The sequence below is a fragment of the Drosophila kikkawai genome, chromosome 3R, assembly GCF_030179895.1.
Source record: "Drosophila kikkawai strain 14028-0561.14 chromosome 3R, DkikHiC1v2, whole genome shotgun sequence".
NCBI lineage: Eukaryota > Metazoa > Arthropoda > Insecta > Diptera > Drosophilidae > Drosophila > Drosophila kikkawai.
This window is the reverse complement of record NC_091731.1, coordinates 17158557-17405308: the sequence shown is the minus strand read 5'-3', so window position 1 is coordinate 17405308 and position 246752 is coordinate 17158557. Positions and strand designations below refer to the sequence as shown.

Sequence of the window (246752 nt, the reverse complement as noted above, 5' to 3'; positions counted from 1 at the left end):
TTAAATATTTCATTGCATACTTGTAGGCAGACTCACGATTGGTTTCAAATCCAAAGCAATTTCTGTGGCAATGTGTGATTACTTCAACTTTCTGAGAAACCTTTCCGTTTAGGCCAACTTCATTTAAGCTCAAACCAATATATTCGATTACTTGTACCAGAAGTAAGTGAGGCAGGACAATTGTTTCTGTTGAAGGCATACAGTTACAGGGGCAATTTCGCCCAGGAAAATACCATTTTAGTTTACGACTCTTGCGCCTATGACAACAATTGGAAGTGCCGCCCCTCCACTCCGTCCTGGATCCAGTCGCCTCCTGGTAGATCAATCAAGCCAAATCAAGCGTGTTGTATAAATAAACTACACACCCACACCCACACATCTGCATATATCGCTTGAAACGCACACTCGCACGCGATGAGCACACATATTTGTGTGTACTAGTGCGGCGTTTAAGTTTAGTTCGGTAATTAAAAGCCAAATGCTCATAAAACGAAAATTTATTAGCATTGTTTTAGCGAGTGTCTGTGTGTGCGGGTGTGCGGGCTGCTAGCGAGTGTGTGTTTGCTGAGCACACACAAACTATGTCACTTGGTGCGCTGCGATGTGCGTGTGTAATACAATTGCACATGGCAGGGGCGTGACGGGGGGGCGTGGAGCCTTTCGACTGTCGACTGCCGCCGCCTGCACCATGTGGGTGTTGAAATCCCTATGGATTTTTAATGTGCTTAATTTGAGTGACAGCTCCAAAATGGGTACGATCGATTTCTGTGTGCCAACACGCCCTCCTTATCCCCCCAGTCCTGCGCCCAGCGGAATGTCAATGTCCACACACAGTTAACAAAACTTCAATATCAGTTTCACTGCATTAAACGAAAAAAAGTTGTACATATTTTTTAAAAAAATCTCAAAATAACGAAAAGACTGAACATAAAATTAATTCTTGGGAATTAATCTCTCCGGGGGAGCGAAATGAATGAGAAACAATGTAGCCTCTGACCTCGAAAACGAATAGAATCCCTGGGGTTTTGTTTTTAATAAATTGAAAACATATTTTTTCTCATCCATCTCTCAATCTTTCGTTTGCTATCAATTAGATTTAATTTCTTAAGATAATAAAATGGGGTTTAGCATTTATAAAAATATAAATAACTTGAGCAGTTTAAAGAACTTAAAAGTTTAATTGTTCTTTTCGTCAAAGGAGAATTAATTTATCAGATTTTTTTTTTAAACTGAAGTCCTTGAATTTTATAGTATCTTAAGTATTTTGATATATTTTTTAGATACCTTAAAACTTTATAAACTTTAAGTATTATCTGGTCAAAAGAGAATAACAAGAAACTGTCAAAAATAAAGTCAATGCCCAAAAATATGCCTCATTTTGTACAGAAACTGAGCACCGGCTATTTAATAGTCGTGATTAAATTAAAATATTTCGGATTTGAGTAATTTTGTTAAAAAGAAAATTAAATTAAAACTTAAATTTATAAAAAAAATCGTGGAATTTTTAAAATTTAATTTTCAGTGCATTAAAAAATCATTTCGTTCTTTTATTTTATTTTTCTCTGTGCACTCACACTCGCGCACACATCGCTGTCGTTATCAATTACAGGAAACTCATTTATTTCCATCTGCATATATGCAAAAAAATAATGCTGCTGCCTCCCTTCTCGAGCTCCGTCCGAATCCCGGATAGCCTTTCTTCACGCCGGGCTCTGGGCTCATCTCATTTCGGGGAGGCTAATTCGGTTGAGTGTCGCATCCTTTAGAATTCTCCATTCTGGCAAGCACAAAGTAAATTCATAATTAATACACTGGCAAAGAGTGATAAAGAAAGAGGAACGGAATTAACGCGAACGACTCGTACAGTGGGCCCTCTGTGTACACAACGCGCCCCGCGCCCCGCGCTCCGCCATTGCCCGACCTTTATCCAAACGCACGCACACGAGAGCTAACCGGCGGACGGCGAGTGGCAAGCGTTTGGCAAATTAGCCAAATGCGGTATTTGGCCCACAAGCAGCTCAGTCGCTCACGGAACGTCCTGGCGTTTGGCCGCAAAAACTGAAAACCGAGAAGCGTTAGAATCGGAACCAGAGACTCGGTCATTTTCGCGGTTAAGTGTTGACCGAAATCTGAAATTCAAAACCTTATTAAAAAATATGTGAAAGGTGGGCACTCAGTGCCAAGTTCTCGGTTAGTTCGCAGCCCAGCCTTCGGTGATGATCTCCCGCAGAACAGCTGGCCGGGGAGCCCTAATCAACTGATAAATTTATCAATTAACTTGCTGCTATCAGCGCCAAAGGCTAAACTAATGAGCTTGTTGTCAGCGTGTGTGTAACAAGTCTGTGATCTGAACTAATCAAATAAATACGCCAGTTAATTGGGAAATGCATATTAATGAGGCAGTAACTCCGTATTACCCACGCCAGTGCCCACGCCCACGCCCACGCTTAGTCCAGACCCAGGTGAAGGCACCTCGCATCCCGGGTTCATTGGCAGCTGTTACCTCTTCGCAGTTTACCTTTTCTGTTATTTTTTTATGGGACATTATCCGCGGCTCGTTGTCTGGAGCATGGCATTGTCAATTTTTGATGAATCATAGAGGGAACCATACGAGAATCTAATGCAGCCATAACCGTACTCCTACTCGCAGACGTTTATGTCTGCACTTAATCCGCGGTACCCCCACTTCGATTAGTCAGTTTGGCGGCCCCTCCGTATAATTTTATATCAGAATTTTCCAAATATTTTCCAAACAAATCGCAATGTGTGCGGGTGTGCGGGTGTGTGTGTGCCGCGATAAAACAATAGCAACAAAATAAATACAAAAGAATCATAAAATGAAACAACAAAGACTACGAAAAGTAACGAAAGAGCGAGCAGACTGAAATAAAAAATGTAAGGAAGCACAAGAATGTTCGCCCTGCCGCCGTTTATGTGTACTTTAATCGGCAGCACAGAAGCAAGAAAAAGACGAGAAAAAGTATCGCGTATACGCTACGTTGACTATTCCGCTCAGCGGCGGCAGTCAGCGGGACAGCAGACAGCGGACAGCGGGCGGGTGGCAGTTCAGGGGGCAGCATCGTCAGCATCTCAGGTTGGACGGGAACGACAGCCGACAGCCAACTGTCAGTTTGTAATCAACGCGTGCCAACAACAGCAGCGAAGGCATCTGTGCGTGTGCATAAGAAACTTTTCGGGCCACCCATCCGTCGACCTTTCCACCCAACCCAGCGACCTATCCACTCCTCCACTCCGCGATACAGTTCGATTCCGTGACCTATAACCACCCATCGTTGGGTAACAAATGGCGGCATTAACGCCGTTTCCATCGAGGAACCATTGTGCAAAGCCGGAGACTAATCACTTAACTATTTATAAAGCAGCGCGACATGCAAGTGTACACGGAAAATAATATGGACTCCCACCAAGATCGATTCGAATTTTTTACGATTGGCGGAAAGGGGAGCATAAACTTTAACTTTTAGTGAAAAAATAAGGCTTAAAATGAGAGTAAATTTGGCTTAAGGTTTCAAATCTTCAGTAACATAATATTGGGAGTATTATATTGAGCTAGGGTATGATGAGGTTTTAAAATCCACGGAACTGGATTTCTAATCAAAATTGATTTCAAATACATACAGATATGACCAACGACGTATGTATCAACTCGTAACATATAATTCTTAAGATTTTGATTTGAATTTAAAGGTCCCTGTAGAAATGGTTGCAAACTTATAGAGACAGTAAGCTACATTTTAAAATAGATTACATTTCACACTTTTATTAAAAAAGTAGGTTTTTGAATGACCTCAAGAAGGTGTATGTAAAACTAATACTATGCTAAATTTAATAAGAATAAAACAAATGCACACTGAACTTGCTACCATACAAAATTTATATCATAATCTTAGGCACAATTTTAAGGGATCTCAAATCTCTTGGTAATTCCCAGATAGCATTCTTTTTGGCATCCATAAATAATAATTTTAGAACCTCTCTCTTTTCGAGAGAATTATTTTTTCGATAAGAATATCAAATTCACACTCCATAACCAAAAATTATTAAATAAACTAATAAACATTTATTTGCTGTGTATCTATGAAATACTCGTTCTGTGAGATATACACGTATTCAAGAGATGCAGTTTTGAGTATTCGCGGTGCTGAAGTGTGTACTCAAGCTGTTTGTTTGCTATTCGGGTGCGGACGAGCAGACTTCACATGGCAGAGAGCCGGAGATTCGACGCTGTAGTGTCATCCGATCGAAGGTCGTTAAGCTAGCCAAGCAGCCAGCCAAGAGAGATTCCCCGGTCTCGTCCATAGGAATTCCTAAGGGGGCAGCATGTATGGAGCATGTGTGTCTGATTTATTTATTTCAAAACTTGCCCCAGCCTGCGAACGCGAGCGATATAAACAGAGCGAATTACGAATTACGAACGCGAAATATTAGTTTCCCGGGCGAGACTATTGGAATCGGAAACGTAATTGGCCGAAATTGAAATGTAAATGGCAATATTAATTGGGAATCATTTAAATTTTTTTGCGGACTATGCATGCGCCGCCGCTGCATAATTTACGGGCGCTAATTACTTTCGCTCCGCTGTGTTTCGGTTCGCGTGCTGTCCAAGGCCAATTACGCTTACTTATTGCAATTTATGTGGCCACAGTCCGGCCGTAATTGGAAATTGTGTAAGGTCGCAGGCAATTCCATTATTTGTATGCACTTCTGGTCGGTCTGCTGGACTGCTGTTCCGGCGTGCTCCTACGCCCGGCGTCTGGCGTTCTTCTAATGACGCCACCGCGACTGGGACCCAGCCCAGTTTGTGTTGCCGGTTGATTAAGTGACCTCCTTCTTCTACTCCCTCTTCCCACGCAGAATCAATTTGTTGATGTCGGATATACGCTGCTAGCCAGCTCCACCCCCAGAGTCTGAGTAAGCCGTCGGAATGCCGCTAGTTCAGCCGCCGGAAAGCAGCCCTGCTGACCAGCATCCCCTTGTGCTCTACTCAAAGTTCCTGTCCACGGCACTGACTCTGGCCACAAGTAACATCACGACAACGGCAGATGGCGGACTGCTCCTCATCCAGACAACGGCGGCCACCTTGCTGGAAACTACTGCAGGAGCTGGAGCTGGAGCGGCATCAGCTGTTGCCACGACAAGCACACTTAAGGTGCCTTCAATGAACTCTTACCTGGTGAGCATGGCTTGGCCCAAGTCACTGGCGGTGGCCGTCTTCCTGGTCCTCATCCTAGTCACCGTCGTTGGCAATACGCTGGTCATCCTGGCCGTGCTGACCACGCGTCGACTGCGCACCGTCACCAACTGCTTCGTGCTGAACCTGGCCATAACCGACTGGCTGGTGGGCATTTTCGTGATGCCTCCCTCGGTGCTCCTCTACGTAACAGGTGAGTGCCCATCGACGGATCAAGATTTATGGCTCTGCTGAGACTCGGACGGGGGCGGGCCAAGTGTTTACTACTCGGGACGGACCTCAAAAGGTGGAAGTGCGTATAGTAAACATTTATTCAAATCTGATGCTGGCACAGCACATTTCTTCGATTCCGATTCAAAATTATACAATAAAAAAATTATACAATTTCACTTTGCAAAAAGTATACAAATTGCGAGTTTCTTTCGGTTGCAAACATCTTGCCCGTGATTTATTATTATTCCATTGAAATGCTTTGAGGCTTTATTTCATAATATTTTTTTTTTTGGGAAAATCAGAGTTTTTTGTGGGTTTTCACTAGGTTTTTTTTTGATTATTAGAACCCTGAGGGGTTAGAAATAAGAGATATACGTTTTGCTAAAGGTTTTAAATAGAAAATTTTACCTTTAAAAATTTGGAAGATAATTTAAGAAGTTGGGAGTTCTTTTGAAAGGATTTTCAAGAGGATCTTTGTAAGCTTTAGACTATCTTCTTATATAAATTTTATTCACTATGAAATATGATTTATCTTTAACAATGTTTGGCAGAGCTAATAAAATATTTAAAATTAATTGTAAGAAAGTATTTCCAAATAAGTAACTTAAATAGAACTTTATAGTGATACACCAAACCCGCGCTTTAAGTTTTACGTTTGCATAATCAAGGGTCGATAAGTGTAAGCCAACTCCATTGTTATCTCAAACTAACCAGGGAATAATATCGTGTAATATGGCTTAGGGCATAAAATGTCCCTGTAATGCTAACCATAATCTCGGCCAGGTGCACAAGCAGAGCCCTGGCTGGTTTTCTCGCTCCCTCTGTCCCTGTCTCAACCCCTACAAATATTTACTCCGCAGGCACTTGGCGCTTTGGCTGGATACTGTGCGACATTTGGATCTCGATGGACATCCTGCTGTGCACCGGCTCCATCCTCAGCCTGTGCGCCATCAGTCTGGACAGGTGAGTTGGTGAACTAATTTCTTAATTTGTCGTTGATGTCATAGCTATGGCCATAGCCCTTAGTAGGAATGCTAAAGCCAACGCCAAAGCCAAAGCCAAGGGAAGGTGCAAAAACAGTGCAGAATAATTTATTTGTTGACGTTTTTATTGCCCCATGACCGTTGTCGTGGCCATTGCCAGTGCATATACCCTTTGAGTGTCCGACGGCACAATGGCAAAGATTGGGTTGGGCTGACACTGTCCGGGATTGGCTGGCTTCTCCATCTACTGTCCCTGCGTCCGTTTGCTTTTGTTGGAAGTTTCAATTACATTTTAATGGCATTTCCAAGTTTTGTGTTGTGGCTCCGGCACCGTGTCGAGCTGATCCAGCTGAGCCTGGACCCGGTGCAGGGACTGAACCTGAACCTGGACACCGGCTGCGCTGTGTTTGCCTTTTGGCCACGCCACAAGCTGGCTGCGGCTTTAGGAACAATATGTTTGCGTGGCTTTTGTTTCGCTGTGTTTTTTTTTCCGTAGTCCTCAGATGCGTTTATTGCCCGTCTCTCCGGCTCTCGGCTCTGGGCTCTTCTTTATTCCGCAGGTATCTCGCCGTCACACAGCCCCTGACGTACTCGAAGAAGCGGCGCTCCAAACGCCTGGCCCTGCTCATGATACTCGTCGTGTGGATAACGGCCCTGTCAATCACATGTCCGCCGTACTTGGGCTGGTAAGTAAGGCTCCCTCCGCTCAGGCTCTGAGCAAGCTTCCATATTCACCCCCAGCTTCAGCTGCACAATGAGAAAAATATTATCTTGACTGGTGATCAAGTAGGCTATTATTTCGCTTCAAAGGGTTAGTGTAGAGCCTCTGTCTCACAAATTGTTTAATTCTTATTTTCTTAGAGATATTTGAGAACATCCTTAAAAGTATTTTATTGATTATAAATCTTATAACCATGAAGAAAAGTTTTAGTTTAATTTTTTATAAAAGCATTCCTGATATTTTTTTTATTTTAATATTATTTTATAGTTCAAACTTTTGCATTTGTAATTATTAAGAAAAGGTTTTATTATTTTCTTCAAATGTTTAATGATTTAACTCATGAAAGCTAGCAACTTCACCTTAAATATTAATTATTAAGTTCCCTTTTTACCAAGGAAAAATCTTTTTAAAAAACATTAAAAAGTCAAAATGAAAACTTATATAGGTCACAGCTATTACATTTCATAACCACACAGAATATAAAATAGTTGACATTAAAATTGAAATTGATATTTTGCTGTGTGCACTGAGTATGGCCTTTACTTACCACTTTTCTGCCCTGAAGGAGGCGTGACAAATTTAGCTCTTTGTAGGCTCCTTCGTAAAATGTGTTTTTATTGTTTTTTTTTTTTTGGCGCTAATGGCTGTGTGTGGCCCAGTATAGATAATGTGTTACCGAAAGGTCCCGGAATACATGCGCTTATTTATATTTGCGCCTCCAGCTGCGCCTAAAAAACATTACGTAATTGCTCCAGTTATTGTTGGTGCTGTTGTCGTTGATGTTGTTGTTGTTCTTGCAGCCATTACATTGAAGTTTTAATGAGTTGTTAATGACTTTGTTTGCCGCGGCGCATTTGCTTTGTGCTAACTTACAGGCATACGCACACACACAAAAGCCACACACTTAACTCTTGGGCGCTGCATACTTCGAGGCGCCCAAATTAACCAACTCTCACACACGCACACCCACTCACACACTCTCTGACGCATTCCTGGCCAGGCCCAGGACACCCCCCAAAAATGGCTCAAAGTGCACATTAAAACCTGCTGAGGTCGGTTTTGCTGCAGCCACAGCTGCAGGACATTGAGCAAATTTGAAAATTCGTTACTTACTGGGGTAGCGAAAAATTGCAATTATAACGGGCAGCAGATGCTGCCCAGCTCTCCGTATTTCAATTCGTTAAGAGGAGTAGTAAAATACAAAAAAAAAAAAGTTTTGACACTGCACAGAGAGAGAGAGAAGCTGGGAAGGGAGTTGTTGGTCAGTTGGAAATACTTTAAATTTAAAATTCCATGAAAAACTGCAAATAAAGTTGATTTTCAAATGTTTTATTTTCTTTTCACTGAGATTTGAAATAGATTCAAAATATGTCAAATGAAGTGAAATATTGCGGAGCACCAATTATTAAAATGTTGTGTTTTTTTTAAACCATTTTGATATTTCTGTGTTTTTCAATGGAGTTGAATATTTTCATTTAATTTTCCTGAATTAAGTAAAAAGGTTATTTCAAATGCTTAAATACTACATTGGTGAGAATGTAATCAACAAATTAGAGTTATATCTGATAATAACATGATGAACAAATTCAAAATTTATAAGTTGCAAAGTGACTGTTTCAAATGTAGTTTTTTCTGGCTTACCTGAATGCCAGCCCGTATATACCTATATATTTTATAGTTTTGTTGGTATAATTTGATATCATTAAATAAAATTATCGTAGCAAAGCTTTTATGGTACGTTTACGGTTACGTGGAAGATAATTCATTGTTGTGACAACGGCAATCGTGGGTTTCCGTACCGGAAATTTCCATTGTTAGCGACATTTTGTCAATTTGTCATTGTTCACCCAAAGCCCCCAAAGGAACCGGCCCTCTTCTATATTTAGTTGATCTAGTTCCTCCATTTTACTCCCTGGTTTCCTTAACCCGTTTTCCTCGCTTATTGATTTAAAGTCAACTCCGATTTACGTTGGCTGAATGACCATCTCGGGTGAGATGTGCATAAGTAAATGGCTTCCAGAAGGGACTCCGAAAGAAAATAATAAAGACCGCCTCCGACAGGCACTGGCTTTGGCTTTGGCTCTGGATTTGAATTCGGATTGCCCCGGCTCAACTCAGCCAGTTGTCAATGCCAAAGCACCAGAGACTTTGGATTCGAGTCGGAGTCCCGACCGCAATCACGCAGCCACACAGCAGACCCAGAAAACCGAAAAACCAGAAAACCCCGCAATCCTACAGCCCACCATAACCACATGCACAATTCGAACTGGAATTCAATTTGCCATTCGCAGGTACGAGGCGGGACGGCACCAGGCGGAGTTCGTGGATTGCCGCTACAACCAGAACAAGGGATACGTCGTCTTCTCAGCAATGGGATCCTTCTTTATTCCCCTCACGGTGATGCTGTACGTCTACGTGAAGATTGGCTATGTGCTCACGTCGCGCCGACAGCGCATTGTGCGCGATGCGGTAAGCTCCATCTCCATTGCCATCGTCATAACCATGTCCTTTGCTCCTCCGTCCGTTGAAATGTCCCCTGAAATTTATCATGTCACACCATCTAACCAACTAAGCAACCACTCGACTCGACTAACCTGACAAGCACTGGGAGGAGGGAGCACTATCTTTCAAAGGGAATCAAGCTTGATATATGAGATTGTATCTCAATTCAAGACCAAGAACACCTAAATTAAGTAGCACATGTTATAAATAAACCTTTTTTAAGGCTCTCTAAATATATTTTAACTTTTCTTTTACCTAGAAAAGATTTCTCTCAGTGCCTAGAGTTTCATCTTTCGTTCCCTTCCCTTTCTTTTTTCCATTGCCAGAACTCGGAGCGCACGGCGGACTACGATGTTGATGGCGACAACTTCATCTCCGAGTCGGAGCACTATCACTGCACGCCAACCAAGTGGCTGCCAAACAGGAAGTCCCGCTGGAGATTCAACTCGCTGCACGACCCGCCCACCGTCATAGCTGCCACCTCAAATGCCAGCGTCACTGCCAACACAACGAGCGCGGGCACAGGCGCTGGCAAGCAGACATCGTCGTCAGTCAAGTGCTCCAAGTGCTCCGCCAAGTGTCAGGCGGATAAAAGTGTGCCGGACAAGACGCTAACGTTCAAGCACCAGCCCACATTTTACGAGCTGGTCGAGGTGTCGCGTCTCTCGTCGCTCATCCACTGCTCGGCAATTAGCTGCAAGTACGGCGGACCCTGCATGCACTCCACGCCCTCTGGCCTCCACTACGTGGGCACGGGCAGCCAGGCTTCCTTCTCGGACACCTGTCTGGGCGGTGCCTCTGCCGAGGTGTCGGAGAAACTGGAGGCGGACTCCCACTCGCACTCGCACTCCCATTCACAGGGGCCGCAGAAGTATGGCCATCACCATGGCTCCCAGAACCATCACCACAACCATCACCATCGCATGCCGATGCGAGTGTCCACCACGAAACGTGACACCAAGACCGCCAAGACCCTGACCATTGTGATGGGCGGCCTAATTGCTTGCTGGATGCCCTTCTTCGTCTACTATCTGCTGATACCCTTCCTGCCGCGGCCCGCGGTCCTTGAGGACTTGATGTTCGGCTTTACGTGGATTGGGTGGGTCAACTGTGCCATCAATCCCTTCATCTATGCCTTCTACAATCCGGACTTTCGCACTGCCTTTTGGCGGCTCACCTGCAGGCCCATCTGCAAGCAAAAGCGTCCGCCAAATCATCTGGCCATGTTCCGTGGCTAGCCTGGAGCTTGGCCTGGTATCTAGTTTCCCATGGTAACTGGTCTTATTAGAACCCAAGCTCAGATCAGGTGGATACTTATTGACTTTCTTAGTTTCAATCTTGACACTTTGCTGGCTTATTTCATGCAGCTCTCTTAGAGAAAGATCCTGTTCTGGCCACTTCCTGACTATCTTAATCCCTAACGTTGTGGCAAAGGTCAGGCTTAAGTTTCAGAAGGTGTGTGTTATAAGAGACTAGCTAGTCGGTAGAGTCACGAACCTTTGTATCTGTCTGAAAATTGAAATTAATATTTGAGCACACCAAGTCCAACCTCCTGAATTTGTTAACCAAATACTGTATTTAACAGATTTAATTATTCTGTCATCTCAAAGTCGGTTTACTACATATATAAAAACTAAACTAAGAACTAAGAAACTACTATTCTCGTCAATATTGATTCGATAGAGAATGCTGTTTACAGGACACTCCCGTAAGTGGCAAGTTCGTGCAAGACGCTTGCACTTCTTTGAGAGTAACTTTAAGGCTACCAAGGACACGTTATAGCAGTGTCATTAAGACTCAGGACTCAGTGAACTTGACCGGAAGTCAAGATTCCCTGCCTTTCCTATATAGTATTTTTGTGTGTCGGAGCGTTGATTGTGCGAGGAACAGAACGAAACAAAAGACAAATTATAGTATTTGCGTGTCTTTGTTGCTGCCAGGACGGCAACTGTTGACCGTCAGCAGGATGAGAGGAGCGTGATGATGAGGCTCCTGTCCTGCCTCCTCATCCCCTTATCCACATCCCCTTTGTTGTGTGTGTGTGTGTGTCCAGCTTGCGTGTGCCGGAGTGAGTCCGTGGGTCCAGTCCAGTAACTGCCAACTGCCAACTGCCGACGACATATCTGGCGTGTCCTTTGTTGGTCAAGCACGGCCTGACCCCGCAGGCGTACACAGCGTCCGTCCGGCCAACCCATTTAATGTTTAAGCAATCGCAAGCTAAAGCGAAAGTGTAACTGAAACTAAGCCTAAAGCGAGACCGGATTTTGGAGCTGCACTTGAGCTCGAGGAGATTTTAAGCACACCCAGAAAAAGCTGTATCATAATATATATATATATCATATTTGTACCCAACTATGTACTTTATAAATGTTCACTTGGATGAATGTAAGGATCTCTGTAAGGACCTATCGGCCAGCCCTCGACCAGACCAGAGGCCGAAAGTGTTCTATTGTAGTAATAAACTTTAAGTTCAACTCGAAGGCAGTTTTATTATTCAGGCGGAGGGCGCGGGGTCCCCTTGGATTTCGTGTGCGAAAATATAAAATATGCTTACAACTCACAGCGGTTTTTCGGGTGGGCATTGAGCTATAAATTGTCACGCAAAAGTTTTATGCACAATTTTCCGAACACGTCTTTTCTTTCAGAATGAAGGTACGAGTAGTACGTGTGTTCCGTCGGCAAGATTTGCCCAAACTCAAATTACTATCTGTATCGGAAAATGGTAATGTTTTCGGCTCACAAGACATGATTTATGTTGGGAAAACCCAACAACGTTCGATTTTGTTACAGTTTTTTTTTTCTAAGTAAATGGAAAAATATATTAAAGTAAGTATATGTCTATATCCCTGTATTTATAACCGTTTCTCAGAGTCACTCGACTCAAAGATCTGGAGATAAAAAGCTTAGTGCAGCTCCAAGGGACCTTTCAATTTACAAGGGAGTAGTGGGAGTAGCGCATTTTCCAGCGCAGCCTTGACTTCATTTTTTTGTGATTTATTATTAGAAGTGGTAACCCGGTGGCCGCCACCAAGTTGTTTACGGCCAAGAGAGGACGGAAGCACAAGAAACGCTGAATCAGCCAGCTAGCCAGCACAGACTGTGACTACCGGTTCCAGCTGGGACTGGGATGGGGACCATGGCGTTACATTAATTTAGCTGGAAATAAGGCGTGAAAAAAAATGCGGTCATCATAATTACATATACGCACACCCCCGCAGTATGGTCCTGCCGCCCACACACACACACATGCGACTAATAAAAAAAAGGACTTCAGGAGGTGGTGTCCGCCTCCCTCTGCTCTCTAATGAATTGCAACACATTTCGCTGTCACATTTCACTTTCGAGTCGAGCTCAGCGGAAACTGCCTCCCCTAATGCCCCCTGTCAGCGGCCTGTGAACTCCGTACTTTCTAAATATATATGTATATACGGTGTACTGTAATTTGGCTTTTCGGGCGCGGTATCCTTGGAGTTAAGGTAACTTTTGAACATTTTTGCACATTTATTTAAAGGTAAGCTGAAATACTGATGAAGTTTTTAAAGGAATTTAAAAGATAATTAAATTTAACAGAAGATTTTTTGCATCTCCATCAGATTTTAAAGCTTAATTTAAAGAAATTTCCTTATTAAATGACCGTAAAATACATAAAAAGAGCTCTGATTACCGGGTATTTCACAGTCGGGGCCCTTGACCATACATTTTTCCTGTTGTTTCGGTCGAGGCACTTACCTTTCCGCCGCTTTGTTGGCTGATATCGCATAATGTGTTAAATTAAATGGCCGCGGCTTCAGGTGAGATGGGGAGAAGCATAAGCAAAAACCGATGAGGAGGAGGCTTTCAGGAAGAGTTGACTGCCAGGCTGTACTCCTATTTATAGCCGTGTGCTGACAGGGTGCTTAGGCTAATGTTGTTTGTTGGCCCAAGATTTTTCGGTTATGTCATCGCAGCAGTTGTGGGTTATGAAGGAAGCACTTGTTTTTCATTTTTGGAAGGAGGGCCCAAAAATACAAAAATAAAAACGAAAACAGAAACAAAAACATCGATATTTTCGAGCATTTAACAAGTGCTTGGGACAGGCAAAGTTTTGCAACCTCCTCTTGCCATGACAAATGCCCTGCAAATGTTTTTCGAATGAACTTTGGTTTTATTTCGGCTTCTTTTGTTTTGCGTCGCCAACTTGGTGGCTTGTCTTGGGCGTGGCGTGTGGGCGTAGCGTGTGAGTCGCCTCAAGTGCCGCCCACTCTGCATCGCAATTGGAATTTGGGGTGAAGTCGGTAACCCGGGAACCTGGCTACCCGGCCAAGTTGGCCTCCTGCTCAGCGGAAGCGGAGCCGATCAATTAATGTTATCCAAGTTGGGCGAGGGCTCAATTAGAGTCTTAAAACTCCATTTAGAGGATGCTCAGATGGGGCTTCCCCCGCGGGAGAGCTGGATGTGGCGGCAGCTTCAATGAAATATTCATGGAGGGAGAGCCAGTGCGGGGTTAGCTCTCCGTATTTATGGTTATTTTCCGCACCAAACACAACTTTGCTTTCTAACCGTGCAGTCAGCTTCGTTTTTTCGGGTTTTTTTCCGGGAATTTTCCTTCGAATTCTCCAACTGACTGGCTCCTGGTTAAATATAAATAAACACAAGTACACACACACACAGTACAGTATATCTGCAGTTTGGTTGTGAATTCAATTTTGAGACTGATCAATAATTCACGCTCCCCGCACTAACCATTGTTTCAGCTCCTGCTCCGTCTCATTGGAGGACCCGGGAGCACCTTAAAGTGGAAAAGCTCTTAAATAACAACAGACCCTCCTCGGGCTGGGGAAATTTGTCTTTTCGATTTGTCTATTTATTTGTTCGGTTCCAAAAAATGCTGTTCGTACATACATAACTATTAATATATATGCAGATTATGCGGATTATGTATATGATATTACAAGCCAAAAGCTCATGCCGATGAGTCTGAGACAGAGACAGAGACTGAGGCTGAGAGATTCTCTCGCTTTGCGAGATGATAGATGGGCAACGACGAGCTCCATCCGCTGTGTGTTTGCTTTCGACGGGTCGGAAACTCTCTCACCCGGAGCATCTGTTTGACTTGTTAGGCCTGACATGTGAGCTGAAATTCAGAAGGATTGAACGAACTGACGGGCTATGAGATGAGATGGCAGGGCAGGGAGGATGAGGATGAGTAGAGTACAGTACGGAACGTGTACGTATGCTGATGAGCGTTCGTCTGACTTAATCTCTATGTCGTAGCATTGCTTGATTGCGTTTATGACTTCACACCGTCGCCAAATGTGGAGGGGATGGATTTCGAAATGGAGCTGGAAGGGATGGAGTTAAAAGTAGATTGCTTGCCCTACTGCTGCTCTAGGTCCTGGGGTTAGCTAAGCTGCCGATGGCATGAATAAATTATGCCTAAAATTATTTGGTATTTTCAACCCATTCACACACACACACTCTACACTCTACACTCTGACACGCTGTTAAGGCTAAGGGAAAACTCTTTAAGAAGCCTCGGATGACTTCTACTATTAACTAAATCACAGTAACTGTTTTTTTTTTTTTTAACTGGCATTCCGATAAAGCTAAAAGCTAATGCCCGACCTAATCCGCCCAGTGGTTTCCACTGATTTAGCTAAGTCCTTTGCCAAAAGTTTTAACTCAATCAACTCGTATCTCTTGAATTTATGGCTTCTTGATATCACCTATGATATATACTGCAATCGATAGGACGAGTTAGTTAGTTGCCTCGTAAAGTTGGCAAAAAGGGAATTCACGATTCGCAGGCAAGCAGGTTGCTTTTTTTTTTGGGGGGGTCACATTTTTTGCGGAAAAGGTGACCCAGCACGCCACTGAATATTAGAGTATGAGAAATGTGCGCAATTTCGGTGAGCCATATAAACAAGTTTTCTCATCCATCTAAACTGTCTATGCCGTTGGCTTGGCCGGGCTCTGTCTGAGCCACATTTTGCCTTTTGCGAGGACTAAGGCAACGAATGTTGCAAGTTGAGAGGCGCCGCCTGCCGAGCGGAAAAGTCTCGCGGAAATTACTAAATCGATACGTGCTGCCGCATATCAGATTTTCCACATTGAGCTCAGGTTCCGCATGCAAAATTCTGGCTGCAGAAATACCTTGGAATCGTAGTGCAGTAGCATATACATTTAAACAGTCGGGCTTCCCTAAAAAGGACTTAAAAAGTTCTTAGATAGCGACATCCTTGACTTGTTTATAAACTTTCAGCTGACTAGATCTGAACTATTTTAATAATAAAAACAAACATTAGGGAATACTCTGCCTTAAGTACTATTCAAACAAAACTTTACTGTTTACTTTAAATTATAAGTTAAGGAGAAGCTCTACTGTCTTTCTACTTTTAGAAGGTCAAACGTAACCAGTGGAAATGCCAGTGGGCGATGGTCGTCTCCCTTAAACGGCAAAATGATCCAGAATTGGAAGCAAACCCTGACGATTAAATAAATTACTGGAGTAACTAGAGAACAATTACACACATGGCCAGTGGATTAGGTGAGGTGGTGGTAGGGTCAGGTGACTGACTTGTGGTGCAATTACGGACCACACCTAGAGTTAATGAATATGTTAATAATATGTTAGGCGCTGGCCATTTGTTCAGGGCTTGACGGGTTGAGGCCTCTCCCACCGTGCTCCCTGCTCCTTTATCGCCTGATGGACATCGTGTTCGTGGGGAACTGCGGCTTCTGGCCGGCGCTGAAGAAACGCTTGCAGGTGAGGCGCCAGAAGGCCGCACGGAAGTCCACACTGTAGAAGGCGTAGATGAACGGATTGATGGCGCTGTTGAACCATCCCAGCCATGTGAGCGCCTTGGCCAGCATGTGGCTGGCCTGGTGCTCGGCCAGAAAGGGGGTGATCAGATAGTTGACGAAGAAGGGCAGCCAGCAGGCGATGAAGCCGCCCACCACAATGCTCAGTGTCTGCGTCGTCTTATTCTCCTTCTTCAGCGACGTAATCCGGTTGGACAGCGACTTGCTGGTGGTGGTGTTGGCACCAGCTCCTGCCCCACCGCCACTCGCCGATGTTGCGGTCACTCCGCTTTGGAGATGATAGTGCGGATGATGGTGATGGCCACGCGAGTGCCGGAAGCTGTGGGGCCGGGGCGCCTGGCCTGCTGACTGGGCCTGCCACTGGGCATCTAGGAGACTGCTGCCCGGCCCGATTCCACTTGTCATTGTGGTAATGGTCGTCGAGGCCGTGGACGTGCGTTTCAGCGATGAAGGTCGCGTGAGCTCGTAACACCCGTTCTTGCCGCCGCCCCCTGCTCCGCCGGAGGGCAGTGCCAGCAGCGATTGACAGTGGGCGCCTGCGGAGGAGCCTGTAGTCCCTGCAGTGCCGCCTCCGCCTGAAGGTCCGCCGCCAGCAACAGGAGGAGCAGCACAGTTGTCGCTGTCGCTCAGCATCATTTCGTGCAGCTCCTTGGCTATCGTCTGGTTGGAGAAGGTGCGCGATGTGGCCTGCCGCTGCCGCTGGCCCACTGAGCTGTGCTGCTCCTGCTCCGACAGCTCGTTCTCCACGTCCGCTGCCGTGTAGCGCTTGAATTTCTAGACACGCAAAGTGCACAAGGCGGGTAAGTCAATGCGGATGATAAATAACTTAGGTGAAGTCAATGTGCGGTAAAAGTTAAGTGCCGGAGAGTCGATTGGCAAGGGTATAGTGGTGGTCACGTGATGTCGAAGGTGTAAGTACTCTATTTAGGTTTGGAATTTTATACTTATTAGGATAGGAAAAGAGGTTACATTTCCTTAGAAGGGGATATAATTAAGTCGTTGATACAGTAATTAGGGAATTTAAGGTATTTTTTTTTCTAAGAAAACTGTAGTTTATATATTTTCTAGTTAAAGACTATTTTGAATATGTTGAGGAAGAATTATAGGATTATCTATGATCAATAGTATGGAAATAACGACAGGAGCTTATCGATACATGGATACTTTCTAAAATCTCTAAATGATATTCAAATTTATTCAAGGATTTTTAAAAGCTTTTGATATTTGAAGTGAATTTTAAATGTTTTCCTTTTTGTGTAAACTTTCAAGTATTTTACAAACGAAAAACTTTATTTTATTTAAATTTTCTGATGTTTTTATATTTAATAAAAAAATGTGTTCTTCAACATCAGTTGCAGGAAATTTAAAGCTAGCTTTACACTAAAAACTTTGACACATCAGGCCACATGCACAAACATTTATATTCAGTTTAATGTGTGGTTGGCATTTCAGAATAGAATTTTACATAATTAAAGTCTATTGCTTAAATACCCTTACATCTCTAATATTTGGCATCTCTTTGTAAAAGTTTTATCAAGGAGAATAGTATATAAATGTGTGGAACAGGCCGGAAAATGATACCTCAACGAGGCAGGGTACTATACTAACAGGTAAACGATGCCCATATATGTCAGGTGACCTAAAAGTCGTAGTGAGGTATCAATGGTGGCAAGTTGGGCTTAATGGCTGCATAAAGCGGCAAAGTTATAGGGGGAAACTTTCATTCTGACGTGCATTAAAGCAACGGCTGCTGCCGGACAAACGGAAGTGGGGACATACCCGCAGCCGGGGCCAGGGTATATGGCATTTAAATCTGTGTAAGCTCCTAGCGTTTGGGAATTATGAAACAAATGTGCCGCAGTTTGTGCCGTACGTGGAGTGGCCTTTAAGCCGGCGAGGAGGAGGAGGATGAGGAGGAGTGGGAGTGCCAGTGGCAGTGTGCAATGTTCAGTGCAGTGGACTGAAGTGTAGGGATGTAGGGGCTGGAATAGAGATGGCTTTGAGGCAGGGGCAGCTGGACTGTTTGCAGCTGCACTCGCACCATCATATTCCGTATTCCGTATTTGTGCTTTTTGTTGGAGTAGGTTGGGTCTGGTGACGGTGCTTACCTTGTTGTGAACACTTATGTCGGTCATATTGTCGTGCCTGGATGCAATGACACAGGAAATTCTTGCATACACATAAATCATGACTGCCATTGGTATGAAGAAGGAGCCCATGGCCGAGAAGATGACGTAGCCCTCGTTTTGGTTGTAGCGACACTCCCGCAGGTCCCTGCGTCCCGGCTCGTACCTGGCAAAGGGACAGGAAATGAGCACAAGATACAATTAATTACAACAAAAGTCGGCTAATGCAGGAAGTCCTCAATTATTTGCTTCCGCTGCTGTGCAGCGCACAGAGCCAAGGCAATTGCCACCTAATTCTATTTGGTTTGTTCAGCTGGGGAGACGGCACTCAGGCAGGACTAAGGACTCAAATTTGCATGCTTTTCAAATAAATTTGTCTGAAATTTCACTTAAATGGACCTCAAATAGGTGTCAACGTTATATGACTTCAGTCTCTGAGATAATTTGACAGTTTAAAGGTCTCTAAGTGATACCAGTAGGTGTCCTACTTGTATTTGTTTTATCTGCAGGCACTTGGCAACATTTTAAGGTCTTTAAGACTTTCAATTAAATTAAGGAATTTCTTTATCCAGACTTTTGACAGTTAAATGGACATCAAGCAGTGATGATGGAGAACTAATTGAGCATTTCCCTTTTATTTCGTTTAAAATCAGAGTTGCTTGCTAAAATTCACGAATTTAAATGCACTGAAAGTTAATCGTGGTGTATTACAAAATTTTCTGTTCAGTAGATTTCTTTAAGAACTACTTTACATTGTGAATATTTTATGGAAGCCAAAGTTTTCTTTATAACGTATTAATGTTCTTATTTTAAATATATATAAGTATACGAATATTTCCAATTTAAATTATATGTCCTTGAAATTATTTTACCAAAAACTTTATTTTGCTGAATTTCCCACAGTTCTCAGAGTGTTTCTAAAGCTCCTTCAACTTGTATTTGAGTTTTCAGTTTTAATAAAGTGCAAATGAACCCGAAAATATTTGTTTGAGTGCACTTACCAGCCCAGGATGGGGGGACAGGTGATGGCCAGGGCAAGGAGCCAGACGATTAGGATCATGATTAGGGCCAAACGTTTCGAGCGCCGTTTACGGGAGTACGTGAGCGGCCTGGTCACGGCCAAGTACCTGTCGGATGGTTGGGGAGATGCAAAGATTTACGATTTGGGGGAATACTGGAATATATGTATGCACGGGACACCGTCACGCTGCTCTCACCTGTCCACGCTGATGGCGCACAGGCTGAGAATGGAGGCCGTGCAGAGGAGCACGTCGAGGGAGATCCAAATGTCGCAGAGCACCCAGCCGAGTTGCCACGAGCCTGCAATCAAAATACCAAATTAAAAACTTTCGCCAGCTTTTGTCGGCAACTTAAAATTCCGGTCCAAAGTCAATTTGATTAGCAACATTTTGCCAGGGCGGCTCTCGGCCAAATGCCTCACCTAAGGCCAATTAAACAGGCCAGTTGTGAAAATTTTGGGCCCGAACCTGACCCAACGCGCACATAAGCCCCGTTAGTGGTTTGGCCAGTCTCAGCTCAACTCTTGCCAGCTCCTGCATTGAATTTGTGGGCACTTTGAGCAGTTTCTCCTCGTCTGCGGCCTGTCAACCGATTAATTTTTTAATCAAGTGCCCCTCAAATGGTCTCGGAGCGCCAAATGAAAAGTTGTTTTTGTGAAAGGCCCAAGGACCCGAAGGCCAGAAAGCAGCCAGCTCATTATGGACGAAAATTGCCCTGCTCTAGTTAACGGTAAGGATGCAGTTGGGCACATGGTTTCCTGGTTCCTGTTTCAAGATTGCCAATCTGAGCAATCCAATATGGAGCCAAGCCGTCGGTAATTAATACAGAAATACCATTTATTACAATAACACGGACCTGTTAATTCCAAATCCTTGTTACGAGCCAACTTTATAATGAAAACTTTGGAAAAAACAACATCGTAAAGTTTGCGCTAAGGCTCCCTTAAATTGTTTACCTGGAAGCAGCTCGAGGGGAGGTGGAATAAGGATTGGGATTTACCAAGAACTTTTACAAATCTGAAGTGGTTTTAATTTACCGAAAACGGAAGAATAGACTGGAGCAAAGTTTCGGTTAATAGGAGCTAGTTGGGCCAAGATAATACGAGTGTTCAGGCTTGGCCCATTTCCCATTCAGTGGGAAGAACTAACCAACGACAAGCCAACTATTTTCCATCGAGTATTTTTCTTTTTTGCCCGATTTGCCAACGGGTCGGCTGATTATGACAAACTTTCGACATGCCGTTTGCCTTTAAAGAATGCCACAAAGTTGGGGCTCGGGAATGCTGTGCCTCGTTTTTAGGCCTTTCGTTACTTTTTTCTGAACGTTTTTTTTCCCCGTATTTTTTGCAGTCGAGGAAATCGCATGAAAGCGAAGGCGAAAAATGAAAGAAATTCTTTCGGTTCAAAGAATCCAAATCCATAAGGCGAGAGAGATACATACTCGCATATTCCAGCTAGCAGCATTTACATAAATATGCCGGCAAGGCCCCGCCTCTTCCTGTTCGCGTTCGTGCTCTTATTTCTATTCGTGCTACTTTGTTACATTACACTTAAAGTTGTATAAAAATTGTGATTAAAAAAAAAAAACAAATAATTAATATAATTTTCGTTTTAATATTAAAGAATTTATAACTTCTTTGAAAACCCCAATATTGTATTAAAAATATTTTAAAAATATCGAGTTAGGATAAAATGTGTGTATTTCTTAATTTTTAAAGATATTTTAAATATTTTTTTCCTATTTTTAGGATATATTTTTTTATTTCTAATTTGAGAAGATTTTATATTACTTAAAATCTTACAAAATATGAGAATGTATTGCTTTATATTCTTGAAAAAAACTAAGTAAAAATTCCAATAAAATAAAATAAAAAATCCCTATTAAGTAAAATAATGTCTTTACTCATGTTATTGATTTTTAAGCATCTCCTAAATATGCATTTTAATTTAAAAACAAATTTAAAGCTTGGTTTTCTATTTTATCTGAATTTTTATTTATACTCTGTCTTGTGCACTATTTTTCTCGCTGTGTGCTTTTTGGCCACAAAGCTTTTGTTAGCAATTTTTTGAGGGATTTACCGGAATGGCATCTTCATCTTCTAATCACGCGAAAAGCCCAGCAAACGCCGCCTACTTTCACGGAAGCACCTTAATGGCCCTGGCACGGCACAGAGCCCCAAGGAGCCCTCGGAGTACACCAAACTGGGGAAACTCACCTATGAGATGAACTGCGACGGCGGGTGGCATTACGAATATGCCCACGAGCAGGTCGGCAACCGCCAGGCTCATCACAAAGCAGTTGGTGATGGTGCGCAGGCGACGCGTGGTCAGGATGGCCAGAATTACCAGGGTGTTGCCGATGACGGTCACCACGATAAAGGTGGCGAAGACGGCAATCAGGCAGATGCCCTGCCAGGAGAGCACCAAGTCGTAGAAGTGCTCCCACTCCGCTGCCGCCGCGGACTCGTTGTAATAATTAAATGTGGTTACGGCAGCGGTGGGACCGGCCTCTGTCAGAGCATCCACTGCATCCGATGCGGCGCCGCCAGCGGTCTCATTTGGCCCACCCTGCGGCAGAACGACATTCAATCCCGTCGCGCCTCCTGCTCCAGCTCTCGTTCCAGCTGTCGCTGGAGCTCCCCCTCCCGTTCCATTCGCCGCACTCAGCAGGTCCTCGTAAACGATGGATATGTTCTCCGGCAGCCCCGATCCTGCCAGTCCCAGTCCCCGGCCGCCTGCGGCGAGGGAGGAGGCGGCCACATACATGAGCGATGGATAAATGACGCTTAAATTATTCAACTGCAAGTTGACAGCCATGGATCGGCCGGTTGCGTCCGCAGAGGAGCTATCTCCGGCTGCTGTCCTGTTCTGGGCCTGCCCAACTAAGCCCTACTCGGCGGTCGGGGCACGCACACCCTTCGCATATCCTTGGAGCTGGTCACTGGCGTTGGCACTCGCACTGGAGATGGAGATGGAAGCGGAGGTACGGCCCAACTGCTGTCATTGTATCGAATTGCTGTCTGATGGCTTTGCTGCTCGCTCGGTCGGCTGCAATCAAACGGAAGGGCAACGCCAGTTAGTGAATATTTCAGGCACTGAGCGGAAAGTCTATTGAAATCATAAATTTATTTCTAACACAGTTAGTGTGGGAATAATTCAAGTCTCTCTTGATGTCTGTAAATTATATTTGCGTAACAATTAAGGCAGAGATTGGGGAAATTTATAGCGTGTGTCTTGGTTAGTTTTGGGCCTGCAACATTGCTTTGGTTTTAAGATCATGAAATCTTTTTCGTAATTGTTCATGGAACAATTTTCTTAGTTTAAGGATGATTTTTTTCTAAGGCCGATTTTTATTAAATATAGAAAAATATTTGTACAAGTGTAGTTTTAACTGAAATAAAAGTTAAAGCACTTAAATGAACAAATTTATAAATCATCTGTTTTATTACCAAAATATTCTGCAAATCGTATAAAAGCTTATATATATTTATAATCCTGACTATGTAGAAAAAGTCAGTGAAAACATTACGAAATTCTTCATTATTTTCGACTTTTTATTAAAATTGTTTCTAATAAAAGTATTTTCAGTTCTAATTATAATATGAGCACAACAAGAAATATAATTAGTTTTCAACAAAGTAAAACTTTTGCTCAATAAAGCTGCAATGATGCGAATATTATTACAATTTATTAACAATAATTTCCACTTGGACAAAGAAAATAATTTTCTTTCTGGGAAAACTATTTGCACAAACGAATTTTGCGAATTTTGAAAAATAAATTACTAAACAATACACACAAAGCTTTCATTTGCAAAGTATTTAAAGCAAAATTGGACTTTAAAACTTTTAATTTGGTTTGGGATTTACCCCAGTGAGTGAATTTGGTTGCGGCTTAATTATAGCTTACACTTGCTGCAAGTGGATTTTGGGGATAGACCACGGCACAATTGACACTCGTCTGCCGAAATGAATGACAATTCTCAGCTAAACTTTTCCACACCATTCGCGATTTCCACTAGAGTCTATTCCACGTGCAATTTAGCGATAAGATTGATAATCGACGGCCGCTTTATTAGATTTCCGCACAAATTATGTATAGCCATGGGCCAATATTACGTATACGTAATGGCTGGGCGTACGGGTATGGTTGTTTTCCCGCCGGAATGTCGCCTCGCGAATGACTGTTGTTGACTGAGTGCCACCAAATGGCAGACCGAATGGCAAGTCGCGGGCTGTTCGACACTTCTTGCCACTTCTGTTGACAATAATTTGGCATTAAGCATTATTTATTTACCGGCCGATAGTGGTGGCCTGCTGCTGATTGCGACGCCTTCTTATGAGTGCTGCTATTTGGCTGTGTGTGTGTGTGCGATAACCAAATTAAAACTGATATCGCAATAGACAAGGTGGCGGTGGGTAAGGCAAGCAGAGAGCAGAATCAGGGCGTTGGATTCGAAATCGGAATCAGCTCCTTAGCTACAGAATGCCGCAGGCACTCTTACTCCAAAAAAAAAAAGGGAATTATTTAGCAGGAGCAATTTGCATATTCAAATGTGTGGGCGAAGAGGAATATTAGCTTAGTGCTTCAGCCCACAGATGCAAAAACATTAAATGCCTCAAGAAGGGCTGCAAGTATCTCAGGAAATGTGGGTGGCATAGCCAAACATTGCAGTAGATTTTATGCTAAAGTTAAGATATTTATTTTGTCTATTTTTCATGTAAAGATTTTTGTATATCACAAATTAAAAGTTTAATTGTATTTTTAATTACTTATTTCTATAGATATGGTATGTACATATCCAGCTTATTTATTTTGGCAAACCTTCTTTAAATCGCTGCAGGTTAATCACTTTTCCCCTTTTAATTATCTATTTGTTTCGATCAATTTTTTTTTTAGATAGCAGCGGTGTTTAAACCTGGGTTTAGTGCCTTTGCCTTGTTGTGATTTTTGCAATATTTTCTTTGTGTTTAAATAAAGCAAAGAGATACGTAAACAACAGAAAATTCATATAATTAGATAATATAGCCGAAAATTACACTGCATATAAATAAATATTTATTTTATCTGAACTAATTTCCCCTGAAATATAAACTCAATATTTATGGAAGCACTTTTCTTTTTTGATTGAAAAAATATTGAAAAAATGCATGTAAATCCCCTGAAATAAATTGCAACTTTGAACATTTTTAGGTGCCTGTTTTTTATGCTTAATCCCCACGATTCCGAGGGCTTAGAGCTATGCAATTTAAAGGGTATTCACAGGTTCGGCCTCCCTGCGACGCCACGCTTCCTGGGGCTTTGAATGCTGACGCGGAATAGTCATAAAAGAGCTTATCGCACTCACATGATAGCAATCTGGCCGAAGGGGCTGAAGGTGCGAATAGGAGGGGGTTGAACTTTTACTTTTTTATGCTTTATAGTTTATGTGTAAATATTTGCCCGGCCTGGTGACGTACCCAAAGGTGAGACTGATTAATTGGATACGATGCAGAGCCTACGGCCGTCGCTGTCTGTCAGGGCCAAGGTATCGATCGGCCCTGGCTGGAATGTGTCATCCCGCCAGATAACGGTCTTGAGGTCTTTGCTTATAAATATATGGTATGTGGAGAGTTCTTGAGTTCTCTATGGCGGGCCATCAAGTGTATTTTGAGGGGCTTTGGACCCGAAAATAGATTTATGAACTCATTCCGCAGAATGTCGTCCGGGATTCCGGCCAGAAGCCCCCTAGAGTTACGATCAGGGACCGGCAGCTCGCGCCTTTGGCGGCAACCCATCAGCGCTGACCGCGATAAGCCCTGGCGTTTTTATGAGCACTTTGATTGATAATCTAATTCGCAACTCAATTGCAAACTTTGCACGAGCCAAAGAGCCCCTAATCTGGGGTCTTGGCCCGTTCCCACACCCTTTTCCATACCAATTCCCACTACCATTTCCATGACAATGGAAGCAATCAGGCTAGGAGCTTCACCCTTTCATCCGAAGTGAACCGGAGTGAAGTGAGCTCGAAGGGTTGCCCTAACCCGAGACACTCGGCTGAGATAAACTATTTGTTCAAAAGCTGCAAATTGAGTTGCCAAATCCAATTACTTTGTTGGACTTTGTGTGGCCGAACGAAATTATGAATTTCTAATTGACACCGAGCAAGAGCTCATCCCTTCATCCACCGATCGGAGATTATTTTGTACATATGTTTCCGCTGCCTTTGGCAGGAGGAGTCATCAATCAGAGCTGAGCGGCACCATCTCCGGCATTAGATAAATCCGTATCATTGATGTTTGCTGGGTGTCCAATGAAGATTTATTTCACACTAAAAGTTCCAACCGATAAACAATCGAGGAGAGTGGTGCTCTTTGTATACATATTTACATACGCTTGGCTCTTGGTTGTGTACACCGAACAAAAAGTACTATTTAATAGCTTTTTTGTCATACTTTATTAGCATTAAAAAACAATGAAATTATGCTGGAAAAGCTTTTGGTTAGCTCTAGATTAATTTTGACTTGAAATTAAAAGGTCTCATAGCCGATTTACCTAAGTAAAAGCTAATATTTTCAGGAGGAATTCTGTGCCATTTTCGCATACAAGAAAATTAAAATTTTAAACAATTTTTAGAGTGGATTCATGTACTTTCTCTTAAGAATTTTTATATTTAATGTATGTTAATTTATTTCCCATTAACTTGAATATATATTAGTGTTTCTTATTATATTAAGGAGGATATGATTATAACAACGCAAAATACCGATTTAAATATAGAAAAAAAATTAATTTTATTTCTAAACAAATACAATTAACCTTGACTTTATAGTTTTTGGTGTATGCTGGCGCTTTATGGCATATTTGTTAGAGATTTTCCAGCATTTTTGTCTGCCTGACAGCTGGCGGCCTTCACCTTATTCCGCTTTAATTGACCAAGCCCCATTTATTTGCGTTATTAAGAGATTTTTTCCGACAAAAATGCCCAGAAGAGGGCACTTTAAGTGATATAATTGCAAGGCCGGCGGCAGAAGTAATTTCTAGCAAGAAAATGTGCTTTGGTTTTTTTTGGCAGTCCGAATATTTGGCTTTCTTTTTTTACACTTCCAGCCAACACCTACGAGACGAGAGATAGAGAGAGCAAAAAACAGCTGAATTCCATTGCAATTCAAAATGCATTTTAACACCCACACCAGCATCCGGCTTCCGCTGAACATTTGTTGCCATTTGCGGCTAACATGGCGTATGTGTAATGTGTAATGTGCAACGTGCAATTTGGAATTCGCAGTGTGCAGCACTAAAATAATATTTCATTTGCATTCGGCAAACAAAGGACGAGTGGGAGGTGGAGTGCTCCTGCCAAAGGACCGCCTGACGCTGACGTCAAACAGCCAGTCAGCTAATACAAGTCACTATATTTATTGAGATTGTCGGGCACTTATTTGTCCTCTTTATTTGGCAGTGCCATCGAGGTGTTTAGCGTGAAAGCATTTATCCATTACCCCTCTCTCTCTCTCTCTCTCTCCGATCTATGCACAGGCCACCCCCGCACAGGACTCTTCTGAACTGGGTGAAGGTGAAGGGTCTGCAGGAAGAGGGTCCTCCACCTGAAGTCCTGAAGTGGCTCCTCATCGCGCTGTTTACTTACTTAATGCAATCGCTTTCCTGCGCAGTCCTCCGCTTTCATATCAAAACACTTGGCATTGTTTTATTGACACAAAAAGCCCTTATTATATTTATTGCTACCACTATTATTGTTGCTTTTGCGGTTGTTGTTGTTCACGACACTCGAGTGGGACACACTGTTTAATCTGTCGCTCCGTGGAGGTGCACTTTGAAAGTACTGCTGCAGTTGCAGCTGCAGAAACTGATTCACTTTCCCCGTGCAAATATTTTTAGCGGCGTGACAAACGCCTTCGAAAAATTCAAATTTACGTTATCGGTTATAGGTAAGCCCGCCGGCTGATCAATCGCTCTCGGAATCGAAGCCGGAGTCGGATTCGAATTCGGATTCGGATGATTGAAGACCCACACACGCTGCTGTCGGTCTTCTGCGGATGACTGGCTCGTGTGCGACGGACGACCGCCTCGGTTGAGCGCTTGAGGAAAACTGACGCGACCGAACGCTACTCCACTCGGCCGGAGAGTCGTCGGGAGGCACGACCGTGGTATCTGTCCCTCCGGCTTGTCAGTGGGACACAGTTCCAGTGAACTGTGGATCCCAAGTTGGTGGACAGCGAGCGCAAACACGCGACTTTTGAACGCAGCGCGGGCACTGGGTAATCCTGCCCTGTCGTTCCTGCCTGCCTGCCTGCTTGCCTTTGTATTTAAACAATTGTGCAAACAGCCGCGTCCAGTCGAAATTTGAATATTCAAATGCTCGTGCTGGAGCGAAGCCCATTTAATTCCCAGAACAATGTTTAATTAAGCCGCGGAGGGACAAGTCGTCGGCGATCCCCGCCGAATCCAGATCCCGTGCTGGCGAATTTTACGAGAATTTCCAAATGAAAACATAAGCGATTTCGCGGGTACTCAGGAAATCTAAATTAAGACTTTTATGGTAGCCTTATAGACATAGGCATAGATATAGCAATATAGCGTTATAGCGTGCACAGTCGGCTCTATCTCTATATCTGTATACATATATATGTAGCTACGTCGTGCCATTGTTTGTACATTTTATAACGTGCAGATGCGTCTCCACACGGATTTCGCAAACGCTCTTACTACGCCCTCATAATAAGTAGTGTCAACAGCTGGCGCAGGTTAAGTTCGGTTATATTCGATTGCCATCCACACAGGTTCAGTGTTCAAGGTGAATGCGATCCACTTACAGTGGCGTCCGAGTTGACTTGCACTCTGCCTACTTGCAAGGTAAACCAAAGCATGCGCCCTGACTGTTGCCGAAGGGGAATCCCCGAGTGGAACGCGTGGAAACTGAACGATTTGAAGCGCCAATTATAAAGTTAAGATTCCTGAATTTACATATTTTGACTATATTTAATTTGAATTGTTAAAAAGAACAGTTTATATTCAAGTTAACTGTCATTATTTAAATAGATCATTTCGATATCTCCTTAATTAAAATAAAATAAAAACTTAAAACTGTTTCTTAAACTATCAAACATTATTCGATAAGGAGAAAATATATTAAAATAAATAATAATAATAATTCTTGTTCAGTACATAGTTTTTATCTTATAAAGCATTTTTAGGAAACAAAATAGCATTTCTAGCTCCTGGAATATTTTTAGATTTTATCTATTTTCTCCTCTATAAATAGTTAGATTTTAGTGAGCCACTGGATTATAGGAAATTTGCTTTGGTCATCAATCAGACGATAACAAAATAAGAATTTGTATTTTTAGAATTTGCAAACACACAAGAAAAGTAATCAACGATCATTACTCATTGGAAGGCTCAACCTTGATTACCATAAATTTATACTTTTGCCGTGGTGCTGATAAGTGGGGAATTTACAAAAATTGTATTTATTTTTAAGTAAAAAACTTATGAGAAATAAATGCCAATACAAGTTCAGGGCTTTTGTCTAAATTATACCTAAAACAATTGCTTCATCAAAGTCTTAAATCAAAGTTATAAGTTACTTACTAAATAAAAAGTACTTTCAACTTTTTATCTATATTTTTCAAAATGCATCTGAGTCTTTATAATTTTACTTTTAGTTTTAATCAATAAAAAATTTAAACTTTGTACATTTCCTTCAACTGTCAAAAAAGGTTAATAATTAATGCATTAAACTAACAAGGCCCTGCCTGGTGTGGCATACCTTGCGGCATAGCTTTTTATTCCAAATATGTCACGAAGCCACAGCATACATCGGGGCTGAGGCTGGCTGTTGTTCCTGCCACTTTAGTTAACCATTTGCCAAAATCCAGCTCGGGGCCACCTGTAATCTCCTTAACAGATTGAGCCCTGACCGGCGGGCTGTGGTGAGCACTGGTTGGACATCACTTAGATTGATTAAATGCGAGAAATCCGTGCGGTTCGGGTACGTGACTCGGCTGAATGGCGTAGCATAATTGGTGTCTATGCAAAAGCGTTTATCCCGAACAGGGCCAGTGGACAAATGTGGCAAGGGGTAGGGAGTAGAGAGGGTACTGGGTAAAGGGTAAATGGTTTAGTTTATTGGATCCCCCAAAAATCGGTTTCAGTCAAGTTTTGCAACATCATTTAATTATCAAATGCACGTACATAAGTGAGTTTTGCAGTGACAGGAAGGTCTCTCCCGCGTCACTCGCTTCCGCCCAACTGAAAACGCAGCCCGATACAACCATTTCCCGGCTAAAACTTCAAGGCTTCAAAGGGGTGGCAAAAAGTTTTCCACCAACACAAGTTTTTAGGGGCTCAAGAAACTTTCCATTTCTATGCAACAGACTTGGCAATAGCATTGGCAATGGCAATGCCAAATTGAGTTTAACAATTTGTCTTAGAGGCACTTGCAGTGGATTCAGTAATTGCCTGACAAATCGCTTCCCCACTTGTTGTGGTCCCTGACACTGGCAGCTATCCTAGGACATTAGGACACCATTACACTCTCGGTTGCATACATATCTATGTATGTACATATCGAGCGAAATTCGCAGGACACGACAATTTGTCGCCAAATGTCCTGGCCACCATGTGTTCGCCAGCGTCATAAACTTTTAATTTCGCCAGCATAATTAGTCTGGGGAAATGGCGGGACGGAAGCCCTATGCGCCAGCTTCTATCGCACTTTCAGACCCTCAACAAATCCCATTTAGACACGGGGAGAAATTACTATATAATTACTTGGGTAATAAATCATATTATATTTGGGAGAAGGTTATTTTTAGAGTTCCAAAGTAATTACAACATTTAACTGAATCTCTTACCGAAAATACTCTAAAAACGTACGGAGGTTGTCCTGTTAAAATATATATACAGTTTTGATTTTTTTAAATTAATGTTTAAAGTTCCAGTTGATCTTAAATACAGAGGCTGTGACTTTTAAATATTATATATATGTGCTAAAAATCGTATTTAACTTACATAGATTCATACGATTGAGAAGCTTCATCTAATGTGCAAATACATAAATACCTCTTATAAAATATTTAAAATTCTAATATTATTTTATAATTATATCAAAAGATTTCTGATTAATTTCTGGCAACCATTTCTTTGCGTGTCCTCAGTCTGTGTTAAAGTTGCTTTTAATTGATAGGTGAACGAACCCGCTGGGTCCCTAATGTATGGCTATGTCGTGGCCGCTTAGAGACGGCAAAGGCCAGAAGCTATTAATAATTTCAATCAATAAGCGTAATATTATTCGCGTCAACTGGATCAGCGCCAGGAGCATGAGGATGCAGGGAGCAGGCCTAGCAGACAGAGAGTGTACTCCGATTACGGTTACCAGGCACACACACACAAATATATATATAAATATATTTTAAATTTGATTCTCGAGCACCCTCGACTTTTGGCATCTTCCTTTCAATTTATTGTTCTCTTCGAGAGCACCGCCATCCTGCCAGGACCATTCCGGGCCGGACTTTCCGGCCATTGTCCGTTAAGCAGATTTCGGGCTTACATTGCGCGTTGTTGGAAAATTGTGGAAAAAGCATACAAAGAACTTCGGCGAGGCTGTGCGACCTTTGAAGGCAGCTTAGGCGCCCGAAGAGGAGCGCTGCATGCAAATACACATATATAAATAGTTTGTGGAAAATTCGAGTGCCAACCGCATTCACATTCCGCTACCCACCAGCCAGTGGGGGACATTAATTGGTTAATCAAGTTTACAACTGCCAAAAATCCAACTGGTGAAAATGGCAATTTTGGCTGTGACCATAAATGTGCGGAGGGCAGAGGTCTGGCCCAAGTCCAGCCTGTTGTTGTGTCCCACGCACAGTAACCGCAAAAGCCGCACAAATACTAAATGCGCTGACCACGGAAAAACCAGCAGAACAGAAAACTGAAAACCGAAAACAGAGCGAGCATTATTGGAAATTACGAGGCAGGGCCGGGCACAGGAAACGCACTGGAGAAGCGGGCTCGAGTGCCCGGAGGGATTTATGCGCATATGAACTGAGATAATCTATTTGTAAATAAATAAAACCAAATGTTGCCCTTCACGTTTTTGGAGTTTTAAGAGGCTCGAAATGCCTATAAATTATGTAATATTTTTTGTAACGGATAATAATAGTAATAAAACAATAATAAAATATTTGTCGCATATTTTTTGATGGGTAAAAATATAACTAAGAAAGGTTCGGGGGAGTCTGCTCGACTGTTAGATATCCGGTAGCCAAAGCATAATAATTTTACATTTCTGGATTTCAGATCCCTTTTCTGAATTTTGCCTGACGTTCAAATTGCCTTTAACAGAAACCGAGTTGAGCGAAATGCAATCCCATGGCAATAACAAGGTGAAAACTGAAGGATTAGCGGGAGCTCAGCTAAATGACCGGGAGAATAAACAAACAAGGTTAAGCCCTTCCGCTGGCATTGTTTGGAATGTATACACTCTCTATAAATATGATATGTTATCCGGTTTAAGGTGCACTACCATTTAAATATGGGGCCAATGCCAACCTGATTGGGAAATTGTTGAGCCTCGCACTTGAGTGGACCCTTGGTCGGTGGTTGAAAATCCGCTCGACTGCTGGCAGCCATAAATAATGCCACACGAAGTTTAAAATGCAATAATGAAATTTATTAAGAACTTATGCGGAGTTAAAACACCGAAGACCAGCAACGACCTTCGTCCCAGACAGACTCTCTGCGGTGAGTGGAGGAAGGGATTCTTTTGGCAAGCCAGGAGAGCAGAAGTCCAGATACTCTTGCGAGTCGGTAAGTCCTTAAGTTGGCTGAAACTTGAGCGAAAGTTGGCAACTTTTGCTTGGGCGAAACTTTTCCCCGCGGATGCCCGAGTAATGGATGTGGCGAGCCGGAACAGTTGACCATATGGAAGGGTATTATGGCAGCGTAATTTACACAGCATGTTGCCGCACACATGTGGCCAAGCGTATCGAGGTGAAGCAGGGAGGAGGACGCACACATAAAGGCTCGTCTCTTCCGTCTGACCGACCAGCTACGCCTCCGGATACCTGCCTGCTCCCCCAACATGGAGTTCCTTGGCCAAACAGCACTTACGTAAATGCCTTACGGCACAAGTTTTTCCCTTTGTTGTTGTTCGTTTGGCTGTTTTAAAAGTCCCGAATAATTGAGTTTTACGCATAATTTGCTTGATTTTATTTTACTTACGGCCGTCGCCCCCTGATCCCCTCCAAAAAAGCTGCCGCGTGTGCAGTTGCCGCAAAGGTAAACAAAGCAATCAATAGCCCAACTTTTTCATGTTACAATTTCGGTTTTGGTTTGGGCCATAAGGCGTTATCCTGGCTCAATGAATGCCTGTCCCGGCCAGGATTATCGTAATCCAAATCGGATTGAAATCGATACATTGCACCATGCAGTGGAATCCTCGCTCGGTTTTGACAAACACTAATTAAAATAAATTATTTAAAAGGGAGCGGACACGCGGGGAGACAGCCTAAAGCACAGATTAAAATGGCCGTGTGTACAGCATAAATCCATTTATAATTAATTTTTACAAATGAATGCGATAATTAAATATGCGCGCATCGGAGTCCACGAGGTATCCAAACTAAATGGCCGCGCAGAGCAATTAAATTATGAATTATAGATTCTATTGTGGCCCAGTGTTTACTTTACATAAATATAAACAAATATAGTTTAGAAAACTTGAAAGTTCCCAAAAAATACCCACTTAGTTGAGCTTAAATATACCATTTAATATTGTAATTAGAATAATAATACAATGAGCTTACGCCTCCATTTATGTATATATATTTATTTCTTTAACACATTTACAATTTATTATTGAACCTTACAATGCAGCTTGGCAAAGGGGGGAATTATTGTTTTAGATTCTATTATTACAGCTCTTTTAGGGAGTTTTTACTCGATCGCGCCAGCTCCTGCTCCAGCTCCCGCTCCGGCTTCCACTTCTGATCCTGGCTTGCGCGCGAGAGCAACATCTCGAGTATATTGTATATATAAGTATATATATTTAACACCTTGGTATTCGCAGAGGTAGGATAACAATTGTCAGATGTTCACTGAATATGAGAAAATGCCCGCAATACATTTCATAGGATGCGCTGGCCACTCAGATATAATATAACCGGGTGAAACCGCTCTCGGTGGTTCGGTGTGTTGTATGTCAGTTAGTGTTGGGAGAGGTGGAGGTGGAGGTGGAAGGAAGGAAGAGCAACGGCTAGCATACACTTGAAATACTGCACTGAACAATGATTAATGTTAATAACCAACCAGACTATAACATAGAAATATTCATACTTAAATTATTACAATTTGCTACCTTAGACAGATGATCGAGCTTGAGACGGCGACCGCCGATTGGCGGTTCGCTTGAGTCGCTTGGGTTGAGGTGCGCACAACTTACAACTTACAAATAGTATTTCAATTAGAAAAAATATATATGCATATTTAAGTATGTATTGAGAGGGTGTTGTGTGTGTAGTGTAGGTTTAACGTTTTGTACATGCCCAAAAAACTTTAGCAAAAACTTGAATATCACTCGTATGTATGTTAAAATTTGCAATTTTCAAATTCAATTCTCTTGCATGAAATATAGGTTTTACAATAATAAACTTTATAAACGCCATTTAATCAGTTATCGATATATATATATATGTATATATATATATGTATATGTAAATGTATGTATATTAATTAATTGTATACAATAAAAATAGGGAGATGCTTATTAATTACGATTTTTACAAGCCTATCCTCGGCACGCGCGCCTACCACATGCGAACGTAAGTGACATGACCCTTGAGTTGAGTGATTTTTGTAGATTATAAATTCGATTAATGCGCTCGGATTCCGGGTTCTTGGGCAGGGATCGAACCTCAGATGGATAAACTCGTACACTAGGCGTAGGTAAGTCAACACATATTTTATATCTTTATGAATTATATTATGTTAGACCTGTATTTTTCAATTCAAACGAACTTAGACCGAACTCTTAACACTTGATTAGGATTTAGATTTACAATTAGTCTGCCTGCTAAGCAATACAAAAATATCTATCGTACTCTTTGCCTTGGTGGAATCGTGGAATCTTCTTCCCTCAGCGATCTCGTATCCAGTATCTGTATCTGCATCTTAATCTGCTCGGTGCGATCTGTATTTACATTGAAGGGGGCGAGCAGCCTGTGCTTCCCAAAACGATTTGGCGCAGGAGTCGTACATATATTTCTTTTGTTTTTTTGGCACTGGTTCAGTGGCCAATCGGAGGACGAGAGTCAAATAATACATCAATCTTCGAGCTGTTGAAATTCAACTTTACATCCGTCCGGGTTTATTCGTCCCTCAGTCCGTCAGTCCTGTTAGCTAATCCTACTAATTTCCAGCTTAGCAGCTGCTGCCGATCCCTCGGGATCTTGCTTATCAATTATCGATTTTCGTTCGGCCCATAAAAACCGCCGGGCTCTCCACTCTTTAAGCACTGGTGAACTCAGTTGTTGTTCTTCCAGCGCGAGAGCAGGAGCCTCCAGCGGTTTTTACGCCTTCTGCTTCAAATTTGCCATATCAATAGATGGTTGGTGCTGTCCTCGCGGCCAGCGATCTCGCTCAGCGAGTTGGCTCCGGAGTTGCGGAAGTCCTCGTAGCCATCGCCACCGGATATGATCAGCGTATTGTTCGTCTCCGACTTGGACTTGGAGTGCTTGATGGAACTGTAAACCAAACGGGATAATCAACTCGGCCCTGTTCCTCTGGAGGTGCCATTAACTTACCCCTGCTTTGAGTATTCATCGCTGGTGGCGCCATCACGACCTCCAGCACCGGGCGCCACTCCCTCCAGGCCAGTGGTCTCCACGAAGGTGAGGAAACGCACATGGCCCGTGTGTCCATGGGGAATGCCAGTGGGCACAATGTTAATGGCACCCTTTTCGTAACCCTGGGCTGGGATGGTGAGCAGGACGCCCGCACTAGTGCCGATCCAGATGAGATCCTTGCAGCAAAGGAGCGAGGTGACGCGCAGACAGGCGGCCTTGTGCTGGCGGATGATCTCGTCACAGTTGGAGAGCATCTTGTTTACGGCGGGGGCGAGATTAACTTCGGTAACCAGCTGGTGGCTGTACATCGGAAAAGAAAAAGTGGATTAGAAAGGATAAAAGGACGTTCTAAGGACAACTCACCTGTTGGAATGGAAACATTTGATGTGTGCAGAGTTCTGTATGGATATCCACACATGATTGTTCGAGACTGTCATGTTTGTGATCGGCTTCGAGTCCGATGAAATCTGTATTTGATTAATGACCTGCAAAACCAAGTAAACATTCAATTAAATTTTATATTTATATTTTCCCATAAACTTTCATACCGTCAAGCTCTCCACGTCCAGCACCTTGATGATGCCCTGAATGGAGCACCAAAGGCGGCCGTTGACATTCAACAGCTTGGTCACCGGACTTGTGACCGTGCCAATGGAAAGGCAATGCGATGAGCAAGTATTCCAGGAGGTGGCTGGTGAAGGGAAGGCAAAAGTATATTAAATCGATTTTAGTTTTAGCAGAACATACTTACCACCATCTCTCAGGTAAACACAGATATCACCATTGGCTAATGACACAAACACACGATTGTCCAGGTACCTTAAAGGAAAAGCATTAAGGATTAATTACAGCTTTCAGGATATTTCAAATATTTAAAATTTTTCGTACAAAATGGAATAGACGGCCGAATGGTGCTCGATCTTGATGCGGTTCTTCTTAATGCGAATATTGTCAGTGCTATTGTAGACATGGATGCAGCCGTCTTCGGTGCCTATCCACATCGTTGATTGATTGCTTTCGCCCTCCTCCGGATTCGAGTCCTGCAACAAAATGAGTCACATGAGCAAAGAAATATGGTTTCAGCTGTGATAATCCCACCTGATGCCCGTGATACGAGGGCGCAGGACTAGGCACACGTTCCGACAGAGTTGCACCAGATCCCGCTCCAGTGCTTCCGCCGCCCACGTTTAGTGTGGCTGCTGCCGCTTCCGTCTCGTCCTCGCTGGAGCTCAAGTTCAGTTCCAGTTGAGTATCACTGCCGGTCGCGGTTGCGCCATCTGCAGCATCTCCCCCAGCCACTGGTGTGGGCGTTGGCGTGATCTTCTTCTTCTCAGGCGTCGCCGTCGCCGACGTTGAGGCACTCTGAAAGCTCGGGGAGATGCTCTTCCGATAGTCGCGCAACTGTTGCGTGTAGCTCTGCTGCTGCTGCTGCGGCGGTTGCGGGGTGTTCCGCTTATCCTTCTCCTCCTGACCGGGCGGCTGCTCCCCACTGCTATTCCTACTGGAGGCCGCCGAGCTGTACGCCGGAACAGAGGCAACGCACAGGATACGGGCATTGCAGACGCCATTGCAACTGGTGACATTCGGCTCCGGATGCAGCGACATGATGCACACCTGGCCCACATAGCCATCGCTATTGCATACCCACACATCCCGATTGTCGCTTAACGTGGCTGCCGCACAGGTGAACTGAAGGCCGGCACGGGTCTTGCGGATGGGTATTGAGGTAAGGAACTCAGGGATGGGATGACGTTCCAGCGTGGCAGCTGCAAACAACCAAGTATATTACAAGAGTTTCATTTGGTGACTTCAGGGGACTGACTCACCCAGCTTTTGCTTGGCCTCGTTGAAGGCCTCCTCCCACTGAGTGCGCTTCTCCGTTTTGTTGAAGACCACAGTCAGCTTTTGGTTGCCATTTCTGTAATAATAGGACATTTTAATACATAATCAAAGAAAATGGGATCATTCTTTTATGATTACGTTAAGGATCTTGCTTCACTTACGGGGAACTAACTGTCAGCTCGAGCATGTTCAGCTGGGTATCGTTTGTCTGGCGCTCAGAGAGCTGTCGCTGGACATCGCGGTGGAGCTCGCGGATGGCGTCCTCCATATACTGATGCGGGTACTTGAGGGAAACAGCGATGTCGGTGATCTGCTGCAGCTTATTACAGTCGTCGGCCAGAGTCTCGATTTCGCTGACAATGCGCTTAATGTTTTCGTCCTTGGCTGCGGGACACAGGAGAGCATGATTTACAGACCTAGAACATGGAGAAAATGCCGCCACTGGCTACTCACACTTGACAATCTCCAGGCAGTCCAGCGAGATCTTGGTGAGGAACTTGTACTTGTTGGTGTCCAGCGTTGTGGCCACTGTTCCCGGGCAGATGCTGCTGTTGGGCTTGCGGATAGTGCCGCTTCGTTTCTTGATGCTCGTGAGAACGAGCAGGTCATTGAACAGGAAAAAGCCGCGATCCTTGCGCGCCCCCTGGCCCGATGGCATGGAAACCAAGTCGAAGAGCAGGAACTGCCTTTCGGGGGCTATCAGATCGGTAATGCCCTCGATGACGCCCTCCAGTTCCCGAAGGGTTGCCTCGCGCTGACCATTCTCCATAATCTCGCGCTCCTTGCAATTAATGTGGACAAGAATGTCGTGGACCAGCTTGAGTACGTCCTGCAAGTGCTTCGTATCAGGATGATCGTGATCCGTGTGCTTGATCAATCGCTGGAACAGCAGTTCATAGCTGAAATTGAGCAATGATGTGGTTTAATCTGGTATTTTGTAGCAAAAAACGAAACTTACTTGGGAAACTTTTGCACGGGTTTGATGAGCAGATTGTCTAGGGTGAGCTTGCCCTTGTGCTCCCGGGCCGTTGACTCCAGAAACTTGGAGAACGAGGGTCGCTGGTGCTTCATGGAGCGTATGGCATTCTTGGCCCTATTGCAGTTGTTCACAAAGGATGTGTATACCTCCAGGACCTCGAGCTTAGAGAACTGAAGTACATACAAAATTTAGATTATATAAATAGCTAAAGAATCTATGAACCTTTTATTGATTAGAAAGGAAATACTTTACCGTTTCCATGAAGGCGTCGCCCACTTTCTGCTGAACATCCCAGTCATCCAGGCGCTGCTTTAGGTCGCCCAAAAACTTTTCGTGTATCTCCAGGATGTCGGGCACCATGAAAAAGATCTCGTCTACAGTGCGGGTGTCAATCATTCCCGCATGTTCCGGGGCCTTGAGCACTTTCAAATACTTGACAACCACTGTCTGCAAGGACTCCACGTAGGACTGCTCGTTGCGATAGATCTCTTGGACCACATAGGTACGTGTATCCTGAAAGGATAATAAGGAGGATAAAGGGAAATTATTATCTATTTGTTTGCATTGTAAAGTAGATAAATTTTGGGTTAATTGCGACCAGACTTACGCCTTCATAGCCGCCCAGATTCCATTTACTACTCATCTCGAACTGTGCCCGCCGCTCGGAGTCGTCCTCCGAGTCGGAGCAGGTAATCGAAGTCATTTTCTTCAGCCTGTCGCACTTGTCGTTCTGATAGCCACTCCCTGCCCCGCCACCTGAACCGGCAGCCGCCCCGAATCCCGCCTTGCTCAGCCGCGCCACCGTTGTGGTGGCCATGGACACTGCCTGTGAGACACTGCTGCCGCCCAGTCCGTGTCCGTGGCCGGCTCCGATCCCGTGGCTATTACTGCCAGTGCTGAGATTGCTGCTGCTGTTGCTGTGAGAGTGGGAAAGGGTCTGGGATAGCGATTGGGATTGGGAGTTGGTGTTGCTGCTGTTGCTGCTGCCACTCGGCAACTGTTGCGAGTGGGCTGGTATCTGGGACTGGGCACTAGTCTGAGCTTGGGCTTGGGGGAGCAGGGCGGCGGCAACGGTTTGGGAGGGCGCCGTCAGGGTGGCCTGCAGATCCAACAGGCTCAGCCGCAGATTCTCTCGATTGTGCGACATGCTCGGAATGTTGGAATGTTGTGTTTTATAGTGTTTTTCAATATTCTTGTCACTGGTTCACCACCGCACTGGTTGTATTTTACTGCCGCAAAGCCACTAAAGCACTTGAGCACCGCTGGAGCATACTGTGTGTGTTTTTTGAGAAACAAGAGAAAGGCCCACGTCTGGTCTGGCTAAGTCATCCAAGCCGACTAAAAGTGCAACAAGCCGCTGCCAGCCAGCACACAATTCAGCTGGCCGAGGATGTTGCACATAACATCTGCATCCACACAAACGCTCACACTCACACAAGTTTTCAAGCAGAACAGACTGCGTAGACGGCGAGTGGGAGAACCACTTGCCCACGTTCCACATGCCCTGCATGTGCACTCGCAAAAAATAAGCGTGAATGGCTGATTTTAACCACTAACCAAATATCAATCGGACTAGTCGAAAATGTAGGAAACAGCCTAAATATTCTTGTCAAGCATAATAAATAAAAACTTTATAGATATTTACCTCAATAACAGTATATTTTCTTTTAGGATTAGCTTGGGATTTCAAATTTCTAGTTAGGTATATTTCTTTTTGTAATATTAAATTGAATAATAAAGTCCTTAACTAATGATGCAACTTCTCTTTAAAGTAAGTCTTTCTTTAAATAATTTATGTTATAAAATAAAGTACAAATTTTACAGTACATATAAAAGTATGTATATTGTTTCTATAATAATTAATATAGGGTATGTTTTACAAAAAGTAAGACCAAAAATTGCAGAACAATAAGTAATTCATTGCTTGTCCATTTTTAAATATTTAACCTCTTGTCATTAAGACTGAAATGTATACTAGTTCTGATTTAATACGTTTTATATTATGGCCTATTTATATAATTTTGATTTTATTTCGAAATTCATGTCACTGTTTCAATTGTTCTCTTTAGTATCCAAAATCCTAAAAAGGATCTTAAAGAAATCAAATCCAAAACTTAGCTTTAAAATAAATAATTTAGTTTTTTTGCAAGTGTAAGTGACGTTAGAGAGACCACGAGTCACTCACTCACTCACACTCGCACGCGCTCACAGGGACAGCCTTGAGCACTCCCCAACCACAGCAGTTCCCCGGCCAACGAATCTCCTGCACTGCACATGTGTGTGTGCGTGCGCTGTATCTGTGTGTGATTTGATAATGACACTGACCATGTTGTTGTTTGCCTTTGCTGACTGAAGGCCAATAATGCGCAAAGGAAAACAAGGCGAAAGCGTGGGTTAGAGCAGGGAAAAATAGAAAAAAGAATAAACAGCCGACAGTTGCTGTTCGGTTCTGTTTTCGTGTTTTCGTTGCTGCGAATCACGGTAAGCGGCTGTTCAGCTGTGTTGCGTTTTACTTTATGGCCATTTAATTGCCTGATTAGGCCAGCGACAAAGGCCAGGCGAGCAACATGTTATCACGCACACGAACACGCAAGCAGCCAAGTTACGCCGACGAGGATGATGATGGGGAGCTTGTTGCATCGTTATTTATGTGCAGCATACATTTGTGCGCAGTTTGGAGGGTACTGGCAGTTACCGTTACGTTACGTTACCCGCTGCATCCAGCCACAATTCCATTTTACATTTCGAAACGATTACACACATATACACACACGCCAGCACCACAGCACCAGCACACACATGGCAGAGAGCTGACAGGTAATTGATTTGCTCTCTCCTCTCCAACGTCGCCGTCTCGCTCCCACTCGCCTGGGTTACTGGGGATAAGTTGAGAGTTTATATTTGCACTCTATGTATATTATTGGCGTAACGCGGCGCAACAAGAGGTTGGCCTTGTGCAGTCAGGTACACATATTCATACATACACCCATATACACACGCCCGACCGTTCGCAGAGATGAAAAATTTAATTCGAATAAAATGAAAAGTGAATTTTCCTCCTCTTTGATGGATGTCTCCCGAATCTCGGAGTCTCGAGACATTTTCCCACGCACATAACACAGCCACTCGCACACACAAACGTACAGGGGAGAGACAGACACACACAGCACAGCACTCCAGCGATAAATTATTTTTTCGGTTGGTAAATTACGATTTGCTTTAATTATTCCTTCTTTGCTCGCCGCCCCGTATTTTGTTTATTGCTTTTACACGAATTGCAGCGGATTCCTGGCTCCCAAAAAATAAATAACAAACGCAACGAACGAACGAAACATGAACAATTCCGCCACACAATGGTCGTAGAAAAGCAAATAAGAATTAAAACACACGGCGCACAGTGGTCTCTTTAGACTTTCTCTGCTCTGTTCTGCCGCGGTCGCTGCTGCGGCTGCTGCTACTGCTGCTGCTGCTGCTGCTGCGCGGGAGAGCAGCCACAGTGGCACATCCCAAAATCTAAATCGCACTCCTGTTCGCCGCCACTCAACTCGCCGAACACATTCCATTGTGCCATATACACACTTAATTTCCATTTTTCATATTCCAAGCGCACTGAAAAAACAACCCCACCACCCCCACTCCAGCCACACTCCTAAAAAGAGTACGGAGAGCAACCCGTGCCACCCACTGTGGGCGAAGAGAGAGCGACAGAGAGCGTCGGAAAGGAGAGAACCCAGGAGAGAGGAGCTATTTGGTTAGTTGTGTTTGTGTGGGGGAGGCAGTACCTACAAGGTACATCAAAAAACGTGCTTGGTAAATTTTGGGGTTTATCTGCTTTGTAGCAAAACATTAATTATCCATGTGAACGCTAAACGAGAGGCAGCAGGAAACCAGCTCGTAAACATACTCCCCCACCGCCCCACGCAAAACATTATGTGGTGCGCTAGTCTCAGCTGTTTGTACTCTGTTGGAATGTCATGCGCCGCTCTCAACTAGAGAGAGTCCTAGATGGAGTACCCAGAGAAAGGAAGAGTTTCGATTTGCATGCGACAAGTGTCTGAAAATGAAATTGCCACACGATCTCTTCCAGTCCAATTAAGGAACAGTATATATAGTCAAAAAACAATTACAGAAACTATTAAATAAGATAAAGTATAACTTAATCCTGTGACCTACAATACATTTTCCAATCCCAAATTTTGTACAAAAAAGTGCAATTTAAAAGACAGAATATAAGCATTTTTTCCATAATGATTCCCTCTGAAAATGTGAAATATTTTGATTGCTATTTGCATATAGCCTAAAAATAGTACGCTTCGACCACTGTGCCTGGAACGGAGCGGAATAGAACGTAGGGAGCCCAATGGAACTGAACGGGACTAACACACTAACACACATTTCCAATGCGCACCGTTTTCTTTCTTTTCGTTTGGGGCATGCGCCTCGGAATTCACATGGCGCCGCTGCTTCTGCCGCTGCTCTGCCGCCACATCTGCCTGCTGCTGTCTCTTCCCACACCCACAACATGCATTGCTACTTAGCAAGCAAAACAAAAACTTTGGGAGAGGGTGCGAGAGTGTACAACAAATCATTAGATAAACAATGAGAGGGAGGAAGGCTAACGATCTCTTCGCTATTTTCACTAAAGCGCTCTCCGCAGGAGCTGGAACGCTTTGGAAAAAGCAAAGAGAGTTTTTATCTAGCAAGGATTTAACCTTAGTTTTGAAATTTTTTGAAGTATACTTTATGGAGCAGCTTAGCTTGACAGTAAAATTTTTATTTGTATTCCTTAAACAAAATTAAGGATAATTTAATTTCCCAACTGTTAGTAGCGCCACCGAATTCTGATAAAAAAATATAATGTTACCTTCCTTTCACTAGATTTTAAATATATCCTTTTTGTGGGTTGTTATTTTAATAAAAAGATAAAACATTACTCACCGCTATTGTCTTCTTCCTTTGCTCAGAGATCATGTTTTCGCTGGATCCCTTGAGCAGCTCGGCCAGCAAAGCAGGCGTCGGCTTCAGACCAGCCTTGCCACTTTCTCCGGATCGTCCAGATCCTCCAGCGGCCGGCGCAGACCCCTTATCCTTATCCTTGGACTTTTCATCCAGACTGCGCTTGGCCGCATGATGATGTCCATGACTGTGACCATGGCCGCCGTGACTGTGCCCGTGACTGTGATGGTGGTGCAGCTGGCTAGGACGCTCCGTGCTCATCGACTGGCTGCGCTTGCTGTGATGCGACTTGGGAGCCGGAGCCTCGGAGGCGGCACGCTTCATGTGGTGCAGCTGCTGCTGGCCCAGTTCCGCCTCGGTTAGATTCTTGGCGGACACTGAGATCTGTGCGGTGGCCGCGGTGATGGCCTTGCCGCCATGCTCCAGCTGTGAGGGCGTGGAGGCAGCCCGAGTGTGGGATGGCACCGGCAGATAGGCGCTTGACTTGCGCACCCGCATCGAGTTGGAGTACTGTGGAAGGTTGCGGGATGATCCACCGCTGGATCCACTAGATGCCCCACCAGGAGCTGACCCGCGAAGGTGCAAGCTGGAAGAACAAATCAAATCAAATCTTACATATAAAAATCTAACAAATTTTTTGAAATCAACATTTTCTCCTAGATTGTAACCGAAATTGTTCTCTTTTATCTGTGCAGCCAACGACATATTTATTTAAATGTATTTAATGACCTGGCCTTAGAATGGCTATAAATTTCGTGAAATTACAGATGCAGAAAACATAAACCATTTTTATAGAGCATGTACCGTTGCACAAACAAGAGAGATCGTTAAATATCAATCTATTTTTTCCTGTTACATTTGTTAAGAATGCGATGATAATTTTTAAGGGAAAGTTCTAATTAAATCTATGAGAAATTAATGTAAGCATTATCTTGGGTGTATTATTGATATTGAATGTTAAATTAATAAATCTGTAATATTTTATGAAGCCTCTTACCTGTCCGTCTCGCGTAGCTCCTCAAGTATCTCCTCAAAGTGCATCCGGTTGGGCTTCTTCATCTCCGCCTCGAGCATCTGGCCGTAGGGACCTCGAAGTGGTCGCTTTGAAAAACGCTTGTAGTCGTAATCTCCGCTGCTGGGCGTGGGACTCGAGGTGATCCGCTCTCGTTCCCGCTCCCTGGCAGCTCGATCGCACTCGTTGTCCGACGTGGAGTCGGTGCGCAGGTAGCTAAAGCTTCGGGTAGAGGCGTCGTCCTTCTCCTCGCTGCTGTGACAGCTAAAGTTGCTCAGCAGCTGGGCCTTGTCGCGACCCAGCCCTCCGCTGCCCCAGGATGGCGAACCCTTCTCCAGCTCCGGTGTGTTTAGCTCGAAGGAGTAGGAGCTCTGGGGGCTACTAATGTACATCTGAGAGGCGGCGGGCGTGCTGGGATCCGGGGATTCCGGTTTGATGGCATTTAAGTTGGCCACACTAATGTCCAGGGCCAGACCACGATGTGGCGATGGCTCTGTGGGTGCCTGCCAGTCAGCGTTGTCTATGTACATCCCCTTGCGCTTGGTGGACTTGTCCAGGTGCCTCCGTTGTCGCTCGTCTGTGCTGTGACGCGGCGTGGCAATGGCCTCCAGAGAGCTCCTTAGGTCCACATTGGTCAGGTCAAGATCGTCGTGGCTGTATTGCTTTCGGTGCTGCTCCAATGGCGGATTTCTGGCAGTGGTTGCCACTTCAACCTGTGGCACATCCTCGATCCTGGCCAACTCGTCGCCTTCTTCCGAAGAGCGACTAACAGAGATGGTGGGCACCAAGTCGCTCCTAACAGCCGTGGTTAATGTAGACTGTGTTTGGGACACCTTGCAGGCGGCATGCGGGATAGGAGGCTGAATGGTCTCCGGCACAATGCCGAATTCCTCGGGAGCCACCTCCACCCATTCCTGGGCGGGAGTCTCCAGCCACTCCTGGGCGGCGCACTCGTACACTGGCACAGGGATCTCACAGGTGGTGGCTGTCTGCAGAAAGTTATCTGGCGGCAGCTGCTCCTCCATTAGGGTCGCCAAGTTGGGAGCGCTACCACTCACAGACGAGGCAGGTGGGGTAATCTCCAAAGTCGGCTGCACTTCCTCGCGGATCAGGCAGTCGCTCTCCGACTGAATGGTGTCCGTCAGCGACTCCATGGTGGCGTGGGCGGCTATCACACTGCTGGCGGTGGCTGTCGGGAAAAGGATTCCCGAGCTGCCACTCGCCGCCAGCTCGTTGCTGAAGATGTCCTCCTCCTGGATGGTGTCGTGGTCCAGCGACTTCTCCTGTCCGTAGTTCAGGTTGATGCTCAGCTCCGTCCTCTTCAGCGGTATGTGGACCCAGCCGGGATCCGTGGGGATCCTGCCCAGCGCCGTCTCCTCCTCTCTGGAGTGCGTGGGACTGGGACTGGGCGCCTCGATGGCCTTGTCGCGCCTTAGGCGATCCCGCAGAGCGCTCAGCGTGGACTTGCAGTCGATCTGGGAAAACGAGACGGAGCGAAAGGGGGCTGCCTTGTGCGGGCTGCGCGATTCCGACTGCGATGTTAGCGCCGTGCTCTCGAAACTGGCACTGCCAGCGGCCGACGCATCTACGCATCTACGCTGCTGCCTCGGATGCTGATTCTGCTGCGCAGGTGGGGGCGGGGACTTGGACTTTTCGCGGTTGCTCAACATGAGGGCCTCCAGGTTGGAGAGACTCGTGTTCGGCCGAAGTGAGGCGAACAGGCGGGCGGCGGTGCTTATGCCGCCTCCTCCTCCTCCTCCTCCCGAACTGGCACCACTGTGGAGAGGCCGTGTAGCGTCTTCGCTTTTCAGGTGAGTGCTACTGCCCGCCTCCGACTCCGAGGTCTGGCTGGCGCCCGTATCCTGGCGCTCAAGAGCTGAGGAGGTGCGTGGCTTCCTGGGCGGCGGCACTGGTGGTGGCGGAGGAGGCGGCGGTGTGGGAGTTGAGGAGGCGCGGGAGCTGCTGCCTCCACCACTGCCGCCGCCCCGCAACAGTTCGGTCAGCTCCCGGAGACGCTCCGAGCGCTCGGATGTCTTGCGCTGCTTCTCCGGACCGGAAGTGGAGGGTCCGGAGGAGGATGCGGAGGCGGAGGCCGCTGGCGAGGATTTGCGCCCAAAGCCAAGGCGCTGAAAACGGTCCAGGGTATTACGTCGTTTCTCCATTGTGTGCTGAACGTAGAGGGGAAGAGAGGGATAATTCCAGTTAAACGTTTATTATTCATCGGCGGATCCCCGATTCCGATCCCAAAGCCCCATCCCGCCCCGTGTCTTTTTATGGACTAGCTGTGGGCGTACGTGTGATTCTACTCCCCTTAGCCCTCGTCTTCGCCCACTGCCGTGCCCGCCCCTCTCACCGAAGAAAAACAAACAAATCGCTTGGCGATTCAGTTCGATACACTAAAGCAGCAAACATTGAGTCAACGTCAACGCGGCGTATGTGTAATATCAATGGGCAATGGACAGCGGCAGTGGCAGTGGCAGTGGCAGCTTTCGATATCCCAAAGGATGATCTGGGCCTGGGCGGTGGAATTGGAATGCTAATTGGAATAAGCATAAGCATTATGTATTCCCATTTCCGGAACCCAGCCAGCATGATTATATTAGGCGCCTCCTCATCATTCCCAGCGTCATTATACCCCATATTCACTGCACAATGACACACACCTCACCACATCCCCGGCCAAAAACAACCAACGTCCAAGAACCGAGGGAGATGGGGGGCTCCGCGGCGGGATGAACACAATGTAAAACCAGCCAACGTTGCTCTCTCTATATATATTTATATATATACATATATATAGCTGATTCGTGTATACATACGCACACAGTGATATTTTTAGTATAAACAACAGATCTCTGCGGCATATATAAAAGTACGTATACCACATACAGACATACATATTTAAATCCCAATACATATTGATATATACGTAAGTCTGTATGTATGTAGGTGGAATATACAGAAAATAAAAGAGATCTTTTGGCTAGGATAGGCCAACTTACAATGCACTGACCGAAATTGAGTTGAAATGTATATTCCCCATGATTACTTTATAGCTGAATATGTGTAGACTATGATATCAAAACAGTATCCTGTATATCTTAACCAAACAAATACTAGAATCTATTATTTAATTTCTTTTACTTCTTTTTAAAACAATAAACTTTAAATATTCTATCTAAACTGAAGTTAAATTAGTCTTAAGACCCTTACACTTAAGCTACTACATAGCTATATTTACCTTTATAATCTATTAGGATCGGTTTCAGAATTATTTTCCTAACACATAGAATCCCTTTATTATTAATCCCAAGACAACTTTCTCCAAGTGTACGCATTAAAAGAATCGTACAAATAACACAAAAGTAGAGCAATACTAGCAAAGAAATCTCTGGTGACAAGAATTCTCGCAAAACCAACACAAATGCACTAATCTCTCCGATTGAGCGGCAGAACGTGCGATTCAGGTGGTGCCCATCCATCCATACATCCATATATCCATCCATCCAGCCATTCTCTGGCCCAACTACTATCACGGAGAGAGATCTTTCCCCCCATTGAAGGAAAAGCAAACGTACGAGTAACTATATGATATATGGGATCAATAAAATCGATCAAAACAAAAGGTTTATGGCTGAAAATTGCACTCCCTGACAGTTGGGGTGATGAATGGTGGGCCATTGAGTTTTGGTAAATACAAATATACATCAATAATCGATGTGCTTGAGGCTGAATTTGTTTCTTTTTCTGGTTTTCCATAATGGAGTCCAATCCTATCTTAACTTATCCTAACGTCTATGTGTATTAATCTTTCTGATATGATGCTCATTTGACCTCATTAGTTTGATTTAATATGAAGTACTTTTCTTTTTTAACAACCGAATCCTTTCCCAGGACTTACCCCGTTTTCCTTGTTAACCTCAAATGGAGCTTCCACATGGAATTCGCAGTGGCAGGGCAGGCGTAAATTATTTTGCTTAAGATAGATTTGATTGTGGTTCGTTTGGGGATATAAAGGATTCAATTGGACATGGGTATTACATCCACGATGCTGATGCAGCGGCAGGGAAAACGAACTTTCACGATCACTTCTCTCCTGATTGATCACATTTGCGGTCACACGCGCCAGATCGGTGTACGGATCGTAGGTAAGTTTGGAATCGCCGTAATACAACTGTTCACTTGGCGCAGGCACATGCAAACGCGATTCACTGACCGACTTGTGGACGACACCGTTCGTCAAACTCCGATCGACTTCCGGATCCGGTTCCGAGTCAAAGGTCAGGCGCCCGTGGCGATCGTAGCACAGGGATCGTGGACCCCTCAATAAGGCCAGGGAAGAGCACTCTCCATTCGATCCGAACCGACAGTTGTAGTTGTTGTTGTTGTTATTCCCCTCGAAGAAGGAGTACGGCGGAGGAATACCCTTGCGGATGCAGCAGCTACTTCCATGTGCAGGATAAATCCGTGGTGACTGCTGGCTGACCAGGCGACGGGTCTTCACAGCTGGCTCATCGCTGACCAGGGACTCGGAGCAAGTACGCGGCTTGGGTGGCACTGGCGGGGGTGGCAAAGGGTGCCGATAGCTTCGATAGCTAACGGTGGCACACGAGTTGTAGTGCTGCAGAGCTCCTGGCTGCTGATGTAGGTGCTGCTGCTGCTGCGGATGCTGTGACAGTTTTTTGTCAATTGTATAACAACAAATTGCTGGTGACTCGTCGCTGATTTCGGATGACAGGGACAACACTGGCGATGACGCTTCAGTCGCTTCAGTTGCTCCTCTTGATGCTGCTGCTGCTGTTGCTGTTGTTGGCTGCTGCTGCTGCCGTGTTGATTGTTCCGTTTTCGTTGTTGATGTATTCCGCTGGCGCTTTTCTATTTCTATAACCGGCCGCCGCGCAACGTCATCGAGTTCGTCAGCGGCATCATCCTCATAATGGGCATCGACTAATACGCGCCTCGGCGTGGCATCGACTTCCTCCCCATCGAAGACAAAGCGAAACGACGACAAATCGGACACTGAATCGCAGTCCCCAAACGGCAGCTGTTGCCGCTGATGATGCTGCTCTTGGCGGCGGTCCATGGAGCTGCCAACTTGTTGCTGCCTCTCGCCACAGCAATTCTCGCAGAGAATCCGTGAGCTTTTTGCGCCGATGCCAGGAGATAGCTTTCGATGCTGCTGCTCCGACAGAGGATGATGAAGATGTTGCTGCTGCTGCTGCGTGTTGGCAAAATATTTGGCAATGGGATCGTACTGCTCATCATTGTTGTTATTATTTATGTTATTATTATTATTATTATTGATGTTGTTGTTGTGGAGGTGATAGGTCAGCTGGGGACCACCCCTGGCCTCCTGGCCCTGGGCAATCATTGTGGCCTCGCCTGGACGGCGCGGTAGCTCTTCATTCCAAGACAGTTTCTTGTAGCCACGTCCGCGCACCACCCGTTGTCCCAATTGGGGCGTGCTCGGCAAGGAGCTGGACAGCTTCAGCGGCGGACGATGTGGCGCCTGTTGAAGATCACCTCCTGTGGGGTGTGGAAGTGGGTGTAAGTGAATGCTCATGGACACCTTTGCCTGATCTCTCACCAATGACTATTCCAGCCTCCCCAAGCTGGACAACTTCGCTGTCCAATGTCCGCGTGGAGTGGCGCATGCAGCAACACGAGATCAAGCGACTGCTCTTGGCCCTCCTCCTGGCTGAAAGGTCAGCTTCCAGCTGATCACTGGAGTCTCTGCAAAATATTTTTGTGAATTTTTTCAGTAAAGTTTTTCAAAGCAAAAATGTAAGAATTAAGAAACTAATTAAGAGCAAGCAGCGGGTGCAGTATGATTTAGATATCGGCGTGATTTTACATCTTCAGATAAGCTAAACAATAACATATAATAAACCTGGCATGCATATATGCTTTTACACTTTTTAAGATAAGTTTAGCTGTAAACAGAGATGCTAGAATAAAGGAAAAGTAAAGTTTTTTTTACTGATAACCTTGCTTTAGTTTTTATAAGAAATGTAGCTCAAGAAGAGTTAAAATAAATCTTGATCTATTTGTTTATTGTTAGTCAAGTATATTCTAATATAGCCAAGAATGCTGGGTAGCAAGAGCAGCTAAAAATACATGCTTTATTATTGATATTCATAATACCCAAGGGTCTTATATACCCCTTTGAGTCATTATATATTTTAGGATATTCCAAATATTCGCCCAAAAGCATGCCACAAGCATCGAACTTTAAACTTTCATGCAAAAATGCTCTACTTTTGACTCAATTCTTCACCTCTTGAAAGTGTTTCCATTCTTAGTCCTCATAGGAATACCCTCATATCTGCCTCTAATGAAGCCTTGGGGAGCCTCCGGCATTATCCTACCCATCAGGAGATATTTGTAAATGCAATCTGATGACAGTCCAATTCGGTCGAGTGTACTCGCAGTAAAGTTCAGTGCCTCAGATATAAGACACACCGTCCGTCTATTTTTATCTGGTGCAGCGCATACTTCATCTTCAATGCGATTGGGGAATACAGTAGAATTCGATATAAAAAAACGCAGATGGATGCCTTTCATTAAAACATAAGGCCGAAAGGGGAACTTTTGGGGTAGTGATTGATTTTTCTTTAAAAGGGAAAAGTGTATCCAGACTTTTACATTTTCAATTTTCTTTTTATTATTTTCATTTTTAAACCTTAAAATTCTTATTTGGAAATAACCTTAAAGGTTAATGCTGAAAGTAAAAAATAATAAGCACTAATATGCTTTTATTGTCTATAGGCTGCTGAAGCATTTTTGGCCGGTTTTTTATGGTTCTTTTACGTTTTCTTTTTTTTATACTCATAAATTTTTGAGAACATCTAGGGTATTTAGTAGCCCTAAAACGCCATTTATGATCAACTTATGTCATTAAAAGATGCATATGTTTGGATATCAAAGTGATCATTTAATTTGTCTCTAGGAAGATGGCTTTAACCTATATATAATTTGATCTTTTCTCCAGTTTAAATGTCTAATCGTTTCGTAATCATAATCAAAACATTCCAAACGTTTTAAATGGTAAAAAATGAACAATTTCAACCACTTTCAGTGGCGAGATATGCCACCTTTCGATTTCCTCGAATGGAACCCGAGTGTTACGCATGCGAATTTTTAGCACAGAGCTGCTGGCCAAGCCATGACCATGACATGCTCCAAGCTTCCCCCAAGTCCCCACTCCTATTCACCTATCCCAAGTCCCCCATTCATCTCTCTCCCCCACTCTCGGTTGGCTGTCATTAAATATGTTTAGTTGGTTTTTCACCGTTTTTGTTGCATCCACAGCAGTGTCCATTGTCTTTTGGGGATTGGTTACCCACCCGAGTTGGCCAGGCTTTTGTTTCAGTGGACTTTTCAGACTTTTTCTTTGGCTCGCTATGGTGTTTTTGTTTTTGCTATTTTTTCCTCCTTTTAAACAAGTGGCTTTCCTATAATCTTAATTGATGTCGAACAAACAGCAGAGCATGTTGCACAAGCCGGAGACGTCTCCACTTTTTTTAGCTGGCAGGAGATTTTGCCAAAAGCCAGGCATAGGCATTGTTTGCGGAAAGATTTGCATGGGCTACAACCTCTTTTCCATGTGATAAGCAAAACGGATTAAATCAGAAGAAAGAAGCCTAATGGAGAAGAAAGCGTAACACTTTCCGTAGTGTAAATATCTCACGCTCGTTGGGAGTCAGTCACACATTTGTCCCAAAAATATCATCATCATTCCGCCAACGGACCAAAAATATATATTTATTTTCCACCAGAGGAGCGGGGCACCGAACACCGAAGATTCTTTTGAGTGAAAGATGCTCGTGGCGAAACAATTGCAGTGTCGTGTACGGGACAGTGCGTAACATAAGTAAAATATAAAGAATAAAAATTAGGGGATATATTTTAAATTCAACTTGAATATTCTTTTTAATCTAACAATTTCAAAAATAAATGGCATGGAAATGGAAAGACTTTTCCCTCTTAAAAGCAATCCACGAAATATCCAAATGCTTTTGAAAGCTGTCAAAGCCAGAAATGTGTTTATTATTTCAACTCTTACTCATCCCAAGATTTTTTTTTTTATATTTATGAAACTTTCTGTACAAACATATTGATGTATATACATATATAGCGGTGTTCGTGTGTACATCGAATTTTGTGTAAGGCATTTTTTAGTTGAGATTTCTGGGGTGTTAGTCCATCGGCTACAAATGTATCTTTCGCAGCGTAATCACTCAGGAATGCAGATGCACAGAGATCTCTATATGCGGTCTATAAATACGCGCTCTAAACTGGCCAGCCGAAGCCAGCTTATCAGCCAGACGGCAGACGCGACAGAAGAGGCAGAAGCTTGATTTGAACAGCTCCAGATGCAGGCACAGATGCAGATGCCGATACAGATGCATCTGTATCCATAACTACCACATCTGAGGCGCGTAATTAGAAGCGACTCAAGGCCGCGGCGCAGCTGATTTCACAGCTTATCTATTGTTTGGCCAGAGCAAAAAACACTGTCCCCGAGAAATCCCCGAGTCTCTGGGCCTGTGAATTCTTTTTGGTGTACGCCAGCTTCTTAATAAATATACAAGTTTTTCGAGTGTTTGCAAATGGAATACCTGGCCAGATAACACCGGGCGACAGATAGCAGGAGATCTGGCCAAGAGCGTCAGCAATCAAAAGTCAGAGACAGAGATACGACGGTAAACAAGATGTAAGTCCCCTCCATCCAAGCCAGAGCGTAGAAGAATTAAAGCCCACTTGAGGGGCACTGGGCAGCGATCAGTGGTTATACATTATAAATAGTTTGCCGCCACTCATAAATAAACAAAAATTCAATTAAAATCATACTCTCGAGCCCGAATCTATATGGGGGAGAGCCATTAAAATACCATAAAAGTTTTGACATGTTGCGAACATTTTGCTGTCAGCTGCAGAAGCAATCCCCTCTGCGAGTCATCTAGCAGCGTCCAGCATCCCGTATCCAGCATTCAGCATCTCCCCATCCGCGAACAATAATAACAATTAAGCCTGACAACGCGCGCCGGCTCTTCGCCCCCCGGGTAACACCTATTTTTGTTGGCTCTTTTTCGTAACTATTTCATAGGCCATAGGCCCTCCGCCCGGGCCGCTTTGACTGACAAGTGACAGCGGGATCCCCGAGATGTGATCCGTGATCCGTGCCACATGCCCCCCCGCTGCAAAGGCCACTCCTCACGTGCCACTTGCCGCTTGCCACCTTCCCACTCCGCATGCAAAACTTCTTTGTTATGGACTTTATGATTAATCTGCACAGCTTTTCAGCGGCATATCAGCAACACCTCCAGCACTCCAAGTGCGTGATGAGATTAGGATGAGATCCCCTTAAATGAAAAAAAAAAAAAACGAACAGAATTGCACACGCATTCATCTCCGGAGGAAGCTATGTATACTCCTCATCCCTGGCCGTGGGCGACACAGCCGCGTCGTGGCTTTCCTGAACTTGGACTTGAATCGAAACCAAGAGTGGCGCGGCCCAGAGACCTTGTCCGTCTCTTTGGATTGCGAATCAAACGATTCTCCCAGTCACACCTACCTCATCAATGCGGCTGGGGGCTGCTCGGTAGGAGCCAGCTTGAAACTGTATCTTTCGGTTCAAGTTCACCTCGGTTCAAGACCAGCGAATGAGAGCAACAATTGCGAGACACCCGATACAGAGCACGGCACACTAGTAGTTAGGGAATGATTCTAGTCTATATAAGCATAGAAATAATGCGAACACTGAGAGGAAAGAAAGGAAACAGCATTAAAAGAAAATTAAAATAATAAAAAGATTCCAGATGAAGTACAAATCAAGCGACAAAAATTTTTATAAAGTATCTGTATCTCATAAAGTATCTCTAGCTGGGAAATGAAAGAATTGTTGGGAAAGCAGTGTTATTTTTATATTTTTAATAGAGGAATTCATATGTAAATTAGGATTTAAATTAAAAATGTTTATTTATAAATTATTTTCCATATCTTTACCCTTTAAAGAACCTTAGATACCTTATTTTCCCACAGTGTATACAACAATGCACAAGCACCCGTAAAAACCACAAAATCGTAACCCACACCTCGAGGCTCGCGGCAAAAAGAAGGCGGAGAAAAATTAGCTCTCGGGGCGAGGCAAGACGCGTAATTCCAGCTGCATTTGGCTTAGGAGCTGCCCAAAACACGAAAATCGAACGTTAAATCTGGCTCGGAATTATGTCAGTCAGTCGGTTAGTCTCTGGGCCAGGGTTCGACATTTCACTTTTGATTTTCGATTTCGTACTTTCACGAGCCGAGTCTCTGGCGTAGTGACCCCCGAGTTCAACCCGCCTGAACCCGAACGGTGTAGAAGCGATGCAGATACAAATGGGATTGGGAATGGGAATGGAGTGGAGTGGCGCAGGAGTCGAGGCTGATGCTGATGCTGGATGCTAAAACCTTTTGCCTGCACAACATTCAATTAGTACATATTAAATTTGTTTGCCCCTTGCCGTTGTTGTTGGTTTCTCTTTTTTCCGATTTCTGTTCATTATTTTTTTTTTTTTCTTTTTTCGTTTTGGCCAGTCCGAACAATGAAGCGGAACTTAACTCGATTTAAGTTTTTATGAGCGGTATTTTGTAGTTTGTATCTGCTGCCTTGTATCAGCAGACAGCGATAAATTGTGTTATGAAAGTGCAGTGTGCAGGAAGACCCCGTCCTCGGCTGAAACTCTGGGCCGCAGTCGCGAGTCACAGTTTTCAGTCCCAGTCCCAGTCGAGAGTCAAAGTTGAACAGCTACATGAGCCATTGATTGTTGCATCGATTCGGGTGATAACTCTCCGGCAATCAGCCGGGGATCTGATTCGAGGAAACAGGGGAAAATCACTTTCATAAAATGTTACCCATTCAAAGAGTTCTTTATCTAATCTGATGGAGAGCAGCTATTAAAGTTGAGTCAGTTTTAAATAGGTTATTTCCGTTTAAAAATGGTTAAAAGGAGGGTTTCCTGAAGTTAATTGAATATAATTTTAAACATTATGGGTTTAAGTTACCTATATAGAGTACAAAGAATGCTCTTTATTTGATAAAATTACTTTGTTCCTGACAAAACAAAATTTCCCAAGTAATATATACATACTTGTGTTTGATTAGTTAATTATTATTATATCATCTCCCTTGGCTTGCTCTTTAATATATCCCCTAAAACGCATTTAAATATAGATAAAGAACAAAAATTTATTTATCATTTAAACCAAATTAACTTTAAGAAAAATACTTAAAAACAATGTTATGCTCTGCTAATCTTTTCCAGCTTCTCAGGAATACAAAAAAAACTAATTTTTTATCTAATCAAATAGTAACTGGGGGAAACTTTGCGGAACTTTTGTAAGATAATTCCGCAGAATAATGAGCATAACATTAGGGTACAAGATGATATATGGCCCCCATGGAAATGTGTCTTTTCTCAGCCCCATTATGTAAGACCAGGCGATGTTTCAGATACCTGATTAGACGTTTCGATTATGACTGAAAGCCATTCTCAGCCCGCATTTTGATGCATTTCACTTATGTAAACTCTGTTTTCCACATCATATGCTAAGAGAGGGCGTCGGAGGAGGCGTGGTCCCCATCAAAGTTCGATCGCGTCGTTTCCTAATTTTCGGGTTCCGTTCCGTTCCGGGCTCCGTGTCTGGGTCCGTGTATGTGTATGTTTTCTGATTTCTGTCTTCGGATTTCGGGTTTTGGTTTTTGCTAAATGCACTTCGAGATGCAGATGGAAATTGCCTGAGGCGAAGTGGGCGTGGCTGCAGCTAACTACTGACGAGGTCGTGAGTATCACTCAAATTGCCTGGCCAACATTCATCATGGGTCCATCCAGCGTCCGAAAAACAGTAAATGTAACATGTGAGCATTGGGGTGGTCCCGCTTTATTGGTCTGATATTGGCCTTAACATGCTTATTGGTAATCTTTGGTTGAGTTAACTAGGGAAGTGAAAGCGAGGAGATGCTTCTGAGTATTATTGGTTGAAAGGCCTTTAATCAGTTCGTTACTGAGGCTGAATTTGTGAGTTGAGTGGACTTTTGATTAAGGAGTATTGATTGATTTCCTTTTGAAGATCAATAAAATAATCTTTAAGGTCTTTTCTTAAAAACTTCCTTTATATTTATTAAATTTTAGACATCTTTTTTACCTAAAATCCCCTGTATACCTCTGATGTTAATATTTGTTGATTTCTATAAGGTATCAATAAGAAATAAGATTTAAATATAATTCTAATTGGAATATTTTTCTTAGAAATAATTAATAAAAATTCGTATTATCTCTTATTAAGATCTTAATCAAAAATTTAAAATTAATCAAATATTTTAAGATTATTCTGCTAGTAATAAAATGCTTTATAAATATTTTTAAGCTTTAAAATCATACTTATTAAAATCCCATATACATGTTGGTCCACCCTACTAATCCCAGACTCCATTCGGAGCTGTTGCATTCGGAGCTGTTAGTTTAGCCGGCTGAAGGGGCGTGGTCGTTCAGCGCTGAACTCTTTTGGCAGAGACGACGTCGTTATATATGAGACTCGGTAATGGACCCAGCTCTGGCACATATTCGAATGTGAGCTTGGAGGGACCACTTGTCTCCAGCGACAGTTTCCCACTTTCTCACCTCTCCCAGAGGAGCATTAGAGGAGCAGGAGCAGCAGCAGCAATAGGATGGGGATTGCTAAGGGGATGGGGGGCCAGGCAATAAAAAGTTCAGCACAGGGACAGAAACAGACCCACATGAGCGGTGCAGTCCGCAGGAGTTGCTCGAGAGCTTTTCATTACTTTATTTTCGAGTCTCTGGGCCCAATCGGAATCTGTCTTGCCAATAACAGCAAATGCCACCAACAACAGGCAGCAGGCAGCAGCCAGCGAGCAGCGGACTTGCATTGCTCGTTTAAATGCGGCGTCGCAATCGCATTCGTTGTTTGAAAATCCAAAATAGACAGACGGAAAGAAAACAAGAAATAAGTATATTACTATTACTACAGACGATAAAGGTTAGCACAGGTAACACGAAACAATAAATACTCTTTGTAATAAAACAATCTTTGACACCTTAAATGAAGCTTGAATTAAGCTTAAGCCTAAGAATATGACTTGAAGGTGGTCTAGGAATTACCTATAAAATTTACATTAGGTAGTTACATTATAAAACTTGAATTATCGAATTTATAGGATTCCAAGCTTTAACATCACCTAAAACAATAAAAACTTATACTATCATTCCTTTTTCTTATCCAATTTAAAACTCATAAGCTAGAAATTATGTCACCAAAAACTCTACTCTATTGAATGGAAATTTTCTTATCTTATTGCCAAAAGTGTAAATCAATTAATTTTCTCACCGAATAAACAAATATGTTTGCATATTTCACATACTAATTTAAGCAACACCTGATTATGGGTTATTTGATACTTTATTGGCTTATCCAACATGAGCTTGAGGAATGGGGTTAGTTGGAATATAAAAGATGCTGTCATCAAGTAAGCAGTCGAAGATAACAGAAGTTCTCCTTAAGATTTACTGATTGTGAGTATCTAACAAATAGATTAAAGATACCGAAAAACCCGTTTTATATATAGGTTAAATTTAATGACAATTTGTTAAGGTTTTTATATACTTCCGATAAAATAAATCTTTGGAAATTCAAGCCATTCTCACACACTTAATGAACCCTGAAATAGGGTATAAAGTGGTCTTAGAAGAAAACGAAGCAACTGGAGGAGCTGGAGGAGGACAGGAGGTGGATGGGATAGGAAAAACAGAAATCGTTTTTGCGCAATCCCCGCAAATCTGATAAGCAGTTAGAGAGCATTAGACCGGCCCAGCACACACTCCCAAACGAGCCGGCGAGCAAACAGACAAACAGAGAAACACATCCAAAGAGTCTGGCTCAGTTTGAGCCAGAGTCCCAGCTTTGGTCTCGGCTTTAGCTTGAGTCTCAGCCTCAGCATCAGCATAAAGCCAGCGTCAAGTCAAAATCCCCAACTGGCCCGACCGGGACTGACTTTTGAGTGTTGCGGCACTGACTGGGCTTAGCCGCAGACCTGGAGCTGGCCCCGGCTCCCAGCCATTGCCTGTCCTGTCCTCCTCCCCAGATCACCTCCAGATCTCCGGGCCGTCTCCTCCGCGCCCCATTGATGCTCGAGAGTCGCGACGTAACATGCAACATTACATGCCTATAATTTGTTTTCACACAGCAGGACGTTTTCACTCCATAAGACATCAGAAAGAGGTCTTAAATGGTCACATTACTGCCATTTCCAACAGCGTTCAAATGGCAGCCAGCCAGCCGAGGACTGGCTGCATCTTCACTAGCGATTGGTGCCCGTGTCTCCATGCCAGTGACTCTCCAGTGCCTTTTGGCCAGATCTATGCTATACACAGCCTTTGGCCAATGCAATAATGTTTGCTAACTGTTATTTAATATAGTCATTATTTGGCCACAACTTGTCCCACTGAGCAAATGGCACTCCATTCCCCAATTTACCAACGCATCCCCCGCGGCATCCTACGCTGTCCTCCTGCTCCCAGATCCCAGCTCTAGGCACCCTCCTCCTGCCATTCACCGTTGCCTGTCGAACTTTGGCAAACGCAATCTGGGTATAGTGAGGAATACACTGCAAAAAAGCTAACTCGGGAAGCCGAAGTTTTAATATCCTTACGGTTAGCAGTTGGATGATAGGACTGAGTTGAAGATCGATTATAACTAAGCCAAAATTCATTAATTTCAGTTCGGAAAGCTTTTCTGTGTAAGTTTATTGGGTAAGAAACTGCATACCGAATTTATATTGCTTAGAAATTTTCTAAAAGAAATGTATATCTATTTACGATTTTTTACAACCTTAGTTTTCAACGCTGTGAAAATTTTTAAGACTCTTATAAAGTATTAATATCCGTATCTTATTTTAAGTGGAAACTGCAGCGAACATTTTATGAATCGCTAAATATTTTCCTACCTATTATAGATAATAATATAATAAAGCAATAAATTGAAAGAGTCTTTAACGCATAATTAAAATTTATCCAACCAAGAAACTTAATTTTTGTTAGCCTTAACCTCAGCCTTGTTAAAAAGAGAATAAGAGATTAATCTTTCATCGTTGTAGGACTTTTAGCATTGACAAATGTTTCTTTTACAGCGTCAAAATGTTAAATTACTATTGGTTTCAGTGCGGAGAACACGGCCTCTAGGCCGAGATTGCCGGGGATTGCTCTTGGCTCGCTGCACCGATGATCGAAGGCACAAGTGCCCGCCTGTCGTGGCGCCCCCCCCCCCCCCCCATCCGCCCCTCCATTTCGCATTCGCATCTTCGGCTAAGCCCCAATTTGGATTATTTGTAGACATTAAATAAGCTGCGGCCACTGCAAATGCAGCAGGAATTAAGTCGCGCCAGAGTTAAAAATATCCGCGAGACGTCTCGGGATTGTCCCATTCGCGGCTCCTAGATCGAGTTGAAGCGATAAAGGTGCAGCTGCAGATCGCTCTTCGTGGAATGGAGATGGAGCTGTAGTTGGAGTTGGAGCTGGCGTTGGACCTGGAGTTTGGTAAAAGGCATCTTTACACAATTCAATTGAGTGGCGGACGGGGCATTTACATATGAATATACCAAGGGTCCTTTACCGTTATGGCCAGTAACAATATAATAAGAAAACAACAAAGCCAATGGCCAACAGGCAAAACTACCAACAGCGGCGGCCCACACTAAACAAGTTAACATTAACCGACGGCAGCAGTCAACACCAACAATAACAATAACAATACCAATGGCAATAGCCACAGCAGCAGCAGCAGCAGCAGCAGCAACACCAATAAAAATAAAAACAAAACACGAAGTGCAGAAGTATCTTCAAAATACACTTATGCTGTCTTTTTATGGCATATCTTTTACTTATTTGCCCGCACTTAAGAGTCGCGGCGTTCGGTCTCGTCGGCCAAAGCTGCTTTTTCAGATTTTTCTCTTCTTTTTATAATTTGTTTTATTTTTATTTCTGATTTTTTTCCGATTTGTCTGCGAGCCTCTTTGGTTTTGTTTTTATTTTTTCATTTTTTGTTTTGTTTTTTGCTTTTATTTTTATTTTCGTAAATGAAATGAAATCGAAATATGGGTCGTCGGCGCGCAGTCTGAGTGTCCGAGTGCGATTCCGATTCCGTTTTCGAGCCAGTGTCCCATCCATCGCCCACTTCCACTCCCCCTATTAACCCCTTCAAAAGAAGCAAAAAAATAAATAAATAAATGAGTCAAAAAAGGGAGCATTGAAAGGTCGAAGAAAAGATACCCTTGCAGGGGAAAATTGGTGATAAATATAGAGCACTCCTAGGCCAAGACCAAACCAAGGCTTAAATTTAACTTTTCAGATAATAACAATAAAGATAAATTCCTGAAAACTAGAATATAAGTTTTATAGTTCTGGGCTTATTAGGTTTTAGAACTTTATTTTCCTTGGGAGAAATTTATTGGAATTTATTTTCAGTTAAAGGAGTCTTTAAAGTTTAAAAGAATATTTAAGGAATCCAGATATTTGTAAGAATTATTTTGCATATTTTTTATAAAAACCTCATACATATTAATGTTCTTGAATAATTGCTTAAAGAGGTCCTTATAACATAATGCATGAAACCAAGATTTTAAACAAAAAAAAAACGACTTTCAGAATAACCTATCACTTTTTTCAATAACATCCAAGCTATTCCTTGCTTGTTTTAAATTTAAATTTATAAAAATCTAGTACTTTTTTGCATATTTTAGTAAAGCTACAAACCCCTGATTAAAGCCTCAATACCCCAAAAACCCGGGAGTTTGTTCACAAGCTCCTGATCTCGAAACACACTTCCAAACACAAGAGATGCGAGCAAAATTTCGAGAGCAATATTATTGGCACGAATTATTAACCTTTTCTTTGGCCGTGTTTCTGTTATTTCTGTGTTTCCCTCACTTTTTTTTTCGGTGGTGCACTTTAAGCCCACATCTTCTCTGTTGGCGAGAAATTGGCCCAAACATATATGTATGTATGTACATACATATGTACATACAAATGGATGTACGTAGCTACGTATGCGGAATGAGCTCCCAATTTGGCACGAAAGATCGTTCCAATTGGAACATGAGACTGCGGCGCCTGCACATTCACACTCTTTTTTTGTTTTAATTAATTTTTTGTATTTATGAATTTAAAGAACTCTCACGGATATGGGTTAAAATCGCAGCTAAAGGTGGGTTGGTTAATTAAAGTGAGCTGACCTTGCCCACGGAGTTTGGGGCTGCGCCGGGTGTTACCGCCCTTGACTGATTTTTTTTGTAATATTCGTTCGTTTTTCGATTTATTTCGATGATGAGCACTGAAACCGCGAAGCACGAATCTACTCGGATCGCGGTTATTCCACCTGATAACTGATTCACGCGCGTTTACGTTTTTGTTTGGCGCCGATCGCTCATCCGCAGACACATCCGAACACCGCCACATGTAATTGCAAATTAGAGCTGGAAACAAAATCCAATCCGAATTCTTCGGTTCGGCCAAGCCATGATATACAAATACATACAATATAGTCTCGTCGGCTGCCGCAGCGATCAGGTTTTAGTCCCTTAACGTTCGACGGGCGCTCGATCGCTGGCATTTTGATTGCACCACGAACATGGTGCATTTTATTTTGTAAATTAAAGAAAAGTTGTTAAATAATAAAAAAACAAGTTAACACCTAATTTAAAACTGTAAATTATTTAAAATTTTATTATAAAACAACTTCAAATCGTTAAAACCCCACAGAATAGCAATAGTAGCAAAATAATAATTCCTACAATCTTTAAAACTTCAAAACAAAACCATTAGTTTTATTTTCTTAGTAGACTTGGCTTTTTACTACAATTAATTTCAGAACAAAACAGCAATAGTTTTTCAAAATATTCCAGACACACACATCTCACACATCTTTTACATTCGTGTTTGTCCCCAAAATTCGAAGCTAGAACTGCTGCCGTCCAGCCCGGAAGGTTGATCCTTTTAAAACACATTTTAACAACTCAATGGACAGCAACAAGAAATCGGGTAAGGCTTATTCTATGAAAATATCTGAATATATGCGTAAAATCCTTAAATTTAAGATGAACACTTGGGTAAGGCCTCATCCAACAACAGTCGTCACATCATGTGGAACTTCAGCGAGGAGGACAAGAGGGAAACCCATGGCCTCTTCCCTGTGCCCGGGGAGCACAGTCTCTCAAAGGAGGAGGCCAGCAGCCAGACGGTTGCTGAAAAAAAATCGTCCTCAGATGCAGCGCTGTCAGAGCTTAAGGAGCTTACTTCTAAGGAGCGAGCTATTACCCACTGGCATCGATTCTTTAACGAAATAAAAAAGCGGCAACATGGCCTCAGGAAAAGGGAGGCTGCGGCGGAGGAGCAACCCAGCCTGGTCTCGGATCTAAAACTCGAGTCCTTTAGCCTGCCGCCGCAGCAGTTGTGTGTGGTGCGAGAGGAGGCTCCGAAGTTCGCCCAGGGTCTACTCATAAATAAGCACTCTGATTCCGAGCTAGAAGTCCCCAAAAACAGCCTCATGCTTGATAAAGGCACCAATCCTTCAGAGCACCAAAGCATGGAAAGCGGACTGATCAGTGTTAATATGTCGGCACCCACCAGCTCCTCGTTTACGGAAGCGTCGCGTAGGAAGACATCCCAGATCAAGCGCCGCTCTACGAAGAGCCAGGTTTCCACCAGTACGGATGAAGTCTCAACCACAGCGTCGAAGAGCAAGAAGTCTACCAGCATCAGCAGAGGAAGCACTGGTCCACATTTTCCCAACTTCCGGCAACGGCAGCAGGAGCTACATCGCTATCGCGTCCTCATCGAGCAGCGGCGCCTGGATCTTCTCGAGCTTAGGATCGCCCGCGAAAGGGAGGAGGCAAAGCAGTACATGATTTTGTTTCAAAAGAAAATGCAGATCAAGGAGTGCATGATCCGGGCGCACGAGGCCAACAACTGCTCGAATGCTTAGGAATTTCCGTTTTCATAGCCACTAAATCCATAGTCACTCGTAGTTCAATAATTCCCAAAAAGAAATCATCAAAACATCTAAGAAAATATAAAATTAAAACACTAATTTAAGCATCAATTGTTTAAGGTAATATTTATATAGGATTTTAATGATGAATCGAAATGCCTTTTTGGGCATTGAATCCTTGAAATATCCTCATTCCTTAAATCGCTATTTATGGAATTCGTAATGTGGTAACTTCTTGGACAAATTAAATTTTAAATAAAACGTAATTTGGTATTTTTTTTACCAAAATTTGAAAAATACGAGTGGGACCAGCCACACAAGGCGAGGGAAATACTGCATCTGTTCAAGGCGTTTCAGGGTTTTGGGCGTAGAAGCCGGCGGGCACTCTTACTCTCCGGCTTGATTATCTAAACATTTATTTTGTTCTTTTAAAAAAATATAAAATGAACTTAACAGCTAGAGTTGTGGTGAATAGATTGGCGCAGCAGTGCGCCTACAAGCGGATTGGTAAGGATTCCACTTTTTCCCTCCGGCATTTAGTCAGCAATTATCTGTTTTCAGTCACATTCTCCACGAAGCCTGCCGAACATGCTGTCCCGGCCCAAGATGAACCAAAGAATGTAGAGGTCCCACCTGCCGCGCCCACTCAGACACCCGCAGTACCGCCCACCACGCCGCGGAAGCCCATCATTCCGGCCAACTATCGGTTTGTCTATCCCGAGTTTCTGCCGGATCCCAAGGTGGAGTGGCGGAACTCCATCCGCGAAAAGCTGGAGCGCCTGGACATGTTGGAGCGGCGCAAGCAGATAGATTTGCCAGAGTTCTACGTGGGATCCGTTTTGGCTGTGACCAGCTCCGATCCGCATGCCGCTGGCAAGACCAGTCGCTTTGTGGGCATCTGCATCAATCGAGATCGGTGCGGTCTCCGCGCTCGCTTTGTCCTGCGCAACGTAATAGACCACCAGGGCATGGAGGTGGTCTACGAGCTGTATGACCCCACCATCCAAAAGGTGGAGGTGTTGCGTCTGGAGAAGCGCCTGGACGACAGTCTTTTCTACCTGCGCGACGCCCTGCCCGAGTACAGCACCTTTGACGAAAACATGGAGGCTGAGCCGCTAGAGGAAGGCGCTCCGGTGCCAGTGAATGACATCAAGGTGGTGCTGCGTCCCCGTCCCTGGCTGGAGCGTTGGGAGCGACAGAATCTTCGAGGCGTGGCCAACATCGATCAGTATCTGAAGGACAAGCATCGCCTGTCGTCGGCCAGAGTGCAGAAGCCGTGGGAAAAGTACGATATGATGAAGCACTACCGCTCCACGATTGCCGAGGAGGAGCAGACGGAGATCTTCGCCGAGGTGCACACGGAACTGCACACCCTGGAGCTGCAGCGCAAACGAAACAAGAGGAAGCGCACTTTCCTGAAGCCCAAGCATCTGGCGTAATAAACCCTTGTTGTCCATTTTGTAGATTAATAAACCCGGAAAACTGTTGAAAGACAATCGTGTAAATCACTGTAATGATATGCTCCAAAGATGAACTAACTACAAATTGGGATTCTTACACAAATCTTTGTTTGTTTAACTATATATTATTCAAATTTATCAATCCTTTAAGTTTCTTCAGGAGTACAATTTGAAAGCAAAGCGTTTAAGGACATTTTAAATGATATTCACGCAAGCCTTCGTCTTGGGATAATGTTAAATTAATTAGTTTATTAGTCATAATTGTAGTGTAGTGCTTAGCAGCTAAACGCAGAATAATTTACAATGCACACATCACACGATTAATAAACGCGATACTTGTAAAAGTTGACAAAGGATATCGTGGCATTCCAGCCGATTATGGTGACGACCAGATACAAAAGGAAGATGATGGGCAGGGCGATGAGTATAATGCGAGTGTTCTTCAGATGGGGAATGCCTGCAAGAGCAAAGGAAATAATTATCGCGTACATTACACACACATGACCAATCCCAACGTACAATTGTAGCCCAAGAAGGTGATGTACACATAGTAGCCCATGGCCAGCAGCCAGAAGGTGTTGCCCAGGAAGCGTGAGATGAACCACGTTTGGCTTATCAGCCAATTGTAGAAGAACAGCTGGATGAAGTGCAGCAGCATCAGTGGCGGAAAGAAGGCATTCAAGTGCACATCGAAGGCGTAGCCCCACTCGATGTCCGGCTCCAGACTATTTGTCCGCAGATACCGATTCGTTACCGCCCAGAAGAACGAGGCTATGATGATGCCCACAAAGATGCAGTCCACGAACACCACGTAGAAGATGAAGGAGATGCTCTGCCAGAAGGAGAGGCCCAGGACATACGCAAAGCCCAAAGAAGTGACTGTTGAGAGAGGGAAATTAAGCAAGAGATATTAGACAATTCAGACCCTTTTTTGCATAGATAACTTGTATCTAGATAAGGTACGAAATGCATCCGTGTAATTGAAGCCAGAAGTAGCTAGACAGTTCATAATTACTTGCGATTTCTCCAAATATGAGTAATAAGGGCACGTAATCTTATTGGAAACTTATGAAATGAATAACATATTCAAATCTTCCGATTCCTCTATTAGGATGCCTTGTATCTAGGAATGTTACCAACACACAGATTCATCTCAGCATCCAAAGTGCCAACTTACCACATAGGCAGACCACTAGGAGCACTAGAAAAGCTGGATCATCGCGGGCGAACTGTGACTTGGTTTGTTTCCGGTAATTAAAGTTCCGGTACACCTTTTGGGGCGCTATAAACAGGTAGAGCATCTGCCACAGGGCAAACTCGAAGTCCATCTGATTGAATTTGAGCAGACGTCGCAGATATTTGTAGCTCTTTGTGGTCGCCGAGAGGCAGTCCCTCCGATGGTTCGCCGGCGGCGGCAGCGGCGAGTGGAGTCGCGAGGCGCTCGAGTAGCCGGACACCACCGACGGCGTTGGCGATTGCGTATACTTAACGTGGCTATATTGACTCATTTTGTTTTGATTTAAAAACCTAAATTGTATGTTTTCTTCAGCAATAGAGCTGCGCCCAAAGCGCCACGAAATACCAATTGGTTTTCCGAAATGTACTAAAAAAGGCACTGGGATAGAGTTGATTTGGTCTCACTTATCGTTAAACAGCTGATTAGAGATGGTCGTGACAATGGTGCAAGCAGAACTTTTATATTGTAAATATATTTTAGAATATGTATTAAACAATAATAATATACATTTAACTCATATATTAATTATAGTTTATCAAATATATACAATAAAAATCCGTCTTGTAACAATAACGAGCACATTTCTCATGTTGGTTCGTGCCTCGTAAAACAACATGTCCATCTCTAAGCTGTTATCTGCGGGAGTGTCAACTTGTCAAATTAAATTGTGAGACCGTATCATTCCTAGCTTGTTATTATTATTCTCGTTCACAAATTCCAAGTTTCGTCAGCCAAATAAAATTGCTTAAACCCCTTAATTTTGCGTACAGGGTGAGTGCTCTTTATTTTTACCATTTGCCAAACGACCGCAGGGAACCGATGTCTCCCTCTTGCAGCATGATCCTGAGCACCAGTGTCAAGTTCCTGCGTTTGGCGCGGCTGCCAATACGTAATCTGCACCAGGGGCGGCTTCCCTCTGCCCGCCTGTTTACCGGGAATCAGGCGAACTTCGTTTTGGAGTCGCTGGACAACCGCGAGCTGATACGCGTCCACGGCTCCGAGGTCGTGCCCTTCCTGCAGGGTTTGGTGACTAACGATGTGTCCAAGATTGGGTCGGACGACGGACCCGCCTCGATCTACGCCCACTTCCTGAACAAAGGTGGTCGCGTGCTTTTTGATACGATCATCTACCGAACGAATAGTCCGGACACTCTGCTGGTGGAGTGCGATCGCGAAGCCGCTTCGGACTTGCGGCGACACCTGCGTCTATACCGCGTCCGCCGGCGGATCGAGGTCGACAGTGTGGACGACGAGTATACAACTTGGGTGATATTAAACCCCAAGACCGCGCCGTCCACCCCAACTAGTTCGAATGCCGAAATATTTGTGGTGCCAGATCCCAGGCTACACGCTCTGGGTACACGCATCCTGGCGCCCGCCGACATGAGCAGGACCCAGCTGGCCAAGTGTTTCACCGCCTCCGGCACAGCTACCACCCCCACAGCAGAAAGCAACTACCAGCTGCTGCGCTATACACTGGGAGTTGGCGAGGGCAGCCGGGAACTGCCGCCCGGCAAATGCTTTCCATTGGAGGCCAATGTGGATTACCTAAATGGCGTGAGCTTTCAGAAGGGCTGCTATGTGGGCCAGGAGCTGACGGCTCGCATCCACCATTCGGGTGTCGTTCGCAAGCGTTACATGCCCATCCGCCTGACAGCCCAGCTTGATGCGAGCTCCAGCCATGATGTCACCTCCGTAGCGGGAGCAAAGGTGGGACAAGTTTTTGGATCAGCCGGCAACTATGGTGTGGCGCTGTTGCGGATCGAGAAGGCTCTCAATGGGCCGCCACTGACTGTCGACGGCGAGCGGTGCTTTACGGGTCGCCCGGAATGGTGGCCCGAGGATCTGACCAGGAAGCATCGACAGGCGTTCGTTGAATGACCCGCGACCTAATTTTAACATAATAATGCTATCATATTACTATTGCATACATATATTGTTATTAGTGTAGTAAAGTCTAGTCCCGTCGAAAATATGCCCAGCTTCCTTTCTTTCTCTTGGTCTTGCAGTGAACCTTGGCTGACATGGAGGCCGACGACGATTTCGTCCTGGACAATGAGGCGGCCGAGATAGAGCGCTTGGACCTGCCTGCTGCCAAGGAGAGTAAAGCCTCCAATCCCGAGGAGGAGGATGAGCGCATAGCTCGCATCGACTTCCAATGCTCCGGCTGCGATATGCACGAGCTTGTACACTATTTCGGAAGGGAGCCGCCCTTTGCGTTGGGTATTAAGTATCCCGAGGATAATTACGTGATGCGGGATCCCTTTCAGGCTCCACCACCGCGGTGGCAGGCCAAACCGGAATTCTACATTGCTCTGGGGGCCAAGTGCTCCAGATGCTCCAAGACTGTTTGCAAGGATCCCGGCTGCAGTTTTTATTACACGGCCACCTTCTGTTTGCCATGTGGTCGGGAAGAACTAAAAAACTGGCCCGTAGAGGCCCAAGCCCGTCTTCGGAAACAGCTCTCAGCCAGTTAAGGTACAAAAACTGATTAATAAATAATGTTTACTATTTGATTTAAGACTAAATTTAGTATAATTTATTTATTTTTAAATATTATCTTAAGGATTTTGAAAACGTTTAAGGAAATAAAGACTCGGTTTGCATACTTGATGGCATTTTATAAATTATTTGTAGATTTCTTTATATATAAAGGCTTGTAAATAGACGTAATTACTATAGCAATACAATACCTCTTATTTCTCGGATAATTAGAACTTATATTCTTCAGCTTTCAGCGAGTTCTGCAAATAGCAGACCAATATCAGAGATCGTTATCTGATCCATTTCCATAATAAAAAATCTTGTATAGGTAACCATTAAATCACCAACCTCTATTCCCAAATACAACTCTGTGTTGTCTGCTCTCTTCTTTTCTGGACACTTGCTATCTCTCTCTGAGCTGCCTGCCCAGAACTGCATTTTGGGAAAACAGCCGTTACTTTCGCTTGCTCCTAAATGGTTCGAAACTTGGACTTTTTATAACAGTTTTCAGTTGCTTGCTGCTTGTTTCTGTTCGCCTGGTACCCCAATTTGAGAAACGGCCAAATTGCATAGAAATTGTCGAAAATTTGAATGGGCTGCTGAAATTATTTTTAATTCCCCTAGTTTTAGTTGCGACTTAAATTATTATTTATTTTCCCCGTTAACTGAAAATTATAATATTTAAGAAAATAAAAAATAATTAATTTAAATATTTATTTATTTATTTAATTGATAATTGGTATAAACTATATAACTGGTATAAACATTTATATTTTATTTTATGCATTTATACCCTTTACCGCCGGCACAGCCATTTGATTGCAACAACAACCCCATTACAACAACCTCCCTACAGCAGCAATCCAAATTTTCGAAAATTTCCATGCAATTTGCCTGCTTCTCAAATTGGGGTAACAGGCGAACAGAAACCAGCAGCAAGCAACTGAAAACTGGTATAAACTGTTATAAAAAGTCCAAGTTTCGAACCTTATGGGAGCAAGCGAAAGTCAGCGGAGACTCAAACCTGGCTTCTTTCCCAAAATACAACTCTGTGTTGTCTGCTCTCTTCTTTTCTGTACACTTGCTATCCCTCTCTGAGCTGCCTGCCCTGAATTGCATTTTGGGAAAACAGCCGTTACTTTCGCTTGCTCCTAAATGGTTCGAAACTTGGACTTTTTATAACAGTTTTCAGTTGCTTGCTGCTTGTTTCTGTTCGCCTGGTACCCCAATTTGAGAAACGGCCAAATTGCATAGAAATTGTCGAAAATTTGAATGGGCTGCTGAAATTATTTTTAATTCCCCTAGTTTTAGTTGCGACTTAAATTATTATTTATTTCCCCCGTTAACTGAAAATTATAATATTTAAGAAAATAAAAAATAATTAATTGAAATATTTATTTATTTATTTAATTGATAATTGGTATAAACTATATAACTGGTATAAACATTTATATTTTATTTTATGCATTTATACCCTTTACCGCCGGCACAGCCATTTGATTGCAACAACAACCCCATTACAACAACCTCCCTACAGCAGCAATCCAAATTTTCGAAAATTTCCATGCAATTTGCCTGCTTCTCAAATTGGGGTAACAGGCGAACAGAAACCAGCAGCAAGCAACTGAAAACTGGTATAAACTGTTATAAAAAGCCAAAGTTTCGAACCTTATGGGAGCAAGCGAAAGTCAGCGGAGACTCAAACCTGGCTTCTTTCCCAAAATACAACTCTGTGTTGTCTGCTCTCTTCTTTTCTGTACACTTGCTATCCCTCTCTGAGCTGCCTGCCCTGAGTTGCATTTTGGGAAAACAGCCGTTACTTTCGCTTGCTCCTAAATGGTTCGAAACTTGGACTTTTTATAACAGTTTTCAGTTGCTTGCTGCTTGTTTCTGTTCGCCTGGTACCCCAATTTGAGAAACGGCCAAATTGCATAGAAATTGTCGAAAATTTGAATGGGCTGCTGAAATTATTTTTAATTCCCCTAGTTTTAGTTGCGACTTAAATTATTATTTATTTCCCCCGTTAACTGAAAATTATAATATTTAAGAAAATAAAAAATAATTAATTGAAATATTTATTTATTTATTTAATTGATAATTGGTATAAACTATATAACTGGTATAAACATTTATATTTTATTTTATGCATTTATACCCTTTACCGCCGGCACAGCCATTTGATTGCAACAACAACCCCATTACAACAACCTCCCTACAGCAGCAATCCAAATTTTCGAAAATTTCCATGCAATTTGCCTGCTTCTCAAATTGGGGTAACAGGCGAACAGAAACCAGCAGCAAGCAACTGAAAACTGGTATAAACTGTTATAAAAAGCCAAAGTTTCGAACCTTATGGGAGCAAGCGAAAGTCAGCGGAGACTCAAACCTGGCTTCTTTCCCAAAATACAACTCTGTGTTGTCTGCTCTCTTCTTTTCTGTACACTTGCTATCCCTCTCTGAGCTGCCTGCCCTGAGTTGCATTTTGGGAAAACAGCCGTTACTTTCGCTTGCTCCTAAATGGTTCGAAACTTGGACTTTTTATAACAGTTTTCAGTTGCTTGCTGCTTGTTTCTGTTCGCCTGGTACCCCAATTTGAGAAACGGCCAAATTGCATAGAAATTGTCGAAAATTTGAATGGGCTGCTGAAATTATTTTTAATTCCCCTAGTTTTAGTTGCGACTTAAATTATTATTTATTTTCCCCGTTAACTGAAAATTATAATATTTAAGAAAATAAAAAATAATTAATTTAAATATTTATTTATTTATTTAATTGATAATTGGTATAAACTATATAACTGGTATAAACATTTATATTTTATTTTATGCATTTATACCCTTTACCGCCGGCACAGCCATTTGATTGCAACAACAACCCCATTACAACAACCTCCCTACAGCAGCAATCCAAATTTTCGAAAATTTCCATGCAATTTGCCTGCTTCTCAAATTGGGGTAACAGGCGAACAGAAACCAGCAGCAAGCAACTGAAAACTGGTATAAACTGTTATAAAAAGCCAAAGTTTCGAACCTTATGGGAGCAAGCGAAAGTCAGCGGAGACTCAAACCTGGCTTCTTTCCCAAAATACAACTCTGTGTTGTCTGCTCTCTTCTTTTCTGTACACTTGCTATCCCTCTCTGAGCTGCCTGCCCTGAGTTGCATTTTGGGAAAACAGCCGTTACTTTCGCTTGCTCCTAAATGGTTCGAAACTTGGACTTTTTATAACAGTTTTCAGTTGCTTGCTGCTTGTTTCTGTTCGCCTGGTACCCCAATTTGAGAAACGGCCAAATTGCATAGAAATTGTCGAAAATTTGAATGGGCTGCTGAAATTTTTTTTAATTCCCCTAGTTTTAGTTGCGACTTAAATTATTATTTATTTTCCCCGTTAACTGAAAATTATAATATTTAAGAAAATAAAAAATAATTAATTTAAATATTTATTTATTTATTTAATTGATAATTGGTATAAACTATATAACTGGTATAAACATTTATATTTTATTTTATGCATTTATACCCTTTACCGCCGGCAGAGCCATTTGATTGCAACAACAAATTACAACAACCTCCCTACAGCAGCCATCCAAATTTTCGAAAATTTTCATGCAATTTGCCTGCTTCTCAAATTGGGGTGACAGGCAAACAGAAACCAGCAGCAAGCAACTGAAAACTGGTATAAACTGTTATAAAAAGTCCAAGTTTCGAACCTTATGGGAGCAAGCGAAAGTCAGCGGAGACTCAAACCTGGCTTCTTTCCCAAAATACAACTCTGTGTTGTCTGCTCTCTTCTTTTCTGGACACTTGCTATCCCTCTCTGAGCTGCCTGCCCAGAGTTGTTTTTTGGGAAAACAGCCGTTACTTTCGCTTGCTCCTAAATGGTTCGAAACTTGATCAAGAATATTTATTTATTTGTACGATGCATGCTTAATTCTAAATTAAGCTACAGGATGGATACCAGCCATAGCTGCTGTGGCTTTCGGCTAGATGATCAAGAATATATATACTTTATAGGGTGGGAAAGGTCTTCTTCACTGCGTTGCTAACTTCTGACTGAAATTATAATACCCTGCAAGGGTAAAATAAACCTATTGAAATCTAAAAGGAAAGCTTTCAGAATTGAATGTGATGCCTTTTTGACTTAGATATGTTTTGTTTTTTTTAACTATAAAAAATGGATGAAAAAATTCCCTCTGTTTTAAAAAATGAATAAGGAGTTAAATCGTTAAAATTGTCAAATATTGGCGAACCGAAGTTAGTTCCTTCCTCGCTTGATATTCTATCGGATCTTCCAAGTGCAATTATAAATAAAAAACATTACTTTTTGTTTCAGAACGCAATAAATTTGAGCATTACATAGGTTTATCTAAACTATCTAGATGAGAGCCGCTTACAATAAAAATCGGTCCCTTGATCTGAGCAAAACATGCGTTAAACACCCACAATTGCTGGGCAGTTCAATGGAACCGGTCAGTTTCAGCTGCTTGTCCCACAATTAAGGCATCATTCAACGAATTTTGTTCCAACCCGAACTCCTGCTTGTCGATGATCAACGGGCAGCGAGCACCGGTCTACCATCGGTCCATGCAATTTATGGCACGATGTCCAAGCAATTGCGCCGAAAGACAAAAAACAATCTTTATCACATTTATTGCAATGCCCCAGGCCTTTTGTCAACGATGCCCGGGTTCAAAGACAAAGGGCAAGCGGGTGCCAAGGAAAAAGGTCAGAAGATGACCCGAAGGATGCCAACTGAATGCACAAAAGGAGCAACGCGCGCGCTTCTCTCATATCCCATCTCCCATCTTTGAGGTCGTCTTAGAGGTCAAGTTTGAACCTATTTAGAAAATTGAGGAAAACTCCGCAAAAAAAAACACACTCAATTTGAATCTAGCTGAGATTTTTGTTGCTGAGAAACCGATCCCAACTCAACCCAGAGTAAGTTGAGTCGTTCGTTAGGGGTTGTCTCTTCCGAAATCGAGTGATCTGCACTCAATTCTTGACTGAGTTGAGTTGATCTATAGGGGTTGTTAGGTTTACTCTCTCTGGAGAATATATTCTCTCTTTTTCAGTTTCAGTAAGTGACTCAGAATACCCACTTGGGCGATGGCCATCGATCCTTGTCCACGCAGGACACTTCCGGATCGCATTCAATTGTAATGCTGCAACAATTGCGCTTTTCACTGGATTTTCTATATTTGTTTGTCTCTTCCGATTGCTTGTCACAGTTGTTTCTTCTATTGGTTTTTTAGCTCATGTTACCTTCTTTGTTTCGATCATTGTTTGATCCTGGCTGCAGCCAGGATAAATGGCCAAAATTGGCCTGGCATTCCCTACTATCCTCATAGTATCCAAGCGACAGCCGTCGGAAATCTTTTGGCGCCCATAAGAATTAAACGAAAATTAAGCGCAAACATGAGAATCCTGTCACATAAATTGTAATGTGCGCTGCCTGCACCTTGCCCTCGACTATTTTTAGTCCTTCGGGGCAGCTGTGTAGGGTTTACCCCCGGCCTTACACAAAAATTAGTCCATCTGCAGCCGAGTTATGCCCTGCTGAGGCTGCTGCTTGATTAACACATGTCCTGGCCAATGCGGGCGTTTCCCTGGCGTGGCGAACAAGCACCTCCGATGGCATGGGACTCGTCCCATGTGCAGTAGTCCTCCGTCGATATGTTCGTGCCTGGTTTGTTGATGCTCCTAACTCATTCATTATGAATTGGAGGTGTTAAATGTGCCACATGCATCTTGTAGCCACCGTTTCTGGCGGTGTCGTGTGCAGTCGGTGGGAGAAACCAACAAGAAAGAGTTGCTGGTCTGTGATTCCAGATGGGGTTTATTTCTTTGGGGTTTCGTTAATTTTTATACAGATCTTCGTTTTTATAGTTGGTGAAATATAGAAGTTACGTTCCCGAGCGTAAAATGTATGCCTGCTTCTTACTTTTTGAGCTATCTTGTCTGGATTTTAGGTATACAGTTTCACAGAGGATCTTATAAAATACGATTTGACGACTATGCTATATGAATTCATTGAAATCCGGAGACGTTACATTATAGCTCTTCTAGGAATGATTTGTCAAAAAACTAAAGGTTTGTTTTTAAACTTCTGACTCACAAGAATCTTTGTTGCCCATTAAAATAAGCATATCGTCCTTAAACCCGTCTGTGAAAATAATAATTCCCTAAATATATATATAGTATATATTTTAGAAACCAACAACATTTTCTAATAGTATTTGTTTTCAATTCAAATTATGAAGAAAAACGTGTGTACAAATACTTAATCTTCTCATTTTTATGCCATTTTCAATGCCTTATTGAATCATATTTTCCATTCAGTTTCGCTTTTCCTCGGCCTTTCTCCAAGCTCCTCATCCCTGAAACCAACCGTTACACCCACGAAAACGCAAAATCAAAGATTAATCATGCTCCATAGAGAATGCCACAAGATTGTGATCGTGGACATGGGGAAATCGTGGGAACAACAATGGCTACAAAACGCTGAATCAATCATAAGACGCGCCAATCCTCTAGGAAGTCGAACAATGCGCAGGCGCAGAGCCAAAGATTGGGATCGGGCCTGAGGTTAGGGTCGAAGGTTAGTAAGGGTGAGAAGCGGCAGGAGACTAAGGAGCAGGGAGCAAGGAGCAAGGACTCGGATCGCAGGGTGAGACAATGTTGCGCGTGCGCAGCGCACGCTCCCATTAAATGTTTACGCTATTACGCTCGGGAAATCGGGAGCCGAAGAAGCAGGCAAGGAAATGAGCCTATTATAATGCCTCGAGTCCTGACCCCGACCCCGACCCTTCTTATGACTTCGATTTCCCTAAGACTGCAGCGGCGACCCCGGAAAACACAAATCTCTTGCGCGCCAACACGCGACATTTACATTGCGATGAGAGTGCCGAGACCCGAGACCCTTGTGGACCCCGGGATTCCGACTTAGGGTGGATATAGCTGCCGCAGAGTTAGTCCTTCCCGCTTCTCACAAATGATTTTCTTATGTCTGCTCCTTTGGGATTTGAGAGTCCGGAATTCGGTGTTTGTTTTCCCTGGAACTGAACCCCCCGTCTCATTCAAATGAGTTGAGCTCCTTGGGCGATGCGATGTTTGTGCTTAGTGTGATCTTTAGCAGCTTGACATCTGCCCTCGGTGTCTCGGTCTGGAGAGTTATGGAGTTATGCTCTAATTTCTGGTAGTTTTTAGTTAATTTTCCATTGAGCCAAATTTGTTGTGCTTCAAAGGATCTATAGCTGGGGGGCTGCGCACTCCTTTAACAGCTGCTTCATGAAAATTATATCCTTAAAAATATGTATAATTTTTAGTTCTTCAGATAACCAGGGATCTATTCAGAGTGTCCTTGATAAGTCCCTAGATCCAAGAAGAACAGCTTAACTGAGGGCCTTGGCTGAATGTCAGCTCAAATTTAATGGCAATTGCACACGCCTTTGCAAAAAAGAAAGCCAGCTAAGAAAGGACCTTGGGACTTATCGGAACTGGCCCATCGGATGATCGGACTCTGATTTCATGGCCGTCCGCTTAGGAGGACAAAGGAGTGGATCGGTCCAATTAGGCAGGATAAAAAACTTCACTTCTGCTAATCCCGTCAGCGTGTGATTGGCCTCAGACTTGGCCTCTGATGAATGAACTGGGAAATTGGAATTCAGATTGAGAACTCAGATCGGGATCATAGACGACACAATGTGACAATGTCACGGTTATCGATGCAGAAACACGAACGGACCCATGCTCATCTGTTGTGGTTTGGCGGCGCAGAGGAAGTCGATACCCTGCCAAGGATACGATACCTATCACCCGGTCGGTTGGGTCGCCAGTCCGACTTTGTCCTCATCATCGTCGCCTTTGACTGGCGGCTGAATGCGGATTGTTTTTGTAGCCGTCGGCCGCTGGCTGTCAGTCAGCTGAGGCCAAACCGGATGGAACTCGAAAATAATAAACAATATACGTACATGTATCCTGTGCCAGGATATTAATGTATACTCTAAAAAAATACCATTTAGTTGTTATTTCAAAAATACATCATAAACTCACAATAATATAATTTGTAAATCACAATTTAACTCTTAAATACAATTATTTTGTGAGGAAACTACATTAATTTAAGCTGTGAAATTGCTATTAACAAATTAAATTAATATAAAAACTATTCATCCTTTTAAAAATGAATTTCCTTACATTTACATTAAATTTTTCTTACTGTATTCAAAGGGAAAATGGCTAGGAGTAGGAGAGACAGATTTGCTGATGCTTCGAAATGAGATGCAGGCGTTGCTGTTACATCTCCCACTCCTCGGCATCTTCCCCGGGCACCTCAACCACCTTTCAGCCAAAATCCACTCCTCCTGCTCAGATGGCTGCTCCTACTCCTGCCCCTACTCCCACTTCCACTCCAAATCCTGACCGCGTGCGTGGCCATTGTCCTGACAGCCGTTATTTGAATGACATTTGAATTTTGTGCATTTGCGTCCTCGTGTACCGCTCGTTGGATTTCAATTGTCGGGGCTGTTCTCTGTTCGGCAATCAACGGGCCCTGCGATCGGATCGGAGCGGGGATCAGCATTTGATGTGATGAATTCATTATGCAGACAAAGGACCAGCCAGCGGCAGATGATGGCTGGGAAATGCAATGAGATCTAAGAATTGCATTATGCAGATCCCTTAAAAAAGTGGAAGCTGAATTTAATGGGAATTGTTATTTAAAAAATACTTAAAAATCTCTATTTAATATTATTATATATTATTTATGCTAAATGGAAAATATTGATTCCTTGGTAAACCAATTTGATTTAATAATAAATATTTTAGTAAATATCACGTTCTTCTAGAATATATTATTAAATTTATTTGAAATGTAGAGATAATGGCTCTACATTTAGAATAAATTTAATAATTAATAATTATATAAAGACAACAAAGAAAGAAAACAATGTATGCATTTAATACATACAAAAAACACCCCACTTCAACAAAAAACCCCTAATAATGTCCAATAAAAAACAACATAACCCCTAAAAAACCGATCGTGGTCTCTAAAAACCCCGCCCATGTGAAACGCAGCTCCCTTCTAATTTCCGATAAAGGTCAATTACATAATAATGGCTTCATTTCGAGCATCCGATACAACAATTACGATTACCATGTCAACTTTTTTACCCTCCCCAGTGGCCATATATAAAAAAGAACTCACCCCATATGCATATCGTGTGTATAAAAAATAAGTGCCCTCGTGTTAAGTGGCGCTAAAAATCAAATTAAGGGTGTTTACCTAACAACTCCTCGATTACAACATCACCTAAAAAATATTCGGGGCGCAACAGGCAAGGGACGGGGACGGAAGGATCCGGGAAAGGGAGCAGCAGGATCACACGAGGGGAAACAATGAAAAAACGGAAGTTGGCTTCTCTCTGTCTTTCTTTTTTATGAAGTGTTGCCTTTTTATTGGTGGTTAATTTGAGAGCTCTTACTCAATGTTTGACGAGGGTAGCGCCTCGCCGATGAGGAGGATGATGATGTCGGTGATGATGCAACAGGCGAGGTACAAAAAGATGGAGGGGAAAGGGTTCGGATTAGTTCTATTTTAAGGGCCGCCCATGTCGGATTGCCCAAAAATGTGCTGAAAGGGTAGATGAGTTGTCTGCAGTTGTGCCGGCACGTTTCACAACTCTTCGGCTTCTTTTCAAGTTCAATGACAAAGATCTTGCGGTGCCACACGCCCAAAGACTCTCTAATCCCCTTGGCGATGATTGGCCCTCGGCAAATGGGGGGACTCGAAAGGGGGGATCCCAAAATAAATGAAAACAATTCTCAAGCACTTTCCAAACGAAGGGGGGCACTCGCCTAAATTTCATTTTGTTTTTATTACGTGCCGTAAATTGGAGTGAAAGGCGATGGAGGAGTTGAATTTGGGGCTGAAAAGTAGGGGCTTGAGTGCGTGTGGCACTTTTAAAAATAAAACTAACAAACTGTTATGAAGTGTGGCTGAGGAAGCGGGATAAAATGGAGTCGGGTAGCCAGCAAAGGGGTGAGTTTCTCAGCTCAAGGGAAAACTTCAAAATGGCGACGCTTGTCAGAGGGAAAAGTTCATTGAAACGGAGAAAGAGGAAAGTATTTTCCAGAAGGTCGCGAAGCGAAAAACTTTTCAAGAGTTTTGGGAATGGAAAAGGCTTTTACAAGGTCATGTTCGTTGAAGCTTAATGTATGTACATATATATGAATATATATATATTTTTATAACCAGAGAACGGTCCTAAATTTCTAAATTATATAGGTACATTTTTCTAAACTTTATTTTAAGTTTAAAACTTAACTTCTGAAAGAAAATGTATACATTTTAAGGCAATTTATATATTAAAAAACAATTTATTTAAATCATAAACTGATTAAAGTCTAATAATTTGTTTCTTATAGTTTCCAAAACCAAACACATACTTCTATATTTTTCGCCTATTTCCATATAATTCTGCAACTTTTATATCTAAATTCTCAAATGAAAAGCAGCTGTTCCAATTAGCAACATTTGGTACCCAAAAAATATCAGCAAAATATCCACCAACAAAAACCAAACAATGAAAAAGGGTTCCAAATTGAAACTGAGAATTTAACACCTTTATTCCGACGTTACTCCCTCATTTTTGGCAAGAGCAAAAATTATTACAATTTTTCCATAGAAAATCCCCGAAAATAATCCGTTTCCCCCCGTTACCAGTGGTGAGTCGAAACGAGTTCCTTGTTGTCAACCACAATGACCAGCTGAAAAATGCTGAAAAGTTAACCCTTGGCAAATTGAAACCGAAATTTATGCACTTCACTTCGGGCACACAAACACAAATCGGAAATTATTGATGGATGCATGGATGGGCACCTGCCTGGAAAGGGGAAAATCTGGGAGCAAACAGCTGAAAATCGAAGTGAAAACTATGCAATGTGCCAGATGTTTTCTCCCAGCGAAGGACTGCCAAGGCCAACTACTGGGCGAAGGGAGGCCTTGCGATTGCGATTGGAATTTGGGCTGGCTTGAACTTGATTCCTTGGTGGACAACTATCGGAAATCCGAGACCCATATCCGCCCATCAAGGACATATCTAAGCGCTGACAACTTGTGTCTAAAGGATCATTTAGCACCTGTAGACCGCCGATACACCTCCCTCCATTCCCTGTTACTGATACATCATCTTCGGGTCCCCTCTAATTGCTCACATTACACTTCAACCCACAGCTGACATTCGTCCTTCGAACGGATCACAAAAGACCAATAAGTCGATTTAGCCAAATCCAAATAGCAAAGGAGAAGCCCGAAATCTTTTCAAAGAAATAAACAAAAAACATGTTGCTAAAAAAGTATCTCTTACAGAAAAGGAAAACCTCACCTTACCTTACCTGTTTTTTATTCACATGTCCGACGACCTATACTCATCCTCTAAAGGAATATCGATCCATTGAAACCATTTGCCAAATGTTTTCCAGGGTTTTCTTCCATTTTTGTTTTCGGTTTCGTTATTTTTTTTTTCTTCTTTTTTTTTTTTGCAACCCTCTTTATGAGGCAGTGGTGGTTTGGTTCCCGCACACCTACCCCCATATATTGCCATTGCCATTACCCGGGTGGTTTGGGTTTCAATTTTTTGCTTCGCTTTTTTTTGAGTGGGTTTTTTGTGTGATATTTTTATTGGTGGTAATCGCATTTTTTGCGTGAAATTTCCTATATTTGAAATTGTGTAATAGGCGTTGCTTTGACTTCTTGGCTACGTTTTGATTGGTTTTGATGGTTCGATTAGGGAGGGTTGCCCATACTTTTGTATATAAAAAATAGGGAGAATTAATGTGGTAAATGATTTCAATAATAATATAATCATTGCTGAAGATGAAGATGTAAAAGTGTAACTAGACTTAAGTTCTCGTTGAAATTATGTTTGAGAGAGAGGTTGTCTAATTATTTACAAATAAAATGTTTCAAGTTGATTCTACAATACTAATATTAACTCTAATATTGTGGCAGTATTTTATAAAGATATTTTAAGTTTTGTAAAATAAAAAATCATTATAAACGAAAACCACAGAAAGATCTTCATCTTGTAATTCAATTTGTCCTGTAACAGGCTTGGCTTGTGATTTTTTTGTTCACCCTTTCCCAGGATAAGCGTCTTTACAGCCTCTCTCCCAGGCTTCTATTATTTCAGTGTTGACTTGACGGCATCTGGTGGATGTGTTCCCTGGACAAACAAAAAGTAAAGGCTGCTGGAAGAGTATGAAGCCTCGAAATCAATCGACGGGCCCTCACCAATTTTCGTATTGTTTGTGGCAAACTGACCAAACGCGTCCAGCGTTCTAGTGCAAATATGGGATAGAGGAAAAAAAGTAACTCGCAGGACACGCGTATCTGTGCAACCCCCACACTCGCACACTAACACACACATACACACACCCATCCAGGACGAGGCACACGCTGTTGTCAACTTCCTTTTTGCCGTCTCTCCATAACGGATGCTGGACATTATCGATGGAGTGGAATGGGATCGGCAATGGCATTGGGAACGGGCAGCGAGTCCGGAGTCCGCTTGCATATATTTTTAACCTTTTGTTGTTTTTCGTTAACTAAAGTGCCATCAGGGGCAGATGTTTTTTCCATCCATTCCCAGTCTGAGTTTTTCTCCTACTATAGAGCCTCCTTTTCTCTTTTTTTTTGTCTATCTATTTACATGTAGAGTGGACATGGTGGACGCATTCTGTTTGTCGAACTGTAAAAATTGTTTTGTTACTTTCGCTGTCGCGAGTTTCCTTAGTTTCCATTTCCCAATGGGCTAGTGGGTCTTTTATGTATATCTCCAGCCAGAACCATCCTCTACCACCACCAGCGTCATCACTATCTTATAGGTTTCCTCTTCGGCACGGCTTTAATTTTGTATAGTTTTGCATATTCATCAACTGATTCGCTGCAATTAGTTTTGGTTTTTGCTTTTGAATTGCATTTCGGATTTTGCGGTTGAATGGCATAGATGACGGCTGCGATGATTAACTATCCTGGTGGGCATTCATAATGCAAGTTGAATGGAGATTTAAGCTGTGGTGGGGCAGTGTATTATTAAACCGCATGTAAATTTATTTGAAAAGGATTCTCAATGGTTATTATAAAGAAGAGGTTATTATTCCATTACTTTTAAGTTGCTTTCATTTAAATTTAAAAGGTTAATAATTAAAATAATATATTTTGTACTCTACTATTGTAAATCTAAGAGAATTTTTCCTCTCTAATTACTATATTTTGTCCTAATATAATTATTTAATTGCCTTTTTCTGTAGGAGTTTTATAAAAGCCACCCTCACAACCTTTAGTTAATGTTTCTATATGATTTACGACACGCGACTACCAGAAAGATGTATTGCCAGGTCTCAACCCTCAAACCAAAAACTCAGATGGCCAGCGCATCCTTAGCGCTTGTTAGCGGCGGCCATGGCCACTTAAGGATTTAAGGATTCGCTACACCCACCTTAATCCCGCAAGGTCGCACTCCGGTCAGCTGTTGGACGGATCGAAAGGATACTCTCTCTTTCACTCCCACTTTCCTCACTCACTCGACCAATTCCAGGGAAAAACTGTTTACAGATATAAATTATCCGGGGGTTCAACAAATCCTTAAGGTGGCTCTAACATGACGTCACGCTCGAGGATCGTCGAAAGGATCGCCGCTCATAATTAACCCACACACAGATGCTGGCGAGGTCCCTTGATCCGGGCGGCCGAACGGATCCTGCCTGCCTGGTAATTTTCATAATTAAAATGCGTAAAGTTGTGGAAAAAAGGAGCCGGAGTAATTTTTGTATTTCTCGGGATCTGAATGTGATGTGGGCGCCGGCCCTTACGTCCAGTGATGCTATCAACAGCTTTGCGAAGGCGGCTGTTGGACAAGGGGTGATCGGCACGAGGTAGGAGGGGGTGGATTGCTAATCATCGGCTGACGGTGCTGCCTCTCCTGCTGCTTCATGTGGCCATTTGTGAACCCCAGGCGCGTTTTAATCAACTAAACACCCACAACATGCTAGCTCCTGAGTGTTATTCCCGGGGAAAGTGAGTGAAAAACCTTGTAGACCCCTTTCCTCCCAAAAACAGTATGCTATTTTTGTTTTCTATTTTTACTTTTAGGTCCAAGGCAAGCTAAAAATGGCCACCAAAACAAACTGGGAGCAGTCCCAAGCCAATCCCTTGCCATAGCCGTAACCAACACCAAATCCTAACTCCGAAATACGAAATTCAACAACCCCATCCAAAAATGGCGTAGAGTCAGGGGTGGTGGTTAAACATAAATACCGTATTTATGGCTCTGCTTCAGCCCAGTGGGATATTTATGCCAAACTCTATTATTTATAACTACACAGAGGGAAAAGTCACAGCAAATTTGGTTAATGATTTGACAATTTAATAAAAGTATAAGACACATTTTTCAATATTTTAATTTAAGAAAATGACTCAAGAGGAGATGGTTTATAAATTTTAGTTTGAAATACTTTATATATATATAGTATATATTATAAATTTTCACAAGTTTCTCCAAGTGCAATATTAAATTATTCCATTTATATCCGAAATCAGGATATATTGATAATTGTCAGGAGGAAGGGGGTCCAAAATAAAACCCCAAAATTATGCACTGCCAAAGTGTGCCAGACGCGTGTCTTTGTCCTAATCAATCAGAATGTTGAGGGGTCAAAGGTGAGTCAATATCCTGGAAAAAGGAGGAGAAAGAGAGTGCAAAAAACAGCTGCATCAAGCAAAGAAGAGGAGACCCTAACAGGACCAAAATTACACCTTTCAAATGGTCAGCAGACGGGCAATTGAACTATTTGAAGAACTCCCAGGTTACAAAGTGGCCAGGACCTTCCTCTCTCCTGTCTCCTCCTACACATCTCTGGGTTTTGTCTATTTTTTTGTCTATTCCGCAAACAATGGCCAGCAGCAGGAAGAAAAAAAAAGATGCAACAAAGCCACAAGCTGAGATAAGAAGCGGTGAACAAAACCAGAAACTATGGATCGTTAGCTCGGGTCAGGACAATGAGGTTAGGGGACTCGTCCAACTCCTGCTTCCTGTGATAAACATCTTTCGCTTGCGGCGGCCACAAGCCAAGAGGGCAGCCAAGACAATGGGCAATGGCCAAATAGCCAACTTAACTTCGCTCAAATGAGCAAAGATCTCCGGAGTTCGGATCCAGATCTAGCTTTAATCCAAAGGGGATATGCAAAATCTAATTTGCGATAAGATCTACGGATTTAAAGCCATCATCTTGAGCCAGCAGCCAGCACTACCACCCTTGACTACCATCGAAATTAATTCCAGCCATAAATATCAATTATTGGAATGTTTTTAATGAGGAAAAACGGCATTTAAACGAAATTTACATGGAAACAATTTCAAGGGAAGCGCATTCTTCTCTTTTTTTTTTTTTGAAAATATTTTCATCCACCAATCGGAATCGAACAACGACGAAAACTATTTTTATAAAATTGAGTTTTCACTCAAGACCCAAGAACTATAGGAGAAAATTCCCTCCAAGCACGCGCCAGTTGGCTGAAGTGCGTTCAGCGCATGCGCGCCAACTGAAGAACGCCGAGGATTCGATCCCAAGTGATCCCAGATCTAGGATCCCATGCTGCGTCATCTTCCGCTGCCACTCCCTCGACATCTCCAACGCACGCGCTCATGAGTTTTTCATTATTATTATATAATTCCCCCCTCAATATGCAATGCGAATTGTGCGTTTTCACGCAAAATGTCAATAATCCATCAAAATTCGAAGTAGAAAAATAAAAGGCGTCCCGAAGACCGTCCAATTTGTTTGGTTGCGCCCGTACACAAATTTTTTGTTATATGTTTTTCTTTTCATTTAATAACTTGGGTATTTAGCACATGATGGAACAGTTTTTCTTTTGAAAAGTAGAAAATAACTTTACATTTTCCGAATATATTTGCCTTGGGAGATGGGCTACCATAAATCATGTCTCAGAGATCTCGTGTCGACAGTGGGTCTTGGTCAAGCAGCGGTCATTGGACATATGCTAGCATCTGGGCGATGAGTTGGAGATATATAAACTATGGAGGGGTTATCCCTGAAATATTAATTGTTTCAGGGTTTTTAAAAGAGGTCATAAGCCAGGCAGGAGGTTAAGTATTTATATTGAATTTCTAGTGGTATAATAAAAATGTTTTAAAATTAAATAAAAGAATATATTAACATTTATAACGGTCAGGAATAATGACTAAATATTAAATCTTTGTAAGGTAAATAAATACCTCTAAATACCTTCTTAAAAACCCCATTAAAAGTCTACGTACTTTATAATATCTTAATCTTTATTTCATAATTACATAAAAACATTTCGTGGGCAAATCTTAGGCTACTTGCTTTTACTTAAAAAAGATTTATTTAGTTTACTTTTAAGGATTACACTGGGCGCACATCAAAGTCTCGAATTTCTTTTCCTGGCTTTGGCTTAGGTTCTTAAAAATATAAATACTAATTTTGATCCATTCGCTCAGATGGCGGGCAGAACTGCTCGTTTTTAAAAAATCTCTAAATTTGTACTTCTTCTTTCGTCAGTTTCAGTTGCATCGAAAATATTGTCATTGGTGCCAAAGTGCTTTTTTGTAAAATCAAAAGTAAAAACTTGTAAAATAATGTATTGAATAAATTTTATTTATTTGATTCGTTCGATTCATTTTCAGTTTTTGGTTTCGACTAACAGAGAATACTGAGAGAATATCAGAATTGAGCATTAAATAAGACTAAATAAGATTTAATAATAAAATATACTCATATGTGTATGTGTTATAAACTATATATTTTATTAATTTGACTTTGGACTGTTTGTTTCGTTTGCTTGTTTCGCTTGACTTGTCTTACAAATTAGTCGTAACTTAGGACTATCTTTCTCCAATCATCGGTGATAATTTTTTAAACCTTTCTCAGGGTTTTTAGTCGAATTTGAAAATACGCAAGAGAGGGAGATAGAAGAGAGAGAGTATAGAGTGAGAGACAGATGGAAAGTGGCTACGGTTCGATACAGTTAGTCTAGATATTTAAACTTAGGGCTAGAATTAGTGAGTTGGTAGTTGCTAGCGGCTTATTTGGCTTATGTATGTACAATTCTCGACAACAAAATAGTTTGGATGGCTTAGTCTACGCATATATACAATTCTGGACAACGATTATAGTGATAATAGTGATAAATAATAATAACAAGGTGGTGGCGGTGCAACTTAGGAGTGCGCGTTCCGGGCCATGTGCACAAAGAGGCCGACGGGTCCGTCGCACTTCTCGCCGCACATGTTGCACTTGAACACGTCGTCGCAGCTGTGGTAGCCCATGTGGATGGTGTAGAGCACGGCGTCCTTGAAGAAGATATCACAGTACTTGCACTCGTAGATGGCCCCCGCCGCCGCCGGTGTTCCGGATACCGGATTGGTTGCACCCGCATTTCCGTTGCTGCTGGCATTGCTGTTGGTGCTGCTGTTGCCGTTGCTGTTGCTGCTGCTGCTGGCGTTGGAGCTGTTGCCGGAGCTGGAGGCCGTGGAGCTGGCACTGGTGTTAGCCTGCGGCACATGAGCCGTCTCCATGGACTCGTCCGCCGAGCTGGTGCCCGAGCAGGGCTCCTCGGGCAACTGCTTGTGCCCGGCAATGGGCGAGGATGCCGTGGGCATGCTGCTGACTGGTACCTTAAGCTGCTCGGGGGATGTCATTGCCGCCGACTTGAGCTGCAGCAGGGTGTCCAGCTTAAGGACGCGTCCCTTGCGGCGCGAGGCATTCGAGCTGCTCATCAACGGGGTTGCCTCTTCCTCCTTCAGCTTGAGATTCATTGCCAGTGGCTGCTGCTGTTGCTGCTGCTCCTCCTCCTTTACCGGCGTGCCTTGCGAGAGATCCATGGCAGAGTCCACCGACTTGCGCTCGTACTCGTCGTCCTGCTCTTCCTCATCCTCGTTGTCGCTGTGCTGCTGCTGCTGTTGCTTCTGCTGCAGCTGTTCCCGCATTCGCGGCGACAACTGAGCCAGAACGGCGGCCTGCTGCTGGGCGGCCAGCATTTGCAGATTGAGATTCCAGTAGGGGAAGAAGGCCATGTTGCGGTTCTGCTGCAGCAGGCTGGCCAGCGGCGGCAGGAGATTCGCCGGGCTGGACATGCTTGAGGCCTGCTCCACGCTGGCCACACTCTTGGCGGGCGAGGCGGGCAGCGGGAGAACGGGAGAGGCCAGTGCAGGAGCCGAGTTGGTCTGGGCCAGGGGGAATCCTTGCAGGGCGGCACTGAGCTGGGATGTGGCTGGAGGAGGCTGCTGCACTGCCTGTTGCTGCTGCTGCTGTTGTGGCTGTTGCTGCTGCGGGGCCACAGCTGCAATGTTGGGCTGCTTCCGGCTGTGGCTGCCACTGCCACTAGTCACTGGGCCGCCCGACTTACTCTTAGGACCACGGCGCGTGCCGTAGACATCGATCACCAGCGAGGGATTGGGCGTGCCATCCTCGTCGAGGACCATGCCGGGCTTGTGGCCGTACTTGCGAAGATGAAGCTTGAAGCTGTGGCAGTACTTGGTGGCGTAGTCGCAGTCGGCACAGCGGTACTGGTACACCGAGCTGTGGGACTTGCGGTGCGAGTTGAGCATGGACTTGTTGACGCAGGTGTAGCTGCACTTGTCGCACTGGAAGGGCTTCTGGTTCTTGTGCTTGCGAATGTGGTACTCCAGGTGATGCTTGAACTCGGTGACGAAGGGGCACTTGGAGCACTGCAGGATCTTGTCCGGTTTCATGTGGGTGCGGGTGTGCGCCCAGAAGTCCACCTTGGTGATGGCCACCACGCCGCAAGTCTTGCACTTGTAGTTCTTCATCTTTCCATGCGAGTTGTAGATGGGCATGCGAATATTGGTATCGTCGTCTTCCGACTCGGCCATGTATTTCATGTCCTCGCTGGAGTTGGACATCTGGTCGTGCTCCTTCTCCGGCTCCATGTTCGACTGGCTGGACTTGGCCGGCGACTTGGGCGGCGTCACATCCATGGGCGGTGTGAGAGCCTGCAACTTCTCGCTGGTTGCCACCGCAACGGGGGCAACGGCTCCAGTTGTGGGCGTGGGCTGAGGGCTGGGACGCAGGTTGCCGCCATAGAAATGCTGCATGGGATTGGGCAGACCGGGCGGCGTCAGCGGATTAAAGCCACCCATCAGGTGGTGGTGGTGATGGTGCTGCTGCTGGGCTGCCTGGAAGTGCTGCTGGTACTGCTGCTGCTGCAGCAACTGTTGCTGCAGCGTGGCATCAAAGTGTTGCAGGCTGTTTTGGTCGTTCTGGCTGGGCGAGGGCGTCATGGCGCACATAGTATCCATGGGCTGTTGCTGGTGTGACTGATGCTGCTGCTGCTGTTGGTGGTGCTGCTGCTGCTTTAGGAACTGCTCCAGCTGACTGCTGGCCGCCAAGGGAGAGGGCAACGGCGACTGGCGGGGACTGCTGGCCACACTGTTGCCGTCCAGGTGGTGACCCGGCTCCTGCTTAATGTTGGCGGCAAACATACTGCTGTACCAGGCGTTGTGCTGCTCGTAGTTGGCCGTGGCTGTCGGCTCCCAGTTCTGCATCTTTACGGCTGTAATGAGGAAAGGCAAAAGAGAGAGGGGTTAGTCAATCACTGCGCCTGCGTCGTGTTTTTTCTCTTTTTTTGCTTTGCTTTTTTTCGTTGTTTTTCGCTTGTTTTTCTTTATATATTTTTTTTTTTTGTGTGTGTGCCACCCCTAAAGCCCTGTCGGGGTGGAAACCACCACACACACCCTCCCAACTGAGATTTGAGTGATTTCCCGAACAAAATGGTGAACCGGGTGATGGCTACAGTATATCCTCTGCCAAATTCACCTACCGTTGAGGGGCCGCTTTCGAAGTGTATTCCAAATCTTCGGGATTTTCGCAGCAGACTCTGGCTGTGTGGATTTTTCTAGCTGGGAATGCTGCTATGCAAATGTGCGTTGCGTGTATGTTGTCGCTGTGCTGACGAAATCGGTACTGACTGAGCAACTGCAGCGGAGATTGGCTTATATCGGACTCAGGTAGACGGGGCGCACGCGTCAAGGGATTAGACGCGCAAAAGGCGACGGGAAGTCAGGTACAGGTCGCGGATCGGGGATTGCGCGCTTGATCCATTCTGGATTAGAGCACAAAATTGGTGCGAAAACAAAAAAATTACGCGCACTTGGATTTGGATGATCCGGGAGCTTAGCGGATGGCCAGCTTAGCACGGAGAGCTGCGAATTTTCCCTCGGTTTTCTATGTGGATTAAGCCTAGGATCTATTCGACAGCGGGAAAAGGCGAAGGCAGTTCGAGTTTAATAATAAAAAGCAAAAGGATTTAACTAAATTAACGGATCAGAGAACCTACAGCTGCCGGGTTTATTTTTTTGCCTGACATTCCATAAGTATTTCTATGTAATATTTCTAATATTACAACCAATCTTAGGATGCATTCAAGTACTAAAAGGAAATATACTCTGAAAGGCACGAGTTCTATTTGCATTTCAAAAGTCTTCCCACAAAAATATTTTTTTATATTTCTGCCGATTTTTTCCAGGCATTTCCCATCACTTGCCCATGTTTCCCATTTTCCTGGCCATATTTTTTTCCGCAAGACTTTTCACTTTGATTTGCGTAGTTCTACAAATAATTCGACCATTAATTTTTTTTCCTTTGCTGCACTGCATTTTCCTATTTTTTCAATTTTAGCAATTTCCAATTTCGCGCTGAAAAACTGTGCAGTGGCGGCGGGGCTGCATTTTTGGGTAATTGTTTGTGCTTTTAAGTAAATATTATTAAAAACGCAAAACGACAGCAGGGCAGCGTGGCAGTGGCGGAGGGGTGGAATATTATGCGAGTGGGGTGTGCTATCTGGCAGCTAAAATATTTGCAATACTTAGCCGTAATTGATGGTGCAGGAAGCAGAGAATGCATTATTTGCACAAAATGAAGCTTAGCATATTTATTTAGTTTTGCTTTTGTACATAGCGCATCTGCATCTATTTTACTTTTAAAGGAAAGCCAAAAATTAATTGGAAACAAAGAGGGGAATTTTCGCATTTCGTCTAGGCTTTTTTGTGCCATGCCCAACAAAAACAGCAGCAGGCAGCAGCAACAAAGCCAAAACTAAAGGCCAAGTGTAAAATTAATATTACGCCGCACGCTGCAGGAACGGGACGGGGGGCGGCGGCAGGCGCAGCGAGTGCAGCCAGGCAACCGAAACTGCAAAAGTAAACTAAACATGTGCTAGTCGTTTTTGCCCCCATCCCAGCCCCTCCTCCCAAACACCCCCCTTTTGTAACCCCCTCTAAAAATATCATGAAAATGGCAAAAATGGAAAAATTCAAAAACGCAGAAAATGCGCCACAAAAAATGTTTTTGTTGAAAAATCAGTACAAAAAGCGCAGCCAAAGAGAAGGATATGCCAGAGAAACTATATAGATATTTCAGAGAATAACGACAGATGTGGTCAAAATGATAGAAGCTATTTGTTTGATCTTGAAATGCATAAAAACATTTATTAAAATTTAAAAAATTTCATTAATTTAAAGGGTTTGCGAATGCAATAATTTCTAGATAATTTTTTAATCGCTATTTCTCCAATTTATTTATATAATATAGTAATATATTTCTTTGGTAATACTTTTCTTTTTCTTACTAATTTAAACATAAGATAATATTTATTCATATTTTGACTGTAATTATGAATTTATATACTGAAATATGGGAGGTACATATAATCACATGTGCTGCTGACTTGGAGCAACTTGTTAAATGCATTTTTTTGGAGCTCTGCCTGCTTAGGGAATTTTGCAACTGCTGCTGAACTGATTCAATGTCATTTGTGGTTTATAAATACATCTCCTATAATATGTGCATATTTATTTTTAATGCATCTAACAAAGCCCCATTTGTTTTTGATGATTTCTGCTCGGTTCTTTTTGTCAGAAAACATTAAAACTGTCGACTGACAATCATTTCGGCATGTTTCTCTATGCAACACCGAGATCTTGTGATGATGCCGATCCTAAAAAAACACCGCGAAATCATTGCCGACAGAGGCCACCTTAAGTATTTATTATATCTGAAATGCATTTCACATTTTGGCAAGTGCCAAACAATTTGCCATAAAAAAATTGCAAACCGCTGACTTTGAATTATAGTTCGATGTCTAAATTTAAATTATTAAAAAAGAAAAATTAAAACACAAAAAAAAAAAGAAAAAGGAAAATGCATTTGCCGAAGGAGGAGCAAAAAGAAATGCCAAGGGGTGGATGGGAGGAGGAGAGCAGGCAAAAAAAAACAACATGAAAGTCGACATGTAAACAAATAAAATTAGCTGTCAGGCGTAAAGGGGGGCGGGTGCCTGGGGAGGCTTCTGCTGCAACTGCGCGGGCAAAAAACAAGTTCACCCAAAGATCGGCCAAAAGCCAGACAGATTTTAAAATATTGTTTTAGAATTTTTGCCGTTTGCATTTTTAGCAAATGATTTACCACTCGCCGAGTGTGTGTGTGTGTGAGCTCCTAGTGCTCGTGTGTTTTCCGCTCTTAAGGTTAGACAGAAAAAGAAGCACTAGGCAGGCACAACAGACAACGAGAAACTGCAGAAGATCATGAACATAAAGGACCAGAACCAGATGTAATGGGGATAATAAATCAGGGAAAAAGCGTGCTAAAAAGTGGGTGTCGGGAGTCATAAAAAAGGGGAGCCATCAAAACAGAAAGCTAAAGCTAAGTTTAGATTAATCTTTAGCAGAAGGATAAACTTATGAACCCTATAATATTATTGATAAAACTTTAAGCTTGTAATTATTATGATTAATTGAAATATCCATAAATAAAAAATTTTTTAATATGTTCACCAGAGGATAATATGAAATATAGTTAAAAGTTTGCTAGTCTATTAATGCTTGTAAAATGAAAACCAAAATAAAAATACGATATATTCCTGGATGCCTCAACAATTTGCAATTTACCCCCGCCAAAATTCTTGTTTATTTGTTTATCCGTGGGAGAAAACCGAATTGCAGCCGGGAGCTTTCAAAGATTTCTTCTACGTGCATGTGTTTTTTAAGATTTATTGAAGGCTAACTTTGGCAATTCTCCGATTTGGCAATGTTTATAATATATATAACCTACTACTACATAGTAGCAAGCTGGGAAAATAATATTTACCTTTTTTTATTTTGGGGAAAGGCTCCAAGGGAATTCTCCAAGTGGATCCAGCAACGGGAGCCGCTCTCAGTGTCGCGGACTGGCTCTCTCGCGCTCTCTATCTTGCACACTTGACCGCGGCTCCGTTAAATCAACACTCGCACACACACGCACAACGCACGGGGGGGCAGGCGACAGTGCGTGCGAGGGGGAGAGGCGATGTGGGGGCTACTTGCTCTTCGTTTTTGTCTATTTTTTGGTCCTCTGCTTTTTAGCTTTTTTGCTTCCTTTTTTTGCGCGGAATTCGCGCATGTGCGGGAAAAAAGTAGTTGGCAAAAATAACAATATTTTTTCGCAAAGCAGAGTTATAATTTTTATTTTTTTTAGCACGAGCACGGTTTGTGGTATTTTTAAACGGGTAATATTTTGATTTTGCAGCTCTCGTTTATGTTTCGTCCTTTGGCGTTTGATTACTGTGTGTGTTTTTGTATGCTGCCAACGAAAGCGACTTTCTTTTTCGGGATTCAGAGCACGACTGACCGAGAACCCGTGCTGAACTGGCTAAATAATATCTAAAAATCTGCTCCGCATAGTGCACTCGCAAAAACCAACTCAAAATTGGACACTCAAATCTGAAATCTCAAAACTCAATTGCAAAGAAGAAACAAATGTCAGAAATGCAACAAAGCAAAGGCCGAGAGCCGTTACATCGAGCGGGGCGAGAGTGAAAGATAATGAGAGAGAGCTCCGCAGCGATTACAGAAACACTCGAGAGAAACTCACTCAAAGCAGCGGGATGCTGTAAGTGATTTGAGTCGAGTGAGCTGCTGCCCCAACCCCAAAAGAACGGCATCCCCATGGCGCACTCACCCTCCGGCGCGTGCTCTTTCTCTCACTTTCGCACCCACTCACGGTGGCACATTCGCCCCTCTCACTCTCTCTCTCGGTCTCTGTATCCGTGTGCCGTCTAGTTCGGCATCCTTTGGATGCATTTAGCCGACTGCAGCTGCCTTTTTTGGCTCTTTTGCAGTTTTTTGGCCACTCCGCTTCAATATCGATTATTGATTTTTGGCCAAGAGAGGCAAAGATGGTGGGGCGGGGGTGGGGTGTAGGCGCTCTCCTCCGCCAATTGTTTTTTGGGCAACTTTAAGCCCAGACACATTAACAAGTTAGCTCAATGCAATTTGGCCGATGGAAAGTTTCGTCTGCCCATTTCTTGTTGCTTTAACACATTTCCCGGACTCTGTGTGCGTCTGCCCGAGTGTGGGTGCGTGTGTGTGCTTAATTAGAGAAAAGCTTTGCAACAATTAGGATTTGGAGTTTTAATTTTAACAAGGACTTTTGCTTTCGATAATCCCGAATTAATAGGAGGACTTAAAATTTGTAGGTTTTATAGAAGAGTTAGTGAGGAATTAGGGATATTAATTGATAAACTATTTAGTAGTAGTATTTGAATAAAACACAAATGCTTTCGGGTTTTCATGCCTTTGAGTTCTTGATCCTTAGGTCCACATTAAATATAATAATACCTCTGATAGTCAATTTTTTAACTTACAAATTTTATAAAACATATTCGTAATGGGATACAATATTTAAACAATCTGACACAACACTCTCCTAAACAAAATACATATGTATAAAACAAAAATAAACGTTTTTATATGGATTATTTCCCTGTTCATTCGGTATAAGTCTGCATATAATATTTAAATTATAATTGAAATATTTATTTATATTGCGACCAAAGCCTAAACAGAAAATTGGGGTAATTGGGCATTGACAGAGGGAGGGGTGGGGCAAATGTAAAAGCAATATTTACCAAACAAACGACATGCCAGAAAGCAAACAAAACGCCACCGAAATGCAAATTACACAAGTTGTCCTGGGCCAGGATAACGAGAATAGCGGCTAGCCCACAGGTAGGCCAGAATGACGACGCAGACCTGCCATTGAGGCTGACATGGTCAACCGGATTAGAAACTGCAACCGGACTTAGCAGCAAGAAAGGATTAAAGGACGCGAAACTACCTGAGTGCCCCGCCCCGTTCATTAATCCGCGCATCCGAAAAAGTGCGACTTCAACTCCGTCCGACTCCGGTCAACTGGAGCGACGGAGATTTAAAAGCGATTTGTGTTAAACATCGCTTGGTAATCCAACATTACGCAGTATGCAGGACAGTGCAGGACAGGATCACGAGGGATCAGCGCTGTTGATCCGCAGGATCCAGTTAGTCCCGAGCGATTAGCGCTCGCTGATCAGCCCGATTAGCGCTGCTTAAGGCGGGCGGGTGTGGAGCACTGATCCGCGACTTGATCCTCGATCCTTCTTACAAACACCCAAGGCCTTCGCTGGCAAGTTATGTAAAGTTGAAGCTGAAACGCATAACAAATAGCTGTAAGTCCCGACTCCGTCACGCTTGACCTTTTAATTGGGAAAGCAACCGATCGGGGATCGTGATCTGTGCAAACACAAACAGGATGATGATCATGATAGACTAATTGCCAAAAGTCCCTGCGCTATATGCAAATGATCCTTGACCTTTGCCCGGCCTGCCGCCGCCTTAAGATGAGGGGAAGATCAAGAGGGAGGATCTCAATGAGGATCTCCAGACATCTTTATCTGCCGATCTTCGCATCTCCAGTATATGCAAATGCATGCATCTCCCGTAGGATTTTGTGGTTGACCGATTCGCCCCTCAAGGATCTCATTAGGATCTCCTTTTTGTGTTTTGATTTGGCGCACTCTTGGTCTGACCTTTATCCTTATCCCTCGGTCTGTTGAGATATCACCTTGAGATCGTAAGCTGATTTCATGCCCAGGATGATTTGCCATTTCTCTTGAGTTTTTTTTTCCTTTGGCTATTTTTTGTTTGTATGATTTTTGAGGAGATTTGGCTCTTTGATCTTAAGTGCAAATTGGTTTTGCTACCACAATTACTTACTTTCAAGCAAGGCTGAGGGTATTTTAAGATAAAGTTTGTTATTTTACGGTGATTTTTCAACAGAAACATTGTTTTCAGGTTTTTATATAAGCTTGAAATAAATACAGAATACAGTTTGTGTTGAATTTTTTAAATATATAATTTAACAGAAGAACTAATAGTATTTTAAAGGAGAGAGTTGTTCAGCTAAGATAATAATTCTTTCTTATATAATTTTTTTTTTATATTTTTTATGTTCTTTAATGTTTTTTAATATTTCTTTGATTCACCTTTAAACAGAAAAATGTATTTACCCACCAAAAATGCATCTGCAATACTTCATAAATCCTTTTAAATAATTCCTAAATAAGTCCTTTAAATCATGCACAGTCTGATAACTTTCATTTGTTTTTATCCCACATAATAAATCCCTTACAAATTCCAAATTTAAAATGTATCTACCCGAAATCCTTGCTAACATGATAGAATTATACAAGGTAGTCCACTCGGCAAAATCATAGTCCCCTGATGTAAGTGCGAGTGAAATAGCATTCAATAGTTAGTGTGAGTGAAATGGCAACATAGTGCTTCGATTAACCCGTACACGGTGCATGGGGCTAAAAGTTTCCTTAGTTATGACAAGAGTTGTATTGTTTATAATTTTATATTTATAAGTTTTGAATTTGACATAATTCTTTGTTTTTGTTGTTTAACAGCCATTCTCTTGTTTAAGCTCTTAATTCCAAAGTATATGCGTATCTTAAAATAAATAATAAATAATAATACATATAATAAAATAATAAATATAAATTCGAGTTGATTTATTTTGTTTTTAAATGTCGATGATGGTTTCATCAGACCTCCATGCGAAACCTCATCTACGTATGTAAATGTAATTTTTTTCTTGGCCACTTAAGGGTTAAAGCTCTGAAAAAAAAAACCGTCCACACACAACCTTTCAGTTCGACAAGCAGGCCATGCACTGACATTAATGGACCAAAACTCGAACGACTTCGGCAGTCGAGTGGACTACCTTGTATAATTCTATCATGCTTGCTAATTCTGACTTGACACATTTTTCATGCATACATTTCGTTGTTTTCATCCCAACATTTGTGGCTACTCAGTCGGTTTTTGCTTCGCTTAGGTAAAAAAAAACACTTGCCAAACCCTCTGCAAATTCTGCACACTTTAAGACTGTGGCAAGGGTCCTTTAGCAAGCCACAGGAAATTTGCATTTTGGCATAAATCAAAATGCGAGAAGTGCTCGCGACGTTACGCCCACAAAAGGGACGAAATTCCGCCGAAATGTTATGGTAAACATGGATGGATGGTCGCGGCGTTCGCCCAACATCCGTAAATCCTTTTTTAGCACGAAAACCCGAAGGATTAAAAAAGGAAACTAGAGCAGAGGCATGGACGGGGCCGAAATAGTTGCTCTAATTTTCATTGTCCACCTTAATGGCTCTGGCGTACAAAAGCGTGAAGGACAACGGCAGGACGCGGAACAACAATTGTCCTGGCTGGATTTCCAGCCGACACGCCACGAGATTTTATGGAGGCGAATCGCTTTGCATGTCGTCCTCCCAGAGCATTTTGTTTCGGTTTCGGTTTGTTTTGCAGCCAGGTAAGGCCGCTTCACAATGAAAATAGCTGGAAAATCGCGAGAAACTTCTATAGAGCAACGAAGATACAATATATGAGCGTCTAATGGTCATTAGAGAGTGGTCCGGTCCGCTCCACTTACAATTGTACGCGAGATACACTTTGGACGAAACTTAAAAAACGTCGCAAAAAAAAAAAAGGTGGACTTCCGCGTAAAGGATCCTGAGTTCCTTTCTTATTTTTTTCTCTTGGTGGTCATAAAATATTTAGTTTTTTACGACCGCCATGTAGACAGCAGCAGGTAGATCGCTGCCGTTTTTTGTGTACGCTCCTCGTACCCTTAACCCTTTCACCATTAAGAAAAAATCGCATCCTGGGAGTGTCCTTGCCAGTTTCCCTCGAACCGGCCAGCGATCTTTGCGTTTTCTCTTCTTTTTGTTTCCAGCTAATGTCTGTTTGTGTCCCTTTGTGTTCTTTATGACGCCTCGGTTGTGTCTTTTTTATGGCGTCCATTGTTCTCCAGCATCCATTTGCGTGGAACGGAGTGGAATACTTACTTCCTCAACCCTTTGGCGAACGGTAAAGTTGGTGTCGGGACGAAGGAAGGGGTTAAGTGAAAACTCCATTGCACTTTTTACGAGCTGCAATCTTCCCGGAACGTCTGTTTTTGGTCATTAGGCGAAAGGGTTAAGTTCGATTTGGTTCTGGGTGCGTTTATGGGCTATATTCAAATTGAAAGGGTTAAGAGCGAAGTAAAGGGTTGAGTTTAAAGGTGGCTATTGAAAGAACAAATTTTCCACTGTCAGCAAAATTTCGGAAAAAACCTGTAAGGCTAAAGGATAGTTTTATTTTTAGTTTAATATCCTTCTACATATTTTCTTATGACTTATTTTTATATCAATAAAATCTATTAACCTTGCAGACCAAAAAATAAGATAAATAAAACTCAAGAGAATCTCTAATACATTCAAATAATTATGATATGTTCATTTATAGTAAGTAATATATATTCTTACCCCCAGAAAAATAATCAATCGAATGCCTTTTCGCATAAACCTTTTAAGGTTTTCATTTTAACGACCATCCATAAGTAACGGTTGGAAATGAAATTTTTTGAAAACCCACAAATCATATGCGATCTTCTGGCTGAACATTTGGCGCGATTACATTCGTAATTCGCTGGAAATTAAGGCCACTAAGTCGCCAGTGAAATGGATTCGGACAAATGTAAAACGGATTTTTGAATCGAACCATCCAGCCATCGCTAGACCATTGTCCATTGTTGTCCGAAAAGACCTAGAAACGAGCCCAAATCCCAAGCTTAGGCAATCGGCATTGGGAAATAAGCGCCAAATATTTCCCACTCCCCCGGCCAATGTGTGCACCCACCCCCGGTGCCCGCTTCCCCGAGATCCTGGGACGAGGACATCGTCTAATCAGTCTGAATTTTCACACTTTCGTGACCCCTGCGGTGCCACAGATGCGGATTCCGATCGGGGTTGGCCAAGCGGCCGTCGACCATTGGTCAAAGCGGACTAAAACATAACAAAGTAAAAATAAAATAAAAATAAAATTGAGAACGCGCGCCAGCGTCCTATGTGCTGGGTCCTGTGTCCTGTGACCCCTTGTCAGCGTCAGGCAGAGGTTAAAATTAATGCGAATACTGTGAATGCGACGGGGAAATTGCATAAATTCGGGGTCACGGCTAAGACGCCTCAAGGAGAGCAGCGGACAGCGCACACTATATAGGGGTGGCTGGGGTCAGATTTATGGGCCGACATTGAAAACTGTAACAGTCGAGCGAAGGATTTTCGCAGCTCAAAAATTTGCGCCTCATTGTTTTGCATGTTTGAGAAATGGTTTTCCGGGTGGGGTTAGAGCGATTTTAATTGACCATTGGGCGACCGTGACCCTCACCCGAAACCGGGTCGCTTGACCTTTTTTTTCCAGCTCGTCTTGACATCGGGCGGCAGCATTTAAATAATTTTTCATTGCCATCCATGATTGTTTTTATTGCAAATGGCATTTAATTGTTGACTCCTGAGTGTGTATATTCCTTCCCAAAAATGTAACGTATTTTTGCAACGATTTTTGGGACATCAGCCGGGCAGCTGTCCATTTACCGCCCAGCAGCCCGAAGCTCTTTCGGTGAGCCCAAAGAATTAGCTAATGGCCACGCATTTGTGAAGGAAAATGTTGGTAATGGGGCCGGCGAACTAAGCCGGAATACGTACAGCGCAAATGCGAATAAAAAATTGAAGTTCTTACGATAAATATGCGAGCCTATTAGTCGCACAGTCAACGCAGTGCCGGGAACGCCGAAAAACATGGCCCAGAGAAGGAGGCTTTTAGCCCCGAGGCAAAGCCCATGTCAAGCATTGAATAAGTAATTCCTATCCTAGGTCTACGGCCATGCCATCATCAGGGCGAATCCGGATCCGGGAATCGTTCAAGCCAGGCCAAGGTGTGGGTGCCAAGAACAAAAGGCATAAAACGTTAGCACGGCTCGGGCACAAAAGGAAGCCAAAGGACAAAGCAGAATATTTTATTTTCTAATGAATGCGTTGAAATGCCAGATTTCGGATTTATTTGGCAGGAAGCACACTCGCTGACAGAGCTGTTGGATACCCTGTGCTGGATTTGGGTAAGTATTAATAATCGGAGAAGAGTATGTTGACATACATCTTTAACATAAAGTTTTTATTAAATTCCTGGTGTCGTAAATATATGTATAATACTTTCTTTATTATTTACTTGGGTTATTTAGATTATATTATAAGCTAAAGTTATTTATTTTGCTTGGTAAGTTAACATATGATTACAATTTAGTTAATCAGAACTAGTGTCGTTTTTTAAATGCCATACGTTGATTTCACTTACATTTGATACGTTTTTATTCCTTCAATATAAAAATAAATATATATATTGTTATATATATAAATTGTTAGTTTGAAAGTGACTTCTTTTCCCATAAATAAAATACAAAAGTTAACTGACATTATTCTATGCATTGTCCTTAAAATGTCTACACTTTGTTAAATATTCCCATATATATAATATAAAGATCAAATGAAATCACACCTATGAGCTTCCCAAATATATTCCAATTCCCCTAGGACTTTCTTCCCTGAGGACTATTTTCCATTATTATTATGCCCCAAACTAAACCAATAAAAATGGCTCATATCCATTGCTCCCCGAAAAAGAGGAAGCTGCATTAACACTTGGTCCCATTCCTCCTACCTATTTTCTGCCATCTTTTGGGCTTACCGCTGGAGTGTAAACACCACTGTCATTTATTTTCGTATTATCATAATGAGGACTCGTATATTTTTATGTGAATTTCTTGCTTTTTGTGCCAGAAACATTCACCGGCAAAAACCAACCACCCCAAAAAAGGGAGATCCCTGAATTCCACCCACCAAGAAAACACACACGCAGACATGTGTCACCCAGGGTCTGTGTGTGGGTGTGTGTACGCCTGAGTGTGTGCATATATGTACATACGTGTAAAAAAGGCAACCAAGCAAAAATAAAAGTAAAACACAAAAGCAGTTTCGCATTGGCAATTTGGTTTTGTTGTTGTTAAATTATCACCCAGTTCGGGGCCATATATATAGAAACTATAGCCACCCCAAGCGGCATGGCTGGGCTATTTATGCATCCTCCCACAATCACCCCGTCAATCCAAGCAGATCCTGCAGGGGTGTAGCCAACTGTTTTTAAGGGGGTTTAAGATATTAGTTTCATTCTAAGTTTTCCGCTTGGATAACATTAACAAATTAATCTGGATAATTTTCAACTGGTTATAGCCTCAATTAATATAGATTGTTGTATTAGTTTTTATTTTTTGTTAAACAAAATCAATGCCATTTCTAGCAAAACAATTCCTTAAGAAGTAGAAAGTAGAGTATAATTTAATATGACAGATATTTCCAATTTTGAAATAAGTAAATATTAGTAAATACTCCCTACATTAAGATTCATATATGTATGTAGTATTGAATAGTAATCCCCTTTACCTAAGACCCTGATTTTAAGCCTTGTCCTCCGTTTAACACGTGCTATTGCAATTGACGTTAGCAATTCGCAATGTTAGAACTTTATTCGTTTTTATTCTAGAGGGTTTGTCCTATGATTTCGTATGATGTTGATATATTAACTTGAGAAATGCTGAAAACATCTAAATATATAAAATATAAAACATACATTAAATATATATTCTAAATATTTCTATGCACTTTTCGAAATCTCTCTTAACTGAACTTTTCTGTTATTAAGATACTTAAGTCTTAATACATACATCGTTTCAAATTTTTCTGCGTACTTTTCTAAATCTCTTCTAAATCCGCTTTTCTGTCTTCTTTGTTCTTTTCTTATCAGCGAACATTTTAAAGTCAGACAGAACATTTTAAGTCACTCAAATCGACAGAAATAACTCTAGTGGAAATCGTGTAAATAAACTGAAAGTCAAACAAGATTTATAAAACAATAAAAAATATTTGTATTTGGAAATTTGACTTTTCTGTTTGCTTGCACTGATAAAAATGCAAATGTTTTGGATTTGTTTTTGCGATTCATGGAAAATTTTTCGGAATGACCATAGATAGTGAGCGATGTGAAAAACTGTAGTAACTTATATTTACAATGTAAATTTTACATTAATCGAATTTTTCTTTTTATTAAGATTTTGTTTTGAATTGTAACAATAATGTATTATTGTAGAATGAGAGTAATGAAAACGATTAAGAGTGTATTAGTCTAATAATAAACCTTTATTTTATATGTATATGTTTAAACAGAAGAAATGAAATTGTAAAGTCCAAACAATACACAATTTAATTTATGAAATAAGTTGCAAGTTTTATACAAAAAGGTAAAAAATATATTAATATTAAGAAACTAAGTTCCGTTGAACCTTTTTAATAAAAAACTAATAAAAATCCACTGCATACTTTTTCGGGCTATTGAAGAAAGCCGACGCGACATCAGCCAATAACAGTCTACGAGCAGCGCCATTTCTATCAGCGCCACACAAAAACTAATTCCACATAATGGGCCAATCTACATAAAAAATCGCTCGTTCGGCCCGCCGGGCTTTCCACCCTTCTCCTCGCAGCCTTGCCGCGGCTGCCATCAAAAAATCGATGGGCGGAATGGGAATGAGTCACTGAAGTTGCCACCCCGCATAAATTTCCAAATAATGTAATGCTAAAAAAAAAATCCGCTCACAGGAGCGAGCGAGTCAGAGCGAGGCATAGAGAGAGAGAGAGAGAGGTAGGGGAGGGCCAGGGGGAGCAAATAGAGTTCGAAATCATGAACCATAGAAAATGAAAATCCACCCTCGAAAAAAGTTGCCAACGTTTTTTCCGTTCGTTTTTATTTTGTTTTCCTTCCTTCCCCATTGTTTTGTTTAAGTGGGCAAAAAAGAAGAAAGCAAAAAGCATTGAGTGGGTGGGTGAGTTGTGTCTGTGTGTGTGTGTTAAGGGTGGCGAAAGTACATATATATATTTGTGTTTGTGCCTCGGCGAAAGTGGGTGGAAGTGGGCACTACACTCAGCTCTAAAGATCAGCTATATTATGTATTATTTTCATTTCACTTGGGGTATTTTGATACAGTTTCACAATTTTTAAACAATTTAGTTATAGTTTTAGAGAGATATTTACTAAAATATAGAGTAGCGCTTACAGGAATCAAACTTTATTAAGAAATAAATACATTTTGCACTTAAAGACACTTACTTTTGTAAGCAAAGGACATTTGTTAAAGCTAAAATTTGTGCGAAAAGTAGTAGAAACTGCAGTAAAACTTTCACTTTTACAAATATTTAATTCATATATATAAATTTATACTATAGAAAGTACCAATAATAATACAAGACAAGATTTTCAGAGGTGCAACAACAACTAATTTTTAAACATTTTTAAAAAATCGTTTATAGGTAACATATTTGATTTCAAAACTAAATCCCATGCGGTGGTACACAAATTACTAGTAAACTATGGTCCAGCCCACTTTTTAATTATTTAATTTAAATTTAATCATGAGTTATAACATACCTAAACGGTGTATTTCAATGCTTGGCTTTTTATACTCTATTTTGAAGATTCTCTTAAGATTTAAACAAAAATAAAGTCTTACTCAACTTTTAAGACTCTTATTTTTCCAAGTATATCGGTGGATAGTTCTTTCTATATGTGACTGTTTCGCTTTGTTTGCAAAACAATCAAAAGCGAACGGAGTCGCCATGTTCACTCCAGACCCCTCAGTTCCCAGCTCCCTTGCATTACGCCCGTTGACATCGTTGGCGACATTAAATATTGCTAAGCGTTCTTTCTTCTTCACTGTCCCCCTCCGATTTCCACCGCTTTCCACACATTTTTTTGTTGCCTGGCCAAACCAATTTCAAGCATATTTTTATGAGTCCTCTGTGCAGGCGGGCGGGTCAACAAAGCCCGTTGGTTTGGCAGGCGCAGCAGCTTTAGTTTATTTTGCAAACGTGTGCCATCGACCACGCCTCCCCGCCCTTGAATGCCCCCCAAAAATCCAGGATGCGGAGTTCGGAGCCATGTGCTAGACGCTAATAACGTGGCCGGCCAAAAAGCGGCAGGAAATGGCCGGGGTCCAGGCTTGAATCCAGCCGAGGGTTCTGGCATCGCTTCCATATGGCCGGATTCCCTTGCTCTAGCTTGAACGTGAACGTGAGGGCAATGAAGCAGCGAAGAAACGTTCCTGCGGAAATTGAGAATTGGTTAGTGTATTACGAACTGGTAGTTAAGGGAGTTGGGTCACTGGTTTTAGCGAAATTCAATTTAGATTGGCTAGCAATTTAGGAATATAATCAAGAAAATAAAAGGGTTGCGTAAATAAATAACATATTTTATGGTGAATCATAAAATATTAACTCAAGAAGAACATTTTTAGTTTTTAAAATTAAATATATAACAAGAGAATGTCTTTATATATATTTTAGCCAATACAAATTACTAGTTTTCAAGAGAAGCTGGAAGAAAATCTTCTTGGCATGACAATGTTATTATATTATACAAGTTAGTATACAATTTATTCAAATAACTACGAACTACTAACCATAATTTGCTGCAGAAACCTCTAAAGTTTGAAATCTATTAAATCTAAAGCAGTACTCATTAAAATCTCAAGGGTAAGAAATTCGGTGTAATTGATCTATTTACCATTAGTGTTCCCTTTTTTAAGGGATTTCAGAACCTTAATAATATCTGTATAGCTACGTATTTATAGAATTTATATAAGAAATTACATATTAATTATTAAGTGCTTTTCTAAAATGCAATGTTCATCAATAATGAAGTAGTGGTCGGACTATGTAAAGACTCTTCTTTATGATATGAGGTAAAAATAAAGAAAAAAAGTTGTATGTTCAATTTAAAAGCTATGTATATAACTTATTTTAAAATCTTACATTAACAACAATAATTTTTGCTATAAACTATGCTGATGATAAATTCCGTTTAATCATGGCAGCATCATTCCGTACATTTTTACTGCGTTTTATGTGCCTTTTTAGCAAATTACAAAAATGCGCCATTTCAAATTTGTGTGTCCCTTTTCTGTTCCTGCTGTTTGTTGCTTTTGTTTTCATTTCAGGACACACAAAACTGTGCGCCTATAAACCAACAACACAACGACAAATAACGGAAATGACAAAACAGAAACACACACATAAACACACACGAGTAGAATTTTCTGCGTTCAGCGTTTACCCACAGCTACCACCCACTTCGGCCGCCCACTTTGGGCAGCCCCTTTTCCCACATGCCCAAAAATATGCAACATTTTTTATATGTTTCTGCGTCACAAAACTTTTGCGCAGGCAGCAGCAGCAGCATCATAAAATTTTTTTCTGCTGCTGCTGTCACTTTTTTCCTACGTTATTGTTGCTGTTGCTCCGCTTTTGGTTTGTGGCCAGGCTTTTATGTGGCTCTCGGCCCGTGTGTGTGCGAGTGTGTGTGTGTGTGCTAGAGTGTGTGTGAGTGCTTTTTATGACCCAATATGGCCGCCACAAAGCGCCGTACGTGTTTGCTTGCCCGTGTCCGGTCTCCGGTCTCCGCTTTCCGCTCGCCACTCTCCAATAGCACGGCCTCTTGGAGACAGTGATGACGAGGATCCTTTTCTATCCTGGAAAAAACAAGAAAGGGGAAAATATACCCATATAATTAGCCTTATATTTCATACTATTATAATTCCCAAAAACGTGCCATTCGAAATCGCTACTTAAAAACTACTTTTTCGACTCTTTCCTGACTCTTAAAATCGTTTGACTTATAATTTATTTATTGTATTAATTGATTATATTTTATATATATATCATATTTAATATCCCATTGTTTAATATTTCATCAAGGAAATTAAAATATAGATGTCTACCTTATCAAAGAGATGAAAGAAATATCAGAAACCCATTTCAAAGTCAAGACAAATCATTCTGAGGATTTAGTACTACATAAAACAACATAAACTATATTTATTAATTACATTTATAACAAAACAATTCCTATTTGTATTTGTAGTATATATTTTAACTATAAAAGGTAATATATTATTAAGGTAATAATTTAAATATAATATTTCTTCCAAATAAATATTCATTTTGTAAAAGGATTTTCAGATTTCTTATTAGGATATAAAGTTATATCAAAGTTATTCAGCTTCCCTAAAAGAATCCAAGATGTCAGCACTACACCGAGTACGAGTTTATGAATTATATAGATTTTTATGCGGTCGCATATTATTTTTGTTGCCTTTTTTGCTTCTCCGTCTTTTTTTGTGTGCTGCCCCCCGACCGCTCTGCTTGGCTTTCGTCTCCTTGGAACGGGGCGCAATAAAAATGTCTTTTTATGTGTACGTTTGTCTCCTATCCTGGCCAAAGGATCTCGGGCCGGTTTCATTTTCGGTTTCGGTTTCGGTCCCTCCATAATGGCCGCCTTCAGGCGGCATGTTTATGAATACGCTTCGACTTTGCTCCGCTTTACGCCCTGTGCTTTACGAGTCCTGGTACTGGCGCAGCTTTTATTATTCCTATTTTCATATATATTACACTCTCCATTTTTGGCTATTATTTTTTTTCCTCTCTCTGATGCTGGCTGCTGTTGTCATTTTTGCATTAATTTCATATTTGGTTTATGGCTATGTATGTTTGGATGTGCGTTGAGTTTTTCTTGCTGCTGCTGTTTATTTCGCATAAATAATAAATATTTTTGGTTATTGCGTCTGCACAGTATTAATATTATTTCCAGAGCACAGGCACACACTAACACACTGGCATTGCGTGCATCCTGCGAACCGCAGGACTCATGGCCGTGAGCTTTAATTTCGGCTCATTTTTCGTTATCAAAACACTATGTTTATGCTCGTGTATTTGTTTTTATTTCACTCATCTGTATGCGGATGCATACACACATGCATATAAAGTCTCGTAAATATTTGCAATTAAATATGCCAAAAATACACCACACACTCACACACACACACGCATTTCCCTCTTGCATTTACCAATTTGGGCCATATTTGGTGCTGCAAAAAATATCCTCGAGCCATGGTGTAATTTCAGCCATTCCAAAAATTTATTAATTAAAAATTTCATAATTTACACAGTTGTTAAGTATTTGTTGGAGAATATTTGGAAATCAATATCAATCAATAGAATGAAATTTATGTTGAGTCCCAATAACAAAATATTACTAAAGGGAATCAGATAGAGACATCGGCGTCCACAAAGAATTTATGTACAAATATGTTTAACCAGAGAATACTGTATCCATTTATTCTCGATGAATCTTCCAGCTCAGAGACTTTAAAAGCTAAAGCATGCAGATTAAATAATAAAAACATTTTTTAACTTGTAGATCAGAATTTATAAGTACAAATCATAGTTAAAAGAACATATAAATGTTATTAAAGAAATAAGGTGCGTATTTCAAATGTCAACATTTTTAATGGACTTATGTGAACTGCAATTTTAAATACTGTGCCCTAAAATTACTTGTATCTCTCTGTCTTATCTGTATTAATAATTCAGTAGGGTAGACTTTCTACAGCTATACCTGGGCATATTTTGTATTCATTAAATATTTTTCTGTTGTATATTTATTTTTTAATTTCTTTTTTGATAGTATTACAAGTTTAAGTATTTATTTACACACTTTAAATATATTGTATTGAAAAGTAGTACAATGTGTGCTTATAAATTACGTAATACATTCTTACAATCAGATTATCAGACTGTAAGTACATCATGATCACAGGTGCGCTTAGCCATAAAATGATAACAAAACTTTACTAATCTTAACCGTTTTATGATACTCTATCAATGGGGCATATGAACTTTGATAAAGGCAAATAATAACGAGCAATGTCAGTGTGCACCCAAAGTATATGTCGCCGAGTATTAAACCGGTACTGTTTTTAATTTTTGATCAGAACAATTAGGTTTTAAGAAGGTTTATTTTTTAAATTAAAATGAAACCATTTTACTTGATTTCAAAATGAATGTTCTAACATCTATTTTTATCAAATTACATTCTTTTAAAAATATTAATTTATTTAATTAAATAGCTTTACAGTTTATGCAAAAACATACGTTTTGGAAATATACATATTTAACGAATATGTTTACTAAATGTAAATATTTAATTATTAGCTTTTAGTACATTATGTTCATACACTTATTTAAGGATGGAGGGAACAATATAAGGCAAAGACTATATAACTTGTATTTAAAGTAGTTTTGTTAAGCTAGTTATTTTGTCAAATTGAAATGTACCGTTCTCCAAAGCCCTCGGCCCACTGTGCTCAATGTACCCAAGCACATGCAATCGGGGTCAGCGTCATGTAAACAAATCGAGTGCATGTGCACCGGGCTAGGGACAGGACTGATGGGCTTATCAGCGCTTGGTGGCGTAGAATAGAATGATTAAAGTGCCGTTGACAGCTAATCGTCTTGCTCAAAGTGCGAGATATTAAACCAAATGTATTTCAATTACAATTGTAGCGCACTTAACATTAGGTCTCAGTGTCGCGGGCGATCAGGCGAGCGATCAAACGAAGAGAGTGATTAAGAGAACGGAGGAGAGAATATCAGTGGCGTGTCATAGATATGTACTATATATTTCACAAAGGGAACTTTAATATAAAAGGGAAAACAAAATATATTATAACATTATACAAAGAGTTTTTTGAAGTAATCTCATTATTTTGTTTAATTCACAATTAATTTATATTTTTAACAAATTTTTATTTTTCAATTGCATAAAAAATATATATATCACAGTCGACCCCCCCTTTTGCCGGTGGCCCTGGCTGCCAAGTCAGCCAAGCGCCGTTATCATCGCGGATTTGAAAACAGCCAGCTGAGCCAGCAAGCCTCTTAGCTGCGTACATTGTGCAAACAGACGTCCCCGGGGGCAGTCGCCGAGATCGGTTGAGTAACGCGGCTATAAAAGCATACAAGTGGCCAGGATTAGCCACAAAGAACAAAGCACTTAGCTCCAGTCATGGCCACAGAGAAGCAGCCACAGAGGCTCGGAGAGAAGCGGAAGGAGACGGAGGAGGAGGATGCCAGTTTGCCCGACCTCAGGTTTGTGCGCGAGAAGCTGCAAAAGTTCCAGTCCAAGATGCTGCGGGACTTTGACCAGCGGCTGTCCTGCATGGTGGAGGACGTGCTGCAGGACCTGCGCCAGCAGGAGCTACGTGCCCACGAATTCCCCAACTTTGGGAAATCCGATCCCAAGAGTACCTGGCACAATCGCGTCACCAGCAAAGCACCCGCGGACGTCAGCGACTCACCAAATGGTCATGCTAATGGAGGAGCCACCCCAACGACGACGCCGGCGCACCAATCTGAGAAATCTGGCCAAAAGCAGAGGCGACGGCTGCCCGAAAAGGTTTTCGTGGCGCGGGAATCGTATCTCACTGCGCTGCTGCAGGTGGAGCACATGCGCACCATCTACCACATTTTCTATATTATTCTGATCATGTTCCTGCTGAACGTGATCTGCTACGATTACTTTGTGGATGGGCGGATAGACCTTGGCCTGGGCACCTTCCGGGGCGGACTGAGGCGCCTGCACTGGGTGATGGGCACATGGCTGCTGGAGCATGTCTTTGTCCTGGCGCTGTATTTTGCCTTCCGAGGATGGGCGCTAGTCAGGCACAAGCTGAAGCCACACAGTAAGTGATGGGAAGAGGGAGAGGATTAAGGATTACAAGGATGCAATGAACTTTACTTTAACTCCATTTCTTTATTTAAATATTTTTTTCAACGTTTTAACCTTTTTAGCCATTTGTTTCACTTTGCAATTTAGTTTATTAATAATCAAGCACTTAAACAAAAGGTGCTTCATTTCATAATTTAGCCCTTATTTTTGGGTAATTTGTAAACAACTTTTAATAGGCACTTAACAATCATAAGGTGACGAATTCATTTAAGCCAAATAATGATAAGAGTTAAAGGCCAGCGGGTTTAAACAATTAAACTCTCACCTTATTGACACAATATGATAGATGTTTATTTAATTGAAAGACTTTTGTGTTAAGCCCTCGCTAATCTCCTAAAATTTAATTTTTTATTTATATTAAAAAAACAGATAAGAGCTATTTTCCGCTTAGTAAACATATGCTGCATCTAAAAGTTATCAGTAAAAAAAAGTTTTAATGGGCTTCTTTTCCCTCTTTACAGGCTCTCTTCAGCACTTTTGGTCACACAGCTGCCTTATCCTGTACGTCAGCTACCAGCTGGTGTTCTGTTTTGTGGCCAGTTCTCTCTGTTTGAAGTTTGACCTGCCCTTTGTGAGCGGCTGTGTCCTGCTGCTGGAGAGCACTCGCCTGCTAATGAAGATGCACGCATTTGTCAGATACAATGCGGCTCGAGTCCTGGCGGGGAAAGCGAAACAGGAGGATCCAGGGGAGGAGAATGAGGAAAAGCCTACAGGACGACCTTATGTACCGCCTTTGAGCTGCTACATATACTTCCTGTTTGCCCCCACTCTCATCTATCGGGACAGCTATCCACGCACCTCGCACATCCGCTGGAAGTTTGCCCTGAATCGCCTTCTGGAAGTGGTGGCCATTGCATTCCTCTTCGCCTTCATTCACGAGCGGCACATCCACGAGCACTTCGGTCAGTACGGCTTGGAGCCGATGGACGCCTCGAAGCTGATCTTTAAGCTGTTCGGAATGCTGCTGCCCTGCCAAGTGATCTTCCTCTGCGGCTTCTACCTGATTCTGCATTCGTGGCTGAACTTCACCGCAGAACTGCTGCGGTTCGGCGATCGTATGTTCTACAAGGATTGGTGGACGTCGCACACGTACGATGCCTACTACAGGAACTGGAATGTGGTGGTCCACGACTGGCTGTACGAGTATGTCTACAAGGATATGTACGTGCATGTGTTCCGGGGCTCCAAGTTGGCCGCCTCGCTGGCGGTGTTCATGATCTCCGCGGTGGTGCACGAGCAGATTCTCGGCTTTGCCTTCCAGATGTTCTTTCCGGTCATGTTCTTCTTCTTTGGGATTGTGGGCGTCTCCCTGGTGTTCCTCATGCGCAGCGCTCCCAAGGTGCTGGGCAACGTATTCCTGTGGTTCTCCTTAATCTCGGGCAACGGTATGCTGATGTCACTGTACGCCATGGAGCACTACGCCCGGAAGAACTGCAATCTGAGCCACGACAACTGGACGGACCACCTGGTGCCGGCTGTGTGGCGCTGCTACAATTAGACAAATTAATTAAAAACCTCTACTTTTAGCTGTTTGTACACTTGGCGTACGCTTCGATTGTATTTTAGGTAAATAAACTAATGAAATTAACATCGTATCGTATGTTTGTATGTGTTTGAACTAGTCAGCTCCTAAAGCTATGGAAACTAATTTTACATCAGGATGCCTGATGCTAACTTATGAAATACTGCATGAGCACTTGAGCACTCCCTGAGTGGCGATAATCTAGTGTGATCCCGTCTTAGGCGCACACATTTGCGCGATTCTGTGATTCGGGCGCAGCTGCCACCTGTGGAGCCGCCACCTCCTCCTCAACGCGCTTGCGACGGAAGAGAATCACATGCGGCTCCGGCGCATGGACCATGTAGTGCACCCATCCAGGACTCTGCTGCACGCCCAGGTTGCGCCACTCCGTCTCAGTCATTAGGTGGGCCTTGGGGACATGTTTGGCCAGATCCGCAGGCAAAATGACGTGCCTGCAGGAGATCAATGCAATTAGTATCCCATGTCTTCAACGGTAAAAACCACGCGTACCTGTATTCGTACTTGTCATCGAAGTACTTATCGGAGTACAGGATCTGATCCGCCGGCATTGCGAAAAGCTAAATTATTTACGGTAAATAGAACAAATTCCAAAACTCAAAAACAATCTACAGTGTGACCGCCTCCTTGCAATAGAGCTGAGCAAAAGTCAGATGATAACCGATACTATCGCTTTGGCAAAATTTCAATTCCCAATTGGACGACACAATAGTTTTTTTTCGATTCGGGTTTGGAAATATCTGTGTTTCATAAAATAATACTTCTACCTGGCCGATATAGACAACGCGACTCCCTCTGTAAAGTTTAGGCTTTTCTATTCGATAGCTATCGATTGCTAAGTGCGCTGAGTCGTGAGGCCAGGCGCAGAGTGACCGTTCTTGGAAATGTCCAGTGGAAGAGGAAGAAAATCGAAAATATCTAGCGCGGGAGGCTCCATCCGATGGGCAGAGTTTTTATATAAGCCCCTCTATGTGCTTCTCGTCTCGCCAACAAGCAACCGACTAGTGGCAGCCCACAACATCGCACACGCGTATAAATAAACGTGAACGCACATACTTAATATTAGCATAGAGTTGTCGCCGCGAAGCACGGCCCACTTATGTCCGCTGTCCGCTGACTCCCATGACAACGCACCTACAGCAACAACAACAATAGCAGGGAGCAAGAGGAAGAAGAGCCAGAAAGTGGAGGTGAGGGCGATAAGTAAATATACATAAATATATACATATGAGCAGACCGCAATTAAAAATACACCAAGAGCGCCACTAGCAGCAGCAACCACCGTCCGCATCTACATCCAGCAACCCGTCGAGACCCAGTCCCCCCGATGCGGTCGTAAGGGAGGCGAGCCACCTGCTGCTGCTGCTGCTGATACTGCTGCTATCACTGGCAGAGCTGGAGAAGCTGCTCCAAACTGCCCAGGTGACATCCGGCGGCTGAGGGCGCAGCTCAGCGCAGCACCTCGGGAGCGACGGAACTGATTGCGATCGCGGACGCGGACAGGGAGTAGCGGCCATCATGAACGCCAGCCTCATCTACGAGATCCTTATGTATTTGAACTCGTTCTACTTCGGCATGTACGCCGCCTTCGAGGTGGGCGTGGGCGTGCTAAAGGCCATCAATCTCAGCTACGGGGAGAATGCGTTGTCCCGCGAGGCGAGCATCCTGCTCTCCCTGTGCATCGTCGAGACCCTGCGCATCGTCTTCGGCCGCAAGAGCAGTCTCAGCGATCGTGGTGAGTATCCCGAATGTTTTGTTGTTGAGATTAATCTCCCACACCGATGATGACATGGCGAAATTATTTGTTTTCCCGGTCCCAGTGGCGACAGGCGGCCATAACCCATAAACGTTTGGTCGTACATGTGCATAAATATAAACATACATACATAGATATATATGTATGTACAAGTGTGTATTCCACACGGCGTATGCGTAATTATGGTCATCACTCGGCTGAGTGTAAACGTTTCGGGCGGCAGGAGTAAAAAGGAGAGGCAGTGGGTTGGGGGGTTGAAATGCTGCCTTTCTGGCCCATTAAACAATATTAAATGGGAATCTATCAAAGTATCTATAATTGAGATAAGCCACTGAAATCTCTGCGAGCTACTAAAAAGCACATTTTTGTATTGGTTTTTTGAGGAATTTAAATGAGAATATCGGAAACCATAATTTTCCATGAATTATTTCATATATATGTGTATAAATATATATTCTTACATATGTATGTATATAAAGTAAGCATCCTAGGCATTTTGATTGAAAACCTAGCAATTGGACTTTGTTATTAAAAAGCAATAAACCTCTGGCCGTTTGCTTCGAAACTTTTCGGCTTCAGGTGTCTTTTCAATGATTTCCTAGGGATATTCAAGAGAAGACTCAAATTATTTTCCTCTAAGCTGAAATACAAGTCTTTTAAGTTTATTTTCTTGGAAATCGAAAGATTATACAGTCTTTTCAGATTTCACCTTTACCCCATTTTAATGAATATGTTTTTTCCTTACTTTTTTGCAGGCTGGCAAGCAACCGCATCCGTAATATTAACACTGCCCAGTCTTGCTATTGTTATCTACTTGTGTTGTTTTCAAACCTATGTTCTCAAACTCGAAATTATTCTGAGTGCCTTAATGATCACCCTACAAGGTGCTGAACTAGTCTACGCCAGCATATTCATTTGTACAATGTGTCGCCCCGTGACATATACCTAGCAGTTGATAAACCACGTTGCCGCCGCCACGACAACGACCAAGATCGAGATTAAGACCAAGCCAGCTCTAGCCATCCTCCCTCCTGGAGGAAAAGGAAGACAAAGTGAAGGAGGAGGAGGAGGAGGAGGAGGAACATACAAAGCCGAAGAGGCTGAAACAATAGCTGAGCGACAACTACGACGAAGACGACGAGACGACACCTTCCTGTGGCACTTTCACTTCCAGCGATACGCCAAAGCCTTCCAGGCTTGGCCATTTTGATGCCAGACTAAGCCAACCGAACCGCACTCTCTCGACCATTTCAAGGATTCACTTCCCAGCACTAAGATCGCGAATCCCGAACCCAAACAAACCCATTAGGGCTGACACTGCAGGAAGGATTTTCCCCCAGGTACGTACTGAACCTTTATATCAACTTATATAACCCGCACAGCACAGATCTTTCTCGCGACCACGGAAACTGCATTGCATCGTAACGTAACGAAACGCGACGCGACTCGACCGATTATATCAAAAGCAGAGCTGCATTTAATTTGAATTTCTTTGGTTTGCATTCTTTTGTCCGGCCTTTGTGGCCGCCGGCGTAGCTTCCCTGCTGCTGCTAGCGTAGTTGCGATGTTGGTCCCGACTCTCCGCCGCGGACTCGCTCGTTGTGATCTTTTTATATAGCAGACGCTGTGATGGTGTCTAAAATTATATGCAAACTGCAAGCTCGTGCAATACCGTTGCTGCTGCTGGTGTCCCCTAGGTGCAATGTACACTTCTAATTCAAATGTAATATAAACGGGCCACTGCGGACACGTTAGGCTGGCGCTCGAACAGCCAAATGAGAGGGCTCTCGGTCCGTTCGGTCTCGGTTAGCAATTATGCCCTACACCCTAAAAACTTTTCGCCAAGAGTCCATCTGTGTTTTGTGAGAAAAAGATTTAAATCTCCGATTTTTATTGAGTAAATTTAGCTTGTAGAAATTTGTTCAAATAAAAGCATTAATCAAAGAATCCATGTGGATGCAGGGAATACAATTATATTTAATTACTTGTTTACATAGTTTTTTGTTAGAAATTGTCTTTTGATGTAGAAAAATATGATTTTTTCCACACTTTTAATGCCCAGAGACAATAGTAAAATATTAATGATATATCTTTTAAATTTGTAGACTTTTATTTGAACTTTCTATTGTAAATATTTTAAAAATGTGTGAATTATATTTTTTAACACAAGAAAGGAACCCGAAATTTGTATACCCTTGCAGTTTGCCATAGGAAACAATTTGTAATTTTTTACATTTTTAAAATTGTAAAAAATCAACTTAGCTAGAAAGACTCGCCTATTGATGCTGGTCGGAAATGTCTTCATCACTGCTTTTCAAGCTTCTGACTAAAATTATAAAACCCTGTTTTACGGTACTCGCTTGCCCAAGGGAGTTTTCCGCCTAAGAACTCTTAATATAATTTCCCTTATGTTAATGGTTAACCCCAGTGGAATCAGTCTCACACCTTTAGGGGCAGGCCATCCGCCGGTCAGTGCTGACCAACCACCCAGCGGGTGAAACAAATAAAAGGCGACAACGACCAGGCAGAACATTATTCAAATAAACAGCAGCAAGGCGACGAAGGCGGCACAGTTCGCAGCGACAAAGCGCGAGACCGCCGATGCCGTGATGCCGCTGCAATGGCCAAGCGAACCGCACGGCAGGCAGGTCTGCGTTATTATTATGGTCAGTCTATAAATACAGTGCCCAACGTGAGCAACGCCGCCGCTGCCGCCGTGCTAGCTAGCGATCCGGGAGATCGATTTGGGGCCAAATTGTCGTAGTTTGTAGTCTTAGCGGTGCCAAGCCACCGCCGTTGAGAGAGACATGCCGCCTAAGCGTCCGCCGCCGCTCGTGCCAAAGAAGCCGAATCCCAGCATGAACTATGAGGTGTTGATCTACCTCAACTCGTTCTACTTCGGCATGTTTGCCTGCTGTGAGATGGCCATGGGTCTGCTGAAGGCCATCAATCTCAGCTACACGGGTCATACCCTGGCGCTGGACTCGGCGGTGATGGTTAGCTTTATTGTCTTTGAGACGATCCGCCTGATAATGGGACGCATGAGTTCGTTGGCCGACCGAGGTAGAGAGCATGCTCTTCTAATTTTAGGATTAACTAAAAACAAAAGCCATTCTAGAGAGAAAGAAATTTACTTAAATATGAATTACTTTATAAAGTAAGCTGGGAAATATTAAAACAAAAAAAATACATTCGGAAAGAAGCCTAAACAAACTAAAATATAAAGAAATTGTTTAGTTTACATATTGATTTTGCTTTTTTACTATCGCCCCCCCAGGTTGGTCAGCCATACTATCGGTCTTCATGACCGCTCCCTGCTTCGTGGGCGTCTCCTACTTGCTGCTGATGCAGACCTACCGACTGCGCCTGGAGTACTGCCTGTGCACGCTGCAGATTGCCCTTTACCTGACCGAAGTGTGGTACGCCATCGTCTTCGTTTTCTCACTGTGTCGTCCAGTAACTTATGATTAGTCATCACCAGCCACTGATGGAGATGAAGATGAACATTTATATATGGTGATTAGCAAAGTGTTAGCAATATACAAAAAGATCGGATCAGAAAACTGAACAAAATGCATTAAAAATGAAGTGAGAAACCGCAGAAGGCAACTAGCTTGCCGACTTGCTCATGCCCGAGATGGAGGAGAATGGATACCAAATCAAGCAGAACAGAAACAAAAGAAAAAAAGAACATATGTAGCATATATTAATACCTAAAGGATAAGATTTATGATAGCATACAACACACACATACATATATATACATATACTTAACGGTTTTATATACAAAAATTGTTAACATTTAAGCATCAATTGGAACCAATATAAGACAACAACAAAAAAAGCAAGAAAAGCTAAGAAAACTTAAATTTGAATAATTTTCACATTTTTAAGAAAACAATTTTTTTGTAAAAAAAATCTTTAAACAAAAAACAAAAACCAAAAAGATAATGAAATAATTTATATTAATACACGAATAACTCGAATCTTTACAAACCAAAAATGTAAAAATAGAATATCTCAGAAATCTAGTCGCAAAAAGAATCATAGAATCATATATAAAATGTGCTTTAGATCGCCGAAAGGAAGGAATAAATCGTTAACACTAAGCGAGGCAGTTAGTAGACCGTTCATAAAAAACACTATTCAAATGCGAACCGATCAAGCAGACAAAGGGCATGACCATGTGTGTACTTTAATGCATATATACTTTATATAAAACTAGCATATAGCGTAAATAACAATGTTCAAGACGGTACTTAAAGGAACAGGCAACAAATTCAAGTGTAAAAGCTAACAAAAAACAATTTAGTTAAATCATACTAAACATTTTAGAGTGTTAATAACTAGGCGAGAGAATACCCTCCACTATAGTGCCGCAAAGTCTATTGCGAAAACCTTCTTCTCACCAAAGATTCTGCCCGTTTTGGCAAACCCCCTGAAACACCCCCGATATGTCAAGCTCAATTATCCCCGCCTATGAGGAACCGAGGATTTAAGAGGAGAAAGAAACGCTAGTCACTAGTCCACAAAACAACTTCTAAGCCACACCAAAGATTGTGTATTATTTATAAGAACTTTTTGTGGTTTCATAGCAGGAAATTAGCTCACAAGTCGATCACAGAACTCAACTCAACAGTCCACAAACCTCATGCTTTTAAAGGAACAATTTTAATTAGAGGACAACCGATACGGAAACCAAAGGAGCTGCATCATCCTAAGTTGAATGATTTAAAAATTGTATAATATTTATGTAATTTCGTTGAACGCCAAATGTTAACATACTTTTAAAGCGCGTGTAAAGCGGAGATAAGTTAATAATAAACAAAAGCGAGAAAACCCTATAAGATTTTATGACAAATTATATACACTCAATGAAAATACAAATTAAAGATCCAAACTAAAAAATTAACAGTTGTTTGTTAGTAGCAGAGCTCACAGGATCGGCCTAAGAGATACGTTTCAGTTCGCTCTTTCTTCTCTCTTTTTTACATTTCTGGTGGAGACAATCAGAAGCAACTTTAGTAGCCAACGAGAGAGTTCTGAGAGGGCTTTCAACTTGATCTTTTTCGCCCCACCGTCTTGTCTTGGAAAAGAATTTAAAAAGTTACAAGTGTTGCGCTCATTTTTCAATCTTTAGTTAGTAGGCTTCGGGCATTACTTCGATTATCTTTAGAGCGAGGCGAACAAAATTGTTAGAAATATTTCAGGAACACATACACACACAGAAATCTTCCAAATTTGTGTAGTCCCCAAAATTTCCAGCGAAACTTTCTGCAGGCCTGCACGGAAAGTTAGTTCAGCCATCATGGACAAAAACCAGAAATCGGGTGACCTCCAATATGCATATATCCACTAATTTAAACAAATCAATAATAATTTCTCTTTATATTCCAGACGAGCGCTTTGACCAGTCCATATCCAGCAGCAGCCGTCGTGTCATGTGGAAGCTCAGCGAGGAAGAGGAGGAGGAGATATACGACTCTGTGGTCACCTATCGCCGTTCCCCTGGGCAAAGCATACATGTATCGTCTACCCAGCCAGCCAAGAAGTTGATATTCAAGGAAGCGGCTTTAAAGAGCAACCAACCATCCTCAGACACTTCTATGCAAGAGGTAAAGGAGCCCACTTGCCCTACAAAGCAGACGGATAGAGATGCTGAGTCGGAAGAGGATGAGGATGAGATGGACAATAGGCTGTCCGTGAAACCCAGCCTAGGTTTGCGCTATAGGCCCTCCTATGAGTCACTTAAGTACAAGCGGAGCAAGGATCTGGGATCTGACCGAATACCTAGCACTTCCCGCTGTTCAATGTCCAGAAAAGTAATCTCCGACCTGAAGCTGGAGACCTTCAGTCTGCCGCCGCAGCAGTCGTGCGTGGTGCGTGGCGAGGCGCCGAAGTTTGCCCAGGGACTTCGCGTTGACAATGACTCCGATTCATGCTGCTCCGGCGAGCTGGAAGTCCCCAAAAACAGCGCAATGCTGGACATGGACTCCAACCCTCCGCAGCAGCAGGGCGTGCGAGGCGAACTGGTCAGTGTTCATATCTCGGCGCCCACCATCTCCCCGTTATCGGAGGCAATGCGACGCGATGGGGCATCGCCGATCAAGCGCCGCTCAACGACGGGTAAAAAGGGCAGCTCGCCCGCTGCAGCGGAGTGTAAGAAGTGTCCTAGCACCAACAGCGGCAGCACGGGCCCCCACTTGCCCAACTTTCGTCAGAGGCAGCAGGAGCTGCATCGCTACCGCGTCCTTGTCGAGCAGCGGCGCCTGGATCTTCTCGAGCTTAAGATCGCTCGCGAAAGGGAGGATGCACTGCACAGCACAATTCTCTTCCACAAAAAGATGCAGATCAAAGAGTGTAAGATTAAGGCGTACGAAGACAACGACTGCTCAGACGTATAGGAAAATTTCCTCACCCAGCCGCTCTCAGTTCCCTGCAGAAAATTCCTTAAATAGTATTAAACATATCTACTAACTTAAGCTAACTTCCAAGCAAAATAAAACAAACAGATCAAACATTATTTGGGGCTACTATGGCCTAAAATATTAGTTATTTATAAGGAGATTTAAAAGCTGTTATTTTATTTGAATTTTAAAGTCCGTTACACAATTAGAACCTGTCGTTTCTCAACACTAAGATTGCTTAGGATTCGAAGTGAATGGCCACAAATTTCCAGGATTAACGTATTGAATTCTTAACAAAACTCTCCAAAAACTCATTGAATTCTTAAAAGGCTCGAAAATTAAAATAATTAATTTCATATTTAAGCCGAATAAATTATATTTCGAAAATCCGTTACGTTAACTGATCGTTTCTGCCGTTTACTAACACTGGCAACACGTGCGATCGCTGTGAATGGACATTAATCCCACCTTTACTTTGTTTGTACATAATTTGTTTGTTTTTCACTAAGAAGACAAAATGTTGATAAATGTGTGTAGGGTTTGCGGTAAAAGTACTCTGTGCCCCAAAGCCCTGGACCTCTTCAAGGTGGATAATCAGAAAATACTGCGGCGCTTCTATGTGATCACCGGCATTCGAGTGAGCTTTGACCAGGAATAAAAATAGATCTCGTAAGTTCACGTCTTTTTGTGAGCAGTTGCAGCCAATTCCTGGTGCTCCGGACATGGTGTGCTTCTGCTGTCAGACGGACCTCGATTCGGCCATACTTTTTCGAAAGCATTGCATCCTGGAGCAGAAAAAATGGGTGCCATTAAAAAAGGAGACGGAGGCGGAGGAGGAGAACCTTAAAGCGGAGGTGGAGAACCTGAAGGCGGAAGAGGCCCTAAAGGCAGATCAAGAGGAAAAGGAGGAAGATACAGCAACTACTCCGAAGAGGCCCGGCCGACGTCGAGGTCCTGTGGAACCATTGCACACAGTGGACATTGTCGTACAACTTCCGGAAAGTTCAGTCGTCGAGGAATCCACAGGTGGCGCTAACGACGTTGAAACCGAGCAGCTTGCGGAGATTCCACAGAATGAGGAAGGCGAAAGGGATCCAGAGTACTCTATTCCTTCCAAGCTTCAAGTCCATAAGTGCGCCACCTGCGGCATTGTGAAGAAGAACAAGGCATCTATAGTGCGCCACGAATATACGCACAAAGGCGAGAAACCATTTCCGTGCAAGTAAATGATAGCAATCCCAGGTATATTCCACATCTAGAGCTAACCCCTTAAAACTAATTCACCAGGGAATGTCCGAAGCGTTTTCTGTCCGGAAACGAGCTGCGTGCCCACAATCTCAGCCACCACACCCAGGAGCCGCCGTTTCCCTGCCGCTACTGCGACCGTCGCTACTTCTCCGTGGTTGGCCGGAAGAAGCACGAACGGATCCACACCAACGAACGGCCATTTGTATGCGATCAATGCGGTAAGGCCTTCACCCGGCCCTGCGTCCTGAGGGCCCACATGCAGACGCACACGGGCCATAGGATGTTTCGGTAAGTACGGCGTCGGATAAGGTACATCTGACTACTAAGTTATAATCCAATTCCAGCTGCGATATATGCGATCGATCCTTCACCCTGAAGAAACACCTGGTCACTCACTACATATCGAACACTCACAAACGGAATGCCGAAATGGCAGAGGCGGAACCGCCAGAAGAGGATACCTTTGAGGCTGACCTCATGAACAGTGATAACTTTCCTGATAACTTTAATTTTTCTACCCAAGAAGATTTGGAACAAGCTCAAATTGATCTCTTATGTGTAGACGCTAATATCAGCTCAGTGTCTCTTTAGATGTCAGCTTGGAGGCGGAAGAGAGTCATTTCGGTAAGTGTGCCATCACAAAATGGATTAGGCTGCAGCAGAAACCAAAGTCAACATTGAATCTGATTAAAATTGTAACCAATATTTGATCAAAGACATCACTCAAATGAGAATCTTATACAGCGCACCTTTGAAATCATTATCTAAAATGCTGAAACCAAATAACTCAGGCCTTTTAGGGTTTTGAACAAAACATAAACAGTATTCCATAATTAATTGATTATTAATGTGAACAAAACTTGCCATATTTGCAACAATTGTCTTGCAGTTGTTAGGTTAAAAAAACAGAAAACCAATTTCTTACAATATATTTCCAGTGAAACTAAAAAAATTCAGGCGTAAAATCTAATAACGAAGCCATAAATATATTTTTATCTAACCAAAGATTTAAAAAACAAATCGACCTATCAAAGTACCGCCGTGCCTATTAACATTTATTTTAATTAGTTTTAAAAAGAGTTCGTATAATTTAATCTGTTCTCGAAATTTTTGCAATATGAACATTAAGTGCCATCAAAAATTTAACAAACTGACGAATCTGTGATTCGTTTCTTTATCGTTTTCGTTGTTTTAGTAAATCAACTCAAATATTAAAGAAATACAAATAATATGTTTACTGACCTTGTGTTGTAAGATTTTAATCTTGTAATTTGTCCTGATCGTTGAAATCTCACCCCAATATTTGTTATTTTATTTTGGATAAATCTCAATGTACGCTTTGCAATTATAACTCTAAGAATTTATGTATATTCCCTAAGTTGTGCCTTTTATAAACAGATAATTTCTGGATAAACCTATTGCCTTGATTTTCAAATAAATATCCACAACTCCTTTTTAAAAATCTCTTGATTTGGCGCCTTGCCTATACGCGATCTCGTGTGACTGTCGAAGCAGCTGCTCGATTCCGATTCCGATTCCGGGTTACAGATTTTCCATGCACTTTGCATTTCAATTAGTTGAGCTCAACGAGGCTGACAAGATGCTGGGAGTTTGCTGTCGGTTGTGCGGGAGACAGAGAATCTGCGACAAGAGCAAGAACCTTTTCACCGAGGAAAATAGAAAACTGCTGAGGCATTTGGACTTGATAACAGGACTTAAGGTGGGTTTAGAGAAGAGCTTAGAATCGCCGACATATATTCGATTTTAAATATTAGTTGGAGGTGCTGCCCAATGCTCCCGAATCCATGTGCCTGTGCTGCCAGTCCGATCTCAGATCGGCTATGGCCTTCCGTAAACTCTGCATCAAGGTCCAAAAAAGGTGGAAACCCAGCGATGAGGAGAGCTCCACGTGGCCTGACTCGGATAATGAGATCGAGATGGAACCTGAATGCCTCCAGCTCAGTACCTATGGGGAGAGCGACGATGACATCAGGGTGCCCCAGAAAACATTTCAAATATTAATCGAGGAGGATAGCACGGATAATTATCTCATATGCGATTCGGCTGCGGAAGAAGAGCAGATGTTTTCACTAAATCCAACTGTCGTAGAAGCCCCACCACCGGCAACTAGTCAGCGGAAAGGCCACAGAAGTAGGATCAAATCGAAGCCAGCAGATCAGGTTTATATATGCGAAATGTGCGGATCTCATGCAACCTCTAAGCCTGTTTTCGAGCGCCATATGAGAAAGCACTCGGGCGAACGCCCGTTTGGTTGCGAGTGAGTCTCCGTCTCCATCTCTCAATGGAGATTATAATTGTAAATTGCATGCTAATAATAATAGTGCCCCTTTTTCCAGAGAGTGTGCTGCCCGGTTTCTCAGCGCTGCCGAGTTGCGTGCCCACCGTCGCGTCCACACTAAAGAGCAGCCGTTTGCCTGTCGCTTCTGTGAGAGGAAGTATGTCAGCTACATGGGCAGGCTAAAGCATGAGAGGATCCACACCAACGAGCGACCCTTCGTCTGTGCCGAGTGCGGCCAGACCTTCACCAATGCCTACATTCTAAAGAATCACATGCTCATCCACTCTGGAGAGAGGCGATTCCAGTGCGATCTCTGTGATCGCTCCTTCCAAAGGAAGACCCACATGCAGACGCACTTCCAGTCGCGATTGCACCAGAGAAAGGCAAGGGAGGATCAGAAGCGCAAAGATGGAATAATTTCACAGAAACTATAGAAGCACAACTTTTATTAAAAATAATTTTAAAATGGTTTGGATTTGGGAAACTCGAAATGCAAATAACATTTATTATCTTGAATATTTAATCTTGAATAAATTTCAATTCATAAATTTGAATAACTGTTAAGTTGTGGCAGTGCCAGTGTTGACTAACGACTGCTATTGCTGGCGTTTCGTGGTGAATGCGTGGGTGGCTGTCTTTGTTTACAATTGGGAATTTAACCGTATTTATTTTTAAGGCAGCCTGGCAAAAATGCTTCAAAATGTGTGCCGCGTGTGCGCCAGCAGCACGGACAACTCGAATTCCCTGAAGCTATTCACTAGCAGCTCGCGAAAGGCGCTGCAGCAAATAAATTTACTCACCGGAGTTTTAGTAAGAAAACCCTAATTGGTAAATACACCTCCATACATGGATTGTTTTCGTCTTTAGCTGCAATGTGAGCCGGATTTGCCCGACTGGATGTGCCAGTCCTGCCAATCGGACCTCGAGAGTGCCATTGCCTTTCGTGAGCGTTGCCTGAGCAGCCAGAAGATATTCGAGAAGTCAGCCTCATGTGGGCACCGCCGCCGCCGTAGTGCCCGCTCCCAAAAGCGGCGCCAAGAGTGCCCCGATCCCCAGACTCCAGCTAGTCCCCTGCAGGTCATGATCAAGCTGGAGAGCCTTAGCAATGGCGACGAGGAGGAAGACAACAATGATGATGGTGTCGATCATCTGGATTCCTGCAACGAGGCTGACATGGAGCAGGCCATCAAGGAGATGATTTCCTCGGAAGAGGAAGAAGATGAAGAAGAACCCTCCTCGCCAGCCAGGGTGAAAAGAGCCCGTCGCCGTGGTCCGCCCAAGAAGTCTGAGAAGAGCGAAAAGCGGCCAAAAGTCCCGCTAACGGTCTTCTTTTGCGATCAGTGCGGCAACAACATCACCGGCAAGTCCTCCTTCGATCGTCACCTGCGCAAGCACAGCGGAATTAGGCCCTTTCAGTGCGAGTAAGTTTAATATTTTACTAAAGAAGTCGAAAGTTATTATGTTGTACCTGTTGCAGACTCTGTCCCGCCCGCTTCCTCTCCTCCGGCGAGCTGAAAGGCCACCAGGTGATGCACACCGGTGACCGGAAATTCCCCTGCCGCTACTGTGACCGCACCTATGTCAATTACAGCGGACGGCTGCGGCACGAGCGAACCCACACCAACGAGCGGCCGTTTGTCTGTGCCACATGCGGCAAGGCCTTCACGAATTCTTATATCCTCAAGAACCACATGCTCATCCACACGGGCGAACGTCTCTTCAGGTGTGTGGCTAATGCTTGTACTCCGATTAACTCTACAAAGTCGGTTTTTTTTTCAGGTGCGAGCTGTGTCAGCGTTCGTTTGCTCGTCCAACCCACTTGAAGACCCACTACCGCTCCAATGCGCACAAGCACAACGTGGAGAAGTCAAAGATTGAACCCTCTCAGTCGGAGCAGGGTAAATCGGTGTCTGGAGAAGCGGATATAGAGCCGGAGGCTATTGCCTTTACAATAGAAGTGCCTTTACCCGTGGATCAGGAGCAGCAGGATGCAACTTTGGATCTGGCAGCTTTAGCGACAACCCCATTGGTGTATAGTACAAATTAGAGCCCAGAGGAACCAATCTAAAACCATAAGAAAAAAGCCAAATATAATTTAGAGGTATTGTCTTTGCTCGAAGATGAGTACAAAAGAAATGCTTAAACGCTAATTGATGGCCTTGTTGAAATTATTCGTAATACTGCTGCTCACTGAGCTCTCCTTATAAATATTATTATTTCGATTCCTCTGCCGAAAGCAGCTTGTTCTCTTCCCTTGCCTTGAGTTTGTGGGCTTTTGAGCGGTAATGAGTGGTGAGGTGTATGTCGCGACTGAAGGATTTATTGCAAGAATCGCACCTGAAAGTGATAATGTGAAACTGAAACTCATGCTCTAGGGATCAAGTTGGGGCTACACACCTAAAAGCACGCTCGCCTGTGTGTATGAGCATGTGGTTTTTGAGTACGTAGGCGGTGTAAAAGGCGTGGCCACACTCCTTGCAGACAAAGGGCCGGGTATTCGTGTGGGTTCGCTCGTGCTTCAGTCGCGAGCTGAAGTCTGAGAAGCAGCGGAAACAGTGGCGACAGCCAAAGGGCTTCTCCCCGGTGTGTTTCCGTATGTGACGCCTGAGCTCCGACGTCGTTAAGAAGCTGTCCTTGCAGAGTCTTTAAGGATTTTACAGATATAAATACAATATTTTGAAAAGCTCAACTCGGAGCCTGAACCGATACTCACTCGCAGGCATAATTTTTGACGCCGCGATGACGATTGCAGTGAAGTGTAAATGATTTCTCTCCCTTTATGTGCTTCCCACACTCCTCGCAAACAAATATTCCGTTGGTTTGCAAAGGCTTCCTTCGTCTGCCCCTGGTATTTGCTGACATTGGGGTTGGTACCAGTTCCTCTTCTTTTTCTTTATCGCTCTCAGACATATCACTATATTTCTCATTGTTAATATCATTGTTTTCCTCATCCTCCCTGCTTTCAGATTTTATTGGAAGCTCCAGTTCACTGGGAAATTCCTTTAAATCGGCTTCACACTCTGAGCCATCTCCATCCTCCACTTCCTCGATTAGCAGACTAATCTGAGACTGTAGCGAATGGTCCTCCGGCTCGAATATTCTCCTGTAGTCATCGGGTATCTTGAGCAGGTCCTCGTCGTTCAGCGACTCGAGCAGTTCCCGCTGGACCTCCAAGCAGCGCTCCCGGAATGATATGGCCTGGCTGGTTCTTATTTGACAGCAAACGCACAGTAGATTCGGTAGAACTGTACAGTTTTCGAACTTTGTGTGTGTGGAAATGATGTTTATAAATAGGGGTAGAACCGGTAATCCATTCACTCACCGAAACCCCTGTCAGCAAGGTGAGGTGTTCCAATATAGATTGATTATGTTCCTCGAACATATTTATTGATTTTTCCACATTTGTGGACTTCCCACAAGCCCGACACAGTTTCGGCTGCATTGTAAATCTACTTTCAATTTCAAATTTTCCCCGAATTGTTGATAAATACGGCGAGAAAAGGACGCTAGGACCAGCTGCTGGGCACTTGACATTCGCCCCGAAGCGCAGCAACGCATAAAATTGTTGCACAACACTTGGCTGGGGGACTTGAAGCTTGGATTTATTCAAGATTAAATTCTATTATAATAAATGTGTACAATAATGTTTAGCAGAAATGCTCTGTGGCTGTGCGCCATCGTCGTTCTTGTGTTACTTAATATTGCTACCTTCTCCAGCTCCTCCGCCTAGATGTGCAGGCTGTCCTCCTCCTCCTCCTTGAGTTCGCGCTTCTGATCCTGCTCCAGTACCTGTTTCATCTCGGCCTTCTCCATGTGCCGCTTATGGACGCCGGACCGGAAGTGGGTGCTCAAGTGAGTGGGAAGCATGAATGACTTGTCGCACAGCTCGCATCTGCAACGGGATTGGGTATAAACATTTAGATTGTTTGCGATTCAAGGTGGTTTAGCCACACTCACCTGTAAGCACGCTCGCCGGAATGTATCAGCATGTGATTCTTGAGGATGTAGCCGGTGGTGAAGGCCTTGCCACAGGTGCCGCATACGTAGGGGCGCTCGTTGGTGTGGGTACGCTCATGCTTGACCCGGGTGGTGTAGTCGGTGAAGCAGCGACCGCAATACTGGCAGGCGAACGGACGCTCGCCGGTGTGCTTGCGCATGTGGCGCTTCAGCTCCGAGGTGGTGCAGAAGCGCGACTGGCAAAGCCTGTGGAGAAAACGGTTTTAAGAAACACTACTTGAGGAGATGAAGAGCCACTTACTCGCAACCGAATTGCTTGTCGCCGCGATGGCGCCGGCAATGGAGCTCGAAGGCCATGCGTCCCTTAATGTGGTTGCCGCACTGCTCGCAGATATACACTCCTCCAGTACCACGGCGACGCGGATCGTCCCCACGAACCTTTGGCTTTGGCGGCAGGCTGCACTTCTTCACCACAATGTTCTCGTGCTCGTACTCATCATCCAACACGTTGTCCAGCACGGCCACCTCGTCGTCCGAGTCGTAAACGTAGGATTCGGCGGCATCTCCATCTCCGACAATCAGCTCGGCAGCCTCGTCGTCTACCTCCACCTGATGATCTTCGTCTTCGGCTATGATGGAGTCGTATTCGGCCTCCTCGATCAGAGAGTTCTCATCATCCTCGCCGGTGCCCTGCGCCACCTCGTAAAAGACGTTGTCGTCGTACACGATCTTCGTATCCTCGATTTCCTGTTTGGGCTCCTCCACCACGATTTCCTGATAGGTTTGCATCAACTCGTCATCGTCGGGCGGCTGGGACTTCTTGATCGTATCCTCAAGAGCTTCGCCCATGACGGCAGCGCGGTAAAAGGGTGATATGCCTTGACGCTGCTCCTCGGTCAGCCCCATAAGAAGCTCCCGTTGAGCGGCAATGCATCGCTCCCTCAGCTTGATGGCGGAGGCCAGTTCCATGCTGCAGCACTCGCAAATCTGATCCGGCAGGCAACCGTAGTTCTCCAACTGGAAAAATACCAAAGATTTGATGCTAGTGCCTACGAACCCTCAAAATTCAAAGCCGTCAAATTACCCGGAGGCCTGTGATCGCCTCGATGCAGTCGATCGTCTTTGTATTGGTCCGCTCGAAGATCTTCGGCGAGCGCTTGTTGCTCGCATACTTTCCACACACGCGGCATGTACTTTTCAGGTGTTTAAGAGCGGACTTTGACATTTTTGCTTCCGCAATCCGGTATTAAAACTTATTTAAGATTTTTGTTAACTCAAAAAACAAAACGCGTCGCTTCGATTGTCAGCTGGATTTGTCATTCGCGTGGATCGCAGCCATAAAATGCTATTCGCCTCGAAAACGCTGGTGCCATGGGCGCAGCATGGGGTGAAATAAAATATCGGCGCGAAAAAAAGAAGATATAATTTATTGAAAAAAATTGTTTTTAAAAAATTTAAATAAAAAATAAATGTTTTTACTTTTATATGTTTAAAATATACTGCTTAGAAGTTTTCTTATACTATATATAATAATACATTTGTGCAGATATAATATAAATACGTGATTTTATTTAATTCTATTTTATTCATCTTATCCTTGCTGGCTACCGAGTTCCATATTTCGTAATTTTAATCCCATTAAATAAAACTTTTTACTTAAAATTACGTAAAGGGGATACCCCACAAAAGTACAGTCGCCTCCCGAGTACAGCACACATCGCACCCCCCGAAGCAGCTGTTTTAACTACGCCCTTGCTTGGCAGCAAACAGCTGATTGCAATGCCGACAACAACAACCACGACGCCATGGCGAACTTGGATTGGTAGCCTTTTCCAGAAAATAAACAAATACTGTAGGAAATAATGCATCCTATTTCAGGGTGTGTGTGCCGCGAAGCTACGAGGTGCGGAAGAATCATCTGGCAGGCCAGGCCACGCTAGAGCACCCGTTGAAGCAGCAATCGGTGACGGTGGGTAGATGGTACAACGCCCATTCATTAGCTGTTCCTTATTGTCATATTCCTTTCTAGCAGGTGGTGGACAGTAATCCCCTGAGCCGGGCTCTGGAGGGCACTGATCCCCTGTCGCAGTTCGCGCGTCAAGATGAGGAGCTTAACGATCCCCTAAGTCCGCAGAAGGTTAGCGAGCTTGTAAGTAAAGTGACACAACCGGAAAGCGTTTTGACTAAGTGTTCTGCCTCTCCCATATCCAGGATCTGAAGTCAAAGCGTCGCGAGCGGGATCGTACGGAGCCGGAGGACAACACTCTGCAGTGGAGCAGTCGGCGTCTGGGGATTCTGAATCGATTCACCACCAACGAAAAGCTATCTCTCTCCACCAGCTTCCTGGTGGCGTCAGGCAGCCTGGACGGAGGCAGTGAAAGCAGTAAGGATTAGTGAATCCATTAGAATTGAATACTGAATCCCATTCCCTCGCCGCAGTCAAGGCACACACCGTGGTGGCAGACAAGACGAAGTATCGCCTGGAGCAACTGGACCACTTTGACGATGGCAGCATGCGTCACATGATGGACCTAACGCAGCAGGAGTACATTCAGCGGTTCGAGCAGCTCAAGCAGGAGCTCATCCAGTCCTGGCACAACGATCAGCGGGTAAAGGCCCTCAAGATAGCCATTCAGTGTGCCAAGATGCTGGCGGATACAACAGTGCTGCAGTTCTATCCGAGTCAGTATGTGCTCATTACGGACATCCTGGATGTGTTTGGCAAGCTTGTGTACGATCGATTGCGTTCAAAGGCCTCTGGCGATCCCGGAGCAGTGTCCGCAGCCACACTGGAGCGGGAGCGCGAGGCTGCTCGGGATACGTGCCAGAATTGGTTCTACAAAATCGCCTCCATCAGAGAGTTGCTGCCGCGTCTGTACTTGGAGATGTCGATATTTAAGTGCTATGAGTTCCTGTCGTCCTCTCGCGAGGAGTACGAAAAGGTATTACATCGATTGACGCATCAGCTGAGGGGAATCGCCGACCCTCTGGTTTCCAGCTATGCTCGATGCTACCTGGTGCGCATGGGCGTGACTCTTACGCCCAGTAAAACCTACATCAGAGAGAATTTCAAGGATCTATTCATCATATATCCCCAGGTGAGAGTGCTCAGTGACGTTCGATAAACAGCCATTTCGTGAATATTTATTCAACAGATCTTTCGGTTTGTGGCCCGCTTCAATCTGCATCCCGAAATCGTCACCGCCAGCTCCTACCTACAGTTATATGCGCCAGCCTTTGACTACATGTTCCTGTGCCTGGTTCACAGGTGTGAGCTGCACACACAGGACATGCTCGCTGAGTGCAAGCAGCTAAAGAACAAGTGAGAAAAAAGATAGAGTGGGAATGAAGAATCTGTACTTTAATAATTTATATTTTATCCAACTGCAGCGGTGCTATTCTAATGTCCATCCTGAGTTCATTCAAGTCAGAGTTCATTGCAACGAATGCTTTAGAGTTTATAGAGCTCATCAATGCATCGGAGACGCCTGGCATATCCAAGTCCCAGTTGCTGCGCTCGCTGGGCAGCTGCGTCAGCAGTTGTGCGCCCCTGCAGGAGCAGCGGATGACTTTCTTGAAAACTGCCTTCGAGACGATCAACAAGCTAACAGATCCCAATGAGTACATTAACTGTGTGGAGACCTGGGCGGTCTTTGTATCGCAGTATTTCACGGTGAGTTTAGAAGAAGAGTAGAGCTAACTTACACTATAAGCCTAACTAACACTTAGATTTTTGATAACCTCTTTAAATTTATATTTAACAATCTTTAACATAATGAACAATCATTTCTTCCATCTCCATTGTTAATCCCTTTAAAACCGAACAACGAAGTAGAAGTCCTAATGGAATACGGAGGTCAATCAATTGATATATCCACCACTGAAGATAATGAAGAAATGATACAGTTAAACTTATATGGTTCTGAGGGTTCAGTTGAGATACTTTGGGAAACCTTTAACTTAAGAATGGGAAGCAGTTTCCAAACAGCAATGGATACGCCTAATATGATTATAATATATTGTGTCTATGTCCGTTTACTGAAGGTTATAACCCAAATACAGTTTATTTGGTCAATTACATTTCCAATTGCCCGTTTCCGAATGTCCGATAGTTAGGGTAATAATCATTATCATGGAGGAAAAGGGAACGAAAGTTAAAAAAAAAGGTGTTTGACTTTTATTAAGAATAAACTGAACTAGCTGGTGGTGGGTGGTTCTATACCACAGCCTGAATATAGTATTATGATTAAATAATTCATATAATAAATTACAAGATCTTCAGTCCTTGAGGAAATGTTCACATCATATTTCAAACCTAATTTCGATTTTAGGATAATAAAAATGATAAGAAAAAAAAACTACTTAGAATGTAAATTACACTTCTTCTTGAGACCTTAAAGCCCTGGTATAACTGGCAACAGCTAGAAGAGAGAACAGCATGTATTCTGAAATAAATGTTAATATCAAATAAAAAAAATGTTTAACATTGATTGCTCCTACCGAGCATAAAGTAGTTGGCGACCTTTTCACCTATGCCAAAACCGTCTATATCGGGCTGCAGGTAATTTATAAAGAAACCGCCTACAAGAAAGGCCAATGTCATCAATTGCCACCAATAAAGAAAACACTGATCCTAGACGAAAAGGATACACGATTAGGGATCTAAAACTAAATGGGTAATTTGTGAAACCTTCAGCCTGAGTACGGTCATCAAATTTCCACAAAAGCAATGCAACATCCAGGTTGTATTACGGGCATAATTATCATATTCCTGGACCGAACCAACTAAGTAAAAAAACAAATTTTTATTTAATTATTCATACAATAAATATATTAATAAAAAAACTCTTACCTTCGAGAAGATTGCTTAAATCGTTCAGCATCATCACGGATACCCCAAATAAACAGAAAATTGAGAAGACAACATTGACTATTTTGAAAATGTTTGCGACTATGCAGCACATGACTGGGATACAGAGAAAACAGAACTAGGTTGGGTTGGGTTTTGTTGATATCAGTCAACTCGAAAGAGTTCCATAAACGTAATAATGACAGTCGCTTAGGAATTAATGTAACTTCAACTAATAACAAACCGAAATGCAGCAGGAAGCGACTAGGAGATACCTGGTGTTTAAGAGGTCTTAATATCATATTTTTATTGATTTATCACTTAGTAATTTTATTCACAAAATTTCCAATTGCCCGATTCCAAATGTCCGATAGTTAAGATAGTAGTCATTATCATCGAAGAAAAGGCAACGAGGGTTTTAAAAAGGTATTTGATCAGACAGCACATGACTTTTATTAAGAATAAACTGAACGCTATAACGAATAATAAAATAATTCGTATAATTAATTACAAGACAAGTCCTTTAGGTAAAGTTCATATAAATAATTTCGAAGTATATTTTCGATTTTATTATAATTAAAAGGATAAAGAAAGAAACTACTTAGATAAATTTACGAATATAAATTACACTTCTTCTTGAGACCTTAAAACCCTGGTATAACCGGCGACTAGTAAAAGGGTGAGCAGCATGTATTCTGAAATAAATGATAATATCATATTATAAATATCAAATATTTAATATTAATGGTCCTACCGAGAATAAAGTACTTGGTGACCGTCTGACCCATGCCGAGGCCGTCTTTAGCGGGCTGCAGGTAAATTCTAAAGAAACCGCCTATAATAAAGCCCAACGTCATCAGTTGCCACCAATGAAGATAGCATATATCCTAGACGAATAGGATACACGATTAGGGATCTGAAACTAAATGCCATATATGGGTAATTTGTGAAACCTTCAGCTTGAGTACGGTCATCAATGTTCCACAAAAGCAATGCATCATCCAGAGTGTATTAAAGGCTTCACCATGTGGGGCATAACCGACTAAGTCAATAAAAAATGTTCACTTCATTATTTTTATAAAACCTATATAAAAGAATCTCATACCTTTTCGAAGATCATATAGATCTGTTAGCAATTCCAAGGAAACCACAAATAATACGATAACTGAGAGGGAAAAAATGAATATTTTGCAAAGGTTTGCGACTATGCAGCACATGACTGGGATACAGAGCAAACTGAACTAGGTTGGCTTGGGTTTTGTTGATTTTAGTCGCCTCGAAATAGTTCTATAAGCGTAATAATGGCAGTCGCATAGGAATTAATGTAACTTCAATTAATAACAAACCGAAATGCAGCAGGAAGCGACTAGGAGATACCTGGTGTTTACGAGATCTGAAGTAGGGATGTCAGAGAATACCATATCATATATACATATCACATTTTTATTGATTTATCACTTTCTCTTAAAGTCAGAAGTAAACTTTTAATTTAATTAAAAGCTAAAGAAAATAAAACATATATCAACTATTTTCCTTTTTTTAAAGTAACCAATCAATCTTTATGCACCTTATTTGTTATTTAATTAATTAATGAACAGGTACATGAGGTCAATCGACTTCTGGGAGAACTGAATGCTCGGATGTGTCTGGGCAAGGCCTATGAGAAGCACTATTCCCAGTTGCAGAATATTCTGAGCAGAATAATGCAGAACTACCGAAGCATTGAGCTTCTGCTGATACAGCCGAACTTCCTGCCATACCTGGATCTCTTTCAAAAGGAATCGGTGCGCGTCGAAGTCTGCAAGAACATCCTTAGTTACTACAAACAGAACAGTGAGGAGTACACCAGCGATGCTGTGGTCACGAACGCCTTAATGTACCTCGGCAAGATCCTAAACGACTCCGTGAAGTAAGTAACTTGGTTTGTCTATGAATGGGAAAACTAATATAATTGACCACGACATAGTGCCCTAACCGTGGAGGACGAGCGACGCCAGATCTCACAGCTCATCAATGTCTTCATCCACAAGGTGTACTTTGGACGGGACTTGGAGCAGCAACTCAGCTTCTATGTGGAGGCTCGCGGAACGTTCAGTAATCTTGATGCGGTCTATGTGACCCTGGTCCATGCTGCCTGCAAGCTGGCCACGCGTAATCGATCCAAGTCAACTGGTTTCGTCAAGGCCTGCATTGCCTACTGCTTTATAACCATTCCCAGCATCGGAGCTGTCCAGCAGCAAATGGATTTGTACTTGCTGTGCGGGCAACTGGCTCTGCAGCATCTTTGTCTGGGACAGGGCAAGTTCTGCAAGGATCAAAGCTATTCAAAAAATAATCATATATTTCTTTCATTAGCCGATGCCTGCTTTGAGGCTGCCTTGAACTTGGTCAACGAGCTGCCCGCGGCTACTATAGACTTTGAGGGAAAGCCTCGCAGTTTAGAGCGATTTCTGGTTAGCTATCTGTGCAACATGCTGGCCACATTGATTGTGGTGCCCGATAGTCCAGATCAAGGTGTCCTGTACTTTCTTCGCCTGCTACTGGAGGTGGTGGGCCGGCATGAGTTCAAGACGGACAGCACTGCGCCGAGTACCATCTATCTGCATTGCCTGGACATGCTATATGTGCAGAGCCTAGAAAAGTTTCCCTATCACATTCGCGGAGGTAATTATAACCACATGTGTTTAAAAGACTCAATGACATTTTTGTTGTGCTGCACAGTGGTTTCCAACGACGACTTGTATGGCCATGATCCCAAGTTTTTGGCAGAGGTCAACAATATGTGCGGCCAGGTTGTGGATGCCCTTCTACTCCAGCTCAAGTCCTTGGGAGTGGCCCAGCAACAACGTTCCCAGGCGGAGCTAGCCCTGGAACTCTTTCTGAAGATCGTGCGGTATGCCGACTTGGAGAAGGAAAGCGTGGCTCAACTGGCCGTGAATCTATGGCTTCTGGCCAATAAGGCTCAGTCGCAGCTGGATGTCAAGACCCTGGTAAGTTGAAAATGTTGTTATTATAAAATATATTATCGTAATATTATTGCAGCCCCAAACATTGCGCAGCGTTGAGGTTCTGTACAAGCAAGTAAAAGATGCCTCACCCAAGCAGGCTCAGGCTATTGCCAGCCTACTCCTGCGCATGCGCAACAGCTGAAAAACGAGCTTGTAGAAACTTGTGCTAGCTTTCCTATGATATTATATATTCCTGTCTTTTGTGCATCAATCTTTTACGGATTTTTGGACGCAGTTTACCTTGATTTTGTGTTCTTTTACACCCTTTGATGAGGAAGTGACAACATCGCTTCGTATTTTAATTTCTGTGCAATTACAAGTGTGTTAAAATTTCGAGATGCTTTTACATATTAAAAAGAAAAACAATTATTTAAAAAGTGGTTTCACTGAATTCCAATAAAATTAAAACTACAAAACTATTTTAGTGCTTAAAAAAGCGCAGTTCTTCAATTGCGTTTTATTCAAAGTATTCGATTGCTCTGGCCCGCTGGTCACAGCCCATTCCGCAGTTTAAGCTGTGCGTTATAAAGTTTCTACACTGCCACCAAAGACAATATAAGTGAGTAAGATGCGTAGCATATACTAGAGTTGATAGTAGTATCGATAAATGTTCACAAAACGACTCAGAATAGAGCGTTTAGTAAACAAAAATCGAGCACAAATCACACTTTTTGTCAGGTTTTCAAGTTTCGTTTTACAAAATTGATCAAAGACTCCAACGAAAATGTAACTTTCACTGCACACACCTTCTCTATTTATTTTGTCTTTGCTGCCAGAATGTAGAATTACAAATTCTACGAGAGTTTGGTGGTAATTAAAGACCCCCTTCTGCTGGTGTTGACTTTTCGAATGAGAGTGTAAAAATACGACATATATTTTTCTGTGTGTGCTATCTTATTCTTTTTTGGTAGTTTAAAACATTTGAGGCATTTCTGTCGATTGCAGTTAATGGCTAAAAATCTATGGCTGACAAATGAGGAGTATCGGAATCAAAATCAACAAAACTTAAGCGAGAGTTTATGAATATTAAAGATACAAGTATGAAATGGTATATGTAAATGTATATATGTAGTTATGTGTGCATACGGGTAACTCTTGGCTCAATGTATATACTTCTTCGATCAATAACATGATTATTTTACATTGGTTGGCAATTAAAAGCTGATTATAATTAAATGAATCTTAAATCCTACAAATGTTGGCATTTTAACACAAAGTATTACTGGTTTTATTGCTCTCTCTGAGCGTATCCTTTCCTCTTGGAAAATCATAATATTTAATATATATTTGGCGAAAATCTAACAATATGATTTGTGCTTTTTGTTTATAAATAATATAAAATATTCAAACTCATTAAAAACAAATAAAAATATAACAAACTTAAGCCACAAATTCACAAGAGACCTTAAAGAAAACCATTTAAGCAAGAATTACCCATATGTGAGTGAGAAAAATGTATAAAAAGCCTGATCTCTGCAGTCTGGCGATTAGAAATTCGTCTCCTTGAACTCCTTGGATTGCAGTACGGGGGAAACCGCTACCTCTCCATCGCCGTTCTCGTTTCCATTTTCTCCATGACCTCCCCCCACCGTGTAGGCCATCACAGTGGCGTGATCCAGTTTGCCAGGCAAAGCCACAAAGGCACTGCTGTCCACAATCCGCTTCCTGGCCGCTCGGTGCTGCATCCTATTCAGTTGCACCTCCCGCTTGGCGCCATCCGGTCCCGTAGAGAGTTTGTAGAAGAGCTCTCGCTGCTCCAGGGTCTTCCTCCTGGCCGAGGTTATCATTCTCACAAAGTCAATGAGCAGGTGGCAAAGTCTTCGGGCTGAAGAGCACGGCGAGAAGGTGCCATTGATGCCATAGCTGAGCAGGTCCTCAAGCCGATACAGGGTCAGAGCATGCCTCTGAGGTCCGGTTACCAGGGGCAAGCCCGATATGGATCTGGGAATGCGCTGTGGAGCCGCCGTGGGCGGTGGTGCAGAGGAAACCAGTCCCTGGCGTGGTTCTATGAGAGTTTGCGAGCGCATGTACTTCGGACGACTGGGCGCGTTGCTGGGCGGACTGCTCGCCTTCGACTGACGCGCTGGTCGGGTGGGCGGCGTCGACGGATGCAGGCGGGCATAGATCGCCGAGGCACTCTTGTTCTGACGCTTAGGCGCTAGATTGGCGGGCTTCCCTTGGCCCGATGCCTGCAGCTTGACATCCGGGGTCCAGGCCTCAGCGAACTTGCCCACAACGGGATCGAAGTTGTCACTAATCCCATCCGATGTGAGGAACACTATGTCGCCGCTCTCAATGCAGCTCATGGTGAAGGTGAGATTGCTCAGCTCTGGCTTGTTGCCATCCGCTGGTCCAAGGGCGCCCAGGGCGTCGCGCATGTCCCGCATGGAGCTGATGTCATGCGAGGCCTGTGTAAGCTCCCGCACTCCGTGCTTCTTGGAGTACACATAGCCCAGGGAATCGCCCACGTTGCAGGCGCAGACCACATACTTGTCCGGCGCTCCGTCCAGCGGAAGCACCACGGCTATGGTCAGCGTGGAGAGGGCTCCTCCCACCTCCAAGATGCAGCCATGTCCCTCCCACAAGCTCCGCAGCAGACTCACAAATACCTCCTGGGTGGTGGTGGCCCGGCACTCCAGCGCCTGTCCGAATACCGCACGATCCAAGTAGTCCAGGCAGCCGTGCACAGCCGAGCGGGCAGCCAGGCGAGCTCCATCCCCTGTGGAAGGTAATAGAGAGGTCAGCTGGTGAACTTATGGTCAGCTGGTCAAAGGATAAACTCACCCCAATTGACGCCATCTGCCATGGCCATGATGGCAGAGTCACCACGCACAACCATGCCATAGCAGTCGGCAATGGGATTGCCCATCGGCTCCTTGGTCAGCATATTGTTCTCGTACAGGGACACCGAGATGCCATACGCAAAATCGCACTCCATACGCCAGTTCTCCACGCCGGCAACCAGCGCAGCTGGAGCGGCGCCACCCTGATTGCTCACCGCCTCGCGGAGCAGGCGCTCTCGTTCCGAGTTGGAATCACCGTTCGCCAAGGACTCAGTCTTTGCATTCAACAGATTCCTGTTGTTTTGATCACTGCTCACCATGCTCACCACGATGGTGGTGGCCTTTCCTGCTTCAGTACCAGCAGAAGCCGCTGCCAGATTGGCTATGCTGCTCTTGGAATTCTTACGGGAGCGCATACCCGAAGCAGAAGTGGATCCCGATGGCTGATCCGCATTGCTTTGCCGCCGGGATCCAGTCGGCGGACGTCCAAATTTGCTGGCCAATCGAGTGGAGTTCTGTGTGGCCGCTGGAACCGCCGGCGTACTCTTCCTAACGCCATAAGCATCGTCGTTTTCCTGCTGCGTGTCTATAAAGTCTATGTCGTCCGCAAAGCTGGTGCTCAGGTGCAGCTTGGAGCGTTTGATGCCGGTCAGACCCTCATCCGGACCCGTGCAGGCTGCTGTTATGGAGCAGGTGCCGGCCTCATAAGAACCCAGCTTGAGAACGGGCATATCTGTGGGATTCTGGCCATTGTAGATCTCGGGACCTGCCACAAACAGTCGCTGCATGCGCCTTGAAGTAAAGAGATTGGGTTAATTAAGTTAAAAATTAAAAATTCTAGGCGCCAGCTCTCCACTCTATTCAACTTTAACTTTTGTAGACATTTGACTCACCCCTCGAGATATTTGGTTATGAAGTTACCGTCCTCATCCTCGTGCTCGCTGGTCCTCCGTCTACCCTCGCGAGGCTCCGCGATGAAGCTCAGCTGACGGAAATAGGTGGTGACCTTCTGGCGCAGAGAAGGCATCTTGGGAGAGGGTAATCCCTCCTCCGCTCCGGCAGCTCTTACTCTCCAATTAGAGATTTCTTAATTGCCAGAGAGTTGGAGGGTCGTCTGCTGATAGATGCTGTGGAGGACGAAGAGGGAAGGGCTCGGGATGACCACTAGTTCGTTCACCTCATCTGCGGCAATTGTTGGGGGAGTTGAGTCACTCCGGCTGCACTCCCTGCAAAGAGGAGAGTTTAATTTCGAGCTTAATTTAATTATCAATAAATTATGCAATTAAATGGGGCAGAGCAAGCACGACAAGAATTACAAGCAAATTGCAGTGGCAGCCGCATAACTGATGTCATTCCTCGTTCCTCCACCAGCGCTTCCTAATGACGGGATGTGCTTTTTAGTTGCCGCAGGCACTGCATCCTTCCCCTGGCCACACATACACACACACAAAACCCTTCTCCCTCATTAGGTGGAGGCTTCCAGGCGGGGAGGAAGCCAACCCTGAATGGGCTTTTCAGTCAACTCATTGCAAATGCAGGAGACACTGATGCGGACACAGGAATCTCATCCCCCAGTCGGGTTTCAGATGACGCAGCTCTTAGCAGGGCTATTCGCCAGAGATGCCCACCCAAGAACCCTTTTAAATATATTAAATATCAAGGGAAATATATATTGAGACAAGTATTTTTATACAAGAATTGAATAAAATGTATACCAAATTGTAACTACTTATATTTATTAATTATATTTTGTTAAGAGTTAAGACAGAACTAACTTCACCATCACTGATGATTAATGAAAGGCCAAGCAACAGCCTGCGGCGACCTGGAACCCCAGCAGATGTTGGATTTTTAAATTCTGACAGCTTCAAGTTTGGTTTCAACGGAAAGATGATATCATACGGTAGAGCAAACAAATGGAAGAAAGGGTGCTCGTAGAAGCACCATCCATCTCTTCGCCATCTCTCTCAGGCTACTTTTAATTGCACTCAACTACCTGATAGACATTGCACAACATCTACGAGAGAGATAACAATGGATTCCTACAACCATAAATGCTAATCTTCAACCACAATTGCCGTCGAGATGCTTTTCTTTAGAGGCTGTACACACAAAACGATTTATATAACTGATAAACAACAACAAAAGTCGGCACTGAAAGTAGTCTCGTTGACGGCGGGGCAATTATTCGCCGCAAAAATTTTCACAAATGCTTGAAAAAAAAAATATAAATAAAAATAAAGCACAATAAACCACTTAAATTTACGGCATTTGAGCACTTCAACTGACAAATGAGTGGATTGAAAATGATGTCGATTAACGGCGTGGGTTCAGTTCATGTTGATGGGCAGCGCCTTTCTATGCTCTGGCCATCATCGAAGGCGAAAATCACTTGAACCTTGAACCAATTGCTCTCTTGATCGAGTTTCGCTGAACTTGGACTTCACTCACGACAAATCAATCAGCGAGTCGAGTAATTCAATTGCAGTCTCCCCTGTTCGATGCGCGTATTCTTGGCAAATGCCGAGCACAGATCTGATTGCCACCACACCCGCATTCCTTGCGGCCCAGCATTAAAATCAAATTAACCCAAGTAACCAGCAGACATTAGCATATCCCCATCTCAAAGATACAAATCAAATAAATTGAAAAGTCAGAGCGGAGACAAAGGCGTGCATTCGTTCCATGGGGAGCAGAGAGTGGGTGAAATGACTGTACAGAGGGCACATGTGGTTACACTACTGTGGGTGCATCGAGGCGCAGCCATCTGTGTGCACCGATGCTGGCCCATGGCAATCAATCGGATGATTGAAAAGCCCACCTCCACTAGCCTTCACTCCACTTCACATCACTCCCCACCACTCGAAGTCGCCGCAAAACAATTCAATTTGGCCACAACAATGTGCAATATGCGATTAAATGTGCAGCCAAAGAGATTACAGCCGCCGCACCACAAGAGCCAACATTCAAGCTCAGCCGCAGGCCAGCGTTTTGTAGTTCCTCGCATCTGCCACTGCTCCAATTTCTCCCAGCTCTTCCACGTCAATCAGAGGTATCATATAAAGATCATCATCATAATCATCATCCTCACTTGACACACAAAGGGCATTTGAGTGTGACTTGGTGGCTACTCAATTCGCTGAGCTTGTTCCGCTGATGAGAAGCCATTGTGGCTGCTCACATAATATTCAAGACCTGGCAATTGTCCACCTGACGGCACGTGCTGGGAATGTACTTGGATAATAAAAAGTGCTTTCAGGCATACGTTCTATATTTATCACTAATTTCAACTCAGATTTCTCGAAAGTGACTCCTTTACTGCGAAACTAGCTTCTGGGAGAAGTAAAACTTATTATAACTCAACCAAAATGAAACTAATTTTAATTCGGAAATTTATTTTATAGTAACATATTCCACTTCTTTTTGTTTATTATTAAGACTTGATTAACATGGTGCTACTTTAATAACATTTATCACAAACTTCGTGACATTAACGACACTCCCCCCAAAATCAACAATTGACCGGCGAACCTATTCTAAGGCGTGCGCAGCAATCAATCCACACTTTTCGATGAGATTTCGGGACCATCAAAATTTTCAACACTCGAAACTAATCAAGCGTGAAAATGGGGAAATCGTAACGAGGCAGAGTGAGATCATTGTGCAAGACCTGGGCGAGGCAATGTCTAAGTGTATAAAGGCAAATGTATAAATATTATCGGATGTGTGGCACAGATCTCGTGAGTTGCTCGAACTTTGTTTATGCCCCGAAACCAAAATAAACCATTTGGGCTTCCTCCGACTATAAATAATCGCATTGGCCGGTATTTATAGAGCTGCCGCCCAGTTTTCACCCAGCAGATTTATTTGGCTTGGCATTTCACATGCCTTTCATGCCAAACTCCAAACTCATTTTGGTTCTCTCCGTGACTTAATCAGATGTGCGGAATTTTTGTTTACTCACTGGGTTAATGAGATGGGGCAGCGGCGGCGGCTTCTCCGGCCCGCCCAGGGAGATTCTTTAATGCCAGTCTGGATTTCCGCACATTAAAAAGTGTGTTGATGCCACAATGGATTTTATTTTAAACAAACAAAGGGACATTTTTTGAGGATTCCACTTCCACGGAGTTGGAATCAAGAGTAAGTATGGTTTTTGGATTGCCTTTAGAGATGTTTTAGTAGAGAACCTCAAATTGTTCTTGTTTTATAATGTATTATTTGGCTAGAAAGGAATGAGATCAATATTCAATTATGGGGATAGTAGGCGTATAGTAGGCGTATTTATTGGGGAAACATACGCTCAAAATCCCCTTGAATTCGTTGTCAACGCCTGTCTAAAGGGAGATAAGTAACTCAAATTTGAATCGATATCAAGATCCAGGTAGTAAATACTATTTTCCCAATTTCCCAAACCAATTAACTTTTCTCACAGAGCTTTTGAAATCCATTAAAATGTTACCCCCAACGGGTACTGTGGATCACATCCTGCCTGGGGAAAACGCCGCCACAGGTGAATTTGTAGCGGGGGAGCCAAATTTCCCGAAAAATCCTATGGATATGGCCAGCAAGACGACCATTAAAAGGGGACCACTGTGCATGAGAATTCGACTGGGAAGCAATCCGCGTTGCGAGTTTGTCAATGGAGTCCCGCATGCACCTTCGGTATGCCCCATCGTGTACCCTATGATAAGTGAAGACTGACTTGAATAAGAAGTATATAGTAGATAATGCTTTATCTCTACACATACAGCTGTACAATTTTTTATTTATCATAAATAAGACTGCCATATATTAAGTTTTATGTTAAACTTATTAAAATGGATTTTAAAAGAAAACATGACAATATAAAATAGTAAAATAATAAATAAAAGAATATATTGTATAGAATTTATGTACTAATTTTGGGAAAACCGTTAGAACGTTCTCAAGTTACTAGAAATTTTGTGCTATCTTAAAGCTTGCTATTTAAAATTAAAGACTAGCTACTCTTTTATAAAAATAACCCCAAAGTAAACAAGTCTTCTGGGGGCTCAAAGCTGTAACCAAATGCGGCTAGCAAACAAACATACACCCATGACTTTGGATGCATTTCGCTCTCGGCAAAGTGTCAACAAGTTGCGGGGCGTTATGTGTGGAATCTCAAGGTGCTGTCGGTGGGGCTGTGGGTCGTTTAGTCTGTCAGTCTTAGCCCAAGACAAGTGCAGCCGCTCGCTCAAAGCCGTCTTTGTGTGTGCGAGTCTGTTTCGGTTTGGGCCAGACAACAAAAAACCAGAAGCTACAAAAGCAGAGACACGAAAGTGAAAATTTGTTGCAATCATTGCGTGTTTTCCCCGAAAGAAAGTTGAAGGCCGATAAGCTGAAGATGAAATAGAGCTGTTTGCTAGCTTACTTTATGAGCTGCCAAAAATATTGCATTCACTTCACAACCTCATTTATCATGGATTTTCCGGGCAAAGCTTTCCTCTCCACTTGGTTATTTATGACTTTGAGAGCTGCAGTCCAAAACTTAATAGTAGAAAAAGTTCAAGACACTTATTGCCTTCAATAGTTCAGTTTTCTTTTAGATCGATTTGTTATTATTTTGCAGCTTAGAAGTCCTAATTTAAATGTTAACCAACACGCTAATAAGTATATTAGTTTGTACCCACAAGGAATTACGTATTCTTTTGGTAATATATATGAAACCGGTTCCATAAACCATAGACCCGACAAGTACCGACCGCAGGCACAGCAATCTTGAAAAATAAATAATGAAAAGCTTAATTTTCATTTCCTCATTTACAAACATTTTTCATTCCAGTCGTCCGGGCTTATCAAGTCATAAATGTGAATATGAAATATTAAGTAGAAAATGCATTAAGCAGAATGTTGTCTGTGGATGCAACATATGTTAATGGTACGTTGACTGAGTCTGCCCAAACCCGAATTCCAGGCATTCTATTCATGTTTTAAATCGAAAAGCTTTTGGCTTGAAACCTGACCCCACCAACTGTGTGTGGACAGGTGTTGAGTCATTGGAAAAGCTGTCAGCTGCATAAATAATGCATTAGACCCGCCCCCCAGGGTCGGAAAGGCCCTTGTATAAGGCTCCAAGTGGAGCCATTTTGGCCCTGGGGCTTTATTAAAAATCTGGCAATTAAAATTTTTACATAATGTAAAACCGCACGAAAACAATCACAGAGGAGTTCCTTCACCCCGACATCGTCGTCGTCGTCGACGTCGTTGTGGGGCAAACAAAGGAGCGGCGGTATGGGGTTCGGGGCCTCTTCCACATTCCCGTTCCCGAAACATTTCTTATAAATTACCACCTAATTGGCGTGTTCGGTGTTTTTGCCGGGTGCGTGGTGGTACGCCTCATTTCCTGTTGCAACAATTTGCATTTATGGGGTCGCTCTGGGTTCCGCATCCCCCCCATCTGGAAATGGAACTGCAACAATGCTGCATCTCAATGCGACATCAATTGACAGCGGTGAAATGGAAAGTGCAGCAAAGCTGCCTCTGGGACTTGGATCTGTGTCAGAAGCAGAGAAACATCTTTTGTTTTATGGCAGTCACACTTCCCTGCAATGCCAGGAGCCCACCCAAAAAGGGATCCACATAAGCCCACCCGACAAGCACTCAACCCAAAACCCACCCAGTTCTGCGTCTTGCATTTCCTACTTGCATGTTCTCCCTTGTTTTCAACTTTTAGGGTCGCGCCACTTGGCCTGGTTTCAGCCACCAAAAAAATTAGTATATATATTTGAAGAACTTGCCACAAGCCGAACACAATAAACCAAATGTGGGACAAGGCGAGAAATTCAGCGGTATCAAAGGAGTGCCCATCAAGCCTATTGTTTTGGGTCGAGTATGGAATTAAGGATAAACTACTTTTGGGCTATCAAACATCTGGCGGACGAGTTACAAATAGTCCACCAACCATATGTAAGCCTTTCAGGTAATTGTTTTTAAAAAGGATGATTCGATGGAACTAATACAATAACTTTTAACTTATGGGGATCTGTGGGATTTGGCAAACATCTGGCGGAAAACAGAGATTCTATCCCCACACACATTTGGCAAGCCCACCTAATAATTTGCATAAATTGCATTGAAGTCTTCCCATGCCAGCTAGGTAGCGACAGCTGTCGTCGTCTTATGTAGGATTTATATACGACTAATCCTACATGAATAAATTAAATGAGAAGCCTCAACTTTGGTTTCGGTTTGGGTTCGGTTGGGGCTTGGCCTTCGGCTGTGGCCTGTCGCCAGGCATACAAATAAGCCGAATCAACTCCTGGGCCTGGGATACTATGCAAATCTAGAAAACCAGTAACCAGTTGGTGTTGGGTGTGGGGCGGACGCGGTGGCAGGCGGCTGGCCACTCAACTCACATATTAAATTAAATGTTAATGGCAACAAAGACAATTCAAACGGAGTCAAGGCCCGGGCCAAAGAACTGTGGCAAACAAAGAAACGTCAACTTCTCGACAACTGCCCCGCAGCAATTGAGCAACCAGCGAGCCACTTTGTCCGGCGCCCATGGAAAGGGGGTTACTTTACCCACAGCTCCTCAGTCAGAGCTGCCTTCAGATAATGTTGCAGTCTTCGGTGTCAAATGGCTGTCCACCGGCGGACTTCTCCGTCTTCTGGGTCTGCCAGGTGCCACCTTGGTCTGTTACGATACAGTGGAATATCTGTTAGATGGACACTAGCTTGATTCATTCAAATCCAATTATAACATAACTACATAAGGAGGGTTCTCTTGTTTCTGGATTGTATATATTTAGTGAGATACAACTACTATTTAAATTATAATTTTTCTATAAATGCATTCAATTTCCGTAAAATGTAGCTTTCACTGTACCAGTCCCTGCAGCGGGTTAAGTGACCGATTGGCTGTCACCCACCCAATCCCCTCTCTCGTGGGGCTAGTTTTAATTTGAATTTTATTCCAATTCGTGTGCTGGTCAAATGCTTTGGCGATTCGCTTAGTCACTTTTCACCCGGCTGACTAATCGTCGGGGACGGCGCGTGCTTGGATCGAGACATAGAGAGAAAGAAACCTTAAACCCCCACAGATATCCCCTTCTATTCGCAGTTCCCCAACCTTCAGCACCTAATCCCACACAGCTGCAAATTCAATGAACTCTAGCTGCTGTTGACTTTGTCGATTAATTTGAAATTGGCCAATGTTTATTTATTTTGATGTGGCTGGTCTGGGGTCTGGTCTATCGCTAATGGATGGATGCTCCTCATCAAAGGCGAAAAAGTTCTATAAATGTTCCCAGGCAAATTGGTTTTAATGAGGCGGAAACTTTTGGATAGAGCTAGGATTTTTTCGGCAGCCACTCATTGTCCCTGTTTTGTTGGTTTTAAACAAACAGAGAAATCCTATACTAAGACAACTTCTTCAGCCAGGCTAATGCATTATAGAAGAATGAACTCTTTCAGCCCCGGCCACGCAAACAAACTTCAACTTCCCCGGACCAACTGCGTCATAAAACAGCCATCGGCAATGCCACTCGCCATCTCCGCTTCCATCGAGACAACAAAGAATGGTGGCCACGTTCTAGCCAGAGGAGAAGGAGCAACTGGGAAACCCGCCAGTTGTGGATGGAGTCCAGACAGAACAACTTCATGCGACCCATCCTCCCCTGGGAAACACAGCCAGACGGCAGCAGGGACAGGAGTCTGTGCATGTTTGCGTTTGCTCCTCGACGAAATAATAAAAAGAAGACGGGAGAAAATATAAAATGGAGAAACAAAATATTTCCCAATGTGCATGAATAGTTCGGTAGTTGCTTGGAGTCGGTTGAAGTACCAGCTCCACCACATTACCCCCACTAGAACTACCAACCAGCAGCACCAGAAAAGTTGGAGAAAATTCTTTGGTTGCCAAGCGAAAGTGATTGAATTCCCAGGGAATTCCGGTTGGAATTTCTGATATGTTTTAGTGCTGAAGTTTCTCATATAAATTAAAGCGAAACCAGAGGTTGACTTAACTATAAAAAAGAGAGCTCTGGGATACATTCAAGATATGGAACATAAAAAAGCTATTAAGATGAATTATTGCATTGCGGGAATGGTACTAAATTGTATGACCTGGCGTTGATATAGATGTTTTTGTTATGGAGAAAAATAAGTTTTAATATTAAAAAACAAATTTTTTAATAAAAACTGTAGATTTATTTTTTTATATTCCCTCCTTCATGATTTTAATTTTTTGTTTTTGTATTTATAATTGAAGTTTATGTCTTCTTTTCACACCACTTTATGGTTTATTTCCGTCTTATTTCCGCACAGAACCAAATTTATGACTTTACGGATTCATATTTTCTTTGATGTTTTGCAATTTCCGTCGTTCTTTAAAAGAAATGCTTAAATAAACATAGATACGATATCTTATTGACAAATTTCTGCCTTATGCTTTGGAAAACGGTTCTATTTTATATATTTTGAAGTGTGGTGTGTCGGTAATCCCCGTTCTTAGTCTGAAATCACCCCGAAATGTAGCAGAGCTTAGATAATCGTAGATAAGTTATCTGTGGAACAAAGTTGTCATTTACCACATGCAACGAACACACATATCTAGATTTTATGTATATTTCGAGTTCAGTTCCCCCAAAATATCTAAGCGAGCTGTCCCCTTTAATTTCGAGTTTATTTCCGGCATGTTATCCTCCCGTTTGTCTTTTACCGCAGTTTGCACAAGAGTAAGCAAAAAAAAAAATAAAAATACATTGCAGAACGGGTTGGAGGAAGTTCCTTCAACTCGTCCTGCTCGCAGTGACCCCCGCCTTTCCCATTTTCCTCCAATTCCCAGCCAGGCGCCAAGCCATCACGTGTCGGCTTTTCTCCAAGGTATTGCGCTTCATCGTCGTGGGGAATCGATTTTGTGGCATGTCGAGCCTGTTATCCTTGGAGCGTGTGCCTTTGGCTTATTTTACAACGTCAGCAGGTCCAACAGAAATTGCCTGCTGCACGTCCTACTTGCTCCAAGTAGTATTATGCTAGGTGCAGTGGGCGAAATTTTCAACTAAAATGTTGGACTTAGATTACACTCGGGTACTGAAAGTAACTTATGTTTTGCCTGTACATTGCTGGCAAGGCGAGAGAGTGGGAGAGAGCTGGAAGAAGGTAGGTAGGTAGGTATATAAATAAAAATCACAATAATTCCATTACATGATTTTTTTTACCATTTACACAACTATTTTTTCTAAGTGCAAGTGTAGGAGTATGAGCGAAAGAGAAAAAGAGGAAGCTCCCATCAAATGCAACTGAAGTTGGCAGGCAAACAAATAAAAAAAACAACTGACGGACATTTTAAGTGGCAAAGTTTTCGCTATTTTGCTCTGCGCCAAAATGCGCTTTCTGAATAAAAACACAATAAATTAGCAAGTGGTCCCCATTTGAAAATTATCGCCATTTGACACACTCCGTTCGCATATTACTTAGTTTATAATTATGTGAGCAACGAAGCGATAAAATATGGCGAACGGAAAAAATAGCACCAGTTATTAGCACAGTTTTTGAGATACGATAAAGTTCGTTTGCTTGAAAACCGGTTATTGCAGTAACGACGAAAGCTGACTTGTTGTTTCTGCTTTTGGAGCAGCTGAGATTTCGCAGCTGCCGAGAAGTCACAAAAAATATAAATAAGACGCACGGCAGGTGCACCACCCTCCCCCTCTTGAGAGGAAAAGAGGTAATGAAGACGCACAGGCTGAATGAAATTATCAAGGCGAGCACATAGCGGACACACACACACACACATATATACAGGCGGAAACAAAAGCACAAAACAAAACAGAACGCGACCAAAACAAGGCGAAGGCGGCAAAAACTTTGGGGGCCACAAAACACACAAAAATCAATAGATGGCAGCGAGGGGAATATAGAGAACTTCGATATTTACTTACAATAATTGTGTCTCCTCTTTTGTAGCCGCTTTCGTTTTCCGTCTCTGTTGCTGGTTCTTTTCTTATCGCCGCTGCTTTACATATGTTGGCGCCACTCGCGTTGTAAGTACGTATACTTAATGCGTGCGTTCCGTTGGTGGTGTGTATAAATATTTAACAATTACGAGGGTGGTTCGGCTGCGTAGAACTGTGCCTTGCTGAATGAAATTAGGGCCCAAATTGAACATTAGTCGCGTGGCACTGTTAAATGTGTTTATTGCACTGCCCGAATGTTTGGCTGCCCATTAGTGTCGGTACGAGATCGAAAAGTTTAACTAAGGTTTAGTTCAGCCGTATACACGAGCACGTCTTTGCCGTTTCGAAATTCAAATTCGAATGAAAGCGAATTCGGTTGGGAAGCAGTGTTACCAGATGCACATTTGGTTTTACCCTAAAAAATCTGATAAAGTTTAAATTAATCAGATGTTTTGTTTAATGAAGATGTTTTGGGTTTATATAGGCAAAAGTAAGATATATTTTTATAGATTTTATAATAGTAATATAATACATACTTCGACAAAGCTCCTTTACTTTCCCCTTAACATTTTTTCTCCCATAAAATTTTTGGGGAACCCCCTAGTCAGGGACCCCTGTTGCATTGCAGTAAAATCGGAGTACATGAATACTTGAAATCAAGAAAACCCTTTTTTGAGTTGACACACGCAAAAGACCAACCATTATATATTGTTTAGTCATATTTTTATTAATAAGAAGAACACAAATATATTTATACAAATACATATACATACAAATCATGGTCTATTTTAAAATAATTAAAGTTTTGTCACCCAATGTAAAATTACTGAATATATCCGCGATTTATGAGCAATATATTGAGCCGTATGGAAAACGACCAAATATCGTAACTTCAATGTGGTGGAAACGCACTATTTTCACATTCGATACTTCAGTGAAGTTGGCAGTCCCCAAAATAGAGTGACCGTTCCTCGATTCTGCTTCGAGCATATTCAGGCGCTGCAGCGTGGTCACACTATTGCAAAACTTCCAGCATTTCGCGGGATCGTCGGTTTTATTTGCGAATTTGTAGCATTTGCGTTGTTTTACGGTGTTTACAGTGTTACGATTATAGAAAATCAATTGATTTGACATACCATTGCTTTGAGAGCAATACTCCTAATCGAGAAATAAGTAAGTTTCCCACCATTTTTACGGCTAAATGCCGATGCAGGCACATACACATGCACACACACAGAGGCGGGCAACCAGAGACACGCGAATTTGCGAATTTCGTTTTGACCCGTTTTGTCTGTGCCGTTGCTTTTGCTACTATGTTGTATGTGCTAAACATTAATTAATTGTCGCAATTTCTGTTTCGCTATAAATATGCGAAACGTGCCGTTTGTTATTTGCGCTAACTAAATGGCCAATTGTGTTGCCTGTGCCGGTGTTGGTGTACGCTAGTGTTGGTGTGTTTGTTACCGCGGGCGAATGGCGGCAATCGCACACGCACACCAGCGTACTGTTTTTGCAAAATGTTTATGCGACATTTGATTCTACGGTTTTCGTTAACAAATAAATAAAAAAAAATTGCAATATGAATAAAAAGGAACTCGGCATCCAATGTATAATTTAGGCTTGCGTGGTTTTACATTTTTTCAAAATTAAAAATAACGCTCGGCAAGCGTTAAACATAAATAATAAGTCTGGAATTTTTATATTCATAAGATCAGGTATTAATAATCAAGATTAGAAAGAAACCAAATACACATTATTGCAGATCACTTCGCGAAGACAACTCTTTGCGACATCTGCGATCGCATAAACGCGTAACGGCGAAAAGCAGACACAACGCACACACAGGTGAATGAACCTTTTTGCGTTGTTTTGTAATCTCAAATTGTTGCTGCTTCGCAGCGTTGTGTGTGCGAATTTTGTAATTGTTTAGAGCGCGCGCGTTTTGCGCTCGCACACATGTGGTGCTTTTCCGCGGCCGGTTTTCATTTCAGCAGCTCTGTTTTTCTTATGCTAGAATCCTCGTTCTGCCTTTTCACTCTCTCTTATACTTTTTATACCGCGAAAGTGTCGCCTTCGTTTTTGCCAATTTTTTTGCGAGTTCATTTGCATGTTTGCTTAATTTGTTTCCACAGCAGCTTGGCAAATGTTAATGAACCTGCAAGCGAGAAATTTGCAATACAATTTTTACAGAATTGAATGCTAAATGAAATTTCATAAATGTGTCCATGGGCTATTTATAGATCAAGTTGGTCGTACACACAGAATAAAAAGGATAACAAATTTAACTTTACTCGAAAAAATAATAATCAGCCATAATATGTAATATATTTTTTAAATAAAATTAAAATGGTGTACATAAAGTACTTTCACTCGTGACGTTAAAAGAGTCTCTGATCTTGAAGCCTATTTATTTAAATTTTATAAACACATCAAAGATAATTTGCTAATTTTTCATACTTACAAGAACACCATAAAAACCAAAACACTTGTCCTAAACTTTTTAAAAGAAATGATTTTCTTGTATTTAAATAATATTCTTATTTGTTTTTGTGTGTTTTTTGTTTTTGTTTGTTTGTTTCTTTTTTCGTTAAGGCAAAGCGTTTGCATAAAAATACATGTTGATACTTTTAGCATTTTGTTTGGTTTGTTGTGGCTTCTATACAAGTACAATAAGTTTTGTAAACCATTTGTCCTAAAGCACTGATCTCTGTACTGCTGGAGCTCTAAAAGTACTCGGTAAAGTTCTACAATTCCTCGTTACGCTGTCTTGACAAGCTCCTAAATTTCTACTTAACCAACTGGATGGTATGGTAATGTTAGAATGGTTGCAGATCCTATAGGTCTAAGTAGGTCAAGAGTATAAGCATCTTCTACAGTATATTCACCGCCAGGACTCCTCCAGTTAGTCTGTCTAATTTGAAGCTACCGTCATACCCTACATAGCTGGGCTTGATTAATGCTAGGCAAGCGAACTGTTACTAGAAAGCACTTTAAAGCCAAAGCTTTTGCGGAACTTCGATTCCGATTCCGTCCTCCGTGTATATAATGTCTCACATTTCGCATGTTTCATGCTCATGCAGCTAGTATTAGTGTGTGGTGTATTTAGAATAAGAGTCAAATCGAATGTATACAAAAGGGTTTACTTGTAAAGATAGAGTGTAAATTGAATTTACAATTGGGCTAAGTTAAGTAAAGTTAGTTAAGTTAAGTTAAGTACACCGTACAATAAGAATGGGCATAAATATTAAGTATAAGTTGTATAATTTGTGTGTGTATATATCAAGAACAAGGCAATTGAGTTTGAGTTTGGTACATTTCCAACACAGCTAACTAATGGGGACTAAAGATAAGGGGTGTGCCGCCGAGCATTTCAAACGTTCAATACTTTTTTGTTTTTAAATCAGATTTCAAAGATAAAATATTAGTTTTAGGCTTCAACATTTTAATTGTTTGAGATCCCCGGCAGTACTTTATCCCAAACAAGTTGTGAAAGGAGGAAAATCCAATTAGTTGAGATTAGCAAAGCAAGGACACAGGGCAGGAGTCTTTTATAGGATGTACTTGCCCTTGCCCCGGTGCTCAGCTTGCCGCGTCGACGAAACGGCCGCCAGAAGGAAGCTGGAGCTGCCGCCGCTACTAGTGCCGCTGTGGGTATGGGTGCTCCCATAGCTGCCGTAGCTTTCGCAGCTGCCCAGGCTGCCGTAGCTGGTTCCGTATACGCCGAGCGGCAAGGCGTTTAGCTAAATCATGAGCGCCGAGAATGGGTTGTAGCGCATGATCTTTGATAGCAGGATCCACAGTACGGATGTAATGGCGCACAGCACCACTCCACCCCAGCCGAGGTCAAGGCTCCAAGAGGTAAGGAAGATGCGCGCACCCAGAAGGGGCTTGGCCATGATGGCCACACCACCCGGTCGCGCCACAATTCCATCAACGGTTCCATCGTAGTCACTGTCCAGCATGGGACGTCCTTGCTGCCGCTTAAAGTGGATGATCATCAGTGTGAATAGAGCAAACAGAGCTGGGAAATTAAAAACGAGAGTTAATTCAAATGATTTTCAAGATGGAGAAATTAGTTTCACTTACCTGCCAGTAGATACATCACACCCGTGATGAGTATGGCGCTAATTTGGCGTTGACAGACGCCGAAGGCTCCAACTAGAGCAGCGCTGCCCAGGATAATCAGGCAGACCAATGAGCAGGATATGGAGAGATTTTGCATTCCTAAGGGCGCAGATACGAAAGGTTATTACAATATTATATTATTTAGATTGTCACAATAATCTGAAGATGTTGGGACATAATATACAAAGGATGATGGGATGGAGATAGGATGCTAAGCGGAAGCTGAGTTATGAGTAAAATGATTAATTAGCCTTTATTTAAAATATTCCTAAAGCTATAATAGTAGCCTTAATCACACTTATTTACAAGAGACTTGCAATTGTAACTCCATTTCGAATTTTCGTGAATCCCTACTTGATTGCATTTTCTATAGCTGCCTTAAAATCCATTGTGGTTCGGCGGCTTTCCAATTTCCGCTTACAATCTGGGCAACTGTAAAACCAATTACCCAATAGACACTCCAGCAATTAAATCGCTGCTGGGAGCTATGGGGCCACAGGACCAGCATAAAAAGCCAAAGTGGCAATTGCGATTTTAGAACGCAGTCAGGGGAGGCAGCAGAAAAGCAACCAAACCACACGGTGACCTATATGGAAGCCCTATATCCCATTCCTTCCTGCCTCCGGAAGTTCCTATCGTGAGCATGCAACTCTCGACACGGACATGTTTCATCTGTGGGGACATGGCTGGCCACTGCAGTGGGGGGAGCAGTAGAACAACCCGGTATTGACAATATAGAAAACCGGAGGCAAGCTCGGTTAGCTGCTGTGGTAATTACTTTATATAGTCGCCACAAGGACACTACATTCTTGTTCCTGCCACCAGCCATTGTTGGTGCCGTCTGTCCTTTGCTTTTGTTTTTTATCTGATGTGCTTCAGGGATTTGTGGGTGCGCCCACATCTTGGAGCTGCTCCGAATGGGATTTGCGGTAATGACTTGTGAAATGTGCGACAGCTTGAAGCTAAAATTTTAAGCCACGTGAAATGAATCGAGGTGAGGTGGCGGCGCTTTAAGCTCGTGGTTCGTGGCGGTGCGTACAAATGCGATTTATCAAAAATTGTGGAGAAAAATAAATACTTGTGGCCTTCTACATGCACATCTAAAGTGACGGTCTAGGGCTCAAACCTACAAAGGAGATTTGGAAGTGGGTGTGGAATGGCGGGAAAATCAGCAGGTGATTGTAAAAATAAAAGATTTAAAATAATATATATTCGAAAAAAACTTTCGATTGTATCTGCTCCTGTTTATAAAACTTTAATTTCAACCTTCATTTATATTAGTTAAGCTCAAAGTTTGAATAAATATTGAATTATTTCCTTCGTGTTTCAGTTCTTTTTGTTAACTGTCCAAGGAAAATATGTCTGCTGAAGCCGAAGCTATTGTTACAACGGCTGCTGCCGATATGTCCTCACCCAGAAAGCCTGTGGCCGTGGAGCCCGTAGCCGCAGATACAACCCCCGACAATGTTCCGGTGGTGGCAGCCGTTTCCACCGAGGAAACATCCGGCCAAGTCGAGCAGGAACGCGCCGAGAAAATACTTAAGGCCAAGGAGCTGTTTAGCCAGGGATCGCGCAACTTCCTGGTGAAGAGCTACGATGAGGCGGCCGACGATCTGAGTCAAGTGTGCCAGCTATACGCGGAGGTCTACGGGGATCTGGCCGATGAGCTGGGGCAGCCCCTGCTCCTGTGAGTAGGAGATGAAGCTTAAAGTCTTTTTATATTTATTAATATCTAAAAAATGAATTGCAGCTATGGCAAGGCATTGATTGCCATGGCCTTGGACGAAAATAAAGTTATTGATGTGCCTGATGAGGCCGCCGATGAGGAAGACGAGGACATAGACGACGACGACGAGGAAGAGGAAGAAGGTGGCGAAGATGGGGAAGCCAAAAAGGGAGAGGCCGACGCCAATGGAGCGAGCAGCACAAATGGCAAGGAGTTGGACAGCGTCAAGGAGACATCCGACGAGGCCGATTCCACTGATGATCAGGTCCAGCCAAATGGCGAGGACGCCAAGAAGAAGGCACCGACTGAGGTAAATGAGGTCAGCAGCAGCATTGGTGGTGGAACAACTGCTGTCAATGATGATGAACGACCGAGCACATCGAATGGAGGCGAAGTCACAGCCAGTTGCTCCAATGGGGCAGGAGCAGCAGCTACCGGCGAAGAGGAGGGCGGCGAGGATGAAGAGGGAGTCAGTGGCAGTCTTCAGCTGGCCTGGGAGATCCTTGGCACAGCCGCCAGGATCTTCTCGCGTCAAGGCCTCGGTGGTCTCCAATATCTGGCCGAAGTTCAGACGGAGCTGGCCAACATCGAATTCGAAAATGGAATACTCGAGCCGGCACGTGAAGATTACGGTGAGTGGGGTTGATAAATATACCTCCTGAAGTCAAGTCTCCTAACTAATGTAAATCTCTATTACAACAGAGAAAGCCCTCAAAATCCACGGCGAGTTGCCCACAAAGAACCGACGCGCCCTGGCCGAGCTGCACTACAAGATCGGGTTGACCTATCTGATGCAACAGATGAACAAGGAGGGTGCCACGGCCCTGCGACACTCCAGCACTTTGATCGAAGAGGAGATAGCCGAGATTAAGGCCAAGGACGAGCCCAGTGAGCGCGACAGGAACAATATGCTGGACCTGGAGGAGACCAAACAGGAGATTCTGGCCAAGATACAGGAAATTGAGGAGATGCAGGCTCAGGTTCGTTTTTGACATTTTCATTTGGTTAACTTTAGTTGACGTTTCCTATTTCTCATTTAGACAATTGCCGAGGTGCGCGCTGCCCTGGACAGCTACATAAGGCCGGTGAGCAGTGACGATGCTGCCGCCGCCTCTTCCTCGTCCACATCCACCAATGGTGCAGCCAGCTCGTCGTCATCCTCCACCAGTGGCGGCGCTAAAGCAGCCGGCTCCTCGCCGGCCATTAGCAGCAGCTCGGCCAAGCCCACGGACATCACCCATCTGATCAAGCGCAAGAAGCCCGAGGAGCCCAGCTCGGAGGCCGAGGCCCTATGCTCGCCGGCCAAGCGACCCGCCGTCTAGGGCGGACATTCCAGTTGCCCAGCGGTGGCACACCCACTCATAACCACAACCACGCCCCTAACACAAACACAAACATGCCACACATCAGCTACTTAATGCCAATCACATGCATTCAACCAACTGTCCTGTCCCTCGCTCCTACATATTTATGCTATTTGTTTGCTGTTTTCTACCAAAATTCTCTATAAGTCTGTAAGGTAACAATCACAATTAGTGCTAAGTGCGTAAAGTATATAAAATAATGTTTTTGTATTAAACGAAGAAACGAAACGATTAAGGAAAGCAGAAATATACGGGAAATTGCCTCAAGAAGTTACGTGTGAGAGAGTGTGGGGACGGAGAGAGAGAGAGAAGTGGATTTGGAGAGGGATTCACGCTCGGATTGCCCCCAGGATACGTACTCAGATGCGGCTGCAGAGTGACCTGTGACTCACTGTGCTGCCAGTCGTTGCGCTGCTCCTCTCCGCGAGCATTCTCCATGGAGCCGGCCAGGTAGTTGACACACGGTGGCGCACCGCGCGGAAACTTTGGATTACGACGAAGCTCCTGCAGTTGCTGCATGGGCAGGTCGATGCACAGCGTCCAGATGCCGCCGTGCATGGGCACCAGGAACACAGAGTCGCGCCGGAAACGATGATCGGCTGTGGGAAAAAAAGGTCAGCATTACTCTGAATACTTAGTTAGCAATGCCTCACTCACCCCTCTTGTCCGGCTTGAGCATGGCCACCTGGTCATCCAGGAGCCATTCCAGGTGCAGACCCGATCGATTCGAGTAACGATCGAGGCTGTTGCGGTCCCACGTCACGTGCTCCCAGTGGTCGGTCATGATGGCTGCACACAGCATCGCCGTGGCGCTGGTGGTCATCAGCAGGGTGACAAACAAAAAGAGCACAGGCGGCGGACCCATGCAGCAGGTGGAACAGCAGGCGCTGCCCGCTCCTCCGCCGCCCATGCCCATGCCCAGTCCCTCCATCTGCGAGCCCAACGAGGTGGGCGATCCACTACCACTGCCGCGCCGCTGGATGACTTTGGCGCAGCTATTCTGGCGCAACAGGATGCTGTTGCTCCGCCTCAGGCTCTCGACGGCCGCCGCTGCCGCTGCTTGGGTGGTGGTTGGATTATCGAACTGCAGGGATCCCCCGACCACCGAGGAGGGGTGCTCATAAATGCTGTTGTGCCGGCTGGGGGCGAAGTAGTAGCAAGTGGTCTGGCGGTTGTCGGAGCTCGAGGCTGCTACCGGCTGCTGCTCTGCGCCGGGCAGCTCCTCATTGCTGCTGGAGTAGACGATCGACTGCTTGAACTGGTTGGAGTAGCAGTTTTGCTTGAAGCTCTGCTGCTGCTGCTGCTGTTGGACGTAGAGCGCCTCGTAATCGCAGTGATGCGGATTGCGGTAGATCACTGGCCAGGAGCGGGTGGTCTTCGAGTTGTGGCTATAACGAGTGGTTGAGGTGGCGGGCGCAACGAAGCCGGGTTCCTCCACCAAGGGAGTCAGCTCATTCGGCGGCTCACCGGCCTCGGGCAACTTGCTGTGCGGATCCTGCGCAATGTGGTCCAGTTCCGGATCCTCCTGCTGGACGGTGGTGGCCAGCTGGCGCTGGAGCACGTTCTTGGCCCCTGCCGAACCACTGCCGCTGGCCAAGCTGAAATCCTCCTCCTCGACCAGAGTGGCGCCGCCTGGAGGCGTGGAGAAAAGGCTGTTAGACGTCGGCGGCGACGGTTGCGAGCGACTGCGCAGCAGGGCAAAGTGCTTCGGCTGGATGGCCGGCTGATGACCGGCGGATCCGGCTAATCCAGCGCTCGTTGGCGAGGTGATGCTCACCTCCGGGACACAGCGGGCCGTTACCTTGTACCGGCTGCCACTGCCAACGGCGACGCCGACGTTGACGACGCCGACGTTGCCCTTGGAGCGCATCAGTCATAAGTCGCTCGCGTCCCGCTTCTTGATCTTGTTCAGGCTCATGTGGTTCGTGGTGGTGGTGGAGGAGGCGATGGTGGTTGTCTGAATTGCTTGGATTGCGGATGTTCTTGTTTGCGGATTCGGATGGATGTTGTTGCTTTGTATGCAGATTGCTCTGCTTGCAGATGTTGCACTTGATGTTGATGCTGTTGTTGTTGTGTTTTTGGTATTGGTATTGGTTTTGGTTTTGGTTTTGTGTGCGGCGCCTAAGAGTCTACTATGCAAAATATGCAACTTTGCTTTGGGTGCCTCGACAATAAAAATGTTAAATATTACATTAAGTATTTGTATCTACTAGCAGAGCTGTTGGTTGTTGTTCTTGTTCTTTGTTGCTGTAACTCTGTTGTTGTTTATAGTTATACTGGTTGTTGTTGTTGTTGCTTTGCTGTTTGTTGCTGTTGTTGTATTGGTTGTTATTGTTGTTGTTTGCAGCGGCAACCCTTTTTGTTTTCTGTTTGTTTATTGCACACCAATTTACATATTATGTATGTCTTGTTTTGATTTTGATTTGGATTTTAGTTGCTCTTATTCGTTTGTTCATTTACTACGTTTGTTTTTTTTATTTATTGCTTAGCTTGAAGCTATAAAAAGAAAGAAAGTAGAAGAAAACAAATGTACAACATGAGTTTGAAGAAGAGAACGCAGGAGGAGAGTCGATGCTGCAGAGATACGAAGAGTATACGAAAAGCAATCATCTAAAAAAAGTGCGGAGAGCTACATATATAATACCTACATAAGGATAATGTTAACAACTGCATACAGTAAGTACGATCTAAGGTGCACAAAAGCCACTAGAGTGCCATCTGATTATAAATTGTACAGGAAATTAAAACAAACACATCGAAGTAGATCATGATTTCAGAAGTTCAGAACAGACTTTAAATGTATTCAAAGAGTTTTGAGATTTTCAAATATCTTAAAAAGTTGTCAAAAGCATGCCATGCAATATTTAAGGTAGAAATTTTCAGTAAAGTTGTTATTTTATGATGTAACAGTGGACTACTTTTTAAGAAATTTCAAACCCCTTGATATTATGTATTACTCTTTAGATATTGATAATTACAGTAGACATTAAAAAAGAGATATATTTTTAAATAAATATAATAAATCGTAATCATAATCGATAAAGTGTTTAACGGGTAAAAAAAAAGCAAATTCAAAACAAAGGCTCCCAGATATTTTATGTATTTGTATTAAGTAAATGGTCAATGTATTTATACCGATTTTTATGGACCTCTTATCATATTTTACACAACATTCGACATTAATGAGCATAAATTATCCCCTGATTGGCTTTTGTGTAATACATTTTACTGCTGAGGAAGATAAGCTTCCCTTGGGATACAGGTATCTTTGTCCTTGACTAGAAATGTGTGAAATGTTCGAATTTTCAATTTAAATCAAGCTGGCTTGATATTGAATACAAATTCAGAGTCTTCTATAAAGTAGTACATTTTATTTATAAATTAAAAATGTTGATACAATTGTGGTCGATTTAAACTGAGAAAAGTTTGTGTTATAAAAGATTAAACTAACTTTTTTAATTGGAAAGCCATGCTAACAAGTTAGAGAACAAAACAACAAAGACTTAAGTTGTCAAGTTGTTTTGCTTAAAATTATTTATGTGTATATAAATACAAAAGAATATTGTGGATATGCACGTGTAGTTGTTGGATGTTTTAGCAAATACCCAAACAAAATAGAAACAAATTTTCATCTCTCGTTGGCTTTGTGAAAAATAATAATACCTCTCAGGATACTACCATTCACATTTTAATTTTTAATCCAGATTAAAGTATATGAGAATTATCTTCAGTTTTGTGAGAAATAACAACGAACCCATTCGCGCCTGATAAGCGCAAATTGCATTTAAAATTCCTAATAGACTTGACCTCCGGTCCCGACTTAATCTAATCTAATTCCATAGCTGGTAACTGCAGTCGGAAAATATTCAGCGGAATTTGAATTGGCGCTGCATGGGTTGTGTGGAATGGAATGGTCGAAGGATTCAATTGTGCTCGGTGCGACCTGAATCCGGCCACACGGCCGGCGAGCGAGAGCGGAAGAGCAGTGGTTCGCCGGGCAGAATGAGAATGGCTGTTGCATATTACATGAGGCCGCCTCAACGCCCAGCGGATATCCGGTGGCCCGGTTGCTGCCCCCCGTACATTCCGTATCCGCCCCCATGGCAAATTCAATTTGCTCCCTGTGCCGGCCACTTACGGAGTGCAGCAGGTGTAGCGTAACGTTAGAAGAACCTCCTCCGCCAGCCGGCAGTCATATGCGAATGTTTATGCGCCCAGAAGCCAACCGCATTCTCACCCAGTTTCGCATCTGGCCACAGTCCGCATGTCATTTCGGCCGGTTCGGTTTGGGTAGCCTTTCCCAGGGACTCTTTTGTGGTCGGCAGACGGACGGCCAGCTGGGATTGTCTTTGCTTTGTGGCCGGCATGAGTTTTAATTTTAATTCAACATTTTCGTTTGCTTTGTGCCAGGGAATTAGGCCAATTTCGTTTAAGTTTGGCCAGTGGAAAATTGCTGTGTGAATTTAATTAAACAGCTTTATAGCTGGTAAAAACAATTATTTGCATACATTTTGTAGTGAGGATTCTCTGGTTGCCGTAAATAAATAAATATTTTATATTCTATTTACCGAGAATTGTTTTCAATTAAATTTAAACAAAGCATTCTACATTTTATAGGAGACAATTGTTGAAATAGATTCACTGTTGTAAAATAACAAGGGAGCAACAGGATTAGAAGGCTTTGAAAAATATACTTAAAAAATTACTTTTCATTTAAATACTGCAAGTTTTTAAAGCTTACTTCTAGACCTATTCTTAGGGGCTTTCAAAACCATAGTGATTTCTGTGGCAATTCCTTATAAGTATTCCTCACACTTTAAACACAACATTCCCTTGAATTTAAGCAAAGAAAAAAATCATTTGCAAGTCATCCGGATACGGATTCCGACTTCCCGGCATCACCTGGCCTGATTTTAGTCGCCAGGCACGTGTCTCTGCTGTCATTCCCGCTCACATTTGCTCTAGGCTGCTCAATTTTTAATGCCAACAAAATAGGAGAGGGCGAAACTGTTGCTGCCGCTCGTTAGCATAATTGATCAGTGGACACACACGCGCGCCTCCTGATGCCTGTCTGGTCAGTGGGTCAGAGCCGGAGCATTGAGCATCTGGAATTAATTAACACACATGATGACCTCCGTAAGCCCAGGATTCGGGCCGGCAGGCTCGGGCATGGAAATAATTTGATTACGCCATGAGTTCGCCACTTGACAGTCGGTTCAGCACTTCCTTTCAAAGTCTGACTGCCTTTCCAGACCTCAGGACTTGGAAATTCTCAAGCAGAGAGAAAAAAGTATACAATTTTCATGGTATATACATATAGTTTTTTTAACGGTTTAGTTTTAAATGATTTGAAATTTGTAGAGTGTTCTGAAAATACTGGAAATGCACTTTGTATTTAAACTGATTTGTAGCACCTAAAGAATTTGTATTCAAAAAGTACATTATTTCCGTGCCATACCTTTTATTTAAGGTTTCTCCGATCTTTTAAATTTTTTTCTGGTATCCTTGAGCAGTTCAAAACGTTTAAGTTTCACTTTAAAAAAATCCTTAAATCTCTACCAATTTATGAAATATTTTCTCTCAGTGCAGTGTCCCCAATGCCGCACACTTACGCAATACAATTGGCAACCAGCACGTTTCGCACGCTCACATGCATCGCCGCTGCAGCCCTGTGCGTACGTGAGTGCTTTACAAAAGTTGGCGAAAAGTGCAGCGACCAAACATGGATACTTGGCGGGGAGGAAGGATCGGGTGAGAAGGAAATGGGGTCCTCGTGGACCGCGTCTCTGTGTGTGTGTATGTATGCAGCTTGCCACAAGAGGCGGCTATAGTTGCCATAGTTGTGGAGCAAGCCTCGACGCTGTTTACACTTCTAACGACTAAAAGACGAACAAGAAAGTAGTCTTCTTCAGGCAAACTTTGGCAAATATTTTCCCAGTCGAAAGTTTTCCATAAAAACGGGTATTGGCTTTAAAGTCCGTTTATATGGTGCACATACAAAGGGAAGACTTTGCTGGCGGACAGCCAAATCGCTTTTGAAATTGCAACAAAGAGTGAAGGGACCAAAAAAAGCTAATTAAAAAAATATAAGAAAGGTTATTTTATTTAGAAAATGCCAAGAATTTAATTGTACTATTTTATATCTTTATAAGAGTGGGAATTTCTGCAATTTTTATTGTTATAAAGAAGATTTTACAAAGTGAAATGAATTTCTTAATTGATTAAAATCATCACTGTAAAATATATTTAAAACAACATACATTATTATAATTCCTTATTTAAATAATTAAGTTATTTTATAAGGCGAAATTATGTATACGAAACAAAAACCCAAACGCTTTTGCCATATTTCACACTACATTTTCACAGCAACAATTATCGTGGGAGTGGAAATGTCTGTATATTTGTTATACCGGCAATTAAAAACACCTCTCGATTACGTGTACACCAAACACTTTAAAATATATGTGAAAAACTTATAGTTGTTTTTATTTTTGTTTTTGTTTTCTGTATTTTTATTTGTTGCCCGGGCAACGTTTCGTGGTCGCCTTGGCAATCAACTACGGCGGACGAAGAGCAACAGCCACGTAGAACGAGGAACTCCACCCCTAAAGGGGTCACCATAAATTAGCAGTCCGAGCAGACAGTGGTTCTTGGAGCACTCCTGCTGGTGAGCCTCCCTTCCTTGAGTCACCTCCCTCGCTGTACAAATGACGCAATGCAAATGAAAAATAATGCGCGAACATTTGGCCACAGACGAAGCCAGAGCTGTAGCAACTACCAAGGCTACAGCCAGTAGTGATGCCAATTGTCAGCTTTTCTTAAAGATATATCATTTATTGAAAGGTATAAATCAATGAAATAATGCTTAACTTTACTTATGAAATTTGGGCTACAAAAGCTCTGTTAAAGCTTAGTTTAGAAAGTTGAGAAAAATGGAATAAATCTTTATAACAATAATGTATTTCTCACCATCTCTGATGGAGAGCCAACCACAAGTGAGAAAATGTTGGCTGCTTTTTCGGGCTTCGAGCGATAAAGTTTTTGTTTATTTCCTTCGCCGAAGGCTCCTTGCACTTTAGCCGTGTAGAGGAGTGGAAGAGTCCTTGCTGCTCACGCAGCGACGCCGGATGTGGAAGTTTCTTGGCTTTTGGCTACGGCTCAACTGCAGTCAAGTTATTTATTTAGCATTTTTGGCTGTGGCTGCTCTGCACAAAAGTTGCTCCAACTAATTAAAACTAATCTTATGCAATTTCTGGCTAATTATGCGCATAAATCACACCTCGGGGGAGTGTTGTGGGTGTAAAACAGAGCATCTGTTACCGCAGAGAAAATTGCGTTAAATTGAATATAAGTGCTGGAAGATTCCCCCGGGGAATACGTTGGTATTTACCTTTAAGCTTCAAATTTAAGCTAGATATTTCCATTAAACGGATGAAAGCTTGCTTGATGAGTTAAAATCTTTTCAGTCATACAAAACATACAACCTCGACACAATTCATTAGGCTTCAGGGTTCGAAAGCAATTATATAATAATGGGGACAAACTTGCACTTAAATATTGGTATTCCCGGCGTCGTCATTAATTCATTCCTTGGCGCACATATGTATAATTTAGCAACGTCCATTACTACTCTGTCTGTCTGGCTGTCCCCACCGACATCGGTTCGTGTGGAAGCGGGCGGCTCGAGTGACACAGAAACCCGACTCTGGCACAAAAATTAATGGGGCTGTCATGTGTATGTGTGTGGCTGCGACTGGCCTGGAGAAGAACTAGATAAAAGCAGTTAATTTTGTAAAATGCCAACATGCAGGGAAAACGCAAATGTGTCTCCCGTCTCCTGGCCGGCGGCCCTGTTAATATGAAATTTCATGCTCGGCCCCATAAACAGTGTCGGGATCTGGCAGAGGTCAGCATTTAATTTATTCAAAAGTGGTTGCATTGGGGTTCATATGTGTGGGGGAGCATTTGCGGTAAATCCCGTCCTAATTGCAGGCTGCATTATTGCTGCATTTCATGATTGCCGGGATTAGTTTGTGGCAATTCCCAACTCACATTGGCCCAGTTTTCCGGCCGAGATTTGGCCAGTTGCCCGGTGGCCTGTAGCTTCACTTTCGTTGTCATTGTGCGCGGCCAACACGGCGTATACGCAATCTGGGCTAACTCTATTCTGAGAATAGTAAGTTTAAATGCATTCAAGGGCGCAGCCTGCCGGGAATTTTCTCCTCGGTTTTTCCTGGCCACCCCACGGTTATTTATAACTTTCGGGGCGCCTGCTAGATTACATTTTCCCGGCGATTCTTCACTGTCTGTCTGGGGCGCAAAACCTCAAGGCCAAAGTCGTAAAGTTTGCCAAACTTTGCTTAACGAGAATATTTTTATGAGCGCCAGAAATGCATAAATTGAATTCATATTGTTTGCCCTGGCGGAAGTCGTACTTACACCGTTCTTCCTCTCGACTCCTGGGCGACGTAAGCTGATAAGGAGCTCAGGGGCCGGCGACAATTCCGGCCTCATTAGAGTTCATGGCGATCCTGGGGGCCAAGGGTCAAGGCAAGGTGTCTGCGTGAAACCCCACAAGTTTCGGAGTAAAACTTTTACCCATCACTTAAACTTTTCTCTTTGCGCAACTTTGCTGAGGAATAGTTTTGTCAATACGGCAAGCAAAGTGGGTGCAAAGAGCCCAGGCCAGAGCCGGAGCTGGAGCGTGTGCCTGCGATGATGTCAAAGGCTTCTGCTATTCGGGTCAATCTAAAAAATGTATGGGGCAATCGTCAAGACATGCCAAGGCGGCCTGGCACCGGCATCATCATGTCGGCACCCACATTACACACACACACTTAAGCTGTGAAGGAGGGGTGTGTGGGGCTGAGTCCTGCCCCTGGCTGTGTCCTCCACTTTGTTTTTGCCGGCACATAAGCGGCAGAGATGCCAGCTAGTGCCTCTATGTCAATCAGAGTGGGGTTTCAATGGAATTCCTCAATTATGATACTCGTTGGTTCTTATTTTTAGGCCTTAATTATTTTAAAAATCCTTAAAGAATACAGAATTTAAAGCTGTTCGGTTTTTTGTTTAACGATTTCTTAAAAATAAGAATAACTTTCTCTAGGCACTGTGCATACCCTCGTTACTCTGGCCAGGATTAGACCGTAGCCCAGCTGCCTCCTTTGAGCCAGTTACCCAACGAGTTTTCGTCCAAGGCCACGTCGCTCGAAAATGTCAAATTGAATATAAATATTTCAGCCAGCGCCAGCAAATGATGCAGCAGAAATTTTGTTTTCCCTGTTCTCGGGCTTCTCTTCATTTTCATTTTCATTTTCATTTTCATCGTAAGGAAATCGATGGCGGCAAGCAATTTCGCAGTTGACTTAGGACCCTAATCCCTTGAAATATGAATTGTCCCGTGACCCCGCCCACTTCAGCACTCCAGGCGGACACGCCCACTTCGAGAAAGTACCCTGTAAGTATGTGGTTAGCCACTTAGCATTTTCAGTGCCCACCCCTGCCCTCTCCCTCTCTGAGGCTGCCATTTGACGTTTATGGTCTAGTGCTGTTTTGGAAATAAACTCTCATAAAGCATATATTAATAAGAAAACTGGTTTAGGAAAAGTTAAAACTACATGAAAATATAATTTAATAATTGAAGTACTGCTGGATATTTTTAAATAGATAATTAATTATGTAGTATAGAATTTTCCTTGAACAAGTCTATATTAGAAATCTTTATGATAAACCTTATTCTAAATTGATTTTTGATTAAAACTCAATTTATATTTATACTTAACATAGCTTGTAAGCTTTAAAGATTCTCTAAACCCAAAGAAAAATCACTGTAAGCGATAAAGTTCAATATATTGCGTATACGACATGTTATCCTCGATAATTACCATTTTCTAAAGTTACTTTCCAACTCTCTCTCTTTTTATATCCATCTCAAGCAGCTTTGAATATTGAAAATATGGGTGAGTGTGGGAACGTGTCTAACATGAATATGAATGGCTTACCATGTTTATTGAACATTAATATTCATATTTCCGCCCTCACGATCCAAGAGCGAAAGTGTCGTTTCGGTCTCCATGTGTGTACGTACTTCATTTCATATTCAAAACGTTATCCCTTTACAGCAAATTTAACAATTTACCATGCTAAACCCATTCGACTGACAATTGTAGTAGATTTATTTATGAGATTACGGGATCAAATCCATTTCATCCATTTGTTTTGAGTATATCTTTTGTTTTTCAACCAGCAAGTGATTGCTTAAAGTATATATATATATGTATATATTGTTGTATTTCCTTTTTCCTGACTTTTTCCGTTGAACTCGGTCAAGGCAAAGTCTTTTGCCAGCCAAGTTCTTTGGCAGTAGCAGCTACTCATTAAACGTATTACGTATACGCCACACATGCCAAAAACTTTGTGATAAGTTGTAGTAGTTAGTTTTCCACGAAAAACCAGTCAATATAATTGTATATCTATTGAACTCAATGGCGAGGAAAATCTTTATAATCTCCCAAAAATCGATCTACTATTTCGCATGAACGTCTCGCCTGTCCCGTGGCCATAAATCCAAGTCGCAATTGAAAGTTTTCCACTCGCCGCCGAGACAATAATTAAATGGCTCCGTGGGCCGAATAAATTTGCATAATTTCCGAACTTGTTGAGGCGAAAGTCATAACTTGAAGTCATGTCCTGACAGCTCACCCTGACATTTGCGTGCACTCGAATGCATTTCGAAAATTACAAAATGAAATGAAATTCCCAACCGAAAGGGGTACGGCCTCCGATGCGTGTGTCATTTTAACATCTACATTTTCGTTGGTTTTTCGTTTTACGTTCTTCGTTTTGCGGCAAATCAAGTGGAAACATCAGAGAAATGTTTGCATGTCTTGCGGGGCCAAATATCCTCAACAAAGGGGCCAGTTTGTGTGTGCGTGAATACCGCAACTGCATTGACGTCAAGCCTTAATTATTTAATAGTCGAGAGTTGCGGTTTGCCAGTTGGAACAAATCGATGGTGGTGTCTATATATGGCGAAACAGTCAATTGATGATGTCCCAAGAGAGGACTTGGCAACCAGATTTTTTCATGTTTTAATGACTTACAATTTTATATTCACTTTGTGAGGTAATTAAAATCATTAAAACAGATGGTTTAAATAATTGCACATAACATTAACGAATCAAAAAATATGGTATGAACATAGAGGAGATCTGTCAAACAGATATAAAAACTGACATTAATAAAACAATATTAATTGTGATGATAAAAGCAATTTACGTAAAATAAAATGCAACTGCAATTATAGTATTGGGATAATACAATATTTCCCTAATGGGTACAAACAACTACATTTTCTGTTATCTGAGATTTTTCAGATACTGTGATTTTTTTGGTATAATAGAGTATAAGTTGTGCAAGCTTAAATATTATATGAAATGTTATAGAGGGTTTAAAAACATCATACATGGGTGGTATCTAAATTGTTCAAGTTTAAAGTAAAATATATATGTTCCCTTATCATTTCTAATATTGCCCGCAAATAAAAAGAACCTGACCCAGCTGAAACATTTTATGAATACTTTAAACTTTTTGCCAGAACGAGATTGAAGTTGAAAGTATTATGTCATCGCTTTGATTTTCGCTGTCATTCGCCTTAATGTGGATAATGGAAATAAAGAACCTATTAAGCTTGGCGGGAAACAATTTAATTTTAAATGGCACACCACATACAACAATTAGCTCATTCCATACCCGAAAGCCAAACGAAATGCAATTAAATATTTAAGCCATTCGCACGGCAATTGAGTTTATTTTGCGCCGTCAACGGGGCGTATACGTAATGTGCATATATTTGTTATTTGCTTTGGCCGCATTATTCAATATGTTCCGATCGGACGAAGGAAAACGGTGCAAAGAGCCTGAAATACAAACGTCCGACCATCAATTGAAAGGCGGGACAGTGTTCTCAATCAATTGCCCAGGGAAGGCAACTGGCATTGGCACTTGGCACTTGTAGCATTTAAGATAACCGACTGTGAACTCCAGGATAAGTGTGTGTTTGTTTGTTTGTCCCTCAAGTGGGTGTGCTGCGGCTGTGTGTGTATGTGTGTTTACGAGTCGAAAGTCAAATCAGGCCATTTATCAAGTCCTCGGAGCCTTTGGCCGGCTTCGAGCAATATTGCCAAGCAGGTCAGCCAGCAGCAACTGTTTGTGCTCATTTTTCAAGCCGCAAAACTTTTCCTCGGCTTTCCACCGAGCAATGTAATATGCGTGAGTGTGTCTGTACAATTATATTGAATTTCAGCCACTTGTTTTTGCCAATTTTCCGAATGCGAATTTCAATTGAGCGTTGCCCCGAAAAGTTTCTTATTTTTCCAACGTAAAAATAACAAGTACACAGGAGATATAATGGCAAAAGGAAAAAAAGTTTTCGCTTCCAGGAAAAGTCAGCTAAATGAGCTTCGCTGTAATGTAAAGAAATGGGGTATGGGTAGGAAAATAACGAGATGAATTAGAGGAAAAAGTATTGGGTGGAAATCGTTGAAAGGTTACCTTGCTGCAGAATGCATTTTCCCTTTCAAATAATATCCTTTAGAGTCGCTCAAATTAGCTAATTGATTGCTAATGCATATTTTTCCCCATCTTCTGCCCAATCATCCCTTCAGATTCTTCGGGGGTACCTTGAACTCTGACCCAAAGTTCATAACTCCGATGTCTTTAAGGCATTCCCCCAGGCCAAATGAGTCTTTGGCCTTTAATAAGGCCACACCCACGCCGCTGAGTGGCCATAATTTGATATCGCAAATTGATATTCCTGTATATATATTTACGTCTTTATCTTTGGCTGTTTCGGCTCCTTCATTTTCTGCTTCTTGCCGGAATTATTAATGCCACTTTGCTCACTTTGCATAATGAAAAGTTCAGCATTGTTATTGTTGTTGCTGTTATCGTCAGCGAGTGCTCTCAAATTAGGGCTTGAAATGTCGCATGTCTTGCCAAAATTTTAATACGTATACATTCTAAGAACATGTAGAGAAAAAAAGCGACAGGGGGCAGCCTTAAAAAATCTGAGAGAATAAAAGGAAGAGCGGCCATATTTTGTTGACTTGGCCATGGCCTAAACCAACCAGCGTCTCCCCTACAGTTCCTCCCCCGCTGACAGCAATTACAGGCCTTGTTTTTGGGACTCTTTGTTGCTGTTTTCATGTCATACAACAATGCTGTGCAATAAATCAAAAGTTTGCCAACATGAAATGATTATTTATGATTATGCCTAAATACTGCCTATCGTCGTTAGGGCCGCCTTCGAACACACACACTGTTAGCCACGTTTAAACCGAGTGATTTGTGGCTAATTTATTTATAGCGCGCTTATTTGGAGCCCAGGCAACACTTTGCCAGCAAACAAAGTCAACCTATGACAGTGAACAATAAACGCCGCCGGCAAAGGGAAACAAACTATAACTAAACAATATTGTGATGTGGCTCTGCTCGGCTGTGTGAAATGGAGCACAAGGCCGGCGAGTCAAACAATGGCTGACAATGGAGGCCGGGAGGCCGTCAACAAAAGTTGCCAGCTCACTCGGCACTCGGTGCTTGGTGCTCGGTTCTCAATTCTTAGTTTTCAGATGTGTGGCTCTACCAACACAATGCATGCTACACACTACATAGCCGGGACCTGCATCCTTGCCGCTGGCTATATGCTAGTGTCCATAAAAGGATTCCCTGGTTCCAACAGAGGTTTTCATTTCATTTTCAAAGTTGCACAAAGCTGGGACTGCATAGAAAAGAAAAGTTTACGTCTTGATCAGTTTTTGTAGTTTATTATTTATTTAATCAATTGAAAAGGTCTTCAAAAAATTGCCCATTAGATTTGTAGAAAACTTTAGGGTGCCCTTTAAATTTATTTTAAATTGTTTGGGCATCTCTTGCACGTGACTTTAATACTCTCGCCTTGTAAATTAAAAGCATTTTGTGATAAAAGCACAAGATCTCTCTTTCACACAAAAACACTGCATTTAGAAATATGTGTTCCGAGAGTGTGATATTCTGGGTTCAATGTCTAAGGTGGCCTCTAGGTTTCCCACCTGGCTGTTGGCATTCAATCCTTGCTCCCCACACATTCTACCACAAATAGAAACTAAGGACAACTCTCTAGACTCATGTTGGTCACATGTCAAACGCTTCGATTTTTCCCCTTTTTTTTCCAAGGAAAACTCTCTGTCATCAGTGGGAGGCAACGCCAGAGAAGGTGGCAGGTGGCCGTATGACATCCTGCCAGATTGACATTGCTTGTTCCCTGAATAGAATCGATGTGTGTTGGTGTGAGGCAATTGCATTGTAGTCATTGCACCTGCTCGGAATTCCCCGCCACTCGATGTCGTAGGATGCTCGATGTGGAAATGTCGAAATGCGAGATTCCCAATCAATGTTATCGCCGAACGGCGACACGGACTAAGCTTCCGGCAATAGGATCAAGAAAATTTATTGGGTATCTTTCCTATGTGTGTCGCTTCAAATGCTTGTTATGTCTGGGAAAACATTTTTCAGCGCGGAAAGCTGACATATGCACACATCGTCCTGTGCGCCCTCCTAACTCGAGTGCAGCTCATGTGTCATTTATGCAAATTAACATGCTTGTCAGCGGCGAGCCGGAAAATGCATTTTGTTAGTTAAGATACTCTTTAGACAGCGACACTAATTAATTTGGAACCAAAGAGCTGGATAATAGTTGGCTTTATTAGTATAATTAAGGCTTTTTTGAGCATAAAAATATCGAGGAGTTTTGTTCGAAACTTTAATGAACTTTTTAAATATAATTTAAAGCAATTTTAAATCTTTGAAATTACTGAAAAATATAAGGAAAATCTTTAAAGTTATTTTCAATCAAAATACAAAGAAAACCTTTATTTTCAGGGTATTTAGCTCTCCGCGATGTTCCCTTTGTCATTGCTCTATCAAGAGCTTGTCGCTTGCCAGCTGGAAAATGCATGCATTTGACGCGTTTGCTTAGCTGATTGCGGTCCTTGTGCCCTGTGTGCCCTGTGGCATGGAGCCTGATGGCTGATGCCTGAGCGGGATACAACACGCGTGGCCATATCTCTTGGCCACACGCATGCCGGCCATGAGCGGGGGGACAGGCGACATGGAACAACAAAAAGCGAATTATATTTTCATATTAAACGACGTATGAGTAATCCTCACTCGCGGACGGTGGGGGCGTAACGACATGCAGGACATGGAAATGCCATCGCCAGGGTTCCAGCACCACCCACTCCCAGCGACTTATTCGCTGGTAACCCTCATTTATTTATAGAGCTCTCGAGAACCAGGCGCTAATGTCGGTCGTCCCATCACTGGCAGGATGACATGAAGCGGAAAAGGCCAAATCGAAATGAAATCGAAATGTTTTTGGGAAACGGAAGGTGTTTAAATATTCATATTTATAAATAGGTGCAGGAAATTACAGCAGTCTGCAGTTGAATTTGATGGAATTTCATAAGGCTCAGTCTATGGCAATTAATATTAAGTAGTTATCCAGTTGTGTGTAATTTATTCAGGGTTAGATTGTCAATAGAGAAATATAAAATAAAGTGTACAGGAGATTTTATAATAAATAGCAACAGTTTAATTATGAAGATAACTCGCAAATGTAATACAAATTAAACGATTTCCATTAAAAGACTAATGAATATTTAATAATGAAAGCAATTTGCAATTCCACAAACACTTAAGTTAGAAATTATTAATTTTCAACCAAATAAAATAATTATAAATTCTTAAGGCAGTAAATTAAATATTAAATCTAGATCACATTCAACTTTAACATGGAAAAACATGCATTTAAATTCATTTGCATTCCCTAGTTAAGCTCAAGTGTCAGATACTGTATTTGAGTGTTGGGTTTGAAGGGATGTGAAAGGATATGCTTATGGGTGAATGACTGGAATTTTGTAAGAAACGGAGACTTCACAAAAGAGAGTGTTCTCAGAGGTATTTAATACTAATTGGGCACTTATGTTTTCATGTATTTATGTTATGTTAGTTATTAAATGCACAAGGAGACGGACTTACGTAGAACGGCACAAGCACCTGCAGTCTGCTACCTGCGGCTAATTAGCCTCGCGGCTAGGAATTGGACAGTCGATGATTGAGGACTCGGGACTCAGGACTCAGGACTCAGGACTTGGTTTGGCATGCATTCTTGGTCACGGACACCGATGCAGGCACAAACACAGGCACGAATACAAGCGACATAATGGCGGATGCGAATACATATATATATATATATATAGGGGCGTGAGTGTGTGTGTGAGCGTGTGGCGGCAGCAGCGAACTCAAACACACAAACACAAATGGCGGTTCGCGTAGACAAACATGACGTAAACCCAAAAAAGTATGCTACAAATTTCGGTCGCCTTTCGCTTACGATTTGGACTCTTGCGACGGCTGTTGTTCATTTGAGCATTGCGCCTTGCCTTTGATTATTTCTCATTATTCAACCGCTGACCTGTGTAGTTTGGTTCAGTTCGTTTTGTATTTTTTATTTATTGGGTTGTTTGTTGTATTCTGCAATAAAAAACATCAAAGAGCACACATTTTAATTGGCGACAAACTGTTGGGGGTGGCAGCACTCAGACTCGGCGACGGCGACATCAAGGCCATTAGGCACACACACACACAAAGGGCCAACGCAACTACTCTACTAACAACTCTGGCAACAAAATGTGTGTCACCCAAAAGCGTAAGAGAACGTAAGCTCGCTATGATTTAAGTTAAAGTCACTTCAAATAATGATCGAAATGCTGGGGAAACTCCGTCGCTGGATTACACAACACTGGCTCTTCCGCCTGCTGCCGTTGCCTGTCTGCCTGCCTGCCTGCCGACTTGGCTAAAAGCAAGCGCAAATAACACTAACACTTTCTAGCATTGGCTGTAAGGCTGAGGCCTTTTTGTTGTTGGTACCACTTGAAACGCAAGGCGCGGGCCCAGTGTCCTTTTCGATCCGAACTCGCGACTGTAACGCTCGAAAGCCGAGGACGGACTGACTGAACTCCGCTCGAGGAGGACTCGTGTAGTTCGGCTCTTTGAGTGAGTCTTTCTTGGACTTCGTGCGTTCGAGTGGGGACACTCGGCATTGCCATGGCTATGGCTATGGTTTTATGACTGGATTGTTTCTCTGGCTTCCTGTCGTTTGCCGCTTGCATTTTTCCGCGCTTTTTTTCCCCATGCAAATCCAGTCTGGCTCTTTAGTTTCGGTTTTTTTTTGCGGCCCAACGAGATATACATTTCCGCTTTCCGTTTGGCATTAGCGTGCGGAAAGGATCTAAGGTGAGTCGGATGCCGCAAAATCGCATCAGACCTTACACCGGTTATATATATGTACGTATACATATTTTATTTACGTTTCGTATTATTAAATTTCACAAAATTGGCCTAAAATCATGAAATTTGCATGCCAATTTCACGCCTTTCTGGGGGTACGTTTTGCGGCTAAAACTGGCGGGGAGGATTAGCCCCTTGGGCATTGGCGGCAAATGAGCGGCTTGTTTATGAGTGGGACGCAGTTAAGCGAGGAGCATCGAATGGCCAAAAGGTGTTGCTCCCTGTGAGTGCGAGTGCGAGTGAGTGTGAATGTGAGTGTGCGTGAGCGTATGTTGTGTCTGCACTCACACACACATACACACTGACAGCGGGAACAGATGGCTTTGGCAACCTGTTGGCTTTTGCGTATAAATTTAACTTGCCTTCGCTTACATACATACCCACGCCCTGTTCTTGTTGCTACCTCGCCGTCCGTTCAGCAATCCTTCCTGCTCGCAGGGCACCAACGGGTCGTATGCGCAATTATTTCCATAATGGCTTCACTTAAATCTTAACCCCAGTAGGCAATGGCAATTTTTGCCCTGGCCAGGACGAGAGTTCGTTTTAAAGTGTGAGCCATAAAATTCCTCTGAATCTTAACCCTTTTGGGGCCAGGCATCTTTTATTTTCTTACTCGATATTTAATATATAAGAAATTAAATTAATATTATTAAATACCCTTATTATATGTTCTCAACGTTGCTATTTAAATTTAATTTCCAGTTTCTAAAATCCCCACTGCTTTGAATTTGTGGAACATTTTCTGAGCTCTACTCGTTGTCATAGACTCGTATCAACGCGAACAACTCGTATTGAACAAACAAACCCGAACTGAAATTCCGACACTCCGACACGGTGGCCCTTTTCAGGCATATACTTTTTGGTTAAATTTAAAGACGATGTCTATGCCCCCGAGACATGCTTATGGATCGACGGTGCGCAAAACTATTGTGGAGCGGGCCAACCGGCCGAATGGCTCAGCCAAGCTGGACTTCACCACAGCCCAAGAGGCGGCCAAGCTTGAGGCAGAAATGCAGGCGATGGCCACTGATGTAAAGGCGCAACTGTTCCAGGAGCGCTCCTCCAGCGGTGGGATGAGTGGCTTCTCCAAGTTGCGCGACCGCGGCGGATTGCGGGGCAAGGACTACTGGAACGCGGCCATCAAGGAGGTGGAGTGGGCTGCCGCCTGTCGCTTCGAACCGCACATTCCGAACATCGACTATTCCCTGGTGCTGCCGCGACGACTGCGGGAGCGGGTGAAGCGTATACAGAAATATGACTACTCCAAGTCAGACGAGGACATATACATTCGGGACGAGATGCAGCTAGAGCGGCCCGAGGACTACATGAGTGCCAGCAGCTCGGAAAAGAGCGAGGAGGAGGAGGAAGCCCCGGTAATAACAATGTGGAGAGCCATGGAATAATGTTTTCTAATCATGGCGTCCAATCCCTTAGCTTCTCGAAATAGGACGGAAGAAGGTGGAGGAGCACTTCAATGAGACCGACCACTCTGACATCGTGCGCATGGAGCATGAGTTTGAGAAGTTCGACCTGAAGCTGGGCGAGCCGGTGGGCCACACCCACCGCACGGTGGACAGCACCAGCTGGTATGCCAAGTTCCTCTGTGCGCCACGAGACAAGCGGGTCAGCTGGCAGTCCCGGGTCGAGCATCCCGGACAGAACTACTCCCTGGTCACGCTGGACGAGCAGGCCGAAAACCTCATGGATGCAGTCAGTACAAGGAATAATCGAATCATATCCTTCTTTTAATACTGTTAATCCCTTTTCATAGTCGGCAGAACGTTTCGTCGAGTGGCTGAACTCATTTGGCACCTTGGAGAGCAATCTTACACCGGATAAGGTCAAGAATCTCTTTTCCATCAAGGGAGATCGCACCCTGCTGGCCTCTGTGAAAACGGATCCCAAGGAGGTCAACGCCATAGCCCAGACTGTTGCGGACAAGTGGAACAAGCCGCATGTGAGTAATCTTGAAATATTATAACTAAATAATAATAATACACAACTCTCTTCATTAAGATGGCCATTGAGCTGAAGTACGAGAAGCATATCAATGACCATGCCAGCCGCGTGAACCAGAAACCCATACTAAGTGCCTTTGGACGCACCGTTCCAGTAAAGGATCGACCCTGGCTAAAGCGATCCAATGACACTGCCATTAAGACTGTCTATCCGGAGGAGCTGCTGACCCGCGAGAAGATCTTCAAGGGCATTACACATCTGCGCAGCACAACGGCCCTCATTGATTTCTATCTGGCTAATCCCTCCCTGGAACGGCCTCAGTATCTGCTGCAGAGCGGTGACTTTGAGGAGTCCAGCACCAGTGAATCCGTGCTTGAAGTGCCACTCTATGAGCTTTTGGGATTGCGCTATTAAATTTCTGTTCCTTGTGGTGTTTAATCTTCAAAATAAAGTGTGTATGTAGCCATCTACAGGACTTTCTTGTTTATTTTTTATGAAAATTCACGAAGCTTGATTGCTGCAACTCCAATCCAGAGATTTTTAATAAAAGGTAAAAGGAAGACTACAACGAATATGATGTATGTATCCTAAGGATGTGCATCTAAAGGAAAATTCAATGTTGATGTCTCGAAATAGCTTTGGCTTCATCTGGGAGAATGATTTTTCCTTTCCCACCTAACTTTTCAACGGGAAATCCTTACAGTCGTATGCAGGTTAAGATATAGTAAGGTAGTAGGCACTTGCAAAAAATACTTTAGTAAACTGACATCTACATATATTAAATGAAAACAAACACAATTGCAGTCATATTATACTGAAAGCTTGAATTTACACAAAATGAACAAACCATCAACAGTAGGAACGAAGAAAGCCTTTACGGCGACAACCAAGGCCAAGAAAAAGCGCAGCACTAAAATTGTTAAAGGTGGCAAGGTTAAAACTAAAAAAAGCAATGCGTCCACTTCCATTTCGAAGGATTCCACAATTCCAGCGGAAACACCGATAGCTACAAGCGATTCCTGGAGCCTTACTCAATCTATTAGACAATTTGTTCGCATTGCAGTGGAGGATTCACTGATGGAAACCAACATCAAAAGGGAGTTAGCCCATAAAGCTTTGGCAAAAGAAAAGATTGGACATAATGAAGAATACGTAAAGCTAAAAGATGTAAACGATATTGTCAATAAGCTCATCTCGCAGCACACCGAGGCTGTAATCGAAAGACACTCAGAGCAGGTCCAGAAGGCAGCTGACAAGGTACTTTCCATTGAGGAGTCTCTAAATAAACTCACAGATCGCATAAAATCAGTGGAGGATTCGGTCACCGAAATGCGTAGAGGATTTTTACCCACCTCTGAGGGTTCTCATTCTCAACGAGTGGGAAGGGTAATTGGTATGACCAAGCCATCTATCAGATTCCAACTTCCCAACAAGGAACTTTCCAAGCAGGACCCTCCCTTCGTTTCAAGCTCAATGCCGCGGCTCGGCGCTGCTTCAAATACCAGAATGCCTTCGGGAAGCCTTCAACAAAAGTTCTTTCCCAGCAAAAGCAGTGACGACTCAGACGACGATTCAATTGATCTCCAATCAAATCCATCCTTCACGCGAGTAAACAATGACAAAAGCCGCTCATATGACGAGATAATCAGAAAATTGAGTCCCAAGACCATAGGAAAACAATCGGATCTGGCAAGCAATTGGAGTCCATCGCAATTAGATGTAAATCCTAGCATGTCCAGTCTCGAGGAGGACTGGCAAAGACGGATGGCCGAACGGCGTCAGATCGATACCAATATGCTCCGATACAAGAAATCTCCATTAACGCTTCAGCTGGATAGCCACAAGAGTTACTTTCCAAATGAAGGGCCAAAAACAGAACCAGGACCTCTGACCCGAGGTCCTCCTTTACGTCCTGTCCATCCAAGACTCAGCAGACCAGGAATACCTAATAGCACTGATGAAGCACAATCGGATTGGTTATTTGAACAGTAGTTCCATGATTTCTAAGTGTCTCAGCGCTTAGTGGCGTTTTTGTCCTCTTTTTGAGTTTAAAATATTTGGTCCTCAAATATGTATATGAAATGCTAAATAAATAAGTCGGTAGACAGCAAATCTTCAATGTATCGTTCTCAAAGGGTCACTTTGAAAGGGTCACCTCCATGATAAGAAGCTCCAAGAGATCTCCAAGATCTCTTTGTAATAAAAACCAACTTTATTTGTTTAAAACAATATAGTCTGCGACTTACAAGGTCAGCGTGGTCTGAATCCAAGGCAGATAGGTACCCACATTCACATAGACCCCGGGAACTCCCGCCTGGGCACAGCCAATGCCCCAGGCCACCAGACCCACCACGTACCATACCCCATTGCTGGTGCAGACCAGCGGGGAGCCACCGTCTCCCGTGCAGGCATCCTTGCCAGCCTCACCGCCCGCGCATATAAAGCTGGTGGGGCTGAGGACGAAGGAGGCGCCCAGGCGCGTGGCCTGCAGGGCGGCCTGGCAATTGGCGTTGGGAATCAGCGGAACGTCAACCTGGCGCATAATGGCCTGGTAGGCGCCAGTGGGTCCAAAGTCGTTCTTGCCCCAGCCGGCCACCCAGCAGCGCTGACCCACGAAACTAGTTGTTGGCAGGCAGACGGTGCCCACCGTGGACTTGCTGGTAAGTGAGACAGGTGTGGACAGCTTCAGAATGGCCACGTCGTTCTGTAGGTTGTTGGGATTGAACGAGGGATTCACGTACACATTCGATACGTACACATCCTGGGCGGGAATCGGCTCATTGGTGCTACTGGCATCCCATTCCCCCACACGAACCTTAAAGGAAGTGAGACTGACTCCAAGTGGGTTGGAAACAAGGCAATGGCTAAAATTTCAAGAACACTCACGCCAGGTTGTACACCTTGTGGGCGGCGGTCAGGACGTGCTGGGCGGTGATCAGAGCTCCTCCGCCCAGATAGACATCCGCCGTGGTGAGAAGCGCCGCCTGCCAAGGATAGGCTCCGAAGCTGGCCTGTCCTGCTCCAGCAGAGGCTGAGCCTGGTGGCGGCGGGAATCTGCGGCCGCACTGATAGCTTCCCGCCTGGCAGCAGGCCACGAGGCCGTAGCTGCAGGTCAATGGGGCTGTAGTGCTTGGAAGTGAGGGCTGCAAGGGTTCCAAGGATATCATAAAGTGCATCCTTAAAGTTAAAAATCTTTAGAGTCTGCTTACATACGCTCCCGTATTGACGATCCTAATGTCGATTTGACCACTTCCATCGCTGGGAACTGTAGGTATGGGATTGGCACAGGATCCAGGAGGGACACACTGACAGTAACTGGATGTGCCCGGGTTAACAATAGAAGGCACCGGGGGCCACGTTCCCGGTGGCACTTGGGGCGGTACCAAGGTGCCCACGATCAGCTGCCTGGTGAGTACTGAAACCAGGAAACTGTATTCTAACATATCAAGTCAAGTGGAGCCACTTACTCGTGTGGTTCGCGGTGCTGCCCACGTCGCTGGGCACCTGCGGCACCTGCTGTCCTGTCTGACCGGCATCCGACTGGACAGGACCAAAGCTCCAGGTTTGAGCACCGATGCAGAGGCACTGCAGCAGCACTGGCAGCCACCACATCCAACCGAACCGATAGTGAGTCATGGCCAGCGAGAACTAAATCGAGGCGGCGTTGCTCCGGTGGGCTATATAGCGGAGGCCTGTCCATAATTCCCCAACAAATAAATTGCCTGACGAATGGCCTCCTCAGCTCAGGGATTTTCCCCGCTGCATGGAGCAGCAAAAAAGGCAATCATAAAAAGTGAATTAGTGGGAACATGCACGGAAATTCCAACGAGGTTGGGTTACCCTTCTCAAAATAGTCATGACTATTTGAAAAAAAAATTCGGAAATCGTTAAAAAGATGGTTTAAATCTGTGATATCACGAATTATAAAATACTTCCGTTTCAGAAAACTAAACTTCTTTACATTTTTGTACAACTTTTAGATAACGATGTCAACATTCTGTTTTAAAAATCTAACCAATTACAAAATGTTTATTACATTATTATTCACATCTCTATTTTATTATAGTAAATCTTGTAATAATGTTAATATAATAATATATTTGCTATATTATTGTAATACAAATTATAGACAACGATAAAACCCAAGTACCCATCTTCAGAAACTCAGACTGTAAAGTGTATTTGTGTGAAGCATTAAATAAATTTTAGTTTCGGATGCGTTGTGTTGACAACTTTGTGGTTCGATAATTCCATTTTACTGAATGTTCCCATTGTTAACAAACAATTTTCACTGCTGCTCCACATTTTTAAACCCATTAAAGTTGATTCTAATAACTTAATGGTTTAATTGCAAACAATTTGGAGTCGATTCAAGTTTGACACTTTCCGCATGAGAACATATTGCCTATTATTCAGAACACCCTCTCCCTAATGAAAATGGCTAGGTATTTGCCACTAAAGTTTGCCCAATGACTCACGCGCCCCGCAACATTCCGTTCGATCTAAAATACTAAACCCCCGACTAGAGCTGTTAATGTTGGCAGACCGAATGTTAAGTCCCTCCCAGATAGCAGGAGCTTTCGAGCTTTCGATATCAGGTGTTGGGTTTACTTTTCCGTCGCCTAATCAGTCCGCGCCTCGAAGTAGAACGAAATGGGTCATCTGGAGTTGGATTTTAGGGCTATTCCCAGGCTGCATGGCAGTCAAAATTACTGGCAGTGGCGCATCCTTCTGAAGGCTTACCTAGAGGCCAACGACCTGTGGAAGCACAATGAGCCCAAGGAGGTAACACTACAAGATTTGATTTAAGATATATATAAGTTTCTTAACTACCAAAACAAGTTTTTAAGATCTCTTTTAATAAAATTTAACTTACATAAATTTAAATAGCAAGTGTCGTACACTGTTATGTATTTTTTTTTTTTTTTTTTGTTTCACTTATCATTCTACTCTTGTATTTGTATTGTATTTGCAGAGCCCCCAAACAAAATTCCTGATTTTGGCCAGTATCGAGGGCGATAAGATTGAGCCGGCATACGATGACCAAACTTGTTCGTACATATTCCAAAATTTAGAGAGCCGCTTCGGACCTTATCCAGGTTAAAAAATACGTTGTAAATAGGCCGAAAAATATATTCCACTTTTAAGCATTGATCAGGGCTCTTTGTTTATTTTCACATGTAAATTTTCATAATCGTCTTTTTTTCTAATAAATAATTTGGGTAGAATTTGGGTAAAGCCTCCGTAATCTGAGTTTATGCAAAAGTACATATTAATCGCCCTTCCATAGCAGGTAAAATTGTTAATATATACTCATAATTAACTCATCCTTCAACCATTTCTCTATGTAAACAGTCGAATTGATCAGTTCGAGCTATGTAGAATACATTAGTAAGAGATTTCCTTCGACATTAGCAGCTGTTCGGCAAAAGAAAAGGAAAATTGCTCTTACTGCGTATGGTAGTTACTTACGGATATACTTGGTGCTTCCTGAGGGAAGTATTCATTGATGTTAAGCCTTGTTATTATAAATAGTTTTAGTTTCTGTAAGGGAAAGACCTCCAAGGCTAAAAGCTCTATCAGAAGCCTAAGCCTTGGGTAGATATATATATCAGATCCTTCATAACCACCACGAAATAATAAATACACTGCGTCAATTTGTGATATCTCCAACAATGAGATTAATATTTTATTCAAAGTGATTTTGGTTTTGTTGTCAACTAACACGTGCGGGTCCATCTGAATGGGTTAATCTGCCATCAATTCCTTTGCAATGCATTGATCTCTGCTTACGAACTAGACTAAAATTTAAGGCACTATTTAAAGCACTACATACAGGTAATTTCGTCCTTTGGCTGGGATGCAGTGCATCCCAGACAACACAAATCTTAAAACACACTATATATACATAGCTAAAAGGGAGGCTTGCTCCTTTGTTCCGATAAGTGTGGTATCTCCGATACTGGCGATACTCCATATTCGACATGATAATGATTTTTGACTAGCACTTTATCTCTCCCTCCGGCGCATTCGGATCGTAGAAAAAGAAACTGGGCGACCACGGCCTCTCAGCCCCGGCCGCCATCTCTGGATGGGCGGGTGTTACTTCCCGGCATTCGCAGCCGTCGTTAGGTTTCCCGGAACCCTGCCCGGGAAACTCTTGGCCCACTGCCTGGGCACGCAGCACAATCTGGTGGGGATTGGTAACGTCCACGTTGGTCACCACGCCGGCCTGGTGCCGGAAACTATAGAATCTGTTGGTCAAATGGCCATCCACGTAAATCTGTATAATAAGAGGATACTTAGAAGAATATTCTACTCGTGGGACTCCATAAAACGAACCTCGTAACCCGCTATAGCACGGCAGTCTGCCACTTCCCACTGGACGAATAGAGACGTACATCCCAGGCTGGTAACATTGGAAATCCTCACTGGGAAGCTCTGGCACGGGTTCCTGCTGGCATCATTGGCCCTTATATCCTGGAGAAGAGAAAAGATAATTTAGGAGAACATAGGGATGTTTTCAGTGGATCGCCTACCTTGGGCTTGGCTTGTTTGGTGCCCAGCACACAGTCCATGGCATGCAGATCGATGATCATCGAGTCTATGAAGTATTTCTGGGAGACAACAGAAAAAAGAAGCCATTAGGCGATTGGCAGCCAGATCCTCCAGGCCTGTGTTACTTACCATTTCGCATAGTGGATCGCACATGGCCGAGCGCAGGGTGTTGGACACCGTCTTGCACTCCTCGTCGCAGATGAGGGCGCGACAGTGGCAGCAGAGACATCCCTGCTGGCACTTCTCTGGGCACTTCTCTGGGCACTTCTCCGGGCACTTCTCCGGGCACTCCTCCTCGGGAATCTCTTCTTCGGGGCACTCTATGCACTCTTCGCAATCCTGACAGACTGTGTCTATCAGACTGTCCATCGGACACAAGCCGCAGTCCTTGAGCGCCTTACGAATGAGCTTCTCGCAGAGTGTTCTCACGTCGGGCGGCAGGGGTCCTGGGGGCAGGAGTCCCCTGGGCTCACCAGCGCTAGATTCCTCAGTGGGTTCCTTCTCCACGCACGGATCAATTGGAAGATTATACGGATAGGGTGGCTTATCCTGGTTTGGATCAGTCCAAGGAGAAACGTCCTCCATGCCCACAAAGGGGGACACGGACGGCTCTTTGCACTCTTCCTCTATCTCGCAAGGCACCGCTTTAACGGAGGGCACCGTGATCGTGGAACCTTCGCACAGCTCCTTGAGAATATCCTCGGGACTCTTGCAATCCAGCACACTGCCCTTCGCCGAGGCCTCAATATCCTGCAGCTCCTTCTCGACGAAGGACTTTAGCTCATCGCACAGTTGGTCCGACTCACAGTCGCAGCTCTCCCCTTCTCCTTCTTTGGCATCAGGATTCTCTTCATCATCGTTCCCGCAGTCTTGAAAGACTTCCTGGTCCTTGCAGCAGGTGCAGGACGGCTGGTTAATGTCTATGTCATCTCCCGAACAGCCGTCTCCAATGTCGTAAAACTGGACTGAGGAGCGATTCTTCATGGCGGACGAACACTCCCGAACAGTATCAGGCGAGAAATCAGGATTCAGCTCGAAGCCGTATATATCGGTCTCTGGCACCGTCGGCTCGGCGGGTGGCATGAAGGTCTTGCGCAGGTACTCCTCTAGCTGGTGGAAGCACTCAACGCGCTGCAGTTCCTTCTTGGACGGGGGATGCTTACATTCCTCCGTTCCACCGCGCCCATGCTGAGCGGTGCAGCACTCTTCGAATGGCAGAGGCTCCGAACATGGATCCTCGTCCGTGGGAGCTACTGCCGACTCGCTTTCGGAGCGCAGGAGGAGCGTTAATTCCCGGAATAGCTGTTTGATCTTACAAGGCCGATCTTGGCCGCAATCGCAGCCACTCGGTACGCTCAGCTCCTCCACCAATCGTAGTACACGCTGCTTGCGCGTGGCACAGGCATTGCAGGTAGATCCGCAGGAATCCTGGGGCGTTTTCATGCCACTCATTTGCGTTTGACAGCTGAAAATATTAGTGTTCTCGGTTAAAGCTTTCTGGGCCTGGGTGTCTGCGGGAGCATAGGGCGACTGGTCGTCTGAATCGCTGGGCTTGCACATGCAACTACCGCCGGAGAGGCTTCGGTGCGAGTGGATGCTGGTCAGGATGTGATCAGATCTCTGCGGCAGGCAAGTGCAACTCTGTGTGGACGGCGAATAACAGTCGCAGAATTCTTCCTCGTTCTGGGTCATGCTAACCCTCCTCTTTGGTATCCGCGAGGCGTGGCTGGGTTCGTTCTGCAACCTGGTGTCACACTCCGAGAGGTCGGCTTCAATATACTGCGAGAAGCTGGAAGGGTGCTGAATCCTGGCCGAAGTACCAGGCTCAAAGGTGCCATGCGACGCGCACTTGGGTTCGTGGATATCTGTCGCACAAGTACACTTCGAGGTTGCATCCTTATCACTGGCCTCACAGACGCCCTGCGACGTGCTCTCCGCATCCTGGAAATCTGTCGCGCAAGTACACTTAAAGGTTGCTTCGTTATCACCCTGACCGGGCTCCAAGGTGCCCTTCGGATCCTGCAAATTTGTCGCACAAGTACATTTAGAGGTTGTGGGTCTATTACTCTGGTTGGACACAGAACAAGGTTTAGTTCCAGGCGACTTTGTCGGTAGTTCTTCGCTTGAAGGACAAAGGCAGGTGATCTTGCCCACAATCGACCGGGATCGAGTGGTGGCAGACGTTTCGTAGTCGACTCCAAAGGAGGGCTGATTGTACGGATGTCGCGATGTGATGGGACGACACGACGGGACTGAGATTTTCGAGGATTCCGTTTGCTTTTCGTTGCACACCGGGCAATCATTTATGGGCCTGGACGAGCAGTGAGGGCAACCCACGCTTTCAGGTTCAGATTTCAGTTTGGACATCCATGTCATGACGCTCGGGCAACCGTCCTTCCCCGTATTGGCTTCTTGAATATTGGTCAAGCTCTTTGAACGACAAGGGCATACGCCACCTTGGGATAGATGGGACCGGGTTGTCTTATATGAAACATCCTTCGATGTGCCGCTTTTCTTCGAAATGCTTTTGGACGGACCGGAGACCAGGTTGCTCTGCCCAGCCCAGTATGGGGGTTTTCTGCCACAGGTGCAGGGACCGAGTAGCTCCTTGGTGCAGGTGGTCAGCGAACTCTTGAAGGTCTTTGTCGTAGAGGCCTCCGGATATGTGATGGATGTCTGCGTATACATGTTTTCCTGCTTTTCGGCCTGTTGGGGATGTACCCCGCACGGGCACGACGGGGGTTTCCTGACTGGCGGCGGATCCGCGGACTTGGATCGTTTGAAAGGACATGAGCAGGTTGGTAGTTCCTTGCGTTTTTTATGTTCTTGCAACCAGGAGCTCTCTGTCTGCGAGGGCTTGGCATACGGATTATCGGAATCAGTGGACTGGCTCTTGGGCTTATTTAATGGCTTCCGGTGAGTTTGCAGGTAGGATGGCTCGGTGGTCTGCTGGTGGCGGGAAGTGGGGTCGCTGCTGGAATGTCGCTCGTCCTGCATGTACATTAGAGCTGGGAATTCTGGAGATGAGAAAAAATAGAAAAAAGAATGGTTGAAACAAGGTCTTATAAAAGAAACCCCAAAGTTAGAAGGGAAATACTATCAGTCGGAAATTACAAATTAATCAATTCCTTCGGTATAGAGAATCCGTAAGAGACAACTATTAACTGCTCACATAACGTAAGAAATGTATAACAGAACAACTTAAATCAGAAAACATATCGAAACCATAAATATCACACAACAGCAAAATGTTGGAACTTCATAAAACCATCAAGGATTAACAGTAGCTAGTAATTAAAACTTTACATCGCTTACGTTATTGTGGCATTTAGGACTCGACATCCGGCCAAAAACCGACCGAAAAGGTATAACACACAGGCGATTCGAATTTTGAATGGGGAAACACATTTTATTCGGTGGGGTGTGCCGTTGGTGCGATCAATTCCTTAATCTCCGACAGCTGGATCTCCCGGCCACGGATGGCATCCGGCCGGCTCCACATCTCGCGATGATAGAGTTCCAGGTATTTGGCTTCTGCCTTTTCCCGGCACGGACAGAAGTCAAAGTAGGACGTCTGACTGCAGACCTCGCGGTCCTCGAACTTGGTGAAGATCGTGCCGCGCTGGACACATCGGCACACCTTTACATTAATGTGCTCCCAGTTGGTGGCAAGGGAGCGCTTCATCCACGGACACAGACAGCAGCCGCAGTTGCCGGGACAGAAGACGTTGCCCTCCTCGTCCATGATCGGACTCGGATCGTAGCGGCAAGGCGAACAGTTGGAGAATTCCTTATTCTGGGGCAGAACCATATAGTATCGTTTGCTCGTCGTCGGAGCCTGCGGTGTCGGCTCCGGCGTTAAAAGTCGTTCCCTTTCCGTTTCGTAGCCATCACTGGACTCGGGTTCCGATTCCTCAGATTCGGTATCCGGCCCGAGTCTGCCCAACTGCGGCTCATCCTCCTCATCCTCCTCCTCCTCTTCCTCCTCCTGTACAAGCTCCTCCACCTTTTCGTGCAACGACACTTCCTCCTCAGACTCACATTGCAGCTCGGGCACCGTAAGTAAGGATATAGATATCACCTCGCGCGCCTCCGGATCGTAGGTCTGGCGAAATGTTCCTTGCGGACAGTAACAGGAGCGAGAGGAAGAGTCACCGCAGCTGCCGACGAAGGCGTCGGATCGCGAGCGCTCAGACAGCACCGAGTCGCAAGGGTGGAACTGTTCGCTAACGGATTTACCTGAGTTGGGCGCCTGCGACATCGGGTCGGGATCCATCGGACCCTGGGAGCGGCACTGGCAGACTGGCTTCTTGCGAGTCTTGCATGGCATCTTCCTTTTCTGACAGGTTGTTATCTTGGTGCCCTGCGGATTGAACTCTAGCGGCATCTGGACGGTGACAGGCTTGCCGTGCAGCGGACAGCCGGCGCGGGATTTCTTTGGGTCCACCAGGCGGGCGGTCAATTCCAGGGTAACGGCGCAGGGTTGGTTCCAGCCGCCTGACTTGTCGAAATTTTTCAGCAGCATCTGGGTGGCATTGGCCGCCCGTTCCAGGGCCTCTCGTATTGCACCGGGATCGTCGAGTTGGCACCGACTGGGCCCGGCACCTCGGCTCTCCTGGGTCTCCTCGCAATCGTAGAAGACTTCCTTGTCATCCCTGCTGTTGCGTCTTTGTTGACCGTTGTTGGCCACAAAGAGAAGTCGCGTGGACTCGAGGCCCATGCTCCGGGGAACATTCATGCTGCTTGGGTGCGAAAAGTCCATCGAGTCTGCGACTAAGGTTCCGGCACTAGCGACAGTGTTAGGGGCGCTAAGAGCCACACATGCACTACTGTCCGAGTCTTCATCCATGACACTAGAACGGCTCGAACTGTTTCCCCGAATCAAGTTCCAAAGTCACATTAAATTTTTAAGTGTGTGCTGCTGGCTCGATTGTTCCTAAAATACTGGTCTTTGGGCAAGGAACACCTTGACAGGTGAGGGCATTGGATGATCGGCCTACTGCTGCTTTGATATAATGGGAACCTTTTGAAGGGTATCTTTCACAAAAATAATTCGAAGCCGTTTTCTCAGAAAACTTTTCTGTAATATTCATTTTAAAGTTGTGAAATCTTTAAGAAAATATTTTCTGATACAAAAAACACAAGCTTATTTCGAAAATAATCCTTTATGTAATTTTAATTTCCCTGAGAGGTTCTGGATGCGAGATTTTTTCTCCATATCTGAACTTCTATAACCACCGATTAAAATATAAATATCCAGATATTAGCTTAATAAAACAAAAAGAATTGCTTTACATTGATAATTTTGATTACAAATAATTTAAGGAATGTGCTCACAGGCACAGGAACGTTCCTGACATCCGGGACAGAGCCCTTCCCTGCTGCACCATCGCACACTTCGGTTAGATGTCCGATGCTTGGTATTGGTCCTTTCGGGCACATCGCAGCCGCAGATGGTCGCCATCGACTTTGGCTGGAATATGTTCACTTTGACCTGACCGGTTTCCGGATTCAGCTCGATGGGCAAATTAAGAGTCACCGGATCACCGCGCAGCTTGCACTGCCTATCCTTGGGACAGGGACACTTATCGTCCGTATGCAGTCGGGCGCTCACCTCCAGAGTTGCTGGATAAAAGCGCGTCTTGGTCGGACGGGAGGGTCCGCATTCGGTGCCACCATAGCACCGCAACATCCGCTGGGTGGCTATGGCAGCCCGTTCTAGAACGGCGCGAATCTCCATCGGATCGTCATACCGCGGAGCCTGTTTGCAGACCACCTCGTCGCCATGACCCATTGCTAACTCGGGTGGCACCACCTCCGCCTCCTCTACCTCGTCGTCGGTCAGGCAGTCGAGGAAGATGTCCACGTCTGCAGTCTCGCTAGTCATGATTTGCTCAAGGAATTACGAATTTAGAAAATCTGAGTAAGAACTGGTTTTACATACCAATGGGCATAGTAGAATTATAATTCTACTATGCCAATGGGCTACGGAAAGCTCTAGGCAAACTATGTATGTCTTAGGTAACTTGACCCAGACAGAAGCGAGAAAACACAACGAGCAAGATCAGTGAGTAAAAACAACGAGTAGGACCTATAAGTAAAGACAGCGAGTGAAGGCAGCGAATAAGGACATCAAGGTTGATAGCGGACAGCGCGACGAAAAGAGGCGAGCAAAGTCGACGAGATGAGAAGCCAGAAGAGCGAGCAAACGACGAAAAGCCTATTCCGGGTTTATAGAGATTATTTCGCATTATCCACGAAAAGATTATTCCGCAACTATGTACCAAATCCACCCAGAGCTTATAACCCCTGAACCAAAAGTAAATCAGCAATACACTCGGTAATTTACATTTATGTTCAATTATATCCAGAAAACAAAAATGCGGCCTCACTTTGAGACATTGAAGAACACCGAAGTTTGGCGCTCTACGGGATAGTAGACGGTGCAACAGAGCTCCGAGTCAATCTTCTGGTTGTAATACTGCACCAGGCGCGCATTAATCCGCTGCTCGATCTCCTCCAGCAGCGCCGATGATGCGGGATGCACAGCTAGCTTCAAGCTTCGCACACAACCCAACACAGCCACGAATCCCTCATAGCTCTCCACCCACCCAGCGGGCTCTCTTCCCGTCCACATGTCCTGCATCCGTTCGATGTTCTCGCGAAAGTCCTCATCGCCCTCCCACAGCTGAATAAGACGCGCTCGGAAGGCTGCCGGTTCAAAGCCAGTGTCTACTGCGTTCTGGACGAGATTGACAAAGCAGCGGGTTCGCAGGGGCATGAGGAGCAGGCGCTGCTCCACGGACACTTCTATCTGCGAGCCGCTATCTGTGGTCTCCACCCGGGCCTGCGCCTCCTGCTCGCAGCAGCCCGGAGACATTTGAATCCCCACCTCCAAAGTGCGTACCTCGTCGGTCTGAACAAAGGAAACTGTGGACACCCGCTCCCATTCCATGTTGAACACGTCGGCGTACTGAGAATGTAGGGAGACCTCAGATCTGGCCGTGTGAACTGTATGCGCAGAGGCCACCGAGTGGAAACTGTTGCAGGAGGAACTCATTTCTAGAGGAAATGCCGAGCATCTTCTTGCGGACGCAAGACGCAGACGAGCACGGTAGATGCGGCGGAAAATAAAACGCCGGAACATGGTACGCCGGCGAGGAAGTGAGACCTGCTCTTCATTAGTGCAAAGCTCCTTTGCCTTCTTCTTCTTCATGGGCGTCGGCTCCCCATCATTCCCGTTGTCCATATTTTGCAATGATGACGAAACTTCGCAGATGGTTACCCTGTTATCATCTGATTGCTTAGCAGTATCTGGATCTTGCAAAATTGTGCGACTGCTGGATCCTTCAACTCCTCCCGAATATGGCCTAAGGCCTAAGTTTCTATATGAGGATGAATGACGCACAACTTCACCCGCCTGACTTTCTTGAGCTTGAGAGGCTTCACTTGCTGGATTAGTTTGTAACGACTCATTTTCGGTCATAGCTCGAGAGACATTTTTGCTATGCTTGGTAGTACCCAGGACATGGAGATTCATGCGGCTGTTGGACGAGCCCAGCGATTGCCGAAATCTGGCCAGCGCGAATCTCCTGGGGCGCGATGACAACCTTTGGACAATTGACTGACTATTTGCCATAAGGCTTAATATCGTGTCACTCTTGTGGCATTCTGGGATGGCTTGAGTGACTTCACTCTCGGGTTTAAGCTGAGAGACTTCACTATCTGGATTTTTTTGAGAGACCTCACTATCAGGACAAGGTTGAGAGCCTTCACTCTCTGGATTGTTTTGAGAGACTTCAGTTCCTGGAATAGTTTTGAAATCTTCGCTATCTGGAATGGTTTTAAAGCCTTCACTCTCTCGGTTAGCTTCAGAGACTTCACTGCCTGGTTTGATTTGACAGACTTCGGTTTCTAGACTGACGTGATTCTCGCAAATTGGTTCTTCTGAGACATCAGGCTCTTTTGAAACCTGTACTTCACCATCGTGAACCGAGATCCAGCTAGTTTTTGATTCGGAACCAGCCGACTTGCCCGACTTGCGGGCAATGAGACTCACCTCGGACGGACTCTGGGAGAGGAGGGTGTCCGCCAGTTGTTTGACGCTGCATGCGACCGCCAGGAAGTCCTTGTGGGTGGGCAGCTCTCGTTCGCGACGCTGTAAAAATGTAGAGCATGTTATTGCTGGCTAGCATATCCTATTGGTTCCCAACTCACCTCAATGTCGAGCAGGGCAATGCCCAAACCCTGACTGGCCGTCTGCAGGTCCGGCACCTCGTCCTTCTTGGCTCGCTTGGCCGGACTGTCGTAGAGTTCATCGGCCAGACTGTAGTTCTCGGGGATAACGCCCAGCTTCCGCTCCAAAATTTGGCACTGCTCGTCCTTGGTGCGCAGCTCGTCCTCTAGGCAGCGGGCCCGCTCCTCGGAGTCCTTCATCTGCGTCTCCATCTGGCGGATTTTGTTCTCCAGCGTGCCCACCTCCTCCTTCAGCTCGCTGTTGGTCACCTCGATGTGCATGTACTCCTTCTTGATATCGAAGATCTGGGTGCGCAGGGCATCCGTCTCCTGCCTCAGCTGGTCCTCGGTGTTCTGCTGCACCTTCTTGGCGAAGGACAGGTCATCTATGAGCGTCTGATTGCGTCTCCGTTCAACTTCTAAGGCTTCGGTGAGGGGCATTTTGTGCTCCGCTTCAATTTCCATCTTGATTATCATGCTCTCCATGCTGCACTTCAGCGTGCTGTTCTCAGTGAGTAGATCCCGATGCTCCTTGGTCAGACGGACCAGGCAGGACTTCAAGCCCTGCTCGGCCTCCTCCAGCTGCTGTATCTTCTCGGCCGCCGCACGGGAGTCCTCCCGCAGGCAGTCCTGCAGCTGGGATATCTTCTGCTTGAGACTGGCCTCCTTGGACTGACAGGCCTCCTCGCGCTCCTTGTACTGCTGCTCCAGATCGACCCAGTGCGAGTCGGCCGTCTCCATTGCCTCGTAGTGTCTGGCATTCAGCTCCTTGAGTTGGCAGCGCAGGCTCTTGATCTCCTCCTTGAGGTACGAGACCTCTCGACCGTCGCCGGCATCGTGGAATCCCGTCTGGCTCAGGCCAAAGTCCGTCGTGTGCAGCTTGTCGCCAACTCGTAGCTCCTCAGCTGCCTGGGCGTTGTAGCCTGAGGTGAGCCGGGGACTACGCCTTGGGGTGGACATTTCGTTGCCCATCTTGGCCAAGGACAGCAGCCGGAAGATTAGCAGTAGTGGCAGGGAATGCCGTAGATCCTGCAGCTCCTTTCGGGCCTGCTTTCGCTCCGATTGCAGGTGTTCCAACTGAGTCTCGGCAGCTGCGAGATCCTCGCGCAGAATGATCACCTCGGCACGGCAGTCCTTGTACTTTGCTCCCAGAGCCTCTTTGCCGAACTCCAACTCAACGTTGCGCTGGCGCAGGATTTCCAATTCCACCTCGTTACGCTGCAGATGGAGCCGGGCGTCGTTCTCCGCCTCCTCAAACTCGCACTTGGCCTCCTCCAACTGGGCGTTCTGGTCGGTGAGCTGTTGCACCCTGTCGAGCAGCTCCTTGAGATCCTTCTCCAGCTGCAGTTCCTTCTGCAGACGCTGGGCCAGGTGTCGGGCCTGGGTATCGCCGCTGCTCTCGTAGATTAGCAGCTTCCCCTCCAGCTGCTCCAGCCGATCCTGGTAGAACTGCAGGTGCGGGTGGCCCTGTGAATGCGTCGGCGTCAGAGGAGCAAGGTCGCACTCCACAAAGACTCCGCTCTCGCTGAGGCTGCTGCTCTGCCACGAGCTCACCTGGTTGCAGTGCCTTTTGCTGGGCGTGGGCGGGCTCGAGGGCGTGGCACAGTTGCTGTACGGCTGCACTGTGGCCACTATCCTATTGTGACTGTTGTGGCTGTGACTTTGGGTTTGGTTACTCGGCCGTCGGGCGTGCGTGTTCTGGGTGCGAAAAATAGTAAAAAACTTTAATTTTTTGCGCGGAAAACGCGGTCGCGATATCTGATCAAAAAGGTCATTTGAACAAGCAAAAGTGTGAGAATAACTGGGATATCCGTGTTTATATATCTAAATAAAGAAGGGTGTGTGTGTGTGTCCGTAACACATTCTACGAATGACTTTCTACAGATAACTGACAAACTGGACTGGGGTGGCTCAGAAAATAAGAAAGTATCTTTTATATTTCACAAAAATATCCTAACAAACTACCAAATTTAATTAAATTTAAGATTTAAAGATCTTCAACAAGTAACTGAAACAGACTATGGATCAGAAGGAATAGAATCAAAACATAGCTTGTAAATTTATATGATCCTTTTTTACAATAACTCACCTGATCTCCTGGCATCATAGCATCGAGATCCAGTTGCTGGACACACTGCAGCAATTGCTGCAGGCACCGCTTGTCTCTATCCTCCAGATCCTGGGCCGAAGACTGCTCCAGCAGATCCTGTAGTCGCTGGCAGTGGCCCTCGCAGGTGCTTTCCATCTGTCAGGAGCCGGAATCAAGAACACAGATATTAAATTTATGTATATTATAGGCCGATTAACAGTTAGTTAGAGCAAGAATTAGCATCAAATGAATGCTCCGCTTCAGACGCTGGCTCCCTCGCAAGTGCACACACAACGAACACAGACTAATTTCACTTTGCCAGTTGCTGTTCGCATAATTACTTTTGGTTATTGCAATTAGGCGAGTGAATTGGATTTTCAAGCTGAACGACTTCGCCGGCACTGGCTGCTGGCTCTAGAAATTAAACGTACCGAAACTGAATAACAACAGAATTGAGCCATGGAAGGGGATTCGAATCATGGATATCCTATGGTAAAATTCAGTTAAATTAGCTTAATACTTTAGTGACTAGTAAATTTGATTTGTTATATTAAAAAACATAAAACATGGGTGATATATAGACAAAATACATCTTTATATTTCTTAACGCTTGGAAAGTGAAATTATTTATTAGTTATAATATTTTATTTTTACTTATATAATAAATTGTCTAAGTCTTCCATAGAAATAATTTTTGATATAAAACAAATTATACATTTTTAGCAAATTATTCATTGGTTTTTACTAAATTTGGTGATTATGAATAACTATATATGGCTTATCTCATTTTATTCAAACTCTATATACCCTAGAATGTACCCTATATATAATTCATTTAATTAAAATAAATTCTTACCATATTAAAATGGTATAAGTTCTCTTCCTTATAAATTTCAAACAATTTAAATTCCCTAACTGACCTAAATGGCCCAAGATACCTCGACTCAGACGATCTAATGGGCGCCCAAAGGTGTGGGGCGCAGACAAAGTCTCTATTCGATTTGGCTGTCTATGAGTAATGACAAAACACTCGCAAGTATAACAAGATTCGTAGATGGCTTCCACTTAGGGCGCTACTCTGCCCTTATAAGCAGCGTTTTAAGCGCTCTTCTCGGATTTGGCTAAAACAACTCATAGGCCAAAGCGTTTATAAGGCCAGCAAGGTGAAATTGTAGGCGTCAATCAAAAGCTAAATTCGCCATGTAAAGTGACACAAGCACAGATCAAAATTAAAACCGAAATGCGAGGTGACATAAACCTCTCGAGTGGACACTAACCATTGGAAAGTTTAACCGCAGTTATCGATTCCTGGCTGTTTGGTAACACAGGGTAATGGGTTTGCCATTAACCGCGGCTGCTCCACTGAAACAATTTCAATTGGAAAACAAAACACAGGCAATAGCAATAGCAACAGCGACAGAAAAGAAAGAAAGAGACTGTTTGTTGCTGCCGTTAAGCCACAACAATTTCCGCGCTGGCTTAGACGCCAAACAAAACTGAGATACTTCGCGAAGCAAACGGAGCTGGCCAAAAGCGCTAATCGCGGCTCAAACCGAACTCGAGTTCGGTTCGAATGAATGGCTCGATTCATTCATAAACGAGCCCCCGCCGCGTGAGTCACTCGCCTGAGTGGTTCCGAAAACTGGATTTGAGTGGTTTTGCCTTTTGGATCTTTCGTTACCTTATCGCTATCGTCTTCCAGCTCCAGAATGCGAAACTCGAGGAGTTCGTTTTGCTCGCGCAGCTCGCTGGTCTCATCCTCGATGCTCGATCTCTGATCCTCCAACTCCTTGATGCGCTGCACCAGCTCACCGATCTGTGTCTGCTTCCGGCCGCTAGACAGAGCGGCCTGCTCCGCAGTCTCTAGCTCCTGTTTCATCAGTTGCACCTCCTTGTGCAGCCGTTCATTCTCCTTTTGGTACATTTCCGCTTCCTTTTGCAGCTTGTCCATGTCCTGCAGCTGCAAGGAGAAACGGGGATGGATTTAGGAGATATTTCAACAAAATTATTCGTGAAATTCTAGATTTAGATCCTCAAACCCATTAAAGAATTTTAAGGTTGCTTATTATTTGAGAATTATTCTAATAGCATAAGTTAATATACATTTTTTAAAAGAAAAAGCTTCATTTTGAAGGAAATTAATTAAGTTAAAATCTATTTTAGTGGCAAGGTAATGGTGAAGCTATTCATAATACAAAATAAGTAAAGCTAAGCTTTGAATCATTTTTTAATGGCTCTGGTTCTTTTTGAGGAAATCCTAGCTGTAGCTTATGATAAATCTGTCTAAAATAAATCACAATAGACAGCTGACTTTCATTAATCATTTTTTGCCTATTTAATTTAAGAGCCAACTCATCCCAGTCATCAATTGGAGCTCTGCCATGGCCGGGTACTTACTGTCTGCCAGATGACGCCGCTGTCGGAGCCGCTCGAAGGCGGCTGCGGGCTGATGGAGGGCGGGGCCGAGGACAGAGCCGAGTCTGTGTCCGAGTTGTGGTCCTTGGGATTTCAAGGGGATTCGATTAGGATGGCATTATATAGCATTTAAGAGCAGCGAATACTCACCTTCGTCTTGAGGGCCGGATGGCTGCTGTGCAGCGTCGTCATCCAGGTGGTGGCCCGCATCTCGTCATCCAGTCCGCTGCTTTGGCTGCTCTTCACTGATGTTGTGGTTGTTGCTGTTGTTGTGCGCATCTCAAGCGCTGATTTATGCGCATTTTTCGAATTGTTGATTAGCTCAATGTTCTTGAGTTGGGTTATCTGCAAAGCGGAGAAGAGCGGAGAGGTTCGGAAAAATTAGAAAATGTCGTGCCACAGTTACATTTGTGCCAGCACTCTCGTTTCCCCACGTTTTCTTTGGCCCCAACTGAACGGCGCACTTAACAAAAGAATCTGTTTTTTATCTAGTCTTCTAGTAAAACCTAGAACGTAGAGCGTTCAGCGTAGAATGTGGAAGAACAGAAGACTGGAAGAACAGAGAAAAGAACGCTCCGCTTTGTGGCGTGCTCTTTACATGTGTGTTAACAGTTATGACTTGATTTCTTGCCACAGACACACATTTGGCCAAAAGCGCCAAATCACTGCCATTGTGGACTGGTACAGGTTGCTTTTGCTTTTGATCCGGACAATGCTGCCTGTCCTGCTCCACCTCCCCGAGAGGTGGGTTCAATGACATGGTCGTGAGGTGCGTGGCATTGCCGCTTTACTTAGCTGGGCCAAGGCATCGGGACTATATGGTATAGTGCCCGCCGATCCTGGTCGTGAGTCATGAAACTCCACGCACAATCTTTATGCTTTAAGCTAAAGCCAACTCACAAGTTTGCGCTCTCATCACGATTTTCATGGTCACGATGCCATCCATCAGGCCTGTCAGCTAATTAGCCTGCAACTCTAAGCCCTAACCCCCAAGCCGGGCCCCAATTCGAAAAGCCAAATCACTTTCCAATCAAGCAACGCCCAGTTATGTTTGCTTTCATGTCAATCGCTTGTTTTATATAACACCCATAATAGCAGTGTTATTATACGCATAATGCAGCATTATGCTAATTTGGGGGCCCCATTGGACATGAAGAGAAATCATTAATCAATTGTGAAACGAGGTACACCCAAAAAGGTTTCCAGAGAGCCCGAGCCCAGCCGAGTCGGTGCAATGACCAACCGCATTCAACGCTTCATTTCACAACTGCAAGCACTGGGAAAAATTGTTGTTCTTAAGAATATTGGATAAGTATTTGCTTGAGAAACTTGTTATGTATAAGTAAACAATGTATTAAATATTTTGTCTGTGTTGTAATTGTTTTCTTGCCTTGAATGTCAATTAGCAAACTTTAAGTGTTGCCATAAAAATATTTTATTAAATAACTAACTTTTCAATGATTTATTTTCTTTATTGCTGACAGTTTAATTTTCTTAATGATTTTTTAACAGAAATGTATTTAAATGAAGATTAAAACGTTGTAATTATTTTGTGGATTCTTTAACACATCATTTTACAGACCTTTTTAAGTATTTAAAATTATATATTCTCCTTAAAATAAGTATACTTTTTTGTACTTAAGTTGTATAATATAGTAAACCCGCTGAATAATTTTTTAAATATTTGCTTTTAATTGTAAATTTATTTCTCTGAGTGACCCGTTCATAACATATATGAGAGAGTCCAGGGTCTGCGGCCGAAAATGGAGTTTGGCGTCGGCGTTGCTTTTACTTATGCCGTTGGGGGCTTGGTGTTGGTGTTGGTGTTGGATTGAAATTATCGCTGCCGGCGTTGGTGTCGCATGCCTGCACGTCTTCCAATTGAAATTATCGACTGTGGCAGAGTCAAGAGCCCCTGATGTGGTGATCGCCTCTGCCGGAGAGCTAACCGTTATGGTAATTTCTTGGTTCGATTCCAAGAGAACTTTTTGCATAACGGCCGGTGAACGAACTCGATCAACGTGCTCGGCAAGATTAAGCAAGCAAGTGGCTACAGGCCTTCGATCAACCATCTACCATATACTATCTCCCGTCTGCTATCCGCAATCCCCTCGATTCCGGGGAACTACCACTTGATGGCTCTATTGATGCCATATGCAGATTGCGCTAAATGCAGCGTCGACGTTGCGAGACGGAGATGCGCCATCGGGTTGATTTCAAACGCTCGATCTCGATGGATTGTTTGTAAATCTGTCGGCAGTCCCCCAACCTGCTGAGCCATATACGATACGCGGAGATGCGGAGATACTCAAACTTGGATACTCGGATACCCCGGCTGCATATGTAGGTGTGTTTATGTCTCGCTGTCGGTTTGTTTGCACAAGCCGCGGGCCAGGTGATTGTGATTGTGTGAAATGATTTTCCTTTCTGCAGACAGGTTTCACTTCGACTCGGAGTTCGACTTCGATCGGTGCAACAACTGCCACTGCAACGAGACCCAAGATGCAGCGTTCCGGGTTCGACTCCCCCGGTCCGTGGACGATTACGTGTAACAGCAGCCATCAAAAGGCATCGCCGGTGCCTTACCTACAGTTGCGGTCACAATACTAGACCTAAAATGTACCTTCCGGAACATGACACTTGGTTTTTTTTTGGGGGGAAATCCTATGAAATGTAGGTATTTTTTGGAGAGGAATGTTGCCTCAAAACACGACTTTAATTCTAGTGTATGATCTTCTTGATATAATGTCTAACTTTAAACAATTTTCTTTCCGTAATTCCCAATTCTTAATGCCACTAACCTGACCCCCACTGTATATACCAACTAGTAGGTATATAAGTTTTCTTATATTTGCATTTGGCATTGTAATTCAGGTTTGACTCTCCGCACAAAGGCACTGCCTTGATTTGATCTTGCGAAAGCGAAAGTTTATATGCGCTAATGAATTATATTGTATTGTATTGCAGATGGTATATGGTATATGGTCGAGACAGTGGGTATTTGGTATCTGCTGGTGTGTCAGGAGGGCCAGCCGAGCGTAACTCCACTCCGGCGATGGGGATAAGCTAATTGAACTAATGAATGGACTCGGAGGGCCCTGTTGACATATATGCATTGCGGACCGTTAATTTGCATCGATATCGCACAACGAACCGATTCATAACGATTTCCGATGCCTTTCCCTTTCGATCTGAGATACCACAAATGGGTAATTATTCATCCGTCGCGGCCTCAGCTGCTTTTTGGATGATGATGGCCCCCTTTTGTGGGTTAACAAAAATTTGCTAAATTTTTATAGACACTGCCGTGTGGCAGAAATGTCAGGCTGTAAACACTTTTGATATCGCCGATGGGATAGTCAATCATTCAAGATGATCTCTTAATGATTTTCGAAAGTGGATTAAATTGAGGCCGATAAGCTCCAGTTTTATATATTTTTAAGTTGTTTATTATGCATTATCTTTTAAGCAAAATTAAATGAAATTAAATTAATAAGTGGGTTATTGATTGAAGCCCTAGCTTTCGAAATTGTATATTTAGTCTGTCATCATAGAGTTTATATTTTTTGAAAGCAAATCGAATAATAATAATTACACCATTAATTGCAGGAAATGTAATTTAATCATCTGTTTACTTGGCAGTTTCCTTCCTTTCTTCCTTAAAAAAACGAATTTAATAAAACATTTTTAGAAAGGTATATAATTTAAGATGAAGAGTGTTTCTTTCATAGCAATTATTTCTTTACTATTTCTAGCTTTTATTATGCTTCTTTCTCCACTTTTATTCAAGTATTTTATTATATAAATTCAGACCCTCATCGATTATCTTTATGTCGCTCCATAAAATGGCTTCAAATCAATTATCAAAATTATAAAAGTGATTTCCCTTTTCAAAGAATGAAACTTCTCTGCGTTTTGTTTATTCTAGAATCGTATTATATACATTTAGCGCCAATTTGAGGCGACTGCCCCCGCCATTCCATTCCCATAAATCAGATATCGATCTCCCTTCGGCTAATTGGCTATGGCTTACGCGTCGTATGAGCAATGCCAGTGGCGGGACAGCTGAGTAACAAGTGTTCCCAGAAATAGACGGCTATTAACATGGCTTAAAGTACAGATTTGGCAAGTGTCTATTACTATTTGCACTGGTCAATTGGTCAATTACCTTGACATCCCTCCGGTCGTAGTAGTAATCCATTGTCAGGCGTATTTATGCATTATTCCCACACATGGAGGTACATATGTGTGTTTGGGTGTTTAGAAAACACACACACAAAAAACAATTAACCGCAATTTTCAGGTTTTTCAGCCTTTTTCGTCTCTTTGATGGCATATAGTTTTCACCGTGGTAATTTCACTAAAACATCGAAATTTATAGACACATTCGGCGAAACGATTCGCGATTTGCATATGGTTCACATTTCCATTTCACACACCCCTTTTTTTCTCTCTCACATGTCGTTTATTTTTTTGTGTTGTGATTACTTTGCATATTGGTAGCGTCTTGTTTTAGCAACATCATCATCATCACCATCACCAGCAACTACATCAAAGCCATCATCATCATCGCTTCGCTTTTACTGTCGTTGGCCGATGGAACGATGGGAAGTTGGGGATGACTAAATTTCTGCAGACCCCATAGTCATAGTCGTAGCAACATATCGTATTTAAAATAGCGTTAACATTTTTTAAAAGCTTTTCACTGACCCCAATTGGAGGTGTGCGCACACACACTCCCCACAACCACACACAATTTTTTTTTCCTTAAAGACTCTTAGGGGAGAGTGCTGTCTTTATGTGATACACAGGCGAAAATATCAATCAATACTGTTCAATTTATGAGCAAGTACCTAAGTTAAGTTCGGTGAGAAGTTATAGTTAACATTTAAATATAATAAAGAAAATATTTTTTAATATTTTAATTAAATAATATTCTTATCTCAGCAATGCTTTTTAAAATGCCTTAATATCTTTTTCTGATAATAAAAATAGTTATTCTTTAATAAAGCTAAAAAAAGATTTATTTTTAATTTCCTTGCAGTAATGCAGTAGTTATTTATTTTTGTAGACAATCAAATGAATCACCCTAAAGCCTTGACTTTAATTACATTTTCTTTTTAAAGCCTTTAAATTCACATATCTTAGCTAGATGCAAAGAAGTTTTGTGTTTGTTTATTATAAAAGTTAATGCACCTTTTTAATTGTGTCAAATAAGTCAGCGTGTTTTATGGGGCAATTAATTCTTCACACATTTTTATGATCCTCTGGAGGTGGCTGAACCCTCGAAGGAGTTGTGGGGGATCGTTAATAAAAAAATAAGAAATTCTTGTATATAGTTTTCTCTGGGTGTATTTATTGATGCCGCGTCTATTTCTTGTTGCCAGATGACATCGTTGCCCCGATGTTGATGATGTTGCTGCTGCTGCCTGCACTTGGCTATGCAAATGTGAGCCAAACCGCTAGAAACTTGTGCGAACTGTCCGACATCCGAGCTTGGATTAAAGAGATCCGAGAGCCAAACCCGATCTTGATCTCAATCTGGAAACAGTTGTCATGGCTCGCTGATCTTCAGCTGGATCTGGGATCGGGGATCTCCAATCTCTGGCCATAACAAATTCTCGACTACTTTGGCATCGAGATAAAAACAATTACGTGCAGGCGCGATTAATGAACTGTAAAATCGAATTCGATCATTGGAACGGAACGACGGAACGAACGGCTATATATAAATGGACAAATCGGGGGAGCGGTGTGAAAGGCAATTAATTTTGATCGTTTTTGGCATATTTTTCACTAAACTACAGTGCGAACGCGGTGAAATTATGGGTTCGTGTGTGCGTTAAACAATGCAAAAGTGAAAGACAAGCTGTAAATGGGTTTTCCTATTATGATTTGTTGCTGCCCGAAACTCAATTCAAAAGTAACGATTGTTTGTTGTGGCACGGTGGTATGGTGGTATGTATCCACCGATCCGGCGGCATGTGTTTATTGTATTCGGTTTTTGGTTCCTTCATTTTTGTGGCATTAAGCCGAAGACAATGCACTCACGGTTTGTGCCAATGAATGGCCCAGAATTAGCAGCGAATTTCACCTAATTATGCACTCTTTGAACTCGCATTTTTACCCATTTGATTTGTGCACTTCACTTGGGGATTCTCGTGTATTATTTATTTATTATTATTTTCTGTGGGGCGCACACACGGCACACCTGAGCTGCTGCTGCTGCTGCTGAGACACCTGCGACGTCGGCGAGCTGAAAACCCGAACTGACAACCATTCATGCGAGCGGTACACTCTCGAGCGGCGGGAGAGAAAGTGACTGACTGAGTGAGTGAGTGCGAAAAACCGGCTCAGGTCCGCTCGGACCCTCTCTTTCTAGAGAGAAAGAGAGACAGAGCACTGGCGATCCACTTGCAACACTTGCACTGCTGCTGTTGCTGCTGCTGCAACTGCAACAATTGCCGCAGTTGAGCAGGTTTTCTTCTGCACTTTTTTTTCGGTTTTTGCCCACCGCTTATCGACGCGACGCGTCGCAGCGATTGTTGTCTCTGCCATTCTCATAACTAACGCAAAATTATATCATAGATCATGCCAATAGTGCATAACCGCCAGATACCAGATACAGATACAGATACTTCAGCACAGATACAGAGTACAGATACAGCTAACGATACTGTGGCTCTTAGCATTTAACCCAAGCCTCCGGACAAGTTCAAGTGCCTGGCCCCACTCCAAAAAAAAAAAAACAGCAATAAACCAAAGAAATAAAGAAAATAAAGCTTGAAAACAGAAAGACTCACCTCAGGTGTAACTTGAGCCTGGCGTATGGGATTTTGTATATCTTTTATATCTGTATCTGGTTCGTTTTCGGCTTTGGTTTCTCCTGTGGGTTTCGCCGGGTTCGTTGTGGGTTTCTTCTTTGGCTTTTGGCTCGTTTCGTTTATGTTCGTTTTGGGTTTCGTCGTTGCTGCTGGCACCTTGGCTTCATTCTGCTGCCTTTGCTGTTTCTTGGGACTCTGCAGTGCCAGCAAGTCCTTCTTAAGTTGTCCTATATTACGTTCTTTGGTCTTGATTTCCTCTAGCTGTAAGTTAGAATCATAAAAGATTAGAAGGTTGAAAGAAACTTTAAACATATTTGTTGATTTGTCTACTGTAAATATCTTTAAGATGAATAGATTGTAAATTGAATATCTATGTGCTTGTAAAGGTTTTGATTTTGTATAAAAAGACCTAATCGAGGCTTGGAATGATATGACATTGCCTCCAGAAACCTCTAATATTTAGATAAATTATTTTTATAGCAATAGAGTTACAGATCACAGAAACACATGAGATATAACATCAACTTCAAGTTAAATTATATGCAAAATGAAACTAATACTTTACTTAAATAATAAAAAAAGAACTATAAAATGATCACCAGGGCAATTTATAGCCCTCTCGAGCTAGTTAAAAATGTCTTGACTTTTGGTTTTTCGACTGTGCAAATCCATCTAAAAACTGCATGTATGAATTTCAATGGTCTCCGAAGTGGTATGAAAAGTTGCCCGTCCGCTTCTGAACGCTGCCGCCGCCGCCGTCGGGTTCCGTTCCCCCTCCAATCCCCTCCGCTCTCTAGCCCGTTATTTTCGGTGACCCGTTAGCCGCTGCCGCTACGCACAACTTACCAAACGTGTTATTTCAATTTTGGCTGATTTCTGTATGTGAGTCAATCGGTTTTCATACGCGTTCTTCAATTGCCGCATATCGGCAGCCTTGAGTCTATCAGCCTGCCCCATAATCTGCAAGAAATCGTCAAGTCATACACCAATTTTGTTGCTTTGGAGTCCAGGAGTAAGGGAGCTCGGCAGCTGGGCAGCTAAGCCAGCGGAATTGGGGGGTTAAAGCTGGCGGTTAAAGCCAATCCATGCGGTTAGTTTGCACTTTGCGATTAGGTCGCACATCCATTAACCAAACGAGACACAAAAAAAAAAAAAAAAAAAGAAACAGACACAAAAACATGGAAAAATGGTAAAAATAACTGGAAAGGAAAGTTCACGAAAAGTATAGGGGATCCAGATACCCTTTAAAGGTATATTAATTTTAACAGCTCAAATTAGAATATATAGAAATGTGGAGAATATCCAAAAATACTTTCACTCGCTGAGAAAGTTAAAATGGTAAACAAAAACGATGTGTTAAATATTCATCGTATATTCTGGATCACCAAGACGAAAAGAGGTATACATTATAGGGTTCTTACTTTATTTATTTAATTTTCCCTCGATCCAAATATATTTATTAATTATTAGTCCAGTTTAAAAACGAAAAGCAGAAGCATCAACAACAAGTTATCATTATAAGACTATATATATTATTTTAAATATTCATTAAGCTATTATTTCTACAAAGCTTCTCCCAAAATACCCAACAAATTTATAACCAATTCAGCTCTACATTATCTAATAAAAAAAAAACGGAACCCACTCTAATTGAAATTTCCTTTAAGGGTTAGGGTAAGCAGAAAATATATGGCACAATATTTGTTCAATGTCCTCCCCTGATATGGCGGGCATTAATGAAATTGCCATATCGAAATTGGCATTGGGTATAAAAACAAAGGTGCCTTCGCTCGGGACAAACAGTTGGCTGCGCCATGTCCTTTCAGTGGCTAAGACAGTTCCTGCTCCTTCTAACCGTGGCCCATTTGGGCGGGGCAGGTGAGAATCACATACCTTTGAACACCAAGAAGAGCTCGCACCTAATGGTGCAAATGAGCGAAATCCTGTGCAGGGCCAAGATCAAGGTGCTGTTCGTATACTTCGAGAATCAAACCTCCCACGAGCACACGGGTCAGATCCTCAAGGAAGTGACCAAGTGCGACATATCCTACATTTCCCTGAGGTAAGCTAAACACAATAATATTTTTTTCATAATATTTTTTATCTTATAAACTCATTTTCTTTTAAAAGAAACCAAAATAGCCCCCTGGAGGCGGTCAAGGACGATGGTATACTCATGTACATGGTGATGATCATCACAAACATCTCCCAGCCCTTGGAATTGTCATTGATTCGCAAGAAATCCGCCGCCAAGCATCGGTCGCATGTGTTCCTCTTGGTGAGAGATGCGGACACCGTTTCCGATGCCTGGATGCGGGCCAGTTTCCGGCAGTTCTGGAAGCTCTGGCTGCTGAACATAGTGATCCTTTACTGGCGGGACGAACGCCTGCATTCCTATCGCTACAATCCCTTTACGGATAACTATCTAATACCTGTGGATCACGCACCCGGCGAATTGCCCACCTTGGATCAGCTCTTTCCCAAAAACATTCCCAATATGCAGAGAAAGCCGCTGAGGATGTGCATCTACAAGGACGACGTCAGGGCAATTTTCTGGCGACAGGGAATCATCCTGGGCACTGATGGCCTGCTGGCGGGCTATGTGGCGGAGAGACTGAACGCTACCATGATGATAACTCGTCCGCACTCCTATAATAACCACAACCTCAGCTCGGACATCTGCTTTCTGGAGGTGGCCAAGGAGTTTGTGGATGTGGCCATGAACATCCGTTTTCTGGCACCGGATACCTTTGAGAAAAAGGCGGAGAACACGGTGTCCCACACGCGAGATGATCTGTGCGTGATTGTGCCGAAGGCCAAAACGGCTCCCACCTTCTGGAACATATTCAGGTCGTTCGGTCCATTGGTTTGGGCTTTGATCCTGGCCTCCGTTATATTGGGCAATATCTTTTGCTATTTGCTAAGGGAAGGCGTGGGCGGTGTTCCCATGCAGCTCTTTGCCGGGGCCCTAACTTTACCTATGACTGGTATTCCGCGGAACCACTCCCTCCGGTTGTTCCTCATCTTCTGGCTGTACTTTGGAGTGCTCATCTGCTCGGCGTTCAGGGGCAACTTGACCAGCATGATGGTGTTTCAGCCCTATCTGCCGGATATCAATAACTTGGGCGCTTTGGCCAGGTCTCACTATCGCATTCTGATCCGCCCACGGCACCTGAAGCACATTCGTCACTTCCTGACCCTCGGGCACAAGCACGAGGCCAGGATTCGCGAGCTGATGCTGCAAATGCCGGATGCCGAGATGTACCAACTTATGAAGAACAACGACCGCAGGTATTTACATTAAGTATATCCAGAATTAATTTATATCCATATACAATCATTCGATCTACATTTCTCCTTGCTAACAGCAACCTATTTTACAATTTCCCTGCTTCCCAGATACGCCTATTTGGAGAAGTACCACATTGCCCGCTTCCAGGTAAACAACCGGATGCACATGCAGCTGGGCCGTCCGGTTTTCCACCTGATGAACAGCTGCCTGGTGCCGTTCCATGCCGTCTATATCGTGCCCTACGGTTCGCCCTATCTGGGCTTCCTGGACTCACTGATCCGGAGCTCGCACGAGTTTGGCTTCGAGCGTTACTGGGACCGCATCATGAACTCAGCCTTCATCAAGTCGGGAGTGAAATTGGTAAAACGTCGGCGTGGGAGCAGCGATGACCCGGTGGTCCTTAAACTGGAGCACTTTCACGCCGTGTTCTCGCTGTGGCTGGTGGGGATCGGGGTGGCGTGTGTGGTGCACATCTGGGAGCATTTGACCCACAACTACAGCTGGGCGGTAACAAGGCGGCGGCACTAACTCACGAGCGGTTTCATGCAACATGCAACGGCTGATTGGCCACAACTGTAAGAACTCACCTGGGTCTTCTCCTCCTTGGGTCGATTTGCTTCCTTTAGCACGGCGATCTCGTTAGTCAGTCTTTGGATTTCATAGTTGATGAGGCCATCGGCGGTCACCAGTGTGCCGGCCGATTCTGGGCCCGATTCGATGGGTTTCTTTACACCATTGCTCTTCTTGGCAATGTCCAGCGTGTGCTGGAGCTTCTTCACTTCGCTCTTCCAGCGGCGGCTATCCGCGTCGTTTTGTGCCCTGGAATTGGTAAGGAGGGATTAGTTATGGGTAAGATATAGGACCCTGGATTTCATAGACTAACTGGAATTATTCTTCTTTTTATTTTCTTTAAAATTACATATTTTATGGCTTTCTTATTATAAAAGTTTTAAATTATAGATTGTCTTAATTTCTTTATTTTCCAGCGGGTTCTATTACGCACGTTCAAAACTTATATATAATTATAAATGATAATATATAATGCAATACATTTGTAGTTCTAAAGTCTCTTCATCTGATTCTAATTATCAGCACACAAAAAGGTCAATAAATGTCGCAGTACAGTTCTACTTAGAGACTTGTTAAAGGCAGTGTTTATTTATATATTTTAATTTGATTGAAAACTATCCAAATAATGTTTAGATATAGCAAGTACTATCTACGCTATAAATCTCGAAAATTCCATAATTTAACAAATCACTATCTTCTGGTATTCTACCCAGAAACTCACCTGAGGGCCCTCACAGCTCCGCGTTCTGTGATCAGGCTGGACTTCAGTTCGTTGACCTCCAGCCGGAGCTGTTCGGTGAGGGCATTCAGCTTCTGGATGGTGTCCAGATTCTCCTGCAGCTTCCTCTTAATCCGCTGCGGCGGTGCTGCAATCACATTTGTGGTCGTCACGCCGCCTATTATTACGGGGCGTTCCCTTTCCCGCTGCTCTTTGTCTACTTTGGCAGCTGGCTTGGCTAATCCTGCGGCTGGCGTTGCCGCCTTGGCCGCCTCGAAGGACTGTGTGTCCTTGGGACGCAGTTTCCCGCGGCATTGCAATTGAATGCCCTCGATGCGGGTGCGCTTCTCCTGATTCACCGTGTCCCCCACTGAGGTCAGGGAGGTGCTCAGCTTCTTTTTGCGCTTCAATTTATTCTTGGCCATCGTTTGCCAGTCTTCGATATCGTGCTTGCTGCTCGCCCTTTCTGCTTGGAAGCTGTCCTTGGGCCTGGAGCCAGGATCCGCCCGGCGAGCCACAGTCCCGTTGTGGGGCGCCAGGACATGGGAGGACCTGCTCTCATTACATCCCTTGCCAGAGGTCGTTTTTGTTTGGTTTTCAGCCATTTTTATGTAGCTTTAGTATATAAAAATGTTGCCGTCGTTTTTTGTATGGTTTTTTCTGAGTTTTCTCAAGCTTCTGCATATGCGGTGCGGTCCGACCCTGTCGAAAGTCCCTGCTATACTTCACCTGGTCATCGATGGATTCTCCTCAATCTGCAAGCAAGAAAGTTGGGCAATTAAATTTTTTATATATATTTAATTACGGCTCATGGCGAGCCAAGAAAAAATAACTAGTGAATAGGTATATTTGCATAATTGGTCATTTGTATGGTAGTTAATTTTTGCTTGCTGCGTTTTATGTATACCATAAAAATGTGAATACTGAAGTTAATTTTTATTTTGTAATAACCAGCTGTAAATTGGCAATAAATGCTACCATATAATATGACTAATTTAATAGTTTATGTTCCCTGATAACCTCATTTTAGAACACAGTTTACTTGTCTTGGACAACTGATTATAAATACTTAATTATGACCCTGAACTATGGCATTTATTATAGCAAAAAGACTGGAATATATAGGTTAAACAATGAATAAATGCTGAAGAAATAAGCTATCTGAGAAATGCAACAAAGCTACTTTATTTATTGTACTAAAACTGTAACTCGTATCGGAAGTGCATTCTTTTCTAGACTAAAATCCAGCTTATGTAATGTTTGTTAATCGATTCATTCAGAGTTCTCCTTAAACTCTCTCCCTTTAACCCCTGAAATCTCAGCCTGCAACCTCAAGGCGTTTCTTTCTTTCTTCTCAGTCTGGGAGATTCCCCTTTGTCTGGTCGCATTTCAATGGCTTCTGTTTAGCCGTTGACTTTTCAGTGCTTTTCTTCGTTGTTCTGGGCTAATCAACAAGTTTTTCCCCCGTTATTGATTTCCACAGCAGAGCTTTTCCTTTCGTTTCGCCATAATGGGTCGGGCCACACATGAATGAAAAGAAACATATTGGCACCCTGGGACTGGGAAATAGTTTACGATGCCAATTGCGATGGATATACTAGTCCCGAATGGCGTTTCCTACTGACGTCATGCGGCGCGCCTTTTGGAAAATGTAGAACTAAATGGAAGGAGCCTCCATGTGTTTTTTCACGTTCCCCCCACGGGGGCTCTTTACACGCAATAAAAGCGTTTTTCATTAGTTTTGTGTTGTTTTTTTTTTCTAGAGCAGAATTCTTTGCATTGCTCCCACATCCGCCCGAAAGATTATAACAAAGCATCTATATATACTGTCTGCTCTGGTGCACACACGAGGGCCTCAGTTCATATAATGCTCTGCGAGAGTTCTGGCCGATCATCTTTATCAAGGCCGCGATCTGTATATAGGTACATATGTATATATAGAGCGACAGATGTGTGTACTTAGCAACCTTATGGCGCTTAATTGGCAGATGATTTGTTTTCTTTGGTTGTTACTATAGAGTGATTAGGAGTACCTGGTGCTTGGTGATGTACATATATCTCAAGGTTCTGTTAGTTTTGTAATAGTGTAAAAATAAAGATGTAGACATCCACTTTATTTTTATTTATGAATGAAACAAAAAGAAATGAATTCTTTCCTAATCTCTTGATATTTATTTACTTACTCGAGTAAGTCTATATAATACTACGAGTTCTTTATAAACTCTTCCTTATTATTAGTGTTTCCCTCTAATAAAGCAACAATTGACAACTGTTTTCCCAACCTAGTTACAGCTTAATCCGAGGGTATTATTTTCATTTTTAACTGGGGGCAAGTTTGAGGCTCTCATGTTGCATTCAATTTAATTAAATTAAAAACCGCCTGCCCCAGTCAACGCAATAATAAAATGTTTTCGGGTCGACACACGCCACGGTGACATCACAGCCTTTTGGTGTGACCGGCTTGGATGGGATTGGTTTTTGCTCAAACGAAGCCAGTCTGCCCACCCACTCGCTTTCCATCCAACATCATCCACATGGGCAGATGAAAGTCTCTTTGGTTGCTTTTTGCTCTTTAAGTATGTATATTTTCAGACATATATCAATTTGAAAATATTGCCAAACGATGAGTCGGACAGCCGTCGAGTGTACAGTTCGCGCGGCTGATTCATTGAAGATCACGTATACGCACCATTAGCTGTGAAATCCTTGGGCGTCGTAGACCAAAGTTTGGCATGCCTTGCTGTTAACACGAACCTGTATATTTATTCACTCACTCACTCACTCCACTCTGTGTAATGTAAACAGTTTATTTACTGCTCGTTTGCCACTGTTTCTTGCAGTGTAATGACGTCAATACGTTAATTCTCGTAGACTTTTTTTTGTTTCGCGCACAGACCAAGTAAAATATTGTCGGTATGTGGAGCAGTTCTTCTTCGACAATTATTTCGCAAAAATGTTCTTCCTTTATTTGATTTCGAATTATTCACAGAGTTCGTTACAGGAAGTATCAATTCAGTATCAAAAAAATAACACAGTTTCGTCGATTTTCAAGTGAGTAGTTATGTTCGGTTCGTTGGGGGTATGTTTGTATGTTAATTAGTTGCAATCAATTTAAATTTATAAATTAAAAGAAGTTCTATACTAGCTAGGGTTTCGTTTGCTCGGCGATAGCAGAGATCTTTCGTTTCGGCCGGACACCGATTGACTAACTCGGCCTCCCGAGCTTTCGCAAGCTCTTTCACATTCGCCTCCATTTCCATTTAATTAAAGAGAGCTTTGCCATTTATTGATGCAGTTCTTGGGGTTGCGGGCGGCAAAGCTTCGGCCCGGCGCGGCCCCCAGTGCGTGCGTGCCCAGAAGAATATGCCCAACCCGACCGAAAGCCGGAAGAGGCAATTTATTGGGAGCCGAATTCGTTTTCCTCGCAGTTCCCAAATTCATAACAATAACAAACATGCCGCTCGCGTATTAATAACTTAAGATATGGGAACTTGGAGGCACAATTATGGGTAAAACAGTAGGTTACAAGGGGTTGTGATATGGAAAATTAAATTATTAACAAGTCCAAAGACAAAAATGAATTTAGTGATTAATAACTCAAAGTAATGGGTATTAATTTGAAATGTAATTTCGTATATTAAAACATATTAATCTTCTTAGCATAGAAAAATAGTAAACTCTTCTGATAATGTCTAACAGATTCTTATATCTAACTTCTATATCTAACAAACTTCCGTGTTCAAGTAGTGCGCTAATATATTGTTTTATCTCCGGAAAGCTCATTAAGCATTAATGCAACTTTAAGATAAATTGCATTCTACAAAACGTGACATTAAAGCTGTAGAAATCTTTATACTTTATTGTTGTCTTGAACAAGAATAAATACTTGGACTATCAAACTTAATTCTGAAATAAGTCATAAAAAACCTAGAAAAGTAGATTAAAACCTAATATATTGTTATTTACCAATAGGAACATAAAAAATGAAATATAAACATCCTACAAATGCTATTTTCTTGGCCTCGAATGTCTGTATCTTCCCCTGAATGACCCCACCAACAGCTGGAACTTCACAAATCACAAATAAATTTGACAATCGGCTTAACGACACCATGAATGATGGACACAATTAGAACACACTCAGATTCCAGTCTGTCAACATACAAACGAGAACCAAATAAAAGCACAGAAAAGGGGAACATTCTTTGCACTGGGATCTTTCTGCCTTATCAACCCGTAGTTACTGAAAGATTCTTCAATCGTCTTACTCACTCAGTATTTGCATTTTTCTTGGTCGGTGATCTCCGTTGAGAATCCTGAAATGTTTCGTAATCACTCCGCAATTTTCGAAACAGAATCCATTGGCATTACTTGTGGTCCGTTGTCGTCGTTAGGAGGAGTCTTGAGCAACTAAAATTCCAATTCCACATGACCGAATTAGATTTAGACTGCGCGATTCCATTTGAACCTAATTGTTGTTGAATGTTCTGTATTATTGGCCTTTTGGCGACTCTCTTGGTGCAATTGTTGCCTCGTTGCTCGGTGCACAACTCACTCAAGTTGAGCGGTCGGAACAAACTGAAGATGCGGCGCACATTCTAAAATGGAATAAGCGACATGCGTGCGTGCATCGCCAAATTTATATAAATAGAAAGAATCACAAATCTATATTTGAAGTTGGGAGCGATTTCAAAAAACCGCTCAACAGGTCAACTGTGACGTCACACTGCTATCGATAACTGTTATCGATTGCACTGCAGCGTTTTAATGTGCCCAGAAGAGATTTTTTAGGACTAAAGTCAAATTTTTTATATGGTCACACTATCGTGAATCATTGCGGAAAACGTGAACTTGCCGCTGTCTGCTAGGAAATTCATTGTTTTAAACTGTATTAACGTGGAAACGGCAAAGCCAATCACATAAATATGGTAAGTGAGGCTGCAAATAGTCCCGCAAGCGACCTGGGATGTGAAAACAGTAAATCCTTTGCGAGCGGCATGCGAATGTAAACATAACCTGCAAAGAAGCTTCTCGCAAGTCGCCGCATCTGCTGACTAATTGGAGGTTTTTACCATATATTTACCATATATCCACCGATCCGACAGCAACCGCAAATCGTGCTCCTGAAGGAAGGCACCGACACGTCGCAGGGCAAGCCTCAGTTGGTGTCGAACATCAATGCCTGCCAGTCGATCGTGGACGCGGTGCGGACGACTCTGGGTCCCCGCGGCATGGACAAGCTGATTGTGGACTCGCAGGGCAAGGCGACCATCTCCAACGACGGTGCCACCATCATGAAGCTGCTGGATATCATTCACCCGGCGGCCAAGACCCTGGTGGACATCGCCAAGTCACAAGACGCCGAGGTAAGCTGCAGCGCCCAAGCACGTGACTTTGCTCAAGCTCATTTCTCCTCCTCCAGGTGGGCGATGGCACGACCAGTGTGGTGCTCCTGGCTGGCGAGTTCCTCAAGCAGGTGAAACCCTTCGTCGAGGAGGGCGTCCATCCCCGTGTGATCATCAAGGCTATCCGCAAGGCCCTACAGCTTTGCATGGAGAAGATCAACGATATGGCTGTGCAGATTGTCGAGCAATCGAAGGAGGAGCAGCGGGCTCTGTTGGAGAAGTGCGCGGCCACCGCCATGTCCTCCAAGCTGATTCACCAGCAGAAGGACTTCTTCTCCAAAATTGTCGTGGATGCTGTACTCTCCCTGGACGAGCTTCTGCCCCTGAACATGATTGGCATCAAGAAGGTGACGGGTGGTTCCCTGGAAGAGTCCCAGCTGGTGTCGGGAGTGGCCTTCAAGAAGACCTTCTCGTATGCCGGTTTCGAAATGGCCCCCAAGGGATACGACAACTGCAAGATTGCCTTGCTGAACATCGAGCTGGAGCTGAAGGCGGAGCGCGACAATGCCGAGATCCGCGTGGACAATGTCAAGGAGTACCAGAAAGTGGTGGACGTCGAGTGGCAGATCCTCTACAACAAGCTGGCCAAGATCCACGAGTCCGGCGCCAATGTGGTGCTCTCAAAGCTGCCCATCGGCGATGTGGCCACACAGTATTTCGCCGACCGTGACATTTTCTGTGCCGGCCGCGTTCCCGAGGAGGATCTCAAGCGCACAATGAAGGCCTGCGGTGGTGCCGTGATGACCACGGCCAATGACATCAACGCCAGTGTTCTGGGCCTGTGCGAGCACTTTGAGGAGCGCCAGGTCGGCGGCGAGCGATTCAACTTGTTCCAAGGTGAGTTTCCCTTGGTTATTTTTAAAACGAAGCAGATCTCAGACTTACATTTTCCACAGGCTGTCCCAATGCCAAGACAAGCACCCTGATCTTGCGCGGTGGTGCCGAACAGTTCCTGGAGGAGACTGAGCGTTCGCTTCACGACGCCATTATGATTGTGCGTCGCACCATTAAGCACGACTCTGTCGTTGCCGGTGGCGGTGCCATCGAAATGGAGCTGTCCAAGCTGCTGCGCGATTACTCGCGCACTATTGCCGGCAAGGAACAGCTGCTTATCGCCGCCATCGCCAAGGGTTTGGAGATCATTCCGCGCCAGCTGTGCGACAATGCCGGCTTCGATGCCACCAACATTCTCAACAAGCTCCGCCAGAAGCACGCCCAGGGTAAGTGTTTAAAACTAAACGGGGAACACCTTTAGCACTAAAGTTTTGGATTTAAGATATTAGCTTAGCTTTTCGTTGTCAGGCTCTGACCATCATGAATGTCTTCCAAAAATCTCTACCTTTCAAGAAAAAAAACCTTTACATATTCAGTAAACTTTCCTCACAGCAAGTGTTTAATTAACTTTGCACTCTTTAAACATTTAGAAATCAACTTAAATTAGAAAAATTCACTTATTTCTTGAGCTGCTCATGCCAGAGACGGAAGCAGGGCTCCCAGCACAGCCCCGGCTTGTCTGGACAGGTTTTGCACATAAACTTGCTGAACTGCAGCATACCGCCCTTGTGGCAATAGCGACAGTTCTTTCGCGCCGGCTTCCCGTTCTGCTGGATCTGAGCTGGCTCATGACGAATCTCCTTTGTCTCATCGTCGGCTACTTGTTTCTGCCTGCCCTTTTCGGGTTTCTCTGTCATCTGGGGACTAACCGCCACTGGTTCCTTGGCAACCTCCTCTTTTAGCAGTGACTTGATGATGGCAACACGGAATTCCGAGTAGCTTTTCAGGCGTCCACTGCGTGAATTCTGCACGTTGGCCACGTATAGCAAGTAGGCATTGTAGACGAGGATGTTGAGGAGAAAGATGACCAGTTTCTTGTCTGTGGAAAGGTCCTGGCAGCCGGGTTGATAGTAGATCAGGTGCTGGCGACTTTCGCTGCTATGCCGTAGTTGCCAGTCCAACTCCTGGATCAGCTTGGGTCTGGCATTGGTTTTCTGCATGGACATCTCCTTTGCGTAGATGGCCAGACAGTCGGAGCTAAAGAAGTACAAGGTCTTCTCCCGCCGACGCCACTTGGCCATCATCAGGCTGGTGGCATAGCTGGTGGCGATGCTGTTGGGAGCCAACTGCTGGTGCACCAGAGCCTTGCTATTCCCATACCTGTTCCTGTCCAGTATGCCAGTGCAGTAGGTGCTTCTCTTGGTCAGCTCATAGGCGAGGCCGTAGCTGCCGTAGAACTTTGAGGTGTACACAGTGCGCCCGCCTTGGTGATCTTCTACAAGCTTCAAGCCCAGCCGGTTTCTGTGCTCCACCAGCTGCCGGGAGTTGCGCACCCATGCGGGCGAGTCCTCCCGCCGCACAATCTCGGGCAGGAGCTTCACCACCAGGCCACTCTGCTCGGTCAGCAAGTGCAGAACTAGAGCGTTGCAGCGAAACTTGTCGGGTAGATCCTTGTGGTAGCTAAATCTGCCCTTCCAGAGAATAATGGGATCATTGAGCACCAGTTGCTGGCCACAAACGTGCTGCTCGGCCATGCGCTCGTTGATGAAGTTCAGCAGCGGGAAATCGTCCTTGGCCTTGGACCTTCCCGTTTGGGGTTGGAGAGGATCAAAGTTGAGGCACTGCAACAACTGGCGATAACGATCCAAGCTCATTTTCATGCCGAAGCCGGCAAAACCATAGTACTTGTTGCTGCTCCAGTAGTCTTCCAGGTGTTCCAGCTTCACGTCGCTCAAGAGGAGCGAGAGGCCGACAAAGGTTTCCATCTCCTCGGCATTGGTGGAGAGCAATCCTCCTTTGAGGTTGCAACCCTTTGCCAGCAAGCCGAAGAACTTTGAGCGGTAGCCCAGCAGTTGGTTGAAGAAGTGCAGCGGGCACTTGTCGCTCTTAAGGCCCGTCTGAGGCGATGGCATGTGGAACTTGAACAGCAATCTGCTGCCCGCCTGTTGGCTGCTCCACTCCGGGTCATAGTCGTCTGGTTCGTCTGCGTTTCGGGGTAGAGTTACATAAGCAAGGGAGGAGTTGTGGGCGGGGGCACCATCTTACCCTGGCAGAAGACATCGGCCGCGTGGTAGTTCGTCTCCGAATAGCCGTCCTCGTCCGAATCGCTCTCCTGCTGCTCCAACTCCGAGTGGCTGGGGGCCCTACTGACGACCCGCTGCTCGGCCGCCAGCTGGAGTTGCAGTTCCGTGAGGTCTGGCTTGATGTCGGCCGTACTCAGGTCGTAGTCCGCCAGCGCCGGATAGCGGTCCAGGCCCTCCGTCTTGATGTCCGTGCGATCCCGCTTCACCGGCGACCGGTGCTCGTCCAGGCGCGGCTTCAGCTGCTGCTTGCGCTTCCTACCGGAGCTGGACATTCTGATTCTCGCCTCGTCTTGAAAATTTAAACAAATAGTGGAAAATTCTGCAGTGGCAGCAGCAGCAACGCGTGTTTTTCGGCCTATGCTCTCGCTCTCTCTCGCTCCAAGAACGAGGGCTGTAGTGTGTGCTCTTTCGCACCGCCGCAATTTGTGCGTTGCGCGCGCTATGGTCGGCGTTGCCACCTAGGTTGAATGTTAAGTGCCTTAAGTTGGTGGGAATTTCAAAATGCTAATTCAGCATTTTCCAATATTGAACTGAAATTACCCTTATATTTTCCCTTTATGATTTCCAGGTGGTCAGTGGTACGGCGTGGACATCACCAAGGAGGACATCTCGGACAACTACGAACAGTGCGTGTGGGAGCCCTCGATTATCAAGATCAACGCATTGACGGCGGCTGCCGAGGCTGCTTGCATGGTGCTCTCGGTGGACGAGACAATAAAGAGCCCCAAGGCCGGAGAGGCTCCGATGGCGGGCGGCGGCATGGGCATGGGTCGCGGCATGGGCAGGCCCATGTAGAACAATAGAACTCATCCAGAAATCCAGAAAGCACTTCAAAACTAATCATCAAAACTCACATTTCTCTCCTAATTTAACACGTACACGTATTACTCGGTCATATTCTCGCATTTTCGAGTGGCGCTTTTCAGAACAACAACACCAGAAATAATCCACTGACCTATCTGTATATGTTTATTAATAAACACAATGAAAACTCATATTTTCATAACAAATCTAATGCGTTTTAATAAGGCTAAAACAAATTAAAAGCTTTTATAGAGAATGTTAAATATATAATATATGACCATCAAAAATTAAGTAATCTAATTGTTTTGGGAAATGAAATTAATCAGTTTTAATATTTATTAATTACGTAAATCAATACAAATTGCATATTCGTTTAGTATTTGGAAAGTTCAAACGATGTGCTTATTCCTAATTTTAAATATATTTTTTAAATTTCCATTTAAATACAGTTTACAGTAATTTATTTAAATCGAAATCAGGTGGCAACGCTCCTGTTAGTTTGGTTGTTGTCTGTCAGTGTTGGCAAGACCTGACCACCCGTACAAGCTAGATTTGAGCCAAAATAAACTTCAATAAGGTAATTATGAAAAAGAAAGTTCTGAAAAACCAACTACAAGCGAAAAAGTATACATTTTTATTTTCTACATTAATTTAAGCTAAAACTAGGCTCCAAAAACATCACAATTGGAAATCTTTCAAATCCAGTGGGAAAACAGCTAAATTGGCAACGCTGTGTCCGTCGCGTAAACAAACAAACTAAAAGTAAATATGGGAAACCACAAGGTTCTTCGATCGGCGGGCAATAACTTGCGTTATTCCATGTACGAGTTCATTGAGGCGGTGCACAATCGCTCAATTATATGGGAAAGGCGCCATCCGAACTTTCACAATCGGGAATTGAGGGATCAGGCCTGGCAACAGATTGGCCAGGAATTGTGCAAGAATTTTGAGACATCCAGCGAACCGGAGAAGCAGGAAATTGGTAAGTGCTTCCTTTTATATCAATCTCTTCGTTACATAAACTATATCTCCATCCCAATTCCAGTGAAAACCCTGCTTAAACGGTGGAAAAACACGCGGGACAGCTACTTGCGGGTGCACCGGCTCCGTCAAACGGGCGAGGAGGTGGCCAGAGCCTCGTACATCTACGAAAAAGAACTCAGCTTCCTGCTGGATGTAAAAACCGAATCGGATGACGATGAGGAACCTCCCCTGAAGAAGGAAACCAAGCCTGCAGTCAAACGAAAACGCCTTCCTGCCGTCCAGAGAACTCCAAGGAAGCGAAGAAGCTCAGCCCATGAATCGGATCTGGAAACCGCTGACAATGACCCATCCATTCAGGATCATCTGCATTTCGTCCTGGAAGACCTGAACTACACCAGGGAAGATCCGGCGCCAGCGGAAAAAGCTCCCGTCCCTCCGATTTCGAGGGATCCAAATTGTACAAATGCAACAAATTCTTCCACATCTTCATCCGCTGATCCAGATCAAGCCTTCTTCGACAGCATTAAGCCGCACATGCAAAGAATGTGCCCGGATCGGAAGCTCGATTTTCAGATCGAGGTTCTAAAGATACTTCGTAATTTTAAGCCAAATTAAATAATAACGTAAGTTTTAAAATGCTTGTTTTAAGTTTGGCTTAAAAATAACAGTCAGAGGTGCCAATTTAGCTATTTTTACACTAGATCTAGCCAAATTGTGCTGTTTTCGGAGCGAATCTGGCAACACTTGTAACAGTGGCTTAACAGAGGAACGAAAGCTGTTAACAGAGCAAGCTATCGTTATCGGTTATCGGATTTGGGCATATTGCGCGGAATTTGAAAGATGGGATTTAAGTATTTGTTTAAAATATTTAACATATTTCAATAATTGGGACGATATTTTTAATAACCGATCTTACATTTAAGTTATAAAAAAAATATAAACCATAAAATACAAATCGTGAATCGTCATGATAATAATAATTTCTCTTCTTTTAAATTTAACTTTTATTCATAAAACAATTTTATGAATCATTTATGAAAGCTTTAAATTACAAATTATTTATTTATTAAATGGCTCCCACCTTTATTAGCATAATAATTATTTTAAATATTTCTTGGACAAGATTACCCTGTAAAAAAGCCAATAAGAAATCAGAAATGAATATAACATTACACTTTAGAGTCGCAGGCTTACCCTTTAATAATAATACTATATACATAATATATAATAATTATAAATATAAAAATTTAAATATTTATATATATATATATATAATTGTAATACTAATAATTATATACCTTCTCCCACTTTCCCTTTCCCTACCACCGAGTAATCCCCTGCCTGCCCCGAATCGGGGCTCAATATGTGCCTAGTAGTATTTATCGCCTGCTGTGATATTTTGTTGCTGGAAACATAAACTGTCAAAAAGATACATAAGCCATCGGTCCGAAGCGGCTCGACCAGTTTCGGTTGATAAAAAAAAGAGCTTAAACCTGTATTCGTATTGCTTGTCTCTCTTATGCCAATCGAGTTTCCATTATGTATACAGATTTCTTCATGGTTTTTGCTCAACACAAAGGCAAAATTATGGTCGGTACGAGTGTATTTATAAGTCGCGTCGCCACTTCAGACGGCACCCCTAAAAAAGAAATCGGCGAAGACCGTTAAGGAAGCCGTAAGGGTAACTCAAACTCACAGATTTCGATTCGGTGTCGCCTTACATGAGCTCCACGCTGTCCGGAGTTCCCGGAGAACCTCTACAGGGGGTTCCATATTGAACCCGCCCCCATACCCCACTCCACACAACAAATGGTACTCGTATCGTGTTAATGGCTGTATGTTTCCCTGGCCGTTCCCCCGACCACTTTCCCACTTAACTGCATATGGCTGGGACGTTGTGCGAGTGTGTTTAGTGGTAGTGGTTGTTGTTTCGGGTTTCAGGAATTTCGGGTCTGCGATCGGGACCCTACCCTCCATGCTCGCTCGCTCACCGATTAGCAACGGCCCCGGCAGATGTTATTCGGTATTAAATGCTCCCTTAGATCCTCGATCCTGACTACCTGCATCCGCTCAATGGATGTGCCTAGCTGTGTGCACTCAAAAAATAAAGGTTTGAGATCGAATTTGGATAGTTTAAGGTTTTAGGTTTTGTGGAAACCGTTTTCAATCTAAATAATTTAGATGTTGTAACCGTTTTCTTCAATTAACAAAATATATTTTAAGGGTTTTTAGGTTCAAATTAAATACAAAGCTACAAAAAACTACCTTAGTTTTCCTGAGTGTACAAAGGCATTCCCAGCGTGTGTAACGTATTTTCCATCCTTAGAAAACTCTGGAACCAAGGGAGATTTAGGTCAACCCCTGAGTTCCTTCCCCCGCTCTCCTGTCTTCCCTTTGAGGGTACCTGTAGCAATCCTGGGCATTACAGTGGAACCGAATAATAGACAGGAAGTCCCTTTGATGACTTTTATTCCTTTCAAGGGCCGTTCCGCCCTGGTAGATGATGGTGCAGCGATTGCCTTGCCCGATGATGAAGGCCTTTGTCCTTTCCCTGCCCTAAAAATCTATTCTTAACAAAGTATCTCTAAATCTATGTACATATATCCACCCTGCTCAGGTTGAGTTATCCACGAGGACCACCTGCGTGCTTCGATATCGCTGCCAGGCGCTCTCCGCCCGCTCCAGGAGCTCCCCAAGCTCCTGTCGTTGCTTGAGAATATCGTACTTCTCGAGGGTTAACTTTAGGAGAACGTACTCCAGGCTGCGGGTTCCACCCGCTGCAGAAGGTTCGCTTAAGCTATCCACCAGGGTCACAAACTTCCTTAGCAGCTCCACCAGCTGGCCAAAACTGGTCAGATGCTCGAGATTGGCGTCCACTTCGTTGACATAGCGCAGGCTCTGCTTAACCCTCCTCGCCAGATCGTTGCTCCTGCCTGTCAGAGGCGAGAGCTCCGCGTTGAGTTGCTGCACCGAGCGCCGGGTATCGATCACCTTCTGCAGGGTGACCACATTGAACTGCTCCTGATCCGTCCACTGAGCCATGGGAGACTTCGTAGTCACTTCATTGTCCACCATGGATACCTTATTGTCTTCCACAATGATGGTCTTGTTAATGGTTTCAGTCGAGTTGGCCGGCTGCTTCACATGGAAATCCAACGAGAAGTGGAAGCGAACATTGCCCTGCAAGGATCAGAGATGGGGTTGGTCAGAATTGAAAACGATGTTTATCCTTAAAGACATGCCTGGGCAAAAGCAAAGACTCCTAGAACGATCCAAACACTTAAAGACAGCGACATGTTGCCGGGGAACTGGAAAATGTTTGACTGATTCCAAGCCGAGATCTGGTGATCACACCACTGAATCCAATCCACGATCGAATCCCGAGGCTTATCTAACCGCGAGGTTATCACCGCCGTGTACTCACTTGACCGATAACAGATCCATTCAATGAGTATTCTGAATATAGCCGGGGGATCTGGCGACGCGGGGAGAATTTTCCACAGCCAGACAAAGCGCAAGTCACGTGGTCGCTGCGATGATGAAAATTGTATACAGTGAGCGATCGTAAAATATAAATTATTTCAAGGTGCTGGAAATAGGGGCAATTATTTAACATTTTAAAGTGTTTGTCAGTTGAGTTTCGAATAAAACAATCTTAAATGAAGGTTAAGATATATGTACAAGTGTTTAAGAGATTCAATTGTAATATTTTTCTACATGGACTGTTATTTATTCTTCAGTTATACATCTTAAATATATTATTTTGTTGCTAAAAATCATTTATACAATAAATATATTAATATTAGAAGATACTAAATCATTCTATTATACTGGAGGTCTTCACACGTGGGCCTATTCGTATATGTACATGTACATATATATATTCTGTTCAGTTAAATCTGTTAATATTTATTTTGTTGTGTCTAATTAATAAAACAACTAATAAAGTTTATATTTCTACAACTTAACTTTTGAATAATAGAATGACTAATCCAAATGAAAGGTGATAAAAACGTGACAGGGTAAAATACAAGAGGGCAGACTAAAAGATAGATAATACTACATAAGATATACATATATACAAATTTTGCTAGAACAAATACGTACAAATCTGTTGAATATTTCCACGTGGGAATATCTAGCAAATACATTAAATATACACTTCTTTTAAATATACGCATTCCCTATTAATAAAACCCTAGGTTACTGCAAATAAGAACGCTCACCTTTTCGGCTTGTTAAATTTTTATAAATTGTTAAATTTAAATTGTTTAAAGTTAATAAATGTGATATAAAAGTTTCGTTTTGCTTCTGGGGGGAGCACCAGCATAACCCGCATGGTTATTTTGAATCCGTGAATCATCCACCTTTTTTTGTTTTGTTATTTCCCAAAGCCATTTCCGTTACGAATTTCAACGAAATTTTTCGCCTCGCCCAAGGGTTAACATCTGCTCGGTTGCTCCTCTTATCAAGAAGTACTTTGAGGTAACAACAACCATTTCATATCGCTATTTTCTGTTTACGCGTGCAATAATAATTATACTGTACACAGAGCCACTATAGCGATAAGGTGCGAATGCTATCGCCGTCTGTATATACTATATATGTACATATACATATACTATATATTTGTTTGTGCGAAAGTATGCCTTAATTTAGAAAATGGTATCAAAGCAAAGCAGGGCAGTTCATGGAAGCCACGCCGATAGGGGCAGGCTAAAGAAAAGCATAAAACAAATATGTGCGAATCAATAGTAGAAATTGCGCAGCAAAATGAAATTATTCCATAGCCTGAAAAATAACAAAAAACAAAACAAAAAAGAAGAGGAAAATAAAATAAAATAACCGTTGACACAACACAACGAATACACTCGCATGATGATTGCCTTTCATACATATTCAAATATGTGAGCACAGAAAGAAAAATGTATCTTAAGGATAATCTATTGGCTTTTACTTTAAGGAATTATATAGAAGCAAGCTAAGGAACTTGGTATTAGTTTTAAGATATTAGTAAATCTTCACTTTTGTATATACAAAATATGAGTAAAGAACTCCCAAAATTAGGTAATTCAACGTAATATTACATATTCTCTCCAAAGAGCCTAACCTTTTTAGGAATTATATTTTTCTGTGTGTATTTCAACTTATTTTTATATTTTCTTTAGCATTTGCGTACTTTGCACGCATATGCACAGTTGGATGTACAAAAATACAAAAAAATCAGGGAGGGACTGGGGGGCCAAGAGTGGGGTATGGAGAATGGAGGGAGATAAGAGGCCAAGGGGTCGTCATCGTCGTCAGAGACCAACGCACAAGACTTGTAAATATGAACGGCATCCGTCGTCTCTCTCCTCTCGGGCCAACACAGCGAGTATCTCTGTGCCACTCCGCGCACTCGGATGTGTGTGAGTGAGCGCGTGTGGCGGCAATGTGAGTGTGTGTATCTTACAGATACCAATTGCGTAGATACATCTACCCAGGCCCAGTTCGAGACCAGTGCACGCACACTTTTTGCCTCTGCCTTGTCTCAGTTTGATACCCCTTACATATAACCTGTCTGGGAGGGGAAAGCATGATGGGTTTTTAGGTAAAAATAAATAGAAAATTGGGTGGGTAAAGTTAAAAAACACAAGCTAGTTGTAATATGTTGTTAATATAGAACAAATTTAAATATTACTTATATTTTAAAAAGGACGGATATATTTTTGTTGAAAGGTTTAATGTCTTTACTTATTTTAATTATTCAACTTATTTTTATGAATTCGGTGAATCATGTTTATTTAAATTTTAAATATACCTAAAATTAAACATTAATTACTTTGAAATACAAAAATAACCCAAGAAAATGTGTTCTTCAGATACTTGGACAGTTTTTTAAAGAACAATGCCTATGAAAATAATTATTGCAAAAGTAAAGATACTTTTTCTTCTCAGAACTTTGGTTATTTTTTCTATATTCAGATTCATTCCTAGAACCAAACAAAAACCTATGGAGGTGTTTTACCTGAAATTCAATATGCAAACTTCTGCGGGAAAAATGATCTTAAAGTGTTGAATTCAAGGTAGAGTATTGAACTAATATCATGGAAATAGTTGTACAGATCAGAGATCTTGAATTATTTATTTAACAAGAAATAAATGAATACATTCAATTCAGCAAGAGTTAAATGAAGGGTATATTCTTTTCTATAAAGTCACGTTTCTCATGATTTATAGTTGTTTTTGCGTAAACTTTCAGTATTTGTTTTTTAGCGTTTGTGATGATTTTTGCTTTTTTTTTCAAAAAACAACAATGGAAACTCTCGCAACCGCAAATCTAAGCGGACGTGAGAGCGAGAGGCCAGATATATATATATATATAGCCTCCATACCGCTGGGACCCCGTGAAATCCACTATCGTCGTCGCCATTTATCGTTTGCAATTAGCTCGAGCAGAGCGTTATAAAAATAAAAGAGTAGCAGCAGAAAGCAAAATAAAAACAAAATTGTTTACGCTTTTGATTTGCCTCAGCTTTGAGTATGTGGATGAAAATACGTTCATATATGTATATATATATGTACATATTTTATATATATGTATGTATGTATGTCTGTTGGGGGTGGCCTGAAATCGTTAAAAACGTAACGTGGAAAAATTAAAGACTGCGGGCCTCAGCATTTAATGAAATCAACGGTAGGGGAGGAATGGAAAGAAAAACGCTTTCAATGTACAAATATGGACAACCCATACAGTTATTCTCTTGTATTCTTTGGTCTCTTTTTTGAACGATCGAAGATAGGTTCGTGCATAATATGTACATATAACATACATATATAGTAATGTATGTACATATGTATGTACTCAAGAGGTAGCCAAGCGGTAAACAACGACACCGAATTCAAAACCGAAGCCCATTGCCAACTTTGTGTGTTGTCGGTATATCCAGTTTTCTTTTGCGACATCGTTTATAAAGAAATCCCAAAGAGTCGAGTTAAAAAATAAAGAAAAAACTGAGAATACAGAGAAAAGAAATGGGTTCGATCGGTTTATGATCACTCTAAAAGAGATATTATTTCAACTTGTCTTGCACAGAAAATAAATGAAACAAAATTATTAAATTTGACAATAGATTACTATTCCAAAAATATATATTTAAAACCTTATTTCTTTTGATTACTTCGTTTTACCTTGTAAAATATATTTTCTCTGTGTGTAACGGGAGGTGCGAGGCGAGGTGTTTCGAGGCACGTTCACCACTCGCTTGGTCGTTTGGCGTTCGAGCAACCTCTAGAGAAATCCACCTAGATAATACTAGTTTACTCTGCCCAGTGAGTCATATTCGTGTTTTGCCCACTTACCTCTGAACTAAACTGATCCAGACCGCTCTCTCCCTGTCTCGGCAACGTCCTTCTTTTGGGATCCAGCCTCTTTGGGGGGTTCCATTTGCAATACAATCGAAACTTCACCAGCTCAACCTTAACTCATATTCAGTTTCCCAATAGCCAAGTCTTATTTTCTTAAAATATGTATTAAGGTTTGTCTTTGATGGAAGATTGGGGTTTTTATATTAGTCATAACAACTAAAAACTTCATAGGTTTGTGAATCAGCAGTAGAAAAGTTAACGATTTAAATATAAATAAGTTAAAAACAATTTGTATGGATTCTTTTAATTAAAGAAAATCAAAAATAACCCGAATAAAATTTAAAAATAAATGTTATTGTTCGTTAAAAATAATAAGGGTTTGCCTTGGCACATTTATTCGTTATCAAAAATGTATAATTATAAATAAAACCACATGAAGAACAACAACTTTGGTTTTTAAAAAATTCTATAGGCCACAAAAATGAATTTCCCATATGAATCATTACAATAAAACGTAGACTTGGCTATATAAGATACAAAAGTTTGAGCTGGACAGTTTCGACTGCATGTGGATCCTCTCCCGTAGCGATTTCATTGAAAATATCTCAATCTCTTTGTTCATGTTTTAGGGGACTTGGGGGGGGGGGGGGGGGGGGGGGGGAAGTGGATGGGGATGGGAGGGTATCGGTATCGGTATAGGGATCTGGGGATTTTGCTGAGGTGATTTTTGGAAGGGGATTTACACATTTGATTGTTTGATCGTTGTTTTAGGCATTTGTTGGGTTTTGCTTAAGTTCTAACTTGACTTGGATGTTTGCTGAGCTCTCTCTTGTCACTATATTATTATACATTTATGTATCTTTATTATGTGTTGTGGTGTTGTAGTAAAACCATTAAACATTTATCGTTATCATGCTGATTGCGTGTAAGAATCTATAAAATGCTAAACTGTTGCATTGTATACAAATTTGCGAAACTCACAGTGACAATTCGCACTTATCGCTTAGGTGAATGTGTGTTTTGGGTGTTTTGCATTTGCCAAGCCTTGCCTTGCATTGCCGTTACTTGATCCGATTACGACTACACAAATATATACGAGACATCTAGGCATAACTAACGTAGGAACAATCAGGATAGTTATTCACATTGAAACGGAATTGGAATTGTTTTGTTTCTGGCCTGGACCGCAAGGGTGTTTTGCTCGTCGGCTCTGCAAAGTTTTCTTGTCGTTTTTTTTGTTGTATTTTTTAATTTGAGTGTCGTCGTTATGCATGTATCTGGGTTTGTTTTAGCTGCACAAATGCAGCTGCCTTTGTTTGGATCTTGTTTTGAATATTTCTCTGAGTCCGAGTCCGAGAGACTTGAATCTGGTTGTTTCTGTTTTTGTTTCCATTTCTCGCTTACAATTCGAGCCGCAAATCAAAGCCTGAAACATGTGAGAACTTCGCTAGTGTTCGCTTCCTCTGGAATGTGGTGGGGATTTGCCGATTAGCTCTGAAAATAAAATCGCCAACGAAAAAGTGTACGTGATAAGGCAAATAAAAACACAAATTTTGGTTGTTCTTTTTTTTTTAATTATACAAAGCTTTAATAAATTACTTTACGAAAGCCATGTACAATTGTTTATTTTGTTTTTTTTTCTTCTATTGTTTTGTTGATGGTTGGTTGGTTTTGTGGGGTTTCTTTAGTTGTTTTTCTCAAATGTTACAAGTTGACTTGGACTTAACACAATTCAAATATTGCTTTACAAATTGTTTTCAGTTTTTATTCACAATCGTTTCTATTAATTACAGTATTGAATAGCGAGTTTGCTTCTCTTCATATTCATCTTAGTGGTCCATTTATGGTAATTGTGTGGGTAGTAATTTATCATTTTCTCTTCAGTTGTATTTGTTTTTAATTTGTATATATACCAGGTTTAAAAATATAGCAAAGTATCACAAAAAATTGCAAATTAAATTGTAAATTAGATCAATGGAGAAATTAAAAAAAAATACATAGTGCTTGGTTTCTTCTTTTCCTTTTTCATTTTAGAACGACGAATCATTTTTCGGCTTACAACAAAAGGGTTAAAAATAATATTCGAACTTGGTCGAATCGTCGTCGTTACGCTTTAAGTTTAAATGTAAATTAAAATTGAATTTGAATTCTCTTTCAGGGGCCAGACAATCCGCAGTTGCCTTGGATGGGGGCACAAGCGCCTTGGACTCGCATGGAGAGCCTCGCTGATGATGTTGGTGCGGGCTCCATAACTTTGAAATGGAAATTAATTTGTACTGATTGGTGTTGAAAAAGTCGGCGGATCGCAACGATTGTGCCCACAGTCCAAGGCAGAGCAGACGGATTTTGGCCCTGTTTTGGTCTCTTTTTTAATATTCCTTTTTCTTCTTTTACTTTTGCTTTTACAAATAGGGGGCTGTTGGTTTCTCCTTCAAAGAAATCTAAGCTGTTCTCTTCTCTCCGCTTAAATTGACGTCCAGTAAGTAACAAACGTTAGGCTTACACTTAAAAAAAATGCAAAATTCTGCGCGACAAGTTTAAATTGTTTGTGGGGGGGGGGGGGGGTGTCGGGGATGAGGCTAAGCTGGGGTCACGTCCGAGCACTGCTCGAGCGACCTTCGCTCCGTTCAATACTCTAAGTAGTAGTGGGGATTTATATATGTATGTATGTGTGTATGGGGGGGCGGGGGTACTTGTAGTGTAACTTGAAGATACAAGCTTTAAAGCTACCAATATATGACAACTTGCTCAGTTAACCTAAACAGTGCTTGACTTTTTTGGCTTTTCAACATTTTTAAAACTATCATCGAGTGTTTTGTTGTAGTTTCCTTCTCTTCATCTTTTTATCTCTCCCTCTCTGTCTCTTCTATTCTCTTCTCTTCGCTCTCCATTCTTTTCATAATTTAGCTGTTTCGGGAAGTTAAACAATATGCATAAACACAACTCAAGTGTTCTTCTTTCTGGGGCTTTCCACTATCAATTAGGTTTTGGGGTTGCTTTTTGTTTTTGGCTTATCACTTAGGGGCCAATTCACTTGGCAAAAACACATAACAAAACTCACGCTGCCTCATTCTACGCAAAATACAAATAACTTTGGATTTGGACGTTTGGGATTTGGGGTCTTGGGAAGGGTAAAGGGGGGTGGGTGTGTGGTATCTTAAATAATTTACATACATATTAATGTTAACAATTAATAAGTAATGCTAATAATGAAAATAAGGTACTGGGTTCAAGTGTTTCAGTATTGAGCATCAACGAATAGTTTACATAAAGTAGTATCATTTCTCCCATCCTCTTCTCTCGCGACATCTATCTCTCTTACTCTCTTGTAAAGCCTTCGCTTTGGGATTGCAACTTATATAGTTTTTGTTTGTTTTTTTTTAGTTGTTTTCACAATTGTTTACGCTGTTGTTTAGCGCAAGATCAAACATATTTTGGAATAAATAAAATCTTGCTTGCGCCGGCCGATCGCTTGCTACTACGCATTTTGGTTGCATTTACAGTGTGTTGATCGATCTTATTCTCGTATTTGTCGATTTATCGATTTATCGATTTTAGAAAAATTTTATTTGAACATTTAAGCGTTGTTCCTTTCTATGTACAATTCAAGAATGTTTAAATTAGAATTTTTTAAAGCCATTTCGCAATTACAGATTAAGAATAATTACACATGTACGCATATGTAGCTCAATTATTGTTTTTGGGCAATTGCTTTTCTCTCGCGCGACGTTTAACTAAAAGTAATGGAAGTATCTATAAGGTAAGTCAAAAATTACAATACAATAGTGAATCTTTATCTTAAGGTAGAGGAGAGGCCGTACAATAGTTGTTTTAGAGTTATAGATGAACGTTTCTTTTAGGCAAGTTGAATGCATTTTGCGCTGCTGCTCTGCTGCTGCGGCCGCGTTGAGTTGTTGTCGTTGAGTTTTTGTTTGAATTAGTCTTTGTGATTTGGTGGGTATACGATTTATATTAGTTGTATTATTATTATTATTATTTGTATTTTAGTTATAGGTATTATCGTGTCTCTTGAATATACTCTGTGCTCTCTGCTTCTTTCTTTCTTTCTTTATCAACATTTAAGGTACGTTGCACATTTTGTCCGCTTTTCGGGGGATAAACATAAACTGTACTTTATGTTGCGCTTCTAGCGTCCATTTTTCTTTTTTGAATTACTCATAAATATTATTATATTTATAATTTTACTTATTAATTAATTTTCAAGTCTATTTGCGTATCACGTTTAAAACAATGTTCAGTTGTGAAGTATCCGTTGTTAGACATATAAAGTTCTTCCTTCCTTCCGCCTCCGCTTCATCATCGTCCTCTTGTATTATCTTCTTCTCTCTGTTAGCCATTTGTTGTTGATTCGGTTTTACTTTGTCGATTGGCGGCTTCTTTTCCATAAAGTTTGCATATTGAAGTTGACAGTGGGGGAGAGGGTTCTCTATATAGGGGGTACTGCTGCTATAAAGCGGGGAATTTTGCATCTTTTTCGCTGTGTTTATTTGTTCTCTTTGTCGTTGTTGTTGTTGTTTTATCGGTTGTGTGAGGACAGTTGTTTGTGTATTTCCATTTTTTGTTTACTTTCAGCTTTCCTTGAAACAGTTTTTCACTTTTCTCCTTATAGCTTCTCAAATCGGTTTTATTGTTTTATGATACACACTTGAGATCACAAACATTACTCTTGTTTTTGTTTTTTTCTTTTTTTTGTTTTGCTTTGTTTAAAAAAGTTAAATTTTTCAGTTGAAATATTTTCGTTTTCGATTTTTTTTTAGTTTTTCATTTTGCATTTTTTCTTTTATAATTTTTGTTCATTTTTTTTTTGTATTTTTTATATTCATTTCGGTTTTCTTTTTTTTGCAACTCATTGACGGGTTCGGGGTCCTCCGGGTGTTGATGCCATTCAAGTCGGTCCTCCAGATCCAGATCCAGCTTCAGATCCAGATCCTGCTTTTCTGCTCCAGATCCTGATCCTCCAGCACCAGGGTTACGACTGCACATTGAGCAGCAGCTTCAGGTTGTGCGTGTCGAAGTCGTCAAGGAGATTCCGCTTCGAGCGGCCACCTGTCTGCATCATCTGGAACTTTGGCAGCGACATCGACATCGACACCGACGACAGCTTCTCCTCCGACCGCGTCCAGTGCTGCGGTGGCTTGGGCAGCGCCGTTGGAGCAGGTGCATCGAAGCACTTGCTGCCCGCGAAATGCGTCAGTGCGGTGGGTATGAGTGGGTGCTGCTGCATTTGCATCTGCTGTGGCGAGATCTTGCCACCCAGCGGCGGGCTCTTCCTCTGCTTGCGAGCCGATCCTCCTGCTGGCGAGAAGCCTCCACCCAGGATGGTGGCGGGGGACTGACGCACTTGCATTGCTCCCTGGGGCGAACGTCCTCCACCGGTCCGCCTATTGTTGTTGTTGGCGAAAAAGAAGCCACCCCCTCCTCCGCCGACGGATCCCTGCTGCTGCGGCGAGTGACGCTGCTGCTGTCTGCGTTGGGCTCCGGTGGACTGTGACTGCGATTGCAGTGGCCGTTGCCTCTGGTTGGGCGGCGTGGCCAGGTTGGAGAGACCCAGGCTCGTGGGCGAGGAGCTCAGGAAGTGGGGGGAGTTGTTCTGGGTGAGATTTGTACTGCTGGCAATACTGTTGGAATGTGCAGTTACCAAGGGCGTTGCTGGTGCGGATGCGGATACGGGAAGGGGTGCGACGGACGTCGATACGGATGTCGGGGATGTGGGCGAGGGGGTGGATGAATTGGATGCGGAGGTCGCTGCTCCTGCAGCTCCCTTTTTCAATCGTATGGACTTGGTGGCCGATGCGGTTGTCATTCTGATGTTGTTCCTAACGCTATTGTGCGAGTATGTCATAGTAATTTCGTCGCTTGCCGATCTCTCTTTCTTTCTGGATCACTGATCACTCTCGTCTCCTCCTCTATCTATTAAAATTTCTGCTGTTTTGCCTTTTTTTGTTTTTGGTTATTTCGCTAAATTAATGCTTAACGTTAAATATCACACGCACTTAAATCAATTCTTTATAAATCGAAACCAAACTCGATCGCTCTGCTATTGTTGTTGTTGATTAGCTTCCACCGCTCTCCGTGCTTTTCTTTGGTTCTAATCGCTGATGCTGATGCTCCTCCTCCAAAAATTCAAAAATTAAATGAAATCGGCGAGCAAAAGGGCGACGACGGGCGGTTGAGCACGTAGCTGCGTCCACTGCTGCTTCTGCGGCGTCCGGTTGGCGTCGTTACTTCTTCTCTGCTTCTTATGTACAGCTGCTGTTTACTTTACTTTATATAGTTTAACTTGTAACGTTATGTATTGTTTATCAGTCTGTTGATTTATCTCTTTTACTCTGGGTTAAGCGCTATCCTTAGCTATAATTTCGCAAACTCTTCTCGGTTCTCTGCTGATACTGCATTCCAAGACGTGCTGATCCTATTTTTGTTTTATGAAAAATAAAAAGAAATCGAAGAATACTATTGAGCAAAGGATGGTAGGCATTTTTTTGTTTAATAAAATAAAAGGGGTATAAAAATCACCATAATCTGGGTCTCAAAAGTTGTTATCTGACAAAGAAAATACAATTTTGAATAAATAAATACCTGATAATTTGGATTACATGTAATATGTTAATGTAAAATACTGATAGATCTAATTTTTTTGAAAATGTGAGCTGCGAAAAATTCCCTTTGATTTGCAAGTATTTAAAGAGTTTATAGAGAAGGTAAGTGTTTCTTAAATCTGTTTATAAATTACAGGTAAGGGGCAATACAAATTTTTATATGCAGCAGAAAAATACGTATATTGAACAATAAATAAGTATAGTTCAAGAGAAACATTATTATAATTACTTTATTGTAATAGAAACAAATATATATAGGAAACGGGGAAAAACATCCCCTAAACTCTTTGGGCAAGGCAAGAGACCGTTAGCTGTTCTATTGTCTTGACTGCTTCTGTATGTACACATATTATGCATAATAAGGAAAACGGGCTAGGGAAATGTTACATTGTAACTAGTCGATTTCCAGGTAGCAACAACCTGTAACGTAGTGCTAGCAACGTAACGGCTGCATTATCGTGCATACAATGTGTGTATGTGCCATTTACGTCAACAAAAGGTATTTTGTGTTCTGTTTTTTGTATTTGTTTGGCTATTCTCTCCAAACACGTCTGGGGACGTCAGAGGGACGCACACACAGGCGCACAGCGAGAATACCTGAATTAATGAATCGACACATACATACACAGCAGAGCGGGCAGCGATAACCAATACAATTGCGACTTACTTTTTCGCCGTAGACCTTCCCACACGAACGTGTGTGTGTGTGTGTCGCAGTATCGATTGCTGCAGCTGCGGGGTTTTCTCAGCCACTGATATAGCGTTATATACACAATTGGGTTGAGTTTGGTTAAAAGTTGCCTTGATTTTGTTGATTCACTTTAAAATGTTGCGGAAATTGGGTTTTGGTTGCGTTTCCACGGATTTAGATGGGGTTATATGGATGTGTATGTGTTCGTATTTGTGTTGTGTGTATATGTGTATTGTAAAATCACTTTCAAAATGGCGACGGGCTGGCTTCGTATTTATTTATATATAGATGTAATTCCGCTTAAAGCTTTCTCTTCACTTACGACAAAGGCTCAAAAAAATCACACTTTCAACTGATTCTGATTTCGATTTGTTAAACTCTATGTACACCACCGTCTATTGCGCAGCGTTTTCTGTTCCGTTGTTCGCTCGCCAAGTACTCCGTTTCTTTGTGTGCGAATGCCTCACTCGTTGTACTGACTCTGACGCGTATTAAAATGGTAAACGTACACAAATATCTGGTTATATCACTTAACTTAGGACATTTACAATATGCAATTACATGTATATATTTTTGTAGCAGAAATTTTAATCAATAACTTTATCTCCTTCGCTTATTCTTGTTCTTTGCGCATCGGTACGCTCTCCTCGAATTTTCCACCATGACTCAAAAAAATCGGGGCCCGCGCTGGGGTGGCAGCCCCGATGACGACTATCGATCACCGATGACAACTATCGATGTCGATTCATCGATCACTTCGACGATTTTTCCATTAACATAATATCTAGCGAGTAAGCGTTCATGCTAAAATGTCGAAATCAATTTTACACGCTTACAGAAGTTTGGGGTCGAATTCTCGTTTTTGGGGTCGAATTCTCGTTTTGGCGTCGAATTCCCGTGTAGAATGTAAAATGTTCGAGAGCGAGCAACAGAGCGTTAACAGAGACCCGAACGCTGCTTCGGCAGCGGCCGTCGGCTCGGTTCCAACCAATCGGTTGAACCGGGAGAGAAAAAATGTTCGTCGAACGTGTTCGAACTCAAATTGATGACAACAGTCGATGACAACTATCGATGACAACAATCGAATGAAACATCGATGACACTTTCCATAAAATGTAGCGAGTAAGCGTTCATGTTAAATCAATCTTACTCGCTTACAGAACAACAGTGTCAAATGTTAGTTTGGGGTCGAATTCCCGTGTAGAATGTAAAATGTTCGAGACGAGCAACAGAGCACGGCAGTGTTGCCAACTCTTCAGGGCTTGAAAAAGTTTTATTTTCAAAATGTTGCCAAAATTTATTTTTCAAAAATGTTCCCAATTTTTTTTCTATAAATCTGCCAACATTTATTTTCCAAGTTTTGTCAAATATTTGTTTGTTCAAAATTTTTTTCTTTTTAAATTAATTTTGTCAACTTTTTTTTTTTTCAAAACTGCCAGTTTTTTTTTTTATTTTGTCAACTTTTTTCAAAATTTCGTAGTAAAAATCGATTTAAAAATGTAATGCTCTTTTGGCATATAAAAAAATACTACGAAGTATTTAAGTGAGGCATCATAAAACATCATAATACATGAAAGATAATAATACAAAAAGCTAAAATTACGGCAATTTTGCTTGGAAAATAGCTATAATTCCCGATAGCCGCTAGTTCACAATATCCCGCATTTATTTGAAACACGCCAGATATAGTGGAAAAATAGCTAATAGAACCGTCGGCTCGGTTCCAACCAATCGGTTGAATCGAACGTGCTCGAACTCAAAATCGATGACAACATTCGATATCTTCGATGTCATCGATGTTTTAGCAAGCGTTCATGTTAAAATTTCGAAACACGCTTACAGAACAACAGTGTCAATTGTATGGGAATGTTAGTTTAGGGTCGAATTTCCGTGTAGAATGTAAAATGTAAGTAGGAACATCGATGTTTTTCCATTGAAATAAACATTATTGCATATAATAAATTGGTTTTAATAAAATTACAACAAAAAAAAGTTTGAAAGGACAAAAAACCTATATTTTAGATTTAAAATTTCCACAAAAACATTGATGTCCTCAAATATCGATGTTTTTCCATCTCTAGCCCGCGCTTCGTCCGTCTCGTTTGCGCACACGCAGTAGACGGCAGGGTTGCACTCGAGATACCGATGTTTGGCAGGCCACTATTGGTGTTCCGATTTTCATCCGATGATCAGCGGATTTCCAGAATAATAATAATAATAAGTAATCAAATTAAATAGAATTATTTATAAACAACTATTTGAGCGCTCCTTTAAAGTTATTAATGTATTCATTTATATTTTATAAGTATTTTTAACTGGCTGTTTCGTTCCACCAACAATATGGCAACCTTGGCGATAACTTTTTCTGGTGAACTTATCGACCTATCGCCAAAACACGGCAAAAATTTTGTTGTCAAATCTGATGTGGGGTCAGAAATATATTTTTTATAAAATAACTACCTGCCAGAATGATCTTATGGTGGTGTGGAATAATCATCAATAGACCAATGAGTAAACTATTTTTTTCCTTTTGTAAATAAGATCGGATTTCATATAAAAAAAGCCATTTACTTTTCATTCCGGCCAGAAAAAGGTGCCCGTTTTTCAAATCGAAAAAAATCGTTCGTTTTCGATTACCGGAGCACCAATTTCTCGTTTCAAAAACGAAAACGAGAAATTCTTGCCGTTTTCGATTACCGGAGCCGACCTGAATAATTTTAAAAATATTTTTTTACGAATCCAGTATAAATATTTCGCTCAATCTAAGCTTGGTGGCTTTGGGGTTGTACATTTATACCTACTCCTTTCTGTGTCGTTATAAAAATTTAAAATAAAATTTAAATATAAATTAGTTAGTAATAAACGGTATAAATAAGGTATCATTTGCAATTAAAAACCGTACTCTCGGAACCTACTACCTGATATCGAATGCCCCATACCTTTCAGAGAATTTATAGTTCCAGCTGCGCGGCAAATTTAAAAACAGATTTAAGACAGGTCATAAAACCACAGCTGGCTTTTGAAAAACAGATTTGGGATAAATCCGTTTGTTTTTCGGGTTTCATTTTGACAACAAATACAGGTATGGAAGCCGTAATCAAATTCTGAGAGAATACTGAACACATTTATAAATTAATTTAATATTAAAAAATAAAACATATTAAAGATTTTTAAATTGAATTTGAGCCTTTTTTTTAAGATTTTCTTTATTTAGTTAAGGAAACATTTTGACCTAATTTTTAACGAGTGATAGGTTTTCCTTCGCCTGAATTTTAAAATTCAGTATAAAATATAAAAATTCAGCGGCTTGACATGAATGGGACTAAAGTCTGTTCAAAATATTATGACACTACCGCATTAATTGCGTTTAGTTCCTCCGCCAAATCTTCACCTTGTAGCTTGGCTTTTTATGGTTTCAAATAAAGTAGCACGTACACTTTCACTAAAAAAGTCTATTTTCTCGTCCGTAAAAATAGTTTTCGACATATTGCTTGCTCTGAAACATAGTCTCTGAAACTATAGTCGGATTACAAAAAAATCTTCGCCAAATAACAAATATAGTTGTCTTATTCTAGGTTCTAAAATGACTAATGAATGAAAACTTAATTACTGTATCATAATAATCTATAATTAGTGTGGTAGTGCCATAATACCGTACTGTCTCATAAGGCCATAAAACGAAAATTTGAGCAATTCACCACTCTCTATCGATGTATCGCCTTTCTTAAAAAACAGCGATAGTATCGACGTCGCAGCCTCTAACCACCAAGTCGCCATTATCGATTTGTGGCAGGGAAAAAATATAGAATTAAAAAGTCGCGTTTCAGCGTTAGGCACCGGTTAGAGAGCGCATCAAACGCGGCGTTAAATTGTGTAGTGCTCGTGGCATAAGTGGCTATCGTGTACCGTTTGATTTGTCGTGGGGCTCGCGTATAAGAATTTCCTTGGAATTATTCTCAATCAATCAATACCCCTCTCTCTCGCTCGCTCGCTCCGCCCGTGTGCCTCTCTGTGCCAGCGTGTCTGTGTGTGTGTCCCCTGATTGTGTGTGTGTCTTGTCGGTGTGGTCCGCTCCTTGGGTGCATAATTAAATTAATCAAGTAAATAAAAGCCAGCGTGCGGGAGCAGGTACTGCAACAACAGCTTCATCATGACCATGGCAGGGCAAACGATCAACGACAGGCTGCTGGCTGCCCGTCACAGCCTTGCGGGCCAAGGACTCGCCAAGTCCGTTTGCAAGGCCACCACGGAGGAATGCATAGGCCCGAAGAAGAAGCACTTGGACTGTGAGTTTCCCTCCCTGCTCTCTCTCTTTCAGTCTCTCTCTCGTTGCGTAAAATCGCCGTTACATTTCCTAGTTACCACACGGGAAGAAATAATACACTGATTTGCAGCCCAATGTGATAAGAGATGTGTAACTTGACTGCGTGTCCCAGAGCCATTTGATTAAAAACACATCATTTACACCACAACACAGGCTCATATTCTATATCTACAGTCGCTTTCGAGAGTGCAAGTTGATTACTGATAATAGATATGCTTATGCTTATGACATTTTCTCTCAGTGCTCCCGCGATTACAACAGTTACTCGCTGCAAAAGTCAAACAAATCCCATTCAGTTACAACCAGTTTGCGTCTCCTTCCTCCAGCCACACCATCTTCACATATATTTTTGTTTTTGTGTGATAATCACAAAGTTTTCTGGAAACGAGCTCGCTGATTGCGGCCCACAGAGCTCTGTGAAAACACCACCCGCCGCCACCCCCAGTGCACCTGTGCCTCAGCTGCTGGTGTTTGTGGACTCCGTTCGTCATTGATTGCTATTCCCCTCTCTCGCAATCTCTCTAGCGCTCTCTTTCTAATGTTACGTCACTTTCCCACGGCTGCACGTGTAAGTGTGTGTAGTTGTGGTTGTAGGACATTTAAATGGCTTGAAACGCCTACGAAAGCCAAGAGTGTTGTTGCGGTGTCATTGTTTGTCAAATGTATGCACAAGCTTTCCCCCTAATTCGTTGGATTTTGCTTAAGCGGTTAGATTTCTAATGATACCCAATATCTTGATTATATTCCTGTTGGAATCTGGTTTTTTGAGTAGTTCTATGCGCGTGGTGACCTGGTTTCTGGCATGCTTTTTTGCGCTGGTTTTGCAAAACTTTTCTGAGATGACTCATCAGTTCAATGGGAATAAAAGAGGGCAACAAGAACAACAAACCCTATGGGGCTTACTTGCCACATAAACATTGTATTCCATTTGCCGCAAACCAGACTTGACAGCGAATTGGGAGTGTGTCAACGATTGGAAATAAATGAGTTTCAATTGTGGGCAACAGAGGCAGTCGTCGGAATATGTAAGATAAGTGTAGTTTACATACACATCTGATTGAATTCCAAAGAAGGAATGATTTTTCAATACACAAAAATGTATATTTCTTCTGAAAGTAGAATTTTATACCAGGGGTTTGATTAAAATATGAGCAAATACTTAATATGATTAGTAAAATGAACGTTAAACAATTACCCTTTACTGGTCTTAACTTTCCGATAATAAATAGATTCTAAGCACTGCTTAGATTAAACCTGATCTCGAGAATACATACATATGAACAATTTAAAGACCCACAACAGGTAGAATCTCCTAGCTTGAATGTGTTTGTCTTACCTCTTTCTCTATTTTCTTTGGTTAACGACTTTCGGCTTTAAAATAAAACGAGTTGTGAATTCACAGAACCAACAAAGTGTATAATAATTTGAAGCCTTAAGAAACAGGGTTAATTTTAGCCAAGAATGAAGGGAGTAATTATTAAATTAGGTATCAATGGGTTTGGAATAACGTTAGCATTTTTTTTAAATAAAAACCCCATAGAATAATTTACAAAGGCGGTGTTGTAAATAGAGATAGATCTTGGTGTTCGTGTATATTCCCCCAGCTTGCTTACAAGGGCCTATCAATTTTCACATTTACTGTTTATTGAAATTGTCCCCTTCCCGCATGAATCACTGGTTCGTCTGGTCCGGCGCCCGTCCGGGCAAACATCTGCTCCGGCATGTGTAACGCCCCTCGATTTGGTAAGCAATTATGCATTTCATTCAGCGACAGACACTCGCCAAGTGAAATGGGACTTGCTTCGAACAGAAACGGCATGATAAAGACCACAATGGGCTTCAGCGCTTATCATAACTTTTTTTTTATTCCGCCTCAAATGTTTCGTCTTGCTGATTTGTGCATTGAGTTTGAGCTTAGCAATTTCAATACAAAGATAAGCCGACAACCAGCAAGAGTCGCGACCGATAAGAGACGAACAACAAGATGATTAAATTTATGGGATTTTTGCATTCACACTAGAAGTTAGATGAATATGAACAATTTTTATTTTCGTACGATTTAGCTATTATTTATCTATTAATAAAATACTTACAAGATACACGAAAATTTATAAAAAGTTTAAATTTTGCTTTGCTTGTTTTTATTTTAATATCTAAACTAAAATTAATTTTGTTATCCTTCAGATTTGGTGCACTGCACAAACGAGCCGAATGTATCGATACCCCATCTGGCCAATTTACTTATCGAGCGTTCCCAGAACGCCAACTGGGTGGTCGTCTACAAGTCGCTGATAACCACACATCATCTGATGGCATATGGCAATGAGGTTCGTATGCGTGTCTTTATCTTTATCTGTATCTGGTGTTGTGTTTGCAGCTTAGGGGCGTATTTTATGTATATATTTTTTGTCAAAGTTCTGCGCGTTTTGTGCGTTCATTGAGGCTATCGTAATGAGGTAATCTATTTAGTTTCATTGCATTTCATTTATGGAATGTGAACAGTGTCCATAGAAAAGGTCACGTTCATGCCGAGAAAATTTTTATTTGTTTTCTTCTGTTGACTCTCTTTAATGTTCAATGATTACTTGCTGCGCCTCACGCCTTATACATACATATGTATATTATTGCCTCTTACAAAGCTTATCGTCATTTGTTTTTTCCTCTGCTTTTATTTGCTCAGTCCAGTCTTTTTGGAATATATATTTGCCAAGGCATTTACATAGTAGCTTCCTCTGACTGAAGGCATGAATGAAACAAATTAATTTTGTTGAGATTGTCAGGGAGAGATTGTGTGGGAGATGATTATAGGTTTGTTATTTTAGGAATTATCTACACAATTAAATTAAATAAGTAAATATTGTGTACTTTATTACCCTTTTTCCCCTCTTTTCTGATTCTCTTTCACAGCGTTTTATGCAATATTTGGCATCAAGCAATTCTACATTCAATCTCAGCTCCTTTCTGGACAAAGGAACTGTGCAAGGTATAAAAACATCGTCCTGTTGAACTTCCCTTACAAGTTTCCATATACGCATCAAAGATTCAAATATTATAAACTAATGCTTACATTCTGTTCATTCCTCTCTCATTCTCTCTATTCTACTCTTGCGAATGCTGCTCCGCGAACGTTTGGCTTGTTCATTTGTACTTTTATTCGATTAACAATAATTTCTAATCAAAAATTAATAAATACCGAAATGCGACGCTTACTACTGACACCCTCATACAACATCATGCTGGCTAACAAACAACTTGAAAAATGCAATTATCCAATCTTAATATTCCAAAACGAACAATGTAAACCTTATACAGATGGTGGCATGGGCGTTCCAGGTGGCAGAATGGGTGAGTATAATGCAGAAGCTGCTACTGGCAATTGGCTATAATTTCTTTCCTATCGGGCTATAGACGTTGAATTCCTTTCTGGTTGTGACTAAAATTTGTTTTAGCTAAAAAGAATATCCAAATTGACTAACAATAAAATTATAGTTTTAAGTTTCCCATTTGGCGTTGCCTAAATTGTGTGTTCTTTAAAGACGCTATGGCGAGAATATAGTCTAATATCTGACCAATCAACAGGTTACGATATGTCGCCCTTTATTCGCCGTTACGCCAAGTATTTGAATGAGAAGTCGCTCTCCTATCGAGCCATGGCCTTTGACTTTTGCAAAGTCAAGCGAGGGTAACTAATAACACATTATTTACGCTTCGTATATAGTTTTGTTCTAATTGATTTGTTTCGTATTCTATTTATTTTTTAGCAAGGAGGAGGGCTCGTTGCGCAGCATGAACGCGGACAAACTTCTGAAGACCTTGCCAGTTTTGCAGGCACAACTGGATGCACTTCTGGAGTTTGACTGCCAGTCCAATGACTTGTCCAATGGTAATTCTTACTCATCTCACATCTTACTTTTTTTTATTAAACTAGTGATTAACTTTCCTTTTTATCCATTTCTCAGGCGTCATCAACATGAGCTTTATGCTACTATTTCGCGATCTCATACGTCTGTTCGCTTGCTACAACGATGGCATCATCAATTTGCTTGAGAAATACTTTGACATGAACAAGAAGCAAGCACGCGATGCATTGGATCTCTACAAGAAGTTCCTGGTGCGCATGGATCGTGTTGGAGAGTTCTTGAAAGTGGCCGAGGTGAGTCACGACGCCCAATAAGCAAACTCTAATGTGCTTTAATATTTTTTTGTCTTTTTTTTCATTCTGTAGAATGTGGGCATTGACAAGGGAGACATTCCCGACTTGACCAAGGCGCCCAGCTCGCTGCTGGATGCCCTAGAGCAGCACTTGGCCACGCTGGAGGGTCGCAAGGTCTCCGCCGCTAATACTCCCACGCAGTCATCGAGGTTTGTTGATTTTTAGAACTAGATCTAAATTATTATTTTTGAGATTTCAATCAATATTTGTCTTAAATCATCCGTTTTGTATGTTTAATTTGAGGACAAGCGTATAATCTCAAAGTTTTGTTTAATATAGCTACATTTTTGATGGTTATTTAGAACTTTAAATTATGATTTACCATTTCTGTTATGTTAAGTAACATGAGATTTTGTTAAATATTTAAGTTTTTTAGCAATTTTTAAATGATAACAAACTTAGAATGTAGCAAGAATTAAATGTAGTTTTGGTATTTTAGTTTCTTTAAAAAAAATATCAATATTTATTTATTTATTTGTAAGTTTTGCTTATAATTATTGACTTATTTTTCCCTTTCTTTAATTCCTTTTATTTCATGCTTGGTTTCTTTTGTTACTTGTGCCCGATATCAATGCCTTTGCTAAACTATAGCAATCAACGCAATGTAAAATCCGCTGTCACTGCACTCTCTTCCACTAGTTCGGCCTTCGGAACAGCGGCTGCATCCACCAAATTCGATACCACCAATGGCATCGATGAGCAGCTCAAGGCCCAGGTGCTGGCGGAGGAAGAGGCTGCCATGAATCAGTACAAGGTGAGTTAATGGCGCGTTCCTTGAATGTGCGAGTCAGTGTTTAATCGATTTCTATGCCTGTTTCCGCGCCTAGTCCAAGGTATCGTCGCCCACCAGCAGCGGTGCTGCTGGCGCTAGCGCTGCACTAACAAATCCATTTCTATCGTCACCGCCAGCCGCTCAGGCTGGCCAGCCGATAGTTGATCTGTTTGGTGCCGCGTCGGCGCAGCCCGCTGCTGCTGCAGCAGCGACCCAGGCGCAGGCCACCACCAAGGCCTCCGACGACCTGCTGCAGTTGGGCAATCCGTTCGCCGACATGTTTGAGGCCAGCGCCGGCGGCGCTGCAGGAGCAACAGGTGCTGCACTCAATGCCAATAATTTATGGATGCATAATAACGGTAGCATGTTATAATTTCCTTATTATTTTTCGTCCTAAGTTAGAGTTTACGAAAACTAGCGTTTTTGATTTCACCTGCGCCTTATTTCGTCCTGTACATATGTAAGAATCGGTGTGTAAGTGTAGTGATCTTACTTACGTGTTTATATTACGTATCCGTAAGGGCCAGAAGCCAAGAGGAGCACACCTTTCGGGCGCTCTAGTCGTCCCTCACCTCCGCCTCTCTCTCTATCTCTCTATAGTTATCTATCTCACTCCGGCCTAGCCGTCTGTTTGCACACAACGTTCACGCACCATTATCCATTATACTGTAATCATATACGATATATTTTTATTCTATTCTATTCTCGATTCCTTGATTATTTTCGTACGTTTTGATTTCCTTTTGAATTCTTGTCTAATGTATTGTTACTCTTCATTTTTTCATCACTGTTTTTTTCCAACCCGAAACAAAACGACACCGAACCTCAACGACAACGGTAACGATAATCAAAACCAAAACAAATTGCTAAACCATCGCCCACCGACCACCGCCCACACAACACCCAACAAAACCAAATACCACAAAAAACAACAACAAAAATTCGAATTAAACAAACAAACATAGGTTTCAATGGCGCTTCAGTTTCCTCCGCTGCTGCTACAAATGCATTCGTTTCCGATAGTAATTTCTCATCCGTTTTTGGTAATACGGAACCAGCAGGTAAGTCCCTCCAACGGTCAACAGTCTTCATTCATTCCTAACTGCAAGCTATGATTTTAATACAAGCAAGATATTACCTATATAATACGCAGTGTCACTAACTCCTTATTATTATTGTTATTAAATTGAGTGCAAATTGGAGCGGTTATCTTAAGTTGTAACTAAAACTCTAACTAAGCTAAACGATCTATCTAATTTTGGTGTGTGTTTGAATTAAGCAGGACTAATATTTTGGCATGTGTTTATTATTACGCCTGATTTTAGATTAATTTAATTTCAAAGCAATTTCCATGACAGGCTAGATTTGGGGTCCTACAGCAAGTGTTTTGATGATCAGAATTCGATTTTGTTGTTCTCGTTCCCTCAATGTTAGTTTTGCACCAAGATTCGATTTAGTTTACTTACGTTTTTATATTATTTCCTATAAATGTTTGCGTTGTTGACTTTCACACAGCGTCGATGTCGTTGCCAAATCCATTTTTTGATGACGCATCGTTGCCCCAAGCCCAAATCCAAGTCGCTGCTGCACCTGTTGCCGCGCCGTTTGGCCAAAATATCAATTTCATGGATCAGCAACACCAGCAGCAGTCCCAGCAAGTATTCCACCTACAGCAGCTACAGAAACAGCAACAACAGCAGCAGCATCAGCAGCAATACTGGGAGCAAAGCCAGCAGCAGCAGCTAGCGACGACGGCAGCAGTTCAGTTTCCCCCAGGTGAATCTTTGCCGCTGCTCCACAACGCAAATGATATCAAACTTCATAGCATCTCTCTCTGTGCTCGTGCTTTGTTTTTGTACAAAGCTTGCCCCGTCACTGGCTTGTAGTGCTGCAGCGGGCACAGCGTTTTCTCCTCCGAGCTTTGTCCTCATTCTCACAAAAAAAGAACACGCTTTGCCCACTCGTCTGTCGTCTGCTCGTGTCCTGTTACAGTCCAATCGATTTAATAATCGTCTTGTCATTACCCGAAAACTGCGTTGATGTCCTTTCTGCAAAGACCTTGTGATAATATATTGCATAACGACTATACAATTCAATTGTATGTCGTTACGCATCTTGTATGGTCTTTGCTTCCTTCTTGTTTTCCGCTTTGTAAATGATCTTGATTTTCCTTGGGAATTTAATTTAAAATGATCTAACTGTTAAATTTTTACTGGGTATGTGTGGTATTTGTGTGAATAACTTCTATTAACTGTTTGGTTTAATGAATTTTAAGAGCTTTTCTAACTATTTTTAATTTTTTGTGCGCTTTGAGAAGTGGGTTTATTATAAAATTCAAATTTGTGGACCTTTTTCCTAACCGAATGTTATGCCTCTGTTTAACTTACAAATATTCGAAAATTCCATAACCATTACACATTCCTGTTGAGTTGCTTTTGTATATAAACTTACCATCTACTTATCATATGCTAGTAGCTAACAACCTAATATATTAATCCCATGTCAAAATCCATTAGAAAACCAACCCAAAATATTGATATATGTATAAGTACAATGCAAATTCATGTTATTTATTTTGTAAATGTTTTTTTTTCTCTTTTTCTCTCTCTTATGTTCGTAAAAAAAAATATCAAAACTAAAAAACAACCTCACATTGTCTCATGTTAATGTTGGTGGCACAAATCCATATATTCGAACATTTACAATCTCTATAAAACACTAAAAATATTTGTGTGTTTTATAATTACGCTGGCAAAATGAAATAAACAAAAAAAAAAACAAAAATAATCAAATTCGAAACTAAAAATATATAAAATTTCGACGGCAAAACAAACTCAACGCTAACTCGACAAAACCATCAAAACCAAATATCCCTGGGCTTCATCGGCTTCATTGTTTATGCATATCTCTGTATACATCATATATCCAAATCCAATGTGTTTGTCTCTGTGTATAAATGTCTGCTAAAAACGGTGCACTATGGCTATGGCTGTCCTCCCACCACATCGAAATGTGAAATGTGTATACAAAAAAGGCTTTGACGCCTTGGGCGATGTCCTCAAACCGGCCTCCGCCAGCAGCAACAGCAACAGCAATCAAATGAACGTTGTCGCCACAGGTTACGCCGGCAATAGCAGTTCGATCCTCGCGCTCCAGCAGCAGAACCATCATCAGCAGCCGCAGTACCTGCTCCAGAACCAGAACCAGAACCAGCACCAGCAGCAGGAACAGCAGGCCCCAGCACTGGGCACTGGGAAGATAATAACCGGCGATTTGGATAGCTCGCTAATGTCCCTAGTCGATAACTTAAATATTAATAAAACGGCAAGTGCAAAGTGAGTAAATCGAGATCGAAACGAAAAACGATACGATAGTTGTATGTGCGTGCGTTCGAAAGTGAGGCCAAGAACCGAACAAGAAAAGTTGAACATCTGTCCCATGTTGTCACGTCACGTCTCCATCCGTTCACACTCTCAATCGATGGGAACTCTTCAATCAAAGATCAGTTTGATTAGCCATTTTCCGCATACCCTGACGATCCCAGAATCCTTGAAAATCTAAGAAAACCCCGGTCCCGCCCACCATTTATCCATGTCCATATTCATGCTCCATGTGTGTGTACATAAAGTCCATCCAAAAGAAAATAGCTCGAAATCACGCAGACAAATCTGTTTTTAGATAGAAAATCCCCAAATTCAAATGCCGTGTTCATTGATTTCGTCTATATATCATTACTCTCTTACCCCATTATCTCATAGACCCGTGCAATGGAATTCACCTAAAAATACAGCGAAACCAGGTGCTAATTGGACACCCCAACCAATGGCGGCTACAACTGGTGCTGGCTATCGTCCAATGGTGAGTGTTGCCTACTCTAACTCTACTCTCTACTGTCTACCGAACTACTCTACTCAAACCACAACTACTCGAAAGAATCCGTTTAAGAATGCCAGTCACAATCTCTGAAAGACTCGCTAACGCGTTGCCTTCGAACCTAGCCCAGAGACCAAAAACTATGAATAATTCGAAACACACAGAAAATCACTAGAATGTCGAATGCCGAATCAAATGCGAATATAATTCAATGCCAGAAAAGAAATGAAACTAATTTTGAACTCTTGTACTTATGTAAATGCATTGTTTTACCTTTTAGTTTTATTTACCAATTTTGTGTCACCTCACACTCTAGGCTACACCTCGTCGTCATGTACAATAATCACACAGTTATACAGCTTTACCTTATTTCCTTATCGAAATTAATGTTTATTTCTAAATTGCACAAATCGATTTACAACTTGAGCTACTTGGTTCCCTTGATTTCCAGTATAATCTTGATCTGTATGCAAATATTTTGAGCTTGCTTAAGACTTTCTTAACTTGGATTGGAACAAAGTTATCTCATTTATTTTTCATATCCTTACTTTGTGACAGTCCCTCTTTTCAATTTCTAAATGTTGTCTCACATTTCCTATTATATACAATTTGTGAATTTGCAAAAGACCAGAGAATCAAAGTGTAAAACCAAGTTATGGCGGGTTGTAAGTTTTACCATTATTTCTGGGTCACACTGTACACTAGCACTTGGATATACATATACAGGCACTAGGAATAACTTTTGTGGCACAACTCGGCGGGCAGACACAACACACGCAGGCGACAAAAATCACATTTACTTCTTGATTTCATTATTATTTACGTTTTTATTTTGCATTTCAACCAAGTATATATATGAACTATCACTTACTTTCTTTTCTTTATTTTATGTTTGCTTTATATCTCAACTATCCCAACGCATACCGCAAAATCGTAACCGAATCGAATTGAATTGAATGAATCACTACTAAATATATAAATATATATTGAAACCGATCAAACAAACAAACAACGACAAACGAAACCACCTATGACCACTCACGATGCGCCTGTGTTAATGCTGTCTGTGTGTGTGTGTATGTGTGTTTGTGATATATATCAATATATATTCTATCAATATATCAATATCAATATCAATATAACGTAGGCACATGGCATGACCGTAAGTCCTGCGCCAATCACAATCAATCATCCGTATATACAAGCTAGTTATCCTGTAATGCCAAATTATATGCAGGTAAGATGATGCTAAAAATCAACGAATTAAAAACTAAAAACTAAAAAAAAAAAAAAAACCAAAACCAATACAAATTTCAAAAAAATTCAAAAGAAAGAGTACAGAATAAAGAGTTACTACAAATAAATACCATTTTTGGTTTTGACCTCAGTTGCCGTTTTTTATAACCTTAAAAACCGAAATTATCGTTTCCGTTCTGTGATATCCTTTATGTTCTATTCTATTCTATGTTAACCTTATGATTATCAATCGAAATCTATCATCTCTCTTCAGCACTATATATAACGCCGGTTGACTTCTCCTCGTAAGCTTTCGAAGAAAACCGATTTCTACTTTGGTTTTGGTGCCCAGTCAGCCATCCTCCTCTCTGATTCTCGACTCTGAACTAAATTGCATTATTACGTTGCACTGTTTTTGAGTTTCTTAAATCAGTTTCAGTTATTTTCCCTAGACTCGTAGACCACTCTCACTACTAACTTCCGTATGATTCCAAAATGTAGCAACTAATTTCCAAGCTCACGGCGGCGGCCCCGAAGCAACAACTCTATTCTTTTCCACCACTGATTTTTTTGTAGCATTTGAGTCTGTCCAATAGCAGTTAATAAAAGTATTGCCCTTCTACCAGTGCATGAATTGAAGATTTGGGAACGAGAACGATGACTAATGCCGATTTCCATGACTCTTGTAGGGAATGCCGGTGATGGGGCAGCCAACTTTGATGGGGCAGCAGGCAGCAGCCCCTTTGACTGGGGTGCAGCCGACGATGATGGCGGCGCCGCACAGTAATGCGACAACGGGCCTCATGCAGCCCATGCAGGCGACGCAGAATGGAGGCAATAAAGGCGTCGGCGTCCCACTGGATCCATTTGGTGCGTTATAAGCGGTCCCGCGGCCAGGAGCTCATACGTACAACACCCACACACCCACTCACTCACTCACACCAAGAGCTCTAACCTCATAGACAGCAAAGCATTGAACCCCACACACAATGGCGTAATTAAATATTAAATCGTAAATGAAACCAATTATATATAATATATATTTGCAAAGAAGAAATTAAACAAGTTTGACAGATGAAACATATATAAATTCCACGGAAACAGCACACACAAAAAACGGATGCAGATAAGAAAATTATATTAAAATGTTGAACATTGAGCGAAAAAAACACTAAAACAAATGCTATATACATACACACATATATATAAACATATATATATATATATTTATATTATTACTATTTAAATGAAAAACAAATAAGTTTGACTATTTATATGTATACACCAATTTATATACTATACGCTAAAACGAACGGAGTGAAGATAAGAGGAAGCAGAAACGAAACAATTTCCATAAATAGCTAAAGGAAAGTAGCCTATGTGAAATATACCTATGAACTCTATTAATAAGTCTCTACGAAACCTGTAGTTGTGTCCTACGCCAATCACTAAAAAACACGTTAAATTATATCTAGTGGAACTATGTGTGTTAACAACTGTCTCAAAGCGGACGACGAAGAGGATTGATTCAGAAACGACACCTTCTTAAACTCAGTCCAAGTGCTTGCGTAATCATTTGCAATATTTTAATCCGTCTATTAAAATCTATATTCTTTTTTGTTATCTAATTAATTGGCCAGGTCTTGTGGCCAAGTATATGTACGTATGTTTTAGACTGTTATAAGCCAATTATGATTTGTTAAAATGAAAATTATTTGTAAATGCATTCCAAACTAGCTGCAATTTTGTCCAAATTTAATTTGTGAAGAACAAAACGGTAAACATTGGTAATTATTAAGTATTATTTAACGAAAGATTCAAGCCGTATCGATTGTATGTATGAAACGCGTTGAAGATATATTTAAATATGTAGAGATCCACAACGTTTATTTAATATGTGTTATACTCTAGAGCGTACGTTGTATTAGACATTTATTTAATTCGCTTCGAAGCTGACGACTTCATCAGATACGTATGTAGTTCATTTCTAAATTGTGTATATACAGCATAAGGGGTGCGTGTAGGGAACCTCCTCCTACTGCCTCAGTACGCTGAACTATGTTTAAATAAAATTTACATGATATACATTAATTTTATAATTTGCATTTTCTGTTTATATTTCTTTCTTATAATTTTAACTCCCTGCTGCACTGGAATGTGAATGCCAAACCAATTGAATGACTTCCAGATCTTTTATCAACTCTAACCCACCACTCCCTTTAAAGTATTCCCTTCTCTTTTGACGGTTCCATTTGCTTCACCTACAAACGATCGGAAGATCGTTATTTCCTTGGCGTTTCCTCCCATTGAAACTTAATCACAGAAGCAGCAAAAAGTATGCTATATTTTTGCACAAGCCACAATGCAATTCCATTGCTCACAAAAGTAGGTAATATTTTCACAAAGAAAACGAATACGAATACAAATATAAGCAGGTGGTTGACCAGGACTTAATCTCCTAATTAGTATTGGATGGCTAGGTGGGTCAACTCTCGTAGGCAATAAAGCGTTAGAAGCAAACAATCATGTATGGAATTTTCATCAAAGCTAAAGCTAATGAAAACACACAACTCCCCCCCACAAAATCAATGTACATTTAGCAAAATTATACACAAACATTAAGAAAACGACAAAAAAAAAGAAGTTTTATGACAATATTTATACGCTGGTGTTTGAGCTAAAACTATACTCATACTTAGGTCTAACTAAGATAAACTACTAATACTGTCTACACGAAGCATATGTGCGTCGAAATCGGAATCGTACTATTAGCCCGCTGCGAACTGCGCCACTTGTTGATGTTTCGATTAAAGTTTAGAATGCGATTTTAAAGATACTCGAAAACAGTGAGCTAAATTTGGTCATAAATTTTCCATGGAATACGCTTAGAGGGTTGGCTTACCAAATCGAAATGTATCTTGTAGATAACCATAGATCGATCGTGCAATACAGATTATCTACAACTAAGTGCTATTTACGTTT

At 42.8% G+C, this 246752-nt stretch overlaps 38 protein-coding genes, 1 long non-coding RNA gene and 1 pseudogene across 71 annotated transcripts; 21 read left to right on the top strand and 19 right to left on the bottom strand.

The window, feature by feature from the left end:
* Positions 1-4909: 4909 nt before the first annotated feature.
* On the top strand, positions 4910-10869 carry TyrRII (Tyramine receptor II). The gene is made up of 5 exons (XM_017181956.3): positions 4910-5405; positions 6286-6388; positions 6969-7094; positions 9421-9598; positions 9958-10869. Exons 1-5 carry the CDS (start codon positions 4946-4948, stop codon positions 10867-10869), a joined length of 1779 nt encoding a protein of 592 aa, XP_017037445.1. The 5' UTR covers positions 4910-4945.
* Positions 10870-14452: 3583 nt separating this feature from the next.
* Positions 14453-27641, bottom strand: TyrR (Tyramine receptor). 2 transcript variants are annotated; one of them, XM_017181959.3, is made up of 6 exons: positions 27205-27641; positions 21794-22625; positions 19776-19878; positions 19560-19685; positions 18541-18724; positions 14453-17206 (listed from the first exon to the last, which is right to left on the bottom strand). In XM_017181959.3, exons 2-6 carry the CDS (start codon positions 22392-22394, stop codon positions 16307-16309), a joined length of 1914 nt encoding a protein of 637 aa, XP_017037448.1. In that variant the 5' UTR covers positions 22395-22625; positions 27205-27641; the 3' UTR covers positions 14453-16306. The 2 variants fall into 2 exon arrangements, with proteins under 2 accessions (XP_017037448.1, XP_041630364.1); XM_041774430.2 differs by having other exon boundaries at positions 14453-14744.
* Positions 27642-33384: 5743 nt separating this feature from the next.
* LOC108085446 (rho guanine nucleotide exchange factor 17) lies at positions 33385-49792 on the bottom strand. 4 transcript variants are annotated; one of them, XM_017182057.3, is made up of 15 exons: positions 48116-49792; positions 44200-46382; positions 43185-43788; positions 38499-38759; positions 38226-38416; positions 37721-38166; positions 37429-37651; positions 37252-37343; positions 36524-37191; positions 36314-36465; positions 36177-36244; positions 35974-36116; positions 35789-35910; positions 35384-35725; positions 33385-35323 (listed from the first exon to the last, which is right to left on the bottom strand). In XM_017182057.3, the coding sequence occupies exons 1-15, from the start codon at positions 49775-49777 to the stop codon at positions 35164-35166; spliced, it is 7317 nt and encodes a 2438-aa protein (XP_017037546.2). In that variant the 5' UTR covers positions 49778-49792; the 3' UTR covers positions 33385-35163. The 4 variants fall into 4 exon arrangements, with proteins under 4 accessions (XP_017037546.2, XP_070142513.1, XP_070142514.1 ...); XM_070286412.1 differs by lacking the exons at positions 43185-43788; positions 44200-46382; positions 48116-49792 and adding exons at positions 38854-39557; positions 41458-41587; XM_070286413.1 differs by lacking the exons at positions 43185-43788; positions 44200-46382; positions 48116-49792 and adding exons at positions 38854-39518; positions 41458-41587.
* Positions 49793-62112: 12320 nt separating this feature from the next.
* LOC108085466 (uncharacterized) lies at positions 62113-63351 on the top strand. The gene is made up of 2 exons (XM_017182083.3): positions 62113-62303; positions 62360-63351. The coding sequence occupies exons 1-2, from the start codon at positions 62282-62284 to the stop codon at positions 63244-63246; spliced, it is 909 nt and encodes a 302-aa protein (XP_017037572.1). The 5' UTR covers positions 62113-62281; the 3' UTR covers positions 63247-63351.
* A 251-nt stretch (positions 63352-63602) lies between these two features.
* On the top strand, positions 63603-64748 carry mRpL19 (mitochondrial ribosomal protein L19). Its single transcript, XM_017182082.3, has 2 exons — positions 63603-63759; positions 63814-64748. Exons 1-2 carry the CDS (start codon positions 63696-63698, stop codon positions 64689-64691), a joined length of 942 nt encoding a protein of 313 aa, XP_017037571.1. The 5' UTR covers positions 63603-63695; the 3' UTR covers positions 64692-64748.
* A 181-nt stretch (positions 64749-64929) lies between these two features.
* Unc50 (Unc50 RNA binding protein) lies at positions 64930-66299 on the bottom strand. Its single transcript, XM_017182084.2, has 3 exons — positions 65890-66299; positions 65232-65591; positions 64930-65169 (listed from the first exon to the last, which is right to left on the bottom strand). Exons 1-3 carry the CDS (start codon positions 66218-66220, stop codon positions 65033-65035), a joined length of 828 nt encoding a protein of 275 aa, XP_017037573.1. The 5' UTR covers positions 66221-66299; the 3' UTR covers positions 64930-65032.
* Positions 66300-66560: 261 nt separating this feature from the next.
* Positions 66561-67924, top strand: LOC108085484 (putative transferase CAF17 homolog, mitochondrial). Its single transcript, XM_017182105.3, has 2 exons — positions 66561-66720; positions 66786-67924. The coding sequence occupies exon 2, from the start codon at positions 66787-66789 to the stop codon at positions 67828-67830; it is 1044 nt and encodes a 347-aa protein (XP_017037594.1). The 5' UTR covers positions 66561-66720; position 66786; the 3' UTR covers positions 67831-67924.
* A 49-nt stretch (positions 67925-67973) lies between these two features.
* LOC108085486 (cysteine-rich DPF motif domain-containing protein 1) lies at positions 67974-81761 on the top strand. Its single transcript, XM_017182106.3, has 2 exons — positions 67974-68427; positions 81745-81761. The coding sequence occupies exon 1, from the start codon at positions 67974-67976 to the stop codon at positions 68424-68426; it is 453 nt and encodes a 150-aa protein (XP_017037595.1). The 3' UTR covers position 68427; positions 81745-81761.
* Positions 75503-80042, bottom strand: LOC108085387 (uncharacterized). The gene is given in 4 exon segments (XM_017181955.1): positions 75503-75592; positions 78114-78231; positions 78233-78254; positions 80021-80042. Coding segments are annotated over 4 exon segments (252 nt in total).
* A 3496-nt stretch (positions 81762-85257) lies between the features above and the next one.
* On the bottom strand, positions 85258-92163 carry hb (zinc finger protein hunchback). Its single transcript, XM_041777589.2, has 2 exons — positions 91639-92163; positions 85258-88048 (listed from the first exon to the last, which is right to left on the bottom strand). Exon 2 carries the CDS (start codon positions 88038-88040, stop codon positions 85695-85697), a length of 2346 nt encoding a protein of 781 aa, XP_041633523.1. The 5' UTR covers positions 88041-88048; positions 91639-92163; the 3' UTR covers positions 85258-85694.
* A 15321-nt stretch (positions 92164-107484) lies between these two features.
* LOC108085428 (sterol O-acyltransferase 1) lies at positions 107485-109986 on the top strand. Its single transcript, XM_017182017.3, has 2 exons — positions 107485-108351; positions 108860-109986. Exons 1-2 carry the CDS (start codon positions 107676-107678, stop codon positions 109894-109896), a joined length of 1713 nt encoding a protein of 570 aa, XP_017037506.1. The 5' UTR covers positions 107485-107675; the 3' UTR covers positions 109897-109986.
* Cks85A (Cyclin-dependent kinase subunit 85A) lies at positions 109920-110595 on the bottom strand. Its single transcript, XM_017182022.3, has 2 exons — positions 110431-110595; positions 109920-110372 (listed from the first exon to the last, which is right to left on the bottom strand). The coding sequence occupies exons 1-2, from the start codon at positions 110487-110489 to the stop codon at positions 110138-110140; spliced, it is 294 nt and encodes a 97-aa protein (XP_017037511.1). The 5' UTR covers positions 110490-110595; the 3' UTR covers positions 109920-110137.
* Positions 110596-110656: 61 nt separating this feature from the next.
* TMEM216 (Transmembrane protein 216) lies at positions 110657-115106 on the top strand. Of its 2 annotated transcripts, none has more exons than XM_017182019.3 (4): positions 110657-111128; positions 111197-111673; positions 112450-113034; positions 114972-115106. In XM_017182019.3, the coding sequence occupies exons 2-3, from the start codon at positions 111457-111459 to the stop codon at positions 112641-112643; spliced, it is 411 nt and encodes a 136-aa protein (XP_017037508.1). In that variant the 5' UTR covers positions 110657-111128; positions 111197-111456; the 3' UTR covers positions 112644-113034; positions 114972-115106. The 2 variants fall into 2 exon arrangements, with proteins under 2 accessions (XP_017037508.1, XP_070142529.1); XM_070286428.1 differs by having other exon boundaries at positions 110657-111141.
* On the top strand, positions 114372-115725 carry LOC108085433 (transmembrane protein 216). The gene is made up of 2 exons (XM_017182025.3): positions 114372-114757; positions 114972-115725. Exons 1-2 carry the CDS (start codon positions 114502-114504, stop codon positions 115163-115165), a joined length of 450 nt encoding a protein of 149 aa, XP_017037514.1. The 5' UTR covers positions 114372-114501; the 3' UTR covers positions 115166-115725.
* A 1114-nt stretch (positions 115726-116839) lies between these two features.
* LOC108085429 (uncharacterized) lies at positions 116840-118217 on the top strand. Its single transcript, XM_017182018.3, has 2 exons — positions 116840-117024; positions 117092-118217. The coding sequence occupies exons 1-2, from the start codon at positions 117003-117005 to the stop codon at positions 118096-118098; spliced, it is 1029 nt and encodes a 342-aa protein (XP_017037507.1). The 5' UTR covers positions 116840-117002; the 3' UTR covers positions 118099-118217.
* A 346-nt stretch (positions 118218-118563) lies between these two features.
* Positions 118564-120783, top strand: nom (numerous disordered muscles). Its single transcript, XM_017182104.3, has 4 exons — positions 118564-118738; positions 118797-119323; positions 119389-119637; positions 119694-120783. The coding sequence occupies exons 1-4, from the start codon at positions 118619-118621 to the stop codon at positions 119938-119940; spliced, it is 1143 nt and encodes a 380-aa protein (XP_017037593.1). The 5' UTR covers positions 118564-118618; the 3' UTR covers positions 119941-120783.
* Positions 120784-120904: 121 nt separating this feature from the next.
* Positions 120905-122205, top strand: ouib (ouija board). The gene is made up of 3 exons (XM_017181973.3): positions 120905-121069; positions 121125-121627; positions 121707-122205. Exons 1-3 carry the CDS (start codon positions 120905-120907, stop codon positions 122080-122082), a joined length of 1044 nt encoding a protein of 347 aa, XP_017037462.2. The 3' UTR covers positions 122083-122205.
* Positions 122206-122281: 76 nt separating this feature from the next.
* LOC108085456 (transcription factor Ouib) lies at positions 122282-123798 on the top strand. The gene is made up of 4 exons (XM_017182069.3): positions 122282-122458; positions 122516-123069; positions 123126-123371; positions 123428-123798. Exons 1-4 carry the CDS (start codon positions 122339-122341, stop codon positions 123693-123695), a joined length of 1188 nt encoding a protein of 395 aa, XP_017037558.1. The 5' UTR covers positions 122282-122338; the 3' UTR covers positions 123696-123798.
* ranshi lies at positions 123740-125189 on the bottom strand. The gene is made up of 4 exons (XM_017182070.3): positions 124971-125189; positions 124362-124909; positions 124046-124291; positions 123740-123985 (listed from the first exon to the last, which is right to left on the bottom strand). Exons 1-4 carry the CDS (start codon positions 125088-125090, stop codon positions 123862-123864), a joined length of 1038 nt encoding a protein of 345 aa, XP_017037559.1. The 5' UTR covers positions 125091-125189; the 3' UTR covers positions 123740-123861.
* Positions 125190-125229: 40 nt separating this feature from the next.
* On the bottom strand, positions 125230-126931 carry M1BP (Motif 1 Binding Protein). The gene is made up of 4 exons (XM_017182068.3): positions 126690-126931; positions 125907-126622; positions 125606-125851; positions 125230-125540 (listed from the first exon to the last, which is right to left on the bottom strand). The coding sequence occupies exons 1-4, from the start codon at positions 126828-126830 to the stop codon at positions 125375-125377; spliced, it is 1269 nt and encodes a 422-aa protein (XP_017037557.1). The 5' UTR covers positions 126831-126931; the 3' UTR covers positions 125230-125374.
* A 348-nt stretch (positions 126932-127279) lies between these two features.
* Positions 127280-133881, top strand: LOC108085435 (VPS35 endosomal protein sorting factor-like). Of its 5 annotated transcripts, none has more exons than XM_070286550.1 (12): positions 127280-127427; positions 127484-127574; positions 127638-127742; positions 127817-127988; positions 128045-128703; positions 128761-128927; positions 128996-129278; positions 132053-132363; positions 132421-132752; positions 132810-133118; positions 133176-133444; positions 133497-133881. In XM_070286550.1, exons 1-12 carry the CDS (start codon positions 127411-127413, stop codon positions 133602-133604), a joined length of 2823 nt encoding a protein of 940 aa, XP_070142651.1. In that variant the 5' UTR covers positions 127280-127410; the 3' UTR covers positions 133605-133881. The 5 variants fall into 5 exon arrangements, with proteins under 5 accessions (XP_070142651.1, XP_017037519.1, XP_070142650.1 ...); XM_017182030.3 differs by having other exon boundaries at positions 127638-127754; XM_070286549.1 differs by having other exon boundaries at positions 127635-127742.
* Positions 130998-132038, bottom strand: LOC108085437 (uncharacterized). Of its 3 annotated transcripts, none has more exons than XM_070286553.1 (5): positions 131801-132037; positions 131560-131619; positions 131408-131496; positions 131209-131341; positions 130998-131149 (listed from the first exon to the last, which is right to left on the bottom strand). In XM_070286553.1, the coding sequence occupies exons 3-5, from the start codon at positions 131453-131455 to the stop codon at positions 131079-131081; spliced, it is 252 nt and encodes an 83-aa protein (XP_070142654.1). In that variant the 5' UTR covers positions 131456-131496; positions 131560-131619; positions 131801-132037; the 3' UTR covers positions 130998-131078. The 3 variants fall into 3 exon arrangements, with proteins under 3 accessions (XP_070142654.1, XP_070142652.1, XP_070142653.1); XM_070286551.1 differs by having other exon boundaries at positions 130999-131149; positions 131560-131741; positions 131801-132038; XM_070286552.1 differs by having other exon boundaries at positions 130999-131149; positions 131560-131741; positions 131832-132038.
* Positions 133882-134312: 431 nt separating the features above from the next.
* On the bottom strand, positions 134313-147753 carry LOC108085436 (PP2C-like domain-containing protein CG9801). Its single transcript, XM_017182031.3, has 5 exons — positions 147698-147753; positions 147147-147585; positions 137139-137471; positions 136247-137037; positions 134313-136181 (listed from the first exon to the last, which is right to left on the bottom strand). The coding sequence occupies exons 3-5, from the start codon at positions 137270-137272 to the stop codon at positions 134950-134952; spliced, it is 2157 nt and encodes a 718-aa protein (XP_017037520.1). The 5' UTR covers positions 137273-137471; positions 147147-147585; positions 147698-147753; the 3' UTR covers positions 134313-134949.
* Positions 139680-141108, top strand: LOC138928822 (uncharacterized). 2 transcript variants are annotated; one of them, XR_011445228.1, is made up of 4 exons: positions 139680-139985; positions 140185-140385; positions 140476-140626; positions 140678-141108. It is a non-coding gene; the product is annotated as an uncharacterized lncRNA (long non-coding RNA). The 2 variants fall into 2 exon arrangements; XR_011445227.1 differs by having other exon boundaries at positions 139681-139985; positions 140472-140626.
* Positions 147754-148171: 418 nt separating the features above from the next.
* Positions 148172-154646, top strand: Nasp (Nuclear autoantigenic sperm protein). The gene is made up of 5 exons (XM_017182067.2): positions 148172-148334; positions 152617-152973; positions 153037-153644; positions 153715-153992; positions 154053-154646. The coding sequence occupies exons 2-5, from the start codon at positions 152645-152647 to the stop codon at positions 154332-154334; spliced, it is 1497 nt and encodes a 498-aa protein (XP_017037556.1). The 5' UTR covers positions 148172-148334; positions 152617-152644; the 3' UTR covers positions 154335-154646.
* Positions 149972-171391, bottom strand: LOC108085453 (uncharacterized). Its single transcript, XM_017182065.3, has 6 exons — positions 171298-171391; positions 170809-170948; positions 155034-156872; positions 154736-154975; positions 151248-151385; positions 149972-151182 (listed from the first exon to the last, which is right to left on the bottom strand). Exons 3-6 carry the CDS (start codon positions 156244-156246, stop codon positions 150902-150904), a joined length of 1872 nt encoding a protein of 623 aa, XP_017037554.1. The 5' UTR covers positions 156247-156872; positions 170809-170948; positions 171298-171391; the 3' UTR covers positions 149972-150901.
* A 1113-nt stretch (positions 171392-172504) lies between these two features.
* LOC108085395 (uncharacterized) lies at positions 172505-174193 on the top strand. Its single transcript, XM_017181963.2, has 4 exons — positions 172505-173137; positions 173199-173474; positions 173536-173721; positions 173781-174193. Exons 1-4 carry the CDS (start codon positions 172643-172645, stop codon positions 174135-174137), a joined length of 1314 nt encoding a protein of 437 aa, XP_017037452.1. The 5' UTR covers positions 172505-172642; the 3' UTR covers positions 174138-174193.
* Positions 174194-175936: 1743 nt separating this feature from the next.
* LOC108085394 (phenoloxidase-activating factor 2) lies at positions 175937-177436 on the bottom strand. 2 transcript variants are annotated; one of them, XM_070287059.1, is made up of 5 exons: positions 177191-177434; positions 176933-177138; positions 176610-176866; positions 176480-176554; positions 176274-176427 (listed from the first exon to the last, which is right to left on the bottom strand). In XM_070287059.1, the coding sequence occupies exons 1-5, from the start codon at positions 177357-177359 to the stop codon at positions 176409-176411; spliced, it is 726 nt and encodes a 241-aa protein (XP_070143160.1). In that variant the 5' UTR covers positions 177360-177434; the 3' UTR covers positions 176274-176408. The 2 variants fall into 2 exon arrangements, with proteins under 2 accessions (XP_017037451.1, XP_070143160.1); XM_017181962.3 differs by having other exon boundaries at positions 175937-176554; positions 177191-177436.
* Positions 177437-178337: 901 nt separating this feature from the next.
* On the top strand, positions 178338-178877 carry LOC108085413 (uncharacterized). Its single transcript, XM_017181981.3, has 2 exons — positions 178338-178508; positions 178699-178877. Exons 1-2 carry the CDS (start codon positions 178377-178379, stop codon positions 178825-178827), a joined length of 261 nt encoding a protein of 86 aa, XP_017037470.1. The 5' UTR covers positions 178338-178376; the 3' UTR covers positions 178828-178877.
* A 499-nt stretch (positions 178878-179376) lies between these two features.
* LOC138927843 (uncharacterized) lies at positions 179377-185238 on the bottom strand. The gene is made up of 5 exons (XM_017182004.3): positions 184521-185238; positions 180411-183298; positions 180263-180340; positions 180066-180203; positions 179377-180006 (listed from the first exon to the last, which is right to left on the bottom strand). Exons 1-5 carry the CDS (start codon positions 185128-185130, stop codon positions 179725-179727), a joined length of 3996 nt encoding a protein of 1331 aa, XP_017037493.1. The 5' UTR covers positions 185131-185238; the 3' UTR covers positions 179377-179724.
* A 306-nt stretch (positions 185239-185544) lies between these two features.
* LOC108085423 (uncharacterized) lies at positions 185545-186283 on the bottom strand. The gene has a single exon (XM_017182006.3). The coding sequence runs from the start codon at positions 186166-186168 to the stop codon at positions 185602-185604; it is 567 nt and encodes a 188-aa protein (XP_017037495.1). The 5' UTR covers positions 186169-186283; the 3' UTR covers positions 185545-185601.
* A 334-nt stretch (positions 186284-186617) lies between these two features.
* On the bottom strand, positions 186618-207643 carry Pif1A (PFTAIRE-interacting factor 1A). Of its 3 annotated transcripts, XM_017181997.3 has the most exons (11): positions 207114-207643; positions 204428-205179; positions 203724-203955; positions 200691-200804; positions 199824-200105; positions 193171-193365; positions 193003-193104; positions 192287-192565; positions 190606-190761; positions 188499-190214; positions 186618-188439 (listed from the first exon to the last, which is right to left on the bottom strand). In XM_017181997.3, exons 2-11 carry the CDS (start codon positions 205027-205029, stop codon positions 186670-186672), a joined length of 5448 nt encoding a protein of 1815 aa, XP_017037486.1. In that variant the 5' UTR covers positions 205030-205179; positions 207114-207643; the 3' UTR covers positions 186618-186669. The 3 variants fall into 3 exon arrangements, with proteins under 3 accessions (XP_017037486.1, XP_017037488.1, XP_017037489.1); XM_017181999.3 differs by lacking the exon at positions 200691-200804; XM_017182000.3 differs by lacking the exons at positions 199824-200105; positions 200691-200804; positions 203724-203955; positions 204428-205179; positions 207114-207643 and adding an exon at positions 197189-197236.
* Positions 201659-203699, top strand: Ir85a (Ionotropic receptor 85a). The gene is made up of 3 exons (XM_017181951.2): positions 201659-201906; positions 201975-203135; positions 203244-203699. Exons 1-3 carry the CDS (start codon positions 201659-201661, stop codon positions 203662-203664), a joined length of 1830 nt encoding a protein of 609 aa, XP_017037440.1. The 3' UTR covers positions 203665-203699.
* A 1574-nt stretch (positions 207644-209217) lies between the features above and the next one.
* On the top strand, positions 209218-213916 carry CCT7 (chaperonin containing TCP1 subunit 7). The gene is made up of 5 exons (XM_017182051.2): positions 209218-209352; positions 209530-209790; positions 209847-210666; positions 210726-211049; positions 213475-213916. The coding sequence occupies exons 1-5, from the start codon at positions 209350-209352 to the stop codon at positions 213699-213701; spliced, it is 1635 nt and encodes a 544-aa protein (XP_017037540.1). The 5' UTR covers positions 209218-209349; the 3' UTR covers positions 213702-213916.
* LOC108085440 (uncharacterized) lies at positions 211218-213300 on the bottom strand. The gene is made up of 2 exons (XM_017182050.3): positions 212869-213300; positions 211218-212806 (listed from the first exon to the last, which is right to left on the bottom strand). The coding sequence occupies exons 1-2, from the start codon at positions 213176-213178 to the stop codon at positions 211281-211283; spliced, it is 1836 nt and encodes a 611-aa protein (XP_017037539.1). The 5' UTR covers positions 213179-213300; the 3' UTR covers positions 211218-211280.
* A 139-nt stretch (positions 213917-214055) lies between the features above and the next one.
* On the top strand, positions 214056-215330 carry hng2 (hinge2). Its single transcript, XM_017182052.3, has 3 exons — positions 214056-214287; positions 214367-214692; positions 214756-215330. Exons 2-3 carry the CDS (start codon positions 214479-214481, stop codon positions 215307-215309), a joined length of 768 nt encoding a protein of 255 aa, XP_017037541.1. The 5' UTR covers positions 214056-214287; positions 214367-214478; the 3' UTR covers positions 215310-215330.
* A 1816-nt stretch (positions 215331-217146) lies between these two features.
* On the bottom strand, positions 217147-218112 carry LOC108085476 (uncharacterized). The gene is made up of 2 exons (XM_017182095.3): positions 217937-218112; positions 217147-217874 (listed from the first exon to the last, which is right to left on the bottom strand). Exons 1-2 carry the CDS (start codon positions 217988-217990, stop codon positions 217308-217310), a joined length of 621 nt encoding a protein of 206 aa, XP_017037584.1. The 5' UTR covers positions 217991-218112; the 3' UTR covers positions 217147-217307.
* Positions 218101-225112, bottom strand: LOC138928723 (uncharacterized; annotated as a pseudogene).
* On the bottom strand, positions 223605-230019 carry aqz (aaquetzalli). Its single transcript, XM_017182026.3, has 2 exons — positions 229329-230019; positions 223605-228474 (listed from the first exon to the last, which is right to left on the bottom strand). Exon 2 carries the CDS (start codon positions 227902-227904, stop codon positions 227032-227034), a length of 873 nt encoding a protein of 290 aa, XP_017037515.1. The 5' UTR covers positions 227905-228474; positions 229329-230019; the 3' UTR covers positions 223605-227031.
* A 3094-nt stretch (positions 230020-233113) lies between these two features.
* On the top strand, positions 233114-245861 carry lap (phosphatidylinositol-binding clathrin assembly protein lap). Of its 18 annotated transcripts, none has more exons than XM_017182040.3 (16): positions 233114-233638; positions 235861-236003; positions 236584-236659; positions 236989-237021; positions 237256-237358; positions 237438-237559; positions 237636-237829; positions 237902-238038; positions 238529-238643; positions 238717-238978; positions 239627-239722; positions 240177-240437; positions 241696-241996; positions 242420-242519; positions 243682-243771; positions 244460-245861. In XM_017182040.3, the coding sequence occupies exons 1-16, from the start codon at positions 233503-233505 to the stop codon at positions 244649-244651; spliced, it is 2361 nt and encodes a 786-aa protein (XP_017037529.1). In that variant the 5' UTR covers positions 233114-233502; the 3' UTR covers positions 244652-245861. The 18 variants fall into 18 exon arrangements, with proteins under 18 accessions (XP_017037529.1, XP_017037526.1, XP_017037534.1 ...); XM_017182037.3 differs by having other exon boundaries at positions 238717-239020; XM_017182036.3 differs by having other exon boundaries at positions 233115-233638; positions 238481-238643.
* Positions 245862-246752: the final 891 nt, after the last annotated feature.

Bases quoted from the DNA above. Each gene is read 5' to 3' on its own strand.
- LOC108085435 (XM_017182029.3), top strand. The intron at 127,755-127,816 runs GTAAGTAAAGTG...TCCCATATCCAG, and splicing joins CGCAGAAGGTTAGCGAGCTT to GATCTGAAGTCAAAGCGTCG. The intron at 132,364-132,420 runs GTAAGTAACTTG...ACCACGACATAG, and splicing joins ATCCTAAACGACTCCGTGAA to TGCCCTAACCGTGGAGGACG.
- TMEM216 (XM_017182019.3), top strand. From the start codon at position 111,457: ATGAACGCCAGCCTCATCTACGAGATCCTTATGTATTTGAACTCGTTC. The intron at 111,674-112,449 runs GTGAGTATCCCG...ACTTTTTTGCAG, and splicing joins GAGCAGTCTCAGCGATCGTG to GCTGGCAAGCAACCGCATCC.
- CCT7 (XM_017182051.2), top strand. The intron at 209,791-209,846 runs GTAAGCTGCAGC...CTCCTCCTCCAG, and splicing joins CCAAGTCACAAGACGCCGAG to GTGGGCGATGGCACGACCAG. The intron at 210,667-210,725 runs GTGAGTTTCCCT...CATTTTCCACAG, and splicing joins GCGATTCAACTTGTTCCAAG to GCTGTCCCAATGCCAAGACA.
- LOC138927843 (XM_017182004.3), bottom strand. From the start codon at position 185,130: ATGGATGAAGACTCGGACAGTAGTGCATGTGTGGCTCTTAGCGCCCCT. The intron at 183,299-184,520 runs GTAAATCCGTTA...TCTCATCTCCAG, and splicing joins GTCGCAGGCGCCCAACTCAG to AATTCCCAGCTCTAATGTAC. The intron at 180,204-180,262 runs GTAGGCGATCCA...TCTCTTCTCCAG, and splicing joins CCAAACAAGCCAAGCCCAAG to GATATAAGGGCCAATGATGC.
- LOC108085395 (XM_017181963.2), top strand. From the start codon at position 172,643: ATGTCTATGCCCCCGAGACATGCTTATGGATCGACGGTGCGCAAAACT. The intron at 173,138-173,198 runs GTAATAACAATG...CCAATCCCTTAG, and splicing joins AGGAGGAGGAGGAAGCCCCG to CTTCTCGAAATAGGACGGAA. The intron at 173,475-173,535 runs GTCAGTACAAGG...CCCTTTTCATAG, and splicing joins CCGAAAACCTCATGGATGCA to TCGGCAGAACGTTTCGTCGA.
- LOC108085456 (XM_017182069.3), top strand. From the start codon at position 122,339: ATGCTTCAAAATGTGTGCCGCGTGTGCGCCAGCAGCACGGACAACTCG. The intron at 122,459-122,515 runs GTAAGAAAACCC...TTTCGTCTTTAG, and splicing joins ATTTACTCACCGGAGTTTTA to CTGCAATGTGAGCCGGATTT. The intron at 123,070-123,125 runs GTAAGTTTAATA...TACCTGTTGCAG, and splicing joins ATTAGGCCCTTTCAGTGCGA to ACTCTGTCCCGCCCGCTTCC.
- lap (XM_017182034.3), top strand. From the start codon at position 233,503: ATGACCATGGCAGGGCAAACGATCAACGACAGGCTGCTGGCTGCCCGT. The intron at 239,723-240,176 runs GTAAGTCCCTCC...ACTTTCACACAG, and splicing joins TGGTAATACGGAACCAGCAG to CGTCGATGTCGTTGCCAAAT. The intron at 242,520-243,681 runs GTGAGTGTTGCC...AATATAACGTAG, and splicing joins GTGCTGGCTATCGTCCAATG to GCACATGGCATGACCGTAAG.
- LOC108085453 (XM_017182065.3), bottom strand. From the start codon at position 156,246: ATGCGCTCCAAGGGCAACGTCGGCGTCGTCAACGTCGGCGTCGCCGTT. The intron at 154,976-155,033 runs GTGAGTGAGGCA...TTTTTCCCACAG, and splicing joins GCTCAAGCCGGACAAGAGGG to CCGATCATCGTTTCCGGCGC. The intron at 151,183-151,247 runs GTAAGTGAAACT...TTAATTTCCCAG, and splicing joins TGTGATGTATCTACTGGCAG to CTCTGTTTGCTCTATTCACA.
- nom (XM_017182104.3), top strand. From the start codon at position 118,619: ATGTTGATAAATGTGTGTAGGGTTTGCGGTAAAAGTACTCTGTGCCCC. The intron at 119,324-119,388 runs GTAAATGATAGC...CTAATTCACCAG, and splicing joins GAGAAACCATTTCCGTGCAA to GGAATGTCCGAAGCGTTTTC. The intron at 119,638-119,693 runs GTAAGTACGGCG...ATCCAATTCCAG, and splicing joins ACGGGCCATAGGATGTTTCG to CTGCGATATATGCGATCGAT.
- LOC108085476 (XM_017182095.3), bottom strand. From the start codon at position 217,990: ATGTCGCTGTCTTTAAGTGTTTGGATCGTTCTAGGAGTCTTTGCTTTT. The intron at 217,875-217,936 runs GCATGTCTTTAA...TGATCCTTGCAG, and splicing joins GAGTCTTTGCTTTTGCCCAG to GGCAATGTTCGCTTCCACTT.
- Pif1A (XM_017181997.3), bottom strand. From the start codon at position 205,029: ATGGCTGAAAACCAAACAAAAACGACCTCTGGCAAGGGATGTAATGAG. The intron at 200,106-200,690 runs GTAAGTTGTGCG...TCTAACTTACAG, and splicing joins AAATTGAAATAACACGTTTG to CTAGAGGAAATCAAGACCAA. The intron at 193,366-199,823 runs GTGAGTCTTTCT...TCCGCTTTGCAG, and splicing joins AGGCTCAAGTTACACCTGAG to ATAACCCAACTCAAGAACAT.
- LOC108085437 (XM_070286551.1), bottom strand. From the start codon at position 131,671: ATGTGCTGCATAGTCGCAAACCTTTGCAAAATATTCATTTTTTCCCTC. The intron at 131,497-131,559 runs GTATGAGATTCT...TTATTGACTTAG, and splicing joins TCTATATGATCTTCGAAAAG to TCGGTTATGCCCCACATGGT. The intron at 131,342-131,407 runs GTTTCACAAATT...CTATTCGTCTAG, and splicing joins TGACCGTACTCAAGCTGAAG to GATATATGCTATCTTCATTG.
- LOC108085466 (XM_017182083.3), top strand. From the start codon at position 62,282: ATGGACAGCAACAAGAAATCGG. The intron at 62,304-62,359 runs GTAAGGCTTATT...CTTAAATTTAAG, and splicing joins GGACAGCAACAAGAAATCGG to ATGAACACTTGGGTAAGGCC.
- hng2 (XM_017182052.3), top strand. From the start codon at position 214,479: ATGGGAAACCACAAGGTTCTTCGATCGGCGGGCAATAACTTGCGTTAT. The intron at 214,693-214,755 runs GTAAGTGCTTCC...TCCCAATTCCAG, and splicing joins ACCGGAGAAGCAGGAAATTG to TGAAAACCCTGCTTAAACGG.
- LOC108085433 (XM_017182025.3), top strand. From the start codon at position 114,502: ATGCCGCCTAAGCGTCCGCCGCCGCTCGTGCCAAAGAAGCCGAATCCC. The intron at 114,758-114,971 runs GTAGAGAGCATG...TCGCCCCCCCAG, and splicing joins GAGTTCGTTGGCCGACCGAG to GTTGGTCAGCCATACTATCG.
- ranshi (XM_017182070.3), bottom strand. From the start codon at position 125,090: ATGCAGCCGAAACTGTGTCGGGCTTGTGGGAAGTCCACAAATGTGGAA. The intron at 124,910-124,970 runs GTGAGTGAATGG...ACACACACAAAG, and splicing joins CCTTGCTGACAGGGGTTTCG to TTCGAAAACTGTACAGTTCT. The intron at 123,986-124,045 runs GTGTGTAGCCCC...TATCACTTTCAG, and splicing joins ACAGGCGAGCGTGCTTTTAG to GTGCGATTCTTGCAATAAAT.
- LOC108085436 (XM_017182031.3), bottom strand. From the start codon at position 137,272: ATGCCTTCTCTGCGCCAGAAGGTCACCACCTATTTCCGTCAGCTGAGC. The intron at 137,038-137,138 runs GTGAGTCAAATG...CTTTACTTCAAG, and splicing joins ATAACCAAATATCTCGAGGG to GCGCATGCAGCGACTGTTTG. The intron at 136,182-136,246 runs GTGAGTTTATCC...TACCTTCCACAG, and splicing joins GGCAGATGGCGTCAATTGGG to GGGATGGAGCTCGCCTGGCT.
- LOC108085484 (XM_017182105.3), top strand. From the start codon at position 66,787: ATGATCCTGAGCACCAGTGTCAAGTTCCTGCGTTTGGCGCGGCTGCCA.
- LOC108085428 (XM_017182017.3), top strand. From the start codon at position 107,676: ATGGCCACAGAGAAGCAGCCACAGAGGCTCGGAGAGAAGCGGAAGGAG. The intron at 108,352-108,859 runs GTAAGTGATGGG...CCCTCTTTACAG, and splicing joins GCACAAGCTGAAGCCACACA to GCTCTCTTCAGCACTTTTGG.
- mRpL19 (XM_017182082.3), top strand. From the start codon at position 63,696: ATGAACTTAACAGCTAGAGTTGTGGTGAATAGATTGGCGCAGCAGTGC. The intron at 63,760-63,813 runs GTAAGGATTCCA...ATCTGTTTTCAG, and splicing joins GTGCGCCTACAAGCGGATTG to TCACATTCTCCACGAAGCCT.
- TyrR (XM_017181959.3), bottom strand. From the start codon at position 22,394: ATGGCTGTCAACTTGCAGTTGAATAATTTAAGCGTCATTTATCCATCG. The intron at 19,879-21,793 runs GTGAGTTTCCCC...TTTTGATTGCAG, and splicing joins CGTCGCAGTTCATCTCATAG to GCTCGTGGCAACTCGGCTGG. The intron at 17,207-18,540 runs GTAAGCACCGTC...TTGCGTGTCTAG, and splicing joins ACATAAGTGTTCACAACAAG to AAATTCAAGCGCTACACGGC.
- LOC108085413 (XM_017181981.3), top strand. From the start codon at position 178,377: ATGGGTCATCTGGAGTTGGATTTTAGGGCTATTCCCAGGCTGCATGGC. The intron at 178,509-178,698 runs GTAACACTACAA...TTGTATTTGCAG, and splicing joins AGCACAATGAGCCCAAGGAG to AGCCCCCAAACAAAATTCCT.
- hb (XM_041777589.2), bottom strand. From the start codon at position 88,040: ATGCAGAACTGGGAGCCGACAGCCACGGCCAACTACGAGCAGCACAAC.
- TyrRII (XM_017181956.3), top strand. From the start codon at position 4,946: ATGCCGCTAGTTCAGCCGCCGGAAAGCAGCCCTGCTGACCAGCATCCC. The intron at 5,406-6,285 runs GTGAGTGCCCAT...TTTACTCCGCAG, and splicing joins GGTGCTCCTCTACGTAACAG to GCACTTGGCGCTTTGGCTGG. The intron at 7,095-9,420 runs GTAAGTAAGGCT...TGCCATTCGCAG, and splicing joins TGTCCGCCGTACTTGGGCTG to GTACGAGGCGGGACGGCACC.
- Unc50 (XM_017182084.2), bottom strand. From the start codon at position 66,220: ATGAGTCAATATAGCCACGTTAAGTATACGCAATCGCCAACGCCGTCG. The intron at 65,592-65,889 runs GTAAGTTGGCAC...CTCTCTCAACAG, and splicing joins CCTAGTGGTCTGCCTATGTG to TCACTTCTTTGGGCTTTGCG. The intron at 65,170-65,231 runs GTACGTTGGGAT...TTGCTCTTGCAG, and splicing joins CACCTTCTTGGGCTACAATT to GCATTCCCCATCTGAAGAAC.
- LOC108085423 (XM_017182006.3), bottom strand. From the start codon at position 186,168: ATGACTAGCGAGACTGCAGACGTGGACATCTTCCTCGACTGCCTGACC.
- Nasp (XM_017182067.2), top strand. From the start codon at position 152,645: ATGTCTGCTGAAGCCGAAGCTATTGTTACAACGGCTGCTGCCGATATG. The intron at 152,974-153,036 runs GTGAGTAGGAGA...AATGAATTGCAG, and splicing joins CTGGGGCAGCCCCTGCTCCT to CTATGGCAAGGCATTGATTG. The intron at 153,993-154,052 runs GTTCGTTTTTGA...TTTCTCATTTAG, and splicing joins TTGAGGAGATGCAGGCTCAG to ACAATTGCCGAGGTGCGCGC.
- M1BP (XM_017182068.3), bottom strand. From the start codon at position 126,830: ATGTCAAAGTCCGCTCTTAAACACCTGAAAAGTACATGCCGCGTGTGT. The intron at 126,623-126,689 runs GTAATTTGACGG...GTATTTTTCCAG, and splicing joins AGGCGATCACAGGCCTCCGG to TTGGAGAACTACGGTTGCCT. The intron at 125,852-125,906 runs GTAAGTGGCTCT...TTTTCTCCACAG, and splicing joins GACAAGCAATTCGGTTGCGA to GCTTTGCCAGTCGCGCTTCT.
- ouib (XM_017181973.3), top strand. From the start codon at position 120,905: ATGCACTTTGCATTTCAATTAGTTGAGCTCAACGAGGCTGACAAGATG. The intron at 121,070-121,124 runs GTGGGTTTAGAG...TTTAAATATTAG, and splicing joins ACTTGATAACAGGACTTAAG to TTGGAGGTGCTGCCCAATGC. The intron at 121,628-121,706 runs GTGAGTCTCCGT...CCCTTTTTCCAG, and splicing joins GAACGCCCGTTTGGTTGCGA to AGAGTGTGCTGCCCGGTTTC.
- Ir85a (XM_017181951.2), top strand. From the start codon at position 201,659: ATGTCCTTTCAGTGGCTAAGACAGTTCCTGCTCCTTCTAACCGTGGCC. The intron at 201,907-201,974 runs GTAAGCTAAACA...TTCTTTTAAAAG, and splicing joins ATATCCTACATTTCCCTGAG to AAACCAAAATAGCCCCCTGG. The intron at 203,136-203,243 runs GTATTTACATTA...CCTGCTTCCCAG, and splicing joins ATGAAGAACAACGACCGCAG to ATACGCCTATTTGGAGAAGT.
- LOC108085440 (XM_017182050.3), bottom strand. From the start codon at position 213,178: ATGTCCAGCTCCGGTAGGAAGCGCAAGCAGCAGCTGAAGCCGCGCCTG. The intron at 212,807-212,868 runs GTAAGATGGTGC...CCCGAAACGCAG, and splicing joins GGCCGATGTCTTCTGCCAGG to ACGAACCAGACGACTATGAC.
- LOC108085446 (XM_017182057.3), bottom strand. From the start codon at position 49,777: ATGAGCATTCACTTACACCCACTTCCACACCCCACAGGAGGTGATCTT. The intron at 35,911-35,973 runs GTATGAAAGTTT...TTGGTTTTGCAG, and splicing joins TGGACGTGGAGAGCTTGACG to GTCATTAATCAAATACAGAT. The intron at 35,324-35,383 runs GTAAGTTAATGG...TTTGGTTTACAG, and splicing joins GATGAATACTCAAAGCAGGG to TTCCATCAAGCACTCCAAGT.
- Cks85A (XM_017182022.3), bottom strand. From the start codon at position 110,489: ATGCCGGCGGATCAGATCCTGTACTCCGATAAGTACTTCGATGACAAG. The intron at 110,373-110,430 runs GTACGCGTGGTT...GATCTCCTGCAG, and splicing joins GATGACAAGTACGAATACAG to GCACGTCATTTTGCCTGCGG.
- LOC108085429 (XM_017182018.3), top strand. From the start codon at position 117,003: ATGGACAAAAACCAGAAATCGG. The intron at 117,025-117,091 runs GTGACCTCCAAT...TTTATATTCCAG, and splicing joins GGACAAAAACCAGAAATCGG to ACGAGCGCTTTGACCAGTCC.
- LOC108085486 (XM_017182106.3), top strand. From the start codon at position 67,974: ATGGAGGCCGACGACGATTTCGTCCTGGACAATGAGGCGGCCGAGATA.
- LOC108085394 (XM_017181962.3), bottom strand. From the start codon at position 177,359: ATGACTCACTATCGGTTCGGTTGGATGTGGTGGCTGCCAGTGCTGCTG. The intron at 177,139-177,190 runs GTAAGTGGCTCC...TCCTGGTTTCAG, and splicing joins CAGCACCGCGAACCACACGA to TACTCACCAGGCAGCTGATC. The intron at 176,867-176,932 runs GTAAGCAGACTC...GAACCCTTGCAG, and splicing joins TCGTCAATACGGGAGCGTAT to CCCTCACTTCCAAGCACTAC.
- aqz (XM_017182026.3), bottom strand. From the start codon at position 227,904: ATGACATACTCGCACAATAGCGTTAGGAACAACATCAGAATGACAACC.